Source organism: Schistocerca nitens, chromosome 8 (assembly GCF_023898315.1).
Source record: "Schistocerca nitens isolate TAMUIC-IGC-003100 chromosome 8, iqSchNite1.1, whole genome shotgun sequence".
In the NCBI taxonomy this organism is placed as follows: Eukaryota; Metazoa; Arthropoda; class Insecta; order Orthoptera; family Acrididae; genus Schistocerca; species Schistocerca nitens.
The window spans coordinates 277,651,013-277,872,595 of record NC_064621.1 but is presented as its reverse complement, the minus strand read 5'-3'; the positions used below and the strand labels follow the sequence as shown (position 1 = coordinate 277,872,595).

At 42.4% G+C, this 221,583-nt stretch overlaps 1 protein-coding gene across 1 annotated transcript; it reads left to right on the top strand.

Annotated features, from left to right (window-relative positions):
• Positions 1-41,941: 41,941 nt before the first annotated feature.
• On the top strand, positions 41,942-164,435 carry LOC126199002 (myrosinase 1-like). Its single transcript, XM_049935681.1, has 11 exons — positions 41,942-42,225; positions 44,992-45,125; positions 67,055-67,189; positions 70,635-70,757; positions 80,949-81,132; positions 85,339-85,433; positions 126,518-126,665; positions 137,056-137,204; positions 142,696-142,830; positions 148,572-148,678; positions 164,169-164,435. Exons 1-11 carry the CDS (start codon positions 42,024-42,026, stop codon positions 164,293-164,295), a joined length of 1,539 nt encoding a protein of 512 aa, XP_049791638.1. The 5' UTR covers positions 41,942-42,023; the 3' UTR covers positions 164,296-164,435.
• Positions 164,436-221,583: the final 57,148 nt, after the last annotated feature.

Here is a 221,583-nt window from a genome sequence, read left to right as displayed (position 1 = left end):
CTGTGTGAACGTTCTCGTCGTTGGAAAACCTCTTTCTCCAAACCCCAACTCCCCCCCCCCCCCCCCCCCCCAGCCAACATAAGCATCATCCAAGTCTGTGCTACCTTAGTCAAATTCCAATACAGTTGGATGAGACGTTGCATTTGGTCCATATACTCTCAAAATTTTACGGTGAGTATGTGTGCAGTTTAGAAGTTTCTCCCTGTAAGACTCGTACCGTCCTGCGTATTTCAGCTTTGGAGTACGCGTACAGTTCCTTCAGCATTTCACTGCAGACTGTGTAGGACCTGTTATCTGCATCGAAGCAGTACTCTGTCTGCAGGAAATCCAGAACACGTACTCTCTTCTGACAAGGCGCCACTACTGTTGCGCAATGATATTAACGTTAGACGACAAGTGAAACGTAGTTCCTGAAGGCCCGTCGTAACTTACGACAGCTGTATCTTTACTGCAAATACATTCGCAGACCCGTTACTTATGAATAGAAAGATATGAACCATAAAGCAGCAGCTTGTCTCGAATCACCAAAACCAATATTGTAAGCAAAATTGTGTTGCTTATGATATGAAGAAACACAAAATTTCCAAAATGTGTCTTTCACTCTGTTCTGAAACTTCTAGGCACACTATAATTGTGTGCCTCATCAGAACTCAGACCTAGAACCCTGCCTTTCGAGGGCAGTAATCTCACCGGAAGCTGTCACTACACGGAGATGGAGAAGGGTAACAGCAGATCTAAGACTGTGAGGACGATTTGTTAGTTATAGGATTTTATAGGAAATTCGTTGACATTATCAGCGCATGTGTTCGAAATGTTTGCACCAACCCGAGATGAAATATAATCTAGTAGAGTAGAAAAAAGTTACAGAATCTCCTCCATCAGGATTTTCCATTTTTGGATTTCCTCTATGAAGACTACAGAGCTCACTCGTTGGATGCTGTATCTACAGGGTGAAGATACTAGAAGAGTCGTACTCGGATGACCGCAGTCTAATTTTAAAATACGATTAAGGTGAGCTCAGCACAACAGACGTACTGAACGCATACAAAAAATCCAGCGGAGTCAAAATTAACGAGGACCAAAGACGCGCCAGAGCCAAAATTAATGTGACGTTGGACCCAATTCTCTATCTCTGGACACCCATGACTTCATAGAGTGAGCAAAAATACATTTAGATGACGATAACCACAGGGAATCCTACGTATGTATTAAGATTTAATTGGATGGCAAAGATACAGTCCAAGAGCTAAGACATCCGAAGTCTACATAGACTACAAATAGCTTATTGAATTAATGCGTACGTATTTTTTGGGTTGAATCATGTAGGTGTTGTCCTGCCTATAACTGAAAATTATGCAAGTGTAGCAACTCTGTAGCAACTCTGTGGATTGTGCATTATTATTATTATTGTTATTATTTTGCCAACAAAACCACCCAGTATATCCGAGGGTGAGGGGGGTTGAGAAATCCGCACCAACAAACGAAGACACTAAGGAAAAGTGTTGGGAACATTGCGGAAAAGATCTTGCTGAAGTATCAGCCACCAGATTTAATATCACCGATTTATACTGGACCCAGAAGCTCATCTGACAAACAGGCTGAATATGCTACACAGTATAGCACACATGGGTGTGTACATATTACGTCAGTAAGCATGATAAGCTCTGAGACTTTCCTACAGACTTTCGTACTGTTAGCTAAGGCTGTATTTACGTTTTCTTTCTCTAATCTGAACGAATGAAGCATTCTATAACTAATAGGGTTGACATTCTTCCCTCCAGAAATCAGTACGTAATTTTTATCAGACTATGGTGAGGGTATACTCATGTGTAAAAACTACGTGTGCATCACGTGATTTTTTACTCCCTACTAGGCCCTTGTTGTGCATAACTGAAGCCTGAACTATCAAAGTGTTCCTATAACTCTCCACCATATAGTAGGTGTCGAAAACTCCGCATCGAATATCATCAAAGAGCTGTCTGAGCCTCTATTTTAAGTTCTGCACCCAGCACCAAACTGAAGCATTATGGGATAGACGGGTTGGGTATGTTTTTATGTCAATGAAGTTATTTTTCTTGAAAAATTACGAAGTTTTTTGGAGAGTTTCTTGGAAACGATTACTACTGTATTACCGTTATCTGCTTTGAATACTGACATGTTGTCTCATTCTATTCTTTCACAAATGATACTGATATTTTCGTTTTACTTGTTGTGGAATTTATTAATTATTGTTATTAATTTTGCAGGTTTTTCTGGTAATGTCGTCCTGTTCTACATTAGTAATTTAACTTCTCTACCCCTAGAATTGAAGTTAAATTAATACGACTGAATAATATCTAGTTATTTGAAAGGAAACTTTAGGTGAGAGAAGTGGCTTCCCCAACACTTTTACACAATTATCTCCCACTTTTCTAGGCGTACAGTTAATTATTCCTACTGGAATAAAAGTTCTGTGGCTCTGCAGAATACCGGCTATCGTCGACTAATTTCGTAATCAGAGGCACATCATATGCCGTGGGGAAGCCGTCATGCGTGCTATGACGTGCTCACTCTGCAACATGGCAATCAGTGTCTAAGTTGTGTATCAATTTCGATGAAGTCCAGAAATTAATGTCTTAAAATAGAGGATAAACGACCGCGGTGTAGGCTCTACTGATTTCTCGAGATACAAAGTGCCGAGCCACAAACAAGGGAGAAGTTAAAATTGCGAAAGAACTGAACGTACCTTTTCCAGTAATGAAATTATGATTTCCATAAACGATTTTCCTAGCTACATTACAGTACACATCCTCTTGTATGAAATTACAGGTTATCACAATTAATCAAATTTCATTTCGTATCAAGATGGCAGCTTACAACAACGCCGCTAATTACAATTCCACTGCGATCCTACTCACGGCAATTCTCCGTCAGGAGTAGTCAGTTCACTGTACATGCAATGTTCCACATACGATCCACAGAGTTTTTATATTACCAGTCAGAGATAATTTGTCTCTTGCTGTTATAAGGAGTCTTTGAGTGATATAAATTACTTTCGAGGAGGACCAAAGAAATCCCTGAAATATATATCTGCATTCTTTCCTGATTCGCGATATTCGGAACACAGCAATGGAAGATCATAATAAATTCGGGTCTTCCCATTAGGGAGCCTTATTCCTGAGTGAAACCATGGGAAACCTCGAAATACAGACTCTCAACAACCTTCACTCATTCGCGGTGTTTGGATAAGGAGGATATTGAAATTTTGAAAATTAGCATGTACAAATCACCTTAGGTGTTTTAAAACGTTAACCAATTTCGTTTGATCAAGCGCGTGAATGTTCATATTACTAATAGAGAATAAACTACAGCTTGTCTGTTTAAAATAGTTCAGTGAACAACAATAACAATCTGTTGACTTGAATAGACGGATTCGTTGAAGGTTGATGGAGTTGGTTGACAGATGGGTACTGGATGCTGACTGGAACTGTTGGAGATGGATGCAAGACGAATCCTGCAGGAACCAGGTTGTAGAGGAGTTCCCATTTCTCTACAACATCACGGCACCGGACAGGACCAATAGGCGACATGAAACAATTTCAAACACTGCATCAATCGGAGATCTTTACTTTATACACTGCAAAAGAGCGGGTTAGTAGCATATTTCTTCATCGCATCCTTCATGAATTCAGTAGGTTCGGAAGAGGTATGATCCACTGCAGTGCCCAATGTATAGAGATACATTTTATCTATTTTAAATAAGTCACGAGTCTTGCCGCTGTTCTTTGGACTTCCTCAATGTCTTGAATCAGACCCAACTGATAAGGGTCCCATACAAATGAACAATACTCTAAGACTGGACGAAGTAAAGTAATGTAAGCAATTTCCTTTGTTGAAAGACTGCATCGCTTCAGGATTCTACCAATAAACCGCAATCTAGAGTTCGCCTTACCCGATACTGGTGTAATCTGATCGTTCCATTTGAGATCATTTTGAATAGTCACACCCAGATACTTGACGGATGTTACCGCTTCCAAAGACTGGACATTTATTTTGTACTCTTACATTAATGTGCATTTTCGCTTTGTTAAACGCAGTAGGTTACACTTACTAATACTGGGAGATAACTAAGAGTCACTACACCAAGCATTTATTTTCCGCAAATCCTCATTGATTTGTTCACAGCTTTCAAGTGATACTACTTTCCTCTAGACTACAGCATCATCGGCAAACAGTCTAATGCCGCTGTCAATACCATCAATCAGATCGTTTATGTAAATTGTAAAAAGCAGCGGACCTAGTACGCTGCCCTGGGGCACACCGAATGTTACTCTTGTTTCTGTTGAAGTCTTCCCATTCAGGACGACATACTGCTCTCCGTCTGTTAGAACACTATCTATACAACCGTATATGTCATCGGATAGACCGTAAACGCGCACTTTGTGGAGCAAGCGACAGTGCGGAATTGAGTCGAACGCCTTTCGAAAGTCGAGAAATATGGCATCAACGTGGGAGCCGGTATCTAGAGCCTGTTGTGTATCATGAACAAAGAGAACCAGCTGTATCTCGCATGACCGCCATTCCTAAAACCGTCCTGGTTTCTGCAGATGAGCTTCTGAGAGTCTAGAATGGTCATTATGTCTCAACACAAAATATGTTCCATGATTCTACAACAAATCGATGTCAGTGAAATTGGCCGGTAATTATGTGCATCATATTTTCTACCCTTTTTATAGATTTCTATGACCTGAGCCTTCTTCCAGTCCTGTGGAACTTTCTGTTGTTCCAGTGACCTCTGATACATGATGGATAAGAATGGTGCTATATTTGTAGCATAGTCAACGTAAAATCTTACGGGGATACCGTCTGGGCCAGATACCTCCCTGGCGACTAAGGATATTTAATGTTTTACAATCCCAGGTACACTAAACACTATGTCAGCCATCCTTGCGTTTGTTCGATAATTCAAAGGGGGAATGGTGCTGCACTCCTCTACCTTCAACGGGTTTTTGAAAGCTTGGTTTAGAATTTCGGCCTTCTGTTTATCATCATCCGTTACATTACCCGTACTGTCAGCAAGAGAAGGTATTTAACTATTAGTAGCGTTCATAGATTTTACTTAGGACCAAACTTCTTTGAGTTTAGTTTTAGAATCTACAGATAAAATATTTCTTTCAAATTCGTTAAAAGAATCTCTCATTGACCTCTTGACAGCTGCTTTAGTTTGGCATAATTTCTGTTCGTCAGCGGGGATGTAACTAAGTTTAAAATGACTGTGCAAAATTCTGTGCATTCTCAGCAACTTCCTAATTTTTTTGGGGAACTAAGGTGGATCCTTTCACTCCCCAACATTTTTGTTAAGCACATATTTCTCTATCAGGTGGTGGCCAATATTTTTAAATTCCGACCAATGATGCTCAATGTCTTTGTGTTCTGCGGTGAATGCTGGGAGCTAACTACGAAGATATTCATTAATTATTCTTTTTTTTTTTTTTTAACTTCCACTGACAGAAGCCACAACGACATTATGGTCGCTAATACCTTCTTTTAACTTCCTCAAAAAGATCAGTTCTGTTTGTCGCCAAGATATCTAATATGTTCCCATCTCGAGTTGGTTTTCTAACCAATTGCTCAATGTTGTATGTTGAGAGCGCTCCTAGAATAACTTCACACGAGTCTTTGATTCTGCCCCCTGTGATAAACAGGTAATTTTCCCACTCAATGAACGCCAGATTAAAGTCTTCAACTATAACTAATGGATAATTTAGAAATGGTTCAAGTGGCTCTAAGCACTATGGGACTTAACATCTGAGGTCATCAGTCCCCTGTACTTAAAACTACTTAAACCTAACTAACCTAGGGACATCACACACATCCTTGTCCGAGGCAGGATTCGAACCTGCGACCGTAGCAGCGGCGGTGTTCCGGACTGAAGCGCCTAGAACCGCTCGGCCACAGCGGCCGGCATAATTGCGATATTTATTTCCTATGTACTCAAGACGTTCCCTGAAACGTTCTGCGACGTTTGTTGCGGATGCTGGTGGTCTATAAAAACTTCTAATACAATTGTCACTCCTTGTCTATAAAAACATTCTAATTCAAAGGTCACTTCTTGTCTGATTGACAGCTTTATCCAGACTATATCACAGTCCAACCCAGTATAGATCTCAACTGCGTTTAAACATGTTTTAACTGCAATGAACTCACCACCTCCCATAGCATCAGTCCTATCCTTCCGAAACATTGTCCAATCCGAGTTCAAAAAATTTCACTGCTATTTATGTCTGGTCTCAACCAGCTTTTGGTACCTAATACAATATTGGCAGTACTACTGTTTATTTCGGAGAGTAACTCGGGGATCTTGCTACAGACACTTCGACAAATTACTAACATGAGCTCTATCATATTTAAATCCTTTGGAATGGCCTGTTTAGGCGAACTAACTATTTTTACAGTTAGTACATCCACATCAGTGTCATGAAATAGTAATTTTTCAGCCCAACAGTTTGTTTCCCATGGGGAGGAACCTAATCTAAAAAAACCATGTACACGCCACAAGTACTGTGCTAACCATGTACCTGCTTCCTGTGTGTAGTGCACCTCTAATCTATTGAGGGGCTTCCTATAACCCTTCATCTCATAGCGTAGGTCGAGGAATCTACAACCATTCTCGTCACAGAGTCGACATAGCCTCTAGTTTAGATTCTCCACTCGACTCCAAACCAGAGGACCATGGTCCACCCTGGAAATCGTCAACTTGGCTTCCACTACTCGAGAGATGGAGGCCACCTTCGCCAATTTAGCCAGCCGTCTAAAGGACCCAAGGATTCCTCGGAACCCAAACAACTGGCATCGTTTGTGCCGACATGTGCAACAATCTACAGCTGGCAGCAGCCCGCACTCTCGATAGCCACCGGAAGAGCGTCTTCCACATCCCGGACAAGGCTCCGCAGCAAGCACACCGAGTGAACGTTGGACTTGTTTCCCGCCCTAGCCGCTATGTTCCTGAGGGGCTCCATGACCCGCCTAACATTGGAGCTCCGAATAACTAACAAACCCCTATCCCCATGTACCTGTCCATACCTTGCTGAAGGAGCGGCCACTATCCTGGCAGAAGGTACGTTCTCATCCGGCTCAGTCTCCGCCCCCCTCCTCAGCATCAGATAGCACACTGAATCTATTAGCAAAGTGCATGGGATTTGGCAGGAGCCTGCATCCTCCATGCAACCTTCGCCTTGGGGCTCGAGACCTCGACACAGTCCGCCACGCACACTGAGCTGAGAGTGGACCGGTCGGCTCAGTCGCGCCTGAGGTCGGCTCAGTGACAGAGAGCTGGGACATCCCCCCCCCCCCGCCCCCCCGCCCTTGCACATCTAGTACAGCACCTCATGGTGGCACTCTGGAGCCTGGAGCCTGGAGCCTGCCTGTTGACTATGTCCAACAAAGCTTCCAGCTGCATTTGGACAGTGTCAGTCCCTATCCATGATGTGATTTACTATAAGAAACTTAAGGAAAACTAGTGCAACACAAGGTTAACAGCTACACTATAGTTGGCAGAAAGGACACCCAACAAGAAAAATAATAAAATGTATGGTAGATGCGAGATCTGGTGCTTATTTTCCCGCTAGGGGCTATCTAGTGAATACTAAAGAAAAAAACAGTGACCTACAGTAAACTTCTAGGGGCTACCTAGTGAATACTATTAAAGAATTAAACAGAAACGTTTACGTACACGCGAAAATGACCTAATAAAGCTATAAAAACTGCTACCTTCAATCTATCGAGCGTAAATGACACTAATAAACTTAAATACCGAGTATTGTACACTGACAGATGCAGGTACAAAACAAAATAGCCAACAATAAGAGTTCCGAATGCAAAGCACAAACACGAACTCTACTTTATAGGAACCGATGGGCTTACAGTACAAGATCACTAAAGCCCACAACAAGTTAAGGAATTTAAGCAGACGCGAGGTGAGTTTTAGCTTTCTGCTATCTAAACCGCATGTAAGGAGGACTCAGAAGTTATATTATAACACTGATTTACTTAGATATTGTACTGTAGCACCAATTTACCACTATTTTACCTTTGCTTAACTGTTAACGCTCGCAGGTTGCGCTGGTCAAACGTATACAAGTAAGGTTAGAATTCGTTGTCAGTATTACGTTTCCTAATAAAACGTATAGAAACTGCTGCCTTCAACGTATCTAGTCTAAATGACACTAATAAACGTAAATCCCGAGTGTTGTACACCGACTTGATCGATAGTTCCGCGTATTTAACGTCAGTTAAAGATGTAAACAAACGTTTCCGCACACGCGAAACTGTCCTAAACAGAAACTTCGCTTTTCCTATTCAGATGCAAATAAAAACTGAAACCTTCAATTTATCAAGTTTATCTGACACTAATGACGTAAATACTATAGAAATACTATAGAATATAAAGCAAAAATAATTAATTACTAGCTAAATTAGTTATCTCGTAACACAGCAATCGGAAAGCGCTCGCAGCCGGCGTCAGGGCACCATTCGGGATTTTATCTACCCATTCACTTCTTTTTTTTCTTCTAAACATCAGTTCAGCAGGCGTGAATTTGATTGGGGAGTGAAGTAAGTTGTTCATAATTTTCGCAAATTCTTGCAGATATTCTACTCACGCAGTCTGCCTAGCGTGACAATAAGTTGTCATGAATCTATTTAATTCGCAGAATACAGGCTTAATTGGATTAGCTTCAGGAAGATAGTGTGAAGCTAGCACCTGTTTTATCCACGGTTGTGTTAAAGCGATTCTCCACTTGTAACAAGTAAAATTCGACACATTATCTGACAAAAGCGCTTCAGGCTTTCCAACCTTTGGAAAATAGTCATTAACTGACCTGTTTATGTTTGGGCGATTCGTGGTTGTCTTCAACAAATAATGTTTTACATAGTAAAAATGTCTAAAAATGCCGCTGTATATATTTAACTCCTCCTCTAGACCGGCGTAATGGACCAGAAAGGTCGACTGATACTAAGGCAAGTGGTTTTTCCGGAAGAACTGAATGGAGCACGTCCCTTCGTCCTCGGTTGTTGGGCTCCGCTTTCTGACGTAGTACAGTTTGCTTTAACTCATGCTGCACTTTTCTACAGACGTTGAGAAAATAACAGTTGGTATTTTGCTTTGCTGCACATTCGAGTACATCAAAGTGTCCCCATGCATAATGGGTATGCCATATTAACTTTCTTTCGCACTCCTGTGTTATACACACACACCAATTGTTCACATATTCATCTCTTCTATAGAATAAGACATTATTCACCAGTCTGTACAACTGATCAGTTCTCAGTTGATCTGGTTGCCCTAGTTTTTTCGAATCTGACTCCAACATGTGTCTACTTGTTGAAGAGTGGCCATATCTTTACACAACTTTAAGTAATGTCCTCGATGTTGGTCTTCCATAAGCAACACTGGGAACTCAGATGATTCTTCATCGTCGCATAGTTCTGGCGTCAAACCTTCTGGCACAAGTGATAAGGCTTCAGCAATAATATTATCACGACCACTTATGTGAACTATCTGAAAGTTATATTCTTGCAAAGCAGGGGTCCACAGGGCTAACCTTGCATGCAGCAGTTTAGAAGTTTGCAGAAAACTCAGAGACTGACGGTCACAATAAACGGTGTTCTTGATCCATATAAATAATAACGACTTTTTTTTAAATGCCCAGATCACTGCTAGTGCCTCATACTCTGTAGTTGCATAGGCTCTTTCAAAATTCGGCATTACTCGACATGCAAATGTAATTGGACAGAAGGTTAGCTCACCATCTATGATCCTAGTTTGAAACAAACACGCACCTAACCCAACATCTGATGAATCCATTAATAATCCAAATTCCAGTGATATATCAAGGTGGAAGAAGGTAGACGAGTTCACAAGTGCGTTTTTAATGTTATTGTACGTTTGTGACATTCATTGGTCCATACACAGGACACCTTCTTTTGGAGCAGATTTAACAGTAGTTCAGCATTCATGGATTGATCAGGAATAAATCTGCAGAAGAATGAAGCTAAACCCAGAAATCCTTTCAGCTGCATTTCATCCCTTGGTAGTGCAAAGTTCTTGATCACACTAATTTTCGCTTCATCTAGAAGAATTCCTTTCACATCTACACTCCTGGAAATGGAAAAAAGAACACATTGACACCGGTGTGTCAGACCCACCATACTTGCTCCGGACACTGCGAGAGGGCTGTACAAGCAATGATCACACGCACGGCACAGCGGACACACCAGGAACCGCGGTGTTGGCCGTCGAATGGCGCTAGCTGCGCAGCATTTGTGCACCGCCGCCGTCAGTGTCAGCCAGTTTGCCGTGGCATACGGAGCTCCATCGCAGTCTTTAACACTGGTAGCATGCCGCGACAGCGTGGACGTGAACCGTATGTGCAGCTGACGGACTTTGAGCGAGGGCGTATAGTGGGCATGCGGGAGGCCGGGTGGACGTACCGCCGCATTGCTCAACACGTGGGGCGTGAGGTCTCCACAGTACATCGATGTTGTCGCCAGTGGTCGGCGGAAGGTGCACATGCCCGTCGACCGGGGACCGGACCGCAGCGACGCACGGATGCACGCCAAGACCGTAGGATCCTACGCAGTGCCGTAGGGGACCGCACCTCCACTTCCCAGCAAATTAGGGACACTGTTGCTCCTGGGGTATCGGCGAGGACCATTCGCAACCGTCTCCATGAAGCTGGGCTACGGTCCCGCACACCGTTAGGCCGTCTTCCGCTCACGCCCCAACATCGTGCAGCCCGCCTCCAGTGGTGTCGCGACAGGCGTGAATGGAGGGACGAATGGAGACGTGTCGTCTTCAGCGATGAGAGTCGCTTCTTCCTTGGTGCCAATGATGGTCGTATGCGTGTTTGGCGCCGTGCAGGTGAGCGCCACAATCAGGACTGCATACGACCGAGGCACACAGGGCCAACACCCGGCATCGTGGTGTGGGGAGCGATCTCCTACACTGGCCGTACACCACTGGTGATCGTCGAGGGGACACTGAATAGTGCACGGTACATCCAAACCGTCATCGAACCCATCGTTCTACCATTCCTAGACCGGCAAGGGAACTTGCTGTTCCAACAGGACAATGCACGTCCGCATGTATCCCGTGCCACCCAACGTGCTCTAGAAGGTGTAAGTCAACTACCCTGGCCAGCAAGATCTCCGGATCTGTCCCCCATTGAGCATGTTTGGGACTGGATGAAGCGTCGTCTCACGCGGTCTGCACGTCCAGCACGAACGCTGGTCCAACTGAGGCGCCAGGTGGAAATGGCATGGCAAGCCGTTCCACAGGACTACATCCAGCATCTCTACGATCGTCTCCATGGGAGAATAGCAGCCTGCATTGCTGCGAAAGGTGGATATACACTGTACTCGTGCCGACATTGTGCATGCTCTGTTGCCTGTGTCTATGTGCCTGTGGTTCTGTCAGTGTGATCATGTGATGTATCTGACCCCAGGAATGTGTCAATAAAGTTTCCCCTTCCTGGGACAATGAATTCACGGTGTTCTTATTTCAATTTCCAGGAGTGTATAAGATGTCCAAAAGGCCTAATTCTTTCTAAGAGAAAATGAGACATTTGCAAGTTGGCTGTGGCGCCTGCAACTCTGAATATAGCCAAGACTCTTGTTAGTACTGCGATACGTTCATCCCAGATGTTAGTGGCTATTAATAGATCAATCACAATCATAGGAATCCACCTTCTTAACGCAAGTTCCAGAAAATAATCCAATGCAGAAATGAAAATTCCTAAGCTAATATTCAATCAAAATTGCTCCTGCCAGCGTAAACAAATGTAGTATATTTTCTAGATACCTCATAGAGCTTTATTTGCCAGCACAAATAACCAAAGGCACATTGAATATTCAAGCCATAGAGTTTCTGGAAGAGTTAATAACTATTTTCCAGATGAGTCCTCACAGGAAGAACAATTTTATCTCATGTGCATCTACGACCAGTCTCACGTTTATTCTGGGCTTAGGAAACATGAGCAATGGCCTGCAGTATGGAGTAGTCGTTGGTTTTATCAGATCCCACTATAGCATCGATTTATTTCCTCTTCTACAGGTTCCTGAAGAGGCCAGGCGACCAGATAGAAGCCATGATGGTAAGTCCTGTGTAGAATAACATCAAGATATATATCCTTTGATGATTCTGGGTTTTTCTTAAAAAACAACAATGAGATAATAGGAGACCTGATAATTGTTTGTTCTGTTCGTCAGTGAGGTACACTGTTTCCTTTGATTTCTTGATTACGTGATTGAAAATGTTGACACCTTCATTGCGTTCAGGGAAAACATTGTTCGGCGTTTATTATTTGTGATGATCAACCTTATGAAGGCAGCACGTCAGTATTTCTCATGTACTCCTTCTTTGCTTATCGAGTCACCCACTACGAAAGCACCGTTGATCCAAAATTTCGCTTTCTCCGCTGAGAGGTCAATGCTTCCATCCCTCTGTTGTATGCCACTAATGCCCACGATACAGTCCACTATCAATTTTTCAACAATTAGGAATGCGCATGTAGTTGCTGCATTTTCCAAATTCAGTTTCAGTTGTGTCTACATCCTGACGCTTGTGGATCTAATTGCGTCTGCATCCGGATGCTTTTGGATTTTGTACTCATTGCTCCTGTAATTCTACGGTTCTCCACTGACAAAAGTTGTAGTTTTGCTTTGTGCAAAAGCTTTTTGAACAAAGCGCTTGATATCACATTAGTCAAAGCTCCTATGTCTAATGTTAGACAGTGATGGAGTTCCTTCAACTATAGCAAGGATTTCTGACAATGGCACGAAACGATAAACCCTGTCACCCTGATAAATACCCTCACACAATTCCTCCGATAATTTCTTCCCATCGTTATACCGTAGAACCTGGGATTACTGGTTGTAGCCCCTATTTTAATCCCATACCATGTCTCTGGGCCACGAGGTGGTCACGATTAGATTGTTTGATGCGCATCACTGCCACTATTTTCGCCACCTGTTAGCTCCGTAATTGCTGGCGTCTGCAGGTGCCAGTCTCCTGTCATTGATTGCGACTGATTCTGTTGTTGCTGTTGCGGAAAGTTGTTGTACCAAAACTGGCCACTTGATGGTTATTAGTTATTGGGTTGGACAGGATTGTACCTCTGATCGCCTCTATTACATTTGTTTCTGGCCAGTCGGTAGCCTCTACCATTTCCATTTTCACTGTTGTTCTTCCAACTACTGTTTGGGTTACCATTTGGTACATTGCTTTTATTTGCTTTACCCATGTGATTGGTTCTTTGTCCATTACTGCCATTTCCCTGGACACTGGGTGAGTGATTGACACTATTATACCTATTATTCTACCCTGGCGTGGACTTCAGGTCTTTTTGAATCAGGTCGATCAAATGTAACAAAGATAAAAATTCGTACAAATTTTCGTCTGGTACATTAACCAGCTGATTTCTAATACTGACTGGTAATCTAGCATTTAATGTTCTCAATATATTCTGTTGTGGTAATGCATCGTCCCAGTAGCGACTTTTATTAAGATATTTTTCGAAGTACTTTCTTAACGCCCCTTGCTTGACTGAGAATTGCTGAGGATAAAATACTTCTTGGCGGAACCTTTGTTGAATTCTACGCGACCAGTATGTTGCTAAGAATACCTGTTCAAATTCATCGTTAAGTCCGACAAGATTCGCATTCGTCGGTTGCCGACAGTGCACCTTCGCTCCTGAATATAACCTGATTCAAAGCTCGTCTTCTGTGTATGAGTCTAGTTGCTTGGCAAAGCTCACTTGAAGCTTCTCACGAACACTACGGGATGTACCGTCCTCTTATCGGGATTAAATATCTGAAATTTCCGATACTTGAGCATTTTATCTTCGATAGTAGGTGTAGAATATCAGTACTGGCTCTTAGCGTCTTTTTGTGGACTATATTGGGGATTATAGTATAGCGAATACACGTTTGGATTTCCGAAGCTGGAAGTTTGTTGTCGTGGTGCTTCATATAACTTTCCTGAAGCTCGCCCCTCGAAACTCTTGAAGCTTTCCTTTGGTCATCTTATTAGAGTGCTCGGCTTTCTCCTTCCAAACTCGGAACCTAGTTGAGTCTTCACCTCTTCTAATCCTTTCTTAAAGAAATTCTCTTCTGGCTATTCATCTGGGAGATAAGGATGAGACAGCAGATTTTACTCCATTTCTTATTGCCTGATTCAGCTACCGCTCTTTCGCCCTTGCCCGGTTATCGATGTCCTCCGAAAAGTAACGCTAAGCTGTACCCCAAAATTTTCTTTGACTCTTTCTGTCCTGAGGAAATATCCTGTTCTGTTTTGCAGAGGCCAGCAACCGTTTCTTCTATCTGATTCTGTCGATACATAACTTCACTGATAGTATCAAAAAATGACTCTGAGTACTATGGGACTTAACTTCTAAGGTCATCAGTCCCCTAGAACATAGACTACTTAAACCTAACTAACCTAAGGACATCACACACATCCATGCCCGAGGCAGGTTTCTATCCTACGGCCGTAGCGGTCGCGTGGTTCCAGATTGTAGCGCCTAGAACTGCTGGGCCACCCCTGCCGGCCACTGATAGTATCACCTATCTGTTCGATCTCTATTGGAAATTTATCTTGAGACTGTCCCAATTCTAGTAACTCATTCGATATGGCCTCTTGCTATCTGATAAGACAGCTATCATCTCTTGCACTTCGTTTTGGTTTTGCATGATCAGCGGAATTAAGCGAACCTGTGTCCGGATTTTACACAGCGCTTGTGCCATCTTATCGACTTGAATTTTCATATCTTTTTGCTCCTGTGCCACGTTTTACTGTGCTTCTGTCATGGTTGACTGCGCTTGCTCTATATGAGACATATTATGAGATAGCAAACTAAGCTTATGCGTAGTTACAGCGAGGGGGGCAATCGCGGGGGCTGGGAATCTAGCCAGATCCTGCGCGGCGGCTATGGGGTTGTCTGTAGCGTCCGACGTGTTGGCTGACTGCATTTCGCTTTCTTGTTCCACTTACATTTTATCAAATGGTTCAAATGGCTCTGAGCACTATGGGACTTAACATCTATGTTCATCAGTCCCCTAGAACTTAGAACTACTTAAACCTAACTAACCTAAGGACAGCACACAACACCCAGTCATCACGAGGCAGAGAAAATCCCTGACCCCGCCGGGAATCGAACCCGGGAACCCGGGCGCGGGATGCGAGAACGCTACCGCACAACCACGAGCTGCGGACACTTGCATTTTAAACTGCGCGTGAGTTAAAAGCATGAAATGCTGCCAACAGTTCCGTAAACTCTACTTTTCTGATTAACACGCTCAATAAATGTAGTCACTATTTCACACGCAATTAAAATATCGTAGCACTTCACAAACTACCGCTATAGAAGAGACGAGGTACTGGCAGAAGTAAAGCTGTGAGGGCGGGGCGTGAGTCGTGCTTGGGTAGCTCAGTCGGCCGGCACGGTAGCTCAGCGTGTTCAGTCAGAGTGCCGGTTGGCCTCTGTAATAAAAAAAACTGAGTGGAAGGATCAACTAAACGAACCTGAATGGATGTCATTGTGACGTCCGCAACGACCAACAAGGCAAAGGTCACGAGTTCGGGTCTCGGCCCTGCACACAGTTTTAATCTGCCAGGAATTTTCATACCGCTATAGAAGTTTGTTTACAGAATGACATCGAAAATGTAAACACTACCACAACCAAGATGGTGGCATAAAACATACAGAAAGATAATTGATTAGAGGCCTTGACTTTATATGTTGTCTTCCGTAGAGCTTCTGGTCTGAAATTCGCATGTGACGGACCTGCGTAATCTGCACCCAATGTCGTTCCGTTGTGGCATGAAACAGATGCACGCGAATATTGCACACAGAGTCCTGGCCTAAACGGTAGCTAATGTAACTTCTCTCCCCCTGAAACTGAAGTTAAATTAACGTGACTGAATAATATCTAGTTACTTGAATGGAAACTTTTGGGCGAGAGAAGTTACTTCCCCAACATTTTTACGTAATTATCTCCCACTCTTGCAGGTATAAAACAAATTAATGTACCTGCAATAAAACCTCTGTGGTTCTGCAGAATTCCGGCAATCGTTGACGATGCAAATTGTTAAAGAGCCCCTCACCACGGGGTCTCCAGACTCTAATCCGAACATCGTGGTAGTTATAACGGATCTTTTACGTTGGGATAAATTTATTTTATTTTTTTAGATGTTTTCGTTAAATAGCTGAATAAATTGTAATTAGGAATAATTTAATTGAGCAGAGTAGAGAAGATAAAGTCAAAGAGATGTTCATTGCGCAGACATTGTCGTAATGTAACGTCATTGCGTTGTTCGGTTGTTAAAACAAGTCGTTTGTGTTCCGTTCTGCTGTTCGGTCATGCGCGTATCTGAAAGGAATTAATTCGGGGACTATAATAAACTTTCACATAATAGTTACGATTCGATGTTCCGACAAAAGGGGTTAACGTCAGTGTTAATTTGAATTGTGGGCGACAGGATTTGTTTTGGCAGATACGTGAAAACGGACGTAACGAAAGTTGTTCGCATATCATCCTTGAACGTGACTTTTTATTTAATTAACGACTGCGGGCTCATTAAAAGCTATTATCTCATGATTAAGATGAATCCCTCTTTCCTCCTAGATAGTGATCATTCATTAACATTTACGTCATCAGAAAAAGGATTATTAATAAAAGTGATGTTAAATGGCAATTACGTGTTATTCCGTTAGTGTGGAACCGACGTAATATCTCTGAAATGACATTGATATATAATTTGTGTTAAATACTGAACTGAAATAGGAAGTAAATTGAAATTAGTGAACATTTGATACTGAGCCTACAGAAGCAGAAGCGCTGAAGGTTTCTCTTCTCTAAAATGGCAAAATAGGTACGAACTTTAACTCAATAGTCGACATTATGTATTGCAAAGACATTAGCATTTCATACATATTTTAACGACGCACTGTTAAACAAAGGAACGTTGAGTCTCTGTACGAGTAATAAAATTAAATCTAAAAACATAATTTATAACAGCGAACTCCGCTTTAACAAACTGTATTGCGTGTCGTCATCGGGCAATAACTGCTCAAACCTGGAGACTTGTGTGGTGAAATTAGAAGTCGGGCATATAAAACAAACTTAAAAATCCATTCAAGCTACAGTGGAGTCGGTACAACACGACGTGTTATATAGTGCATGCACAATCGGGAATCGAAGGTAGAACCAACGTCGTTCCATTCGCTTGTCCATATCCGTCGTTTATCGCACCATTGCCGGGGGTAAACGCCTTTCAACGCAGCAGTGGACTCCTTGAGACAGTCCCCTCTGCTGCAAACGACGTCCAGTGGTACTCGCGCACACTTCTTGTTACGCAAAAGACCTCATTTGTTGTGATATGGTTCGTGATGCGGCAGAGCGATCCATCACTGCTATGCGCGCAATACCCCTGCCATCACGTGTTGTGGTGCAACGAGGTGAGTGGAATCGGTCCCGTCGGTCATCGTTCCCTGCTGCATCGAACGACTACAGATCCGCTTCACAGCTGCTTGGTTCCGTCCGACACGATCTCCGATTTCTCTACAGGATAATCCACAATTCCTGCAGGCAAGTATTGTTTCTCAGTCGAAAGACGAAACGTGTTCGAAAGACGCTCGCTGTCTTTTTACGAGGCATACTGAAGCTACTGCACTAATGAACAGATGTAGTATATCCACACGCCGTCTGTTCCCTCTTTATATATCGCTTACAGGAGCGCTACTAGCGCTCGTGATGTGCGCCTGCACTGTAATGATAATCACGTGCGTCTCTCGTCGCCGGTAACGCATGATGCAAATTTTATCTGATTAGGAAGCTTGCTTCAGTTCATTGCGTCTTGGGTGGCCAGCAATGTATCTATCTGGGTTAGAAAAAAGGTCCTCGACTAAACGCTAAGCATAGTCATTAGCAACAGCAGCGCATTTTCATGTCGTCAGTTCTTGTTCAATTTTTTTAGCGTCCAGTGGTAACGTTGATATTCTGTGTAACGTTGTATTTAGATATGCCATCTTATAACGCGCTGTATGACTTGAAGAAGCGGTAATAACAAATATCTGTATTATCTATTTCCTAAATATGCCGAAAGTATGCTTACTGTTTTGTTTCTTAATTTTATATCTGTAGTCGATATTGGTAAGCTATCATTATCGATGATCAACAAAGTAGACGCATGATTGTTGCCAAGATTTGTCACAAGTTTATGTATCGACTAGATCCTTAGATGATGAGCATAGAGAAAGCAGACGAAAATTTAATTCTGTGGGTACTGGAATTCAGTAATAATATAAAGAGGTGACGGAAAACAAAGCGTGGGTGAAAGGAATGAAAAGGGAAGTTGCCTGATAGAATTTCACACAGAGTATAATTTAATTGTTGCTAAAACTTGGTTTATGAATCATGAGGTAAATTTGTATACGTGGAAGAACCCCAGAGATAACGCAAGGTTGCTGAAAGAATATGTAATTGTATGACGATGATTACAAAACCAGATTTTAAGCTGCAAAATATATCCAGGGCCAGATGAGGAATGAGACGTCCACGTCTCATAACAGAACAGAAGGTCGGAGGCTGGCCGCTCTATGAAACAGGAGAGGTGGCAATAACTTATTGCCTATGAACTACAGATTAAAGCCAAAGAAATTTGAGAAAACTAAGAAATTAAGGAAAACGGGACTGAAAAAACTGAAAGAACCAGAGGTTGTTGAGAATCGCAATGGGACCTTTATTCAAAGCCTGAAAGGAAAAAGGAAAGGAATACAATAGAAAATGAAGGCAGCAGATGGTCAGGTATGCAAAAAGATGAGGCGCAGTAGAAATCCTTGGATGGTATGGGATACTGAATTTAAATGACGGAAGGAGAAAGTGTAAAAATAAAGCAGGGACCACGGAATAGAGACGTATAATAAATATGACTGAAATGGCGTAGCATGAACGGTTAAAAAACAAATGTAAATCTCTAAAAGTAGTATGACTAGCGGAAAGACAGACTTTTCGAGAAAAGTGATGCACCTGTATGAAAAATCAATAGTTAAGACTGCAAGCCATTACGAAGAAAGGAAAGTCGGAACATCAGAAGAACCATGCACAGAGAAGGACAATACGAAGGAATTAAATTAAAAGACATAAGTATGGAAACCGAAGGAGAAGTAAGTGAGGATGTAAAGGAAGACACAACACTGGGAGAAGGGTTCGGCAGAGCAGTGGTGATCTGTTTCTTCTTGGGAGAACATTCCATTAGCTGCGAGAGATATATGAGTCAGATGAAATGAAATATTTCAAGAAGACTCCAGTTCCAAAGAATGCAAGTTCTGACCATTATAAATATTACCAAACTATCAATGACGTAAGGGGTGGCTGCAAAATACCTATGCGAATTATTTACAGAGTGGAAAGATTCCTAAAACCCGACCTCGGGGAAGATCCGGATTCTGGAAAAATGTAAGAACACGCAACTCATCCTAAAAGTTAAGTTGAAGAAAGACAAACCTACATTCACAGTACTTCTAGAGTTAAAGCGTTTGTTTTGACTGGAGTGCTTCGCTTGAAATTATGAAGGGATACAACAAGGGATGCGAAAGTTTATCTGCAATTTGTAGGTAAACCAGATTGTAGCTGTAAGTTTCATACAGCACGAAAGGGATGCAGCGGTTGAGAAGATAGTGAGATAGGTTTCCAATTTGTCCCAGATTTTGTTAAGTCTGCATGTTGAAAACCAATAAAAGAAACCAAAGGGACGTTTGGAAAGGTATTAAAGGTCAGCGAGAAGAAACAATAACTTTGAAGCTTGCCGATTTAATTGCAATTCTAACAGGAACGCAAAATACTTCGAAAATCAATTGAACGGAATTGATAGTGTCTTGGAGAGAAGTTATAAGATGGACATCAGTAAAAGTGAAACAAGGGTAATTGAATGTGGTCGAATTAAATTCGACAATGCTGTAGGAATTAGATCACTAAATAAGACACGAATAGCAGTAAATAGTTTCCTATTGGGGCAGCAAAATAACTTGTTATGGTTAAAATAGAGAGGATAACAAACTGCAGACTGACAGTAGCAAGAAAAGTGTGTCTAAAAGAGGAGAGTGTTAAAATGTGATATATATTCAAGCGTTAACATGTCTGTTCTGAAGGTATTCGTCTCAAGTGAAACATTGCATGGAAGTGAAATTTGGACAATAAACAGTTTGGACAAGAGAAGAATAGAAACTTTTCAGATGTGGCACTACAGAAGATTACTGAAAATTATATATTACATGGGTAGATTGAGTAATTAATGAAGAGATACTGAATATATTTGAGGAGAAAGGTGTATACGCCACACTGGGACTGAAAGAAGGGATAAGAGTATAGAAGACATCCTATGGCATCAGGTGGTGGAGTAAGTATGTACGTAATATAAGAATGATTGAGGTGGAGCAAGGATTCACCATAGTAAGCAGGTGTACCTGGATGCCGGTTCCATCAGTTATGCAATGACGAAGAGTCCTGTCCAGAATGGCATGGAGAGCTGCATCAAACCAGACCTCAGACTGAAGACCGCAACAGTTGCTGTTTCAGTTTTTAAGTCTGTAGCTATCTTCCGTCTGAAGTCAATAGTTCTTTCTTCGTCTGCAAAGCACACATTACTTTGATATAGATGTAGTGAAAGATTGTTACGTAGCATTGACCATATGGTGGACTTTCATGTCTGAAATACCTCTCAAGCAAACAGAGAAGACAGGTAGGTTTAAAGGATCTTCTATATCATTCTAGTATTCTATCCAATTCTATCCATATCTGTTGCCTGAGCTAACAAGTAATCAGACTGAAGTCATGTCGACCATTTGCAAGATTTCCAGACGAACGTAGACATCATAGTGTGTTTTATTTATGACTGATACACTCTCATGAACAAAATATGACAAAAATCTGTGCCAAACGTAGGCCATAGCTAGGACCACCATTTATTATAAAAATTACGAATATTGGAATAACTAACTGTCCTATATGTGATATTTACATTAGATTTTGTTAGTTTTACCACGTCGTTCACTTGAAATATTGTTTTTATCCATATGACGTCATTATACTTAATTCTGGAACAATTACACCAACATCAATCGACGTAGCTTATGTTACCTTCTTTTCAAAACGTTGTTATTTAATAAAAGTTTAGAGCCTTGGAATCAGTTTCGCATATTTGTGAGAAACAGTTGTACTCCACCTAGTGACATTTCTGCACTTTAATCCCATTATGAGACACTTAAGTTTTCAGTCTGAAGATTTCAGTAAAAACCATACGGCGGTCGTGCTGCTATGGTATTGGTAATGAAGCCGTAAGTATACAGTCTAACATTAGCACTGACTTAACGACTTAAGGTTTGAATCCGCACATTGTAATATGCTATTAGACAGCAGACTGCCACATGGAAATGATGTGACTAAATACAACAAGTATAAGGCTTTATAAAAATTTAAACTTAATATGAACAATATTTCCCACGTAGGTTTGATTCACTTTTCTTTCTAAATATTATAGTATGATGCAGTAAACAATATACAATGACGTAATAAAGTAATTAATCGCGTTTATTAGTCGACTGGAATGTTCCAACCATAAGCGTTAGCCACTGGTTATGTGTTCTGCTATCGCACATCTTACTGGTACGTGGTCTGCTCCAGGTCAGACGTTCTAGGCGCCTCACTGACATGACAATGCTAATGTGTAAAAGATACCACCAGATGTACGTGTACGAATCAAACATAGTGTTTTGTGGCAAGTAATGTGCCATACGATTGTACAGACACTTCTAATTCAGTCACTCGTATACAGCCACTAGAAGAGTGCATAAAACTACGCTCGTGTACCACAAATATTTACATCCCTGACGGAATCTCATATACTAGATGCCACGAGACGCCGGATATTTCTTTACCAACAGTTCTGAGCAGACAACATTACTTTTAACACTACCAATCATCTGAAACAACGAAACGCGCCTTATCACCTTTCGTAACATTTGTGGCCCACCACAACCTATATTAAGTCTTTATCTAAATGCCTGTCTCCCAGTTATCTGAGTGTGCCACTTGTTTGCTACGTATTCCAGATTTAAAAAACATTTGCTAGCGTCACTCTCAGTCACCATACAAAGTATGACGAATTGCTCTGGGAAGTTACGCAGTGATTCTGACTTCCGAGGCTTTAGGAGTTGTATGTTAGTAGTCCTGACTAATGTTGAATATCGCTCGCAGTTTCCGTTCCATATCAGACGGAAAAGTTGCCTATACTTCATCTTCAGATATGTCAGGAAAATGAAGCAACGGTACATCTGATTAGGCTTGATGAAGATAACAAACGCTATTTTCGTTTCTTCTTGATAGAAGAATCTCTTTGCTTTTTAAAAGCTTGTGGGTGAACATTCTTTCGGCGAATGTTTTGTAGCTAATTCCGCAGACTATTAATGAAGTCAAAAGAGTTGATGATATTAATATCTTTGGAAAAACAAGAACAAGAATGTTCTTTACGGTATTGTTAGTTGAGAGATCGTTCATCTGCGTCCAGATCGTACAAGAATGTCCAACATAATCCTAGAGAGGAGGAAACGGTAATGCAGTTTCCAGTCTCATTTATTTAATATAGTTCCATATTTTCAACTTTACCATATCTCCTTGAGGAGGGCCACAATTTTACAAAGAGTAGATGTTGTTCAAAACAATGTGACCTACAACAGACGAACTACAGAGCGCTATAGCGTGTACGAATTCGATATCATTTCTAAGCCGCGGTTTTACGCATGCGCCGTGCGAATAATGAAATATGTATACCACTGACTTGCGTGAGTGATCACAGTGTCTTTCTTACTCAAAAAGTGCCAATCAATCAAGCTGTGACTATAGACAGAATGTATGGTGGCACGGTTAGTTCTACTCCGCAACTGACCATCATATGAATCACATTTTTCCAATAGTGATGTATGTGATAAAATGCTTCGTCTGGAAAGCACTGGCAAATCATGACCATCATGATGGACCACAAAATGTGACGTCAGCATATAATAACAGACAATTGATTCAGTTTGTAATGACACCATCGAGATCTCCGTTTCGATTGTTGGGACACCTATGGAATTCATCTGATTGACCGTAGAGGATAGCCTTTGCTGTGTGGAGAACTATGCGTATACCTTTTTTTCGCGTCGACGGAAAGTTGTAACCTCCTCACAGATAAATAATATTTATAATAACCTCCCAACAGTAAAAAACATAATTATAATATTGACATTTAGCGTAACCTCCCACTAAATAAATTCCGTAACCTCACAATAAGAATGTGACTAACCTCCCAATAAAATTGTGATTCATATATAACCTTTCAATAATTATCTGACTGTGAATGTAAACTGGTAAATTTTGGACATCAACAGTGCTGCGTCATGGCCCTGAAAGATCATTCTGAATAAACTGAAAATTCTTACCTCAATGAAGTCGCCGGATAACGCGTATATATTGCTCCTATAAGAAATTTTTCTGGCGCAGCCCAGTGCAATGCTGGCCGACAGATTTGTCATGTATAAAAAGAAACAACTAATTTTTCTTTACTGTAATCAGGATGACCATGGATTGAAGAAATTAGTAATATCTTTAAATTGAGTTGAATGATTGTCAAAAGTTAATGTTTATAAGAAAGATTATTATTAAGAGATTTCTTTTTAAAAGCGTTTACATGGGACTTGATATAACAAAACTACATATGCGCGAGGCTGCTTTTACCTTATACTACAACGCTCAGGGACCGCCAATGCTCCACACGACCGGCCCAGCCAACACGATACACCAGACTGCTCGCAACTACTTACACCTACTGTCGCACAGTTCCTACTGCATACAACACTGTTCTCTGATATGAGATTCTCTTATAACTTACATGTCGCAGGCAGCGTGTGAGCAAACAATCGAAATTACATCTGCTTGAGTGCGCTAGCAAAATATTCCTTAGTCATGGACCTGATACATAATCCTCCACTGGGGGGGGGGGGGGGCAAAATAATATATTTAGTTAACTAAGTCTATAGTCACAGTGTATACACACACACACACACATATATATATATATATATATATATATATATATATATATATATATATATAATATTATTGATTAATAATATGAGTACAGAACATATTAAGAAATAAAATAGGGTACACACGCACTGAGTACAAAATATATTAACAAATGACATAAAGTGCACTGTAAAACTCTTTAAAATTTTTAAATGAATTAAATATATCAAGGAGTGAAATAAAGTGCACTCACACTGTAAAAGTCTTTAGCATTTTTACATGAATTAAACATACCAAGGAGTGAAATAAAGTGCACACACACTGTAAAATTCTTTACCATTTTTATATCAATTAAACATATCAAGGAGTGAAATAAAGTGCACATGCACTGAGTACAAAATATATTAACAAATGGCATAATGTACACACGCACTGTGAAACTATTTAGCATTTTTAGATGAATTAAACGTATTGAGGAGTGAAATAAAGTGCACACGCACTGTAAAAGTCTTTAGCATTTTACATGAATTAAATATCAAGGAGTGGAATAAAGTGCACACGCACTGTAGAAGTCATTAGCATATGTACATGAATTAAAAACATCAACGAGTGAAATAAAGTATACACGCACTGTAGAAGTCTTTAGCATCTTTACATGAACTAGGAAAGGAATGGGAAGGATAGCATCATGGTTGTAGCACAGTGGGTTGCACATAGCTGCACTGAAAGTCCATATCTTTCTATAGATACACAACACCAAGTGAGACAATCTAAAGTTATCTTCCCTGAAGTATTTATCAGTGTAACCAAGACACTGAAATGTTGTATTAATATTGTACGTTATCATTTTGGTAGTATATCAGGTACACCAAACAGTAGGACTGTAATGACATCTCCTTCGGTCAGAGTGATGGACAGCTTGATGTCAACACCACATTCTGTTAGAATCCATACTCTTACATCAAAGTAGAATTAGTGCAAAAACCAAATATAGTGCTCCATGATCATGAGGATGGACAGGACATACGGATATTGCAGTAATTGCTGGTAATTAAGTCACAAGGTGAAAAATAGATTAAGTCTTATGCTAGTCATCATTCAGAATTACACTAGTGTATCAACCGATCTGAATAATTATTGGCATTCATTGGATATTTACACAGCATTGAAGTAGTATGTATGGAGTATTACAGAACATTATTCATAAGTCATCTCATTACAGTAATCATTAGCATCATAGGCTAGTCACAAGGCATTTATTGTGCATTATTCAGAACTCATCATTCAGAACACGAGTTATTGCGTGTAGCATCAAGCTGCTAGTGTTTATATATGATATTAATTAAGTGACATAAGACATATTTAAAATGTAAGACATTTTAACTATTACTCAAGGTCTGTAGTCCAATAATACGTAGATATAATGGATTCAATACATCAGAGAAATCTGCATTACGTATATTTAGGACTAGAATTATATCTTAAACTGGTATCATTATTTAGTTGTATACTGGTAATGGTTGGGACTGGTAATAAATTTTTTTGTGCTAGCAATGCACTGCGTTGGGATTGATAACTAATTGCTGGGGCATGAAAATATTTGCTTTTGACTTATTGCTGGAAATAAGGATTAATAACGTCATTCGTCATGAGTCAGCTGCAGCAAAGTACAGTATATGTGATCACATTCATAAGTGTTACACACAACTCGGTAAAAAAATGCAAGTACTAGAACAGGTTTAATAACAAACTGCTTATAGCTTATTAATATCATGAAAAGTTTCTCCTGAAAAAAAAAATACGAAATGGATTACTGAGCTGAAAGAAAAAATGTATATTATGCTGAAAGGTAGTAAATTTCGAATTAACAGGTAATGAAATGTGTACTTAATATGCATGTACTCTATCTGTCTTTCCCAAAACACTTAGTCATTATACTATGCGACATAAGACATACTGTCAAAAGGAACTGCAACAAATACTTTAATAACTACATAGCATTTCTTAACTAACAGATAATATATAAACTTCATCATTATCATCATCTGCAAAGAAAAACTTCATTATTCATATTACCATATTCTTCATACAACTATTCTTCATCATTTATTATCATCTGCAAAAAATAGACACTACATTATTCATTATTCATATTCATATTACCATTCTCCTAATACAACTATTCATTATCATTCATTACTTCATATATTATAGAGTTTCATACTTCTAGCATATTTCATCACTAAAATTAACACATGTAGTTCTGTCTGACAGCCTGCATCAATCGCCTCGTATTCTGAAAGAAAAATAATTTTTAAGACAGCTATTATACAGTGTGTATAGTATATTCTTGTTAATGCTTGTTAATTCTGATCCAGTTACTCTTCATGACAAGGTATTGCATTTTCTTTCGTTCATTCCGGTGGTGAAATTTCCTTTTCATAGTAAACCACTGTGGTTTGTTCGATTTATTTCTTTTACACGGTATTGCTTTCTGAAAATGATGAATATGGATTAATAACTTGTATTTAAATCATATACCCACTAAATGAAAACTTGTTTCTAGCGATATGACTAAGCAAACAGCATAGCATGGCAGAAAACGTATTAGGTCAACACCATTGACAATTTTCAAGTGCAAAAATGTACACACAGTATCATATTGCAGTAGCAAAAAATAAAATCTAGAATAGTCAAGTTATTGAGATATTATAAGGAAAAATGTCAAAGTCAACTGGTGTTTGTTATATCGTAAAGATACAGATAGTGCATACAGCCAAAAATTCTACTTTCGATAGCAAAACAATCATACATACACAAAAAAATGGAAAATTTGCACGGTCTGATATATAATGACTAGAAAAGTGACCTGCTAACCTTACCTTGCCGGGCATTTGCCAAGAAAAAATATGATCATCATCAGTAAGCAGGCGCTTGCGGTACGTTTGCTGTTGTTGAGAGTAATGTCAATTATTGATGTAGGACGACGAGATGTAGGAAATGATGCTAATTCTTTGATTTTGTTAGGTGGTTCAACATTTTTCAATACAACAGTCGGAGATAGCATAGTAGATTCATTTGGTATGGAGTTAATTACATCCTGGAATGAGAGCACGTGTGTATCCCAATCAATATGTTTTTTATGGCAGTTTATTCTACATAGTTCACCAATTTCTTTCATTAGTCGTTCACAAGAGTTCGAAGAAGCGTGATACCCGGATATATAGTTCGGAGAAATGTTTCTAACTCATAACATACGTGTCCATATCGCAGATCGAAATTGTGGTCCGTTGTCAGAAATTACTTTCAATACATGCCCTACATGAAATAGAAAATGTTTTACAAATGCATTCGAAATAGATCTAGCAGTAGCTTTGCGTAACGGAGTGAAGGTAACAAATTTCGAAGTGAGTTCAACAGCGACAAAGATGTAACAAAAACCTCTATTAGATTTGGGAATCGGACCAAAAATGTCTACAGCGGCCATGTGTCTCAATTTAATGGGTACAATGGGATGTAACGGAGGAATATGTGAAGTCGTGTCTGATTTAGCTTTCTGGCAGATTTTACATGACGCTAAACTCGTCGAATACGTTTCTCCATGTTAGCAAAATAACAGTTCTGTCTCAGTATAAGGAAACATTTTCTGGCTCCATAATGTGCGTAACTTAAATGAGTATACCAAATTAATTTGTTAACAAGCTCGTCAGGAATACATAATAACCAGTTGTTGCTGTTAGGTTGAGAGCGGCGAAACAGAATGTTCTTGCGTACAGTATAATGGTTTCTAATGGTAAAATTATTCCTATCTTGCCAAAAGTGTTTAATTTCTTTCATATGGTGTCTTTACTCTGCTCTTGTCCTATGTCTCGTAATGACGACGAAATGAAGTTTTCAAATGCAACTTGTTGAATATACATGACGCTAAAATTTACTTGGCAGAAGTTGGTTGCGATGTCTTGCTGATTGTTGCTGAGAGAACGGGATAGTGCGTCTGCTACAATATTTTGTGTTCCGGGAATGTGAACAATTGTAAAATTAAATTCCTGTAAATAAAGTTTCCATCTGCTTAACCTGTCATGTATAAATTTAGTGGAAACTAAAACCTGTATAGCTCTATGATCTGTGTAAACGGTAGTATGTGTTCCATAAATAAAATGCCTAAATCTGGTAAATGCCCATACAACACATAATGTTTCAAGTTCTGTAACAGAATAATTGCATTCAGCAGGTGACAGAATGCGACTTGCAATGGCAATGTTTTTAATTACTGTAGTACCGTCTTCTTCAATTTTCTGAAAAATGAGTACGCCCTAAAGCTGTGTTAGACCTGTCGGTGGCAATGGAAAAATTTCTGGTAGGATCTGGGTGTGATAAAAGAGGTGCATTCAACAAGGCATGTTTCTAATTAACAAACTCGGACTGTGCTTGGCTATGCCAGGACCAAATAGGGTTTTTAGCCGTCAATTGGCATAATTTAGAGTTGTCTAAAGCAGAGTAATGAATAAATTTACGGAAAAAGTTAATTAATCTGAGAAAGCTGCATAGTTGTTTCTTCGTCATTGAAAAAGTAATGTCTCGTAAAGCTTGAGGTTTTTCCGGGTCAGGAGGAATGCCTTCTGCTGAAAGTACATGTCGAAGAAATTTTATAGAAGTTTTGCCAAAGTGTGATTTGCTAAGATTAACTGTGAGTCCTTGTGCACGAAAAGTTTGCAACAGTTGTTCAAGAATCAAATTGTGTTCAGACCAGTTAGCTTCTGCAATAAGGATGTCGTCCACATACGTTGTGATTCTGTCTCTAAGTTCTGTCGGAAGTATAGTATTCAAACCGCGAATAAATGCTGCTGAAGAAATTGTTAGACCGAACGGTAGTTAGCAAAATTGATAATAATCACCAAAACAGAGAAATGCTGTGTACTTCCTGCAGTTCGGATGGAGCTGAATTTGCCAAAATCCCGATTTCAAATCTAATGTAGAATAAATAGCAGTACCATTAAATTTCTGTAAAAGTACTTCTAGTGTCCGTGGGCGATCTGTTTCATTAATAATAATGTCGTTGACTTGACGCGAATCAAGCACGAGGCGAAGTGAGTCATCCTTTTTCTTAACAATATGGAGCGGGTTTTATGTACGGACTAACTGCCGGTTCAATAATACCTTGGTCAATCATAGCTTGTAATTCTTTCTTAACTTGTTGTCTGTGAATGTATGGAGTGCGATAATGTTTGGCTTTAAACGTGTCGTGCTGTTTAACTTGAAATTCATACATAAAACCGGACATAGTACCAGGGACGTTGTCAAAAACTGGAGCTTGCTGTAAAAGACTATTGCGTAGTTGAGTACGTTCGTCATCTGTATTTGCACTGCTCTGTTTAACCTTATCAGAAATCATTTGTATAACGTCATAGTCGGCTTCGTCGGGTGTTTTGTAGTTGTGAACATACGTATCTGTGAACAATGTGGACTGACAGTCTATGTTACTCGATGTCGAAATGACCACTGTTCGATTAATTGCTTGTTCTTCTGCAGATAAAGCGTGCTGAAATTCTAATGCCAGTTGTACATTTTCATCCTTTAACATTAAATAGGAATTTTAAAAGTGAATAATTCCGTCGTGTTTTACCAAAAAATTCGTACCTAAAATAACGTCTGTTGTCAATAAGGGAACAATCCAAAAATTGGAGTGGAACATATGACCTGCAATACAAAATGATAAGTGTGTCTGTGATTTTATATCTACTGCTTTACCAGATACTGCTCCTTTTACTTTAGTTTTGCCTAATGGTAACGTAGGATAAGTATTCTCTCTGTTACATTCGTTAAGTTCCTTCATTTATAACTGACATAGATGATCCGGGATCGATTACTGCTGAAAATGTGTGATGAACAGATCTTTACTTCAAAGACAGGGTGGGAAATTGTTTTTTTGAATAAATGGTTTTTCATGCAAAAGTGTGTCTCAGATGTCAAAAGTAATAACATTTTCGTGAACAAGATTGTGTGTGCCAAAAGTAGTGCTTACGTTGCTGGAAGATGCAACCTGTACTGTATCTAGTCAGATTCTTTCTGACGTGCTGTTATTTGCGGGAGGCTGCTGTGGTATTTCGACTATTTGTACTGTTCTGTTATTTCTTCCTGACGTATTAGGTTCGGGTTGATACCGACTATCTGATTCATTCATGATAATCTGGATGATTCTGCTGCTGATAAGACCGACTGTTACGCTGAAAACTGTGCTCATTACTTTTACGTCCGTCATGAGAGTCATTACTATACGGCGCGTTACGATAGGAGTTGAAATGATGTGTCTTCTGTACGTAGTAATTTCCTTGTTGCTGTGCGTTACTATTTGCTGACGCTATACGTGTAGGCGGCGAAACATTAATCTTGGTTGACTTTGCACATTACATTGTTGGTTAGGTATGCTAACCGGCTGGTTTTGTTGCTGTTGTGGGGAAAACCCTCTATTGTTGCCAAAATATGTTTGCTGTTGCTGATAATTATGACGATACTGATGATTAAAATTTTGACACTTATTAAAATTATACTTGTAGTTCGGGAGTGTCTAATGAAAATTGTAACTTCCAGGTAAAACTTGTCATATCAGGTTTTCTTTACTCATTCTTAATCCTAGATAGATCGATAGTTGAAGAGCTGTTTTGATAGATATAAAGGATAGTAAAAGAGAAGGCAGCAGTGCAGAAAACTAAAGATGAAATAGCACTACTATAGCTCGGGGCCCTGCGCACGCTACGGCACATATTCATCGAAGTGTAATGAATGGTTCAAATGGCTCTGAGCACTATGGAACTTAACTGCTGAGGTCATCAGTCCCCTAGAACTTAGAACTACTTAAACCTAACTAGCCTAAGGACATCACACACATCCATGCCCGAGGCAGGATTCGAACCTGCGACCGTAGCGGTCGCGCTGTTCCAGACTGAAGCGCCTAGAAACGCTCGGCCACACCGGCCAGCGTGTAATGAATCCCCTGAGGTCTCTTACGCTCTGCAAATCAATTTTTTAGTTGTTGTTTGAGATTTTCATTCAGTTGTTTGTACGATTCATTGAGTTGTTGTTTGAGATTTTCATTAAGTTGTTTGTTCGATTCATTAAGTTGTAGCAATAATGCCATAACTTGATCCAAACCAAAATTAGCGACTGTATTTTCTGCGCTGGTGATGGTGTATCTGCATGTGTCACATTTTGTGTAACCATTTGGTCATTGTCTGATTAACGAAAGGGTTTGCTAATTGGATGTGCACTGTTGGTCACTACATCGTAATCAAATAAATCTGACGTACTTTGAGTACATTGTTCACTTTCGTTAGAAACATTTATGTATTCACTATGTAAATTTTGCAAATCAGGCGTGTCAAACTGGGCAGCGTTCATTGTATCGGATCGTGCCGCGTCATCAATTGTCGTTAAATTTACTGTGGACATAATTGAATTTGTTTGTTCATCATTTGGATTAAAATCATTATTGGTTGTCGGCATACACTGATTATCTGTAATTGGAGGTTTATCATTATAAAACTGAGTATCGCTAGTATTAGTTATGCTACCAAAATAATATTCCTTTCTTGAGGTTATAGAAATGCCTGCTCTTGGACTGTCATCGCGCTTTTTATTTCTCTCACTTTGGGGTCGTGGTCCTTCTCTTTCACAACGCCCCTCAGAGATGATGAAATACAATTTTCGAATGCCATCTATTTCATGTAGTACAAACTCTGCTGTTTATCTTCTAAGCCCTCCTTCTTATTTTCAGTTTGTCTAATTCGTCCATGTGACAGTTTGTCGGGCATAACATTCATAAAGCCACCACATATGTAACGGTAGTAGAAATTCCTGCAGGAAGAATACCTATCGTGATTACCTTCCATACATCACCTTCGCCATCACCAAAAATTGTTGTACTTTGTGGCCAGAGATCTCCTGCATTCCTGCAATACAAAAAATACCTAACCCTCTTGAATCCATACCCAATAAGGAGGTCAGCAGTTCCGTTACCAAATAGTTCTTATCTTCCTTTGTGGATACCAGACTACTCAGCACTATTATCTTTCATCTTGTCTTCCCTGCTTCTTCGATTTCTTGGAGGATAACCACATCCAAACCAGTCTTGGCACTATCCATTATCATACCGGTGGGGTAATGTCGGTGCCATTACCATTGCCTTCTTTAAAGATTGAAATATCTTCTCAGCTGTTACATCTCACATCACTTTTATGTTCTTCCCCATCAATTCACACAACCTTAGTGTGGCTAAGTCTATAGCTGCACAAACACTTGCAGCTATTTATTGGGTCGAAGTAACTCCGTTATTATCGTTTAGTTCACGCTGTTCCTTAGCATCATATCGCTTCCACATTTTGTACATCTGGTGAAGTCCCATCACCATCTGTCATATGCCATAAGAAGTTGATTCTGACAACCCTGACTGTGACTTCTCAATGTTGGCCATAATACCATGGTATCTGCATTTTTCAGTAGATCCTTCCATGTAATGTGCGATTATGTTCTTCCCATGAGGTTGCTCTTATCAATACATTATCCATGTATCTTGCAATGACTCATTACAGTGAGTAATCCAAGATACCATCCAAGGCTCTATTAAAGGCAGCTGTGGATATGTTCAAGACAAAAGGGAGGCGATGAAATTGGTTGTAATGACCAAAACTTAAGAATGTTGTATATTGTTGGCATAACAGTTCTATTTGTTAGTAATTGATCCACATGTACAATGAATAACAGCACACTCACACCATGAAAACTTTGTCGTGTTTCGTCTAGACTTTGCGGTTGATCCATCTCCATTTTGATTACTGTTTTGATTTGCCTGACGTGGAATACAAGACAGATCTTTCCTTCTTTCTTCTCTACCACTCTCAGAGGATTGTTATATGAAGATACTGTCTGTTCAGTCACACGTTGTTGCATCATTCTACACATTTGGTCCTGTACTTGTTTCTCGTTTGTGAATGGAATAACGATGGGTTTTAGAAAAATTTGGTATGAGGTTTCACTGGAATTTATATCGAAAATTCGCTAACGTATCTATCTACTTTAGGCGAAAGGATCTCCACTTTGTCGTTCAGAATATTTTCCATCTCTGAGCCACAGATAAACCGTCGCCTCTTGTACCTCTTTTATCATTTAAACTGCTCTTCTGTCTTCCGGTGACCTTTCAGTGATCTCCTTCTGTAGTTTCTTATGTTGTCCACTGAATCTACATGAAGTTATAACCAGTTCGGAGGTAGTTGTTTCTCGAATCTCATGCGTATTTCCTTGTAACACTGTAAGATGTCGTTGCCTCTGTCTAAGTCCGTTACTGTATATTACATTTGCCTAAATAAGTCCCCGCCTAAAACAATCGCTAGGGGGATGTTCGGTGTTCTCAAGAGTTCCATTCCAAGGTATTGCCTTGACAAATCAATTCTAGTCCTACTTATTTCGGCGCTTCTGTACTCTTTCCAGTTAGTGCACCTCTTATTTTAGTCTTACATAAATTTAACACATGCTGTTTATTACCTTGCATAAATAGCTGAAACGTGTCATCAGATACTGCTGAAATTCCGCTATCACCCTCGAGAATGGCCTCAAAAATAATTCACAGACTAAAACGTTGTTTACTGAATCTCTGTTCCATCACAAGACTGCTGACTTAAAGAAATTCTGGTCCATTCACGGGTCTTCCCTTTCTTTCACCTGTGTATCTCACAAGTCATTGCAGTGATGATGGTCCAAGAATCGGTCGGGTTGTACAGTGGGTCAGGTTGGCACTGGCCAATAATATCGGCTTGCATTTGTGCTTGTACACGGTCATTCCCCTCTTGTCTTTAGTCCATATTCCAGTTGTTTTGGCAGCCATTGTAGCGATTTCTCCGTCGATCATTCTTATTGCTCCATCCTTCATGGTTCGTCTAATATGGTCTAAAATGTCCGCCACCATTGGAATGTGCCCTGCTGTTGCACCAGTCTTGGTGCAGTTACTGCATGTCAGTAAAGTTAGATATATGTGTCACGATCTGATTCGTTCTGTCATCGCCATTGTGTACAAATTAGATTTCCTGCGACAGGTCCTTGCACTGATCTGTAACCTGGCTCCACCATCTGATCAGAGCTATATATCGACACTGCCGGTGTAACTTTCAAAAACAAAATCGAACCATCTCCACTGTGCGGTATTTCCAAGAATTTGGTGTCCGTTGACATCTTTCGGTACGTTCACAAGACTTTTGAATCCCAAACCTTCAAAATCACATTCCATAACTCTCTAATTTTTCGTGGGTATTGTTAACCGCTTCAGCTGTCTTTGGTCCTAAATTACTGGAGCACTACCTGCTTCGTGGTTTGCAGTAATAAAGGACCAAATACAGCTGAAGCGCTTATTAGTACCCAAGATGAGTACTCATGGCTGTGGCTGCCCCACCTACAAGTTTGTCTCTCTAATTTTTTATTCACACTTGCTTTTTTTTGCCAGTTTTTGGCTAAGATTGCTACTTTAAAATCTCGATATAACTTTCAGTTTAGTGTTATTGACCACGTGTTCCGTGCGGGATCGTCTTCAAACAAACTACACACGCAAGCCAGCTTGTGCATTAACAACCACGACGGTGGTTTCAGATTATCGAACTGCTCAATCCAAGCCTGGGGGTGGAGCATATTTCTGTTCTCCTTGAACACATGGTACTTGTGTACCGACTTGTTGTGCTCGTAATCAAATCGTTGAGGCCTATGATTTTCTTTATGGTGAATGATTCTGCCCTACGTGCTTCTCTATTCCTTCGTCAATATGTTATGATCACTTTTCCCATGCTTTCAGACCTCCATTGCAGCTGTCCTCGTAGTCTTCGACCGTCTTAACAGCCACTATTGTAGATTTGTTCCACACTATTGCTTGTAATTGCGTACGCATTTCTTGTGCTTTCATACCGTCGTACCGCTCTGCTTTTACGTTGCCTCTCGTTAGTGCCTTCCTGCTTCTTCTCACATGCTAACAACAATTTTACCTCTTTGCTTCTCAAGTACGGCTGTGTCTAGCTTTCATCCCTTCACGTGCTTGGCTGTTTCTTTCTCTCTTTTCTTCTCTCACTCGGCTGTTTCCCTTTCACCTTTCTTATCATGTTATCTAGATCATTTGTCAATTTATCGTAGGTTTATTTACTTATAGTTTATATGAATTCGAGAGTGGTCATTTCATTATCTCATCTTCTTGTTGGTTGACGTACTCGCTACTCTGAAGTGGATCCTCTTTGTCTCGTTTTCACGCACCTTCAAAATTCCACTCTTTTTCTGAATAAGTAAAATAAGTTTCTCTAAAATTAATCTCCTCTTAATTCACATAAATATCTTGTTGAACAAATCCATTCTCTGTTTGCCCCAGTGTCTCCATATCCTCACTATTTGCTATATACCCTGTATTCTCTAGCCCCCGGAGAAATCACATGTTATGCCCATATTGCTGCACCTACATATTGTGCTGTATCCATTTACACTACTGCATCATCAACACCTGTACTTTTAACCATACAAGTCTGACTTCGTGTGTACATACATTTTGTAATTCGCCTGAATCTTGCTATCTTATTTTAAAGTACTAGATTAATTAACAACGTACTCTCTTCAGATTTATCTATTTATTTTCCATGCCTGTTAAATATGCCCTTCCAGTATGGAAGAACGCTGATCAATGCAGTATAATTTCAACTGGAAGATGGTGTTGCAACCACAATATATATATATATATATATATATATATATATATATATATATATATATATGTGTGTGTGTGTGTGTGTGTGTGTCTGTACTTTTGTTATTTTGTACTTTTTAGCTTATATATATATATATCCTCTACTTTTTATTCAGAGAGAATAACTACACTGAAATCACAGATATTTATGATGGACTCTATATACTTTTTAGCTAAAAAGTACACATTATTTTTGTGGGTGCTACTTTTTAGTACTTGTAAAAATCTCTTTTTATCCTTTTATTCTTGTTTTAGACCAATTCTTGCATGGAAAGCCATACTACATTTTAAAATCAAAACATCACATGTTGTCGAATCCTGGGCGTGTACACCTGATGAGATACCTCTCTGTGCAAGTAAAATTCGACTGTCTGAGCTGACTGGTCTGATTACAGTAGCAGATCTGTCCTCAGTGTGCAGCGCTAATTACTGGTATTTCACAACAGATTCTGGATAAAGTGATCTTGTGTAACAGTCCTAAGCGTTGCATCCCGAATGGGTCTCTTTGAAGCCTATTTAACCCTTTACTGTGATATGAGATTTAGTAGATATGAAAGTAACGTCATAAGTTACAATATCCAGAATTTATTTCATAAACAACTTTTGTGACTGCAAGGGTTGAAAATTTATGATTTATAAACTCATCTCATTTAATTCGTGACAGTTCACATTGACGACCTTCTTTATTCATTGGTGTTGTTCAGAGACGAGTAAGGATATCAATTAAGATTCGACGCAATAGTATCACACTTATCACAGTGGTACGTTAGGGAAGCAGTGAGGCACAACATCACTTAGACAGCAAATGAAGATAATTCTGCTGTCGGGGCAGGAAGGCCATTCTGATGGCCACCACTCCTTTTACCACGAACGAACCGTCGGCTTCTCAGTCCCAGGCATGCTGCTGCAGCGGTGTATACTTACCGTGAGCTGTGCCGGAGTGAGTCGAATCGTATCACACAAGGTAGCCCTGTGTCACTCGTTAATCGCCTGTGCTCCCACTGATGCCCTCCAACACCAATGCGATGTTGCATGCCTGCTCTCTGTTGTGTACCCCGTCGAATGTCAAAGCCCCCTCATTTTCCCATCCCTGTTCCAAATATTAATAGTCAGCTCTTCCCCACAGAACTAGTTTCAATGTTAATGTAGTTCACTCTACCATTCTACTCTGAGTGCCTCATTAGAATCATCAACGTTTGTAAAAAAAAGCCTACTCTTCCGTGTCAGGAAACAGATTTTCGCTCCTCTTAAAATTTTCTTCCTGTGTCTCGCTTTGCCGCAACATTGCCCAGTTGTATAAATCTATAAAATCCCTCTTACTCGCTCCACCGGCTCTGTAAAAACTCCGCTCCAGATCTAATTCCTTAGCGTGCGTCTGTGCTCATAAAGGGGAACGGAGGAGACAGAGGAGAGATGTCACAGCCCATCCACCATTGAGAAGGTGTGTTTTTTTGTCAGTGCGACTCTCCGTCGTGGGGAAAAAAAGTGGAAAAATTGGAAATATGTTCTGTTCTTTTAGCACTGAATAGTAGAGTCATCTGCACCCCTATAACAGCACAGATTGAGGTGTTTTTTGGTCACTAGTCTACGGATGCTGTCTGTATCCATAGCCCAGCATAAATCTCGGTGATTTCAGTGTAGTTATTCTCTGAATAAAACTGTCTTTCCGTTTCTGTTCGTTTCATCGCATATTTATTTCATGTAAATTCTGTACTATACTGTAGCAGTTCGTCCTATGTATGGTCCAAATTTCATCAAGCTGTGTTCCTTACCAGTTACCCATCATGCTTTGTGCACACCAGTATAGATATGGGTCAAGTACATTCGGAGACGGGAAGAAAATAACAAACGACTTAGAGCTTGATGATATCGTGCAGCTGACAAGGGGAGTCCCTTGGCTCGAATAATAATTCGATGTAGAAGCTTAACATATCAATATGATTATGATGCTGAAAGCATACGATTGTATTACTTTTAATTTGTCCACTATCGGACTTTAAAGATGTACATGAGGCCCCTCAACGAAATGCATCAAACAAAATGCGGAATCAAAACAGGCACATTCTGCGAAAGCAATATTTGGACAGTCTTCAGAATCAAATTCTTGAGTATCAAAATCACATGCCATTTGAATCACATTCTTGAATTCTGCAACTTATTTCAGATAATCGCACTCAGCCGCTTGTCAGAAGTATTCAAGCATAGGCTGATACACTGGAGCAGACAGCTGGTTATAAATAATAGCAGACATTTTCATTATGAAAATTCTGTTTCTTAGTTTAGACTCAAAGTCACTGCAGAGAGTCATTAAAGAGCCTATTATCCTTATTGCATGTGCTTTGCGTTGCCAGAAGAAAAAAATGTTCAAATGTGTGTGAAATCTTACGAGTCTTAATTGCTAAGGTCATCAGTCCCTAAGCTTATACACTACTTAAGCTAAATTATCGTAAGGACAAACACACACATCCATGCACGAAGGAGGACTCGAACCTCCGCCGGGACCAGCCGCACAGTGTATGACTGCAGCGCCTAGAGTTGCCAGAAGAAATATACATCCAAAGGCAGTACGTATTTTATTGTTTTTTGCGGCATGTTCAAGCGTTCAAGTTTTAAATCACAAATAATAATTTACTATTGTTGTGTCCTTGTAAGCACTCCCAGAATCACACTGTAGTATACACATTTGGTTACTTGCGATGTTGTTGTTAACAATACTCACGAGAAATGATTTTAAAGTGTCTTTTGAGATCTTTGCACGTGTGCTAGTCTTCAAATGTGTTTTGATGAAAGACTGTCTACAACAGCCTTTCAAATTTCGGGTCCAAAGTTTCTCTCTAGAGAGACAAATTTACAGTATCCACTCATTGAAAGTCCTACGTCTATTGTATGAGTTGTATTGTATGCACACTGGGCCAAGGCAACAGTTGATGTTTCCCCTTTTTTAGATAGTGTCGAACCAGAAGTTAGTTAATAAATAAATCCACTTTGATCAATGTTTCACAGTGTGACTGTATTTGAAAATCTGGAGTCAGTTCATAATTAAACCCACTTTGAACAGTGTTTCAAATTCACTGCGACTATATTTGGGAACTTGGAGATTTCTGCTTTACTTCTTCGACAAGACGGGCCTCAGACTGACGAAATCTTGGTATTTCTCTTACTGTACATCTCTGGTTGTCATCATGAAAGCAGTGATGTTTCTACTGCGCATTCTCTATTCTGCCTTGAGACGTAGTATTAAAAATGCTGCACGTTTAAACTATTTGTGCCATATTTTTCCTGCTTTTTACGTTGCCCAACATTTCAGGTGCCTTTCATTTCTTACTGTGTCATACTGGGATATAATGTGTTGTTTTATCTTCAGTTCTTTGGTTGCCTTGTTTCCGCTAAATTGGTTGTTTTTCCTCCACATAATCAAATATTAATTTGAGGTTCAATGTGCTTTTTATAGATGATTGTCTCTTCAGTAACGAGCTGTAAGTCGCAACTGTACATGGATCTGTATAATAATGTAATCATAATATATTCGACACGATCTTCCGAAAAATTTTGTTAAAATACAACGGTATACGATTTCTTTTCCGGTGAAGGTTCATAGGCAGTACAACTGTTAGCTTCTGTTGTACGAGTCCTGTTTCGGCCACTGTTGCTAGAACTACAATCTTGAACACTATTAATCGTGTTATCTTCTGTACAGGGTGTTACAAAAAGGTACGGCCAAACTTTTAGAAAACATTCCTCACAAACAAAGAAAAGATGTTATGTGGACATGTGTCCGAAAACGCTTAATTTCCATGTTAGAGCTCATTTTAGTTTCGTCAGTATGTACTGTACTTCCTCGATTCACCGCCAGTTGGCCCAGTTGAAGGAAGGTAGTGTTGACTTCGGTGCTTGTGTTGACATGCGACTCATTGCTCTACAGTACTAGCATCAAGCACATCAGTACGTAGCATCAACAGGTTAGTGTTCATCACGAACGTGGTTTTGCAGTCAGTGCAATGTTTACAAATGCGGAGTCGGCAGATGCCCATTTGATGTATGGATTAGCACGGGGCAATAGCCGTGGTGCGGTACATATGTATCGGGACAGATTTCCAGAACGAAGGTGTCCCGACGGGAAGACGTTCGAAGCAATTGATCGGCGTCTTAGGGAGCACGGAACATTCCAGCCTATGACTCGCGACTGGGGAAGACCTAGAACGAACGACGAGGACACCTGCAATGGACGAGGCAATTCTTCGTGCAGCTGACGATAACCCTAATGTCAGCGTCAGAGAAGTTGCTGCTTTACAAGGTAACGTTGACCACGTCACTGTATGGAGAGTGCTACGGGAGAACCAGTTATTTCCGTACCATGTACAGCGTGTGCAGGCATTATCAGCAGCTGATTGGCCTCCACGGGTACGCTTCTGCGAATGGTTCATCCAATTATGTGTCAATCCTCATTTCAGTGCAAAAGTTCTCTTTTCGGATGAGGCTTCATTCCAACGTGATCAAATTGTAAATTTTCACAGTCAACATGTGTGGGCTGACGAGAATCCTCACGCAATTGTGCAATCACATCATCAACACAGATTTTCTGTGAACGTTTGGGCAGGCATTGTTGGTGATGTCTTGATTGGGCCCCATGTTCTTCCACCTACGCTCAATGGAGCACGTTATCATGATTTCATACGGGATACTCTACCTGTGCTGCTAGAACATGTGCCTTTACAAAATGGTTCAAATGGCTCTGAGCACTATGCGACTTAACTTCTGAGGTCATCAGTCGCCTAGAACTTAGAACTAGTTAAACCTAAGGACATCACACACATCCATGCCCGAGACAGGATTCGAACCTGCGACCGTAGCGGTCGCTCGGTTCCAGACTGTAGCGCCTAGAACCGCACGGCCACTCTGGCCGGCGTGCCTCTACAAGTACGACACATGTGGTTCATGCACGATGCAGCTCCTGCACATTTCAGTCGAAGTGTTCGTACGCTTCTCAACAACAGATTCGGTGACCGATGGATTGGTAGAGGCGGACCAATTCCATGGCCTCCACGCTCTCCTCACCTCAACCCTCTTGACTTTCATTTATGGGGGCATTTGAAAGCTCTTGTCTACGCAACCCCGGTACCAAATGTAGAGACTCTTCGTGCTCGTATTGTGGACGGCTGTGATACAATACGCCATTCTCCAGGGCTGCATCAGCGCATCAGGGATTCCATGCGACGGAGGGTGGATGCATGTATCCTCGCTAACGGAGGACATTTTGAACATTTCCTGTAACAAAGTGTTTGAAGTCACGCTGGTACGTTCTGTTGCTGTGTGTTTCCATTCCATGATTAATGTGATTTGAAGAAAAGTAATAAAATGAGCTCTAACATGGAAAGTAAACGTTTCCGGACACATGTCCACGTAACATATTTTCTTTGTGTGTGAGGAATGTTTCCTGAAAGTTTGACCGTACCTTTTTGTAACACCCTGTATAGTAGCTTTCTTCATCCACTGTCCTATCCACTGCAACTCCAGTTGAGCAGTCAAATGAATAATCATGTTTCTGAACAATCAGGTCCACCAAAATCATTGCGAAAGCGTCATCATCCCGTCCTACACCGTCTTCCGATGGATAAAGCTTTAACTTGTATGCGATAATACTTAAAACATTCCATAGTTTTGTGGATTCGTTCATTTTTGTTGTATATGTATGACAATATTGACATACGTATACTAAACATGTTCACTACTTGCTGAGGTAACTGACTGACTGGCGTGCTAACCTCCACTTCTCCAAGACCGCAAGCGCTGCAGTGTACAAACCAAGACCAACATAATCAAACGCCGTCGTAGGCGTAGTTAGAAATGTGAAATAGGTCTGTATAGATATTTTTAATTTGAAATTCCTGTTCGAGCCGAGAGACATCCCTTCTAAGAAGTGGAGAACTGGTGCGGTGTGTCGGTTTGCGATAAGAAAAAACGTTATCTCTAGCTTCAGAAAGTTAATACATTATGCAGTGACTGAAGTTGCGAGCTCTATAGCGGACCCAAAGTTTGTAAACACTTGACGCTATCACTGGACTGCAGCTGTATTACGGCGATAAAAACCAGGACGAAATTAAGGCAATAACCTTTATAGACAGTAGGCTTTGAAAGACGTGGCAGCTTTAGTTGTGAGGCAGAGACCATGTTATCCAATCGAGTAGTGTTGCTGCTAGCTGCGTGCCTGGCCTCCATAGCAGAAACCGCGCTCTGGCCGGCGGCAGCCGACTCCCACCACTCTCCGCTCAGCCTCCCGCGAGCGGGGGCCGTCAACCAGTTCCCTGACGGCTTCATGCTGGGCGCAGCCACCGCTGCCTACCAGATCGAGGGCGGCTGGGACGCCGACGGTGAGTGACAGAGTCTGTAGCGATAGAAATTCACAAGTGCTTCCTCTCCACTTTGCCAAAGTGCCTTCTTAAGTTCGTAACACTCCCCCCCCCCCTCTTTCCGATCACCTCAGTTAAACAACGATGGCCCCGGTTAGTACTTGGCTGGGTGACCCTCTGGAGAAAACTGGTTGCCGATACTTTTAAGAACGCCCAAGTCGTCCAGGTGGTGTCCAGCTGAAAGACGTTCTCCAGGCCGTCGTGTCACACGACAGTTGTTTTTCCGCACTTTTACTTCGAATTATGGCCACTTCCATGGTACGATTGGTGACAGACCCAACTACCAAGAAGAGAAGAAAGATTATTTATGTTTTACCGTCGTAATGAGTATTCCATGAGATTTTGTGCTTGTACCCGGATGACGTCCACATCCTCCCGCAATATTTAGGCTGACAACCATTCAGCCTCTCTGGTGAGTTACGTACTTTTTCAATGAAAAACTCGCGCTTGAATGGTTGACGGGCGTCGCTTTGGATGGTCTTGTGTAATTTGCATATTACATCCGCAAGGCTACTGCTCGTCATCTTTAGGCGCTGCTGGCTCATTACTGTTGTGGTTCGCCGGTTTATGTGAGGCTCGCGAGTAAAGAACCGGCGAGTTTATAACGTCATCGTAGTCCAGAGCTCCCTGCCGGAGAAAGATATCCCGGTTTCCATATTCGTGGTTCGGGGAAAGCGTAGCCACAAGTCGCAGACGAATTGTACGAGCACGGGCAAGGTCTTGGTGCCCGACTTAACTGTCCTGGCTTCGATTCCCTATCTGTGTTAATTCGTTGCTTTCGTTTGTCTGCGTCTGACAGTTCCTTAGCGCCGAAAGTGATGATCATTATCGTTTACTGAGTTGACATCCTGTTTCCGTCAATTAAGTCGTTACCTACAAGTATTACAACTGCTTCTTTAATGGTGGACTCCCAATATGCGGAGACAGACTACAGGATTCTGGTTTCTCCACAGATTATTCCGTGACCATTTAAAGAAATGCACTTTTTTCAAGGAAGAGATTCAGGTTTCTTTCCAAAGATTTTTCAGAATTAGTTTTAATCCAACTAAAAATATTTTCAGATCTCACAAACAAGAGAATTTTTCCCAAAGCCTTTTTTTCGAAATAATAATTTAGTATTCGCCTAAGAAGATATAATCTGTTCTGTAGAAATGTTATTCCTCTTTTCTTAAGAAACGTTTAATTCTTTTCCGACTAAGGTTATTTTTATGAAGTTTAATTTTTCGAACCTCAATTTTAAGTAAGAAGAGTTTCAATGTTTTATGACAGAAAAGTTAAGCTTCATCTAAAAAGCGCTCTACAGCATGTGTCGAAAACACACACACGGACCGATTTCTGCGCAAAGTGTCAAATCACCACCCGAGTCACAAATCAGGCATGATTAATGCGCTGGTAACACGAGTAAGACGAAAAAGAGAGACGCAGCATCTCAGTCGCGAGACTGAAAAGTGTTCTGAGGAGCAATGGGTAATCCAGAAGTTACATTATAAGTGAGCAAGTGACACACTGGGAAAAGAAATTTTGGGTACGGTCTTTCTGCAATATATTCCCAGAATGACAGACAGAATCGGCCATATAGTGCGCAAACACAGTGGAAAGACGATTTATTAACCAACAAAGAAGATCAAAGAGAGTTTCACATCGGCAGAGGACAAAAGGGACCAACTTGCAATGTCGGGAATATACCACATACCATGTAGATGCCGAAAACTTCATATTGGAATGACTGGACGATCAGGGCCAGGATCAGCATCAGAGAACGTAAGCGGCATTGCAGATGGAGAAATCGGCCGTGTGAGGTTAACCACACATTAAAATTAGCCGACACGGAAGATCTCGCTGTAGAGTAGATCTGAAACGCCCGGTTGTCCAGAGAAGCTATAGAAATACACAAACATGAGAACAGCTTCAAGAAGAAAGAAGAAAGCCTCAAGATGGATTCCCGTGCTGCAGCGAACGACCGCTGCAGGTAGCGAGGGGAGAACATCACCGGAAATGACCACGGAAAAGGTCTTGTGCGTTGGCGCGCCAGGTAAATACAATCTGCGGCTGCGAGCTTGACTCCAGTCCACCACCAACAATGGTGGCCGAAGCTTTGGCAGTGCCACCCACTGGTGATGGCGAAACATCAGAAAAATCATCAAACAAACGTCACCCGAAAAACCCGAGATAGAATCCAACAGGCAGTTTGACGACGAGTTGCCACGAAAGCCTTAACAATTTCACTCCTAATTTTATTTTAAGAAACTTTATACTTTTTCGAAGCTCAGTTTTAATAACTCGAAGAAAATGGTTGGCAGCCGCTTAGAAATACATTCGTTCCCCTCATTTGCCTTCTGCATCCCGTGGATTTACAAAACTTCTGTTGAAATTACCGTCGCTTCGATCTGAAACTTAAATTACTTTGCTCAATTTTTTCACCAGTCTCAGTCAAACGTCACTCTCCTAGTATATGACGGTGATTCGGGTACCACGTCAAGACGCAGTATCAATGTGGAGTCTGAAATAATGTTGTTGGCAAGTAGACACAAGTTCACTGTAGCTCTGCAGTAGTGCAAGGCATACCCTGTGCCAGAAATCTCCAATTTGCCACACTATTTACCGAGTTAACTGAACTTTTACATCCTAGTGCCAACAGGATAGTAAAACTCTCATTCACAGAGAGGTAGCTTATTAAATCAGAGTTGCTTTTTGGACATTTCTGATCCACTACTCCTCATTTTACAGGAAAGGGTGAGAGCATATGGGACCGGATGTTGCACGAACATCCAGAATATGGCACCAACGGCGACAACGGGGATGTGGCCTGCGACTCGTACCACAAGTACGCGGAGGACGTACAGGCTCTGAAGAATTTGAGTGTGAGTATGGATTAAACCCTTCATCGAAACTGTCTCCCTATGTTAACTTCAGCTTGCTTCTCCTGTTACGATTTCGAATTCAGATATTGTCGAGTACCTACCTACAGAATCGTAAATTGGGATGGAGTTGCAAACTTCAGCTACAGTAATTGTTTATTCGTAACTATTTCGTGGCTTTAAAGGAGTTCACGTTGAAGTTTGTTTTGCTGATTGTTAAAGAACGCAGTGAACTGTTTACGTGCCTTAAGAGCTTATTATTCGAATCACAAACAAGAAATAAGACAAACGTACTTAAAAATTTATCTCACTGTTACATCAAAAGGTGAAATTTCATAGTGGCTGATCAGGTTGTGTTTACTTTCACGAGAGTGTGACCCTTGTCCAGTTCAGAAATTAAGGACGTGTGTTGTGTTATAAAAAACTCTATTAAAGCTTGTGGAACGAATCTTTCACTTTTCTGCAGAGGGTGCTCTGTATTGAAACTTCCTGGCAGATTAGAACTGCGTGGCGGACCGGGACTCGAAACCTCATCTCTCGCAAGCAGTGTTCTTGCCGACTGAGCGCCCAGGCACGACTCACGACCCGTCCTCAGATTTTTACTTCTGTCAGTGGCTTTCTCTTACTTTCCAACCTTCTCAATTCTCCTTCGATAGTTTGGAGAATAACGCTCCTGGAAAATGGGTATTACTATTGAAGCTGTTCCTCCCATTAATGTCCTACTGCGAAAAAAGACCTCCAAATTGGGAACTACATACTTTATGAAAAGGTGGTTAAGATTTGATGCCTGTAATTAAAAAGTCTGCAGCCATCTTAAGCCTGCAGCAAACATACAATGAAAAATTGCAGCACCAAAAAAGAATTAACGAAGAGTAATGATATTTCGGGAATACATTTGTCTTGGTAACATACACTCCTGGAAATGGAAAAAAGAACACATTGACACCGGTGTGTCAGACCCACCATACTTGCTCCGGACACTGCGAGAGGGCTGTACAAGCAATGATCACACGCACGGCACAGCGGACACACCAGGACCCGCGGTGTTGGCCGTCGAATGGCGCTAGCTGCGCAGCATTTGTGCACCGCCGCCGTCAGTGTCAGCCAGTTTGCCGTGGCATACGGAGCTCCATCGCAGTCTTTAACACTGGTAGCATGCCGCGACAGCGTGGACGTGAACCGTATGTGCAGTTGACGGACTTTGAGCGAGGGCGTATAGTGGGCATGCGGGAGGCCGGGTGGACGTACCGCCGAATTGCTCAACACGTGGGGCGTGAGGTCTCCACAGTACATCGATGTTGTCGCCAGTGGTCGGCGGAAGGTGCACGTGCCCGTCGACCTGGGACCGGACCGCAGCGACGCACGGATGCACGCCAAGACCGTAGGATCCTACGCAGTGCCGTAGGGGACCGCACCGCCACTTCCCAGCAAATTAGGGACACTGTTGCTCCTGGGGTATCGGCGAGGACCATTCGCAACCGTCTCCATGAAGCTGAGCTACGGTCCCGCACACCGTTAGGCCGTCTTCCGCTCACGCCCCAACATCGTGCAGCCCGCCTCCAGTGGTGTCGCGACAGGCGTGAATGGAGGGACGAATGGAGACGTGTCGTCTTCAGCGATGAGAGTCGCTTCTGCCTTGGTGCCAATGATGGTCGTATGCGTGTTTGGCGCCGTGCAGGTGAGCGCCACAATCAGGACTGCATACGACCGAGGCACACTGGGCCAACACCCGGCATCATGGTGTGGGGAGCGATCTCCTACACTGGCCGTACACCACTGGTGATCGTCGAGGGGACACTGAATAGTGCACGGTACATCCAAACCGTCATCGAACCCATCGTTCTACCATTCCTAGACCGGCAAGGGAACTTGCTGTTCCAACAGGACAATGCACGTCCGCATGTATCCCGTGCCACCCAACGTGCTCTAGAAGGTGTAAGTCAACTACCCTGGCCAGCAAGATCTCCGGATCTGTCCCCCATTGAGCATGTTTGGGACTGGATGAAGCGTCGTCTCACGCGGTCTGCACGTCCAGCACGAACGCTGGTCCAACTGAGGCGCCAGGTGGAAATGGCATGGCAAGCCGTTCCACAGGACTACATCCAGCATCTCTACGATCGTCTCCATGGGAGAATAGCAGCCTGCATTGCTGCGAAAGGTGGATATACACTGTACTAGTGCTGACATTGTGCATGCTCTGTTGCCTGTGTCTATGTGCCTGTGGTTCTGTCAGTGTGATCATGTGATGTATCTGACCCCAGGAATGTGTCAATAAAGTTTCCCCTTCCTGGGACAATGAATTCACGGTGTTCTTATTTCAATTTCCAGGAGTGTATTTGATTAAAATTGCAGTATCACAGGTAAGTGCGAGACAAGCCATTGCAGATGTGAACGACTGGTATATTAATAACCGATGTAATCACCAGACTGTTGAACGCAAGCATGCAGACGTGCATAAGCTGTGTTGTACAGGTCTCGGATGTCAGTTTGTGGGATGGAGTTACATGCCTGTTGCATATTATTGGTTAATACAGGAACGGATAATACTGGTTTTGAATGACGCTGGAGTTGTCGGTGAATGACGTCCAACATGCGCACTATTAGAGACAGATCTGGTGGTCGAAAAGGTTACGGGAGCATGTGAACACCCTGTTTATAATGCTACGTTCCAACAGCAGTATGTGAGAGAGCGTTATCCTGTTGAAAAAGAGCCCCTGGAGTGCTCAGGTCGACCCACTAGATTGGCGTAGAAATCTGCAGTCAAGGTTCGTGGGATAACCAAGTGAGTGCTCTCATTGTCATACGAATTCACACGTGTAAATCTAGGTGTAGGTTCGGTGCGTCAAGGCTGTACACAGGCTTGTTGCAGGCGTTCACCTGGCCCCCTTTTTGCCAGTGCTAGACTGATTTTTATGTCTTCCATGCTTTGTTCGTCGTTGGTTATTCTGCTACATAGGTAGCGTAATTCCTTAACTTCTTCTACTTCGTGACCATCAGTCATGATGTTAAGTTTCTCACTGATCTCTTTTCTGCTACTCTTCATTACTTTCGTCTTTCTTCGATTTACATTCAGTCCACTTTCTGTACTCATTAGACTGTTCGTTCCATTCAGCAGATCATGTCATCAGCGAAACCAGCCGGCCGCGGTTGGCCGAGCGGTTCTAGGCGCTTCAGTCCGGAACCGCGCGACTGCCACGGTCGCAGGTTCGAGTCCCGCCTCGGGCATGGATGTGTGTGACGTCCTTAGGTTGGTTAGGTTTAAGTAGTTCCAAGTTCTAGGGGGCTGATGACCTAAGACGTTGAGTCCCATAGTCTCAGAGTCTCCTGAACTTTTCTTTTATTTCCATCATTGCTTCTTCGATGTACAGATTGAACAGTAGGGGCGAAAGGCTACGTCCGTGTCTTACACCCTTTTTAATCCGAACATTTCGTTCTTGGTCGTCCACTCTTAATATTCCCTCTTGGTTCTTGTACATATTGTATATTACTCGTCTGTCCCTATAGCTTATCCCTATTTTTCTAGTTTTCGAACATACTACACCATTTTATATTGTCGACCGCTTTTTTGAGGTCGATAAATCCTAAGAATGAATCTTGATTTTTCTTTAATCTTGCTTACATTATCAACCGCTACGTCACAATTGCCTCTCTGGTGCCTTTCCTTTCCTAAAGCCAAACTGATCGTCGTCTAACACAGCCTCAATTTTCTTTTCCATTCTTCTGTGTATTATTATTGTCAGCAACTTGGATGCATGAGCTATTAAGCTGATTGTGCGATAATTCTCGCACCTGTAAGCTCTTGCAGTCTCCGGAAATGTGTGTATGATATTTTTTCGAAAGTCAGATGGTATGTCACCGGACTCATACATTCTACACAACAACGTGAATAGTCGTTTTGCTGCCACTTCACCTAATGATTTTAGAAATTCTGATGGAATGTTATCTATCCCTTCTAACGTTTTTGATCATAAATCCTCCAGATCTCTATTAAATTCCGATTCTAATACTGGATAACCTGTCACCTCTAAATCGACTCCTATTTCATCTATCACATCAGACAAATCTTCCTCCTCAGAGCTGTCTTCGATTTACTCTTTCCAGCTATCCGCTCTCACCTTTGCATTTAACAGTGGAATTCCCGTTGCACCCTTAATGTTATCATCCTTCCTTTTATTTCCACCGAAGGTTGTTTTGACTTTCCTTTACTTCCGACAATCATTTATTTTTCGATTTTTTCACCTTTTTCATGCAGCCATTAAAGAGTAAATTTAGTAGATCGAATGATTATTTTACATACTGTAACTGCAGTTGGCTGTTGCAGCCTGGTGTTGCAGGGAGACTGGTTGATTTAGGGAAAGATGTTGGGGCTTTGCAGCTGGTGTTTAGTTGGCCTCTCGCGTCCTATGGGCGGAAAAGGAGATGGCATCCTGAATTGCTTTTTATATTTCTCTAGAAGCATAACTGCGTTTGTCGAGGTAACTTCACTCTCAGAACGGTCGACTTCAAAGTTCTAAAATGATAGTGTCACATCAGGGGCTTCTTCATGGTGTAAAAACAGGAGTGTGCATTTACTGCAACACTAACTGTTGAACCGAACTTGTTTCACCAAATTGTGTCTTCTGGTATGTATGTGAGCAGTACACACTATCTGATCAAAAGTATTTTCCACTACATGTGTCACTATAGGCGAAGCCGGCATTATAAACGGAGGCAGAGGAGTGTTTTGGTGCCAGTACAGAAGCTGTAAGAGCAGACTGGTGGCTCAGGAGACTTAGAACGTGGGTTAGACATTGGATGCTGTCTGAGCAACAGATCCGTCACGGACATTTCAATCCTTCTCAAGTTACCGGTTATTGGTGATGTGATTGTGAAGTGAAAATGCGAAAAACTACCACAACTAATGTGAGACCAGGCAGATCTCATATACTGACGGACAGGGGCCGGCGAGCACTGGGAAGGGGGTAGTAAAAAGCAATCACGTGAAATCAGCGGAAGGAGTCGGTGTGGCCGAGTGGTTCTAGGTGCTTCAGTCTGGAGCCGTGCGACCACTACGGTTGCAGGATCGAATCCTGCCTCGGGCATTTATGTGTGTGACATCCTTAGGTTAGTTAGGTTTAAGTAGTTCTAAGTTCTAGGGGACTGATGACCTCAGATGTTAAGTCCTACAGTGCTCAGAGCCATTTGAACCATTTTTTTTTTGTGAGTCACTTGTGAGTTCCAAAGTGCTATATACAGTCCAGATAGCACAGTAACTGTGCGTAGTGAGTTAAGAAAAGGAAAGGGATACGTTAATCGGTGAGAAACTCATAACTCAAACATTTCTGCAGCCATGTTAACCGACGCTTGATGTGGTGTAAAGAACGACGTCACTGGACAGTAGATGACTGGAAACGAGTGATTTGAGTGATTAATCACGCAGTACCCTGTGGAAGACGTATGGAAGGGTTTGGATTGGCGAATACCTAGATAATCATACGTGCCAACAGTGTATTGCCAGGAGTGTAGTATGGAGAAGGTATTGTTGCGGTATGGGCACTTTCGTGGTTGTCGTGTGGTGGCCTATACTGCGCTTACCACAATGCAGAACGGGAAGGATATGAATAAATTTTACACCATAGAGTTCTAAATGCAGTACAGGAGCATTTCGGAGACGATGATTGCTTGTATCCGCTTGACAATATACCATTTAATAAAGCAACACATGTGAGGCATCAGTCTATGGAGAGTAACATTCCGTAAAGACTGGCCTGTCCGTACCCCTGACCTGAACCGAGTGGAAGACCTTCAGGATGAACTGGGAAATTCAGTTCGCGGCAAACCCTAAATATGGCTCTGAGCACTATGGGACTTAACATCTGAGCTCATCAGTCCCCTAGAACTTAGAATTGCTTAAACCTAACTAACCTAAGAACATCACACACATCCATGCCCGAGGCAGGATTCGAACCTGCGACCGTAGCGATCACGCGGTTCCAGACTGAAGCGCCTATAACCGCACGGCCACACCGGCCGTTCGCCAAACCCTAGTTTCCCACATTATTACCTTCCGTGGTTTTGGCTGTCGACCAAGAATGGGCTGTCAGTCCTTCACAGACATTCAGACAACTCTTTGAAAGTGTCTCCAGCAGAGTTCAAGACGAAAGGTGGACATACACTACACTAATGCTTTGGTGTCCGGATACTTTTTGTCAGATAGTGTACTGTGATCTCTTTTCAGGGGACAAATAACTAATGAAATGACCTATGGTTATTTCATGCAGTATATTCCAAGAACGCACACTGAGAAAGCTTCTTTGAGATTTTTCAACCGCATGGTACATCGGAATCTTGAAAGGCACGACTAATGCCAGACACATGCTCTAGTAGCCACATCATTTCCCAAATAAGCTACACTTTTGCACTTGGTATGTACCCTAGAAGCATACGAAGCCTTACATTGCAATTACGATGTGTCATGGGCTGCATTCGCAAGACTTTCTCCAACATCTCCACGCAAGCCGCTTCAGTGCTGTCATGAAAAGAAAATTTGTCGAGTGGTTTACGTTCCATTTTGAGAACGGGCTGTCCCTCGGTATAACTGATCGACACGATGGACAGATGACAGGCTCCTGCATCTACATGAAATGCTTAGCTGCACTCTCGCACAACTTAGCATCGTGATGTGCAACTCCGTATCCTACAGTATGGTTCTTCCACGATAAGTAGTGCAAACATTCAAAACGCGCTTCCTGCGGTTTCTACAAGGACGTGGGAAGGCACCTGGTCCAGTTTCCAGCGTGGTGACAGACTGTAGTCCCAACTGAACGGACAAAGCGGGCTTCTTGATCGCTCAAGATGGCAACTTACTGCTGCGCATTTGTCATTACGTGCTATTCCAGATATGCAGTACAGGTACACGAAGTACATGTATTGGTTTGGGAGAGGTATGTTGGGAGGGAAGACGTAGGAGATACACAAATGGTTCAAATGGCTCTAAGCACAACGGGATTTAACATCTGAGGTCATCAGTCCCCTATACTTAGAACTACTTAAACCTAACTAACCTAAGGACATCACACACATCCATGCCCGAGTCAGGATTCGAACCTGCGACCGTAGCAGCCTCGTGGTTCCGGACTGAAGCACCTAGATCCACTCGGCCACCGCGGCCGGCGGAGATTTACAGCTGAGGCTTACTTAGTTTCACGGCTCCTACGTGCAGATATACAGAATAGTGTACACATACTGACATAAGGAGAACATTGTTTGAAAAAAAGTTAGCATGATGATTCTTTCTTATGTGTTCAACATATTCCTCCAACAGCCTTACAGTGTTTCCGACGACATTTACTAAATAATTTATATTTCTATTCATTAAGAATGAAATGTTTATTCCTGTCTGCTGAAATCAATCGCATACCTAGTGCTATGCTCGTTCAGCTTCAGTGTTGTCCACGAAACGGCTGAGTCTAATATTATTGAAAATAAAATTATAAAGAATGTAGCAACCAGTCGCGGAAACATAATTTATTTATCTTGTTGCAAATCGATTTCGACTGATATCTGTCACCAGCGGTGCATTTTTCTAACCGATACGCGCCATAAGTAGAGATATTGTCCTTGGCAGATTTCTGTCATGATAGAAATCTGCCAAGGACAGTATTTCTACTTATGGCGTGTATCGGTTAGAAAAATGCACTCATGGTGACTGATATCAGTCGAAATCGATTTGCAAAAAGATAAATAAATTATGTTTCCGCGACTGGTTGCTACATTCTTTAGAGTTTTATATTCCACGGTCGCTGCACAGAAAGGGAACCTTATGGAGCTCAACATTAAAAAATTATTGAAAGTCTTCCGGAAATCAAAGAACAAGGAAACAATGTGGGCCACTTTGTCTACGACAGTTTAGTCCTTATGAACGAAGAACGTAACTATATTCACAAGGTCTCAGTTTTCGGAATCCGTATTGACTCCTACTGAGTATATTTTCAATCTACGAGAAGATCATACTGCATAACCATTAAATCTGTTATGTAGTTAAGCAGAACACAGATGACAGAGAAGTAATCTACGGTTATGTACGTCTCATAGACCACAGTTCTTAAAAACTGGTGTGGCCTACACTTCTTCCCAATCACTTGGTATCCTATGTTAAACTGCTACAAGGGAGCAAGTTCTTTCGCATAAGTTACAGTTATCTCATCAGATACCGATGCCTTTCTTCTGTTTACATCAATATCTGTCATTTCACCATTCGTGCGAAGACAAAGAGGAAATCACTTTAGGTTCATGATAAATTAACTAACTCGAAAGACCCAGTTCAATACTGCGGCATTCTGTCTGTCATACTACGCTTCGTACCAATATCGTGACTGATCGACTGAACTTATGATTTAGATCATCTACCTGACCTCATCTAAGACCAAAATGTCTTGCGATTTCCATCACGGCAGCTGTCAAAATTTTACTTTTGTTTCATTTGAGTCCCCCTCAAATTGATTTCCTTACTTTCATTTAGATATCGTTCAGGTTTTGTATGTCAACAAGAGTTTCACTTCACTAAGATCTGTGACAAGCTCTCTTTGAAACATAAGTCCATACCATCCAAAAAGACCGGCCAAGCGCGAGTGGGACTTATACACTGAGGGTTCCACATAAACTTAAATATGTATTTATGTAGTTCATCCATTCTGGGAATCGAGAATCTCAACGATATTTTACTATTATCAGTTTCGATACTGGCAAGATATTGGTTTCGGGAATGCTAAGATCTTATGAAAAGCTCTAGCAGTCCCCCTGACTACCCCGGTCATACGAAAGAACTTCATTTTATATATGTATAAATAGAAGATTTAATAAAATATTTTTTTGTTTACTTACTAAAACATGATGAGTGTTCAAATGGCAGAAAGATATTTTCTATGCGATATACTTAAAAATGAACCATTTGTCCTTTACTTGTACTGTGAAACCTACTTATTGCCAAATTTCATGGTTCTAGGTCAATTGGGGTTATCCTATAGCTTTCGATGAATGAGTTTTCGAGTACCAAAATAGGTGACATAAATGGCCGTATCTTTTCACTGCATCGACTTAAAAGCTTAAAAGTCTTACACCACCAAGGGACCATGGACCTTAATATATGAGATAAATTTGAACTTGATACGTCTTTCCGTTCATGAGAGAAAAGTGTTCTTAACAGTTGAACGAACAGACAGACGGACAACAATACGGTTTTATAAGGATTCTGTTTTCAAAGACTGGGCACGGAACCCTAAAAATAATACCGTCAACTAATTTTGCAGCCGTACTTCTAACTGCACGAAAATATATAACAGTTTTGAATTTCTATGGTAAATTGCAATGAAATATTTTAAGAAATCCATAATATCCATCTATTTATAGGTGTTTTACTGTTACTGGCGGTTTGGCTTAATACTTCACCGGTTAGCCGCGAATGTCAGCACGCTACTTCTGGGATGCGGTAAGGCGTACCGGCCCCAGCTCTGATCCGACTGGCGGATAAACGAAAAGGGCCGGTTGTCTGGCCACTCTAGTTGTGGATTTTAGGCAGTTTTCCACACCTGACAAGGCTAATACTGGACTGATACCCAGATCTGGTCAGTTACACGAATCACAAACATTTAGAAAAAGGCAGAAATTCAGTCTTAGGGGACAAAGTGATGGCGACAGGAAGGCCCCCTCCCCCCTCCCCCCCGCAACATTTACAAAGCCAAATCAGATAATTAGCATTGCGACCCTGTATTGATAAGGGGTAAAGGTAAAATAACATGAGAAAGAAGAAGAAGAAGGCTGGTTTAGCAACCATCATCATAGCATAAAATTCATACTCTCATTGTATCTGCACTTTCCTTGTAGTTCACCTTTCTCTCAGAGTGCGTATCCTGTTAGTTGTCGTAATGATCAGCCTTTCTGACTGTGCTGCAATAATAATATTCCGTTTCGATGTGCCGTGACATGATACCTAAACGCGTAATATACACTGCTCGATTTTGATCGAATGAAGATACATGGCACCTGGGGATTGTAGATGTAGTGGTAACGGTTTCAGCGTCGTTCGCCAACAGGAAATGGAATCGTGTAGGTACCAGAGCATTATCTGTATCTACACTCTAACAGGAAATGTCAACAGCCGGAATTCTCAATGTGGTGCAGATGCCTGAAACAAGCGGACAACCATACCGTGGAGGCGTACTCGTGCTTCCTACAGACAACTGAGTGAAATTAATGGGGTTAAATTTTGGGGTTCCGAGTGGCATGATGGTCCTTCCAGAGAAACACCACACAAGGCAGACGTGCTTTGTCAGTTGTGCAACGATGTTGGTATCAGAGATCATTCTCACAGTCGTAGACGATGTGCTGGACGTCCACGCACGTTGGACGCCTGCCAGATCGTCGTATTGTAAGGACAGCAGTGGAAGATCGTAGAACAGCCACATCACAGATAAGAGGGTTTGTGAGCCCAGTCGTTCAGCACGAACTGTTGCAAATCGGACGTTAACAGTAGGACTAGAGGCGAGCACGTCTCTAGCCTGTCTCCCACTCACGCTGCGGCATCGACGTGCACGGCTCGGCTCGTGCCGTTATGGGATTAGCGATGGAGGCAGATTTTGCCTCACGCAAGTGACAGTCGTTAGGGAGGTCGACGTAGACGTGGTGAGTGCTGTCTCGTAGAATGCATTCATCCAGTTACAACTCTCTTTCACAATTGGGGTTTCTGGAGGGGTTGTTGTGAGACCCGTTAAAAAAAAAAATGGCTCTTAGCACTATGGGACTTAACTTCTGAGGTCATCAGTCCCCTAGAACTTAGAACTACTTAAACATAACTAACCTAAGGACATCACACTCATCCATGCCCGAGGCAGGATTCGAACCTGCGACCGTAGCGGTCTCGCGGTTTCTGACTGTAGCGCCTAGAACCGCTCGGCTACTTCGGCCGGCGAGGCCCGTTATTTTGCCATTCTTGTGATAGGAAGGTGATGTGTTGTTCCAACACCACCTGTGATACTCAACGTGCTCTGCAAAACGTGCAGCAACTTCCATAGCCACCACGATCTCCGAACCTGGCTCCAGTCTAGAACGTGTTGGGATACGATGGGACGAGAAGTGACTCGTGTGAAACTTACAGAACTTCATTTCATTTCATTTATTGCTTACTGAAAGACTTGTTGCCTATTTTAAAAAGCAGGTCGCACATTTTTTCAATTTTGCATGTTAGAATACATTTTCCGTTTTTCTAACATTTTTTTCCTTGAGCAATAAAAAAAGACTAACAATAATGAGTTGGTACTACAGTAACAATAATGACTTAGTACTGGGATAAAATGAACATAAATCGAGGAAAAGAAAACAGAAACAATTTAAAAATTTGAGAGGAAATTAATGATAGAAGAGGTTATTAGCAGAAGAAAGTGTCCCACTACCTGGCTCTTCCAGGTGGGAAGGAATCGGAACAACTTCGAGTCCGTACGAGATGGAGCAGCAATTTGCTTAGATCTAAGTACAAACGATGTTTATATGCTATATACAATTTTTCATTACATATTATAAATTAGTATACGTTTCTCATATTAATTTCACTGTTGATTGCTTGCAATGTCATGGCTTTTGCTGTGGGAGGGGAGCCTCTGAAGTTCGTCTAGCTTCACGTCCCTAGGAAGGTTCAGCTCAGTATATTTCTGTAATGTACGCCGTTACCAAGTTAAACTTAGCAATTATTTACATGTTACTTTCCTATATTTAAAATCCTTATACATGTTATAGATTTTTATGCATTTTATATTGTTGTATAATGTTCAATATATACTTTTTTTCATTATGCTTATTATTTTTCATATTATTCTATGAATCATATTGTCTTGTTCTGAGTTTGTTGAGGCATCCGATTCAGTGTTTGCGTTGTCGGAATCGTTCCATATGTTGAGTTGTCTTGTGAGGTGATTCTCTGTTCTCCGACTCATGTATGCTCCTTCCTGTCTGTATGTTGTGCGGAGTGCTTGTGAAATTTTGTCGGTGTTCAGTTCTAATCAGTCATCTGACTGTCTTATCCTTTGTAATATGTCATTGTCGTGCAGTTGGGGTCGTATATATCTCTATATGCCGCAATATAATGTGATGTGTTGTGCTAGGGCGATTTCTCCAAATGTTCATATGTCTGTGTCACTGAGGCCAACGCGATGGATATGTTGTGTGTATGGTCCATGTCCCGTAATAAAGTGGACCATACCACGTATCAGATCTATATATTTCATGCTCATTCCTTCTAGGATGTTCGGGAAGAATGTGTGTATTCTACGTCCTTTTCCTGTTGCGTCGCCATTCATTAATTTCTTTCTGGTCAGTTATTTGTTTTCCTGTAATTTCCTGTACTTTTTCCTGTCGTCCCTTTTTTATCCAGCATGCTGCTGTTCTGAAACGTACTGTAATGCCTATGTGGTACACACCCAGGACGACGCATAATGCCTCTATAGATGTTGTCCGAAGCACTCCTGACCTTCTTAATAGGATGCTTCTTTGTCCGCGTCGTACAATGGTTTTGGATGATGTGAGGCAGAGACCATAGGTCGTTGTGCTGGCTGCAAAGCTGAGAATGGACTCTAAAAAGGCGATACGAGCCGGCCGCGGTGGTCTCGCGGTTCTAGGCGCTCAGTCCGGAACCGCGCGACTGCTACGGTCGCAGGTTCGAATCCTGCCTCGGGCATGGATGTGTGTGGTGTCCTTAGGTTAGTTAGGTTTAAGTAGTTCTAAGTTCTAGGGGACTGATGACCATAGATGTTAAGTCCCATAGTGCTCAGAGCCAATTGAACCAAGGCGATACAGCAAATTCGTGTAGTCTCTAGTGGTAGTCAAAACTGTGCAGTGTTGGGTCTGGCTACATTATGCATCAATCTTGAGTTTTGCGTGGTTTGTCAACATATACACCGAGGTACCTTGTCGTAGACTTTCGTTGTATGATGGTATTGTTAAGTCTGATTGTTGGTTTTCTTTGTAATGCTCCCTTTAGCACTAGGTAAGCAGTTTTGTTGACTGCTATGTGAAGTTTATTGTTATTGCGTCAATTACTTACTTTTTGCACTGTCTGTGTCGCCTTTAGTTCTAGATTTGCTCTTGAACTGGCCGATATAATTACCAAACGAAATTACTCCTGTTACCGTCTTGTCCGTCCACATCAAGAGAGGCTCTATAGCGATGTCCTAGAATATGGGATCGTACATTGAGTCCTGTGGGCAGCCTTTCGTAATTATTTTGACGACTCTTTGTTGGCGTGCGCGCCATTCTATAACTCTATTGTTGCACTAGCCTGGGAGACTGTAATATAACGGTGTGGGTATCTTTGTTTCCCTAAATCTTGCAAATAGTGCAGACCACCAGAGGCTGTCAAATGCGCGGGTTGTATCGATTAGAATCGCAAGTACATATTTGTCTTGTGACGTTTGTATTCTTTGCAGTGCCTTGTTAATGGCGGATTCTATAGATTTTTGTGATCTAACCACGAACTGGTGGGGATTAAGGCCGAAGAGCTGTTTATGGGACTGGAGTCTGTCGCACAGCTGTCTCCCCTGAACCTTAGCCAACGTGTTTATCAATCAAATTGGTTTGTATGTCTTCCGATCCGTCTGGTATGTGTTCTCAGTGTTCTTGGTGATTACTGCATCTGCAGATTTACATGTTGTGTGTATCTTGTGTTGTTGTAAGGCGTCATCAGTAATTCAGTCAGAAAAGGTATGATCTGCAGAGCTGCATTCCTGACAGTTTCTTGGTGAATTCCGTCGGGCACTGGGGCTTTTTTGGGTTTGACTTTGTTAATTTCCAGGGAAACTTCCTCCTGAGTGAAAGGGATGACAACTTGATTAGTAGCGTAGTTAATTTCAGTTAGTCCGCAGGGATTGATGTGTTGTTGTTGGTCCTCAGTTTGATCATCTTCCGGAAGAAGTTTTCGGAGAAGATATTCTGCAGAGCTTCTCCAGCCTTGCGTAGTGGAGCCGTCTGGATATCTCAGTGCCAGTGGTGTTTTGATTTTTTCAGTCTGCAGTTTGTACGTTTCTCCCCAAATACTATTTTCCAACTGAGTCCGCACAAAGTTGTCCCAGTGCTCCTGTCTTGTCTTGTTAAGTTCAGTTTTATTCCTGTCTTTAGTGTCGCGATAGATTTGGAGCTTGATTTACCGTTCTCGTGCCCTTTTTGACCTTTGATAGTGTCGTCTTTTGTCTCATGAGTTCTTTCCGGTGTCTGGTCAACGTTGCCTAAGAATGCCAGCTATTTTCCCACTGCACATGTATGGTTCCTGTAGGCAAATTACCTCAGCTTCTTCTTCCTCTATTAATTTAATAAGCTCTGTCCCCACAAAGGCGATTCTCGTGCAATTTTATTGAATAAGTTCCATGTTGTTGGTGCATCTTTTGTATAGCCGCAGCCTTTCTGTTCCGTCTCTTTAGGGTCATAGTAAACACGCCCATGTGCCCTTACAAAATCCTTGTGAATTCGTTTCCAGTCTATTCCTTCACTTCTTCTTGAGGATGCCTGTCCCAGGAGCTTGATTAAGATGCAGTGGTCTGTCGGGAGATTTGCCGTTCTGTAACACTTTTGACAGTAAATGTAACTGGGTTTTCTCTTTTGATGCTAGTCAATTATAAGGATGAGCATTAATGCAATGGGCATTTAATTCTAAAGCATTATGTCAGGGTGAAAATACTAAATAAATAAATTTTTCTCTCTTAACAACATGTGGGCAGGGTGGGCTCTTCCTTGGCTCGGGTATGAGGTAGAATGAAACAGCATTTTTACATAAGATAAGTTTTATTGCAAGTTTTGTACAACTGTTTCCTTACTGGATCTTCTGGCTCGGAGAGCGGCAGCTGTGTCGTTTGCGAAGCCTTCTGCTGCTGCAGCGGCGGCGTCTGACTACGTGTGGCGGTGTGTCTCTCGTGTCTCCGTTTCGCCCAGTTGACTGGAGACGCGCCTCGTGCGGTGGCCCGTTTAATTATTGAGAGCGAAGTCGTGCATCGGATGGTGATGCCTTGGATGTGGCGTCCCAGTGTTTCTCTTCTCTAAGCGGCCGCGTGTGTTGTGCGTCGGCCAGCGGAGCGGCGCGGCGGGGGAAGGCCAGTGTCCCGAACTCGAACAACGGACTCCCGCTTGCCAGTCTTCGGCTGTCAGATCTTCATCCCATCTCACAGGTGACTGCTGATGTGAGGCCGTCTCCTTCCCGTCCTCACGAGTCACCCGGGTACGTAAAAATCAGACTTCAAATACATTTTAACTTTTGTCTTCTGGCACCGAGGCTGCTGCTTGCTATTCCATTACAGCGGCGGACTTGGTGCGTCTGTGTATGATGTAGTCTCTTCTTGCACGACGGTCTTCAGCACCGAAACTGACTGAAAACTATTGCTACTCTTGTCGGGCCCACTGCGTCTCGTGTATTTATTTTCAGTTCATTGGAGGTGAACGACTTCACAGCCATTGCCTCTTCTGTCACGTTGAAAAGCTTCTCGAAGAATCTTCTTAACGTCGGTCATTGGCTCTTGAAATGTAGGCGAGGGCCTTTGATCACATGTGACAACTGAGAAACACGTGAGCCGGTCGGGCGATGCCCTGACGGCTGAATCGACAGCTTCCGCTTATGTGGGGAGGGCGATGGCTTCTTCTGTTACGTTGAAAAGCTTCTCTGAGAATCTTCTTGAAGTGAGCTGGTTGGGCGATGCCCTGACGGCTGAATCGACAGTTTCCGCTTCTCTCCTGAACGTGCTGACTTCAAGCGCCGGCCGTTGCCACTGCTATTTGCCAGTGTGTACTTTTCTAAACTAAACTAAGTTTTTCATTTATTTTCTAATTTCTACTTCACTTTACATTGATTTCACTAATTTATGTACCTATCTTATGTACCACTCTACAGTTCGGAGTATCATTCTATGTGTTTGTTCAGTGGTTGGAAAACATATTTTACCCCTTCTGGATATTTCGTAGTGCTCTTAGGAAAATATCTTTATTTTCTAATCTACTAGGAGATGGGTTACTTTCAACTTCTTCATAGATTAACTCGCTGTTGTCTGTTGTAGTTGGTTTATCGTCTTTATTACTTGATACTTTGTTTCTCGTTGCGTTTCCGTCTGTGGTATGCAAATCTCTGAGTCGTGTATTTCTCCCTGCCCGTGAGTGTATTTGATGTTAGTTGTATGGTATCTGCTTGTATTCCTATAGTGGCTGTGTCTCCCTTTCCTTCTTGTGCCAGGTTTGTTTTGCTGTTTGGTGTTTTTGAGATCTTGTTGTCTTCATTGATAGCATTTGTGTTTACTTTGAGTGTTGAGGTATGTTGTGTGGTCTGTTGGTCGTTTTCGTTTACTGTCTTTAGTGTACCTGGGCTGTGTATGCTGCTTCCTTATGTAAAACGTATTGGTTCTATTCTGTTCTCACATTTTCTCGCGTCATATTCTTTTTTTTTGTTTTCTGCCTGTGTATTCCTTTGACTTATTTGATCTTTCTCATTATGATGCGGATGTGTTGCGTGTGTACTACTATGGCGTCGTATGTCATTCTGTGTGTGACTCGGATGCATATTACTTTTGTTTTGTCTCTCTGTGTTGTGTAGATTGCTATGTGTTACTTCATTAATACTTATATCATCTACTTCTAGAACCTCAGTTCTTAACAGTGTTACGAATTGGAATTTTGTCCAGTGAAAGAGTTGTAAGTAGGTTGTGTATGTTTTTTTATTGGCAACGTTACGTAGCGCTCTGTATGAAAATCACTGGCTGTGCTGTGTGCAGTCTGTGGCTAGTTTGCATTGTTGTATGCCATTGTAGTGTTGGGCTGCTGGATGTTAACAGCGCGTAGCATTGCGCAGTTGGATGGGAGCCGCCAGCAGTGGTGGATGTGGGGAGAGAAATGGCGGAGTTTTGAAATTTGTAAGACTGGATGTTATGAACTGCTATGTATATTATGATTTTTCAACACTATTAAGCTAAATACATTGTTTGTTCTCTATTAAAATCTTTCGTTTGCTAACTATGCCTATCAGTAGTTAGTGCCCTCCGTAGTTTGAATCTTGTATTTAGCTGGCAGAAGTGGCGCTCGCTGTATTGCAGTAGTTCGAGTAACGAAGATTTTTTGTGAGGTAAGTGATTTGTGAAAGGTATAGGTTAATGTTAGTCAGGGCCATTCTTTTGTAGGGATTTTTGAAAGTCAGACTGCGTTGCGCTAAAAATACTGTGTGTCAGTTTAAGCACAGTCATGTATAATTGTTCTAAGAGGACGTTTCAGAGTTCGTGTTTGATTTGCATAGCTACGTAATAGCCCATGGCTCCTTGTGTGCATGCATCATCAATGTAATCTCTGATGCGAAAATACTTTTCTTATACGATGGTACTCATAAGGAAACGCGAGTCTTCATTGTGCTGAGAGGCTGTCGTTCGTGACAGCCGTAAGTGTTGTCTCCGGGCTAATGCGCGCCTCCACGCTCTTCTTTTCGTGGAGGATGACTTGTATTTCCTCCCACAGCTGCTTTGAAATGTTTTAGTAACGGCGAGGTGGGATCTTGCTCCGTCCGTTTCGTATTCTTTTATATTTTTAAACATTTTTTAGTGAGCAAAGGCCGGTTCTCTCTATTTGTCTCTCGTACATTTGCCTGTTCGCAGAGGAATCTGGTCCCCTGAATTTATTGCATGTTCTGTTGAGGTGTGTGTACGGTGTACAGCCTACAGTGATATATTCTGTGCAGTCAGACTTTTTGTGACCAGGCTTTGCACCGTTTACCGCACACTTCCTCTTTGTCACACAGTTTTGTTGGGTGACCATATTCCCAACAGTTAAAGCATTTACGAACCGCCACAAACTCTTTAACACTAAGTGATTCTAACTGGATGTTGACTGTGCCACTTTTGTAATAACTGCTGGCGATCTCTTGGGCTGACATCAATTACGTTATTTACCGTTGGTTTTTCCCTTGGACCAGTTTTGAACTTCACCATTATCTCTTCTGTGAATTGTTCTTTAGACATGCGGTTGCTAAGATTAATTTCGTACTGTCATCATCTGATAATGTTGTAGGAACATTATGCACTGCCAAGATTGCTAGCAATTAGCGCGGTTCCTCACACCTGATATCTTTCAGATTTTTCGTTTTTCCAAAACTTTCTTTTGTCTTCTAGAGTTTCTGTTTCCAAAATTACTGTATTGGCTATCGTTCTGGTTGCTTTGACCTTAATTTTGTCCTGACTTGGATTTAAGGTTTCCCATTGTTCTTGCATTTTGGTTACTTTCAGATATGGAGAACAGTACGCTGGTTTGTTATGCTGTAGTCTGTAGAATTCGTTCCTCTACCTTGCTTGGCCGGCCGCGGTGGTCTCGCAGTTCTAGGCGCTCAGTCCGGAACCGCGCGACTGCTACGGTCGCAGGTTCGAATCCTGCCTCGGGCATGGATGTGTGTGATGTCTTTAGGTTGGTTAGGTTTAAGTAGTTCTAAGTTCTAGGGGACTGATGACCACAGATGTTAAGTCCCATAGTGCTCAGAGCCATTTGAACCATTTGAACCATCTACCTTGCTTGTTTGGTTTTCCTGCATTGACTGTTGCAGCGACTGTCGCAAATAACAGAGCAAGAGGTTTGGTTTCTGTACGAAATTTGTGATTTTCAGTTTTTAGTACTGCTATTTCGGCCTCGAGACGTTGTATGCTATCTAGTGCATCAGGGTCTTTTGCGGTGGCTAGTTCTCTCCGTAACCTGGCATTTTCTGCTCGCACTTCTTCATTCTGCCCATAAAGCTTCGCCTGGCCTAGACCCATATTTTGTTTTGAATTGGTGCAGGTATAGCCGATGACACTGTCTTGTCTTTAAGTGTTGTCTGTAGCTCTGTTAGCATCTCTTCTACAGCCTCTGTCATTCGCGTCTCCCTGGTTCTTCGTTTAGGTGTAAGATCCCCCCAGCAGTATCTTCGTGGTGTCCCTTGTGTTAACCTGCCTGTTTAGACTGTTCCTGCGGCCTTCGGTGGGGGCACCATTCACATAGGTGATGTTCCCGGCTGCAGATGCCAGCTTTGGTCATTTTCGTTGCTCCTAGTGTTCGCGTTGTTTACGCAAACAAGGAGCTATTGATCGTTTCGGAACATAGTGCACACATGCTAAGTATTTCACAACGTGAGATTTTTAAGAGCTCGCTCCAGGTTTCTGTTGTTAAGGTTTGTTACTGCACATTGGTAACAGCTACATTACTTAAAACAATCTCCAAATAGTTACAAATTACCACGCTGTCATTGTTTCTCGCAGTCACTAAAAGACAGTCTATTTCTAGTTTGGCTATAGCGTAAAACCAGGTAGCACAGGGCAAAACCTAGGAACACGCCGGCTGAATGACGCTTCGCGGCCTACCTTGCCTGTTGTTACTCACACGCACGTGCCGACGCCGTTGCTGCTGACCGTCAGCTGTTTCCGCAGTCGCCAACGTGTGTGTGTGAAATCTTATGGGACTTAATCGCTAAGGTCATCAGTCCCTAAGCTTAAACACTACTTAACCTAAATTATCCTAAGGACAAACACACACACCCATGCCCGAGGGAGGACTCGAACCTCCGCCGGGACCAGCCGCACAGTCCATGACTGCAGCGTCTTATGCCGTCGGCACACGGACCGTGCTGCCGAACGTTAACGTTGAGCGTGCCAAGTTCAACCTGCTGCTGAACGCTCAGGAACGATGCGACTTGTGCATATGGTACGTGCGCCCCAATGTGGTATACGCGATCGCAACGCACTGCAGCGGCAGTTGAGAGAAATTTCTAGGTCGTAAATCACACTGTTTAGTCAACGGGCGCGCGTAAAATTCCCAAGATAACTCTATTGAAACGCACATTTCCACCATCGTCTTGCCCGCATCTCGTGGTCGTGCGGTAGCGTTCTCGCTTCCCACGCCCGGGTTCCCGGGTTCGATTCCCGGCGGGGTCAGGGATTTTCTCTGCCTCGTGATGGCTGGGTGTTGTGTGCTGTCCTTAGGTTAGTTAGGTTTAAGTAGTTCTAAGTTCTAGGGGACCGATGACCATAGATGTTAAGTCCCATAGTGCTCAGAGCCATTTGAACCATTTTGAACCACCATCGTCCACGAAAAGGAAAGTACCATGTCCAATCAGTAAGGCCACAGGCTTATCGAAGTTCCAGTGCGTTACAAATTTGGAATACTTCTCCGCATAAGATAAACATTATTTCATAACTCCCACATTTTAGTAAAACCCCAAGGTCAGTCTTACTTGATCACTCTTCCTACCCAGTAGCAGAATCTATGCAATATGTGAATTACGAAGCGTAAAAGAAAAAGGAGCAATATATCTTTATACAAGTAGCACAAGCTGTCCTGTAGATTAAGCCAATCGAACAGTCACCCCTCAAAAAAGTTGAACTTATATTTACATAACATCAAATATTATACTATATATTTATATTAGACTAATAATAAAGTATCAGAACGTAATAAAAACGCGAAAGTTAGGAAACAAAATTTCAAAGAATTAAGACGGGAAGCAGCGCCCAACTATTAACGCAATACTGGGCAGTGACGCTACTCACTACGCTAAATCAAGATCACATCTTTTGTATGTGATCATATTATGTTACCCCGTACTGAAAACCGTAATTGTAGATATGTTAGTAATTGAAATTTAATTATAACAAATTGTATCAAGAAGAATACGTTTTGGGTGGATCTTCAGTGTGTCGCTGCCTTCAAATAGCCTACTCTCATAATACGCAAGTTACAACAATTCTTTTGCCACGAATACGATGTTTCTAATTATTTTATTGGAACGAATCACACAGTTAACAACGGGTTTCCCAGTGATTCTCACTTTGCTGTGCTCAGAAACGGCATATATACATATAGGCTTGAAATGAATGCCATTATGGCGCCTCACAACTCTGTACTGAAGGGAGACGGCGTGCTTGTGACGTAGGTGGCGTTGTGCCATCTCATTGGCCAACGGTCACACGCACGCTCAGAATATATGACGTGCCAGATATTGCTCTGCACGTTCGGAAAGACTCTCGACGCTCAACGTTCGGATGCACGGTCGTGTATCGACGGCTTTAGACCGCACGGCTAATCCCGCGCGGCAGTCGCCAACGTCATACGCCAGGGACGCCGCAGAGCCGATGTCACTGGTAGCCGGCGATGTTAGTTGGTATGACAGTGCTGCTGCTGCTGTTGCTGATGTAGGCTCGCTGACGCTTCGCAAGCTGAAGCGACGCGCCACGCCACGACCCGGACCACGGAGAACGACTGTTACACGCAGGCGAAATTCACGAACAATATTTACACGTATTTCGTGACCACAGTTTCATCCGCACAGGCCGCACTCACTCACAGTGGTGCTGATGGCATTACCTACACTCTCTAACCGAACGCCAACGTTAGTGGATTCAGTTTTCCACCGTAATTGCGTACTACAACCGGAGCGTACATTAACCAACTAACGACACAGTGGCCATCTTGGCTAGTTGGCTACAGAACTACGTGAACAGGTCGAGCAGGCTTGGCATAACGTATCCCAGGGCATTATTCGCCATCAGTTCGATCGACTACATGCCAGAGTCGGCGCCCGCATTGGTGCCGTGGAAGATACGCCAAGTACTAACACTGGTGCTTCAGCATGGATCGATAACTGGCAGCACAGAATTGCTTATGCTATTGATTTGTAAGTGTAATCATTTCATGTATTGTATATGCACTGTTGCCGCAATAAATGCTGAGTGAACTGGAAAACTACAAAAACGCCTACTTATTTTTACTCCTACTGTGTATAATCGTTCATATGATGGTTATAAAGCAAAACTGGTAGCAAGAATATAGAAAGTATAGACAGCTGAATGTGCTGCATTTCATGAAATTTAAGAAAAGAAAAGGTTTCTGCTGATGTTTGAGAATACACACTTCACCTTACTTTTCTTTTGTTTTAGGCAAACGTGTACCGATTCTCCATATCATGGCCACGAATTTTACCAAACGGGGATACCGATGTTATCAACCAGGCAGGCATCGACTACTATAACAATGTCATCAATCTGCTTTTGGAAAATGAGATTCAGCCCCTGGTGAGTAGTTCAGTTTCTTTTAACATTAATCAAGAAGGAAAAATATCAAATGATGCCTAGTTGCAATATACAGTTACCCTGATTTGACACTGTTTTGAAAAACTGAGTGTGATATCAGAGCGAGAAGACATACTCTGACTGTGGATATTTTATCACAGACACAGTCCCTTTGACTGTTTAGAGATGTCACTAAACCCGCCAAAAGATGTAAAGAACCATGCATGAGCAGCGCCTATTAGACGGAGGGGGACCGACAGCCGATCAGTTCCAGTCATTGCACCAGGAAGGAGGTACTCAGCTCGTGCCTAGACGGCCAATATCGCAGTTCGATCGCGTCCGCATTGTTACTTTGTGCCATGAAGGGCTCTCAACAAGGGAAATGTCCACGCGTCTCGGAGTGAACCAAACCGATGTTGTTCGGACATGAGGGAGATACAGAGAGACACGAACTGTCGATGACATGCCTCGCTCAGGCCGCCCAAGGGTTAGTCCGGTGATGACCGTTACCCAGAGGAACACTGTCAGCAACGGCACCATATTGAATAATGCCTTTCGTGTAGCCACAGGACGTCGTGTTACGACTCAAAATGTGCGCAATAGGCTGCGTGGTGTACAACTTCACTCCCGACGTCCATGGCGAGGTCCATCTTTGCAACCACGATACCACGCAGTGCGGTACAAATGGGCCCAACACCATGCTGAATGGACCGCTCAGGATTGGCATCACGTTCTCTTCAACGATGAGTGTCACATATGCCTTCAACCAGACAATCGTTGGAGACGTGTTTGGAGGCAACCCGGTCAGACTGAATGACTTAGACACCCTGTCCAGCGAGTGCAGCACGGTCTAGGTTCCCTACTGTTTTCGGGTGGCATTATGTTGGGTCGACGTACGCTGCTAGTGGTCATGGATGACGGCGTAGCGGCTGTACTCTACGTGAATCCCATCCTCCGACCGATAGTGCAACCATATCGGCAGCATATTGGTGAGACATTCGTCTTCATGGTCGACAGTTCGCTCCCCCATCGTGCACATCTTGTGAATGACTTTCTTCAGGATAACGGCATCGCTGGACTAGAGTGGCCAGCAAGCATGTTCTCCAGACATGAACCCTATTGAACATGCCTGGGATGGATTGAAAAGGGCTGACCCCCAACCACTCTGAGGGATCTATGCCAAATAGCCTTTGGGGAGTGGACCAACAGTACCTTGATGAACTTGTGGGTAGTATGTCAGGACGAATACAGACATGCATCAATGCAAGAGGACGGGATACTGGGTATTAGAGGTACCGGTGTGTACAACAACCTGGACCGCTACCTCTGAAGGTCTCTGTATAGTGGTACGACATGCAATGTGTGGGTTTTATGAACAATAAAAAGAGCAAAAATGATGTTTATGTTGATCTCAATTCCAATTTTCTGTACAAGTTTCGTAAGTCACAGAATCGAGGTGATGCAAAACTTTTTTGATGTGTGTATATAGGTTCCATAAGGGATTCTCGACCATCATGTAACTGTTTGTTAATCGTACTGTGTCCAAGGGTTCGGCCTGCAAAACTTAGAAAATACTTAAGGACAACAGAGTGTTAGCACTATGGAATCATTCAATATTAGGAAAGTTATACGTCTAGTCGGATGGCTAGAGATGAAAAAAAAGTCATTCCGGGTTTTCGTCACATGGAGAACTTCTAACTAACCGTTGTGGAGGTGGACAGAGATATACTGGTGGTGAGCGGATGATATGGGAGATGGGGGAGTGGTGGACACAGAGTAGAAGGAAGTATGCACAATATACACTCCTGGAAATGGAAAAAAGAACACATTGACACCGGTGTGTCAGACCCACCATACTTGCTCCGGACACTGCGAGAGGGCTGTACAAGCAATGATCACACGCACGGCACAGCGGACACACCAGGAACCGCGGTGTTGGCCGTCGAATGGCGCTAGCTGCGCAGCATTTGTGCACTGCCGCCGTCAGTGACAGCCAGTTTGCCGTGGCATACGGAGCTCCATCGCAGTCTTTAACACTGGTAGCATGCCGCGACAGCGTGGACGTGAACCGTATGTGCAGTTGACGGACTTTGAGCGAGGGCGTATAGTGGGCATGCGGGAGGCCGGGTGGACGTACCGCCGAATTGCTCAACACGTGGGGCGTGAGGTCTCCACAGTACATCGATGTTGTCGCCAGTGGTCGGCGGAAGGAGCACGTGCCCGTCGACCTGGGACCGGACCGCAGCGACGCACGGATGCACGCCAAGACCGTAGGATCCTACGCAGTGCCGTAGGGGACCGCACCGCCACTTCCCAGCAAATTAGGGACACTGTTGCTCCTGGGGTATCGGCGAGGACCATTCGCAACCGTCTCCATGAAGCTGGGCTACGGTCCCGCACACCGTTAGGCCGTCTTCCGCTCACGCCCCAACATCGTGCAGCCCGCCTCCAGTGGTGTCGCGACAGGCGTGAATGGAGGGACGAATGGAGACGTGTCGTCTTCAGCGATGAGAGTCGCTTCTGCCTTGGTGCCAATGATGGTCGTATGCGTGTTTGGCGCCGTGCAGGTGAGCGCCACAATCAGGACTGCATACGACCGAGGCACACAGGGCCAACACCCGGGATCATGGTGTGGGGAGCGATCTCCTACGCTGGCCGTACACCACTGGTGATCGTCGAGGGGACACTGAATAGTGCACGGTACATCCAAACCGTCATCGAACCCATCGTTCTACCATTCCTAGACCGGCAAGGGAACTTGCTGTTCCAACAGGACAATGCACGTCCGCATGTATCCCGTGCCACCCAACGTGCTCTAGAAGGTGTAAGTCAACTACCCTGGCCAGCAAGATCTCCGGATCTGTCCCCCATTGAGCATGTTTGGGAGTGGATGAAGCGTCGTCTCACGCGGTCTGCACGTCCAGCACGAACGCTGGTCCAACTGAGGCGCCAGGTGGAAATGGCATGGCAAGCCGTTCCACAGGACTACATCCAGCATCTCTACGATCGTCTCCATGGGAGAATAGCAGCCTGCATTGCTGCGAAAGGTGGATATACACTGTACTAGTGCCGACATTGTGCATGCTCTGTTGCCTGTGTCTATGTGCCTGTGGTTCTGTCAGTGTGATCATGTGATGTATCTGACACCAGGAATGTGTCAATAAAGTTTCCCCTTCCTGGGACAATGAATTCACGATGTTCTTATTTCAATTTCCAGGAGTGTATTTGGCGAGTGCATACGCGAGCGAAGTCACGGGGAATGGGCCAGTTCTGTCAATAAATGTCTTTAGACAGCTGTTAGATTTGCATACTTGGACACTCTTCAGCTTCACTTTACCAGTACTTGGGTATTTTTCACTTCTATTGGCCACATCTGAACATTCAGTATGTTAATAAGATGACGCAAGGCCGTAGAGATAAATGTAGGCCATGTACCTTTTCCTTGCAGGTGACAATGTATCACTGGGATCTTCCTCAAGCGCTGCAGTATATTGGCGGATGGCCAAATTCCATTCTAGCGGACTACTTTGTCGAATACGCGCGAGTGCTCTTCGAGAACTTTGGCGACAGGGTAAGTCTAATAAGATAAAACTACGAAATGACAATTCATTTCATTATGATATGTATTGTATTCTGAAGGAATTTATTGATAATATACATGAAACAATTATAGTTTATGCTCCAGTTACGCCATGTATCCCTTATCTACTACTCTTTTTGACGGATACGCTACCATTATGGTGTGTAATGCGTCTTTTGTATCATCTCTGTGCAAATCACTGGCGGATTCTTGCACCAGCAGCGTAGTGAATCAAATAAAAACATCTTCCTGTTGTAGTCTCCCGTGATTTTCTACTGAGACACAGAGTCATTTTCGACGATTTTCCTACCTAGTTGTTTAGCTGATATTTCTATAAGATGTAATCGGCGAAACGTACTGAAAAAAACCTGTATTTTCATAAATAAAAGTCTATTGAGTGTGCAGGATCGATAAAGGTATTCAAGTGGAAATTGACAGGCAGTCTCTTAATATTGATACATAAAGTACTAGTTTCAGATCGCTTAACTATTTGTTTGGATGTATGTATGTCACTAATCAAGAGTGACGTTTTGCGAAAGTTTCCTATGTGTGAACATCTTGAGATACAATGTCACTGAGAAACTGGTTAGAGTTGTTGCGAGATGGTAGGTGCCAATGGACATACATGTTCTCATTTTCAGGCGGGCCTGATAGAGCATACTTAACCCATTAATCTAACTTAGTACAATTTGTGGTGTGACAGAGTGTAATCGACATAGTCACAAAATAGCCGAGGAAAAAACTGTGTGCCCGCATCTCGTGGTCGTGCGGTAGCGTTCTCGCTTCCCACGCCCGGGTTCCCGGGTTCGATTCCCGGCGGGGTCAGGGATTTTCTCTGCCTCGTGATGGCTGGGTGTTGTGTGCTGTCCTTAGGTTAGTTAGGTTTAAGTAGTTCTAAGTTCTAGGGGACTGATGACCATAGCTGTTAAGTCCCATAGTGCTCAGAGCCATTTTTGAAAAAACTGTGTACAAACTCCTTGAAAGAACTGTCAAAAGCAGTTGAGAGCAAAAAGGATATCTCACACTTTTAGCTTGCTTAGAAACAGTAAGTGAGGAACACATAATTGACAACAACTTTAGGTTGCCTCCACACAGCATGCATTTACATCAAGAAACGATGTTAAAGCCATACTACATTTCAGTTGTAGATCCAACTTCACAAAATCGAAGGAATAATGAACTTTAACATCTATTCGCTGTCTAGGTCGTTAGATATGAGTCAAAGGCACAACTGGGAAAGAGTTGCGGAAGCCATCAGTCTACATTCACGCGAAATGATTTGGGAAATCCACAGAAAATCAAAAACAGGATGGTCAGATGATTGTAATTCCCACTGGAAATTATAACAGTAGCAAAAACGGGCTTGAAATGATGCGTTGTTACTATACTGCTTTCTGGAATAAGCTTTCTGGAGTCGTCATTAGGCATTTTGCCAAGGCCAAGGAGTTAAACGGCATAATCCGTAGTTAACATAATAAAAATAACAACGCGAATGACTAGACGTACTGTTAATGATACACAGAAGACAGATGTCACATTTTAGAAGTTTGAACTGTGGAACGATTTAAGATTACAGTAATGACATGGATGAAAAACTGCAGACATTTCGAGCAATATGTAAACCAGTTGACAGCACACTTAGAATTAAGCGTTATGAATGATGAAATGTCGACTATCGTGGTGTATTAGTACAGCACGTGCGTGGAAACTGAAAAGTCGCGAGATCGATTTCCGGTCCGACCACGGAATATTTCATTTGGCCTTAAAATTAGCCTTCACTTCTCAACGATGCGGTGATTCGCCGGAAACGTCACTTTGTGTGCATTCCACGTTAAATTTGCAGGTACCCCGTTTGCGGTAGGACTCCTGGGGTTGACTTAGAGACTTATACCGAGCCGTTGAGCCTAACGGAATTATCATCATCGTCATTATTATTTCTATTATCATTATTACTATTATTATTACTAACCACGCTGAAATAACTGAATGCAGAAACATATGAAAAAAGAAAAAAAAAAGAGAATAAGAGATGAGACACTACCTTAACGAAATTTTGAAATGGAATAGCGACATGAATCGATCAAGGAAACGATGGATACAAATTTCCCTAGTGTCCCATCTGAAGATCAGAATATGTACGTTTCCACCTTTCCCATTCAAACTAAACTAATCCTAGAGACAGGAGTTATAGTTACATCACTCCCAACTATAGCGAGTGAAAACGGCTCGATAGTCACTGCCACCTATGGCTCACGACAACCTCAATTACAGAGACAAGTGGAAATACGTAACAGTGAACTGAAATAATTGAAAAGACAATATACACTGGAAGAGAAATTATTAATGAAACTGGAAATAGAGTTCTGTGAACGTATCAGCAGACAAGTAAAGAACATTCAATGGTTTGAAGTCCTTTTTCTGTTTGAGTCATTAGTCTTTTGACTGGTTTAACATGCCTGCCACCAATTCCTCTCCTGTGCCAACCTCTTCGTCTCAGAGCAGCACTTGCAACTTATTAGCTTATCTTCATAATTATTTGCAGAATGTACTCCAATCTCTGTCTTACTGTACAGTACTTACCCTCTACGGCTCCCTCTAGTGCCATAGTACTGATTCCGTGGTGTCTGAACTGATGTCCTACTATCCTCACCCTTCTTCTCGTCAGTGTTTTCCACGTAGTCCTTTCCTACCGAGTCTGCCCCTTCGTCTTGTCAGTGCTTTTCGTATATTCCTTTTGTCGCCGACTCTACGGAGAACCTCCTCTTTCATTACTTTATCAGTCAACCTAATTTTCAACATTCTCCTGTAGCTCAACAGCTTCTCTTCTGAAATAGTACATGTTTCACAACCGTAGAATGTTGTGCTGCAAATGTACATTCTCAGAAATTTCTTCGTATCTGTAGTACTAGTAGGCTTCTCTTGGCCAGGACTAATATTTTTGCTGGTGCTAGTTTGCCTTTTATGTCCTTCCTGATCCGTCCGTCATGAGTTATTTTGGTGCCTACGAAGCAGAACTCGTTAACTTCATCTACCTCGTAATCTCCAGTTCTAATGTTAAGTTTCTTGCTGTTGTGATTTCTGCTAGTCCTCACTACTTCCATGTTTCTTCGGTTTACTCTCAATGCACATTCTATTCTTATTAGAGTGTTCACTCCATTCAGCAGATGCTGTATTTCTTCTTCACTTTCTCCACTGCAATGTCATCAGCAAATCTTATCATTGATATCCTTTCATCGTGAATTTTAATTAAATTCTTGAACCTTTATATATTTCCGTTATTGCTGCTTCGACGTACAGATTCAAAAGTTGGGTCAAAAGTCTATATTCCTCTCTTACATCTTTTCAATCCGAGCACTTTGTTCGTGGTGCCGGCCGCAGTGGCCGAGCAGTTCTAGGCGTTTCAGTCTGGAACCACGCGACTGATGACCTCAGATGTTAAGTCCCATAGTGCTCAGAACCATTTGAACCATTTTTTGTTCTCGGTCTTACACTATTATCGTTCCCTCACATATGTTACCCGGCTTTCCCTATATCTTAACCATATTTTTCTCAGAATTTCGAATATCTAATATCATTTTACACTTTCCATCGCTTTTTCCAGGTCGATAAATCCTACGAAAGTGTGTTTATTTGTCTTTAGTCTTGCTTCATTGTCCAACGGTAAGTCAGAATTGCTTCTCTGGTGCCTTTACCTTTCTTGTAGTCAAACTGATCGTCATCTAACACATCTTCAATTTTATTTTCCGTTCTTCTGTATATTATTCTTGTCTGCAACTTGGATGCATGAGTTGTAAAGCTGATTGTGCGGTAAGTCTCGCACTTGTCGGCTCTTACAATCTTGGTAATTCTGTGGATTATGGGGTTCTGGAAGTCAGATGTTATATCGCCAGATTTAAAAATTCTACACAGCAACGTGAATAGTCGTTCTGTTGCCACTTCCCCACAATGATTTTAGAAATGTTATCTATTCTTTCTGCCTCATTGAATCTTTAGTTTTCGAAAGCTCTTTTAAATTCTAACTCTAAAACTGTAACCCTTATCTCTTCTTTATCGACTATTGTTTCTTCTTCTATCATGTCATTAGACAAGGCTTCTTCCTCATAGAGGCCTTCAGTGTACTTTTCCCACGTATCCGCACCCCCCCCCCCCCCTGCATTTAACAGTAGGTATCCCATCGTATCTTAATGTTACCACCCTTCCATTTAATTTCACAAAAGGCCGTTAACTTTTCTGTTTGCTGAGACAATCCTTACGACAATCATTTCTTTTCTGAATTCTTCATATTTTTCATGCAGCCATTTCGCCTTAGTTTCCCCGTACTTACAATTTATTTCGTTCCTAAATGGTTTGTCGGTTGAAAAAGGGAGGGGGGAGGAAGGGTGAAGAGAACTGACCAAACTGCTAGGTCATCGATCCCCATTCCTAAATGACTTATACTTTTGTATTCCTGAGTTTCCATGAACATTTTGGTACTTCCTTCTTTCACCGACCAACTGTGTTTCTACTGTTACCCATGGTTTCATCTTAGTTTACTGCTGGAAAGAAAAGAAATTTGTACACCTTGTAAGAAGTTTCCAACTCACTCAAGATTTATTGTTGCAGCACTGTATAGGGAGTACATAAAATGATTACTTTTATAGATCACTAGCACAAGCGGTTCTGAGGTACCACTTATCGACCCATGCTGAAACACCAATATTAGTACGCAGTGTAACTTCCACGGGCGACACTGCACAAGCTGACTGTGACATCTCGTCGATCATACAGAGGGGATATTATCGTGGGATACCTAATGTCACACCTGCTCGACCAGTTCACGTGGTGGTATACGAGTTGTTGGCTGACGGGTTGCAAGAGTCTCTTCACGTCCCATCACGTCACACATGCGTTCGATTGGAGAGAAGTCCGGAGAATGTGGTGGCTGGGAAGTTGCTGCACTTGTTGCGCAGCACGTGAAGTCGAAAGGGCAGTGCGTGCGCGAGCAGCACCTTCCTGTTGCAAGAACGACAAAAGAACGGGTCTAACAACATTTACACGTACCGACCACTGGTTAGCATCCGCTTCACAAACAACAAATCTGGACGAGGTTTGTAGCTTATAGTACTCCAGACCACAACGCTTGGGGTGATTCCATTGTCTCTACGAGACAGCCCTCAGCGGATCTACGTCGAACGCACAAATGACCATCACTTGTGTGCAGGCAGAATCTGCTTTCATCGCTGAAGACCACGACACGCCATTACAAGTCACTCTCTGGCGGGACGAGCCAAGCCGTGCCCATCGATGCTGTGGCTCGATGGAAGACGGGCTAGAAGCCTGCGTAGTCCACTGCTAGTAATCGGTTCGCAACAGCTGGTGTTGACACGTCTGGGCTCATAAGCACTCTTATCTGTGTTGTGGCAGCTGTATGATCTGCCACTGATCTCGTTGCAATAAGACGATCCTGGCTTGTGTCCGTGCGGCGCGAACGTCCAGAACGTCGTCCACGGGTGTGAGAATGAAGACGTGACCACTGATACCAGAATCGTTGCACAACTGGCGCAGCATGTCCAGCTTGTGTAGCAGTTCTCCGAAAGGATCATTCCGCCACTCTGGAGGCGACAATTTGGCCTCTTTCAAATTCTCTCGGTTGTAGGAAGTACGAGTGCATCTCCATGACATGGTTACCTGCTTTCTTTACACTGAGCCTTCTGACTGTGAGTATTCCCCACTAGGCGGTAGACGCAGATGTCAATCTGGTAGCTATTCTGCTACGATACCTGTTGGCGGACAATTTCGAAACCATTATCAATACATCTACCATTCCTCTGGTGACATATGCCGTCATCGGATCACAATCTGTGTCGTCTTTCCAGATGCACATTTTTTTGCGGCAGTGTATTTTATTACTAAGTTCACGTTAACTTCCGCACTCACTGCCCCGTAACCAGTTCACCGAAGGGAACTATATTCTGTCTAATTCTGACATGGTTAGTGGTTCGTAAGAGACCCTGACGCACACGGCAATCTGTGTCATAAAATATGGAAGCTTTATGGAGTAGGAAAAGCTTCATTATAGGAATCAAGAAGTATTCCGCAAACAGTGGTATTGCGAACCAGCTCACTCAGTTCAGTCACGAGTAAAATGAAATAGGTCTTTGTTCAGGATATCCGAAAGTAATGTATATATTCTTTCAAACTGCATATCTCTTTAATTATAAGACAAGGAAATAAAAAATTTTGGGTGTCATATGCAATAAGGTGTGGCTTAAGATAGTACATGCTTAAAATGACCATCTTCCACCACAACGAACCGTCAATAACGACTTAGAACAAGCACCATACCTTTTATTGTTTAGTATCTGCACAGGCGTTACATGGCTGTTACATTACATTGTCCGTGTTGGTACTTCGCGGGCCATGGGTTACCCACACCGACAGAGGCTCGATAATAATCAAAAATGGTTCAAATGGCTCTGAGCACTATGGGACTTAACATCTATGGTCATCAGTCCCCTAGAACTTAGAACTACTTAAACCTAACTAACCTAAGGACATCACACAACACCCAGCCATCACGAGGCAGAGAAAATCCCTGACCCCGCCGGGAATCGAACCCGGGAACCCGGGCGTGGGAAGTGAGAACGCTACCGCACGGCCACGAGATGGGGGCGATAATAATCGGGGAACAGAGTACCGCGAGAGGAAACATAACCTCACTGTGCAAGTCATTCCAAGAACAGCTTCACTCATCATATAAATGTAAACATTGGCATAAATGTGCGGTCTTATTACCTATTGCGGATTTCAACAACTTACAATCATCAAAGCAGTGGCATATAAGGAGACATGCCAAGTTCCACAAATACTTGAAATTCCTCAGATCAGTTAAAGAATGTAAAGTAGAAGACATCATAAGAAAAGAATATGTCAGCAATGAGCTTAAAATATTTGCAATAAGAGAAACAGTCGACACAGATAAGCAGACCTAGGAACAACATATAGACAGAATGCAACAACATAATCCCAAAAAAGGTTTTCCTATGAATACCACAGAGATGAGGAACATAGATCGAACCGGAACCGTTGAAGCTAAGATGCTGAATCCGGAACAGCTTCCTCGTAGCTAATCCATGAATGCAGATGATGATGATGGTGGTGGTGATAATCTCTGAAGTATCGTAAGAAGCAGCTCCGTGAAGTTGTTTGCGGATTATGCAAGTGGTAACCACAAGGTTGACCAAGGCGTGATAAACTTTCATAGGTACACAATGTGCTGATGGCATGCAGTCCAAAACTCGGCCCGTCTCAGCATTACATCTGGATTTTGTTCGGTCCTTCTCGGTATAGCGCGATATTTCTTTTAGCAGTTCGATGCGACTCTTTGCTCCAACATTTTGTGAGACTTATGGTGATCGGCAAGACTTTCTCCTATTGTGCACAATCGTGGTGTGACTCCAGTTTATCCTTCGCTGTTTGGTCATCGTATAAAGAAAATTCATAGATCCAGTGGCTGTTGGCGCAAAAGGAGACACTCCAGCTATCTATCTTCATAATCGTTTACAAATGAATTGGAGCCACAGAGGACAAGGATGAGAACTCTCAGTACCTGTTATACACAGTATAATCGGCGAGTACCGAAAAAAGCCACATTACAATTCCATGTAGAAGATTTACTTGACGTGAAAGAGCTAAAAATTACAAAGATCGATAGATGATTTGTACGAGATTCATGGCACTGTGCATCAAGAACAACTTTGAATTAAATATGCAGGCCCAGAACACGTGTTAGAATTGGTGGCGCAGACAGTAAATTTTCTGATGTGGCACACATTATGACATCGTCATTTGCAACAGATTCTGATGGAGCTGAACGCAGAGTATGGAGACGTTATATATTACAACAAGTCATAAAACATACATGGAACGAGTTTTCGATTAGAGCCCCTACTATTATTGAATTTCTGATGAGAGAAAAAAGTAAGATCAAAAATTACAAAGTTCGGACTTGATTCGAAACCTTGAATTTTAAATATAGTTGACTGAGACTTCGCTCAGTAAGGCATTGCAAGGTGAGGAACAACACGATTCTGATTTCATCGGTAAAGTGGAAAATCACATTTTGGATGGGACAACTTCTAACTAGAAACACTGCCCATTTCTCTAAGTAGAAACTCTTTCTACTTCCCTAAGCTCAGTGGCATTAAAGAGTACGTGAATTTTGAATAATTCACTGTGGCTTTTAATTAATTAGAGGACTAGATTTCCACACCCTCGATGAAACTGCAAATCAGTTTTTGTGCTGTTTTAGAGACCATTCGCCATTTCGGATGGAAGTGCCGCTGTACATCTTGCACATGGAATCGGTCGATCTGCAATGTAATTCCCGTTTAAAAGACAAATCCTTTTACGTTAACACTGTCCAGGACTTGTACATTGTTTTCGTTGGTAAGTGTTTTCACGTCTCTACAGTGAGGCCTAAAAGCGTGGTATAAGTTCTTTGATAGTTAAATTACTGTACTAAAATATTGTTTTGTTTATGATCTATTTTGCTGACAAATATGAAGTACTGAAGAAAGCCACACGCCTCGTGCAGCACTTTTGCAGTATCACCTTCTTCTCCATCCACCCAAGCAGACAATCTGGCATGATAGAGGTGGACGCCAGAAAGCTGTAGAGAAGTGTAAGAACACCTACTGAACACCCGAGGTTGTTGCAGGTACTGGCAGTGGAACTCAACCATAGTAAATGAGTTGGTCATAAATATGTGGAAAGAAAAAAACACTATTCGATTGCACTACAGGCTGTGCATTGCTGGAACCAGTAGCAAAATCTTACTATAGCTATGACTATCCGCCGAGAGCGACGTTGTGGAGAACGATCACACGAAGTAAGTTGTAGGAAAAGCGGATACCAATCGGAGATTAAGTCGAAAAACCCTAGGAAACGTAACCACGGGAGTGCCTCACAGAGCACTTGATAGACCGATTCTTGGATATTAAACGTCAATTTGTTGCTCTTAATAGGTGGGATTAATGGAATGGACGCAGAAGATACAGAAAACGGGTGCGTTTATTGAGCGGAGACGTTACAGAGGTGTCCAAGAAACGCCCGTAGCAGCCACTACAAGCAGAGAGGCATACGCAAACGGAAAAGCTCATTTTTGCAATTTAGAGCATGCGTCCCAAGCGAAGTCAGGAAACACGCTACTTTAGTCGAAACAAATCTCGTTTAATGATTATATTCGGAAAACCAGAGAAATTATAACAAATTGTACTATGGCTTACCGAAAGTCGTTCAGATTTTTTTCTTCTCTCATCTTACAAGTCACATTTGCATCCAGCGTCCTCAGCTATTTATATCTATTCCAATCTCTTCTTTCCATACAGCTTTTACCCTCCACAGTTTCCACAAATACTATGGCAATCATTTGTTGGTTTCGTAACACGTGTCCTATGATCTTTCATTTCACTGTTTTCCTCAAATTTTTGTCCTTTCCGATTTCATTTTTTATCAAAGTGGCCAGAACAATTGCCAACATCTCCTTCGTTTCGATTCTCTTGTTTTCTGATTCTCCCATAGACCATGCTGTGCTATGCAATGCTGCTACGCAATGCTGTGCTTCATACGCACATTCTGAAAAATTTCTTGCTCACACAAAGGACTATGTTATACTGTAGTAGATTTCTTTTGGTCAGGAATTCACTCTCGGCTTTTACAATTATGATTATTGTATCGTCCATGCTTCGTCCGTCATGGCTTACTTTGTTTCTACGACGACAGAATTTCTTCACTTCCTCTAATACGTGGTCCCGAATTTTCATGTTAAGCTTATCGATAGCCTCATTTCTGCTACTACCAAGCAGTGTGTGATCATTAGACTGCTCATTCGATTCAACAGATCTAGCAGTTCTTCCTCTCGCTGTGAAAAGTAATGCTATCAGCCAATACTATAACTGATGTCCTTTCGTACTGAATTTTGATCTCATTTTCCTCATTCCTGAAACTTTCTTTTGCGGCCTACAAACCAGTTGTCAATGGGACAGGAAAGGGTGATATCAGAGGTACCTTCCACCACGTACGATATGGTGTCTCGCAGATGTTCGGTTAAAAATTGAGAAAACGTATAAACATTGTGTATGTGAATATTCAAGGCGTGTCTGATAATAGGACTTGTCACACTGTTTATGACTTGCCGTTCAGGTGAAGTTCTGGATAACGTTCAACGAGCCTCCGGCGATTGTGAGCGGTTACGCCAACCAGGGCGGGGCTGCACCCAGCCAGCCCGCTCCAGGCATCGGAGACTACCTGGCGGCCCACACGCTCATCAAGGCGCATGCGCGGGTCTATCACATGTACCAAGAGCAATACAAGGCCACGCAGCAAGGTGAGTTGCGCTGAAGATACTTTGTGATATGTTCTGCTGCGTCGTCATCCACTTACTACCGTCTTGTAGAGTTTTTTGAATACTTCTATTAGATTGGTGCACAAGCTCGCAGCGTTATGTTTTGCAAGTGAGTATTCCTATTGCTTTGGGTTTATTTATCGATTGTCATTTTTTATTTACAGTTAACTGTTGTTAGCTGAGTTTAGATATTATAATTTTGTCATTTAGAGATAGTGAGTGGAGTTGTGGACACTAGAAAATGGAGTGCTAAGTGGAGAAATAGGAACATTTCCGACGTATTCTTCTGTTTGAGTTCAGGAAGGGGGAGACAGCAGCGGAGGCGGTCAGAAACATTTGCAACGTGTATGGGGAAAATCCCAGTGCACAGAAAAATCCTCCATTAAAGGAGGATTGTTTGGACATTAGCGACCCTTCACGTTCAGTAAGACCTTCGGGTTTGACAAACATCTTTTAAAAGCATTAATCCACAATAATTCACGTCGGTGTACTCGATAACTGGCAAATGTGATGAACTGTGTTCATTCCATCATGGTGCGACATTTGCATGTAGTGGGGGCCGTTCAGAAATCGAGTGTGTGGGTACCGCATGCTCTAGGCCGAAATCACAAACATCAGCGAGTGGCCATATGTGCATCTCTGCTTGGACATCATGAACTGGCTCTTGAACAAGACTGACCACTCCAGTCCTGTATCGTTACTGGCAACGAGGAATGGTGTCTTTATGTTAACGTAAGGGAAATAAAGGAATGGATGAGCCCAAACAATGCAGTAAAGACCTGCACATAAAGACCTGCGCGCATTCACAAAAGATAATGCTATGCGTCTGGTGGAACAGCGACGATATTGTTTACTACGAACTGCTTTACTGGTATGTAACCATCACTGTTGACATTTGTTGTCAACAACTGAGACGTCTTACAGAGGCAGTCCAAGAACAACGAATAGAAAGACTGCGTCAAATGATGATATTACACGACAACGCCCACCCGCGTTCTGCTGTAGGGACAAAAAGTACTGTACAGGAGTTGGGTTGGGAAGTCATTCCGCACCCACCTTATTCACCTGATCTTGCGCCTTCAGATTTTAACCTTTCCCGTTCTCTATCGTTAAATCTTCACGGAACTTCATTTCGGGATGAAAATGCACTCCGAACACCGCCCGACGAGTGCTTCAACTCAAAGTCACGTAATTTAAGTAGTCGCAGAATCGAAAAGCTACCCAAATTCTGGCAGACACATTTGAATATTGTAGAAGAATAAGTTGATGATTAAAGACTCTGTTATGTGCATGTGTTGTGTTTATTAAACTTGCGGAGAAACGCTACGAACTTATCCATCAAGCCAATAAGTTAAAAATTGCGGTGTGTGTGAGGAAGGCCGCAGTGCCAACTGCTGTCTTACAAACTTCCCAAATAACTGAACGTACCAAAAATGCAGTCAGCAGGTGACACCTAATGGGATACGCTTATGGTTACGGTCGTGAAGGACTTCAGATTCGGGGTCAAATAATAATTCGTACACATTAAATATGTCTACCATCTGAGCACGGACTGTTATTTACTGTCTGTCTAACACAAAGTTTTGATTTCTAAAATGGCTTCCATTCCGGCGCAATCACGTAATTTAAACAACAAATCTGCAGATGTACAAGATAGAAAACACGGTAAATATGTTACAAAGTTAATAATGAAACCATGTAGATTACTTCTACATTATAATATGTAAAATAGAATGACGTCACAGCAGAAAAAGAAAGCAATGGGTCATCATCACAACTGAGAAAATTTCATTGTCAGTGACATTGTCTACAATCAACAATGTGTTTTTTTTTGTGTTTGATAGTAGAAGACTGTTCCCTTCTTATGACAGTGCGGTATTGTATTTCACATATTTTAGTTATGACGAGATAAAGGATAACGTGTTTTTTTCAGTCTTTGATAGTGAAATACATGTTAAAATTTCGATTTAATTTGTGTCGGTCCCCTTTTAACTTTTAAGCTTATTTTCATTATTATCTGTCTTGAGAATGTGAAGACGACCTGTGACGGGTAACATTAAGTAAGGTTTATAATTGTGTTGTCAGTGTTGTGAGTGGTTTGAAACTCTCACTCACGCAAAATTGCAGGTGACAGTAATGGACACTTTTTTCTCCATTCCTTGCTATATCAGACTGCGATAGAATGATCTGTTTTACTTCCAGCTCTTTCATTGTCTTGTTTTCTCGAAATGGATGTTCTTACGTCCTTTACTCCACATAACCAAATATTACTTTAATGTTCGATGTGCTTTTCATGGATGGGTGCCAATTTACCCTTCCCCTTCCTGTTGAGGTGAAGGCCATGCCTAGTATAATCCCACCTACTGAGAGAATCAACAGGAACCACACCATGTGTGACCCTGCACCCGACATGAGCAGCCGTTCCAGCTCCAAATTAACTCTCTTGATAGAAGAGTTCAAATGAGGTCGGTCATAGCGCCCAAGAACAGATACAAACTCAACACTAGACATCATTGCGGCCGGAAAAATATCCTGCAAGAACGGGACCAACGACGGCTAAAAAGAATTGTTCAACGTGACAGAAGTACAACCCTTCCGCAGGTTGCTGCAGATTTCAATGATGGACTACCAACAAGCGTCAGCTTGCGAACCACTCAACGAAACATTATCGATATGGGCTTCTGGAGCCGAAAGCCCACTCGTGTACCCTTGATGGCAGCACTACACAAAGTTTTACGCCTCGCCTGGGCCCGTCAACACCGACATCGGACTGTTGACGACTGGAAACATGTTGTCTGGTCGCACGAGTCTCGTTTCAAATTATATCGAGTGGATGGACGTGTACGGGTATGGAGACAACCTCATGAATCCATGGGCTATGCGTGTCAGTAGGGGACTGTTCAAGCTGGTGGAGGTTCTGTAATGGTGTGGGGCGTGAGCAGATGGAATGATATGGACCCCCTGATACGTCTAGATACAACTCTGACAGGTGAGGCGTACGTAAGCATCCTGTCTGATCACCTGCATCCATTCATGTCCATTGTGCATTCCGACGAACTTGGGCAATTCGAGCAGGACAGTGCGACACATCACCTGCCCAGAATTGCTACAGAACGCCTCTAGGAACACTGTTCTGTGTTTAAACACTTCCGTTGGCCACCAAACTCCCCAGACATGAACATTATTGAAATTATATGGGATGTCTTGTAACGCGCTGTTCGGAAGAGATCTCCACCTCTCGTACTTTTATGGATTTATGGACACCCCTGCAGGATTCATGTTCTCAGTTCCCTCCAGCACTATTCCAGACATTAGTCGACGTATATCACGTCTTGTTGAGGCACTTCTGCTTGCTCGCTGGGGCCCTACTCGATAATCGATATTAGGCAGGTATACCAGTTTCTTTGGCTCTTCGGTGTATAAATTCTTCAACCACTTTTTTTGAGGGGGGGGGGGTGCGAGAAGAAATCATGTGATTTCACAATTGTATGTGATACCATACGATATGAATGCGGGGTTACTGTTCTTCCGGACATGTCCGAAAAAGCAGACACCATGTGAAATCCACAGCTGCGATACACATTATGTAAATTGAAGGTGGCGGTAGGTGGAAATGTGGACCAGCCGAAGGGTGTAGCGAGATAGTCCGCGTAATTGCAGTGAATAGTGTGTCAGGTGGCGCAGATGTTAACGCAACTACCTAGTAAGCAGAACATCTCGGGTTCTAAAACGCGGTGTGGTACACATTTTCACACCTCATCACTGCATAACATCCCGATGCAGCTGACATCATGAATTCCTTCCCGTTACTTGCCCCTCTCTCTCCCCTCGCCCCCCCCCCCACCTCCTTCATTTCACCTAACATGTCTTGATCTTCACGGCTTATCCCCGAGCCCTTCCCCCTCCTCCCCGCAAACCCACCCTTCCCATCCATGCCTGATGGCCATATAATCTTACATATTCTGTTTCGAAGGCTGAACAACATTTTCAGTTTACAACTACTTCTAAGAAAAATTTTGTATGGTACGTTGACCTTCAGCTTTCACCAGTCTATCTCAAGCTGATCTGAGTCATTGTTAGGATGCAAATGAGGAGCACTGTCTCATGTGTATTAAAAGTATAATAACCAGCTATATTCATTTTGTTAAAATGTCTGGAACGATAAAACGTACGTGTTTATTGTTACAGGATACGTGGGCATCACGCTTAATAGTGACTGGTACGAACCAGTGTCCAACTCAACTGAAGACGTAGAAGCAGCCGAGCGCGGGCTTCAGTTCATGGTATTGTTCATTTTACACAGTTTGTACTCTAATTTGAGCTTCTCGTGATTGCTTCTGGTCTGAGATGCTATCTAATGTTCGGAACACGTAAGTCAGGGGTATGTAGTATTACCACTGAAACGTCCCCTTAGAAAAATTAATGAATTGCTGTGCTGGTAAACCCCTTAAGTTTTTGATTTTCAAACAACTGAGCAAAACTGAACGTACTCAGACATTTCTCTATTTACTTATTCTGATCGTCACTAAACTGACACACAATATTTTTAGCGCAACGCAATCTGACTTTCAATAATCCCTACAAAAGAATGGCCCTGACTGACAACAAACTATACCTTTCATGAATCACTTACCTCACAAATATCTTAGTTACTCGAACTACTGCAATACAGCGAGCGCCAATATTGCCAGCTAAATAAAGGATTTTATCTACTGAAGGCACTAACTACTGATAGGCATAGTTAGCAAATGAGAGATTTTGATAGAGAAGAAACAATTTATTTACCTCAATAGTGTTCAAAAGTCATAGTATATATATATATATATATCAGTTCATGATGTCCAATATTACAAATTTACTCTTTCTGATGGACACACGTCCAGATCGTCCGCTCTCAAAATTCTGCCATCTCTCTCGCCACATCCACCACTGCTGGCGGCTCACCTCCAACTGCCCAACGCTATGCGCTGTTCACATCTAACTGCCCAACACTACAACAGCGAATATTCCAACAATGCCAACCAGCCACAGACTGCACACAGCACAGCCAGTGATTTTCACATAGAGTGCTACGTGTCATTACCAATATAAAAACCTAAACAGCCTACTCACATAGCCCCCATGCTCCCCACAAAAAATTTTACAAATTGTTGTGGGCAGTGGCCAATACAGATCTGAAAAAAAAATTTAATAATTACAATAAGAAAGATATCAAATGCACACACTTATTGATGCAATGTTGGTCAAAAGCAAAAATTGTTCTCATGAAGATAGCCCTGATCATTCATCAGAATAGAAATTGCAGTTTTTTTCCAAGTCTGAGCAGCAAAAGACAATGCACACGGAAGTAGTGGATTTCTAGGCAGTTCTGAAGAAGTAGTGTTGTCCTTCCAACGGAAAGACAATGCTGACTCTTGACATGCAGGCAGGTAATGCGCCATAACAGAGGAAACCCAGGCAATGGGCCACAACAGAGCAAACCCACAGTAGAGTCAGTCGAAGTTTTGAAGAATATTGGTAGGTAGCTCATCACAGAGCAGACCCTCTGTAGTCCTGGTAGAAATTATGGTACTGGTGGGCCACCAGAGATGTACACCCACTGTAGTTCTTGTAGAGACGGCTAGCAGCCATCCGTTGTGACTGTGCAGGTGCACAATCACCATTGAAGAGTCTTGCAGATAATATAGCAAGTCCATGAACCACCACTTGTGCACTCACAAAAATTTTTTTTTGAAATGCCCTTAGAACCAGCAATGCTGTTAACCAGTCCCTTGCTGAATTATCAACACACGTGCGACCACTAACAGTCCTCTTTTTTTCACATATTGTGCATATACTATGACCAACAGAAATGTGTGCAGTGAAATGAATGCTTACAAGTTACTTAATTTGATGAACTGGTGTCAATTACAATTTTATAACATGAGAATACAATAACAAAGGTACAAAATACATCATTAAAGAACATAACAATACAGATAACATTTGTAGTAATATGGGCTTTACAAAAGAATCGAAATAACAGATACATCAGTGTTACAGGAATTATGACATAAGTACATACATAAAAGATCAGAATAACTTCTGAAACATCAACTTCACACATGAGCATTAAAAGAAAACAGAATAAATAATGAAACTTCGTGGCAGATTAAAACTGTGTGCCCGACCGAGACTCGAACTCGGGACATTAACATTTCGTGGGCAAGTGCTCTACCATCTGAGCTACCGAAGCACGACTCACGTCCGGTACTCACAGCTTTACTTCTGCCAGTATCTCGTCTCCTGTTATTAGTCCCTTCTTATTGTTCTTTCCTTTCCAAGTGCTCTGTTTTCGAAAAATGTGGATCATAAAATTATTATTTGATAGATCTGTTGACAGAAAGTATTCACATTAGCAAATGCATTTAATTTTATTTTATAAAACCAATGCTGCGACACAGCTAGAAACCAGATATCAAATGAAATAAGCAACTATGTAAAGCAAAGCATAAAAATATCATTCAATAGTCATGTGGCATTTCATAAGTTAGTAGAAATTCTCTCAACTCTCGTAGAAAGACACTTGTCATAATCAGGTGTGCAGATGTAAGAATATTTCCCATCAGTTTATAAGCATTTCAGTAGTAGCACAAAGTATGCGCTCCACAATATAATTATATGTTTCCAAGTAATGAACATGTCGTATTTGCGATGCTTTCTGTAAAGGAATGTCAATAGCGAGGTTAATGGCCTCTTTTTTCTCCACCTAATGGCTTTTTCTCCAGGCAACTGGCACAGGTGGGTGCCCACAATGCATTACATTAACGTCACTTAGCTTTCTTACCGAAATATTTACGACAGCAGTTTGCACTACAGTGACAGTCTGATATATAAAAAAAAATTCACACGTCAAGAATTTGCGTTACAAATGTGTAGAAACAAAATCCTATAAAAATAACAGAGTCCAAAAAATTTTCGGTGTCATTTTGATACATTCACGCATGTACACACATTTCATAACTCTTAAAGTACGATTCTTGCTTTCCAACGTCGTTTTTCACAAACCAGAGTCCCTAACTTCTATTCATTATTCATATACGTGTAAACACGTAATCACATTCCTCATATACGGTAGCATCATCTTATTGATCATAAAAGTACCTCAACAGCATTATACACATCGTCATTGTAATAATAACATCATAAAACCACAGCCAAATCTCAAAAACGTCGTAGCTTTCTGCTATAATTTCAAAGCCTAAAAAAAAAAATTCTCTGCTCATTTCAATAGTGTCATCTACCTCAACACCCCCCCCCTCCCCATGAACCATAGACCTTGCCGTTGGTGGGGAGGCTTGCGTGCCTCAGCGATACAGATGGCCGTACTGTAGATGCAACCACAACGGAGGGGTATCTGTTGAGAGGCCAGACAAACGTGTGGTTCCTGAAGAGGGGCAGCAGCCTTTTCAGTAGTTGCAGGGGCAACAGTCTGGATGATTGACTGATCTGGCCTTGTAACATTCACCAAAACGGCTTTGCTGTGCTGGTACTGCGAACGGCTGAAAGCAAGGGGAAACTACAGCCGTAATTTTTCCCGAGGACATGCAGCTTTACTGTATGATTAAATGATGATGGCGTCCTCTTGGGTAAAATAGTCCCCCATTCGGATCTCCGGGCGGGGACTACTCAAGAGGACGTCGTTATCAGGAGAAAGAAAACTGGCGTTCTACGGATCGGAGCGTGAAATGTCAGATCCCTTAATCGGCCAGGTACATTAGAAAATTTAAAAAGGGAAATGGATAGGTTAAAGTTAGATATAGGAATTAGTGAAATTCGGTGGCAGGAGGAACAAGACTTTTGGTCAGGTGATTACAGGGTTATAAATACAAAATCAAATAGGGGTAATGCAGGAGTAGGTTTAATAATGAATAAAAAAATAGGAGTACGGGTAGGCTACTACAAACAGCATAGTGAACGCATTATTGTGGCCAAGATAGACACAAAGCCCATGCCTACTACACTAGTACAAGTTTATATGCCAACTAGCTCTGCAGATGATGAAGAAATTGATGAAATGTATGACGAGATAAAAGAAATTATTCAGGTAGTGAACGGAGACGAAAATTTAATAGTCATGGGTGACTGGAATTCGTCAGTACGAAAAGGGAGAGAAGGAAACATAGTAGGTCAATATGGATTGGTGGGAAGAAATGAAAGAGGAAGCTGCCTTGTAGAATTTTGCACAGAGCATAACTTAATCATAGCTAACACTTGGTTCAAGAATCATAAAAGAAGGTTGTATACATGGAAGAATCCTGGAGATACTTAAAGGTATCAGATAGATTATATAATGGTAAGACAGAGATTTAGGAACCAGGTTTTAAATTGTAAGAAATTTCCAGGGGCAGATGTGGATTCTGACCACAATCTATTGGTTATGAACTGCAGATTGAAACTGAAGAAACTGCAAAAGGGTGGGAATTTAAGGAGATGGGACCTGGATAAACTGAAAGAACCAGAGGTTGTAGAGAGTTTCAGGGAGAGCATAAGGGAACAATTGACTGGAATGGGGGAAAGAAATACAGTAGAAGAAGAATGGGTAGCTCTGAGGGATGAAGTAGTGAAGGCAGCAGACGATCAAGTACGTAAAAAGACGAGGGCTAATAGAAATCCTTGGGTAACAGAAGAAATATAAAAATGCAGTAAATGAAGCAGGCAAAAAGGATTACAAATGTCTCAAAAATGAGATCGTTAGGAAGTGCAAAATGGCTAAGCAGGGATGGCTAGAGGACAAATGTAAGGATGTAGAGGCTTGTCTCACTAGGGGTAAGATATATACTGCCTACAGGAAAATTAAATAGACCTTTGGAGAGAAGAGCACCACTTGTATGAACATCAAGAGTTCAGATGGCAACCCAGTTCTAAGCAAAGAAGGGAAAGCAGAAAGGTGGAAGGAGTATATAGAGGGTTTATACAAGGGCGATGTACTTGAGGACAATATTATGGAAATGGAAGAGGATTTAGATGAAGACGAAATGGGAGATAAGATACTGCGTGAAGAGTTTGACAGAGCACTGAAAGACCTGAGTCGAAACAAGGCCCCGGGACTAGACAACATTCCATTAGAACTACTGATAGCCTTGGGAGAGCCAGTCATGACAAAACTCTACCATCTGGTGAGCAAGATGTATGAGACAGGCGAAATACCCTCAGACTTCAAGAAGAATATAATAATTCCAATCCCAAAGAAAGCAGGTGTTGACAGATGTGAAAATTACCGAACTATCAGTTTAATAAGTCACAGCTGCAAAATACTAACGCGAATTCTTTACAGACGAATGGAAAAACTGGTAGAAGTGGACCTCGGGGAAGATCGGTTTGGATTCCGTAGAAATGTTGGAACACGTGAGGCAATACTAACCTTACGACTCATCTTAGAAGAAAGATTAAGAAAAGGCAAACCTACGTTTCTAGCATTTGTGGACTTAGAGAAAGCTTTTGACAATGTTAACTGGAATACTCTCTTTCAAATTCTGAAGCTGGCAGGGGTAAAATACAGGGAGCGAAATGCTATTTAGAATTTGTACAGAAACCAGATGGCAGTTATAAGAGTCGAGGGGCATGAAAGGGAAGCAGTGGTTGGGAAAGGAGTGAGACAGGGTTGTAGCCTGTCCCCGATGTTATTCAATCTGTATATTGAGCAAGCAGTAAAGGAAACAAAAGAAAAATTCGGAGTAGGTATTAAAATTCATGGAGAAGAAGTAAAAACTTTGAGGTTCGCCGATGACATTGTAATTCTGTCAGAGACAGCAAAGGACTTGGAAGAGCAATTGAATGGAATGGACAGTGTCTTGAAAGGAGGATATAAGATGAATATCAACAAAAGCAAAACAAGGATAATGGAATGTAGTCAAATTAAATCGGGTGATGCTGAGGGAATTAGATTAGGAAATGAGACACTTCAAGTAGTAAAGGAGTTTTGCTATTTAGGGAGTAAAATAGCTGATGATGGTCGAAGTAGAGAGGATATAAAATGTAGACTGGCAATGGCAAGGAAATCGTTTCTGAAGAAGAGAAATTTGTTAACATTGAGTATAGATTTAAGTGTCAGGAAGTCGTTTCTGAAAGTATTTGTATGGAGTGTAGCCATGTATGGAAGTGAAACATGGACGATAACGGGTTTGGAGAAGAAGAGAACAGAAGCTTTCGAAATGTGGTGCTACAGAAGAATGCTGAAGATAAGGTGGGTAGATAACGTAACTATTGAGGAGGTATTGAATAGGATTGGGGAGAAGAGAAGTTTGTGGCAAAACTTGACTAGGAGAAAGGATCGGTTGGTAGGACATGTTTTGAGGCATCAAGGGATCACAAATTTAGCATTGGAGGGCAGTGTGGAGGGTAAAAATCATAGAGGGAGACCAAGAGATGAATGCACTAAGCAGATTCAGAAGGATGTAGGTTGCAGTAGGTACTGGGAGATGAAGACGCTTGCACAGGATAGAGTAGCATGGATAGCTGCATCAAACCAGTCTCAGGACTGAAGACCACAACAACAAAATCTGCCTGAAACGTACTTTAAAAATCATGATCACATACCAAATACGTCATTCAAAGCTCACATAGTATCACAAAGGTTCCGAAAAAAATATTAACAGTTCACAAACTACAGACAAAATACAATTTCATAAGTGTGAAGTTATACAACTGTGTAATTACGTAAATATGTGTCACTGATGTAGTAAAAAAAAAAATGCTTGTCTCTCTCAGTTAAACGATCAGATAGCAGTGTAATTTATGTGTTCGAAAAATATGATACTGATGTGTAAAGTTGTATAAGCAAATACCATATTAGCTAGGGCTCCTTGTGCTTGCCAAGCACATGGTACACAAAGTAAGCGTGTACCCCCCTGAGGATTAATGTAATTACACCCTGAGGTCTTACAGATTACAGCAATTGAATCAAATGTATCACAGAAAATCTTTGTATCTTTGTACTTCAAAAATCTTTAATAATAAATGTTTTAAGTACAAAATTAATCACTCAGATACGTGTGCTGTAGCGCTAAACTGTGCGTTTTGTTGTAAGATAATCTCTGTTATTACTTAAGGGTAAAAAATGTGCCAAGTGTAATTATCGTCGTTCGTAAGCAAAGTTCTGTAGAAGTCAATGTACTTACTTCGTAATAAACAAAAGTGAAATGCTATGCGTATAGATATCATAGTTATTACGTACATAACTATGATCAAGGAAGTACTATGGTGTAACGTATTGCTGTGCTACGGGAAAGGCTGTCTCACTGAAGCGACACCACAAAAGTTACTACTAAATTATGTTTTACTTTCCAGAATAGTTCAGAAAAACTGTGCAGATATAAAACAGATACAGCGCAAAAGCAATAATATAAATTGTGTCACTCATTAGTAGTGTCGTGATATAATCGTGTACCAGTCAAATAACTAACCACTGTGTCATCTGGTATCTCTCAGAAAGTACTTTAAATCCATAACGTATTTTCAAATAAACCAAAATGTTGCATTAAAATCTCATTAGCAGTAGCGGTAAATGTTCTAAGTATGTGAGCCTTATAGTCGTTACGTAATCATGCAACTAACAAGCAAGAATGTACAAATAACAACACAGTGCCATCTGTTCACTATAACAATGCATTCGTAATTACTGTTTAAATAAGTTCTCTTGGTTCTTGACTGGATAGTTAACTTACAACATTGTTTCATGATAACAGTTTCTAAGCCTGATAAAGCGTTCTAGTAGCGTGAAATAAAAATTTTATGGCAGAGACTAAGTTAAAAAGCAGATTATCTCTCAATAAACGGTCTTACATGTGAAATGTGGTGCAATCTTTTACTCTTCCTAGTACGTAGAGTTTCAATTTCAACGCAGTTGTATACGTCGGTAAGGATTGCTAAAATTTTTCTCAAGGTTAGCGTCTATGTTATTTTTCTCAGAGTCAGCCAGTGCATGTGGCTGTCTGCGGTGCGAGTCATTGTCTGTTACTTTGTTGGCGCGCGTCGTTATTAGGATTAGGAGTCCTAACTTCTGCAATTTCACCTAGTCGAGAGGGCCCTGCCCTGTTTGAACCACGCCAATTTTGATGAAATTCAGGTCTGTCGTTATGTCGGTAGTTAACATAGTTTCTTTTTTGTCGGTAATGTGGAGGAGAATTTCTCCCGTAATCGTAACTGCGCGGTGCACCGTTGCGTCTGAAGTTATTCTGTCTCCCTTGATAATAATTATTTTGGTTCCCATATTGTTTGTTTCTCTGATTGTCTCTGTGATAGTCATTACCACGGAGAGGTGATCTTTCTCTGTAATTATTACTACTCTGCCAACGGTTGTCATTCGGGTGGTGTCTATTTTGGTCACGATTTACGTTGTAATAATAGCCTTGTCGTGCCCAGGTATTATTTCTTTCATCGCGGAATTGTGACGGATGTCACCTGTAATTGTGTTCCTGTTTTCGCGTCCCGCGATTGTCAGTGATAATTTCCAATTCTTGTAACAGTCCCTGAAAAGCTCCAATGTCGTCTTTGCAACGTCCTGCCAAAATAATATGTCGTAAATGTTCAGGAAATTTGATTAACCAAATGCGGATGAGTTCTGAGGGGCTGTATGGGTTTGACAGGTACTGATTCTTGTGCAACATGTCTTCAAAATATTTCACAAGACTGGAAAATTACGATTGTTCTAAATGTTTCATCATTATGATGCTATGTTTTACTCGGTCTTGAATAGCTTGAGAGCAATATGCTGAGAGGAAGGCATGATAAAATTCTCCTTCACTGTGACAATCGTGAATGACCGATCGCATTCTTACAGCTGGTTCATTCTCTAAATAGCCCCACATAAATTCTAATCTGTGCTCTAATGACCAGTTGGGAGGAAAACAATGAGAGAATTGATGAAGCCACACTTGTGGATGAATGTCGTTGCCGGAATTCTTAAATGTTTTGAATTTACGTGTAGTAATATACAGCTTATAGTCAAAATCATCATATCGGCGAGTCGCATGTCTGTCATTGTTACTTCGTTTCGGCGGTTCCATCTCAAAATTCAGTGTACTTTGCCAATTTCTTTAATAATTTCCGAAGTGCCCTGTGTTATTATTTTGTGGCTGTTCCGTATTTCTATGTCCCTCTTCCCGTATTGGAGCGTGAGTGTCCTCGGAAATATGTAATTCTTGAATTACTTGTGCCAACTGATCTTGTACTTCCCGGATTTTTCTTTTGTACTGTGTATTGATTTGATTTTGAATGGCTTCAAATGGCTCTGAGGACTATGGGACTCAACTGCTGTGGTCATCAGTCCCCTAGAACTTAGAACTACTTAAACCTAACTAACCTAAGGACATCACACACACCCATGCCAGAGGCAGGATTCGAACCTGCGACCGTAGCAGCAGCGCGGCTGCGGACTGGAGTGCCTAGAACCGCACGTCCACCGTGGCCGGCGATTTGATTTTGATTTTGTTTGAATTTTCTAATTTGTTCATACTCTTCTGTGTCAGTGAAGGCTACAGGTCTTGTGTCATTTAGATCATCATCTACCTTTGTAGATAAGTTAGTGAACTGATCTGAAAGTTCGACTTCTTTCTCCGATAGTGAACTTATTTCCTCAGTATGTTGTTCTGAACCAAGTTTCAGTGAGTCCATTTGTGTTGAAATCGCAACTACTGTGACCTTTACGTTTTCCTGAGTTTTTGCAAGTTGCGTAACCGAATCGGTAGATACAACTGATTCAGTTTTAGCTTGCAAAGTGTCGTGATTTTCATGAACAATAGTTTGAGTTTTTGTATGGCTGCATCGTGATTCTGTAATGATTTTCATGCCGCGAAAAAATAGGTTGAAAATGCTCACAAATTTGTGTTTTTACGTCATTACAGACTTTTTGACATTTCGATTCGATGTTATGTAACTCAGTAGTTAAATCTTCACGTGTTTGTTCAAGCGTAGTGTCTAACTTTTGAAGATTTTGTTCCATTGTGTCTAACTTTTGAAGCCTTTGTCTCATTTGTTGTATTAATTGTAATAACAGTGCACTGGTGTCTGAAACATGTTCCTCAGTGCTATTCGGCAGTGCATTTGAACCGGCAATATTCGCATTCTGAAAAGCAGAAAATGTGTCTTGACTTATTTCCGAAAACGGTGAGGAAGCAAAACCCGAATCTACAGTATTTGCAAGATTGTGTCATGTCATTTCGGAATCCTGAGGCGAGCTGTTGCTGACCGATCGATCGATAATGCTTCACTGTTCACTAATTTTTTCACTGTCTACACCATTATTTGTTATTTGCCGCCCGCTCCATTTCCCTATGCACAATTACCAAATTACTACTTTGAATGTCTGTTAATTCATTATACAGTGGTGCTAATAAGCTACGCTCGTCGTCACTATCATTTCTCAATTTACTTTGGAGCCTGGTGTTACGTTTTTCACACGCCATTATTCTCACAATATGTCACACGATAACATAGAAAAGCACAATTTGAAGAGCAAAATAAGAAAACACATTAACATAGCACTGAAAATTATATCTAATTAATTGCAAGCACAGCTGCGAAATACTTGGTGCAGATCTACGTGCATGCCACATCTGTTTTACTGTACAACAATGAAAAACTACAACTACAAAGAAGATTCTCTCTACAATCACGCGCTAGCAATAAACAATAGCTACACTAATTACACAAACTACAAGAAAAAATCAGAAGATTCCAGTGAGGTATCCTCGGCTATGGGTCGACATATGAAACGTCCCCTTAGAAAAATTAATGAATTTCTGTGCTGGTAAACCCCTTACGTTATTTGATTTTCAAACAACTGAGCAAAACTGAACGTACTCAGACATTTCTCTCTTTACTTATTCTGATCGTCACTAAACTGACACACAATATTTTTAGCGCAACGCAATCTGACTTTCAATAATCCCTACAAAAGAATGGTCCTGACTAACAATAACCTATACCTCTAATGAATCACTTACCTCACAAAAATCTTCGTTACTCGAACTACTGCAATACAGCGAGCGCCAATACTGCCAGCTAAAGAAAGGATTCTAACTACTGAAGGCACAAACTACTGATAGGCATAGTTAGCAAATGAGAGATTTTGATAGAGAACAAACAATGTATTTACCTCAATAGTGTTCAAAAGTCATAATATATATATATATATATATATATCAGTTCATGATGTCCAATATTACAAATTTACTCTTTCTGATGGACACACGTCCAGATCGTCCGCTCTCAAAATTCTGCCATCTCTCTCCCAACATCCACCACTGCTGGCGGCTCACCTCCAACTGCCCAAAGCTACGCGCTGTTCACATCCAACTGCCCAACACTTCAATAGCGAATATTCCAACAATGAGACCAGCCACAGATTGCACACAGCACAGCCAGTGATTTTCACATAGAGTGCTACGTGGCGTTACCAATGTAAAAACCTAAACAGCCTACTCACACCACCGTTATTCCCACGATTTCTCTGATAACTTGCAGGAAGTTTATCAGTCAGTTTTCAGAATATCTACAAATTCCGTGGAGTATTTTTTCACGATTGTCCTGGGTATGCAGGACTATATGTGCTTTGCAGAAACTGTACAAAAATTAAAAATAAAAATTATCTCCGGAATGAACCAAGTTCTCTGGAAAGAAACTCCATTTTGAACATCCGCACTGCCTTGGATTATATGATCTGTAGAGCACAGTATAACTTTACATATTCTGCATGTTGAACCCTCTGAAAACCTAGGCACTGCATGAAAGTGGTTGCAGATGTAAGCGGTACAAGTGGTTTACGTTATTGATACTTCCCCACATTATTTCCTAAGTAGGAAAGTCAAGCAATGGTGTCATTCCATTTCTCGCAACATATGCGAGATTTGAGGAGATAAGGTTCCTAGCAAATGGCTTTGTAAGTACTTAAGTACCACCAAAAGGCTTTAGAACCTAAATTAAGAACCTGGATGAAGAAACCTATACGTTGCTGGCATTGCACGATTATTGGGCATGACCCCTACTCCGATGGTTTTGCCGGCTCGTGTTCTTGAACCGGAATTGACAATGTCACCATGCATCAACGCAATATACTATGATATTACTTGTCATTTTAAAATAAAAATCACATGCAACAGAGCTCGGGCAACAGGTTGTTGCAAAGTAGAATGTTGCCGTGGTACATTCAATGAAATTGCCTGACATTTTCAAATGGTTCAGATGGCTGTAAGTACTAAGGGACTTAGCATCTGAGGTCATCAGTCCCCTAGAATTAGAACTACTTAAACCTAACTAACCTAAGGACATCACACACATCCATGCCCGAGGTAGGATTCGAACCTCCGACCGTAGCAGCAGCGCGGTACCGGACTGAAGCGCCTAGTACCGCTCGGCCACAGTGGCCGGCGCCTGACATTTTCACGCATTGTTAGAGCACATTAAAAATGAACGTGATTTTCTAAATGCCTGAAAGCATCATCTTTCCAGCTGTGATCAGGGTGAAATTAATTATGCAAAACAGATTTTCTAAAAGCAAATTGAATTCGATATTTTTTTTGCAGTTATTACGAAAATCAATGTTGAAGTGATTTTGTAGAAGTTTAGAAATTAGTACATAAATGATATTTTGCGCTGGAAATTCCTCTGTTATTAAGTTGTTGGGTTCAAAGTTTCATGTTTCATGTTAATCAACGAGGTATACGAATCCTAAATTAAAACTTTGGTCACAGCGCTATTTTTCCGGACAGTTTGACTCAAGTTATATAGCATTGTTATTCTATTTTGGAAATTTTACCCACTGCTCTTGGGAGCGGCGTTGTTTCGAATGAGACAGGTTTCGAAGCTTCAATATAAAACGGTATTTGTAAAGAGGTATCGAATGTACACTATTTTCAACTTCTTACAAAAATTGTAGTCTATCAGACGAATCTGCAGATTATTCGCAAATAGTAGGTGAATAAAATTTTGTTTTCCACATCCTTGCGGTATCGATCTATTGCGTATTAAGTTTCATGTTCAGCACGCGTTTACTCTGCGGAATGTAAGAATCCAAACTCTACATTTTTTCATACCACAATTTTCGCGTCCAGCTTTCATTCAAATTATCTAGTATTGTCTACCTCGATTGGATAATCAAACACAGGTTTTTAGGTGGTTAAAACCATGGTAGTTCTAATGAACCGAGTTTGGAGAGTTTTCTATAACACAATCTTTTGCAAAACTAGATGGAAAATAGCGCATTAATAATTTTTTTTATAAATCTTCAACTTTTCACTTAATTTATTCAGTATCGGAAAGTGTTTCATAAGTAAAACTTCATATTTAGTACCTTGTCTACATGCCATGTTTCACATTCTTCATAGCTTTATTCCCTGAGATATAAGAATCTAAATTTTGAAATATTTCGGGCGCCGATTTTTTCGGGCGATTTTATCGAAGAGTTTCTTGTTGAACATGACTGATAAAACTCTTTTCATTACTTTTCATAAGAGAACGCTTACCGTGGAACACGTACGCCAAATTTCATTTCTTCCAACAAAATATTGCACAAGATATAGTGTAATGTAATAAAATAAAAATTATTTGTAACTCTTTTTCTTTGCTATCAGTGTAATGTAATAGAATAAATATGAGCCGTGACTTATATAAAAAAGAAACACACATTAATGCATTGGCTCAGCATAAAAGAGAAATAACTAAAGTGGGAATATTATTAACAGTGTAAAATGTTGTTTAATTTTTCCCGACGTGTATAAGCACTCAATAACCTAGCTCAGTTCTCAGGGTAGTTACGTAATCGTCGATAATTAATTGTCCTTTTCTTATTTACCCGATACTACTGATATTATTCCAGGCTCATGAGAAGTCGTGTGCTTACTGCACCAGAGAATATTGGCCAAGTCTGTTCGATGTACACTACTGCAATACGTAACTTAACGCCGTGGTTTCGTCTCGATTCCCCAATATAAGATAACACGGGTAGCATCTACAAATGAATTCCTATAATGGAACTGGAATCCTGTGACCAGACCTTTTCTGCCTGGGATGTTCTCTCGTTATATAAAGAAAATCTGTAAGTAAAATTGGTAAATTATTAGTAGCTGCCTCCGGTCTCGTGGGATCCAAAGTAAAGTTAATTGTCCTAACCGACGGCAAGTCTCGTAGATGAGCTAAAAGAAAAATGTTAAAGATTTTTCTCAGATGGCGCCTAACAATGAAAATTCTTTGTTAAGGCCCATATCTACCTAAGGCCATCCAAGTATCAGACTACCAATTGATTGACCACATACAGAAATTCTTTTGACAAAATAACCATTACATTTTTCGGGTTTCAAGTACAACTTACATTATCAGCTAGTACAACAACATGAGCTTTACAAAAGAACGTCCTCTTAGGTCCGAATCCAAGCAGATATGATAAGTGACAAACAAAGGAAATATAGTTCATGCATATAAGCGCAAGAGTCCGTGGAATAACATGTCCATTGTAGTTCTATCTCTTCTTCTTTGGCGTACTTGTAGATTAATGTTTAGTTTACTTTTTTTTAAACCCAGGTCCACCCAGGACAAACAGTACAATATAACAGCTCAAAGTCGCCAGAAATTCACGCACGCTCTGCGCATAGCCGTGTATGGGGTGAAAAAAGTGACTAATCTTGGCCAGTGTTGCTCCGACGAATGTCAAACATTGTCAGTATTCACCGGGGACATGTGCGAATGTTTCACAAAAAAATTTGCAGGCAACCACTTTTCACTGAAAAGTAGATTTCCTGGTTTTCCACTAGGCGGCCCTGGCAGCACCTCCAGAGGTCGTTTGTCACGAAAACCTATTTGTTTCCGTAATACATCTGACTGAAAATATATCCCCAGATATCCTGCTACCAGACGGTATTTAGGCCGGCGCACGGTCATTCATCGGCAGCAGCCAGGACTCCAGTCTTGACATCCAGCCCACGCGTACGTCACCTTCTCTGCCGCCGATCAACCGCTGCCGCTATAGAAAACACCGTTGGTCGCCGTAACGCCTCTGACGGATCTGTCTTCGTGGCTTTGGATGTTGTAAAACTTGGTTCAGATTTTTCCTCTAGTCATTGACTGTAGACTATTCTAAGGGAACTTGAAGTATGTGTCCAGAAGGAGGAACTAAAATCATTTGCTGAACTTACTCTGCATTTTGTGTGCTCAAATTGTTTGGTCCTAAACTACATCCTTCAGCCAATGCCTTTCACTTCTCAATTTTGTTTTATTAGTCATCAGAGTGAACAAACAATGTTTCTTGGTGTTTTAATAATCATTTTAAAGAATCCTTGACATTCCTTGTGTCGCCCATGGTGTATACTTCATTGGCGATGGGGACGGGATGATTAAAAACATCGTCTGTGCACCAACAGCAACATCTAGGGTGTTGGCTGTGCTCTTGGATTGGAAAACCGTGGCGCGGTTAGGTTAGTCCAGATTTCAGGCGGTAAGAGCTGATGGGAGGGTTTTGGGCCGTCATTATGTGGAATGGACTGGGTCCTCTGGTCCAACTGAACCGACAATTAACTGGAAATGTTCATGTTTGGCTACTGGGAGACTGTTTTCTACCATTTATGGACTTCATGTTCCCCAAAAAAACGATGGAATTTTTATGAATGACAAATGCACCGTGTCACCGGACTACAGGTGTTCGTGATTGATTTGAAGGACATTCTGGACAGTTTGAGAGAATAATTTGGCCACCCAGATCGACCGACATGAATCTCATCGAACATTTATGGACATAATCGAGAGGTCAGTTCCTGCACAAAATCCTGCACCGGGAACTCTTCCGCAGTTATTGACGGCTATCGAGGTAGGGGACTTGCTGAGTCCATGTCACGTCGAGTTGCTACACCAGGACATGCGAAAGAGGTCCGACACGATATGAATAAGGATCCCATGATTTTTAGTGACAGTGGTAAAGCCGAAAAACGCCATTTGTATATGTCATGACTGCAGAAACACAACCTAGTCCTTGGTGGACTCCTACTCAGTTCCTTAGTTGGAGAACATCTTCACCCGCTTCGTGCGTGGAAATTTTTTTGCTGAAATTGACCACAAAGATGCGTGTCTTTAGCTACACGTGTAAGCCGAATCCCAGCGGAAGCTAGCAACCTATACTCCATTTGGACTCACTAGTGCAACCGCCTGCCATTCGGAGTAGCGAGCGCTCCAGCCATTTTCTAAAGATATCTCAAACACTTCATTCTTGAAATCCCACATACAGCAAGCTACACAGTCAACAACCTCGTAGCAGACAAAAATGCTGAGTATCTGCCAACCAAGAGATAGTTTCTTTAATATTTCGTAAAGCAAATTTTAGCTGCAAAAAGGAAAAGCGAAGGTTCTTTGTAGCACAGGTCGAAATTTCGGGCTTGTCCACCCCATTTGTGACACCTCCTACGACCCAACCCAATGACGCCAAATTCAGTAGGAGGCACTGACCGTGATCTTCGACATCAAAAAAATTCGTGATTATTTATATGGTAGAAAATTCCAATTGCTGATTGATCATAAGCCGTTGCTACTCATTTTCAAGGCATCACCATCGACATCCAGCAATCTGTTCGCTGTCTACAGCGGTGGGCACTGTTTCTATCTGCACTTATATCTTCGACCTAAAAAAAAATCATGATTATATTTATGGTACAAAATTCACATTTTTGATTGATCATAAGCCGTTGTTGCTCTTTTTCAAGGCCTCTGCGTCCATATGCGCATCTATAACAGTGGGAACTACTTCTATCTACATATAATTATGAAATCCAATTCCACTGCACCACAACACAGGCTAATGGCGAACTTCTGTCAGGATTACCATCCTGTCAAAACCCAAAATTTGATGAAGTGCCAGAAGTATGTTTCTCATAAGACAACGAGGCAGAAGCAGTAGTACCCAGCCTTCCACTGGATGCGATGCTGGTGGCAAGTCTTCCTCAAGGAACTCCTTCGTTGTTACCAGTGGTAGTGACCCTCCGATCGGAGACACACGAACACAGGAACACTGGCGCAAAGACAGAGCTTGCCACACTCCACGCCGCCCTGCGCCTGCGTGGCGAGAACCACCAAACACGGACGCTTATTCCAACGTCACTACGACAGCGAGTGCTGGACTTGGTTGGGGGGGGGGGGTGATTCTAACAAAGAGACTGGCTCGTCAGCATATATAGCGGCGTGATCTTGATGTCGCCATCATGCATATGGTTGTGAAATGCACAGCCTGCTAGAGGAAGAAGGCCATGCAATGGTCGAGACTACACATACATTTTGCCGGACCATTCTGGGTCATACCTAGCTCATGGCCATCGATGCAGTCTGATGAACATCTCGTCCAGTCACACCATCCAGTCTCTGGCAATTTATTTTTCAGTAGAAGGACTTCTAAAGACCTTGGTAACATTATAGGCCACAGTTCAAAAAATGGTTCAAATGGCTCTAAGCACTATGGGACTTAACATCTGAGGTCATCAGTTCCCTAGACTTTGAAGTACTTAAACCTAACTAACCTAAGGACACACACATCCATGCACGAGGCAGGATTCGAATCTGAGACCGTAGCAGCAGCGCGGTTCCGGATTGAAGCGCCTAGAACCGCTCGGCCACAACGGCCGGCGCCACAGTTCACTTCCGCTGAATTTTACTTCATTTGGCATAAAGAATGACATCCCAATAACACATACTTAAGTTTACATCTGACTGCCGTTATACTCTTCAAAATCATTTCTTGTTCTCATGGGCTCTAACAGTGGTTCCCTGTAACAGTAATTAAACTCCTCTACTGGGTCATGTCCGAAGTCATCCTGACGAACGGCATCGTTTCCTGAAAACATATAAAGCAACTCTAGCCCCAATGGAGGCAAAAACCCCTCACATAAAGGTTTACCTTCTGTTCCATTTCCAGAGATGGATACTGTTGTGTCGATTCCCTAAGGTCTCGACACAATGAGTGGCTAGGTGCACGCGAAACTAACGCAGACGGGCGTAAATTCTGAAACAGGAGACTGGATGAAAACTATAAAGAAAAGAAGAGAGATTTTAATATACTTAACTTTAATGTAGTCTTGTTCTTGTTGAAATACATCTCTTGCATAGTAGTAAGCAATTAGCAATGATACACATGGCGCCTTGCTAGGTAGTAGCGATGGACTAGCTGAAGGCTATTTAGTCTGTCTCTCGGCAAATGAGAGGAATACTTGGTAGGTCTAGTCGCAAGCTATGTCGTCCGTACAACTGGGGCGAGGTGAAGTCCGTGTCTTGTGACCTGCCATGTGGTGGCGCTAGGATTGCGAGTACACAGTGGCGACACGCGGGTCCGACATGTACTACAGGACCGCGGCCGATTTAAGTTACCACCTAGCAAGTGTGGTGTCTAGCGGTGACACCACATTCCTCCCCCGCAAATCGGCGAACGGTCGTGAGATAAGGCTTCCGCCCGCCGTGGGGAGGACCCCATGTTGACGTATGCGATGAGGTGGGGAGCCTAACAACAGGCGAGGCTGTGCCACCCGCACCCGGCCATTCGGTCCGAGGGGAGCTAGGAAACGCCTGCAAACCTAGTCCAGGGTGCACGTCAACATGAGGTGTTTGCGCACGTAAAGAGTCACGAGGGGCCGCCGGGTCGACCTCCATGTGGTCGGAGCACCCGACGGGCGAAGACGACATCTGGTCCGGAGCGGGCAAGAGGTCCATGGCGGAGGACGGCTGGTCACGGGAAGCAAGCGGCGGCGCGTGACCCAGGGAGGCGCGAGGCGGCTGCAGCGAAGCGTCCGCTGCTGGCGGCGCCGGCGGCGGCTGCGGCGGCGCGACGCCATGAGGCAAAATGGAAGGCATCGTCGGTAACACCTGGGGATGAGGCGAGCCAGTAGATGGGTCCCCAGGGCGCTGACCTGACGGCGCCGTCGCTGAAAGCAGACGGGGAGCGGCAGAACCCAGGCGACGACAGAGGCGCAGCTGATTGAGATGCCGACGCACCTCACCAGAGGCCCCCAAAACCAAATACATCGCGCGGCCGAGGCAGCGAAGAATGCGCCCTGCGAGCCAACGCTGTGAACCGCGATAGTTGCGATAATAGACAACGTCGCCAGGAGCAAAAGCAGGAGTCTGCCGCTGCACAGGAACCTGATGTGGCGGATGCAGCAAAGACATCAGAGTTCGATGAGGACGACCATGGAGCAACGCAGCCGGCGAGCGACCATCGCGGGGCTGAGAGCGATATGAGGACAAAAAGAGCAACAAAGCGTCCTCCCGAGAATGCGACTCTTTCAATTTCAACATCTGGGACTTGAAAGTCCGGACCAATCGTTCCGCGGCACCGTTTGACTGAGGCGAAAACGGCGCGGATGTCAGATGTTGAATACCATTGGCCTGGCAGAATGACTGAAATTCCGCGGACAGGAATTGTGGGCCATTGTCGGAAACAATAGTCTGCGGAAGACCCTCAATGCAAAAGATAGCAGACAAGGTTTGGATTGTGGCAGAAGACGTCGTGGAAGACATCCGGACAACAAAAGGAAAATTACTGAAAGCATCGACCACAACCAACCATCGAGCATTCCAGAATGGACCAGCAAAATCGATGTGCAAGCGTTGCCAAGGGGAAGTGGCTTTCGGCCATGCAAAGAATGTCCGCGGCGGGGCGGATTGTTGTTCGGCACACGCCACGCAAGAGGAGCACATAGTCGTAATCGCAGCATCGATTCCGAACCAAGTACAGTGCTGACGAGCAAGTTGTTTCGTGCGCACTATACCCCCAATGGCCTTGGTGAAGAAGCCGTAAGACAGGGGACTGTAACGAACGTGGGACTACGACTCGGGATTGATCATTATCAGAACGCAACAACAAAACACCACGTCGGACAAAAAGTCTCTCCTTGTGAGCAAAAAAACGACGAACCAAAGGATCCTCGATCCGTGACTTTGACAAGGGCCATTGCGTAGCAACAAAACGCAAAACGGGAGCAAGGACAGGGTCAGCAGCTGTGGCTGTAGCTACACGACGAAAATCAATCGGAAACGATGCGACCACGTCATCGGCTTCCGAATCAATGAACATGCAAGCAAGTTCGGAAGAATCGAATGCTTTATCCTCAGCAACAGGCAAACGGGACAACGCATCAGCGTTGCCGTGCTTAGCAGTGGACCGATACAAGATATCGTAGCGGTACTGCGAGAGAAAAAGTGACCAGCGAATGAATTTCTGCGCTGTACGTGGAGGTACAGGCTTGTTCGGATGAAAAAGCGATGTCAAAGGCTTGTGGTCCGTGATGATGGTAAAGTGACGACCATACAAGAAATCGTGAAACTTTGTTACACCAAACACAAGAGCCAAAGCTTCCTTCTCTATTTGTGAATAATTGCTTTGCGCAGATGAGAGCAATTTTGACGCAAAGGCAATAGGGCGATCATGCGAACCATCTTTGTGCGCAAGCACCGCACCGATCCCGAAATCCGATGCATCAACCATCAACAAAAGGGGTTTTCGGGGATCGAATGGCGTAAGGCAAGTATTTGAAAGTAACGCCGATTTCAACTGGCGAAAGGCGCGTTCGCATTCCGTCGTCCAGACGAACGGAACACCTTTACGGCGTAAGCGATGAAGCGGAGCTGAAATGGAAGAAGCATTGCGCACAAACTTTGAATAATAATTTACCTTACCCAGCACACTCTGTAGCTGTTTTAAGTTCTGCGGTGACGGCAAGTCCTGAATGGCACGAAGGTGCTCTGGACTCGGATGTATACCTTGGGCATTTATGACATGCCCCAGGTACGGTAAGTCACGAGCAAAAAACACACATTTGTCCTTCCTCAAGCGAAGACCATTCTGACGCAAGACCTGAAATAATGTTCGGAGATTCTGCAAATGTTCGGCTTCTGTCGTTCCTGAGATCACAATATCGTCCAGATAGTTCGCAGCAGTAGGGACCGACGCACAAATAGTTTGTAAATATTGCTGAAATAAAGCAGGGGCGGATGCACACCCGAATGGCAGTCTTTTGAAGCGATACAAGCCAAGATGCGTGTTAACCACTAAGACGCGCTGGGATTCTTCGTCCACAGGTAGTTGCAAGTACGCATCTGCTAGGTCCAATTTTGAAAAATATTTTCCCGGGCACAGTTTGTCAAAAAGATCCTCCGGGCGGGGCAAAGGAAAAGTAGCAGTCACAAGTTGTGGATTCACAGTTGCCTTGAAGTCCACGCAAAGTCTCAATTTTCCGGAAGGTTTGGGCAAAATTACTAAGGGTGAAGCCCAGAGAGAAGCCTGCACTCGTTCAATGACACCTTGAGATTCTAAATCGGCTAATGTTCTTGCGACCTCATCACGCAATGCGTGGGGAACATTGCGCGCTCTGAAAAATTTCGGTTGCGCGTTGTCTTTCAATGCCAAATGTGCTGCATAGTTCTTAGCGCAACCAAGGCCCGGTGCAAAAATGTCTGCAAATTCTTCACAAAGACTAGAAACGCTGGCGGAAGGCACAGTCTGATTCACTGATAGGACCTGATTTACTATAGACAAATTAAACAATTGAAACAAATCTAAACCAAACAAGTTCACTGCACTAGAGGAATGAAGAACAGAAAATGACACAAGTTTTGTCTGTCCCTTGTATGTTGCAATAAGGCTGCACTGTCCCAACACAGGTATATGCTGTCCTGAGTAACTAGTTAACGTAACATTTGCGGCACGCAATGGCGGGGCGCCCAGTTGTTTGTACGTGTCGTGATTGAGCAATGAAACAGCAGCTCCGGTATCGAGCTGGAATGGGATCACTTTTCCTGCAAAGTCTAAGTCCACAAAAAGTTTATTGTCTTGTAGACGACAAGAGCGACTGTCTCGTGCAATTTGAACTGATACAGGTCCAGAAGCACTTGCAACTTTACGGGATTTCCGGCGACGCCGACGCACACTTTGGGTGGGACGAACACAGGCACTGTTAGCTAAAGTGTCACTGGACGGGTGGGAATGAACTACATTAATGTCCATGGGCGAAGGTCCACGAGCCTGATTGTCCTGGGTTCGATTCCGGCGCGAAGCAAAGGGCCTGGAATTTGTGTGATTGTCTGATCTTAACTTTTTCTGGCAAACACTTTGTACATGTCCTTTCTTGTGACAGTAAAAGCAAATAGCTTGGCGTGACGGGCAATGTTCACGCGAATGTCTAGTGGCACACCGCGGGCAGGATTTCACTGCATTTGCTTGCTTACGCGGCGCACGTGGTTGCAACCTAGGCGGCCGCAGCGAAGTCGGGCGCGAGGGCCGCTTAGCGTCCCGTGCAGCGGGCCCGGCGGGCCGAGTAATGTGACACACTGCTGGCGAAGTTTCAAATGATGCCTGAGCAAAGTCAAGTGTGTCTTGCCTGTCCAATATGTCTATCACTTGTTGCAGGGAGGGATTAACGAGTTTCAAAATCTGTTCCCGTATGCGAACATCAGAAACGTTCTGTGCAATTGCATCACGCACCATAGTATCTGAATATGGGAGGCCACATTCACAGGCAAACGCGCAGTCTCTAGTAAGGCCTTGCAAAGTTGCTACCCACTCCCTGTTAGTCTGACCGGCCGTACGTTTTGTACGAAAAAACGTATACCGTTTGGCAACTACATTTACTGTTTCTTTGAAATAGGCATCTAAAGCAGACAAAATTTCTTCGTAGGACAGAGTTGCTACGTCGCGTCGGGGAAACAATTTCACTATCACACGGTAGGTAGACACACCGACACAAGAAAGCAAAAACGGCTGCCGCTCTTTACCTTGAATTCCATAAGCAGTGAGGTGGAAGTTGAACTGATCGGCCCACTCAGTCCAGCTTTCGGTTGTGGCCTCAAAGGGCCTAAATGGCGGTGCGACAGCGTTGTGTGGCTGCGGTAGCGATGAAGCGGCGGGTGCCGCATCGGTTTGCAGCGCACGTTGACCCTGGACGAGCTGTCCAAGGGCTTCCAATAACGCCTGCGTCTGCTGATTCTGCAAGCGAAAAAATTCGGACAGTACATCTGGAGAATGCGGCGAAGCCATGACACAAGCAAATTAGAGCAAATATAACACAAAGACTGCAACGTGGGCGCGGCACCACTCCTCGGCGCCAAAATATTGTTGTGTCGATTCCCTAAGGTCTCGACACAATGAGTGGCTAGGTGCACGCGAAACTAACGCAGACGGGCGTAAATTCTGAAACAGGAGACTGGATGAAAACTATAAAGAAAAGAAGAGAGATTTTAATATACTTAACTTTAATGTAGTCTTGTTCTTGTTGAAATACATCTCTTGCATAGTAGTAAGCAATTAGCAATGATACACATGGCGCCTTGCTAGGTAGTAGCGATGGACTAGCTGAAGGCTATTTAGTCTGTCTCTCGGCAAATGAGAGGAATACTTGGTAGGTCTAGTCGCAAGCTATGTCGTCCGTACAACTGGGGCGAGGTGAAGTCCGTGTCTTGTGACCTGCCATGTGGTGGCGCTAGGATTGCGAGTACACAGTGGCGACACGCGGGTCCGACATGTACTACAGGACCGCGGCCGATTTAAGTTACCACCTAGCAAGTGTGGTGTCTAGCGGTGACACCACAGATACCCAGGAGGGGCCACAACGAATCAAACAAGGTCGTCTCAACTAAAATCGTCAAATAGTTCCGTGGACCAGCCTGAATGTACAGAACCAAAGCTGATGTCAGTTGGTGTAATTCCATATCCCCCCCTACACCCTCTTTGCCCCTTCCGGGCAGGGGCGGAGGAAGGGATAATAGGTCGCAACGTTACGTGTGCAAGATTGTCCCAGCATCAGGTGTTGCCATCCTGCCAGACGACGCATGTCTAAGGAACCCAGTTTTTTTTTTTAATTTTTACAAAACACGTTACAGGAAACAGATCCCAAGGTATCTTACTGCTGGATAGTTTACAGGGTGGCGCATAGCCATCCACTGGTAGCTGACCCTGAGCCACGACTCCATTTCGGACATCTAGCCCACGCCGACAGACACTGCCGTTATAGACAACACCCCAGATCACCACGACGCCACTGACGGATCTGTTTTCGTGGCGTTCACTTGACAGTTTTGTATATTAGTCGTCAGAGTAGACGAAGAGTGTTTCAAGGTTTCGTTAATAAATGTTTTGAATAATCTTTGACATTGTTTGTGTCACCTACGGCAAATTCTTCAGAAACATTTACGAAATCTCTAGGTTTGTAAACTGTTCATATGCAGTCATGGTTAAATTATACCGAGCGTGGAAAAACGACGCAGTCCACACATCGCCGAGCGATTGTGGTGCACCGCTGCCTGTAGATGCCTGAGGTGAACGACTGCTGGAGTTATGTGTACAGGCAAGTAGACTGCAACTGTTGAGCAACTGACCGTCCACCTCAACCAAGGGGCTACAAACGGTTTCTCTGGAACGGCTGTTCAGAGAATATTGCTGCATATTGGTCTCCGCAGCAGGCGCCTGGGTCGGGCACCCACGCTGGCAGTTGTTCATCAGCGACGATGACTGGAAGTAGCACGCCAGTATCGCAACTGAAAATCCATTGAGCGACGACTGGTGGCCCTTTCAGAAGACAGACTGCCATTGGCGTGTACGGCGAGAACGCCTCAAAGCAAACACCCTGCAACAATCCAGGTCGTATGAGGAAACGTTGTGGCCTAGGGAGTGTTTCGTGCATTCCCTGTATGATCTCGTCATTATGGAGGCCACAATGGATTAACTTGTCAATTGCATGATGGCATGTACCAGCATCATAGTGCATTGTCACACAGTTTGCAGTGCACGTGCATGATACGGAAAGCACCAGGATAAGTTAACCGTATTCCGCCGGCCACCAATCTCCGCAGATGTAAACCCAGTCGAGAATCTTTCGGACTACCTCGATCGGGTTGTTCTGGCCGTGGATCTTCAGCCGAGAAACCTTAGTGCAGGTGGCCACGGCATTGGAGTTGGCTTGGCACTGTTAGTTTTCTTCAACCTAGCGCAACGGTCCGCACAGCAAAAGATGGCTATTCAGGCTTTTGACTGGTAGCCTCATTAATGTGACTGAAAACAGCATTTGATTCACTTACATCCGGCGTTGTTTCAATAACAAAAGCTACAATTCAGGTTTCGGCTCTAAGCGCACAAGCGTCGCTGCATCTATCCGGTCAAAAACTGAGTAAGCAGACCGTAGCACTCTGACCAAGGTGTTCTCCGGCATTATCGGGCGTTCTAAAGTGATCGCGTTGGGCGATCATTGTCGATGACTGCAACTGCACCTGCTTTGAACTTCCATGTTATGCCTTCAAGAAGATGGTAGCTAGATTTGTTGCATAGTCTGGCGACGGCGTCACTAAGTCATCCATTGCTTGGGTAGTGTTCCACGGCTACTAATTGAAAGTTTCAAGTAATGCAAATTATCAGTACACAGCTTCATGTCAGCAGATATTTCTGGCCTATCCACCGCCGAAGGAGAGGTGACTATGAGAAAATAACCAACGAAAGGACGTGGAGTGTCGCAAGCTGGAACGAGGTACGGAAGCTAGAAAATCTGAAAAGGGAAATGCAAAGGCTCAGTCTCTACTATGGTCACTACAGTCAGTGCTCAATGACACTTGAGGTGACGTAAAGGTGCACATCACTGGACAGTGGATGCTGTAAACGAATGATTTTGAGTGATGAATCACGCTACGCCGTGTGGCGGTCCAACTGACGTTTTTCGGTTTGGCGAATGCCTGTAGAACATTACCTGCCTATTACGTGTGGTACCAACAGCGAAGTATCACAATGGAGGGGGGGGGGGGTGTTTCACGTAGTTTGGGTGTGCTTTATGTATTTCATTTAAGACAACGCCAAGTGCAGAAGGATATGAACACATTTTGCAACATTTTATAATAACGAAACAATTCAGTAACTATGTTGGTTTGTAGTAACAAGCCATGCACGCTGTCCTAAAGTAACATCCATAAGGAAATAGTTTGAGGATATGAACATTAATGAAATGGACTGGTTTGCGCAGAGTCCCGACCTGAACCGAACGGAACTCTTTTCAAATGTATTTGAATAATGGTAACACCAAAGCAGCGGCTGTATTTCAATTGAAGTCGTTTATTCTTTTTGACACAAGCAGTTTCAGCATAAAGTGGTGTCATCTTCAGGCCAAACCGTAACTTGCCGTTCGAAACCGTTTTCATTTTAAGTGAACAGAATCGTATGCAGTGGGCCAATATTAATTGAATTCCTTTCCTGCCATGGCAATAACAAACCCAGCGTGGTCAGACGACAGCGCAGGCGCCAAGTGGCGTGGCTATAACATTATCGTAGACGAATCATAGAGGACGAGACATCCAGTCCCCGAGCCGGAGAAACGGGCTACGGACTTCTCAAACGCTACGCGAGAAAGGCGCTCCCGCAAACTGCGGCATAGCGCAAGAGCGGACAGAGTTTTTGCACCCAATTTAAGTGTCAGGACTCAAGTTTCCCGTCTGTGTTGATGCGGATTTGTTCGTGTGTGGCCGATTATGCCTTAGTATCGCCAGTGCTGGTTCCCGTGCATTGGCAAGTCTCTATTAATCAGGTCGTTGCTTATACGTATTTTGACTGCTTGTTTAGTGGTGGAGTCGCAGCACATGGAGGCAGACGAGAGGATCGTTGTCTCCGCAGATCACCCGACGTCCCGTGTCAATAAAGTGTTCAGAAATCTGTTGTGACGTATGTGTTCAGTGCATCAATCTTTAACTTTGTGACACGTCTAGCCAATGTGTATCGCACCTTTATCCTGGTCTCTTTAAACATAGGTTGTCTTTAACAGAAACCAGCATCGTTTGCACTCGCACTGGAAGGCGGAACACACGTTTTATTTTATATTTGCTGGTGATCTCAAAGGACACGTTATCAACTTGGGGTAGAAACATCATCATCGTGGAGTTCTCGGTTTCTTTTGGCTATTCTTGAGCTGTAGTGCATGCATTTAGAATCTGTTTATCAAAGTACCCGTTCTGTTCAAAAACAGAGCGAAGATGACAAGCTCTGCTGTTAAGTTATACACCACTTCGTTGAAATGGAAGATGGCAGCTCATAGCTCGTAGAAACAGTTCAGTGTGAGTGTGTTTAAGGAACAACTGGGGCCAAACGAACCTTCTTTTCTGCGGACGGAGACCTCTAAAAAAGGAATGTCTCCAGTTTTCTCTACTTCTATGGTGCAGCAAATGTTCGCAAGGGGAGAATGAAGGTGTTACAGAAATGCATCGAGCGTAGTTGTCCCACGTGACCACACTACAAAGCTTGCGACCTTACCCCCACGATTTTTTACTATTAGTTCAATCTGCGCTCTTCAATTAGCGACAAACAGCGTGAAAATCGCATTAAAATATTATCCCAACAGTACTAGAATGTCTGTTGACTGTCGACCGAGAGGGTCTTATATTTTGTGTTGTTACAGTTGATATCGTTTCATTAAACATATCGGCTTAGAACTACTGTGTTTTCATGACCTCACAATGAGATGGCGAGCGACTTTGGCCTCGCCAGCACTGTGTCCCTGAAACTGTTACGCCAGATCCCACTGCAAGCAAGAATTTCGCTTTCGTTAAACGGCTTACCGACGTTGTTAACATACAATACAGAAAGAGATCCACTTTGACGCATGTCGAATGACCCGTGTGTGCCCTACTTGGACTGTTAAAAGTTAAATGAATGCGATCAACTACTTATTGCAAAGCGATTGGTGAATACAGAGATTCGATCCTCAACTGCACCCAATATGGGGTACAAAGCGCTGTCTTAATGTCAACACTGCCTACCTTCGATATTGTGATCATATCCGCCTGTCCATAGTCGAAGATTCCAGCTCAAGAAAGAATAGTTTGTGACCCACCTTGTATTAGCCTTCTGCAGTAAACGCTATTACCAAGTCTTCTCCTGTTTCCTTATGGTCGTCAACCTCTGATGCTTTAATTTTGGATTGAATTCTGGATGGTTGCTGGATTGTAATTCCTGTTGATGTTAATTACTTTTTGAATACTGAAGCAAGCAATCTGATTCAGTTATATGCTATGAAGCAGCCACCTTTGATTTTACGTGTCACTTTATGGAAATGAATTTTCTTTAGTAAGAACTTAGCTTTCAGCAAAACTTTAAAGTTAATGGAGCAAATACCTATGTCAAAAACAATTGGATCACAATGCGAGAAATTCACTCAGTTAAAATTTCCGTTCCCTCTATGAGAATGATCAAAATTACTTCAGTAGTCTTAATTTAGCTGTTACCATCTTTTTTAAAATTACGAATCACTATGATTTAGTAAAAAACGAGTATTTCTTGTCTCCGTAGCGTGAAATTAACATTCTCTTTAAGATTTTTTTATGCATAAGTCACCGATCGACACGTAGTAGAAACCCCATACAGTCCTAATCATTAAGAAACTTAACTGTAGATTCTTGCCTTGTCGCATTGTGGCGTTGTTTGTTACATGTGTCGTTTAGAGAAGTGGTGGACAAACCAAGATTGTACTGTGTCTTTTCGTGTCTGATATATTAATTAAATGTTGGCCAATATGACACCATTTAGAGCCATTGTTATTTCGGCGGCCACACATCCAAAACTTTGCAACATCCCTAGTATGGAAATTTTTGCATCTGCGCTTTACAAATTTCAGACCAACTTAATTGCGTGCACATTAACGCTACACTATTTTACAGTTCTTAAAACTCACTTTTTACCACAAAATAAGTTTTTACTTCACGAGCAATAGACAACTGGTTGCCCAGTTCAAATCCGTGTTGTGTCCTCTCTCCTCCTAGCCCTTGGACATGAAACCAGTGCGCGTCCCATATTCCGCATTTGCTTTACTTTGAGTAATTGGTTCTGTTTTCACCTCCAGTAACTGTGGTGTGACCACTTCCGTTTTATTTTGACACGACGTGAACTTTCATCTACCTTTGATTCAACTGACCTATCTACGTCACTGTTTTCCGGTGCTAACGCCATCTGTATGTCAGCGTCAAAACCTTCAGCATTTACTCTACGTCATTCCCTATTGCTGGGTCAGTACTACTTTCCATATTGAAATTCATAACTACCTCTTTGTCAACATACAAATTTCAGTTTTGCCACTCTCTTTCCTGTCTTGCTATTACATAAATACAGTCCAATAAAATTTTTCGTAACATTTTGGAATTAATTTTTGCCATTTTGCTAATTCGCCTTTTCGGACTTTCTCAAACTGTGGATAACTTATTTCGCAATGGAAACCTTCACAAATCTATTGTCTACAATGTTCTGTCATGGTCGCCATGTGCGGCCGAACCTGAAAGACCTTTTACGATTAGTAAGTATAACTGTTCCACTGCAAGGTAATGTCCACGTATCTCCAAATACATTTAGGTTTTAAAACCATCCACTGAAGCGCTTCTCGCATGACGTTTTCCATAAAAAGGTTAGCTACTATGGCAAACAAACGACTGAAGTTATTGTTTAGTAAATAAAAAAATGGCTCTGAGCACTATGAGACTTAACTTCTGAGGTCATCAGTCCCCTAGAACTTAGAACTGCTTAAACCTAACTAACCTAAGGACATCACGCACGGTCGCGCGGTTCCAGACTGTAGTGCTTAGAACCGCTCGGCCACTCTGGCCGGATTAAATAAAAGTTAGGTGGAGGTAAGTACATGTTTCAATAAATGTAAGATGTCCTTCTCCTACTTAGTTCTCACAAGCTGAAGTGAATCCCCGCAGGTATTCGTGTGAACAGAGAGACAACATCGAAACTCACTAACACGTCGCTTGATTCAATACGCGAAGTCTTCAGACTCTGTATAAAAGCTTCTGAGTTTCGAATATGACGTTCATATTTTCCTACGAGCGTGGAGTAGTGTTTAGGCGGCCACTTTAAGTACACAGTTTCGACCAGCTAGTGATTATCATCGGACCAAAATCCCATTCTGCAGTCCGTGACATAGCGACCTCGCTGCATCGTCAGCTTAAGTGTACTCACACTACTTCACTGGTTGCAGCATATGCTGTTAGTGCGATGACGACCAGTGGTTGATGGCGTGTACGGAGTCACACAGTACAAACTGATATCACCTGAAGGTGTCAAGAAGCAAGCACTCTCTACGTCAGGTTCCACTCAGTTCCTATTAATCATTTTTGTCGCCCATAAATCGGAACCTATTTAGGCTTCCTCCACAGAACCTCCAATGGGTCCACTCCTTCCACCTACAGCCTGGTTAGTTGGACAGAGGACGCTGCTTTCGCCAAAGAGATGCGGATTATTATGACTTTCGGTGATAAATGCGGCATGCAGCAAAACTTGGCCAGCTACGATTCATTACAACTGAAGACATAAAGACTGTATATGAGTCCGCGATCATTTTATTTTTAGCACTTTTATTTTCACAAGTCCGTCTTGGTCATATAGGTTTCTTTACACTTTATGATCAGTTTCGGCTTATCTCCATCTTCAGATCGTGAAAATATTTTGATATAAATCATCGTCAAATCAAACATGTTTAACTTGACGATTATTTATGTCAGAATATTTTAACGATCTGAAGATGGCGATAAGTCGAAACCGGTCATAAAGTGTAAAGAAATCTATGGGATCAAGACGAACTCGTGAAAATAAAAGTACGATTCATAAGTTCACCATTAACAGGTGCATACATTCACTGCCCTCTGACGCTGCCGTTGTAGCTAGCAGTTATAAACGCGTGACTGTAAGGCAGTAGCCGCCGAATTTGTAAGTGATATTCAAATGAGAGCCTATCTCACAGACTGTAAGACGCGGTAGTCTACAGTGAAGTGTAGATTAGAAAGTTCTCTTCCAAAGTTTTAGGTTAGAAAAGCATTTAGGACTTGCAATACAGATCCACACATCCTTCATCACTCAAAGCTGAGTACTTCATCCTGCATAAACTACACGTATTTTAATATATGGTATTTACTTTTTATCATTGCATTGGCCATGCTATTTGCTTTTAGATACATCGCCCTGCGAGGGCGTCAGTTGTGGCGTGCAGCTATCTTGAACAGCAATGATTTCTCAGTAGCAAGGCGCTCCCTGTTCGCTTATTGCTGCCTGGCACATTGGGCATCAGACTGGTGTTGATGACTAAAGCAGTCACACCAGGTTACTGCATTTGTAATTGTGGTAGGACTGATTTAAGCTGTGCGTGAACGTATGCTTTCAATTTTTTATTTAGTAAACTACATGTTGTTGTTGTTGTGGTCTTCAGTCCTGAGACTGGTTTGATGCAGCTCTCCATGCTACTCTATCCTGTGCAAGCCTCTTCATCTCCCAGTACCTACTGCAACCTACATCCTTCTGAATCTGCTTAGTGTGTTCATCTCTTGGTCTTCCTCTACGATTTTTACCCTCCACGCTGCCCTCCAATGCTAAATTTGTGATCCCTTGATGCCTCAGAACATGTCCTACCAACCGGTCCCTTCTTCTAGTCAAGTTGTGCCACAAACTTCTCTTCTCCCCTATCTTATTCAATACCTCCTCATTAGTTACGTTATCTACCAACCCAATCTTCAACATTCTTCTGTAACACCACATTTCGAAAGCTTCTATTCTCTTCTTGTCCAAGCAATTTATCGTCCATGTTCCACTTCCATACTTGGCTACACTCCATACAAATACTTTCAGAGACGACTTCCTGACACTTAAATCAATACTCGATGTTAACAAATTTCTCTTCTTCAGAAACGCTTTCCTTGCCATTGCCAGTCTACATTATTTTATATCCTCTCTACTTCGACCATCATCAGTTATTTTGCTCCGCAAATAGCAAAACTCATTTACTGCTTTAAGTGTCTCATTTCCTAATCTAATTCCCTCAGCATCACCCGACTTAATTCGACTACATTCCATTATCCTCGTTTTGCTTTTGTTGATGTTCATCTTATATCGTCCTTTCAAGACAGTGTCCATTCCGTTCAACTGCTCTTCCAAGTCCTTTGCTGTCTCTGACAGAATTACAATGTCATCGGCGAACCTCAAAGTTTTTATTTCTTCTCCATGGATTTTAATACCTACTCCGAATTTTGCTTTACTTTCCTTTACTGCTTGCTCAATATACAGATTGAATAACATCGGGGAGAGGCTACAACCCTGTCTCACTCCCTTCCCAACCACTGCTTCCCTTTCATGCCCCTCGACTCTTATAACTGCCATCTGGTTTCTGTATTTTACCCCTTCCACCTTTAGAATTTGAAAGAGAGTATTCCAGTCAACATTGTCAAAAGCTTTCTCTAAGTCTACAAATGCTAGAAATGTAGGTTTGCCTTTCCTTACTCTTTCTTCTAAGATAAATCGTAAGGTCAGTATTTCCTCACGTGTTCCAACATTTCTACTTAATCCAAACTGATCTTCCCCGAGGTCGGCTTCTACCAGTTTTTCCATTCGTCTGTAAGGAATTCGCGTTAGTATTTTGCAGCTGTGACTTATTAAACTGATAGTTCAGTAATTTTCACATCTGTCAACACCTGCTTTCTTTGCGATTGGAATAATTATATTCTTCTTGAAGTCTGAGGGTATTTCGCCTGTCTCGTACATCTTGCTCACCGGATGGTAGAGTTTTGTCAGGACTGGCTCTACCAAGGCCGTCAGTAGTTCTAATGGAATGTTGTCTACTCCCGGGGCCTTGTTTCGACTCAGGTCTTTCAGTGCTCTGTCAAACACTTCACGCAGTATCATATCTCCCCTTTCATCTTCCTCTACATTCTCTTCCATTTCCATAATATTGTCCTCAAGTACATCGCCCTTGTATAGACCCTCTATATACTCCTTCCACCCATCTGCTTTCTCTTCTTTGCTTAGAACTGGGTTTCCATCTGAGATCTTGATGTTGATACAAGTGGTTCTCTTATCTCCAAAGGTCTCTTTAATTTTCCTGTAGGCAGTATCTATCTTACCCCTAGTGAGATAAGCCTCTACATACTTACATTTGTCCTCTAGCCATGCCAGCTTAGCCATTTTGCACTTCCTGTCGATCTCATTTTTGAGACGTTTGTATTCCTTTATGCCTGCTTCATTTACTGCATTTTATATTTTCTCCTTTCATCAATTAAATTCAATATTTCTTCTGTTACCCAAGGATTTCTACTAGCCCTCGTCATTTTTCCCTACTTGATCCTGTGCTGCCTTCACTACTTCATCCCTCAGAGCTACCCTTTCTTGTTCTACTGTATTTCTTCCCCCATTCCTGTCAATTGTTCCCTTATATTCTCCCTTAAACTCTGTACAACCTCTGGTGTAGTCAGTTTATCCAGGTCCCATCTCCTTAAATTCCCACCTTTTTGCAATTTCTTCAGTTTTAATCTACAGTTCATAACCAATAGATTGTGGTCAGAGTCCACATCTGCCCCTGGAAATTTCTTACAATTTAAAACCTGGTTTCTAAATCTCTGTCTTACCATTATATAATCTATCTGATACCTTATAGTATCTCCAGGATTCTTCCATGTATACAACCTTCTTTTATGGTTCTTGAACCAAGTGTTAGCTATGACTGAGTTATGCTCTGTGCAAAATTCTACCAGACGGCTTCTTCTTTCATTTCTTACTCCCAATCCATATTCACCTACTATGTTTCCTTCTCTCCCTTTTCCTACTCTCGAATTCCAGGCACCGATGACTATTAAATTTTCGCCTCCCTTCACTACCTGAATAATTTCTTTTATCTCATCATACATTTCGTCAATTTCTTCGTCATCTGCAGAGCTAGTTGGCACCTAAACTTGTACTACTGTAGTAGGCATGGGCTTCGTGTCTATCTTGGCCACAATAATACGTTCACTATGCTGTTTGTAGTAGCTTACCCGCACTCCTATTTTTTTCATTATTAAACCTATTCCTGCATTATCCCTATTTGATTTTGTATTTATAACCCTGTATTCACCTGATCAGAAGTCTTGTTCCTCCTGCCACCGAACTTCACTAATTCCCACTATATCTAACTTTAACCTATTCATTTCCCTTTTTAAATTTTCTAACCTACCTGCCCAATTAAGGGATCTGACATTCCACTCTCCGATCCGTACAACGCCAGTTTTCTTTCTCCTGATAACGACGTCCTCTTTAGTAGTCTCCTCCCGGAGATCGGAATGGGGAACTATTTTTACCTCCGGAATATTTTATCCAGAAGGACGCCATCATTATTTAACCATACAGTAAAGCTGCATGCCCTCGGGAAAAATTACGGCTGTAGTTTCCCCTTGCTTTCAGACGTTCGCTGAACCAGCACAGCAAGGCCGTTTTGGTTAGTGTTACATGGCCAGGTCAGTCAATCAGCCAGACTGTTGCCCCTGCAACTACTGAGAAAGCTGCTGCCCCTCTTCAGGAATCATACGTTTGTCTGGCCTCTCAACAGATACCCCTCTGTTGTGGTTGCACCTACGGTACGGTTATCTCTATCGTTGAGGCACGCAAGCCTCCCCACCAGCGGCAAGGTCCATGGTTCATGGGGGGGAGGGGTGGGGGGGTGGTGGGGGGGGGGAGGAAGTAAACTACATAAACACTCAGTTAACACAATTGCATTAAAATGATTTTAGCTCTCGCAACACCAGGAGGAGAGGTGCACATTACGCCCATGTACCGGGTGATCAAAAAGTCAGTATAAATTTGAAAACTGAATAAATCACTGAATAATGTAGATAGAGAGGTACAAAAAAATGCTTTGAATGACATGGCGTTTTATTAGAACAAAAAAAATACAAAAGTTCAAAAAATGTCCGACAGATGGAGCTTCATCTGATCAGAATAGCAATCATTAGCATAACAAAGTAAGACAAAGCAATGGTGATGTTCTGTACAGGAAATGTTCAATATGTCCACCATCATTCCTCAACAATAGCTGTAGTCGAGGAATAATGTTGCGAACAGCACAGTAAAACATGTCCGGAGTTATGGTGAGGCATTGGCGTCGGATGTTGTATTTCAGCATCCCTAGAGATGTCGGTCGATCACGATACACTTGCGATTTCAGGTAACCCCAAAGCCAATAATCGCACGGACTGAGGTCTGGGGACCTGGGAGGCCAAGCATGACGAAAGTGGCGGGTAAGCACAAGATAATCACCAAAACGACGCGCGCAAGAGATCTTTCACGCGTCTAGCAATATGGGGTGGAGCGCCATCCTGCATAAATATCGTACGTTACAGCAGGTGTTTATCAGCCAGGCTGGGGATGATGCGATTCTGTAGCATATCGGCGTACCTCTCACCCGTCACGGTAGCAGTTTTGCTGTCCAACGCCATCAGTCGGACATTTTGTGAACTTTGCTTTTTTCTGGTTCTAATAAAACCCCATGTCATTCCAAGCACGCGTGTCAATTTTTGCCTCTCTATCTACATTATTCCGTGATTTATTATAAAGTTTTCAAATTTATACTGACTTTTTGATCTCTCGATACATTACGCTCACCCTTTGAAAAAAATTGTGATGTACTCATGTACTTTATATTTTAAAATTATGAAAAAGTATTCATTGTATTTATCAATTTATTATACCAGATTCTGTAATTATATTGAATTTTTCAGTGCAACATAAATTATAGTACTAAATGTGACATTTCACAACGGATATGACATTCATATTTTCAAATCCACGATCCTTCTTAGACATCCATATATCTTAAAAAAAGTGTCGTGGGTCATAAAGAACCCCTCCTCTTCGCGTACACACTGCAGAACATACGTTGGTACTGCTAGGACTCCGTTAAAAGATATTTTCAGTTTCTGGACCATATTCGTGCTTCAGTACCGTATAAAGAGGGTGTTGTTAATGAAAGTTAACAACATATAACGAATTTTTTTTGTGATGGTGTAATATATTCACCCCACCCCCCTCTTCTCGGTAATACGCTTAATGAAAAATACATTGCTATTGCTAAGTTTAATTTTGAGTCGATCACCTGTATATCCAGAATAACAGCAAGGATTTAATGACAAGACAACGGTTCCTCATAGACGTCAAACGAAAGAGATAGTAACAGGCAATTTAAACTCACAGTAATTGCGCAACACTAAAGAACAAAAGCGTTACCAATCAGAAATTTTGCTATCAGATAATGACTTTATAGTATAATAAAGAGAAAGGCTAATAGAATTCCACTTCACAAAATATACTATGAATACACTAACACTTAAATTATGGCAAGCAGAGGATTGCACTTTTTGCCAATGGACGCGGTGAATCAAATAAAATTATCCCATAGAATACGCTGGAAGCTCAGCCTCAGTTAATAAAGGCTGTAGTCCTGTTATACACAGTGAAATAATCAGAATTACAACGATGCCTAGCTGGCCGGTGTGGCCGAGCGGTTCTAGGCGCTACAGTCTGGAACCGCGCGACCGCTACGGTCGCAGGTAGGAATCCTGCCTCGGGCATGGATGTGTGTGATGTCCTTAGGTTAGTTAGGTTTAAGTAGTTCTAAGTTCTAGGGGACTGATGACCACTGCAGTTAAGTCCCATAGTGCTCAGAGCCATTTGAACCATTTCTTGTGTTCCGGTTTTCCCACAGTCCATGTTTCAGTGTTGTACGATGCTGTGCTCCAAAGGGACAGTCTCAGAAATTTCTCCCTCAAGTTAACGCCTATTTTTGATACTAGCAGACTTCTCTTAGCAAGGAATGCCCTTTTTCCCAGTGCTAGTCTGCTTTTGATGTCCTCCATGCTCCTTCTGTTATAGGTTATTTTGTTGCCTAGGTAGTAGAATTCTTTCATCTACTTCATGGCAATCAATCCTGATTTCAAATTTCTCGCTGTCCTCTTGTATGCTACTTCTTATTACTTTCTCTTTCTTCGGTTTACTCTTAATCCATATTATGTACTCATTAGACTGTTTATTCCATTCGGCAACCATGCAATTCTTCCTCACTTTCACTCAGAATAAAATTGTCATCAGCGAATCGTACCATTAATACACTTTCACCATGAATTTTAATTCCACTCTTAACCTTTCTTTCATTTCCCATCGTTCCTTCTTCAGTGTACAGATTGAACAGTAGGATCGAAAGACTGCATCCCTGTCTTCAACCCTTTTCAATCCTAGCACTTAGTCCTTGTCATCCACTCTTATTGTCATCCACTCGCACCGTCAATGCGAACAAGAGGTCACCAAGACGTGTAACCAATAGCACCCCATACCATCACACCGGGTGATACGCCAGTATGGCGATGACGAATACACGCTTCCCCATGTGCGTTCACCGCGATGTCGCCAAACACGGATGCGACCATCATGATGCTGTAAATAGAATCTGGATTCATCCGAAAAAAATGATGTTTTGCCATTCGTGTACCCAGGTTCGTCGTTGAGCACACCATCGCAGGCGCTCCTGTCTGTGATGCAGCTTCAAGGGTAACCGCAGCCACGGTCTCCGAGCTGATAGTCCATGCTGCTGCAAAATTCGTCGAACTGTTTGTGCAGAAGGTCTTCCAAACGTCCCCATCTGTTGACTCAGGGATCGAGACGTGGCTGCACGATCCGTTACAGGCATGCGGATAAGTTGCCTGTCATCTCAACTGCTAGTGATACGATGCCGTTGGGATCCAGCACAGCGTTCCGCATTACCCTCCTGAACCCACCGGTTCCATATTCTGCTAACACTCATTGGATCTCGACCAACGCGAGCAGCAATGTCGCGACACGATAAACCGCAATCGCGATAGGCTAAAATCCGACCTTTATCAAAGTCGTAAACGTGATGGTACGCATTTCTCCTCCGTACACGAGGCTTCACAACAACGTTTCACCAGGCAACGCCGGTCAAATGCTGTTGGTGTATGAGAAATCGGTTGGAAACTTTTCTCATGTCAGCACGTTGTAGGTGTCGCCACCGGTGTCAGCCTTGTGTGAATGCTCTGAAAAGCTAATCATTTGCATTTCACAGCATCTTCTTCCTGTCGGTTAAATTTCGCGTCTGTAGCACGTCATCTTCGTGGTGTAGCAATTTTAATGGCCGGTAGTGTAAATTACCCGTCTCTCCCTATAGCTTATCCCTATTTTTCTCGGACATCTTGCACCATTTATCATAAAAAAGTAAAAAAATCACATTGCATCACGAATCTCTATCCACAGTAGAGAAGGAATGTGAAAAAGAACCATACAAACTTGAAAATTCTTACGGACTAGTGCATACGATTCAACGTATTTTGCTGACTATAAGACGACCTTTTTCCATAAAAAAAATTGTCTCAAAAATTCAGGTACGTCTTATAAACGAAATTAATATAAAAATGAGCAATGCTGGATTTAAAATTCTCTCCAGTCTTACGAAAGGACGTATATTCGATGTCGCGGGAAACCTACATATAACTGGCAGCATTGGATTCAACTGGCAGCAGCAGTGCAGCGATGCGACGAACATGAGCTGCGGTGATTCTCAAGCTTGGTAACTCTGTCTTCCTCCAGCCTCCCACCACAAACCCGGAAAACTGTCTAGCCTATGATGCGTCACTGCAGTCTACGATGCCGGTGAACTTGAATTGAAAGTGATTTGTGTTATGGGTAACAGTACAACATTTTTGTTAGTAGCTAGTTTCGTAGCGGAAAAAATGAGAGGTGTTCATATGATGCAGGCTATAAATTGAAAGTAACAGCATATGCAGAAGAACATGGAAACAGAGCGGCTGTGCGGTATTTACGCCCTGCACCAAGAGAAAAAAACCATTTACGATTGGCGGGCTAGTAAAGAAGAACTGAAAAAAATGAGGCAGACTAAATGTGCAAATAGAGGACTGAATGCAAACTGGCCAAAACTAGAAGATGGCGTATTGTAGTGGATTCAACGACACCGTGAAAATGGAACTGGAATTAGTACAAAAGTGATTCAAATACACGCTTGTAAGCTAGTGCTACAGTGGAAACAGGCTTTAAGGTTGCAGTTTGTTGGTGCTACATGGATTTAGCATGCAAACCTAACCCAAAATCTCTCAGTAAATGCCACGAGACTATGGAGAGAAAATATTATCTTTCCATCACTTTATTATTCAACATCTAAAGAGAACTGGTGTGGAATTAAGCCAATAGCGAATACTGACGAAACTCCTCTGACTTTTTTGTGCCCTGTAACAGATCCGTTGCCATGAAAAGTGTTACAATCGTAATTATAAAAACAAGTGGACATGAAAAAATGTAATATACTGTTGCCCAGTTGTGCTGACGGTACTAAACTAATCCAATTATCATTTTCAAGCGCAAAACAATGCCAAAACCGTCTGAAATGCCGGAAGATGTTGTTGCTCACATACATGACAAGGGTAGGACGGACGAAAGTGGTATGAAATTATGGTTTGACAGAGTGTAGGAGAGAAGGAAAGGTGCTTTATTGAAGAAGAATTCTCTTCTTGTGCTAGATAACCATTTGAAAAATTCTGTGAAAGAGAAATTGAGACAGGGAAGTACAGAGATTGCTGTTATTCCGGGAGGAGGTACTTAACAACTGAAACCTCTTGATGTCTCCAAAAATGAACCGTTTAAAATGTTTATGAGAGAGGAATGGAACAAATGTATGATGGGTGAAACCCAACATGAAGTCACGCCGAATGGAGCTATAAAACGATCTACAATCAAACAATTGTGTCAGTGAATAAAACAGCCGTGTTCTAGATTGAGAGAAGACATTATTTTAAATCTTTCAAGACGTGGGGCGTAAGTAACGCTCTCCATGGTTATCAAGAACATCTTAAGTATGAAGAGGACAGCGAAGACGACTAAGAGGAAGAAGAAGGAGAAGAAGAAGAAAGTTCAGACTATTTTCAGGGATTTTAAAAGTCATGGCGGTTTTATAAACTAAGAATTTTTTAATTTTGGCTTTGCAATATAATAATAACAATGGTATTTTTTTTTAAAATTGCTTAAAAATTAAGGTGCCTCTTATAGTCTGTAGTATCTTGTAGCCCGTAAAATACGGTACATACTTGGCCTTGGTGTCATCTTGAAGGAAAACAAATCAAGTTTTGATCCACATGGTACGCTAGTACAGAATCGCGCAACCGGGATCGCTGACGGTAGTTACAGCAAAGATGGCTACTCTTACCAGTCCCGGGTGTGCTTGCAGTGTATTTTGGTTCTAAGACTCTATATGTGACAACTCTATATGGTCATTTTCGTACAGAGTAAGCTAAAGATCCATGCAATACGCATACTACTTATGAGTGGCGTGAGTGTTACATAGCAGGAGCTGTCAAAGCCAAACGAATGCAGTGGGCTGGCCATGTGGCCCGGGTGGAGGATCACAGATGGCCTCGGAAGCTCCTGGATTTCACACCTACAGGAAAGAGACCGCCAGGGAGACCCAAGAAGCGTTGGAGGGATGGACTCCATGAAGATTTAAAACAAATGTCAATAGATGTGGACGAATGGCGGATAGCAGCAATGGACAGAATACAGTGGAGGAGGAAACTTGTAGATGCGTGCGGTCCACTGGGCCTGATCACGTAGTAGTAGTAGTAGAGTGTTACATTGAAAGTGGTTGCTTGTTAAGACAACACTGATCCTCAGGTCGTCCCCATGCATCCGACGACATTGTAGACAAGTGAGACAAAGCTTTATGAATAGTCGTACAAAACAGACCCATGGTGTTTCTCGAGACCTGGGCGTGCCCTCTACGACTGTTTGGCTTGTACTAAGAAAACACTTGCGTCTCAAACATCTGGGGTTTCCTGAATGTCCGCTTTCCATGAAAGTGGAAGGGACGAGGTGCGTCAATTGCATGGCCCCGCATTCACAGGGCTTGACACCCCTTGACTTTTTCTTCTGGAAATTCACCAACGAGACCATATTTATTCCACACCTATAGGTTTCTTTACCAGGGCTCGAAGCTAGAATCTACGACACCAGAGTGGTGCAGCGAATTTGGCAAGAAATCGACTTCAGATGGGATGAGAACAGCATAGCCAGTTGAAGTCACGTTGAACTTGTTTAGGTATTCGGTAAAAGAAAAAGATGTATTTTGATTTTGCTCCAAAATAAATCATTATACGTTTTCAAAGTTGTAAAGTCCTTTTTGATACATCCAGTTTATCGTCATAAGCCAATGCTAAATTTAAGTATGCTGTACATTAATTTCAGGATTACTTACATAAAGATCTTTGGCAAGTCTCGTAAGCTACAACGCTCTTCTAATTTGTTCCAACATCACTACGTAAAATGTGCCGACAATTAGGATATACAACACGATCATTCATCCATAACATCTGTTCTTGATGAACGTCGCCTGCCATACTTGCAGTCACTGAAGGGCTACAGTGTTAGTTAAAAAGCAAAAACACATTAAAGTATATACAGAATTCTCGACCACACTAGAGACAGCTCACGCGGCGTGGTCGTTGTGAATTTAATAAGGATTCTGTGTGTATGTCTGTTCATCCCATCCCACAGATGGGACATTACGCGCACCCCATCTTCAGTGAGGAGGGCGACTACCCTCCTGTGATGCGGCAGAGGGTGGACACCAACAGCGCCGCAGAGGGGAGGCCACGCTCCAGGCTGCCTTCTTTTACCAGTGAGGAAGTCGCCTACATCAGGGGTGAGTGTCCACTTGGTAGCCACGACCAAACTTCCTGTTCTTACAAGGCGACCGCGCCTACTCGTTATTACCGATTTCGTTCAAGTTTATTGTACGTGCAGAGCTTGACTGCAAATGAAAGTGAGAGAAGTGGGAGCTCCAGATAGCCAAGCATTTAAAAAAAGCAGACCACTTACGTCTAAACTATTTACAAGCAGCGTTCGTCGCAGCGGAAAGAATGCAGAGCGATAATCCGAGGGTCACGGGTTCGAGTCACTATGCTGAAACCCTTGTTATTTTCTATTTTTAAGTTATTTTCACTTAAGATAAATCGAATAAAAGCTCAGTATATTGTAAACATTAATATTTTCATAAATAGCATGAGAAGGGAAAGAAAAAGAAAATCTGTGATTGTAAATAAATTTCCGGGAAAGGGTGGTCTTTACGGCATCCACGCGATTATGATGATAACATTCCACGAAGGGATACTAATTTAAGCGAATTCGACCTTGTATTCTGTTAGTTTCATTTTGATTTTAAAGCAGTCCTCGGCAGCTAATGCAAATATGTTATATCTATTTGTATTCCCAGGTAATTTGATCAAGAAGCTGCTCTTATCTCATCCAGAGTGACAAGGGAATCATTTTCCGAGTAGACTGCATCGAAACACATTACATTGTACATCACCGATATCCTCGCCAAAATTTGGCGAAATGATACGTTATACGCGGTTTGCTGCCAATTGTCCCATGAAACAGACCTATTCTTGAATATAAACCAATGTATTTTTTTTTCTATAGGAACTTTAAAATGATAATGAACTCGTAAAAATGCGACGTTTATAAAGTGTGCTAGCTCTCTTGAAAATTACTATTTTCCCTGGTGTTACAATGAATATCACCCCAGCAGGTGTAAATCATCAGCTACAAAATAATGGAAGTATATAATTTTATGTACTGTAATTTCATACACGCCTTACAATCCCTTCTTGGAAATTTATTTGCAATCGCAAAACTCTTTCGCCTTTGTTTCCATGGCTTGTATGAAAACATTAATGGATAAGATACACTGAGCATTATTTCGGTTATTTGAAGTGCAAGTAATGTAAAATTCGAAAAAAAAAACATTTCATAAGAACTGGAGCCTACGACTCTCGGATCAACGTTCTACATCCTTTGCACTGCTGCAACCGCTGCCGATGAACAGTACTAACATACATGGTTCTTTCCTCGCCCGCCCCAACACTATTTTTTTTTTCTGACAGTTAGGCATGTGGTGCTCCCATTTCTGTCGTTTTCACTTCTGACCAAGCCATGCACACGAGGTGTGGCTGTAAAATAACGGGACTGCTGTAAAACACTTTATGGTCATCCTCAATATTATCCGCTCCTCTGCCCCTACAACGCTGCGTGCGAATTTTCCACCGATGGAAACAGTGCTGGGTATGACATTGGGGAACAGATAAAAGTCACATGGTGCTATGTCAGGCGAATAAGGTGAATAGTCTAACAATGAGCTGGTGTATTTCGCTTTTCCAGGGATTTTAGCACATAATTTGAATATAGCTTGGGGTACTGTATACACTTCATTTCGTCAAAATCGGATCCCGGAAAAAGAAGCTATCCGTTATTGTTATGAAAATGTATGTATATCACACATCTTCTCTGAAACCACTGCAGCGATTTCAGTTAAATATGCCACACGTATCACTTATTGTCTGGAAAGAATTGCTGTTGGGGTAGGAAAGACCCACCTACGAAAGGGTGGATGTTGGGGTGGGAAAGGAGTGTAGGTCATAACGCACGAATGCCCAGATTTTATTCATCTAGTATTTGAGACGAGAGCACCTAGTGACTGACACGAACTTCAGAATGTGAATAGTATAAGATACTTATTGGTTTGAAGAATATTACGAGAAATAGGAAAGATAAATACTCTTTGACTTTTCAGCTTCCTCACATTTGGGAAATTGTTTTTATTGCTTGCTATGTGGCACATTATACGGTTCAAAGTATTGAATACAATGAATAATATAATACCTACAACTCAGTTATAGCTTGCATATCCTGAGGTCGAGATGACCCTGGCCTTGAGTTACATCCCACACTTCTACGAAGTAGATCAAATAGCACATATTTTTCTTTCTCCTAACTTTTATATCCACATTATCCATGCGCTGCTTGTATTTTAATCCAAATCATTGCAAGGCTCGTTGTATCCATGTTATTATCCACATAGTAGCCCACATCTTACCCTTACTTCCATCTGTCTATAACCCAGATCTTCGATTACTTGTCAAGTCTGTAAACCTTTCAAGTGATTTTTTTTAGCATGTAAACCACTTTTGAAGATTGACTTTCTCAAATTTTTATGTTGCATGTAACGTTCTATTACTGTCTTTGTTATGTACTTGGTCTTTTTAAGGTTTTAGGCAACTTTCTGCCTATTGTGGAAACAACATTGACAAATTTTATATCAGCTTTACAAACTGTAATAACAAATTTTTTATTCAGCACTTAGGTAAATTCGCACATTGGCATAAGACCTTCATGAGATGTATCATGCCTTACCACAGCTTACGTTATTATTATGTTAACAACTTTAATATATCTGTTAAAAATCTTTTCACATTATCTAACATTGGTATGTAGTTAGTATTGCTATCTTTCTGCCTCTGGTGTGAAATGTTGACCACTGATAATTGTAGCTCCGTCTCTGTTGCTGCATTATATATTATTATATAAGAGACTGTTGCCACCTGGTGGTACTCTGAAGCATTATCTAGTTCTACTGACATCTCTCCAGCAGTAGCGAACTGGTTGTCAATTTACACACATTCGACAGCAGGGGATGTGCTCTATCTGATGTATTTAGTAACTTTGTGCATTGCTGATACAGTTATGGCTTTTAGTTTAGTGTCCTTTCTGTGAGGTAAACGTTGTAGTAGTCAATGACTGTGGAGTTACCATAAACATTTGAGCGGCTTCTTTTACGAAATGTTGTTAATTCCACAGGTTATTTCCATATTTTCAATGACCAGATGGCAATGTGCCACATGAAGGGCTTTATAATTCACATAACTGAGTTAAAGTTTTATAGAATTTATAAACCTTCTAATACATTGGTAACACAGCTCTGAAGATGACAATATTGCATTTCAGAATCTAGTAATCAGAATATGTATCAACTGTGACCTGTGTGGTGAAACTTCTATTTTATAAGCCTATTTACATAGGTATAGAGGTCACTCTCCATCCGAGAATATCAGGTAATTACTATCTTCAGTATGTTTAATACATACTACCACATTATTTAACAGCATGATTCGTTGATGCACGCTCCTTTCCGTGCTCCTCTGTATGACCTGCTCAGTAGAAACAATAGCATGGCGATGCGTTGTGCATTCAGATAGCTTTAGAGGGGGGAGAATGTGGAGCACATCGTGAGCCATTCTTACGCATGAGGGCAGCTGATGTTATACTACATACAGCAGTTTATTTACTCAGCATCACACATCATAGCAAAGTTATTGTTATGCTAGGGCATTCAAAGATAACAGGTAGTGTAGATAATAGTAAGAGTGACAGCCTATGTTATTTATTTTATTTATTTATTTATTTATTGTTCCGTGGGACCAAATTAAGGAGAAATCTCCATGGTCATGGAACGAGTCAATACATGAAATTATAACACGATATTAGAAACAGATAAAATGAAATATAGAAAAAAAAACATATTCAGGTGACAAGTCATAAGTTTAAATGAAGACAATCAACAATGTAACACTGGAATTTGCTTAATTTTTTAGCTCTTCCAGGAGCTCCTCGACAGAATAGAAGGAGTGAGCCATGAGGAAACTCTTCAGTTTAGACTTAAAAGAGTTTGGGCTACTGCTAAGATTTTTGAGTTCTTGTGGTAGCTTATTGAAAATGGATGCAGCAGAATACTGCACTCCTTTCTGCACAAGAGTCAAGGAACTGCATTCTACATGCAGATTTGATTTCTGCCTAGTATTAACTGAGTGAAAGCTGCTAACTCTTGGGAATAGGCTAATATTGCTAACAACAAACGACATTAAAGAAAATATATACTGTGAGGGCAATGTCAGAATTCCCAGATTTTTGAATAGGGGTCGACAAGAGGTTCTCGAACTTACACCACATATAGCTCGAACAGCCCGTTTTTGAGCCAAAAATACCCTTTTTGAATCAGAAGAATTACCCCAAAAAATAATACCATACGACATAAGCGTATGAAAATATGCGAAGTAGACTACTTTTCGTGTTGAAGTGTCACTTATTTCAGATACTGTTCTAATGGTAAATAAAGCAGCATTTAGTTTCTGAACAAGATCCTGAACATGGGCTTTCCACAACAGCTTACTATCTATCCGTACGCCTAGGAACTTGAACTGTTCCGTCTCGCTTATAACATGCCCATTCTGTCTGATTAAAATGTCAGTTCTTGTTGAATTGTGAGTTAGAAACTGTAAAAACTGAGTCTTACTGTGATTTAGCATCAAATTATTTTCCACAAGCCACGAACTTATTTCATGAACTAAATTATTTGTTACTGTTTCAATATTACACACAAGATCCTTCACTATCAAGCTGGTGTCATCAGCAAACAGAAATATTTTTGAATCACCTGTAATACTAGAAGGCATATCATTTATATAAATAAGAAACAGCAGTGGCCCCAGCACCGACCCTTGGGGAACGCCCCACTTAACAGTGCCCCATTGGGACTGAACATCACTACCACTCTCAATATTGCGGAGAATTACCCTCTGATTTCTGTTCTTAAAGTAAGAGGCGAACCAATTGTAAGCTACTCCCCTTACTCCATAATGGTCCAACTTCTGCAGTAATATTTTGTGGTCAACACAGTCAAAAGCCTTCGTTAAATCAAAGAAAACACCTAGAGTTCGCAACCTTTTATTTAATCCGTCGAAAACCTCACAGAGAAAAGAGAATATAGCATTTTCAGTTGTTAAACCATTTCTAAAACCAAACTGAACATTTGACAGTAAATTATGTGAATTTAAATGCTCCAGTAACCTTGTATATACAACCTTCTCGATAACTTTAGCAAACACCGATGGCATAGAAATAGGTCTAAAATTGTCAACATTATCAATGTCTCCCTTTTTATAAAGTGGCTTCACTACCGAGTATTTTAATCGATCAGGAAACCGACCACTCCTAAAGGAAAAGTTACAGATATGGCTAAGTACTGGGCTAACATACATAGAACAATACTTCAGTATTCTGCTAGATACCCCGTCATATCCATGAGAGTTCTTGGTCTTTAGTGATTTAATTATTAACTCAATCTCCCTCTTGTCAGTATCATGGAGGAGAATTTCAGGTAACAGTCTCGGAACACTTTTTTCTAAGAGCGCTATATGATTCCCTGTTGGAATTAGGTTTCTATTTAGTTCACCTGCTATATTCAGAAATACTGTACATATATGCGACTTATCAGTAACACGGACATTCCCACTACGCACTGATTCTATATCCTCGACCTGTCTCTGCAGACCAGCAACTTCCTTTACGGCTGACCATATGGTTTTAATTTTATCCTGAGACTTAGCTATTCTATCTGCATACCACATACTTTTTGCCTTCCTAATAACATTTTTAAGCACCTTACAATACTGTTTGTAATGGGCTGCTGCATTTAGATTTTGACTGTTTCTAACGTTTTGATATAATTGCCACTTTGTTCTACAAGATATTCTTATCCCTCTAGTCAGCCACCCAGGCTGCCTGTTTGTGCTAGTACCCTGTTTTAAACGCTGTAACGGAAAGCAACTTTCAAAGAGCATGAGAAAGGTCTTTAGAAAAGCATTATATTTATCGTTTACTGTCTCAGCGCTATAAACATCTTGCCACTCTTGTTCCTTTATAAGGTTTACAAAGGTCTCTACAGCAACCGGATCAGCTTTCCTGAACAGCTGATGACTATATTTAACACGAGTTGCAGCATAAAAATCTTTTAAAGTTACAATTTGCGCATCATGATCTGAAAGGCCATTCACCTTTTTTCTAACAGAATGCCCTTCTAGTAATGGGGAATGAACAAAAATGTTGTCTATGGTTGTTCTACTGTTCCCTTGCACTCTCGTTGGAAAGAATACGGTTTGCATAAGATTATATGAATTAAAGAGGTCTACCAGCATCCTCTTCCTTGCACAATCACTTATACAATTAATATTGAAGTCACCACATATAACTAACTTTTTGTATTTCCTATAAAGTGAACCAAGAACCTCCTCTAGCTTTAGCAAAAATGCTGTGAAATCGGAGTCTGGGGACCTATAAATAACAACAGTTAAAAGTTTAACTCCGTTAAATTTAACCACACCTGCACAACATTCAAACACCTTTTCAGTGCAGTACTTTGAAACATCAATTGACTCAAATGCGATGCCGTTTTTCACATACATGGCTACTCCCCCACACCGCAAAGAGCTCCTCGAAAAGCAGCCAGCCAACCTGTATCCTGGTAAAGGAAGCCTCTGAATTATCTCCTTATTTAAGAAGTGTTCAGATATACCAATAATTTCAGAGTCAACATCTATAAGCAGTTCACTAACTTTATCCCTAATACCTTGTATATTTTGATGAAATATACTAATTCCCTCATTACTCGGATACCTAAGCTTTGTCAAAAGTGATTCCCTTGTTAGAGAGACTTCCCTTAAGCAGGAATACCTATCAGCTGACTTCAATCTAAAAAAGGTGCAGCTCTAACACACACTACTGCAGGAATTTTCCCATGAGTGATCCCACCAACCCCACCTATGCTGTCACCTATAAGCTTTGCCAACCTCCCCTTCCCATACCTGTTGAGGTGCAGGCCGTGTCTAGTGAAACCCGTCCTGCTGATAGACTCCACCGACACCACTGAAATGTGACCCATGCTTTCTGTCATCAGCGCACCCCCAAGTCTCATGTTATTACGCCTGATGGCTGTATTAAGATGAGGCCGATCGTGACGCTGAAACAGTTCCACGAAATGCACATTCGTGTTGCCAGTCTGAGTGGCTATCTTTTCCAGGTCACCATCTATGTTATACTCCCCATCCCTACCAATACTATTACCAGCCCCACCCACAATCACTACCTGATCCTCTTTAGTAAAATCCCTACATAACCCCCCTATGTTAACAGTCACCTGAGCCAACCCTGCATTAGGCTTCACAATGCTGGTGACCTGGTACTCACTTCCCAGCACTTCCTGCAACTGCTGGCCTACACCTCTGCCATGTGAACTACCTAACAGCAGAACCTTCTTCTTCCTCTTCGACTTTGCAACTGTTCTAGGCACAGTAACTACTGAGGTCTGCTGCATACTTCCTACATCTACAGCTACTAGAGGTTCCTCTCCACTAGACTCTGACAGTTGGTCATTTCTATTGTAAACACCAATAGTAAAACTATCTGAAAATCTTCTTCTCCTAGCAGATCTCTTGCCAACAGCCAGCTCCCATTCCCCAACCCCCTTCTCCCTCCTCATCCTATCTAGCTCCTCCTGTGCGTTTTTCAACTGCACCTGAAGGGCACAGATCTTACGCTCCTGCTCCTCTATCAGTTTACTCTTGCTACATAACCTGCAGTTCCAGGAGAGGATCTCACCAGAATGCCCACTGGCTTCCCCACTGCATTCCCCCCAGTGAAAATACTTCGAACAAGTGTCACACCGCAATCCACTACTCACGAACCTACGGCAAAGCCCACACTTCTCACTCATGGTAAAATTTTACTTTTTCTAAGTTCCGCTACTACAATAAGAAGATGCTAAAAACCTGACTACAATAATCACAAACTTACTCTACAAGGGAAGTAACTACTATTATTAACAGTATTAATAAACAACAAATGTGAATATAACAAAAGACTAATACAGAAAGAGAATCAAACGTCTAATCACACAGTAACGAGCTGTAAACAGTTCCCAAAAGGTTCTTCTGAAATTATTTCACCAGAAAACACCACGAACACCGGTTGAAGACTACTAAAGTTCCTGTTATTGGTGTTAAGGTGGCCTGGCTAACTATGAACACTCCAAATATGTAGTACGCAAATAAAACAACGACAATTTTATTTACAACTAGCTGTTACCCCTGGCTGCACTCACATATCAGAAGTTCTATTATACGGAGTGATGGTGAGTGATTAAGCTACTGCACATGCAATAACGTCAGTTGGGTAAGCATAGCTTGTGATGTGCTCTCCACTCTCGCCTCTACGAAGCTGTACCTACGCATGATCATGTGCAGCATCACTGCCCAGCAGAGGGAACGAGCAGAAACGTGTATCTGTGCATCGTGCTATTGAAATGGCTGTACATTATACAACGTGTACATTAAGCAACAAATGAAACATATTAAAGAATATATAAGAATTCTATTCATTAGTTTGAATCGTATCATATAGCATGTATCATATAGCGTGTATCATATAGCATGTATTGACAGCATTTCCACGAAAAGCTCAAAAGTCAAAGAGTAAATATTTTTTTAGAACACTGTTACTCCCTAATTTGCGTAATAATCTTCAAAACAATAACTATCTTGTACTACACACTGTTTAAAGTAGCTTGTTTTTCGTCAAGTTTCAAACTATCTCGTTACCAAAATTTCGTCGATATCAGTTCAGAGGGTTAGTAAAAATCAATTTAAATATATTGCATTAATGGGAAGTTCCCATGTACAGTATCTCAGTGCATATCTCCAGAACTATGGGTCGTACAAAGACATAATTTTGCAAGTACATTCAGTGGTATATGTGAACACTGTCTGCAGTATTTGTTGCGAATGCAGTTAGTAATAAAGAAGTAAGAAATTTAAACTTCATGCCTAATGCGAAAATGAACAGCGAAAATATAGTAAGCGATAAACATTTTTCCTGTCATCATTTTGTGGGGGGGTTTGTAAGCAAGAAAACGTTTCGTAAGGGGAATCATGAGTGAAGTTTGTTCAAAGTCACTAACTGCTATCCTTCTCAAATACTGGGTGAATAAAATCTGAGTATCCACGTGTCGTGGAGTACACTTCTTTTCCACCCTCATCCTACCTCTTTGATAGGTACCTGGTTCTTACCCCAATGGCGACTGTTTCCAGACAGTCAGTGGTATGTGTACCACCTTTGGTTGAAATCGGTCTAATGGTTTCGGAGGAGATGTGGGACATGCATAGACTTTTATCAAATGTATGGCTATCTTTTCTGTTCTTATGTCCGATTTTAATGAAATAAACCTTAAACGCTGTAGCCTATTCAAACAGACGGACAGACAGACGAGAAGGTTTGAGTAAGACTCTGCATTACGATATCTTTTTTCTGTGATCAGATTTTGATGAACTAAAGCCCGTGAGCTCCTTCTTGTGCTGAGATGTGAAAGACGTGGGCGATGCACAGCGCTCCGTCAGCGGGAGGATCGACACATAACGTCGATATGGTAGATTGTGAGTTGTTATATGGAAAACGCGTTTCTGTTTCTATGAGTATGTTTAAAGTTTTCCTTTTTTATGCATGAGGAATGTGTGCTGAAAGATTGACCACGTCTTCCACTGGCGGGTGCACCACAGTATAGAATCCTTCAGCCAGTTTTATGTTTTTATTTTCTCGTGGTTCTCCACTTGCAGTTTGATGTTAAATGACAGAAGGTAAAGAACTTGTACAGTTAATGGAGAAAATTTAGGTTTACGTATAAACTTCACCTATGCGAAAAATATAAGCAAGCTTTCACGGCCTTGGTCCCTTGCATTGTGTTTAAGTAATGAAAAACTGCCATTCAGAGGAACAATACCTTCGGATGTCTTTAGAAATTATTCTTTCATAACGGATTAATGATAACGTCATCTATGGTCATCTATGAATATTTCTGTTAATTGGTGCAGACTGAAAAATGTTTTAGGTTTGAAACATAAAACACGTAACGACGAAGTCAATAAAGATCAGAATTTATTTAACCTGAGATGGAAAAGAGGAAGTAGTTGTTGGCAAGTTTCGTTGCATCTTCTTAGAGACTAATAGTCTGCTGGTAATTATACTTCCACTTCATTTTAAGTAGGTTCGTAACGACGGTAGGTCTTCATCATCTTGGGAACCTGGTTGCCATATAACTCTACGGGTCCACGTGCTCTTCTAACAAGATAGTGAAATATTACGTACGATAGTCATCAAAGTGTACAGGTCCCTTTCCGATGGATTTAGAAATACATTACCACGACTAAAAACTAATGGCAACATAACGGCTTGGGAGTAAGGTGTTAATAACTTTTGCGGTATGTTGTGCATTATCAGTCACCATGGATTTCTGTCGTACTTGTGTTACAGGTCTTCTTGTATTATAAGATACTGGTACATCTTGAAGAAACTGTGAAGGTAATACTTTTCAGGAACGGCCGACTTCTTCGGTCTCAATCACTACTCGACGCTGCTCGCTACATCCGGAGAGACTGGCAGCGTTCCGTCCAAGGAACACGACTCAGGCGTCATCAGCTACGGTGACGACTCTTATCCTCAAGGATCCGCTAGCTTTGTCAGGGTAATTCCACACTTATTCTAATCAAAATGTTGTTCCACATTTTGCTTTCATGTTTAGAATAGGAATATATTCTTGGTTTTACGAAGTCTCGACAGAAAAATGTTTACTATCCTGGAAGACATGCAATAATTGTTTAAATAACTTATGGCTGGATAATGTTATCGACAGTTGCCGATATTTCGACGCGTGAAGTAGGTACAAATCACCGTGATCTTGCTTCCTACAAGCAGCATGTTTCAACCCATCACCGTCATTTCTCCTGCCCGATATATCATAGTGAGGTGAATATGCAGATGGGATGAACTGAGATGTACTGAAAATCTGTAGAAATTGTCACCACCATGTAGCCAATGACTAAAAGTGTCATCAAAATGTTTGAAAAAGGAAACCAGGTAAGTTTCAACGCCGCCAGCTCCGGGGCACTTTTCTCGAAATACTCCATAAAAATATTGGCAAGAATAGGAAACAGGGGAGAGAGTACCACATCCCAACTCCACCTGTCCGCTCGTAGTACAGGTAATTGTATAAAACGTTACTGCAGATCAATACGTATCCAATCATGTCAGCTCAACATCAAACCTAAACTCAGTTAACGGTAATGAACCCGACAGGCAAATGCAAGTGAAGAAAAGGCTACATCAAAACTTTGTGTAATATAAGAGTCATTCCATGGCAATCTGTAATCTACGTATCAGTTCATCCCGATTCCTAATGTCGTTTGGAAAGTAACCTATCAGTATTCAGAACAGTGTAACAAGGTGCTGATCAGCATAGCGTTTTGCTGCAAGGTACATCGGTACATCTGTATTGCTGACAATACGCCTATGAGGAACATTCTTACGAATCTTCAGCAGTATCATCCAGTGGTGGAGCGGCACAGTAAGAGACTCTTGATAGTATCTTGCGACAAATATAATTTCTTCAGGAGGTTGTCAGTTTTCCTCTCCACTTTCTCACGTCAGCATTGAGTCTGTAATTCGATGAATTGGATAATAAACAATAACATATTCAGAACATAAAATAGCTTATCCAGACCAACCATAGCACTGCCCTTGTTCGCAGGCAAGACAAGCGTTTTAGATCTACGCTTAGAGAACGTAAAACAAGTTGACTGGTGCTGTAATATTTCTCTTGGACGAATTTATCCTCCTTATATCACGAAGAACGTCTCGTTGAGTATTTGACACGCCGGGAGAAGCTCAAGTTTCACATGAAATGGTTAACTGCAACTTAAAGCTCTACTTGTTTACAAAAACTGCGGCAAGTGACACTGCAATAGTGTTAAAACAAAGGACTTTCTGATATATTAGCACGGTTCAGTTATTTTGATAATAATATGAAAATTATTTAATTAATTCGTTTATTAGTATGAGACAGGTAAAATTCTTTCTTTTATTTTCGATAAAAAGAAATTAGGAATAGCGTTTAGCAGCCCGTTGATGAAAATCTGATGAGAGACAGACCTTGGGTGGTGAGAGTATTCCACCTTATTTCTTTCAAAGGAACTGTCTCAGGTTTCATTCATCTCCATCAGCGTAAGGAAACGACAGAATGTCTTCATAACCGGTAGTAGGAAATAACCCAGACCTCCAGGAATGCGAGTCAGCTGCATGTCATCGAGGTAGGCTCATCGGAAGAAAAATTACTCACTCCGGTACAAGCGCACACATAAATCATTAAGTCTTTACAGATGGCGCAACAATCGTGTCACGTGCTGAACCGTGCAGACACTCCCTCTACGTGAGCGTAAGGCAGTAACATCAATGCGACATTTAAGTTTCGAGCGGACATCATAACTTTACAGGGGAAAATGTAAGGAGATGACAGTGTACCAAAGAAAGGGGAATTGTTTTTGGCCGTGTCTATGACCATATGGCTTGTCAAGTATGGCGGACTGTTCATGTTGTTTACAAGCTGTGGAATAAGACACCTGGCCACGGAACACAACGTCAGGACTGTGTTCGGAAGAAGATCCTGACTGAGAGACGCGTTTCACAGCATATGAATCAAAATTGCTCCCAAACCCGACAGAAATTGCTGCCAGTAGTAAATGAAGGTCCATGCCAAAGTGTTCACGAGAGAACATTGAGATGGGTGACGCATTCAATGAAGAACTAGAGTCGGTCACATCGTCAAAAACCATTGCTCACCCAGGCACATAAAGGCGACAACTGCTAAGTTCTTCTTGGTGGGAGAATATGTGAGTGGTTTTCTGGACACTTCCCCGCCTTACATCATCTTGATTGTCCTGGAGAATCACCCGACTTGAACCCCATAGTATGTCTCTGGAACGTGCTGGATAAAACATGAGCATTGGTCTCAAGACTTAGCTTGAATATGAACAGTTACAGCAATTTTATTATCCTGCATATGTCAAGGACTTGTATCTGTATTTCATGAAGGAGTCATTGTACTGTAGTTAAATATGAACATCTCGGCAATTTGTTGGAATTGCGTGATCAGATCCTCAACGACTGGCTTAACCCGAGTGTCACCATGGCTGACAGTGCTGGCCGTAATGTGCGATCTCCAGATAGTGCACGATCTGTGTCACGACATCTGGACATTCCATGGCCCACCGTTTGAAAAGTGCTGCAAACAATTGTAAAATAATATTTCTAGTATGGTGACAGGCTGACTTGGAAGTAGATGGTCATCTCACTGAGCAATGATTGTAACATGGAACGTGAACATGGAACGAAAGTGAGAAATATTAACCTGTCATGTAGAAATTAAAATGTGTTTCATTCAGCGGTTTATTCGTCATTTCTCTTTCATATGTTCTTAAAAATGTTTCGACGTAGTTTAATTGTGCTACGAGCACTCGTTTTTCAAAAAGCAAAATTTTAATTACAACAACACTGTATATAATAGATGTCAAGTGGTCAAGATCTTGGCAGGTTAAACGAGCTCATAAATAAGCAGCACCAATTGTTATGATTTTGTGTGTTTGTGTGGATGTTATATGTATAAATTTCAAAAAAGTTACACCTTCCAAGTACAACGTATATCAAACACAAAAGTAAAACAAAATAAAGCTGTAAATTGGTTCTGAGGTTATTCATCCGTTCGAAGACTTTTGGGATTATTTTCCATCCAATTTTCCTGACTGTACGTATGTGCAGTTCCTCTCCGATGTGCATTCTGCCCTATTTCCTGTCCCTGCCCTGCCTACTACTTTTGAAGAAGGAATTCTACAACTCCTACAAAAAATCAACGGTTCCATGACTTACTCTAAATATGTCTTTTAATCGCAACTCGAACGACATATTAGTAATACAGGATGTTATGGGTATTAGTGCAGATATTGTGATGATTGGTACCTTAATGTTTACCCACTTCCTTGTATTAGCTGTTTTTTCTCTGTGTCCAACAGTATTCCCGCAAACAACTCTCATGATTTACTGCTTGCTGTTTTCAGCAGGGTCGTATCTGCTCCACTATGTGGACTACGTCTCTCAGTATACATTAAACGTTTTGTCTCCACGTATCCACACTTGTTCACCTGACCCGCTGCCCAGGGGAAAATAAAGGATTAATGGTTTGGCCTCGCCACACGCACTTGCAGGTACTCACCAACCTAAAAACGTAATATTCCTAATATCTCTAATTATTAGTCTGGAAACGAAGCAAATACTGAAGTAATGTTGTACAGTACAAAGTTCCCAGCTAGCAATGAAAATTTCGGCACTTACATCTCTAACACATTGGTCGTCTAAATGCTCAAGACTTTTCAAAGGTTACCGTTCATTGCTTCATAAACGAGTTTCATTCAATTTACATTAACCAAGGATTTTTCTAATGTGTGGAAACGTATAGAAGCATGCGGTTTATTTTTAAATTCACGTGCACTCGTTGTTAGTATACGACAGAAATAGCAGCCCTGTGAAGCACACATAACTCTAGTGGCAGTGGCGAGAGTGGGAAGTGGTTTTGATACCAGAAATGGAGACGTTTCTATCACAGGCTCGGCATGTAATCATTCGTTTTCTTTATTAGCGTTGTGTGAAGCCGACTGAAATCCATCGTCAGTTGAGTGAGACATGGGCTGATAGTGATAAGAATGTTCGTGGGTGTGGCAATTCAGAGAAGGCAGAACATCGTGTGACAACAAACCAAAACCATAATCGCCGAATGACAAGAAAGTTTCCATTTCCGCGTGATCTGCGCGCACTATCCATCATAAGGATCTGAAAAGAGAATGGTGTCCATGGGCTGAGTACGACGAATGCTGACGAAGAATGAGAAGGCTGTGGTTATGGCATACTGTCACACAATATTGACGCGTCGTGATGGCGTGAATCAGACTTTCTTTTCATGGATTATAACAATGAATGAGCCATCGATGGCGTTTTCCAATCCTGAAACGAAGCATCAGTCAGAATAATAGAAGCACACATGCGTGCGCGCACATACACACATTCACACACACACACACACACACACACACACACACACACACACACACACACTGTCACGAAGAAAAATTCGGGTTAGCTCCAAAGGTGAAAAAATGGTGATAGCCACCTTCTTCGACAGCCTTGGGGTAACCCCAAGTCGCTGTATTCCAAAGAGTACTACGGTACATCCCGCCGAGACGTCTTAAGGTATAAGCTCCTTCCAGTATTGCCTAAAAAACGGTCGTAAAACGCTGCACATGATGCGTTCCACCAAAAAGCCGCCCCAGCGCGTCGGGCGAACGCGGAGCTGCAATTTCTTCGTGACAACTTTGAAGTATTTTTCATGCTTGCCACTCACCTGACCTGGCTTATAGGTATTTTTTCCTCTTTCCAAAGATGATGACACTCTCCGTGATCGCACATTCAAGAACCGTTCCGCTATTCAATCAGCGATTTTCCAGTGGTCAAACCAGACACGTAAAAACCCGTTCACAGCGACATGGAACAATGGCGTCGACGTTGTGAAAAATGTGTACGGCTATGCTACGTCGGGAACTGATCTTAGTTACATAGTTTTCGTGTGATTAGTACTTGAGACCAAAACTCGTAGGTATTAAACCGAGATGCACCTGGTATATCTTCATTTGTTCAGGTACACACAGGGGACTATTTGTTGTAGGCGGCGTATTTCTTAACTTCGTATAGAGAGCCTCATACTTCATATTTTAATAGTTCAGTGTTACACAGAATAAACAGCGAGGTGGTGGTTTTCACTGAACTGCTCCAGTATACAGTCGCACGGTGTATTTTTACAGAGCAGAGAATATCTGACAGTCGCGCAGACGTACTGAAGCACAGTAGGTTGTCTGTCACTAGGGAAAGCAGAAACTGCTTACTCTAACTTTCCACGTCAGTTACACGTTCTAGACTGCACTATTTCTTGTTCTTAAGCTGATGGCTATGTTATAGAGAGAGCTCCCCTACAAGAAAGTGCAACTGCTTCTCTGCTCCTGTTATTGCTTCTGCTAAATAGCGCGATTTTCCTGACCTCTTGAACGTTAACGATATATATCTTTCTCTCACTCCAATAGGTAATCCCATGGGGTTTCCGCAAACTTCTCAACTGGATTTCAGCTGAATACCCAGGATACCCCATAATCGTGACAGAGAACGGCTACCCAGACTGGGGCGGTCTGGATGACAAAAATCGCACCAGCTACTACACGGTGAGTTGGCTTCACATCTATCATTACGTTCCTGTAACGTCTGACGGTGTAGTTGCAAACAAGAAGAACGGGTCTGCTGAAATTTTTCACATACAAATAACACTGTGACTGTCAGTACTCCAGAATTCATTTTAAAATACGACGTTGCTACTACCTGTATAATCATTTTAGCGGATTGACCCAAGAATTAAACTATTCACATTATACTAACGAGTTTTAGGGTATGTTTGCCGTATGTGCAACTAAATAAATGCAATTTACTTTTTACTAGACACCACTGAAGAGTCTTCAGTGGCTTGAAACACGTACAAATTTTCACTTAAATACAGATATTTTAAATTATATAGTGTTCCATTGTATTTGTAAGATTCAAACATTCTTGTCCCTGGTTCTTTCTTGCCCAATGAATGCGTTCTGTTTCTTACAATATGTTACTTTATGTGATAGCTGCTCTGCTTGTGAAACTTCTTCTGCATACACCATTAGCAATTTCTGTCAGCAAAGGGTACAAAAGTCGAATGCACTTGGCCACCAGTTATCATGTTTGTTTTCTGTAATCTAGCCAATTGTAGAATGTTTTGATGTGATACCTATGGTTGAAGGTTTTATATTTATGTTTTGATGTATGATACACCTATTTCTTTCTTTTGGCTAGGTTTGGCAATGAGATGTTTATTTGGATTGGATAATTTTTCAGTTGCTTTCTCTCTATGCCTTTTCCCACATGGAATTTCCCTTGCGTTACGATAAGTTAAATGTAATTATTCATTCTGGCAATTTCCATGTCTTACTCTATGTTTGCTTGGTGATGGATATGTTCTTTCAGTTGTACAGTAAGCGTGAAGTAAATGACTAGTCGTCTATTCCAACACTTCAACGATTCTTTACGTCAGAGTTTAAAATCCCTGCTCGTAATTTCTACAGACAGTGCACTGCAGCTTTGGCAACTATGTTGGTCTGTGCTTGCTCCTTAGAATTTACCTCTCTCGGGTAATGAATTGTTTAAATTTACTGGGAGTACATCGTTGTTTTGTATGTTATGTAGGTACCTTCCTCATTAGAGTGTTTTTGACTTTTGTGTTAACTTACACAAATGTGACTTAGTTAGACTTGTATTCGTAGTTTGTGAGCGTGTAGCGAGCGCATGTACATGTTGTGTTTGTGTATGATCTCTTGTGCTGAATATTTACCGATCTATTTTTGTCCTGTATTTCATAGTTCCGCATACCTACTGTGTTCCATACTCATTATTGACTAGTTATGGTTTTTCTGTTTGCGTCTTCTCTCATAATTTCTGTTGTTGAATTAAATCATATATATTCTAGTATACGACATGTGTCTAATTGTAGCGTTGCATAGATATAGAGGATGATAGCATTTGAAGCGCAATATCGTGTCTGTGGTAGTGGTTTCTCAACAGGTTTGTATGTTGAATGAGAATTTGTTACTTCCCTTTTCCTTTTTTGTGTTTCATTTTTTGTTGCACCATGTGTTTATCATAAATTTTGAGTGATTTTTGGTCATGTGGTATCTTGGGTATTTCCTGCAGTTTATTACTTCTTTCACTTGTATATTGTGTTGATATTTTTTGGTTGACTGCAGAATGATGGTGCTTGTGGGTTTTTCAGTTTAATATAGTGTTTCATTTTGTCAGTGAGTATGTGTACAATGGTCTTAATGTTTCTTTTTAAATTTGTTTGCATCTGAGTTGGTGAACTTCGTTCACATGACGTATACACTAGTCTTTGGATGTCATTAGAGTTTCATTGCTGTTATCATTAAGATCACATTTTTAAAATCTGTCTTTGTTTTCAGATTGTCATGGTAGCTATTTGTATGCTATTTGTATGTCATCCTTACGTCACTACTGCGCTTTTTTTACTTTGTCACGTATTTTTTTATTCATTCTCTTGAAAACCCCACATTATCTCTTAGTTGTTTTGCTTGTCTCCCTGTGTTGAAATGTGTACCGTTTCTAGAGTCAGTTTTCCACATTTTAGTTAGTTATTATGCCACTGCGTTTCATTTCTTTTTCATCCAACACACATACACCTTTTCATCTAGTTTTGATTTAGTGAATCTTATTAAGAATGGGTGAAAATGATGTCCCAGGAATGTTCATTTTGTATGGTGATATGATGCTCGCTTATTTTCAGTTGCTTGTGTCTTAATCTCATTTTAAATTCACTATACAGGGTGAGTCTCTAACTATTGCCAACTGATAGCAGCTGAAAAGTTTGTGGGACAAATGTTGCGTGGAACAACGGGGGCCCTAATATGACGTTGGTTTGTTGTTGCTAGGTGAGGCTGCGTCTGAGATATGAATGTCAACTTAGTTTTTTTAAATGGGATGCTATAGTTTGGTACTTATTTTCTAATAGAGGCTATAGAAACGAATCCATTGATGTGTAACAGTAAGGTCTTTGAAGGTCAACGAAGATCACAAAGGTGGCATGAACGTCCATTTATAGAAGCTGTTCGAAGTGATGACCATTACTATCAATCCAGCGCTGTAATCTTCTTGTCACGGATTGAGTAGTATTCCTCTCACTTCGGCACTTATCGAAGAACATGGTCTGAAAATTCTTTCTGGTACATTGCAGAATTAGTAAATATTCGCCGAATACGGCGTATCCATCTGACATGTAAACACCATTCGAAGGTTTCGCAATACGACTCTGATAGGAACGGTAAGACCAATATCGTCGAATCAAGCGAATGTGAATGATGTGTTCCTTCGAAGAACAAGTCGATATGATTCTCTTTTGCGGAGAATGCCAACGAAATTCATTGAGAGCTACAGACTTACACGCTGAAAGATATCCTCAACTTACTCACCCTACACGTGGTACATTTAAATATGTGTATGATAAATTGAGAACAATTGTATCTTTAACGCATCGAAAACATATCCGGTAAAGGAAAGTTACTAACGAGGAAACGGAAATTGGTGCTCTTCGCCCTGTGGTTCGAGATCATTGTATTAGTTCGCCTCAAATCGCAAGGGAACCTGGTATGAGCCAGAGTAGTGTTGTTCGTGTTGTGCATCGCCATAAATATCATCCTTACTATGTCAGTGTCCACAGAGAATTATCTGGTACGAACTGTTTGCGTCGCATTGTATTCTACCGATGGGCTCAACTTCATATTCAGGGGGATTTCATTTGATTTTATTTACTGAGGAGGCTACATTCACGAACCATGGAAATGTTAATTTGCGTAACATGCGTTACTGGGTAACTGTAAATCCATGTTGGCTGCGGCAAGTTGCACACCAAAAACCGTCGTCGGTGATTGTATGGTGTGGGAGGACAGAATTATAGGCACCTATTTCATCAAAGGAAACATTAGGTCTCCTATTGGAAGAAATAACTTTAGCAGCAAGGAACGGAATGTGGTATCAATACGATGGGTGTCCTGCATATTTTTCGCTTATGGCTAGAAATGAGTTGCAGAGACAATTCCCAAATCGTTGGATTGGATGCAGAGGGGATGTGTCGTGACCGGCTCGTTCGCCAGACTTGACGTCCCCTGACATTGTTTATAAAGGCATTCCGACTACATCTGAAGATATACGAGAGAGAATTGTCAGAGCATGTGCTTCGATAAGTGGCAATGTGATAAGGAATATAACTCAATCCATGATAAGAAGATTTCACCACTGGATTGATACCAATGGTCATCACTTCGAACACCTTCTGTAAATGGACGTTCATGCCAACTTTGTGACCTTCGTTGACATTCAAAGACCTTATCTTTACACGTCACTGGATTCGTCTCGATAGCCGCTATCAGAAAATCAGTACCATTCCATTTTAAAAACAAAGTTGACCTTCATATCTCCGACGCCACCCCACATAGCAACAAAAAACCAACGTCGTATTATGGCCCCCGGTGTCCATGCAATTTTTGTCCCACAAACTTTTCAGCTCCTATCACACTTTTGGAGTTATTCTAGGTGGAAATAGTTCGTGACTCATCCTATATAATGTGTCCACTGCTGTGAATGCTGAAGCTTACAAAATAAATTATTAAAAACAAAGTGGTTTCACTTCTGTTACTCTGGTTATAGCAAACTGCTTGGTTCTCGATGTAGGTACTGTTTTCACAGAGTGTTCCAGCAGTTTTGTTGATTATATTCATTGTAATATTTGAATCGCTGACACTCTGGAGCTGCTAAGATGCTGAAAAGTAATATTTTCAGTTACTGAAAAATCAAAAACAATACATTATGACACAAAATAGTAGTACATTGAAATATTCTGTTTTTCACCAGTATTATTTAAGGTTAATAAATTGATTTATTCTACTTTGTGCACGAGATACTTTAATATTAAGATTCAGAAATAAAAAATAATTAAGTGTGTGTGTTTGTGAGTGTGTTGCGTTGGATGTGTCGTAGGGCATATTTTGCGCTAATGTAACATGTTTCAATTAATCCACGTTTTGAAGGAAGTGCCTATGAATGAGTATCATTTGAGAGGTGACCAAATGCCAATCAAGGAGATTATCTGCACTGAGGTGTTCATTGCTAGTTGCTCATTACCTCACGTTATTCCATAGAAAATTTGTTTGATAGCAGATTAATTGTAAAAGTAATTAGTACCACATCATATATGTATTCTGATTGCCAAAAGATGCCTAAATGACTGTCAGTTTTCATCAGTAAGTTTACAGTAATTTGCTTTATGTGACAATGGAGGTGTTTTGTTGTAATAGGTACATGAAAACATCAGCCCAACTAAGTCAAGTTTCATCATAGACTTTACAGTCGTATTCGGAAACAAATTTTACGTGCAATAACGAAAACATTCAAGAAACACTACAGCTTTTCGCGAAAAGTATGAAATAGTACATAATTAATACATGTGAATATTTTTAACACGTGTTTTTAACTCAGCTGTCTGTGCAGTGCCTGATGTTATAACAGGCAGACAAGTTTAAAAAATTAAAAGCAGAGGAATAAGTAAAGAGTACTTTCGTGGGAAACGTTCAAGACTTTACATAAATGCACGTTCTTTGTACTTAGAAAAAAGAGAAAGGAAGCATGCTATTGCCGTATTTCTGTGCAGAAAGGAATTTACTGTGTACTTATTCTATTATTGGTTTAGATTTTCTCGCAACCCTAAGACAATGCCCACGACTTCCATCCGATAAAAATATTCCTTCTTCAAAGGGTAATAAAGAAACCTAACACAGCTCTGTATACTCGCTTTCTTAGACGTAGCTGAAGGTGTTTTCCGGCACCTTTATTGATATCATAAAATACAAAAAAGGATTGAGTGATAATTTGATTTATTCTGTCACGCTCATGGATGCATCGAGTGACATCTGAGTATCAAAACTGATCTGTTGTCTGTTTCTGTCTCTTTCTTCTGAATGTTATAATGTCAATAACTCGATCTTTTTAAGAGGGATTAGTAACTCTTGTTGACATATAACATGCGCGCACCATCATGAGGAAATTACCTGAAAAGTCTCTCAACACCAACTAATAAGACCGGAAGCATGCTACTTCAGATTCAGAATCCAGTGCGTTATACACTGCTTGAACACCATCTACCTGTTATATTTTATTAGCCATGTTTTTCCACGAGAGAAATTGGCTGCAACATGAAAACGTAAATTAGTTTTGGGTAATTATGCAAATAAAACTTAAAAATATTTTTACAGTTCGTCATTTTTTGATAAGATAGAAACATAATGGCAAAGAGTAACCTTTGAAACACTTAACCTTTCAGAGTTACCTAGCAGAAATGTTGAAAGCAATCAATACTGATGGCAATAACGTAATTGGTTACACGGCTTGGAGTCTACTTGACAACCTGGAATGGTCCTCTGGCTTTACGTAAGTACTAAAATGTCTTTAATACGGATTAATAGTAATCCTATTATGAAAGTTTTTTGTTTATCGTCCATTGCTACTCGGTTTATGTTGTCCGAAATAAGAAGGCGAGTTTACGATGGTGCTCATCAACTCATAGTAGCTGGCTGTACCATAACTGTTCATACTCTACTTCACGGAACTGAGGTATAAGTTTTCACAAAACAGAAGGAAGGAATCTCCCACATAACAGAAAAGGGACTTTTCAGAAGAATAGCAGGGCACACATGAAGAATCAGGAAAAGAAATGGCAAACGGGGGCAGATATACAAAATATGAGAAGTCTCGTACAGGACTATACAATAAAATACTGGGCGGAAAAACGTTAAAGACCATTAGGACGCACGCAGAGACTCGTTTATTATTACGGAACACTCTTTTAACACATGGATTATGAGTTATTTGCATAGGTACTGTCGATAGCCAAACAGATAAACACGGTGGTTTTGGTCGTGCTTCTTAGGGCTTGTGGGTCTCTAGAGGCGTATCTAGGATCTCCGACCATCACATTCACACCACAGCAACACAGCAGTATTTTATTTTACAGAAACTGGTAATCTTTGTCATAGAATGCTGATGATGGAAACTTGGGTGCGAGAATTGAAACTTCCAGTTAATGTAGAGAAATATGTGTAATGAAGATAAATTGAGAAAAAAAGTCAATGATGAGTATCAATAAATACTGAAGATCTCAGAAGTGTCACTGAAGACAAACCCCTTGCAAGAGGTGAAATGTTTTATGTACTTTGGATTATTGATAGGAGAAAATGGAAAGGAAGTTTCGTGATGGAAAATTGAATCTGTGTGAAGTAAAGATAGTGGAATATTATGAGTAAAAAATATTTTGAGAAGATGAAAATTATTTCGCACCAAAAATTTTAATAGAATTAATAAAAATAGTTGCGAATTGTTTGATCTAGAAAGCAATATTTTAGAGCTGTGAATATTGGAGAGACAAATAGAAATAAAAAAAATACTTGGACAGATTTTAACTATGGATTTTGAGAAAAATGGAAAATGTGAAGTTTTGTGTGAAGTCTTAGAGAATACAACGTTTGACATATCAGGTAACCTAGTAGGCTCTATAATGACACTAGTGCATTCCTAAAAATAGGGAAAGGTACCAAACGGTAGGAAACGCTTTTTTCAAAGACAAGGCTGAAGAGGTTATCCTCTTTCCACTATCCAATACACTCTGAAGCGACAAAGAAACTGGTATAGGCATGCGTATTCAAATACAGAGATATGTAAACACACAGAAGACGGCGATGAGGTGGGGATTTTTCCGTACGACCATTTCACGAGTGTACCGTGAATATCAGGAATTCGGCAAAACATCAAATTTCCGGCGTCGCTGTAGCCGGAAAATGATCCTGCAAGAACGGGACCAATGATGACTGAGGAGAATCGTTAACCCTGATAGAAGTGCAACCCTTCAGCAAATTGCCACATATTTCTATGCTGGGCAATCTACAAGTGTCAGCGTGCGAACCATTCAACGAAATATCGTCGATATGGGCTTTCGGAGCCGAAGGACCACTCGTGTACCCTTGATGACAGCACGACACAAACCTTTACGCCTCACCTGAACCATTCAACACTGACGTTGTACTGTTATTGACTGGAAACATGTTGGACGGTCGGACGAGTCTCATTTAAAATTGTATCGAACTGATGGACGTGTGCGGGTATGGAGACAACCTCATGAATCCGTGGACCCCGCATATCAGCAGGGGACTGTTAAATCCGGTGGAGCCCCTATAATGGTGTGGGGCGTACGCAGTTGGAGTGATGTGGGACCCCTGATATGTCTAGATACGATTTATGGTGTCAGTTCCCTCCAGCACAACTTCAAACATTAGTCGAGTCCATGCGACGTCGTTTTGCGCACTTTTTGTGTGCTCGCGGGGGCCCTACGCGATATTAGTCAGGTGTACCAGTTTCTTTGGCTCTTCAGTGTATAACACAGAACAAATCCAAATATCAGACATCTGGACTTCATTGTGTCTTCGGTAAAGATGATTCAGAACTATAAGAAGTTCTGTGAAGACAAGTGTTATACAATGGTAACATTAAGCTGCTGTGGAACTTTTTTTAAATGTTGAATGTTGGGATGTACTCACACAGAGACTTTTAGAGTACATAATCAACTTCATTGTCCAACAAGAGCATGTAACACTAAATAAAGTCATTATATATATATATATATATATATATATATATATATATATATATATATATATATATATATATATATATACAGTGTTATAAAATTTATTCATGTCCTTTGACATTCAGCGTTTTCTCAAGTTCGAAAAGGGGACCACGTCCTAACCACTAGATGCAGCCCCGTACGGCAACAGCATCTCTTCCATACGTCGGCGTTGGCTTAATACGTGATAGCTTGTAACGTTTTCAAGGCATTCACCCAACCTAAACCCTTCTATTGGATTGTCGCAGATATAGCGTGATGCATCACTCGAAATAACTCGTGTCCAGTCATCCACTGTCCATTGCCGTCGCTCTTCATATGGCCTCAAATATCACTTGGCATTGACTACAGAAATGTACGGCTTATGAGGAAATGCTCGATCATTGTACGCCACGCCTTTCAACTCCCTAGGCACACTCACTGTACTAGATGCACATCTGGGAGCACTTTGGAAACCTCGAGTGATTTATTCGGATAATAAATCCGATTTTTTAAATCACGTAGGACAAGAAGAACTTCCTAGCTAAGATTGCTACAAATCACCTTCCGCAATGCTCAGTCGTCCCTGTCCGTCAGCACACGAGGTTTACCTGGCCTTGGTTTACTGTAGTTCTACCTTTGCGTTTACACGTCACAGGCACGTCACCTATAGACGACATGGGAAGCTTTAGGAGAGCTGAAATGTCCCTGACGGATCTGATAGTCAGGTGACACCCAAATATTAATCTGCGTTCGAAGTCACTGCCAGAGCCATTCTGCTGTTCCTGCTGCTCTACTGATACAACATTAACTCACTCACTCACTAAAAAGCACGGACTGAACATCGAATCCGACGGGGCAGGAGTCTAAGCATCGAAGCTGCTGTTCCTACATGGTAGGCAATTGTGGTAACGATGGCCCCTGGTTCGAATGGTCCTCCTTTCGAAGATTTTCGAAGTAGGCGATGGCGGCTGCGTCCTCTGTGGCAGGTTGCCTTCTGCCGGAACGCCACTCCTCCTTCAGTCACTTCTTGGCGACCTGGTAGACGTTCTCCCAGTCGTCAGGGGTGAAGATGGGGAGGACGTTGATCGCTCGTAGCTCCTTCCGAGACACCACCTCGTGTAACAAGCCACGAGTGTGGCGGAGGTCGCACGGGCGGTGGGGAAGGGGAAGCTTGGGTACGTCCGGCTGCGTAAAAGGATACGGGTTGTCCCTGTGAGGGTATGACCCATCCTTTATGGACGCCGCGATCTTCTTAAGGAAGGGCTGCACACTGCGCTCATTTTGGAGCGACAGGCACAGGGGCAGCTCCACCTCCTCGAAAGTCTCTTCCTCGATGTGGGAGGTAACTGGCGGCGCCTTTTTCCTGGTTCGTGGGACCGCCACCACAGCGGGAGGCAGTCCAGGTGACTCGACATCCATCGCCACCCGCATTTCTAAAGGTGGCGAGTTTATGGGCGTCTGCGTGGCGGCGTCCACCCCCACCGGGCGCCCCGCAAGGGAGGCGGGCGCGGGAGCGGGCACCTTCTTCTTGAGAAATCGCAACTTCTCTCGCAGCTGCTGGAGCTAACGATGAACACTTAGGAGCTCGTCCTTAAGCGCGGACCGTGCCCGCACTTTTATAGGAACATAAACTGTTAATGATAGATATTTAGCAAGCATATTTAGGAACATAAACTGTTAATCATAGATATTTAGCAAGCGGGCAACGTTTTACCAAGTGTCATCGAAATCGTGGAGGAAAAAAACGTCACTTTCAGCGAGAAAATTGTGTCTCACTTGACTGACGTGTGGACAGGTGTCAAGTAGTTTTACTGAGGTTGGCTGGTTAGTGGATATGGGGGAGGGGACCAGACAGTGAGATCATCGGTCCCTTCGGATGAGTGAAGGATGGGGAAGGAAATCGGCCATGTCCTTTCAAAGAAACCATCCAGGCATTTTCCTCAAGCGATTTAGGGATATGACGGAAAACCTATATCAAGATGACCGGACGCGGATTTGAACCCTCGTCCTTTCGAATGCGAGCCCAGTGTGCTAACTACTGCGCCACCTCGCTCGAAAATTTTCTGGGGTAAGGATGGAAATGTAGCCCCGAAATCAGGCGAATCCTTGAAATACAATCTTCAAAAACAGCAAAAGGCATACGAAAAATACAGAAAGCGTTTTTTTTATATAGAAATAGGAGTCAACGAATTATTTTATAAGCAGTTACTGAACACAAACTGAACTTTTAGTAAGATGATCCAGTATACAATCTGTGGGAACGCACAAACAAGCTAACATTTCAAATGGTTCAAATGGCTCTGAGCACTATGGGACTTAACTTCTAAGGTCATCAGTCCCCTAGAACTTAGAACTACTTCAACCTAACTAACCTAAGGACATCACACACATCCATGCCCGAGGCAGGATTCGAACCTGCGACCGTAGCGGTCGCGCGGCTAACATTTCAGACGAACTGTATTGAAGCCACACTCAGGCGAAGCTATTGCATAGGAATTTCATGGACCTTAGGGACTTAACTGCCAGCAATCAGATTGTGAGAGAAAGACGTGTATGACTTCTGAGATGGAAACTAAGTCAGAATATGTTTCATTCATGCAAATGTTTGTGTTTTGCGTCATAGTGAAGAAAACTGCAACAGATTTTATTGTTTACTATAAATATCGGAATAATGTAATTGTTTATTGTGGTATTTACTGTAACGATGGAAACAATGTGTTACTGCACATTGTCGATAAACAGTCATTAAAAAATGAAAATGTAATGGCAAACTAATGACGATGCATTACTCACATAAAGCGGGAAAGAACTGAGGTTGTTTTATACACTACGTTGTCTGCAAACAAAAGGTGTCTCACTTTACAAAACAGGTAACCTGAGAAGTTACTAATACATGAAAGCTCGTTGGGAAACCACAATCCTGAGGATTACGAAACACATTAGAAATATTACATATAGAAAAAGGCCACACGAATTGTGAAAGGCACTTCCATAGCATCCCGAAAGCAGCCACTGTCTTGCTCGTCTGGCCATACTAATAGGAGAACCGTGACCATCTGTTACGAGATACCAGTGAGAGAGAACACCACACAAGAGGCAAAAGAAGTTGTTGTTTGCAGATATGGTTGGTGGAAGGTTTAAAACGGTGAGCGGTGAAACAAAATGAGAGTATAGGTAATCTAAATACTAATCAGGAAGAAAACTTGTACATTTATACACAATGTGTATCTACCACATTCATCAATGTTATAGAAACAAAATCAGACAAGTTAACAACATTAGTTATCAGAAGAAATGCTTCAAAACAGACGAAATACGAAACAACCTAACTTTAGCGGTAAGCTGAAGTATGTCGTAAGTAGTTAAAATATTTATATTTTACAAATAGCAATAGGACAGGATATGACATACATAGTGAGGAGTACACTATTGACTTAGTCCTGATGTGCCTTCTAACCACCCATATAATCACAAGACCGTTGCCTTTACGTCCTTTTTTGGCACCTTAATTAAGGTGTTATCGGTTTACAAGCCACTCCATTTCGAAGAAAACACTTGAGCTGTCTCCGCCATCGTTATCATACGTTACAATCACCGACTGCCGGTGTTGGCATGATGTTCTACTTATACAGGGTGTTACAAAAAGGTATGGCCAAACTTTCAGGAAACATTCCTCACACACAACGAAAGAAAATATCTTATGTCGACATGTTTCCGGAAACGCTTATTTTCCATGTTAGAGCTCATTTTATTACTTCTCTTCAAATCACATTAATCATGAAATGGAAACACACAGCAACAGAACGTACCAGCGTGACGTCAAACACTTTGTTACAGGAAATGTTCAAAATGTCGTCCGTTAGCGAGGATACATGTATCCACCCTCCGTCGCATGGAATCCCTGATGCGCTGATGCAGCCCTGGAGAATGGCGTATTGTATCACAGCCGTCCACAATACGAGCACGAAGAGTCTCTACATTTGGTACCGGGGTTGCGTAGACAAGAGCTTTCAAATGCCCCCATAAATGAAAGTCAAGAGGTTTGAGGTCAGGAGAGCGTGGAGGCCATGGAATTGGTCCGCCTCTACCAATCCATTGGTCGCCAAATCTGTTGTTGAGAAGCGTACGAACACTTCGACTGAAATGTGCATGAGCTCCATCGCGCATGAACCACATGTTGTGTCGTACTTGTAAAGGCACATGTTCTAGCAGCACAGGTAGAATATCCGTATGAAATCATGATAACGTGCTCCATTGAGCGTAGGTGGAAGAACATGGGGCTCAATCATGACATCACCAACAATGCCTGCCCAACGTTCACAGAAAATCTTCAATCAAGACATCACCAACAATGCCTGCCCAAACGTTCACAGAAAATCTGTGTTGATGACATGATTGCACAATTGCGGGCGGATTCTCGTCCGCCCACACATGTTCATTGTAGAAATTTACAATTTGATGACGTTGGAATGAAGCCTTATCCGTAAAGAGAACATTTGCACTGAAATGAGGATTGACACACTGTTGCATGAACCATTCGCAGAACTGTACCCGTGGAGGCCAATCAGCTGCTGATAGTGCCTGCACACGCTGTAAATGGTACGGAAACAACTGGTTCTCCCGTAGCACTCTCCATACAGTGACGTGGTCAACGTTACCTTGTACAGCAACTTCTCTGACGCTGACATTAGGGTTATCGTCAACTGCACGAAGAATTGCCTAGTCCATTGCAGGTGTCCTCGTCGTTCTAGGTCTTCCCCAGTCGCGAGTCATAGGCTGGAATGTTCCGTGCTCCCTAAGACGCCGATCAATTGCTTCGAACGTCTTCCTGTCGGGACACCTTCGTTCTGGAAATCTGTCTCGATACAAACGTACCGCGCCACGGCTATTTCCCCGTGCTAATCCATACATCAAATGGGCATCTGCCAACTCCGCATTTGTAAACATTGCACTGACTGCAAAACCACGTTCGTGATGAACACTAACCTGTTGATGCTATGTTCTGATGTGCTTGATGCTAGTACTGTAGAGCAATGAGTCGCATGTCAACACAAGCACCGAAGTTAACATTACCTTCCATCAATTGGGCCAACTGGCGGTGAATCGAGGAATTACAGTACATACTGAAGAAACTAAAATGAGCTCTAACATGGAAATTAAGCGTTTCCGAACACATGTCCACATAACATCTTTTCTTTATTTGTGTGTGAGGAATGTTTCCTGAAAGTTTGACCGTACCTCTTTGTAACACCCTGTGTAGAAGCAGCGTCTGGAACCTTCTAGAGAGGGACGGAGTGGCTCATGCGCGAAAAAACAAGTTGGGCAGCTCCTAGCGGCTCCGCTCCGCCGCGGGAGCGAGTGACGTCACGTGACACGAGGGACCGACGTCACGTTTGTAACTATCGCTTCCACGTTCCTACATGCGTCTAGTCTACATCTTTGCTTTCGCTCAGTGTCCAAAGCCAACTCCCAAGCCCTGCTAAGTGTGTACCCCTGGTCTCCTTTGAAATTGTTGCTGGTTATCCTAATTGAGACCGCTCCTATGATAACAGAATCACAGGACGTTGGTGTCCGGGACAAAACTCTCTTCTTGTAAATTTGTATTTTATGCTCGTCTTCCAGGCAATGTGCACCCACGACTGACTTCTCAAGTTCCCTTTCTTCAATTCGTCGTGAATGTTCTTCACAACGTTCGCCAGCAGTGTGAATAGTTGGCCTATGTAATGCTACCACAGGGGACACCATACAGGCATGAAACTCGAAGACGTATGTTGTCTTTAACTGGACGTCTAATATTTCTTGTCCTGAAGGCTGGCCGGAAAACTGGTGTCAGTCTATGTCTCCTCAGTACGCGTCTCGTCTTGCTAGTAGTTGCTCTACAGTATGGAAGGTATGCACCTGACTTGGCCTCTTCACGAGGCGACTTTTGTCGCTGGAACTTGAAAGATTTGGTAGTTTCCCCCTTGCTGTAGCCATTTTCCCTGAATACGAGCTTCAAATGCTAAAATTCATACGCGAGATGCTCGTCGTCAGAAATAATTGTTGCCCTGTGTACCAACATGTTCAGCACGGCTTTCTTGTGTACAGGGTGGTGAAAATTGTCGGAGTTTAAGGACTGGTCAGAGTGAGTAGATATCGTGTACACTGAATGATGAAGCCTGCCACCTGCCTTCTGTTCCTTTTAAACAACAAAGAGACAATAACTTTGGAAACCTTTTCACATGAATCACATGAGTACAAATAACAGCTCCGACAATACGCTGCCAATTTATACCTCGTGTTCGCAATACTATCGCCATCTGTAAATGCGTATATCGCTGTCAAATGGCTAAAGTGGCTCTGAGCACTATGCGACTTAATGTTGTGTCGATTCCCTAAGGTCTCGACACAATGAGTGGCTAGGTGCACGCGAAACTAACGCAGACGGGCGTAAATTCTGAAACAGGAGACTGGATGAAAACTATAAAGAAAAGAAGAGAGATTTTAATATACTTAACTTTAATGTAGTCTTGTTCTTGTTGAAATACATCTCTTGCATAGTAGTAAGCAATTAGCAATGATACACATGGCGCCTTGCTAGGTAGTAGCGATGGACTAGCTGAAGGCTATTTAATCTGTCTCTCGGCAAATGAGAGGAATACTAGGTAGGTCTAGTCGCAAGCTATGTCGTCCGTACAACTGGGGCGAGGTGAAGTCCGTGTCTTGTGACCTGCCCTGTGGTGGCGCTACGTTTGCGAATACACAGTGGCGACACGCGGGTCCGACATGTACTACAGGACCGCGGCCGATTTAAGTTACCACCTAGCAAGTGTGGTGTCTAGCGGTGACACCACATTCCTCCCCCGCAAATCGGCGAACGGTCGTGAGATAAGGCTTCCGCCCGCCGTGGGGAGGACCCCATGTTGACGTATGCGATGAGGTGGGGAGCCTAACAACAGGCGAGGCTGTGCCACCCGCACCCGGCCATTCGGTCCGAGGGGAGCTAGGAAACGCCTGCAAACCTAGTCCAGGGTGCACGTCAACATGAGGTGTTTGCGCACGTAAAGAGTCACGAGGGGCCGCCGGGTCGACCTCCATGTGGTCGGAGCACCCGACGGGCGAAGACGACATCTGGTCCGGAGCGGGCAAGAGGTCCATGGCGGAGGACGGCTGGTCACGGGAAGCGAGCGGCGGCGCGTGACCCAGGGAGGCGCGAGGCGGCTGCAGCGAAGCGTCCGCTGCTGGCGGCGCCGGCGGCGGCTGCGGCGGCGCGACGCCATGAGGCAAAATGGAAGGCATCGTCGGTAACACCTGGGGATGAGGCGAGCCAGTAGATGGGTCCCCAGGGCGCTGACCTGACGGCTCCGTCGCTGAAAGCAGACGGGGAGCGGCAGAACCCAGGCGACGACAGAGGCGCAGCTGATTGAGATGCCGACGCACCTCACCAGAGGCCCCCAAAACCAAATACATCGCGCGGCCGAGGCAGCGAAGAATGCGCCCTGCGAGCCAACGCCGTGAACCGCGATAGTTGCGATAATAGACAACGTCGCCAGGAGCAAAAGCAGGAGTCTGCCGCTGCACAGGAACCTGATGTGGCGGATGCAGCAAAGACATCAGAGTTCGATGAGGACGACCATGGAGCAACTCAGCCGGCGAGCGACCATCGCGGGGCTGAGAGCGATATGAGGACAAAAAGAGCAACAAAGCGTCCTCCCGAGAATGCGACTCTTTCAACTTCAACATCTGTGACTTGAAAGTCCGGACCAATCGTTCAGCGGCACCGTTTGACTGAGGCGAAAACGGCGCGGATGTCAGATGTTGAATACCATTGGCCTTGCAGAACGACTGAAATTCTGCGGACATGAATTGTGGGCCATTGTCGGAAACAATAGTCTGCGGAAGACCTTCAATGCAAAAGATAGCAGACAAGGCTTGGATTGTGGCAGAAGACGTCGTGGAAGACATCCGGACAACAAAAGGAAAATTACTGAAAGCATCGACCACAACCAACCATCGAGCATTCCAGAATGGACCAGCAAAATCGATGTGCAAGCGTTGCCAAGGGGAAGTGGCTTTCGGCCATGCAAAGAATTTCCGCGGCGGTGCGGATTGTTGTTCGGCACACGCCACGCAAGAGGAGCACATATTCGTAATCGCAGCATCGATTCCGAACCAAGTACAGTGCTGACGAGCAAGTTGTTTCGTGCGCACTATACCCCAATGTCCTTGGTGAAGAAGCCGTAAGACAGAGGACTGTAACGAACGTGGGACTACGACTCGGGATTGATCATTATCGGAACGCAACAACAAAACACCACGTCGTACAAAAAGTCTCTCCTTGTGAGCAAAAAATCTGCGAACCAAAGGATCCTCGATCCGTGACTTTGACAAGGGCCATTGCGTAGCAACAAAACGCAAAACGGAAGCAAGGACAGGGTCAGCAGCTGTGGCAGTAGCTACACGACGAAAATCAATCGGAAACGATGCGACCACGTCATCGGCTTCCGAATCAATGAACATGCAAGCAAGTTCGGAAGAATCGAATGCCTTATCCGCAGCAACAGGCAAACGGGACAACGCATCAGCGTTGCCGTGCTTAGCAGTGGACCGATACAAGATATCGTAGCGGTACTGCGAGAGAAAAAGAGACCAGCGAATGAATTTCTGCGCTGTACGTGGAGGTACAGGCTTGTTCGGATGAAAAAGCGATGTCAAAGGCTTGTGGTCCGTGATGATGGTAAAGTGACGACCATACAAGAAATCGTGAAACTTCGTTACACCAAACACAAGAGCCAAAGCTTCCTTCTCTATTTGTGAATAATTTCTTTGCGCAGATGAGAGCAATTTGGACGCAAAGGCAATAGGGCGATCATGCGAGCCATCCTTGTGCGCAAGCACAGCACCGATCCCGAAATCCGATGCATCTACCATCAACAAAAGGGGTTTTCGGGGATCGAAAGGCGTAAGGCAAGAATTTGAAAGTAACGCCGATTTCAACTGGCGAAAGGCGCGTTCGCATTCCGTCGTCCAGACGAACGGAACACCTTTACGGCGTAAGCGATGAAGCGGAGCTGAAATGGAAGAAGCATTGCGCACAAATCGGTGATAATAATTTACCTTACCCAGCACACTCTGTAGCTGTTTTAAGTTCTGCGGTGACGGCAAGTCCTGAATGGCACGAAGGTGCTCTGGACTCGGATGTATACCTTGGGCGTTAAGGACATGGCCCAGGTACGGTAAGTCACGAGCAAAAAACACACATTTGTCCTTCCTCAAGCGAAGACCATTCTGACGCAAGACCTGAAATAAGGTCCGGAGATTTTGCAAATGTTCGGCTTCTGTCTTTCCTGATATCACAATATCGTCCAGATAGTTCGCAGCAGTAGGGACCGACGCACAAATAGTTTGTAAATATTGCTGAAATAAAGCAGGGGCGGATGCACACCCGAATGGCAGTCTTTTGAAGCGATACAAGCCAAGATGCGTGTTTACCACTAAGACGCGCTGGGATTCTTCGTCCACAGGTATTTGCAAGTACGCATCTGCTAGGTCCAATTTTGAAAAATACTGTCCCGGGCACAGTTTGTCAAAAAGATCTTCCGGGCGGGGCAAAGGAAAAGTAGCAGTCACAAGTTGTGGATTCACAGTGGCCTTGAAGTCCACACAAAGTCTCAATTTTCCGGAAGGTTTTGGCAAAATTACTAAGGGTGAGGCCCAAAGAGAAGCCTGCACACGTTCAATTACACCTTGAGATTCTAAATCGGCTAATGTTTTTGCGACCTCATCACGCAATGCGTGGGGAACATTGCGCGCTCTGAAAAATTTTGGTTGCGCGTTATCTTTCAGTTCCAAATGCGCTTCATAGTTCTTAGCGCAACCAAGGCCCGGTGCAAAAATGTCTGCAAATTCTGCACAAAGACTAGAAACACTGGCGGAAGGCACAGTCTGATTCACTGATAGGACCTGATTCACTATAGACATATTAAACAATTGAAACAAATCTAAGCCAAACAAGTTCACTGCACTAGAGGAACGAAGTACATAAAATGACACAAGTTTTGTCTGTCCCTTGTATGTGGCAAGAAGGCTGCACTGTCCTAACACAGGTATATGCTGTCCTGAGTAACTAGTTAACGTAACATTTGCGGCACGCAATGGCGGTTGGCCCAGTTGTTTGTACGTGTCGTGATTAAGCAATGAAACTGCAGCTCCGGTATCGAGCTGGAAAGGTATCACTTTTCCTGCAAAGTCTAAGTCCACAAAAAGTTTATTGTCTTGGCGACGACAAGAGCGACTGTCTCGTGCAATTTGAACTGATACAGGTCCAGAAGCACTTGCAACTTTACGGGATTTCCGGCGACGTCGACGCACACTTTGGGTGGGACGAACACAGTCACTGTTAGCTAAAGTGTCACTGGACGGGTGGGAATGTACTACATGGATGTCCATGGGTGAAGGTCCACGAGCCTGATTGTCCTGGGTTCGATTCCGGCGCGAAGCAAAGGGCCTGGAATTTGTGTTATGGTCTGATCTTAACTTTTTCTGGCAAACACTTTGTACATGTCCTTTCTTTTGACAGTAAAAGCAAATAGCTTGGCGTGACGGGCAATTTTCACGCGAATGTCTAGTTGCACACCGCGGGCAAGATTTCACTGCATTTGCTTGCTTACGCGGCGCACGTGGTTGCAAGCTAGGCGGCCGCAGCGAAGTCGGGCGCGAGGGCCGCTTAGCGTCCCGTGCAGCGGGCCGAGCGGGCCGGTTAACGTGACACACTGCTGGCGAAGTTTCAAATGATTCCTGAGCAAAGTCAAGTGTGTCTTGCCTGTCCAATATGTCTATCACTTGTTGCAGGGAGGGATTAACGAGTTTCAAAATCTGTTCCCGTATGCGAACATCAGAAACGTTCTGTGCAATTGCATCACGCACCATAGTATCTGAATATGGGAGGCCACATTCACAGGCAAACGCGCAGTCTCTAGTAAGTCCTTGCAAAGTTGCCACCCACTCCCTGTTAGTCTGACCGGCCGTACGTTTTGTACGAAAAAACGTATACCGTTTTGCAACTACATTTACTGTTTCTTTGAAATAGGCATCTAAAGCCGACAAAATTTCCTCGTAGGACAGAGTTGCTACGTCGCGTCGGGGAAACAATTTCACTATCACACGGTAGGTAGACACACCGACACAAGAAAGCAAAAACGGCTGCCGCTCTTTACCTTGAATTCCATAAGCAGTGAGGTGGAAGTTGAACTGATCGGCCCACTCAGTCCAGCTTTCGGTTGTGGCCTCAAAGGGCCTAAATGGCGGTGCGACAGCGTTGTGTGGCTGCGGTAGCGAAGAAGCGGCTGCCGCCGCATCGGTTTGCAGCGCACGTTGACCCTGGACGAGCTGTCCAAGGGCTTCCAATAACGCCTGCGTCTGCTGATTCTGCAAGCGAAAAAATTCGGACAGTACATCTGGAGAATGCGGCGAAGCCATGACACAAGCAAATTAGAGCAAATAGAACACAAAGACTGCAACGTGGGCGCGGCACCACTCCTCGGCGCCAAAATATTGTTGTGTCGATTCCCTAAGGTCTCGACACAATGAGTGGCTAGGTGCACGCGAAACTAACGCAGACGGGCGTAAATTCTGAAACAGGAGACTGGATGAAAACTATAAAGAAAAGAAGAGAGATTTTAATATACTTAACTTTAATGTAGTCTTGTTCTTGTTGAAATACATCTCTTGCATAGTAGTAAGCAATTAGCAATGATACACATGGCGCCTTGCTAGGTAGTAGCGATGGACTAGCTGAAGGCTATTTAATCTGTCTCTCGGCAAATGAGAGGAATACTAGGTAGGTCTAGTCGCAAGCTATGTCGTCCGTACAACTGGGGCGAGGTGAAGTCCGTGTCTTGTGACCTGCCCTGTGGTGGCGCTACGTTTGCGAATACACAGTGGCGACACGCGGGTCCGACATGTACTACAGGACCGCGGCCGATTTAAGTTACCACCTAGCAAGTGTGGTGTCTAGCGGTGACACCACACTTAACATATGAAGTCATCAGTCCTCTAGACTTAGAACTATTTAAACCTAACTAACCCAAGGACATCACACACATCCATGCCCGTGGCAGGGCTCGAACCTGCGACCGTAGCAGCAGCGCGGTTCCGGACTGAAGTGCCTAGAACCGCTTGGCCACAACAGCCGACTATATCGCAGTCCCACGACTTTTCTCACCTCAGTTTATATTTCGTGCTGGTTGCGCTTCACAGCTTCTATTTCGTAAAGGAAAAAATTCCAGTTAGGAAAATGCGATATGACTTTACTAGAAGTCCTGTTTCGATAGCACTATCGCCATTTCCTCGAACCTGTCAACACATCATAAATCTTGTACAGTGTGTGCAGAGACATTTACACAGTTTTGTTACTATTTCTGTGTAGTTAAGTACATGAGAACTCTACCAATGCGCCCGATTACAGTGTTCGTAGTGTAATACGACATATGCATTATCTCTCTGTAGGTTGCACGGTGTATTACACAGTACCTGTCCGCCTCTATTGTGATTAGTGTGCACGGAACTAATTGCACAGTATTTTGACATGTGAGTCAGGTATCATAACAACGTCTGCGTAGTGACTTATTCTCTGCTATTCCACAATACATAAGTAGTATTCATTTGTCTTTCCTTTTGAGCCATAACATGATTAGCAGCCTCAATATTGACAATGGCACCTTACTGATATGTCACAAATACAGAAGTAATAGAAGCAAATACCAATATACTAAAAAAATATGAGTAGTAGGGAAAAACGTTGTTGAAGAAGTACTCTTGCTGCTCATATAGACGAATAGAAAGGTACGCCTGCAGTGTCATCCGAACTGGACCTTATAATCATTGGTTATATATTAGGTATTTCTCTTCCTTTTCTGTTTCTTTCAATGCCTCTTTAAACTACTAAAAACTTACCTGAGACACATTTTCACTTTATCTTTATTATCAAAAGAACGATATTAAGAGATGTTTTCAGAATGATGTGCACCTTTAATTGTAACCTATTTGTTGCATAAAATTATCTACATTTTTCTGAGGTTAAATGAAAATTATTCAACTGTTCGAAGTAGAACAAATTAACCACTTACACAGATTATATTTCAGAATATTTGAGAAATAGTACCTTATTCAGTGTATACCGAAGGCCTTTTGTAATAAGTTAAAACACGAAACAGTTAATACAATGTGAAGTGCTTAATTTCTATGAAAATCAATCAAGTTGTTTTTATTTTTATTTTCCAGCATTAAATTCGGCCTGTATCAAGTCGACTTCAACGACACTGAGCGACCCAGGACAGCGAAGGACTCGGTGCAGACTATGTCTCAGATCTACTCTAACAAGGAGTTGCCCATAGAGTACTTCCCATGATAAAATGTACATGGCGTTTATATGCTTCAAAAGACAACGTAATGCAACAGAAAACAAAAAAAAGGCATAAACTTTGTACATGATTGTGGGTCTACGGCACACAACTCATATTCTATACAAATAAAATAAATAGAAATTAACTATCGTTTCATTTGTCTAATCAAGTGTCTACGTATGACATGATCCTGGCGGTGCTTCGGCAAAGAGTGAGTTACATGTGTAGCCTAGTATGTTTAGCTGAAAGTTATATTATGATTCCTGTTCCAAATGACCCACGATTAGAAGAAAAATAATGTAAGACTTTTCCGTTTGTGCTAGTGCAGCAATGATAGTATCCTACCATAGTTTCCCCTACGTTTCTCTAACAGGAGGAGGAGGACGGGAGATGAGTGTTTAATGTCCCGTCGATAGCGAGTTCATAAGCAATTTTCTGCAAATGAGCTCGGTGTATATTCTGAAAATGCATAGATAATCTAATTTTGCACACTAAAATTTTTTAAAGCTTTCGATTAGCAACGAGAACCAATAAAAATGTAGACTGGTGGAAGTTGTTTAGCATACATACTGATCAGAATATGAACTGAAACGCGTCTCTTTGGGGAAGATCACAGCAGTAGGTTGGATCCACAGCTGCACTAGTTGCTCCTGATGCAACAAAAGGGCTAGTTGCTGTAATTTATCAGCCGCGATACAGTTTCTGTAACACACGTCAATATTAGCTGCCAGTTAGTAATATAGACAGTTAAATAAGCTGCCATTATTGGCTCATGCAGCCCATAGTTAAAGTTCGACGAAAGTTATTAATTACTTAAAGTCATTTCAACTACCTTGCTGAAAACTAGGTGGAGTTGCGTAAGAAGCTACGACCAGCGTATTCATTCACTGGTTGTTGTTTCATTCTAACTAAATCATTATTCATGGAGTCCGTAAGATGTATTCAAAATACGTTAGTTTTTCGTGTGCAAATACACTCCTGGAAATGGAAAAAAGAACACATTGACACCGGTGTGTCAGACCCACCATACTTGCTCCGGACACTGCGAGAGGGCTGTACAAGCAATGATCACACGCACGGCACAGCGGACACACCAGGAACCGCGGTGTTGGCCGTCGAATGGCGCTAGCTGCGCAGCATTTGTGCACCGCCGCCGTCAGTGTCAGCCAGTTTGCCGTGGCATACGGAGCTCCATCGCAGTCTTTAACACTGGTAGCATGCCGCGACAGCGTGAACGTGAACCGTATGTGCAGTTGACGGACTTTGAGTGAGGGCGTATAGTGGGCATGCGGGAGGCCGGGTGAACGTACCGCCGAATTGCTCAACACGTGGGGCGTGAGGTCTCCACAGTACATCGATGTTCTCGCCAGTGGTCGGCGGAAGGTGCACGTGCCCGTCGACCTGGGACCGGACCGCAGCGACGCACGGATGCACGCCAAGACCGTAGGATCCTACGCAGTGCCGTAGGGGACCGCACCGCCACTTCCCAGCAAATTAGGGACACTGTTGCTCCTGGGGTATCGGCGAGGACAATTCGCAACCGTCTCCATGAAGCTGGGCTACGGTCCCGCACACCGTTAGGCCGTCTTCCGCTCACGCCCCAACATCGTGCAGCCCGCCTCCAGTGGTGTCGCGACAGGCGTGAATGGAGGGACGAATGGAGACGTGTCGTCTTCAGCGATGAGAGTCGCTTCTGCCTTGGTGCCAATGATGGTCGTATGCGTGTTTGGCGCCGTGCAGGTGAGCGCCACAATCAGGACTGCATACGACCGAAGCACACAGGGCCAACACCCGGCATCATGGTGTGGGGAGCGATCTCCTACACTGGCGGTACACCACTGGTGATCGTCGAGGGGACACTGAATAGTGCACGGTACATCCAAACCGTCATCGAACCCATCGTTCTACCATTCCTAGACCGGCAAGGGAACTTGCTGTTCCAACAGGACAATGCACGTCCGCATGTATCCCGTGCCACCCAACGTGCTCTAGAAGGTGTAAGTCAACTACCCTGGCCAGCAAGATCTCCGGATCTGTCCCCCATTGAGCATGTTTGGGACTGGATGAAGCGTCGTCTCACGCGGTCTGCACGTCCAGCACGAACGCTGGTCCAACTGAGGCGCCAGGTGGAAATGGCATGGCAAGCCGTTCCACAGGACTACATCCAGCATCTCTACGATCGTCTCCATGGGAGAATAGCAGCCTGCATTGCTGCGAAAGGTGGATATACACTGTACTAGTGCCGACATTGTGCATGCTCTGTTGCCTGTGTCTATGTGCCTGTGGTTCTGTCAGTGTGATCATGTGATGTATCTGACCCCAGGAATGTGCCAATAAAGTTTCCCGTTCCTGGGACAATGAATTCACGGTGTTCTTATTTCAATTTCCAGGAGTGTATTTTAAATTAGAACATGAAAGTCTTTCAAATTAATAGGAAATCCAGTTTTTCCCAATCAATTAGTAATCAATCATAATAAACATGTTTTCGATCGTAAGGCAGATAGTCGTCATGTTGGGCAACGATTGTAACCTGTAACATAAAAATGGTATGCAATCAACAAATGTTATCTTTTTACGTCGAAGTTAAAGTGAGTTTATTTCAATGATCTATCCGTTACTTCTCTTCCGTATGTCCCTACAAATGTGTTACAGAACTTCGTTGGCATAAGATTACTCGTTTCTCATTGTGGCCCTCTCTAGTAGCATGGCGTAATTACAACCACCGCGTACTTTATTAAAATTTGTTTCTAAAGGTTGTTTGGCATTATTTTGCTTGCATCCTCTGCCGTGTGTTATTTTGTTTCCAGAATATCAGTAGATCTACTCCATCACTTAGTCTGCTCTGTAGTCCCGAGTTATGTCATTATGTTAATCGCAAATATCATTCCGTCTTTCTTTCGTTCATTCTCATTTTACGTTGTTTTCTCAATAAACTTCGCTTTCCTTTCAGCAGGTTCAGTCCTTCTTCCTCACTTTCACAGTGGATAGCGAAGTCTTCAGTAAATTTATTATTATTAACCTTTCACATGAATTTCAGTTTCATTTGCGAATCTTCCTTTCATTTCTTTCATTTCTTCATCTGTGTACTGACTGAATAGTATAGGAGGAAGGCTGTACCTCTGCGCTGCCCTCTTTAATACGAACAATTACCTAATGGTCTTCCATTACTATTGTGTCCCATTAGTTCTTGCTCACATTGTCTTTCTCTGTGACGTATACCATTTTTTCTGTGGATTTGTAAATTCTACCATCTGTTTATACTGTCGAATGATTTCCCTATGTTGACGTATCCTAACAAAGATTCTTTATTTTCTTAAGTATTGCTTCCTTTGTCAAGCGTAATGTCGGAATTGCCTGTGTAGTGTCTTGACCTTCCCTAAAGACATCGTCATGTATCAGACCCTCAATTTTCTTATGTCTTCTGTTCCACATTATCTTGGTCAGCAACACTAAGTTAGGCAGCTTACTGTACAATAATGTCCTTACTTATCTGTCCTCTCTATCTTCAGGATTGCGTGGGTGGTATTCTTCCAAAGTGACTAGAACAATCGTTTGGTTAGCACTCCTACGATTTTACAAATTCCATTTTGCTATGTTTGATCTCAAATCTTCCGTAGTTGTGTCAGCCTCTAACACCGTTTTAACTATGTCATACTAATTCTTCAATGTCACGGTGGCAGAGAGATCCTCTCCCTGGGGGACGTTCATAAGGTACGCTGAATAAAACGGTCTCGGTTTTCAAGCCGCGTCAACTCGAATAAAATCCTCGAGCTTCCGATGACCATCTCCGCCATCGTCGTCAGGAGTTCACTGACTGCCGCGGCTGCTACGGTTTATCGCTTATATAGGCATGATGACATCAGCAGCAGCCAATCAGATAGACCCTGCGCGCCTAAGTCTACCCGGGCAGCTAACGGAGCGATTACCCATGGCATCACCAGTGACGTCAGGTGGCGCCAGGGGCCAAATTATTGTTGTTTAAACGGATCTCTGTCGCTTCCTTTATGACAGAGTCCAAATATGTAGGTGCATGAGCCAACACTTGTATTTTCGAACTGTAGTTTATGTCCGCTTTCCAGGCAATGCATCGCTATGGCCGACTTGTCAAGCACCCTTTGTTTTATACGGCCCTTGTGCTCAGCTCAACGCTCCGCAACCGTGCGAATTGTTTGTTCTGTATACACGCTGCCACATTCACAGGGTACACCATACACGCCGGACACTCGAAGAGCAATGTCGTCTTTAACAGGGCGCAACATACCTCGTATCTTGGGGGCGGGACAGAACACTGGTCTTAGCCCATGTTTCTGCAGCAGACGTCCTAACTTACTACTAGTTGATCCACAGTATGGCAGGAATGCAGTCCATTTGAGCTTTTCTACTGATTCACCAAGTGTCTTTCGTCGGCGGCACTTGAAAGCGTTTGCGATGTCACTTTTGCTATATCCATTTTCCCCGAAAACACGTTTTAAGTTCTGCACTTCAGACTGTAGGTGGTCGTCGTCAGAGATAATCTTGGCTCTATGAACCAACGTGTTCAGGACCGCTTTCTTGTGTACAGGGTGGTGGAAACTATTGGTGTTCAAGTACCGATCAGTGTATGTTGGTTTCCGGTACACTGAATGACCAAGCTGGCCTCCTGCCTTCCACTCAACCAAAACATCCAAGAACGGTAGCTTGCTGTGCTTCTCCTTCTCGACAGTAAATTTAATGTTGGGATGGACACCATTCATGTGATCGACGAACAGCTGTAGTGTATCTTCACCATGAGGCCATATCAGGAAGGTGTCATCAACGTATCATAGAAATTAAGACGGCCGTAACGTCGCAGTTTGCAGAGCCTGCTCCTCAAAGTGCTCCATGAAAAAAAAAAATTGCTACTGCTGGAGGCAGTGGTGATCCCATGACTGTGCCGTCCGTCATCTCATAACATTCATCGCAGTACAAAAAGTACATTCTCATTAGGACGTGACGGAACAACTTAATGATTCCAGATGGAAAATGTTGGGCCAAAAGATCCAGCGTATCTTGTATTGGCACCCTCGTAAAATGTGACACAACGTCCACGCTCACCATTAGGTCGTTTTGGCCTATCTTCATTCTCTTGAGTGTCTCAACAAATTTCTGCGAGTTGACCACATGGTGTTCACAATGTCCCAATTTTGGTGCTAATAATTCTGACAGATGTTTAGCAAGTCTGTAGGTGGACGAACTGATTGCACTAACAATGGGCCTCAGAGGAACACTTTCCTTGTGTACCCATGGTAATCCATAAAGCCTTGGAGGTCTGGCGGCACGAGGCTTTAATTTCACCCCCCCCCCCCTCATCTGATAAACCGGAATCCTTTAATAACTTCCCTGTCTTTCTGACAATGGTCTGTGTGGGATCACAACCGAGCTTGCTGTACGTGGCGTCTTCTAATAAATGTAGCATCTTCAGGTGGTAGTCTGCAGAGTTCAGAACCACGGTGGCATGCCCTTTGTCGGCTGTCAAGACAACCAAGTCTTCATTCTCACGTAAGCAACGTCGCTCATCCTGGCTACTATTAGATTTTGATGGCTTAGCTTTCGCCAGGATATGGCTGATAGTTAGCCTGACGTCCTCAGCTTTATCGTGCGAAAGATTCCTAATGCACTGCACTCTTGCACTAATTATATCGAATATTGGGAGACGTCGTGGAGTTGGAGAAAAGTTGAGGCCTTTACTCAGCTCTGATATAGAGCCATCGTCCAGTTCTTGGTTGGAAATATTAACTACCGATCTATGGGCATTATCGGGTTTTACAACAGTTCTTCCGTGATTCAGTCGGTCGAACTTGGCACATTCCTACGACGTAGCCTTGGATAAATTTGCATGTTGTTGCGCTGCCATGGCTACATCCATTTCATGAGAGACGAGGAGCACACACTCAGCAGGGCGTGGGGACGGGCGTTGTACATCGAAAGAAAGCAAAGACAGATGCGTGACGTGGGAGCGGCAGTTTCAAACGTGGCGCCTACCCCTGGCGCCACCTAACGTCACCGGTGCTCCCACGTGCAATAGCTCCGCCAGCTGCCCGGATCGACTTACTCGCGTGTGCCACATTGGGTCTATCTGATTGGCTGCTGATGATGTCATCATGCATATATAAGCGAGAAACCGTAGCAGCTCCGGCAGTCAGTGAACTCTTGCCGACGATGGCGGAGATGGCCATTGAAAGCTCGAGGATTTTATTCGAAATGACGCGGCTTGAAAACCGAGAACGTTTTATTCATGTATGCCGTCGCGAAAGACTCCGAGGACACATAAGGTACGCTTCTTACACAACCATAATCCCTCCATTTAACATGAAGTAGACTGCTATTGGAGCCCTAGGGCCGGCCGGGGTGTCCGAGCAGTTCTAGGCGCTACAGTCTGGAACCGCGCCACCGCTACGGTCGCAGGTTCGAATCCTTCCTCGGGCTTGGATGTGTGTGACGTCCTTAGGTTAGTTAGGTTTAAGCAGTTCTACTATGGGACTGATGAACACAGAAGCTAATTCCCATAGTGCTCAGAGCCATTTGAACCATTTTTTTGAGCCCTGGTGCGTGGGTAGCGCCTTCGGGTTGTAATTAAAACGTCTTGGGTACCGGGTTCGAACCCTGTCACTGATTAATTTGTATGTAAAGTTCATCAGTAACGGTGGCCGAAGACTTCCAGCAAAACAATGTGAGTCACCCTCCTTCTGTCAAAGGCCTTGTCAAAGAGGGCGGGTGAGCACAGAATTTCTGGGCACTCTCTTGCGTTTGGTGTGGGAAACTGTACTTGAAAGGCGGAAGACTCAGCAATGATCAACGAAATGAGAACGCAGAAGGCAATGGAATCCCACCACATTAAAGACACAGGACATGTAGCCTGAAACTAAAAAAGTGCCATAATGATCCGTCCACTGGCAAAAAAACTCTGGGTTGACCCCTCTTTTGGATTTCCGAGATTGGGCTGCCAAGGGAGAGGTGACCATGAGAAAAAGATGGAATAACCAATGAACGGATAACATTCTACGAGTCGAAGCGTGGAATGTCAGAAGTTTGAACGTGTTAGAGAAGCTAGAAAATATGAAAAGGGCAATGCTAAGGCTCAGTCTAAGGATGATAGGGGTCAGTGATGTGAAATTGGAAGATGATAAGGACTTCTGGTCACACAAATATAGGGTACTATCAACAGCTGGGAAATGTTGTAATGGGAGTGGCACTCGATGTGAATAGGAAAGAAGAGCAAAGAATGAGCTAAAGTTAAGAGCTCAGTGATAGGGTTGTTCTCATCAGATTCAACAGGAAACCTATGTCGACGACGATACTTCAGGTATAAATGTCGACAAGCAGAAGATGAAGAGAGAGAGGAAGTACACGGGGATAAAGGACAGATAAATAAGTGAGGAAAAGGAGATGAAAATTTAATAGTCATGGAGGATTGGAATGCAGTTTTAGAGGGAGGAATAGAACAAAGGGCTACGTTCTGCAATGAATTTCAGCTAGTAATACCGAATGCTCTATTCAAGAATCACATAATCACATAAACGGGAGTCATAATCAAACAGAGATCCCGAAGTCAGATATTGGATTGTAAGACGTATCTAGGAGCAGACGTAGACTCAGATCATAAATTAGCAATGATAAAAAGAATTTTAAGAGTATTTTACGGAAGCGGGACTATGGAAGGGAATGGGCTACTGAAGTAATTAGGAATAATGAGACGCAATGGACCTGGATAATGAGACTGGGAACATCACAGTAGGTAGTTCGTTTGAAGAGGAGTGTAAATCTGCGAAAAGGGCACTAACAGATGTTGGACAGCCAGACGTAGATACAAGGGACGTATCTCCGAAGAAAACTTTGGTAGCAGAATAAATACTTTAACTGATCGGTGAAAAGAGGAAGTACAACAAAACTTGAGGGTTAAACAAGAACACAGCAATATAAACGAAATAAACAGGAAACGCAGGGCAGCAAAGGTGAAATGTCTACAGGAAAAATGTGAAGAAATCGAAAGAGGGTCATCGTCAGAAAGATTGACTTAACATATAGAAAAATCAACACAAAATTCGGTGAATTTAAATGTAAGGGTGTTAACCTGGAGGAAGTACACATTGAAGGCCTCTTTGAGAGAGGAGGAGATCTTGTCTCATGACTTGACAGAAGAGGAAACAGCAGTCGATAAGAAAGACGTAGGGGATATTACATCTACATCTACGTACATACTCCGCAAGCCACCGTATGGTGCGTGGCAGAGGTTACTCTGTGCCACTATTAGCCACTTCCTTTTCTGTTCCACTTGCAAACAGAGCGAGGGAAAAACTATTGTCTCTATGCTTCCGTACGAGCTCTACTCTCTCTAATCTTATCCTCGTGGTCCTTACGTGAAATATACTTTTGCGGTAGCAGAATCATTCTGCAGCCAGCCTCAAATGCCGGTTCTCTAAATTTTATCAGTGTTATTCCTCGAAAAGAACGTCGCCTTCCCTCCAGGGATGCCCATTTGGGTCCCTGAAGCACTTGCATGTAGTTCGAACCTACCGGTAAAAAACTAACAGCTATGCTTTAAATTCCTTCGACATATTCCTCTAATACGATCTGGTGCGGATGCCAAACCCTCGAACAGTACTCAGCAATAGGTCAGTCTCCTTTCCTGATGATACACAATTTCCTAAAATTCTCCCAATAACCCGAAGTTGACCATTTGCCTTCCCCACTACAATTGTTACATGCTCATTCTGTTTTATATTGCCTTGCAACGTTACGCCTAGATATTTGATCGACGTAACTGTCTCAAGTAAGTTACGACTAATGCTATACTCAAACATTATGAGATTGTTTCTCCTACTCATCTGTATTAACTTCGCGCTAGCAACACAGAGCATTCGTCTGCTGTGTTGTTTCCGAACCAGTTTCGTTGTTGGTATAGGTTTCGTGAGGGACGGATTGGCCTGAAGAAAACTGTTATGTTGGGGATACAGCGGTCCCACATAACAGAATTTAAAAAAGTTCTAGAACACTTGATATCAAATGGAGAAGAAGGGTTACTAACCACATCATCGAAATTTCTAAAATTATTGGGGGACTGGGAAGCAAATGACTACTGAAGTTGGTGTGTAGAATCCATGTGACTCGTGATGTACCTTTAGACATTCGGAAAACTATCATCCATAAAATACCGAAGATAATAAGAGCAGTTAGGTGCGAAACGAATATCACACTCAGCTTTACATATGGGAGTTAGGTGTGAAATCAATAGCATACACAGCTTAACATATGCATCCAAGCCTTTGACGAGAATAATGTACAGAAAAAGTAGATGGGACAGAAAGTGAGGATACGTTAAATGCTATCAGTTTGCCTTTAGGAAAGGTAAAGGTACTAGAGATGCAATTATGACTTAGCGCATCATAGTGGAAGCATGACTGAAGAAAAATCAAGATAAGCTCATATAATTTGTCGGTCTAGGAAAAGCGTTCGACAGTAAGAAATGATGCGAGATGCTCGAACGTCTGAGAAAAAAAAGACGTAAGCTACAGGGAATGATGGTTGATTTACAGTACTTACCCCAACCAAGAGGGAACAATAAGACTGAAAGACCAAGGACCAAATTCTCGGTTTAAAGAAGGGCGTAAGACAGGGAAGCAGTCTTTCACCCTTACTGTTCAGTCCATACTTCAATGAAGAAAGGACGGAATAAAAAAAATTAATGAGTGGGAATAAAATTTAAGGTGAAAGTATATCAATTATAAGACTGGCTGATGACGTTGCATTCCTCAGTGAAAGTGAAGAAGAGTTAATCTGTTGACTGAAATGCACACTCAATTAATTCAAAATTTGAACCGAGACTAAACCGGCTAAGACAAAGATGGGGAGATGCAGCAGAAACATGAATAACAAGGAACCCAACATCATAATTCTTTGGAAGCAAAGTAACACATGACGGAGAACCAAGAAGACGATTTGCAAAGGTAAAAAGGGCATTCCTAGCCCAAAGGACATACTGGTGTGACACATAGACCTGAATTTGAGAAGGTACGCCTGGAGCACAGAGCTGTATGGTAGCGAATCATGAACAGTGGGAAAATCGGAACAGCAGGGAATCCAAGCGTTTGATGTGTGGTGCTACAGAAGAGTGCAGAAAGTCAGGGGAGCTGATAAGGAATGAGGAGGTTCGCCTCAGAATCGGCGAACAAAGTAATGTGTGGAAAACACTGAGCAGAAGAAGGCGCAGAATGACAGGACACGTGTTAAGGGATCAGGGAATGACCCACATAGTACTTTAGTCTGTGGAGGAACACAGACATTGGAATACATGAAGCAAATAAGTGAGGACATAGCATGCAAGCGCTACTCCAAAATGAAGAGGTTAGTGCAAGAGAGGATTTAGTGGTGGGCTGCATCAAACCAGTCAGAAGACTGATGACTTAAAGAAAAAAAAAATGAGATCTGAAAGTGAAAAAACACCTGATAATTTCAAATAATTCTCTCTCGTCAACGTCTGACCACTCACTCATTGTGTTGTTGTTGTGGTCTTTAGTCCAGAGACTGATTTGATGCAGCTCTCTATGCTACTCTATCCTGTGCAAGCTTCTTCATCTCCCAGTACCTACTACAACCCACATCCTTCTGAATCTGTTTAGTGTATTCATCTCTTGGTCTCCCTGTACGATTTTTACCCTCCACGCTGCCCTCCAATACTAAATTGGTCATCCCTTGATGCCTCAGAATTAGCCCTACCAACCGATCCCTTCTTCTAGGCAAGTTGTGCCACAAATTTCTCTTCTCCTTAATTCTATTCAATACCTCCTCATTTGTTATGTGATCTACGCATCTAATCTTCAGCATTCTTCTGTAGCACTACACTTCGAAAGCTTCTATTCTCTTCTTGTCTAAAGTACTTATCGTCCACATTTCACTTCCATACATGGCTACACTCCATACAAATACTTTCAGAAACGACTTCCTGACACTTAAATCTATACTCGATGTTATCAAATTTCTCTTCTTCAGAAACGCTTTCCTTGCCATTGCCAGTCTACATTTTATATCCTCTCTACTTCGACCATCATCAGATATTTTGCTCCCCAAATAGCAAAACTCATTTACTACTTTAAGCGTCTCATTTCCTAATCTATTTCCCGCAGCATCACCCGATTTAATGCGACTACATTCCATTACCTTCGTTTTGATTTTGTTGATGTTCATCTTATATCTTTCTTTCAAGACACTGTCCATTCCGTTCAGCTGCTGTTCCAGGCCCTTTGCTGTCTCTGACAGAATTACAATGTCATCGGCGAACCTCAAAGTTTTTATTTCTTTTCCATGGATTTTAATTCCTACTCCGAATTTTTCCTTTGTTTCCTTTACTGCTTGCTCAATATACAGATTGAATAACATCGGGGATAGGCTACACCACTGCCTCACTCCCTTCCCAACCACTGCTTCCCTTTCATGCCACTCGACTCTTATAACTGCCATCTGGTTTCTGCACTCATTGTATTAAGCCATCAATATCCTGGCAACACACACAATCTCTATCACCGTGAGCTCCGACAGATACTTGTAAAACGTTGAAACAGCACAACCGACTCAACCACCAGATTTCTGACAGTGATGTTCTTCCAATTCCTTACAAGTATCGAGTGGATAACATGATTAAAAAAACTTTCTGTGCATGACGATGATTTGCGACAAGCCATACGGATGTCAGTAGTAACGGTCTTTCGTATGAGCTGGTGATGGTATAATTTTTCATGAACTGACACATTCCGATGAGGGGAAGTAATAGGAGAAATATTAGGCGGCACCTGTCAACCTAACCATTGTTATGTATACTATACACAATAAATATATGTATATATAATAACAACATAACAACGTGATAATTAGAGATTCAATAAACTTCTACTGGCCAAATCCATCGAAGATTGTGCACGGTCCAGTTACAGTAATGTGACTAACGCGTATGTGTACGTACAATAACCACTCACAGACGACAGGTGGCAGCACCAGCGGCAGAAAGTGTCGGGAGGAAGCGGAAAACATAGCGGTCATAGTAGTCATCATAGACTTTCGGTTCGAAGGGTGGAATCATTTCAGAAAGGGCTACGTTTTGTAATCCGTTCGCGTGCCAACGACGCTAAAGTATACCGTGCATAGCAGTATGGCGCTATCAGAAATCGGCGCTGAAGAAACTGTGTTGCACCACGGGCCGTAGATGAGAGTGGTGAACGACTGCTGCAGAGATGTGTTCGTGCAAATATACGTCCAACTGACCGCTCAGACGGACCAAGGGGCTACCGACAGTTCAACGAACGTTGCTGTTTATGGGTCTGGCGTCTGGTTCATGCACCCATGCTGACTACTGTTCATCAGGCTGGAAATTGCACGCCAGTACCGCAATTGTACGGCCACACGTGGCCTTTTGAGATGAATCACGCTTTATGCTCTATTGGACAGATGGCCGTGGGCATGTGCGGCGTGAAACCTCTGAAAGAGAACACTCTACAACAATAGACAGAAGGGTTCAGGCCGGAGAGGCGGGCATTATGATCTGGGGAAAGTTTTCTTGGCATTCTCCGAGTAATCTCGACAATCTGAAATGCGTAATGGATAACACAAACATGCATCCATTCAACGAGAAAACGTCAGTCCGTGCTTGTTGTTTGTTTGTCCTCGGTATCAACCAGCAGAACAATGCAACTTGTCAAGCAGCTCGCAGTGTACGTGCAAGGTTAGAAGAGCACCAGGAGAAAAACTTCCTTGGCCAGCAAAATCTCCGGATTTAAACCAAAATCGAGAATCTGCGGGAGCACCGCGATCTGACTGTTCGCGGCATGAACCTCAATCGAGAAACCTAGCGCAGCTGGCCACATCAGTGGAGTCAGCATGTCTCCACATACCTGTCGGTACCTTCCAGAATCTCACTCTCTTCCTCCACGCTTCGCAGCAGGCTGCTAAAAGCTGGTTATTCAGGCTTTTGACAAGTGGTCACTTCAATGTGACTGGAGAGTGTACATAAGAGTGGATGAGTGGAGATACGAACGTTGCTCTCCCGAATGGTAGTCCAGTGTCAATCGCTGTGCTACACCGCCCGAGGTCCATTAAAGCTGTTTAATGCATGTAAAATAGAATGTAATATGACAACGAATGAAACAACAAGTTTACAATTACCAGTCACTGTTTATTATCTTCAAGATGCGTTTCAAAGGTTTGAACCTTCATCATTAGGTGGATTTACATTTGTTAGTATGACATATGTGTGTGTAGTGCTACGATTTTTGGAGGAAATTGTGATACTGTCTAGTGGAGAAACAACACACTACTTCAGAACATAGTTTTCAGTTTTTTTTTGACAAAAACTAAACGGATGTCTAAAGATAAAAATAAAATTAATGAAATGGAATACTTCCAGTGGCCGCAGGTTCCTCTCATTGTCGAACTTGACCGTAGACTGTAAGCAAGGAGAGGCACACTGTTGGATTCTAGCTTTCAACTTGTATTTCGTGCTGTCACGCTCGGTTAGTTGTACTTTACTTTTGTGCTTCATATCTGTCCCCATTCAGTGATACACAATTATATTATAGTATAAATGTTTCCAGTAAGCGTCTAGTCCTATGTTCATTGCCTACCTTTTTTGCTCCGAAATTTCCTTTCTCTCTTTACGATCCATATGCATGGCTGAGTGAGAGTACTTGTTGAATTTGTCTTATGTACAGCATCTGGCTGTCTGCTGTGGTATCAGCAGTGTAGCGAACGTAGGTTTGTCAGTCAAGGCAAAGATATTTGCACCCCTTCGGTAGTCATTCGACAGTAGTTAAATTGGTGGCGGCAAGGACCCCTCTGGCCTCTTCCGGCTACCTGGGGGACGTTCGTTGCAGGGCGAGCATGTCTTTCACTCGGGATTTGACCTTTGCTGACTAAATACAGTACTCTTAAGAGCCACTAGTGAGTGTGTTAATGTGTGAGGGTGGGGAGCTGTTGTAACTAATGTACACTTTTGAGCTGCTAGTTCATTTTCAGATCAGGTAGTCGAATTTCTCAGAGTGTAATCACGAGCATATTTTTCTGTACGTTGTATGTTTTCCGGTCCTCGTTTTATGTAGACAGAACACGTGGTGTAGAAAGTTCGTTACTCTATCACAGGTTTAAAATTCAGTTGTTTGACTTGTCTCTTAACTGGAATGTAAGTGTGAACTTTTCTCGTCTTTTATTTCTTGTACTTTTCATTCCGTTTCAGTTTTAGGATTGTTTAGTTTTTCTCATACCACGTGATGGTAATTTCATCGTGTGTAATTTCAGTATCATCTTGAACAATTTTATTCTCAGTTCCACGTGGTGTTTTATTGCTATTTGTGTCCATACGGTTTGCATTTGTGTTTTTGTAGTTTTCACTAGTCTTTGTTAGTTAGCTTTGTTCATGAATATTCACTGCATTTGCGGGTGTTTCACGCCAGCGTACCTTAGTGTGATGTGCAAGGTGATGCAGATAAATTCCTTTGTCGGAAACTGCTCTATAGTATTCTTATTCACAATAATTTAATCAGAGAGATAAGGATGAACCTCCGAGTCTTTGATTTATTGTGATGGACGAAATTTTTTTATCTAGTATCTAGTGTGTGTGTGAATCGTGTATGTTTGAGTGAGGTTTTCAAATTCGCGCCTAAGATCTGCTGTTGTTTTTTATTTAATATTTATATTAAACTGTGATGACTATTTTTCAGACAAATCCTTCCCCTTTTGTAAGATTATTTTTAAGACATCCCGCCTGAAGTTTCTGAAGCACAAAATCCAGGTCTTATATTTGTATACTTTTGTCTGATTATCTTACTCTTTTTGTTGAGGATTAATTAAACTTATACTTGCTCTGAATTATTTGATTTAATGTTTGTACTTAAATTGTTCCCATTTGCTCATTCCATTTATTCTATTGGATCTTTTTGTTAATATGAACACGTTAGCTATGCTTACCAAGTCAGTGATTAATTCAGTTCTTGTATTGCATTTTCTCAATTTCAATTTAACTGGGTGGAGACCCAAAAAATTTTGTGGCTCTCTAAACTTACAGTAGGCTGCAGAGTTCCACTTTGGCTACCTTTTCCCAGTTTCTGTTTGCAAATAACTTTCCAGATGACCATTCACCCATTACAACCATTTTTTACTGTAGCCAGCCGCAGTGGCACTAGCCCCCATTATACAGGCTACAAATAGCCATTCTCAGTGCACCCTCGTTGCTCTTCAATAGACTCGCGGCAGCCCATGTCACCATAGGCTCTCAAAGATGTATAGGCTGATGAACCTGCGTCCTTCTGCCTAGTGTGAGAGCCTGTGGTTACATGGGCTGCCTCGAGTCTGTTGCAGTGTAACGAGGGTCCACTGAGGATGACTATTTCTAGCCGAAATCTGGATTTGCAGGGGTAATACGGGGTATGGGGTTGCGGTTGACTGCTCCGTGTCTCTCCTTCCTTTATGGTCACTGTGCACAACAGTCTGTGATGTACCATAAGTTCGGTCGTGAAAGGAACCTGTGACCGCTGTAGATATTCCGTTTTACTTGTACTATTTTTATCATTAGACGTGTTTAGTTTTTGTCAAAAAAATAAATAAATAAATAAAATAAAATAAAGCACAAAACAATGTTCTGAAATAGTGCTTCGTTTGTCCACTAGACAGCACCACAAGTTCCTCCAAACATTGTAACACAACACACACATATGTCATACTAAGAGATGTAAATCCACCTGATGATGGAGGTTAAAAGCTTTAAAACGCGTCGTGGAGATAAATAAACAGTGACTGGTAACAGTAAGTAAATTTGTTGTTTCATTCGATGTCAATAAAAGTCGTGGTAGAGACTAACAAAGAAGGTTCGCATATAAAGCTAATATGACAAATTATTTTCAGTTTGGCGAATGTTCTAGGATCTGTATGGCTTCTTCAAAAATCAACTCCGTATGCAGATAATCGCTAGCAGTAAAACAACTGCCGTTTTTTAAATGATTTTGTGGTACCTCAAGCTGACGTTACCTCTATTGGATGTTCGATTGCACAATTTCGGCTTTAGGCATTTATCAAGTATCAAAAACAGAAGCACCATACTTTGAATGTATTACTGTTACTTGTGAATATGACATGATAACAAGTCAACAATGGTATATTATGTCATGTACGTCTTTGCTCCTATGACTGCATATTCCATAACACGCTTTACCAAGGTGGGGGCTACTTTATTTCCATTTGAAAAAAATTAAAACGCAAACCAAAATACTTTAGCTCTTAAATTATACTAACAACATATGCTTTAGAGAGGTGTTGATGTTTAATTAGTGTCCACAAATTAAAAAATCTTTCAACACACTCTTAGCAATACTAGTGCACTTTCAGTAACGTGTACGACTGACTTTATGACAACCACAAAAAAATTAAACAAATGCACATTTCGTTTATTATTGTTGACTTTTACTCTGAAGATACTTTTTAAAGTGGTATTAATGTGTAAGTAAAACCCTGAACCTGAAAGTACTGAAAACGACATTCATTGGGAAAGTGAGATCTGCTAATGAGAATTAAATTTTTAGGTTAAGTTTAACTGAAAAATTTAATACAGTTATGGAATATGTTAGAATTATTTATTAAAAACAAGAAATGTTTTTTTAAAAATGTTAATATGTAGAGTAACTGATTAGATTAAAATATTTTCAAAAAGTGGACATAAAGTTACCTCCCATCCCCAGCCATTGCTATTGCTAGTGTTAATTGTTATGAAGACGATAATTCTTCCCTTCATGTCTTACAGGATGAGATGTGTCCAGCCAGAATGGTTAGCCAGCTCTCGTTTTCTGCAGTTAAAACCTAAGTCTTTTTATTTTATTTTAAATATTTTTTTGCAGGGTACCAGTTTTAAAATAAAATTTCCTCCATGCAGTAAAAGCTATTGCCCAGGAAAAATGGTTATAGATCGGTTTTAAAACTTGCTTTGTTCTTTCAGATATTTTATGTTATTGGACAGATGATAAAAATGTTTGTTGCTGCTTGCTGAACTCATTTATGAATCACCAACAACATTTATGACAGGTAATAAAGGTCATTCTTCCTATAGTGTTATACGTTTGAACATCAACATTCTTCTCAAATTGTGATAGATGATTTATGACGAATTTCATTAGCAAATGTATCAATTACGCTGTTTTTGTTAAAAGGCCTAAGTCTCTGAACAGGTACCTACATGACGACGGCCGCTGAAAGCCACATGTGATTTTTAATGTTCGCTTTTATGGAATCACTATTTTCTGAGTTATGAGTAGCTCCAGAAAAAAATTCCATAACACATTTTTGAGTGGAAACATGCAAAATAAGTCAAGAGGTTGATCAACCTGTTTCCAGGACTAGCAATTACATGAAGAGCAGAAGTATGTGAGTTTTATTGTTTGAGAAATTCAGTAATATGCTTTATCCTGTTCACAATTTCATGAGCATGTACCCCAAAAATATTGAGCAATTACTGACTCTTGTTCTTGCGCTACTTGTTGGTATGACTATTTTTTGTTATACAGAGGACCACTTCCTTTAAAGGGCATCAACACTGTTATTCAGTGTCAATGATTAACAATAGTTATACATCCTTGGGGTCTCACATTTTAATGTACATATGGATTTTTTCCCCTAGAATTTCTATATATACTGTTTAGTTTTGATTATGTAACCATGACAATCGATACCATTCTCTTAAAGTTTTGTAGATCCACCTTTAGATGGGACACTTGTTCTGAAACTTGGTGGTGCTTTCCTTTTCAGAAATAAAAATTTTTTAGAACTGTAGCGATTTTGTCATTGTCAAGTGGAAGGTGATTCACATATATAAGGAGCAAGAGTGGTTGCTACAAAACTGAATTTTTTATTATATTTATCCTCCAATGACGCGTTTCGTCTTATACAATGCATCTCAAGACTGGCTGGCAAAATATGACATTAAACACACAGAGTACGAAGCATACAAATGTCCCATCAGGAAACGCCGTGGGCAACCTTAGAAGTTGTCCAAGTGTTTCCCAAGCAGCACAAATTAAGATAGAAGCCTGTCTCTATATTATGTTGGTTAATATTGAAGTCACCACGCCAGCCTTAAGGTATGTAAGTAGTGTTACTGTGAACAACTGTCGTAGTCCTTGGTGTTTTATCATTTCATTTACCCAATGACGATTTGCTTGTTTAGCAAAAGTTTGAAATACTGTAACAGATCTTCGCCTCTCTTAATAGACTGTAGGTAATTCGCAGGGTACATAAAATGGCTACTATTCATGACGAATATCTCAGTCAGAAAACACTGGATTTCCTATCAAAAACACAAGAAGAATGTGTTCAGAATAAGTTAGAAACGAAATGACACGATGCCAGTCTTACCTCACGAAAGAAATACGAGTAACGTAAAACACGACCGCTCCTGCGCCTGAGATTCCATCACCATCAAACAACGAGCGGTATGCGGGATGCCTTCGCATAGGCGCACTGAAGTCAGAGCACATCATAATACACTCCACATCTCCAAACATGTTTCGGCCTGGAATATCATTGACTTTAGTATAATTTGTAAGGTTTTCATATGTTTTCTGCCAATGTAAATATTTCACCTTTACTGTACAGGTGAATGAGTAATGAACGCGATCCTCGATTCTGTGTTTATCTGTGAATCGCTTGCTCACCTGTAAGTCGTGAAGTGTTGGGGCATTCTCATTTCGGGTGCGAACAGTTGAGTTTTTAGAGAAAGATATTCGGTATTTATGGATCTGAGAGAAATTATCTGAAATACTTTATTATGGAGGTGAAAACTATGTCATTGATGTTGTTGATGAAGAAGATTACAAGGAGGAATTTTTCTCTTAAACAAGTCACCCCATCTTTTTCCTTTCTATGGGAGTGTATTCTGATCATCATTCAATACAACCTGCTACTCAATGAGACTGAGGCTTCCTATGAAATTCAGCTCCCCATCAGTGACAGTAACCTTTCCGAGTAGTTTCGCCGGAAGAAGTACCGTTTCATGGTGCTATCTTGCAGCAGTTCGAGCGCTGCTGTCTTCTTTCAACCGGTGGAGATGTGGTTATCGTCTTTCGCGTTTTGGTTGCCACACAAGAAGAATAAATATTTCGACGTGCTACTGCTCAATGCTGCGAACTCAGTGCCCGCATCTCGTGGTCGTGCGGTAGCGTTCTCGCTTCCCACGCCCGGGTTCCCGGGTTCGATTCCCGGCGGGGTCAGGGATTTTCTCTGCCTCGTGATGGCTGGGTGTTGTGTGTTGTCCTTAGGTTAGTTAGGGGACTGATGACCATGGATGTTAAGTCCCATAGTGCTCAGAGCCATTTGAACCATTTTTTCTTATTTCAGTTCTCAATACAAAGGTCAGTTCGTAATGCAAATGCCGAATTCCGCGTTCTTTATGTCTACTGATACAATCTTGTGTATTGTATTATTGTAGAAGAAGTTTAGAAATGAACCTCTATCACTTACTTGACGATCGTGCCATTTTCCAGGAGCAGGGATATCGCAATCTGTTGACACAATTTCAAAGTAAAAGTAAATATTACACTCAGGAGCCAATTTCAGGAATATTGTTGACAAACCGTTCTCCCATAGATGCTGCTTCATGGTACGGTGTATTGTTATGATGGTACCAATAGTCGTCGTCTCAGAACTGTCCCTCTACTGTACGCAGTACACAATGATATAGAACGTGTTTATAATCTTCCGAAATTCTTCGCTTGAGCACTGCAAAGAGACCATAAAGAATGAAAAACAGTAACACGACTTCCTTATTACTTCACTGTTGGCACTACACATTCTGTCTGGTAACATTCTATAACCATTCGCCAAACCCTAACCCTTCCATCGGACTGAAACAGGGTAGGGCGCGATTCCTGACTCCAGACCACTCGTCTCTAGTCATCCAACGTCCTGTGGCTATTTTCACCACCTCAATCGTCGCTTAGCGTTGACTACAGTACAAGGCGCTGCTCGTCCATTGTATCCCACTCCTTCTAATTCTCTAAGTACAGCCATAGTGCTAGCTGCATTGCTGGTACCAATTTGCAATTCACGAATGATTTCTTCCGCTGTTTCCATGGGACTTTTGACAACCAACTTCTGTAAGGCTCGACTTGCCCTGAGTAACTCTTGCGTAGTTTTGCTTTAGCTGTAATTGTTACTTGGTTTTCCTATTTAACAGTAACTTCACTAACAGTCGACTGGGGAAGCTTTGGCAGTGTGTAGATGTCCATGTGAATCCCTCCCTCAGATGACATCTAATGACTAATCCTCATTCGAGGTCAGTGAACTCTCCTGACGGCCCCTTTATGCTGTTACTGCTTCTTCACTGACAACACAATATTCTCCGCCTTCTTTTATTCTGGCGAGTCAGCCTCCCGCTTCATCTAGTGGTCGTTCTGCATTACGTAGGGCTCTACGAATACTTTTGGTCAGATAATGTGTACTCTCTGTTGTTGAGAGAAATGTCAGTATGACATGGAGTCACAATTTAAAAAAAAAATAAAAAAAACTTCCACAATATTTCTTTGCGTAACGGTATTTTAACTCAGAAAATAAACAACTCGGAAGAGGTGTTGCAGCAGCCACTACAAACCGTTAATAATTACGACCATGCAAAATGACACACCATTAATCAAAAAACTTTGCGTTTGTAAAAATGAATTTCAGAAAAGATAAACAGTAAGATAATCAATGTTAAGAAGCTCGCAAGTTTTCAAACAGTAACTCACAAAAGAGCTGAAAACAATTGGTGTGCCAACACAAGGCTACTCATAAATCGCTTGATCCTTTCAAATCTAAAACAGACACATTAAAACCAGATAGCTACAAATCGTTACGCCAGAAGGTCTTACAAGACCCTTACAACATTGGCAAAAGAACTCTAGTTTGCGCATCTCGTCCCTGTAATTACTGTAGGAATCTAAAGGAAAACATAGAGTTTCAACACCTGGGCCGTCATGAATCGTAGCCTTTTTATGTACCCTGCGAATTACCTACAGTCTATTAAGAGACGCGAAGATCTGTTACAGTATTCCCAACTTTTACTAATCAAGAAAATCATCATGGGGAAAATGAAATGATAAAACACCAAGGACTACCGCCGTTGTTGAGGTACTTACATACCTGAAGACTGGCGTGGTTATTTCAAGAACACAATCCCGGCTTGAAGTATTAACAAGGAATGCTGATACACATACATATGTAAGACAAATTTATCCGTTACTGAAGAAAGGTAAGCGATTTTATGCCCGAAAACCTAAACAAAATTAAGGAAGCATAAATAAGAATTGTGCCGCCTCCAATGACGTAAACCTGCGACAATGATGACAGAGAGAAGCAATGATTCTTCAGCTGTCGTATGAACACCGCTTCGATTGTACGCAAATTCTTCGCTGCAAGTAAACATTGGCATCATGGGATCTTCAACCAAGGCAGCCAAACAGAAAGGTGTTGACTCTGAAGACCAAATACGCAACCAAACAAGCCGAGGGTAGCAACATTTCTTCAGCTGCCGTACGCTCGCCGTCTCCACAGCCAATGATAACACGACTTGTCGGCCCTCTGTGTTCCGTGTGTGATCTCGGTTACTCACGTGAAGGTCAGACTATCACCGAGACCAGGAAAGAACGACGATGCTCTTAAGTCAGCTCGCTGAGCGAATCTGAACCTACAAGCGAGACGCTGAACAACCAGTCGCTTGGTGAAGCCGACCAAAGAAGTTTCGTGAGCGGCAGGAATCGATTCTAACACACGCACGGCTCAGGAACATCTGACGATTTGTAAGATACTGGCGTCTTCATCCCATCCAATATTCACAATAAATGTTTCTTCGTTTCTGTATTTGGCAGTTTTTAATTCGCTTGACGTATTTCAAAACTGGTAAAATAACAAAAAATTTCTGGGAGAATTGCTTTATCATAACGTGGCATCAGGACGAAATACAACAGATAATGGGCAGGAGTTTGCGGTGAGTGCCCGGCGGGATGTCTGTTCAGACAAGATGTGTGATAGAGGCGAGAGTACTGTTAGTGGACACTTTATCAGTTCTGACATATTATGTGGACCCTGTGGTGTGAGTCATCCGCATGCAGAAATTCCAGTCTACGGTAAACAGACAGCTAAGGTATTACTCTGTCGGAGATGGAAAATGTTACAATGTTACAACGATAGCACTCTTTTTTCAGGACTCCAGAAATATGGAAATCTCATGGGGGAGTGCTCAGGACTGTATGGAGAATGTGTAAGAGCTTCCCAGGGAAACTTCAGCAGAGTATTCGAAACAAACATGGCAACGTGTGAGAGGGACTTACACGTCCTCCGATTTAGGAAATTCAGGAATGTTTCGTCACTACTTTCCCATCATTTTACTTCGTATTCGAAAATCTGTTGTTGCTGAAGCAGGATTTACTTAAAGCATGAAACTATACAGCCGAAGATCGCCAGAGTACCGGAAAACATTTTATACACCGTCGGAGAAAAACTCGCAAGAAATAAAAATGTAGAATAATGAAATTTCCGGAATACATTTGCCTAAGTAAGATATTTAATTGATTAGCGCTGCACGACCACAGGCTGCACTTGGTCGGTCAATACTGGGACGGTTAATGCAGGTTATGGATAACGCTGGGTGGTGGCCCCTGCTCGACTGGAGACAAGTATGGTGATCGATCAGGCCAAGGCAACATGTAGATACTCCGTAGAGCATGTTGGACTACAACAGCGGTATGTGTGCGAGCATTATCCTGTTGGATAACATTTCCTAGAATGCTGTTCATGCATCGCTGCACAACAGGCCGAATCATCAATCTGACGTACCAATTTGTGGTCAGATTGAGTGGGGTAACCACGAGAGTGCTCCTGCTGACATACGGATTCGCACTGAACACCATAACTATAGGTGTAGGTCCAGTGTTTCTAGCATGTATAGAGGTTGGCTGCAGGCCCTCGACTGGCCACCTTCCATCCACCACATGGTCATCAGTTGCCCCGAAGGAGAACCAGCTGTCATCAGAAAACAAAACATTCCTCTACCCTCCCCTCCAATAAACCCTTGCGCGACACCACTGATGTCACTAGTAAAGGTAGTTAGGGGTCGGTGGAATGAGCCCTACAGGGCGTCTTGCTCGGAACCGTCCTTGAAGAAACCGCTTGGTTGTGATGCCAAGTGATGCTCATATTCCTGCTGGAGATGCAGTACGATGCGCACGGATATACGCAAGAAACGACGGTCTCCTCTTTCGGTAGTGCCATGACTGAGCATGAATTATTTGTGACCGTACTTTCTTGTTACCACCGCTGCCAGGAATCGTATACAGAGGGTTCATTCCTGCCAGGTCTTTGCGAAATATCGCTGAAGGAACATGCAGCTTCTCGTAGCCCGATTAGACGACCTCGGTCAAGGTCGTGGGTGTTGTGATGACATCTTTGTTGCCTTAAAGGCATCTTGACTAACATGAAAGTAGCACTCCAATATCAAAGGTAACCAACGCTCAAGACCATTACAGGGTGTGCTTAAAGCAAATCTGATATGCATGCTGTTAGTGGCGCTACTACAACCACTCTTATGCAGCTGGCATAAGAATAGATTTCAGATGTAGAAACGCGCCTACCAACTTTTGTTTACATCGCGTCTCCTTAGTGTTGCGACTTTTTTTTTCGTAAGTGTATTTTCTGTGTGAACTCACAAACTTCGAGTTGGCTATTGTTCAGATCGTCTGTATTGTAACTCTGCCGTTCTTTTACACATATATTCCATGATGGGTTTTGTTGTTGACGGTATCGACTCATTCACAAGAGGCTGTAACATTCTTACAGTTAATAATACTTACCTGGATAGTACCTCCTTAAGCATTGTGCAGAAAGTTGCACAGTCTTCAACAAGTTTCATTTTCAGTAGGTTTCCGCGAGACCGAACAAACTGAGAGATGAACGCACAGGATTCGAGCCGAACTTGAAAGATTTCCTTGTGACACACACTCCCTTATCTGTACAGGCGTTCGACGTAACATTTCAGAACATTTTTCTGTAATATGCTGTTTAGTCGTGCACTCTTTCACATTATTTAGCGTTTTATTTGTTCTTTAATTATTTTATTTGTGAACTGTCTAATCAGTATTCTCTGAACTAAGGGCTGACTTGTTTCACACTGGTAGCTTTGGCTCGCGTGGTCTCACAGAACTTCATAAATCAATCAATAAATAAATTTATTCATCACTGAGCGTTACAAAGAAATGCAAAGAGTTGTATGACAAATCTGGCTGGAAGATCCTAGAGGGTTGTTCAGAAACTTAGTGGAATGGACACGTTTTTTTGCTCATATCGGAGCTCTTCGCAATTTGTTGGTATTGTGAAGTTGATGCTACTTTCTGACGCAGATAACTGAGTGTTGAGTGCAGCGCGTGTTGTTGATGGGGAGGTTGAAGGCATGAGTCGGTGAATAGCCTACTCAGTAGTGTCAGGGGAGCCGCCAAGCCTAACGCCACAATACTATGGACGGAGGTCTATAAAAGGTGTCACATATTGTCACTCAATGAGGCAATGACATTGCGAATTTAACACAATCCATTAAATATAAGCTGTATCGCTTGTCAGATGAAAACGGCTACTTCCATATCGAGCGCCACCTGTGTTCTAGTTTCGGCATATGGGACAGCTGGTATCCTATTCCACGAAATTTCGGACGAACTGCGAGATGTCGGTAACTTGCTGCTACGATATTTTGGCGTGGAGTCTTTTGGCCATCTTAAGGCGTGTATTGGCGAAAGTAAACTATGCTCCCATATTCCAGACCTACCGGCGCATGCACGGCGTACCGGAACATTGCTGTGCAAGCGTTACTTGTGCGAATGCACTTCGATTATAGCACAATGCGCAGCTCTGAGCGTCCTCTCTGAGTTCGTTTTATCGATATCAAATCGATTATGATGGAGTTTGAATATTCCCTTTATAAGATTATACGGACTCGCATTGAATCTTTAAAGCATCTGCCTTGTGCATCTTTAAGTCATCCATGACCAATCACAGGAGCATGGAGATTTTGCTGGAGGAGGAAAGACGACTTTAAACATATGTTTTTGTAGCTCTCTGTTTTCGCGGGAACATATCCAGTATATGGCAGGTAAGCCTGTCGTCCTGAAGACTTCATCCTTGTATTGTTGTTCATGCGCTTTAGTGTATCTGTTGGGACGAGTACCCATTTTATAGTAACTCGATTTCGAAGTGTTCTAGCAGGTTATTGGCATCTGAGATGGTGTGGGCTAGGTGAGTGAAGATATTGAGAACGCCCACTGCCTGAGCCGGATGGCGGCAACGTAGCCTGTGAACAAAGATACACGGAATGTCCGAGTCTGCCATCGCTTCAACATTGAAAAATGGGAAACTTACTTCAACTTCTCCATAGTATAAGTTATGTTATCGTTTGGAATTAAAATGTTGAAGGAATCACGAGTTCAGATCATAAATGTAGTGTCAACGTAGCGCCAAAATGCTGTCGGCTTTTTAACTACTGAGTCGAGGCTCTCTACTCCCCTAAATATTCCATAGAAATATTGACCATCAGGCGAATCAAGCGAATCCTCATGATGGTGGGTGAGATGTGGCGAGTCTACCAAACATACTTCTGCAAAGAGGGAAACAACATAAAAAATTAACACTAAACAGGTATTTTTCCAGATTAAGTGACTTAAATCTGCAGATAAAATCAGTAGCATTACATGTATGGTGGTAGACGCTTGGCTACATTACATTTAAGTAGATACGCCAGGTACTTGGCTAAATCATTGATAGCTGCTCCAGTATTCCGAGATATTAAAGTCCGCTGCACAATGTTATGTTGTGACATGCTGGAACATGCTATTCAGCTGTTTCAATACAAATATTTACTGTAGTGTATGTATAACGACACTTCCCACACACCACATGAGGGCGAGCCATTTGCGGAGCAGAAACACAGTATTCCGCTTACATAAAAACAACAGCTTCATTGACAGTATACACAGAAACGAATCACTAGTGCGGCCAACATAGTATCTGGATTACCACCATTGGACTCATTAACGTACTTTCCTCGTGGCATCAACACTTTAAAGTACCTTCATCCGTTTTCTGTACTATAGTGTCCAGTTCTTCTCTTATCATTATGAGGGCCGCCTCTCCATAAATATATATTACTTCGCATTTGTGCGCAATTCTTCAGCATTCGGTAGGGGTCTTGAAGATTTTGCTCCGCTACAAATGTCACACGAGAGCGAATGCCCTCTTCGAGGGAGAAAGACTCCAATTTTTTATGTACACCGCCACGAAATCCTCTCCTGTGGCAATCTTTTCATCTCAGAGCAGCAATTGCAACCTACTTCCTCAGTTATTTGCTCGATGTATTCCAACCTCTGTCTTCCCCTACAGTTTTTACCCTATGTAGCTCCCACTATTGCCATGCAAGTTATTCCCTGACGTCTTAACAGACGTGCTATCATCATGCCCTTTTTCTTGTCAGTGTTTTCCGTGTATTTCTTTCCTCGCAGATTCTCCGGACAACCTTCTCATTCATTACCTTACAGTCCGCTTAATTTTCAACAATCTTCTGTAGCACCACGTCTCAAATGATTCGATTCCCTTCTGTTCCAGTTTTCCCACAGTCCCTGTTTCACTACAACACAATGCTGTGTCCCAAATGCACAATCTCAGAAATTTCTTCCTCAAATTAAATCTTTGTTTAATACCAGTGGACTTCTGGTGACCAGGAATGCTCACTTTGTCTGTGCTTGTCTGCTTTTTATGTCCTACAGAATTCACCATCAGGGTTATTTTGCTTCCACATCGCTTCCCGCGCCCGGGTTCCCGGGTTCGATTCCCGGCGGGGTCAGAGACTTTCTCTGCCTCGTGATGACTGGGTGTTGTGTGATGTCCTTAGGTTAGTTAGGTTTAAGTAGTTCTAAGTTCTAGGGGACTGATGACCATAGATATTAAGTCCCATAGTGCTCAGAGCCATTTGAACCATTTTTGCCTCCACAGTAGCAGAATTCCTGCACTTCCTCTACTTCGTGGTCACCAGTTTTGATGTTAAGTTTCTCATTATTCTCATTTTTGCTACTTATCACAACTTTTGTCTTCTTCCATTTTACTCTCAGTCATAGACTGTTTATTCCATTCATCAGATCTTGCAGATCTCCTTCACTTTCACAGCGGTTAGGAATAGCTTCAACGCATGCTTTCACTGATATTCCGTTCAGCTTGAACTTTAATCCAGATCTTGAAAGTTTCTTTTATTTTCGTCATTGCTTCCTCGACATGGAGATTCAACAGCATGGACGAAAGAATACATCCCTTTCTAATTCCATTTCCAATCCTAGCATTTCATTCTTGGTCTTACAGTCCTATTGTTCCCTCTTGGTTCTTGTAACCTGTCTATTACCCGTCCTTCCCTATAGCTTATCCTACTCTCCTTAGAATTTTGAACAACTTGCACGGTTTTACATTGTCGAACACTTTTTCCAAGTCTACAAATCCCATGAACGTGTATTGATTTTGCTTCAGTCTTGCTTCCATTATCAACCTAAACGTGTCAGAACTACCTCTCTTGTGCTTTTACCTTTCCGAAAAGCAAATCTGTTGGTCATCTAACCGAACCTAAATTTTCTTTTCCATTCGTATGTATATTATCCCTGTTAGCAACTTGGATAAATGAGCTGTTAAGCTGATTGTGCGATAATTACCACACTTGTCGGTTCTTGCAATCTTCGAAATTGGGTGAATGATGTTTTTCTCGAAGTTAGATGGTATGTCTCCAGATCATACATTCTACACACCAAAATGAATAATGGTTTTGTTGCCGTTGTTTCCAATGATTTTAGAAATTCCGAATAAATGTTATATATCCCTTCTGCTTCCTACATCTTAAGCCGTTCAAAGCACTTTTAAGTTCTGATTCTACTAGTCTTCCATGTCAACTCCTGATGCTTCATCTATCCCGTCATCAAACAAGTCGTCCTCCTTACAGAAGCCTTCACTGTTCCATCTATCCCCTCTGTCCTCTGCCATTTTCAGTGGAATTTACATTACATTATTAATGTTACTGTCCTTGCTTTTGAGTTCATCGAAGGTTGTTTTGAGTTTTCTCTATCTTGTGTCAGTTCTTCCGACAGTCATTTTGCTTTTGATTTCTACAGACGCCTTCACTGTTCCATCTATCCCCTCTGTCCTCTGCATTTAACAGTGGAATTAACATTGCATTATTAATGTTACTGTCCTTGCTTTTGAGTTCATCGAAGGTTGTTTTGAAATTTCTCTATCTTGTGTCAGTTCTTCCGACAGTCATTTTGCTTTTGATTTCTTCACATTTTTCATGCAGCCATTTCGCCTTAGCTTCCCTGCACTTCCTGTTTATTTCACTCTAAAGTGACTTTCAATTCTGTATTCCACTAATCTCCTTGACAATTCTTTTTAATTTCTTCGTTCACCAGATGTTGTACTTCTTCTGTTACCCATGATTTTTTTTTTGTTGCAATTATCTCTCTTGTACCCACGCTTCCTTTCCAACTTACATGATTTCCCTTTTTAGAGATGCCCATTTAACTGAAGTGCCTACTGAGCCATTCATTATGTCAGTATCTATAGTCTCAAACAACTGAAAGCGTATCTCTTCATTTCTTAGTACGTTATTATTCCATTTCCTGGCTCACTGGTGCTTCCTTACTCTTCATCACAACTAAATTCCGATCTGACCCTACATCTGGTTATGTCTTACAATTCAGTATCTGATTTCGAAATCTCTGCCTGATCATGGTGTAATCCGACTGGAATCTTCCCCTGTCTCCCAGCCTTATCCAAGTATCCCTCCACCTCTTGTGATTCTTGAACAGAATATTCGCTATTGCTAGCTCTAACGTATTGCGGAACTTAGTCACTCTACTCTCTCATTCCCACTCTTTTTTTGATTTATCAGTCTTCTGACTGGTTTTATGTGACCCGCCACGAATTCCTCTCCTGTGCCAACCTCTTCATCTCAGAGTAGCTCTTACGACCTATGTTCTCAATTACTTGCTGGATGTAATCCAATCCCTGCCTTCCTCTACAGTTTTAGCCCTCTACAGCTCCCTCAAGTACCATGGAAGTCATTCCCTGTTGTCTTAACGTCCTATCATCCTGTCCCTTCTCCTGGTCAGTGTTTTCCACGTCTTTCTTTTCAATTTTCAACGTTTGTCTGTAGTACCATATCTCAAATGCTTCGATTCTCTTCTGTTCTGTTGTTTCCCACAGTCCATGTTTCACTATCATACAATGTTGTGCTCCTAACGTATATTCTCAAAAATTTATTCCACAAATTAAGGCTTGTGTTTGATACTAGTAGACTTGTCTTCACCAGAAATGCCTGCTTTCCAAGTGCTAGAATGGGTTTGATGTCCTGCTTGCTCTGTCCATCATCGGTTATTTTGCTGCCTAGGTAGCAGAATTCCTCAACTTCATCTAAGTTCTTCGCTGTTATCATTTCTGCCACTTCTCATTACATTCATCTTTCTTCGATGTACTCTCATTCCATATTCTGTACTCATTAGACTGTTCATTCCATTCAGGAGATCATGTAATTCTTCTTCATTTCACTCAGGATAGCAATGTCATCAGCGAATCGTATCACTGATATCCTTTCACCTTGAATTTTGATCCCACTCATCAGGCTTTCTTTAGTTTCCATAATTGTTTCTTCAGTGTACAGATTGAACAGTAGAGGCGAAAGACTACATCCCTGTCTTACACCCTTTTTAAACAGAGCACTACGATCTTGGTCGTCCACTCTTATTATTCCCTAGTATCTCTTGTACATGTTGTATATTATCGGATTTTCCCTGTAGCTTACCCTTATTTTTCTCATAATTCGAACATCTTGCACCATTTTACACTATCGAACTGTTTCTCCAGGCCCACAAAACCTATGAATGTGTCCTGCTTTTTCTTTAGTCCTGCTTCCATAATCAACCGCAATTCAGAATCTCTGGTGCCTTTACCTTTCCTAAAGCGAAACCGATAGCATCTAACACATCCTCAAGTTTCTTTCCCATTCTTCTTTATATTATTCTTGTCAGCAAATTAGATGCAGGAGCTGTTAAGCTGATCCTCCGATAAATCTCGCTTTTTTGAGCTCTTGCAGTCTTCAGAATTGTGTGAATGATATTTTCCCGAGTCAGATGGTATGTCGCCAGACGCATACAACACAAACCAACGTGAATAGTCGTTTTGTTGACACTTTCCCCCCTTTCCCCCAATGATTTTAGAAACTCCGATGGAATGCTATCTATCACTTCTGCCTTATTTGATCTTAATTCCTCCAAAGCTTTCTTAAATTTTCATTCTAATACTAGATTCCCTAACTCTTCTAAATGGACCCCTGTTCCTTCTTCTGCCATATAATCTTTCCCTCTACCTGCTCTCTGCACTGCATTTAAGACTGGTATTTCCGTTGCACTCTTAATGCAATCACACTTACTTTTTAATTAACTGAATGTTGTTTTGACTTTCCTATATACTGAGTCAGTCCTTCCGACAATCATTTCTTTCTCGATATATTCACATTTTTCATGCAGCCATTTCGTCTTAGCTTCCCCGCATTTCCTATTTATTTGATTCCTCAGCGACTTGTATTTCTGTATTCCTGATTTCCCTTGGACTTTATTTACTACCTTCTTCCATTGACAAACTTAAGTATTTCTTCTGTTACCCGTGGTTACTTAGCAGTTACCTTTTTTGTACCTATTTTTTTTCTTTCCAGTTTCTGTGATTGCCCTGTTGAGAGATGTCCATTCCTCTTCAACTGTACTGCCTACTGAGGTGTTCCTTATTGCTGCATCTACATCCTTAGTGAACTTCAAGTGTATTTCGTCATTCCTTATTACTTATGTATCCCTATTCTTTGCGTATTGATTCTTCTTGACTAACCTCTTAAACTTCAGCCTCTCTTCATCACTACTACATCGTGATCTGGGTCTACATCTGCTCCTTGGTACGCCTTACAGTCCAATATCTGATTTCGGAATCTTTGTCTGACCATAATGTAATCTATCTGAAATTTTCCCTTATCACCCGGCCTTTTCCAAATATACGTTCTCCTCTCGTCATTCTTGAACAAATTATTCCCTGTTACTAGCTAAAATTTACTACAGAAAATTAGTCTTTGTCCTCTCTCATTCCTTGTCCCAAGCTCTTATTCTCCAGTAACCTTTTATTCTACTCATTCCCCTACAACTGTATTCCAGTCCCCCACGACCATTAGACTTTTATCTCCATTTGTATAATATATTACCCTTTCAATATCCTCTTATACTTTCTCTATCTTTTCATCTTCAGTTTGCACCGTCGACATGCATACCTGATCTATCGTTGTCGGTGTTTGTTTGTTGTTGATTCTGATAAGAACAATCCTCTCTGCCCTACCTTCTTATTCATAACTAATCCTACTCCTGTCATAACATTTTCTGCTGCTGTTGATATCACCCTATACTCATCTGACCATATCCTCATCTTCATTTCGTTTTACTGATCCTACTGGATCTATATTGAGCCTTTGCATTTCCCTTCTCAAATTTACGACTACCCTACCACGTTCAAGCTTCTCACATTGCACGTCCCGACTCGTAGAGTGCTATCACTTCTTTGATTACTCAATCTTTTTCTCACAGTAATCTCCCCCAAGACAGTCCCTTCTCGGAGATCCGAAAGGGGAACTATTACGGAATCTTTTGGCAATGGAGAGCTCATAATGACACTTTTTCATTTACAGGCCACTTGTCCTGTGGACACACGTTATTTTTCTTTAATGCAGAGGTTTAATGGTTCAAATGGCTCGGAGCACTATGGGACTTAAAATCTGAGGTCATCAGTCCCCTAGAACTTAGAACTACTTAAACCTAACTAACCTAAGGACATCACACACATCCATGCCTGAGGCAGGATTCGAACCTGCGACCGCAGCAGTAGCGCGGTTGTTGACTGAAGCGCCTAGAACCGCTCGGCCACCGCGGCCGACTGAAGTGGATTCCATTGCCTTTTGCATACTCATGCATTTGATCATAGTTGATTTTTCCGCTTTTAGGGGCAGTTTCCCACTCCAAGGACAAGAGAGGGCCATTAACCTCTGTCCGCTCCTCTGCACTCTTTGACAAGGCCGATGGAAGAATGAGCCTTCGGTAGCCAATGTTCATTATTAATGAAAATTTAAGCGGTGGCGGGCATTGAACCTGGGACCAATAACGTTTTGATTACTGCCCCTAGACCATCGTGCAAGTCCACTACCAAGCCTAGATTCTACCGTACCCCTTTCTCTTACTTCTTCCCTTACGACCGAATTCCAGTTCCTCATGACTATTAGATTTAGATGTCCCTTGAGGTACTGAATTATCTGTTCAGTAGCCTCATATGCTTTCTCAGACTCTTCATCTACTCCTTGCGACTCCGACATGTATACCTGAACTGTTGCTGTGGGGGTTGGCGTGCTGTCGATCCCGATGAGAACACTCCTACCACCGATCTGTTCACAGTAGCTCACTCTCTTCCCAAACTTCCTATTTGTAACGAATACTACTACCGTGATACCATTTTCTGCTACTGCAAATATTACCCTATACCTGTGTGATCAGAAACGCTTGTGTTTTTTCCATTTACTTCACTGATTCCCACTATGACCTCCACTATGTCTTGATTGAGTCTCTACAACTCCCTTTTTAGATTTCCTATCATTCCGACAACGTTTATAATCTGACATGATCATTAGTCAAAAACGTACCTCTTACAGAAGTAGTGGCGATCAAACAGGTGTAAGAGTAAATCATACACCTCATGTCAGCACGAAAAGAGGCGCGTCATACGTAGATTTCCGAGTCAAACTGATACTGGAATTTACAGTAATGGGTGTCATTTGTATGATTTTATTGAACAGTTATTACAAAATCAAGGCACGTTACTTAAATTTCTTTTGTATTTTAATGAGAAAGCTGTTTTAAAATAATGTTGAACAATAAAACAATGTTGACATCCACCTCCAGAGAAAACAACTGCGGAAACCAAGGATATTTACGGAATTTTTTAGATTGGGGAATCGGGAAATGAACTTTCAGTGTGGTTTGTTTACATGCCAGAAATAAAAATTATATTGATTCACCATTACTCATTTTTTATTCGAGCTAGAAACAAATGCATGGTATTAGGAGCAGTCAGTTGCCCCAAAGGGAGCATGAAATGCTTCCACTCAAAAGTAACCACCACACGCGACATGACATTTATCCCACTGGGAGATGAGGCGATCAAATCCTGTTTCGTAGATCGCGCCCGGCTGTGTGCGCCGCCATATTGGCGGCTGACCTTGAACGAGCTTCGCTCGGCCGCCGCTAGAGCGCGGCGGATCGCCCTCTAGTTTTAACTAAGGGCAATCTGCAGAATTGCTCGACTTCGGGCGCCGCCATTGCGGTTTCTGAGCGCGCTACTTCCTGCCGTGCCCATCTTATCAGTGACGTACATCCGCTATGCAGGCAGCAGCACGCTCATTTCACTCGAGGCAGCACGTACGTATTTCTTCAGATGGCCAAATACGTGAAAACCGCATGGAAAATATCCGGGCTGTACGAAGGGCGTTTCAGCATTCTTTCGACTGGCCAATTGGGGCGGGTGTTATCGTGCGATAGGATGACGGCATCCGATAGCATTCCTGCGCGATTTGGCTTTATGCTGTGTCTCTTTTCTTGCAAAGTGTCTTTGTAGCGCTTCGCATTTATTGCGGGTTCATGCCAGAGGAACTCGAAGAACAGAGCGCCTCTGCAGTCGAAGAGGAGGGTTAGTATGACCTTACTGGAACTTGTGTGAACAGCTATGGATTTCTTTGTCGGGGGAGGTGTGTGATGTTTCCACTGTCGGATTTGCCGTTTGCGCTAGGACTGTCGGAATGTTGTCGAACGGAATCATCCCGTTGCACGATAACGCATGTCCCAGCATTGCCAACTGGACGAGTGTTATGATACACCAACCTGGGTAGGGACACACTGTAGCATCCTCCGAACAACAGGGATCTTGGACCGCGTCGCTTTCACATCTTTGGTTACCTGAAAAATGAAAGGCGTGGAGATCAGTTTCAGTTGGACGAGAAAGTGCGAGGTTGAGTGCGGTTGCGGATGCGTCAGCAGCCCATCGTGTTCTATCAAACATGAACTGATTGCCATGTCTCCAAGGTGGATAAATATCTCAAAGCATGTAGAGATTACATTTAAATGGACTTATTTCATGGTGCTGTTTCGCGGGTGTTACGTTTTTATTTGACTGCCCCTTAAAAGTACCGTTAAAAACAAATGAAAGCAAGAATTGTCAAGCTACAGTACCTTCAATCGAAACCTAGCAGTTTCAATTGCACCCGGAGTCGCAAGTAGATCTTCTTCTCTGCGAGATTGAAAGGATAGTTGACAATACAGTAAGTGCTCCATAACCACAGTTGGTGGTATCGACAGGGAATTGGAATTTCTGCAGCTTAGTCATAGATGTTCCAACTCCAGAAGGATGACGAACGAGTGACCGGTCGATCCAGTTCTGTTCGTACCCAGGTGGGAGGGTTTCCGTAGAGGGAGACCAGGCACAGCTATTCCGCAGTCGAGAAATACGCAAATATTTTCTTGCTTTAGCTGCCGTTATTTGCAAGACGGAAGTGGTATTGAGGAAACTTCTTCTAGACCTCAACCTTGTAACAGGCGGAACATGCCCTTATAAAGGATAGCAGTCCCACTGAGCCTGATTTGTTCTCTCCACGTCTGCAGCTACTTAACGACTAATTTCTGGCGGCGCTATGCCAGCGAGCTGGTAAAACTTTATAACAGGCGTTGATTTCGAACAGCCTGTAATATGCCTATGCATTTCGTTTAGCACATTTCGTTTAGCGCCTTGTCAACTATGTCCTTCTGCTTAGAGTTGTATCACATGGGCAGACATCTTGTGCAGCACCGTAATATGCTGCTGGTGCTATCGCTCTCAGGGCTTGCGTCAGAAGCGCCACGTGCTACCAGTGATCTTGCGAAGGATATTATTTTTGGTTTCCACCTTCTGTCTCGTATTCTCACAATGTTTCCTTGGTAGGAGTACGATCCATAGTGACTCTCACGTATTTTGGATGTGTCGTGTTTACTAATTGTATTCTTTGCCATATGCTGCTACGTTTTCGACGTGGCCGCAGCCTGGTCTAAACGTAACGTTTTGATCCAACCTTGCATGATCGTGCAAGACTGACTACAAGACTGACGCAAATCGCGCAGCTAGGCTATTCAAACGTTCACTCAGTCTTTTGTTCAGTCTTCGCTCTGTCGTTCCGAAATCGTCATCGAGGAAGAAATGTTTTCAGTGATGACAGCTGCAATATGTGCTCATGAACCGAATAAGAAAGTAAAGTCAGCATGTCGTTTACGATGGTCCCGCAATTGGTTACTGAACAGAAAGATATTCTCCCACCTAAATCTTATCTGAGAACTACTTCAGAAACCTGAAGGTTGGCGCATTTACGTACGTATTGACGTAAAAACTTACTGTGAACTGTTTATGCTTGTAACCCCAGAAATTGAAGAAGAAGATGATGGCAGCTGTCAGCCCCCCCGAGAGACTCACCGCAACGTTAACGTTTTTAGCAAGTGGCTGGAGATACAAGAACCTTGAATTTAAAACTTTTTGAGCCTCATCATACTAGAAACTGTGACCGTGTGGGTGCTATTCTGTCATTCTGCGCAACGGATTAATCTGAGATGTACGCTTTACCCTATGGCTCCTGCAAGATGCAATTTCCACCCCCACACTACTACAGAAGTCAGACACACGCTCCTAACGTTCTAAAGAGAAATGCCTGAATAACTTTGAGCAATAAATATCTTCTGGAGTCGTCCGATGTAAGGAAATGACACAAAAATTCACAAAATTTCTTACGTAACTAGTGGGATACCTGGGTACTGGAATAGTGCTAGTTAGTGTAAGAAAAACATGAAACTACCGAAAATTATTATTTATTTTGCAAAAATTCTGAGAAATCACAACGGCACTTTTAGTTATGAACTGAACAAGTTACTTCCAGGTTCTTTTCGGAATGTGAAGTTACCTCTTAAGGATAGGATTCGCTAATGAAATTTCTATACGAAGTTTAAGATTGTTATTGACTTGGCAGAATGGCTGAGAGCCGCGCCTACTCAACTTGAATAATTATCCGTTAGAATGTTGCTAGGTATGCTCGAGGCTGTCGCATGTGAAATGCAGTGAAGTGTACTGTTGTGGAGGAAATATGGGGCTCGCAAGAGCTGTAGCACATAATACCGTAAGCTGCAATGACTCCTGTCTGCGCCGCTCGCTGCTGACAAATAAGATACCTCTCGTTCTATCTGGATAGAGCTTCGCCAATCAAACTCTCCCTACGCCTTGATGAAGTCAAGGACTCCTATTCGCCCCTAGTCTAACTATTGGCGTGGTACACCGGTCAGATAACCAGTCCACCGTGGTGCCACTCGAAAATTCGTTCGCAGGCGTTCAACTATAACTCTGTCCGTTCACACCACACAATAAGTGTGGTGGTCAACACAGTGAACAACGCTTAATCACAAGGACTCAATATAGAGTTGCACTCTGATTCGCTCTCGGCAGAGGTGCTCTCCCACTGTAGTACTAAGGAGAGATTTGTTCCTCGCTCTTTGAGTACACGTACGAGCGCACACGCTCTCGTTACGTGTTCTCGCTCCAAGAGCGACAACAGAACGGCCCCTCTCCACACCAGACATGAAGGGGTATGTCTTTCCGTCTCTTCCATTTCTCCTTCAGCTCAAGGCGTCAGGAATATCGTCTGCCAATCAGCATTGCTCTTCTAAAACGGGAGAATGGCGTTTCGTTTAAGGCGACCAATCTGGAAATCTGTAGGATCGGCGTTTGGCGTTTGCTGTCTCCCTATGAAAACCTCTGAAACTGCATGCTATGTTTGTATAGAACGCGTAGGCTGGGCGCTCCCAGCCGAACACAGGGTCGTTCTGCCTTTCACTCGGGCAAACGCTGTCTGCTCTACGAGCGGTCGCCGGCTGACGTAGATAGGTTGAATCATCCTCTGAAGGGACCGGCCTCCTGGCGTGCGGTTTGCTCTCCCAAACTAAAAGCCCCTGCGACCGTGGTGTCTTGAATGTGCGTGTGTATCTCAGCCTCGAGTATTTAAATCTCGGGGCACACTTGCGATTTACTAGTTATTTGCATATCGTTTACATGAATTCATACAACATTGACTTTATCTTATCGAATTTGGGTTCGGATGAAGCGTCTTGATCTGCGGAATATGATTGTGAGGGCGGAATATGTAATCAGTGAAGGTCGGGAAACCATGACATCTTACAAAACCTGTGAAGGTATATACAATGTTCTGAAAAAGGAATATGTACACATGTTTCGCGTTTTAAAAGAAAAGCTTTTAATAAAAATAAACGGAGATTGTACAAAAAAATTTCATAACAACACTTTAAGATTTTAAATAAAATATTAAGTGAACATTAACTGCTTCAAATATTAAGACTTGTAGAAATAAGTAATAAGATACGTAGAAAATATTTAGTGGGTATTTTAGGATATACATAATTCTAGATATCATTCCCAAGATTAGCTAAGTTCTTAGATATTCCTGGTAAGCTCGAGGCATTATCTACATTTATTAAATTTGTGTTTGAAGTAGTAATAGGCTGAACTGGATCACTGGGTTGTGGATAATCCATCGTGCTACTGGGAAAATATGCCTCATAATTGTAAGGAAAGCTGAGGTGAATTAAACTTAGGTGGAAGGACCGGCACAGTTAACAACTGCAAAATCTCTTGCAAATGCTTCCAGTTCAACTTCAAACATTACATTATTAACGAGGTAAAGCGCAAATAATTTGGTTCCCTTTAACTACATCAGATCATGTAATTCATGCCCCGTATTTTTCTTGTAAGCATCAGATCCATCATCAGGACTAAAAGTTTTCAGTTTGTCTCCACGTAGTGTAAGTACTGAGACGTGGGGCCATTGAATTAGTAGCCTGTTCTGTCTGGCGCCACTGGCTAAGGTGGAGTATCGACTATCCCTCTTGCGGTTCCATTGCCAATATCTATGAGGAATAGTTGGTATCTGTGGGTTATGTCCTTAGAAAGTCTTGCCGATACATATACGGGGTTCGCTGGCCCGAGAGGGAGGCACGATGTTTGGGGACTGGCGGTAGCGCTGACACAAGACGTGTTCACGAGGTCCTAGCGCCCGAAGCCACGAGCTGCACAAGGAGGGCCTGCGCAGAGCGAAGATACCGGAGTACTTCACTGGGGTCAACCTCGACTACAAGCAGCAGGCCGACATACCGTCGGCTGGTTGGCAACATTCGTGTTGGACGACCGCTCGTGGCCTGGCTGCCCTTTTCTACCATCGGCACCACTCAGCAACCGCTGCGACGCGCCGTGGATCCATGGACCTGCTTGCTGATAAAGGGGAGTAATATTCTGTAATCCTCGTGGTGATTTGTTTCATTGCCTACCAGCCCTCATTATTTTCAGGTTTGTACCCGACCTCAGAATTTTGCTCGGTCAGCTCTTTGGTAGGAATATAGGCAGTAGTATATTACTAAGAGACTATTTGTCGCTTGAATCTTTGTCCTGATATTATATTGCCTTTCCTTTCTGGTTTGTACCCGATCATTTATGTGGTAATTAACCAGCTCTTGGTCGTAAATACAGCCGGAAAGGTTGTACCAAGGCACACGTTTTCATTAAACAAAAGAGGGGCCTTGTGGTTAGCTTCAGCTGGTAACCGGTTCAGCTCCTTGACTCTAATTGCATTTCTGAGTCATTAGTTATAATCTGAACTACCTGTTGTACTAATCTGTTTGTTACTGTGTTTGAAAGACCGGGTCATTACTGGGGTATTTTAGCTGATCTTGTGGTTCCACCGAGTGAGTTCCCTTGTAATAAGCGCACAAGTAACGTTTTAAGACATTATTTCAGAGCGGTCTTAATAACTGACAATCAGTTTTATTTTGAAAATATTAACAGACAACAGTCACCACGGCTTTAGGCAACATTAAATTGTCAGAAGGGACGGGTGGGGATCCAGTCGCACCTTGGTTACCGATTGAAATTAAGGGGTTGACTGCTTTGAAGTAACCCTTATCATTGTCATATTGTTTGCTAATCTGTTTGAGCTTTAAGCACAGGTGCGCATCTTAACCCCTAACCTTTCGACATACAGCTTTCAAATTAAAAGTTTAGCCTCAGTTCTAATTGAATCACTCTAGTCATCAATGGTGCTTATATAGTTTTCATGTGCTGCAGAAGGGCATTTAATAAGACAGTCTGTGTCCAGCGCGGTAGTAAACACCGCTGTTTCACCGGATAAAGGGCGGGTTGAAGGACAGGCGGTCTTGTAATCAATCTAATATTGTTTGCTGCTTCGCAATGCTCCACTTCAGATTTCTTTTTCAAAGATTAAAAGCTTATTCAGCTTAAGATTTAAGGTTAAAAAAATTCTGAAAATTGTTCATTTTGTTAAAGAAAATTTTATGGTTAAATGCTTCAATTATTTGTAAAACACAGTTTATATATTGTTTAATAAACAGGTTGTGTCAAAAGAAAGTTATATTAGTGGGTCCTCCTTCCACGTTTTCCATTAGTGCCAGTAAGTTCCATGTATCAAGTACTCCTGTAGATATATCATTGCTTTTAAACTGGTTTCTCTTCCGTTTGGTCGAAAACTTGTAATTTTTATTGCAATTTCCGCTCTTCCCTCTCGTGGTGTTAGGGACAGAGTTAATAGAACCTCTATTTGCGACTCCTCTTCATATACCAATTCTTGTTCATCTGACTCCTAAATGAAATACTAAAAACCCGTTTATTTCTATTTATGACACAAAATATAAACGAAAATGATTCAGCTTTTGTTCTTTTCCATTTACAAAGAGCGGAAAACAATCGACAGGCATAGCTGAAGAATTCAAAACGAAATGACAATATCTCCAATGTCTTGGTGTAGTTGACGGAATCGCACTACCAGGGCATAAAGGATCATAGTACGCCAATTACAAAAACATTCTTGGCATTGCGCTTATGGCAATTGCCAGTGCTATTTGTGAATTCATCTACTGTGATGCTGGCACAAATGGCTGGATTTCGGATAGATGAACCACTGCAAACACAAAGTCTTATCATAAACGGAGGCAAGGTATTTTGAAGACTCCTAAAGCAGAGAAAGGTTCAAATAGTCATCAAATACTACTTCCCCCACGTGTTTGTCGGTGATGAAGTCTTTGGGCTGCGATCAGATTTTCTTAAACCACATCCTAGAACCAGCTTAAACAGAGACACTCAAGTTTTTAACTTTCATTTGTGAAGAGCTCGACGGTTCGTTGAAAACACACATTTGGAATTTTGCAAACTGCCGTAATTTTGATGTAAGAAACGTTGAAGGATAAGGACAGTGTGCTGTGTATTGCACAATTTTAGAAAAAGACTGTGTTCTGAAAACTATTTATCCCCTGACATAACCGATGCAGAAAACATAGAGGTGGTTCTCTGGTATTCGGAGCGAGATGCAGCCCCGAAATTACACATCTTCAACTTGGCATACGTGAACTAATTCTAGAAAGCACAAAAATAGTGAAGGATAGCTTTAAAATGTACTCCACGAATGAAGGATCAGAAACCTGGCAAGACAAAGCCATTGCGTAATTTGGAGCGTGCATGAAACAGTGAAATTCAAACTGGCGTTTATACCGTAATATTGTACTTACTACCCTTTCACTGTGCTTCTGATCCCGGCGGAGGTTCGAGTCCTCCCTCGGGCATGGGTGTGTGTGTTTGTCCATAGGTTAATTTAGGTTAAGTAGTGTGTAAGCTTAGGGACTGATGACCTTAGCAACTAAGTCCCATAAGATTTCACACAAATTTGAACATTTTGAAATACCCTTTCAAAAATTTGATAATTATTTGACTCCATTGCGCTGTTTACATTGCACACTATTTCCTTTAGTTAAAAATATAGTAAGAACCTCACAATAACTTACACATGTTTATACTCCACATACTATTTGTAAGACCGCCCCGAGAGCAGAGTTGTCAGTGCGGCGGTCTATTACGCCAAGTGGTCCTGGTTCGATTCCCGGCTGGGTCGGAGATTTTCTCCGCCCAGGAACTGGGTGTTCTCCTCATTATCATTTCATCATCGTCAGTGGAAGGTAATTCTGTATTACGAAAAGTAAAATACTTTTTTATTACTTCTTTTCATAATCTTGTATGTTTGACTGTGATCTAGCCGGTTGTTGATCTTCGACCTCCAAGCAGGAAAGTAAATTAAAGTCCACAAAGATGGTTTATAAATTTCCTCCCCTTCTAGATCCAGATCTCATGGACGCTTTTATTTTTGCACTCTTTTTTTGGTAAACTGTTCGAAATGAGTTGATCTTTTTTTGTGACAAATTCATTTGTTACTTTACGATCCAATTTCTTGTACTTACTTACCAAGGAGTCGTATGCATGGGTTTTCTTGTCTCGGTTACTGTAAATCTTAGGTTTACTTGTCGGCGACAAGGAAAACTTTAATACAGCTCTATGGATTTCTTGAAAAAATTCGTGAGTCCAATTTCGTAAACCAGCCATTTTGTTTCACTACTACACACACTAAAACACTTGGAACCTATAGCGCCGCCGAGAGTAGACTGATGGTTGTGCTAAGTTTGAGCGAAAGGACTGACGTGCGTCTGCATGCACAGACGTGTCGGTAGTCTTGCATGCACATTTTAAGATTCAGCCCATCAGTTTTTTGAGACTTTGTCAAACTTCATTTAGTTTGTGCAAGACTATCGAACTTCCATTCTTTCGTAACATTCTATTTTACAAATCCTTCATGATGGTGCAACATTGACGACAAAACGTTGCGTGTAGACCAGATGAAATGCCAACAGTTGTGTTTTAGCTGGACTTGGGAGAAGTTGATTGTTAGAAAAACGCCCAGCTCTCTCAATGCGTCTGTCATTTGTGCTTCGACATCTTTACAAGATTACTCTTGACTGGCTAAAGCCAGATCATCGGCATAAACGAAAAGCTGATTTCTCTCGTGGTGCCCCTACATAGATACTAGGTTTAGAAAGTCAAGTACTGAACGGGTTATAGGCACTCCATAATCAATTCAGTCGTCAACATAGTAACTTTGAGGTGTCCGACAGTGTAGTTCCATTTTTTTCTGCTCGATATTTGATCGACGCAATAGTCTTCTTTAAGGACTGCGAGTCGTTTTATTTTGCATACTTCCTGCCTTGACTCCAACCAGACTGTGAGGCAGTGCTGATGGTGCGTCAATATTTGTACTCACATGACTGCACACTTCGTTGCTCAGATGCCACTGGCTTGTTTTTGGAGCCTGAAGTGGTAGTCCATGAAATGTACGTTCTCTCAGTGTTTTCATTTTGATGCACGAGATGTCGAACGAGATCGTAACAAAATGTTTTACCGGATCCTAAACTTACTTTAGTTTACACCTTCGCTCTCGGTTTTAAGGTTTTCGAGGTCTTATTTTGGAACTCCTTAATTCCGCCGTCACAGGAGTACGAGGTGCAATAATAAAGTTAATGAGACTGATTTTCTTTGCAAGATGTGGCAACCCTACAGGCTTGCGTAGGCACAATATCTTTGACCCTGGTATATCAGCTGCTTCGAGTCCAAGCGGCACATCGATGCAACTGCTCAGTCATGAGTTATGCTGTAGTAAGTTAACACATGTTTGTGTCTCTCGTCACGGATAAGGGACCGCATAATATTGCGCAACGGTATGCCATTTATTTCTGCACTAAATTGGATGAAAACGCGACGACAACTAAAGGTAAGCTTCAGTAGGCTTTTGGAGAGGAGGTTATGTCAAGAGCTCAAGTTTCTCGTTAGCATAATATGTTTAGTGAAGGCAGAACGAATGTTGAAGATGAAGACCACAGTGGACGATCATAAACCTCACGGACGGATGTGAACTTGGTCATGGTGTGTGAAGTCGTACGATCTGATCGAAGATTATCCATTAAAATGATTGCAGAAGAACTGAACATCAATCGAGAAACGGCTCGTCTAATAATAACTGAAGATCTTGGTATGAGAAAGATTTGAGCAAAAATGATCCCCAAAAATCTCACACCACAACAGGAAGAAACACGTAAAAATGTGGCAGCCGATCGGTTAGAACAAACGGAAATCAATCCAAAATTGTTGAGCCGTGTTATCACTGGTAATGAAAGTTGGTTTTTTCAGTACGATCTAGAGTCAAGACGCTAAAGTTCACAGTGGTGCTCAAAGGGATCACCCAGACCAAAAAAGCTCGCATGTCAAAGTCAAAAGTGAAATGCATGCTTGTGTGCTTCTTTGATTCCAAGGGAATTGTTCATAAACAGTAGGTGCCTCCTGGACAAACAGTTAACCAATATTAGCACAAAGAAATTTTAGAAAGACTTCGTAAAAGAGTTCTTCGTATCCGTGCTGAAACTTGATTCTGCATCACGATAATGTGCTGTCCCATACTGCTCTGTCAGTACAGCAATTTTTAACCTCAAAACAAATTTCAGTACTACCACAGCCGCCTTATTCGCCAGATATCGCTCAGTGCGACTTTTTTCTATTTTCAAGAGTCAAAACGGTGGTCAAGGGACACCATTTTCAAACAACACAGGATGTCCAAAAAGCTGTGGCTAGGGTCTTGGAGGATATTACAGAAGGTGAGTTCCAGAAATGTTACCATCAATGGCAGAAGCGCTGGAAAATGTGTGTGCAATCAGAATGGAACTACTTTGAAGGAGACGACACTAAACTTGACTAAAACGGTAAGCAACATTTTTTTTCACATGAGTCTCATTACTTAATTGACGCACCTCGTATGTACCACGATACTGGTCTCGTCGTATAACTATGCTCTGCACAGTGCTCGAGATCATCGTACACGTTACATTACCATGATTACACACCGCACACATTTCACCCTTTTTTTCAAAAGCATGCGCAACCGTGAATATCAACAATATTAACTTCCGGTCATGTACAACAGATTTTACGCTAATACGGTTTCTGCGTATAAAGTGGAATGTTAATCCTTCTTGGGAATTTACAGCTTCATTTTCACTTACTCACTAACGAATTGAACTGTCACAGCTAAACTGTCAAACAATGGCTTGTATAGTTGCTAATGAAGTCTGTGATATTCAATAAAGTGCAGGGATCTACGTAAAAAGCTTCGTTCGGCTAGATATTCATAACATACCGAAATGGTTCATCGATGTTGAAAGAAGTGCAATGTAGCTACCTGTTTTTTATTTTCTTTACATTTGTAGGATTTTGTCTTTTTTGTCTTAACATATCTGCGTGATGCCAGTCGCCGTGACCGGACACGTCTAACCACTGTGACTCATTGATGTCTGAATACATCTTGGAGATTAATTTCTCAGAGACGCCACAGATATAAAATTTATCGTTAGTAATCCGTCAAAGTCTAAGATGAGCACAGAGAAGCTCATTATAAAAATATTGTGTGCTATCGTCCAAAGCTATCAAAGCAGTCTTGTGGAGTGAGATACCATTCATAACGATTTTTCTCATAGATTGAGAGATGAAATACAGCACTCTTGACGTATTTCGATAGATGTCGGTTACTTATCTCCACCGGTTCCCATACATTTTATTGTTCGGGACGAAATAACACTTGTCGGCGGTGTAGTGGTGAATTCTTATCGACGGCCGTTGTGGTCGAGGGGCTCTAGGCGCTTCAGTCTGGAACCGCGCGACCGCTACGGTCGCAGGTTCGAATCCTGCCTCGGGCATTGATGTGTGTGATGTCCTTAAGTTAGTTAGGTCTAAGTAGTTCTAAGTTCTAGGGGATTGATGACCTCAGATGTTAAGTCCCATAGTACCCAGAGACCTTTTAATTCTTACCTTTACTCCTAGATGGGACCGAGATGATACTATAAAGGTATAGTGATACCTCATAACATCGTGTCGGACCTCCTACTGCCCGGCGTACTGCAACAGGTCGACGTGGCATGGACTCTGTAAGTCGTTGTAAGGAAAACTGAACCATGTTTGTCTCTGTAGCCGTCCATAACTGATATAATGTCGTTGGTGCAGGATTTTGTGCTCCCGATTACATACCATAAATGTTCGATGGGATTCATGTCGAGCAATCTGGCTGGTCAAATCATTCACCCAGATTGTCTAGAACGCTACTCAAACAAATAGCGAACAACTGTGGCCCAATGACATGGCGCATTGTTATCCACAAAAATTCAGTCGTAAGCGTAGGCTTCCGCGGCCGTCGTCTTCTTCAATAAAGTTCTTCAGGGTATCAGACCGCATCGTCATAATTTTAAAATGCGCCAACGTTTCGGCCACCGTTGCAGCTAGCCTTCATCAGGGCCTTACGTTAACGTAAGCCCTGATGAAGGCTAGCTGCAACGCTGGCCGAAACGTTGGCGCATTTTAAAATTATGACGATGCGGTCTGATACCCTGAAGAATTTTATTGAAGAAAAATTCAGTCGTTGTTTGGGAACATGAAGCCCCTGAGTGGCTTCAAATGCTTTCCAGTTAGCCGAACATAGACAGAGGGCCCAATCCACTCCACGTATACTCAGCCCACACGATTATGGAACCACCACCAGCTTGCACAGAGTCTTGTTGGCGACCTGGGTCCATGGCTTCGTGTGATCTGCGCCACAATTCGAACTCTGCCATCAGCACATGCCAACTGAAATAGGGACTCATCATACCAGTCGTCCAGAGTCCAAACGATGTGGTCACGAACCCAGGAGAGGTACTGCAAGGATGTCATGCAGTTAGTAAAGGCACTTGCGTCGGTCGTCAACTGCCATAGCCCACTAACTCCAAATTTCGCCTGATTGTCCTGAGGGCTAAGATCGTCGTACATCCCACATTGATTTCCTCGGTTATTTCACGCAGTGTTGCTTTCCTGTAGCACTGACAAATCTATGCGAACGTCGTTGCTCTCGGTCGTTAGGTGAAGGACATCGGCCACAATGTTGTCTGTGGTGAGAGTTAATGACAGATATTATTCTGGGCACACTCGCGATATTCTGGATTTCAGAATATTGAATTCTCTAACGATTCCCGAAATAAGAAGTCCCAAGCGTCTAGCTCCATCTACCCTTACGCTTTCAAAGTCTGTCAATACCTCTTCATTTACATACGTTCAAAAATTCCTGTCGTTAATTCCTGTGAACTCGGGTTAATTCCTGTTAATTCATGTCGTGTGGCTGTAATTACGTCACAAACATTTTCACGTGAATTATCTGAGTACAAATGTCGCCTCCACAAATGCACTGCCATTTTATACCTTGTGTAGGCGACACTATCGCCGTCTTTATACGTGCATATTGCTATCCGATTACATTCGTCACCTGAGTGTTTAAGATATTACACTGAAGAGGAACTGGTACACCTGCCTAATATAATGTAGGGACCAAGCGAGCACGCAGAAGTGCCGCAACACGACGTAGCATGGACTCTACCACTGTCTGAAGTAGTGCTGGAGGGAACTGACATCATGGATCCTGCAGCGCTGTCCATAAATCCTTAGAAGTACGAAGGGTTGAGACATCTTCTGAACAGTACGTCGCAAGGCATTCCAGATATGCTCAATAATGTTCATGTCTAGGGAGTTTGGTGGCCAGCGGAAGTGTTTAAACTCAGAAGAGTCACCATGGAACCACTATGTAGCTATTCTGGACATGTGTGGTGTCACATTGTCCTACTGGTATTACCCAACCCCGTCGGAATGCAGAATGGACATGAATGGATACAGGTGATCAGGATTCCTACGTACGTGTCACCTGTCAGAGACGTTTCTAGACGTATCAGAGATCCCCTGTCACTCCAACTGCACACGACCCACACCATTACAGAGCTTCCACCTGCTTGAACAGCGCCGGCCGGTGTGGCCGAGCGGTACTAGGTGCTTCAGTCTGGAACCGCGCAAGCGCTACGGTCACAGGTTCGAATCCTGCCTTGGGCATGGATGTGTGTGATGTCCTTAGGTTGGTTAAGTTTAAGTAGTTCTGAGTTCTAGGGGACTTATGACCTCAGATGTTGAGTCCCATAGCGCTCAGAGCCATTTGAACCATTTTTGAACCTGATGAAAGATAACGGACCGTGAAAATAGGGTACAGCCACCTGCCATAAAACATCTGAAATGTAACACCTGCTGTGTTTAGTACCCAATGGCACCTCCCATCAGCACTCTAAGTGCTGGGCCCATATAATGAAGGCAGTTTGGTAGCGGTCATTATCTTTCTAGCCTCCGGATACAATGTAAGTCCAAAATGATGCTGCACGCAGATCCGCGACTACTCTCAACGTACAACGTGGTACCGCTAATGAGCCCATTATTGCCGATGGGTGCACCAATGTCCACTGAGTGACTACAGGCGGCCTCTTCAGATTAATAACATTTTATTCCCCGTCGGATACATGACTGTTGGCCTGTATGGCGTGAAACGTCTCTTTGGAAACGTCCTGCAGTAGTTATGGTGTGGAAAATATTTTAGTGGCATTCGCTTGGTGATCTCGCCTTATGGGAAGTCACAATGGATCAACAAAAGTACGCATCTATCCTTGGAGACTATGTCCGCACCTTCGGGCAGTTTGCCTTTCCTCGGCAAGCTTTGATGTACTAGGTGGAGAAAGAAGCGTGTCACATAGCTCGCAGTGTGTGTGTGTGTGTGTGTGTGTGTGTGTGTGTGTGTGGTTTGAAGAAAACCAGGATGAATTTCCCATACTTCCCTGGCCACCGACCTTCCCGCAGTTAAACCCGATTGGTGAAGTGTGAGACCACATCGATCGGGTTGTGCTCACTGGAGATCCTCAGCCGAGAAACCTAGCGCAGCTGGCCAAGGCACTGGAGTCGGGAAGGCTCCACATCCCTGACGGCAACTTCCACAACCTCACTGATCATCTTCATGTACGCCTCGCAGCTGTCCTTGCGGCAAGAGGTGGTTATTCAAACTTTGGCAGGCGGTCACATTAATGTTTCTGGACAGTGTATTTGAGCCGTGCTGGTCCCGGCTTATGCGTTGGTTTAAACCTTGACTGTTACTCTGCGTTTGGTTTCCCGCGGTTATTGCGGTTATGCCGTGGTTCTTGCTCTTTCTACGTGTGGCAGCAGCGGTGTGTATCGATATTCGCACCTTGTACTATCTTTGGTCTGGCGCTTATAGTTTCCGGCTAGGCCGTGTGCTGCAGTCGGTCGGTTGGTGTTGGCCAGGCAGGAAATCTCCGCACGGCGCATTGGGCCGGGCCCGCTGGCGGTCTCTACGCAGTGTCGGAGTGTGTGGGAGCGCTTCCGATTGCTATCAGGTTCTTGGCTCACCGACCCAGGACATCAAAGTTGAGTTGTGATTTAAATACCGAAGCCAGTCTGTTCACATTGTGCCGTTGGTATTCATGGTTGGCTGTTGGGGATTTCCCGTGAGCAACAACGAGTGTTCGAGTTGGCGAAAGTTTGGCCACCGGTGGAGTTTAACTGTATTTTGGTTATTTGAAGTCCAAGTGCACCAGCCGAATTTTCCGTTAGCGTTCGGGTTACCTGCCCTGGCCGCTGAGGTAAAATTCAGGCAGTGTCCTTTCCACACCGTGTTGTCCCTGTCCAACACGTGTGTGTAGTTTTGACAGCTTATGCATCTTGGTTGTGGGCGGCTACGCCTTTTCTGTTTTGTCATTGGAGTTCCTTGCGTACTGGTTGGGTGGGAAGCAAATCGTCTTGTCGGTGGGTCCGTTGACTGTCTATTGGTTGGGTTGCCGGCGGATCGGATATAGTCGGGCCGACTGCCTGTCTCCCGAAAGCGAACTTTAATATTTCAAGTGCAGAGCGACCCCAGGAAACTTCTGAACGCCACTGGTTGTACTGCCTTTTCTTATTGGTGTTTGATTGTGTATTTTAACGGCTTATAGCCGATAGTTTGAATTTGTACGCTTTTAGTTGGATTTTAAATAATGCGCCTTCAGCCGTTTTAAAATTGAAAGTTCCTTACTTGTCAAGTCTTGCATAGTTTGGGCCTTCAGCCTCCTTTTTTAAAATTAGTTAAGGATAAAGCTTAGGACCTTCTCGTTTGAAAATTTATTGTAGTTGTATTTTTAAATCATGGGCCATCAGCCGCTTTAAAATTAAAATTCCTTCCTTGTCAATTCTTAGATTGTTTGGGCCTTCAGTCTCATTTGAAATATTATTTAAGGTTAAAACCTGGCGCTTTCTGCCTTTTGAAAATTTATTGTAGTTGTGTTTTAAATCATGGGTCTTCAGCCGTTTTAAAAATCAAACAGATTGTGCCCTTAAGCCATAAGATTGTGTGACATATTCAGTCGACAGTTAAGCTCGGAAATTTGCGCTGTAACGTTTGGGTAACTAAATAAAGTTATATGTGTTCGAGTGTAACTGACAGCCGCTCACTTTTGGCCCCTTTCCGCAGTTCCAATTACCTGTTCTGTCGTGCGGCTTTAACCAGGCGTTTCAGTATTACAAACAAACAACATCCAAAAGCAGGTTCCGAATAACATATCCGCTATATATCTCTCCTTACATACAGAATGCAGGTGGCGTTACTCCTACATAAACTGTGCAGTTGCATGGAAATGCTGATCATTGGTACATTGAAGTATGTAGTACATTTTGTTGTGACTTGGCAAGACAACCAAGCCACTCTGAGGAAGCCGAAAGGCACGCGTTTCAGCTCACGCAGGCTGGCGTGAGGTCTGGAACAGTTAAAGGAATAGAGACTAGCAAAAAAGGTACGTAGCTTCTGGAATACTTAACTTTAATCCATAATTGGTGAACTTCGGTCTGACGGTACATGCATCACAAGATATATAGCAAATGATAATGGCGCCTTGCTGGGTCGTAGCAAATGACGTAGCTGAAGGCTATGCTAACTATCGTCACGGCAAATGAGAGCGTAATTTGTCAGTGAACCATCGCTAGCAAAGTCGGCTGTACAACTGGGGCGAGTGCTAGGAAGTCTCTCTAGACCTGCCGTGTGGCGGCGCTCGGTCTGCAATCACTGACAGTGGCGACGCGCGGGTCCGATTTATACTAACGGACCACGGCCGATTTAAAGGCTACCACCTAGCAAGTGTGGTGTCTGGCGGTGACCCACACATTTCATGCTGTTTCCATTTGTATTGCATGCCGCCTTCATCATGTTACAGTTTTTATAGCTAATAGTATATCATTGTGTGACTTGCAGTAGTTAGAGGAAAGAGACTCACTTCCTAGTGTCTCTGCCTCAGATGTCGGTAAAAACCGCTAGGGTCGCAGGTTCGAATCCTGCCTTGGGCATGGATGTGTGTGATGTCCTTAGGTTTAAGTAGTTCTACGTTCTAGGGGACTGATGACCTCAGCTGTTAAGTCCCGTAGTGCTCAGAGCCATTTGAACCATTTTTTTCTTCAGTCGTCGTTGGTCCCGTTCCTGCAGAATCCTTTTCCGGTCGCAGCGATGTCGGAGATGTGATGTTTTACCGGATTCCTGATACTCATGGTACGCCTGTGAAATGGTCGTATGGGAAAATCCCCACTTCATCTCGGAGATTCTGTGTCCCATCGCGTGTGTACTGAGTGTAACACCCTGTTCAAACTCATTTAAATCTTGATAATCTGCGATTGTAGCAGCTGTAATCGATCTAAAAACTGCGCTAGACACTTGTTGTTTTATACAGGCGTTGCTGACCGCAGCGCCGTATTCTACCTGTTTACATATCTCTGTTCAAAAACGGTTCAAATGGCTCTGAGCACTATGGGTCTAAACTTCTGAGGTCATCAGTTCCCTAGAACTTAGAATTACTTACACCTAACTAACCTAAGGACATCACACACATCCATGCCCGAGGCAGGTATCGAACCTGCGACTGTAGCGGTCACGCGGTTGCAGACTGTACCGCCTAGAACCGCTCGGTCACTCCAGCCGGCACATATCTCTGTATTTGAATATGCATGACTATATCAGTTTCTTTGGCGCTTCAGTGTGGATCACATTATTGAAACCTGATCCACGCGGTATACTAACTTTCATAGAAGCCATGTCCACAGGAATGTGATGAATATTTATTGCTGAAAGTTAATGGATCACATGTTTGCAGAGTTCTGGCTAATACAACTTATGCACTGCTGGCTCGGTACAGAGATGATGCTGTCGTCTTCGGCGACAAGTGCATACTGCACTGAGAGGCATTGCGCTCAGACGTTAGTGAGCGAGCTGATGAGGAGGGGGGTGGAAACCATCCTGGGCGTGTCTGCACGAGCGTCTCTCATTCGTCGTTGTTTCTGCCACCGACTGTGTTTACTTGTGTTTCCGTCACGAGGTACTAACCTTCCCTTGGCACGTTGCCCTTTGGAAGACACCATACTTAACATCCCACAAACATTAACCAAACGTAATAACGTAACATTGAAGGGTACCCAAAACATTAGGATAAAAGAATATATAGACGACAAGCTAAATAGATTTTTTTGCGGTAAGGAGGAATACTTCGTTTCTATTGGCATAGATAACTTACCATTTATAACAACTTGAGGCTACAGTAAGTGTTCAAGGACAAGACTAAGAGCTTCACTGCATTCATTAAAATGGCGCATAAAATTGGGATGTACTAATACCCTCTTGTGTGTAATGGAATAGGCAGCGAGGACCACGGCGAACAGTTCCTTTTGAGCTTGGTTTCAAAACTCAGGTTCATATTCGAAGCGCGTTTTAATATCATATTGCGATGCTTCACAGTCCTGTGGCAAAATTCCCGCTAACGGACAAGTACAAACTCCAAGAAACTGACACAAGATCTCTGATGAACACCGAGTGACATAGACGAGTTACACTGAGTGCCCAAAATCAAGGTCTAATTAGTTATCGCACAGTTCCAAACGAGGATGTTACAGAAAAGCGATCCTGTTTAGGAGGGCGTGGTGCATCGATTTTCATCAGTTATATACTCATACACACACACACACACACACACACACACACACACACACACACACACACACACACACACACACGAACGTTGTTCAGATTGTCTTCTACATCGTTTGTATAGATCGAGAACAACAAAGGGCCTATAACATTTCCTTGGGGAACGCCAGATGTTACCTTTGTTTTACTCGATGACTTTCCGTCAGTTACTACGAACTGTGACTTTTCTAACAGAAGATCACGAATCCAGTCATACAACTGAGATGATACTCCGTAGGCAGGCAATATGATTAGAAGTCGCTTGTGAGGAACGGTGTCAGAGGCCTTCTGGAAAATTAAAAATATGCAATCAGTTTCACGTCCCTCTGGTGTAGCACTTATTACTTCGTGAGAAAAATGATCTAATCGTGTTTCACAAGAACGACATCCGTGTTGGCTATTTGTCAATTTATGGTAATTGAAAATGTTCGAATAGAGCGTATTTTCCAAAATTCTTCTGCAGATCGATGTCAGCGAATAGGTTTGTAATTAAGTGAATCACCTGTATTGCTTTTACTGCTATAGGTGCGAGTTCTGTAACTTTTTACTCTTCGGGTACGGATCTTTCTACACTTGAGCTGTTTATAAGAACGATAACGATGGAGCTATTGTATGACCATACTCGGAAAGGAACCTGACTATAATACAAACTCGACCGAAGGCCTTGCGTTTCGTGTTTTAAACTACATCGAGGGTATTTATTTCTAAGTTACTTATGCTTGCAGTTGCTCTTGATTCGAATTCTGGAATATTTATTTTGTCCTCTTTTTCTGAAGAAATTTCGGAAAATGTGTTTAGTAACTCTGCTTTTGTAGTACTATGATCAAGAATGTCACCATTGTTATAGCGCAGTGAAAGTACTGACAGCACCTTCCCACTGGTATACTTTACATACGACAGTGAGGTTTGGAGAGAGAGTGTAAACTATTAAATAGATCTCGCTTGGAAATTCGTGCTAAATTTCAAGCTCTGTAAAACTTCGCCAGTCTTGGAGATTTTACGTTGTTTAAAATTTGCAATGCTGTTTTTTGTTGCTTCTGCAAGAGTGTTCTGATCCGTTTTGTGTACCATAGGGGATCAGTACCATTTCTTATTTGTTCGGTATTTATCGCTCAATTTCCGTCGATACTATTTTTTTTATTTTAAACAACATCTGGTCTTCGCATACACAGTCAGACTGGGAGTGGATACTGCTTCTTAGGGAGGTAACAAGCGAATTATTGTCCGATTAAATATATGTATTTTTTTTTGATTGTACGGTATTCCGTCTAGCTACAACGACCTTGTTGTAACTAAACCCTGTATCTGCCATCATGCTTGTTAACGATTATTTGTTTCTTAGAGTTTACGTACGTTTTCACAATCATTAACACTTCGAATGGGCTTCTGAATTAACTGTTCAAGGTAATATTCTGAGAAAACATTTAGTACGACTTTGGATGACATTGCATCCTGTTGTGGACTTTAAACATGTATTTTCGCCAAGGTATCTAGGGCAGACTGAAATCTACACCAACTATAATTGTATGAGTGGGATACCAAATGGAAATGAGACTCAAGTTTTCTATGAACTGTTCGACAACTCTGTCTTGTGAGCATCAGGTCGGTAAAAGGAACCAATTATTAATTTATTCCGGTTGCCAAGTATAACCTTCCTGTGTGTAGTGGACCCCTCATCTATTTAGTAGAACCCAGAAACCGATCATCCTTTACTGCAAGGCGAGTATTCTGCAATCTACACAGTCACAGAACAGACTGAGCCTCTGATTCAGATCCTCCACTCGACTCGACAGTGCTACACATGGTGAGATCTGCCTTCATCTCACAAGCAAGACTGGCCGTCCTTGCCACTTCAGCCAGCCGTCCCAAATCAGAGAGAATCTCTTCTGAATCAAAGTGACACACATCCTTAGCACTAACACGAGCCGCCACCTGCAGTTGACTGCACCATGTGCTCTTCATGGCAAAACGGAACCATCTGTTCCACATCACGATTGACTCCGGTAGGCACAGAGAGTGCACACTGGATTTCTTCCCCTCATTCGCAGCCATATCTCCTTATGTTCATCACGTACCTAATGCTGGAGGTCCCATCTACCAGTAATCCCATCCTCTCTGAACGCCCAGCCGTAAGGCTTCCTCTGGAACAGGTTGAGCCACAGATAGGACACGAAAACTATTCATCAGATGAACTGGGAAGAAACTATCACCCGATAACCTCCCGCCTACAGCCGCCCCCCCCCCCCCCCCAAGCAGAAGGATTTTCACTGCTGGCCGCAACTTGGTACGACCTCCCACTCGACCACAGGCGAAGATTGAACCTCAGTGTGTGGGTATAACCTAGGGCAGACATAGTAGCGAACCGATCGCGGTACACGTGGCCACCCTGGATGTCCCTGAGATACTCCCCCCCCCCCTCCCCCCACGCCCTCTCTTGCCCCCAGCGGTGCCCATTGACCTCAGCCTCAGGCTGCGTTACCAGAACCAACACTGCTTGGAGATGTGAGCGAACGGTCACCAACTCAGTTCGCATTTGAACGCAGCAGTGACAGATAGTAAATACACAGACACGTAATATAAAGGCTGAAGAATACTTACGAAATTTAAGATAAGTCGTTTCTTATAAGAAGCTGTGTCAACTCACGTACTCTGATGCACTGCCGGTACTATGGGAGGTACCATTCGATTGAGGGATCTAACTACTACAAGTGGCTCTTCAAACACAAAAATGACTGGTGTAATGGGAACATTAACACAGCTGACCTCTGGGCTCAAAATTGTTTGGCTCCATTGCTTCCACGAGTTAATTATGCCTGGGGTTAAGTACTGCATTAACAATACGCCCCGTGCTGTATTCTTCGAATGTTATATCACAGATAAGTTGATTGATGCTTTTCGATTAATCTTCTCTGACAGTCTACAACACGTACAAAATATGCAGTGCGATAAAAATATTGGACCAGAAACTTTTACAGCTCTCTGTAGCGTGAGCGACCCATTTTTTTCATAATTTTCAATCCACAGTAGTAAAATTTCCCATTTAAATTATATTCATTACGAAACTACGGTCTGTGCTTTTATTTGGCTTTGCGAGTACCATATGTTAAATGCATGATGCCTAATTGTTACAATGACTAATGGTCCATCTTAAAAGCATGAACTATAAACAGTGGTATTCTCCGATGTGGACTCATCACAGACGATTCTCGTTTTTCACGGCACTCGGATCAAAACCGCTGTGACGAGCACTTGTCAGGTTGGTTCTTATAAGCAGTTAACGTACATGTGCTTCACACACACTGCTCGTTCAAGATGTTACACGTCATTAAACATTTGTTTCCACCCATTGTTTGCTTAGGTAAAAATAGTGTAATCAGCGTATTACATTCACCTTAAAATTTTTGGACGTTCTGTAGTCATACAAAGGTAAAAGTTTCATATTCGACAATAAATACATAAGACTGCTGTTAATCGTAGCCAACAGCATGTGTTTCTCATACATAGAGAACAAAGTAACTCGGTCCCTGTGAATCAAAAGTTTCACTCCAGAAGCACTGTTGTTTATTGTCTGTCACTAATGCTGTAAGCAGCCGCTCAGAGAGAAAGCGAGACCGCTGCCGTTACCGGCGGTGCCACGTACTCGCAACAGGTATGTAGCACACCGCAGCAGACCGGAGTGACGTCGTCCTCCGCCACCTCACGTCACGTGGCATGACACCGTGGTGTCTGGAGCGCGATAAAGCTGCCTCCACGGCGACCACAAAGCAGTGCCGTACTCATTCCACTTGCTTACAGGATACGAATCGACTACCCTCTTGTTGGCACCCAGCGCTGTGAGCTTCAACTAAATTTAGTGTTTGGCTGTGGCTATATTTCTCTTAACAAAAAAATGGACTTTGGGCCTTTTCATGAACTTACGGTTTCAGTGTCCTTTCTTTGAGTAATCACACCGAACCAGGAGTTAGTGTTATGTTCAGCTTTGTACCGCTCTTGTAAATGGCCGTTTTTTTTCATATGAAGGGAACAGAGGCACCGTTCCAACAACTCTGAAACCCTCTGCCATTAGCACAGTAAGATGGGAACTGCTGGTACGAAACGCTATACAAGTATCACTTCAATGTAGGCCTAATATTGGATTTCCATAATAACATACTAAATGGGCTCCTTGGCGAAAAAGTCTTCCGCTGCATGGCTAAATGCTACACTGATGTACCTAGCAGAGGCCGACATCCTGTTGATGATTTCTATATGTCTTCTGCAAAATGTTAACCACATCTTTGACTGCTTGTATGAGTCAAGAGCGTAAGGACTGACCTGGAGTGGAACAATGTGTTGTTCGCTTCTTCCTGTATACAGTACGTTTATGGTAGGATGAATGCCAGTTATTTTGTTAGAAATTTGATGTCATTTGGAAGCATAAATTTTTCCATGTGCAACAGAAGGATCGCAGCAACGGTCCTTACAATCGAACTGCGTCAATTAGAAGGGTCAGAAGCGCACAAAAATGTTCTTGGAGTACTTGTATCATCAAAAAACAGTGACATGAGCCATTTTGTATGAACAGCTGCACGTCTCAACATGAGAAAATTTGAATGATTACCTGTTCGATCTGTACTATTCCTACCAACCCCAGTAGTTAAAATAAATACGCTACATGAACAACGAACTTGTTTCTGCTGACCTGATAGTGTTCCACAGCTATTCGGGCTTCAGAGTGTTTGTGTGGGATAGCAATGAAATGATCAAAGCAAAGCGGAACAGAACAATGCGCAAATAAGACTAAAGACACTTTTGCACTTTCAACCTGCCTTCTCCATTCAAGCAGTCCATCCTGGTAGGCGGGTAGAGTCTGGTAGGAATACGCAGTTAATGTACTTTTTACTTTAAAGAACAGTTTTATTTCAAAACAAATGAAAAATCTTTCGAAGTGTACTTTATCTAATAGTCCAACATTGCAAAATCTATGAAAACTGAAGTTTAACTCCAAGTTGTTTGTTTTAGCGATATTTTAAAAGTTTACATTTGCGCAGTCTCTGCCGTCTTGTCGGGTAACGGTGAGCAGGATGGCGGTTAAGACTGTGTAGCCCTGAGTCGGCATAATCAGAACACGCCTAATGCCACCATTGTTGACACTGCCCACACTGGTCCTAACGATCTTTAAAGTCGTCACTGTATCCAGCGCAATAGAATTCTTCTTCTTTTTTTTTGTGTCTTCACGTCGCAGTTGGCATATGGGTTTGATCTCTTT

Bases quoted from the DNA above. Each gene is read 5' to 3' on its own strand.
- LOC126199002 (XM_049935681.1), top strand. From the start codon at position 42,024: ATGTTATCCAATCGAGTAGTGTTGCTGCTAGCTGCGTGCCTGGCCTCC. The intron at 126,666-137,055 runs GTGAGTGTCCAC...AATACTTTTCAG, and splicing joins GGAAGTCGCCTACATCAGGG to GAACGGCCGACTTCTTCGGT. The intron at 137,205-142,695 runs GTAATTCCACAC...TCACTCCAATAG, and splicing joins GATCCGCTAGCTTTGTCAGG to GTAATCCCATGGGGTTTCCG.